Source organism: Cololabis saira, chromosome 19 (genome assembly GCF_033807715.1).
Source record: "Cololabis saira isolate AMF1-May2022 chromosome 19, fColSai1.1, whole genome shotgun sequence".
In the NCBI taxonomy this organism is placed as follows: Eukaryota; Metazoa; Chordata; class Actinopteri; order Beloniformes; family Belonidae; genus Cololabis; species Cololabis saira.
In genome coordinates, this window is record NC_084605.1 from 32407065 (window position 1) to 32676035 (window position 268971).

Here is a 268971-nt window from a genome sequence, read left to right on the forward strand (position 1 = left end):
TGTAGAATGTGTAATGAACATATATTACATCTTTGGCTGTATTTATCCACAGCCAAAGATGGGGGAAAACGTCAAATACGGTAGGTGGACCTGTTTTTCATTGCTGGACCTCGTACATTTTATTTATATTACATATAATTAGTGTGGTCTTTTGATTGGCAGCTGGCATAGTCCATACCTAGCTGATATCACATGTGTTACTTAACGCTTACCACTTTAGTCATTTATGAGGATAGCTTCTGAGCTCTAAATAAAGACAAATAAATAAAATAAGAATAATTAAGCTCTGGTAGGTCTTAATTCATACTGTAGCACATACGTCAATTCACAAATGGAGCCAAGCAGCCAAAATCATTAGTTTTTTGTTTGTTTTTAATCTGATGAGGTTCAGTCACTCTCCATACAATTTTCTTCAATATGAAATATAGATTTTAAAATCTAGCTATAGGACGAGAGGTCAATACAGCTTTTTGTACCAGGATTTAAACATGTTTAATTTTGCTGTGAAATTGGACATTATACGATGTCTCGTTTCCTCCAGTATTCATTTAACAAACTACACTTTCTGGCATTTCCATGCTGGTTTTTTTTCTTTTCAAAACAAACAGGTATATGGTAGAAAACTGATGAGAAAAACTAATTTAGAATATAGATATGTTGTTTTGGCCGACAATAAACATTTAACAATCTCTAAAATGCTCATATGCAATTTGGAGACTGTTGGCTTGACTTACCACGAACACACAATGCAAGGAGGGAATCCTCTACCCTGCTCAAACAACATTTACTTTGTTTAAAATGGTCAAAAACTGAAGTAAAAAAAGGACAAAATGTTGTTTTATGCAGTATTTTGCCCCAAGTTCTTTTAAACAAACGACTCCCTCGCAGTGTTTAAGCTAATAAACCTGCTGTGGTCAAAATACAATAAAAGTGTCATAAAGCACATCAATATTTCAGAAACCACACCAGCATTATCACCCCTGCTGTTAACATTATAACTGTCTTTGCTGTATATATGATGCCTGCCATACAACATGTTTTTAATGCTTGATGGATGACATCGTTGAGCACTGGACACTTAGTGGTTTGTAAATTGGTTTAGTCTCTTTAGGTGAACTGCTGTTGAATTAAAAGGTGTCTTAGATGTGGTCTGAACTGTCAATATTAGCTGCCCACCATGTTTTGAATCACTTGCAGCATGACATCTGTTTAAACTGCAGTTGCTGTGCTGTTGAGTTAGTCGCAACACAGGCAACCTGGCTTCTGTCACTGTCATCTGTGGAATAAATAGTCCCCACTGCTTCTGCCCAGTCTCTGGTATGTTCAGCTGTCTCGTTCCAGCAGAGTAACGCTGATATCCAGCTCAGATGGAAAACAGAGCGTGCTGCGGCAGTATGGTTAGGGTTTAGTGCCGCGCCTTTTCCAAATGCCTGCAAGAAGAAAGACTAGCAGGTCAGCAACACTCAATTTTTCCATCCTTGGACCATATTTGGGAAAGTTATCTAAGCGTTCGCTGCATATCGAGTTGAATATAAATTGTGATCATTAAACATCAACACTGAGGTGATATTTGCAGATATGAGCTCAGAGGAGGAGTCAGAGTATCAGACACCACCCACCTGCGATCTGCTCAGCCTTCTGCTGAAGAACCGACACCCCACCGGAGCTGTCAATGAGGTCTGGCCCAACCTCTTTGTCGGGGATGCGTAAGTGACATTCTCACTTTGGGGCCCTGCTGCAATGTGGCGATCTGAATGTGAAGCTGTTGCTGCAAACAAGTTGAGCACTCGGCCAACTGATGAGACAAATATAAAATCTGTACATTTGAGTCAACGCTGATGCATTTTGCTAACATATGCCTCCGGCAGGGCCGGTTCTAGAAAATGATGAGTAGGGCTGCATCTCAGATCAGAGCGGGTGCACAAGCCTGGCACGTTATTCAACACTAAATCATGCATTTTCCCATAATTTCAAGCGGAATGATACTAGCAAAACAAGAATATTTAAAGTGTATTTCAAATGCTTTATTGCAGCAATATTGCTGCAGAACAAAGAAAATGCTACATTTAGTCTGGGCTACCTCACCAATCAGACAATCTAGCAACAGATGTTTCTTACCCTGAAAATAAAACATAGAAATTCAAACTAATTTTATCTATACAGCTCAAAACCATCACTAAACAAACCACCGTTGTCTAACTTGCTGGCGTGGTTGTGTTTGAACCACTTCCGAATATCCATTGTTACTTTGTGTTAACGGTGCAGCAGAGAGCAGCGTCTTGCTGGTGCAGGAAACTGCGCGCTGGACGCAGATGAGTCACGTACACTAAAGGCTGATTTATGGTTCCGCGTTACACCAACGCAGAACCTACGTAGAACCTACAGCGTAGGCTCTGTGTCGATTTAACGCGGAACCATAAATCAGCCTTAACGCGCGCGCACTTTGTCAGTTTTTTTTTCGTCTTTTCAACTGAGCATGCAAACACATAAACTGAGGGTGCAATGCATGCTTATGCACCCTCGTAGAACCGGGCCTGGCCTCCGGTTATATGTTAGGTGGTAGTCTAGTGCAGGGGTCGGCAACCCGCGGCTCTAGAGCCGCATGCGGCTCTTTAGCGTCGCCCTTAGTGGCTTCTGGAGCTTTTTCAAAAATGTTGTCCTTTTTTTTCCTTTTTTTCTTTTTTCCTTTTTTTCTTCTTTTTTCTTTCTTTTTTCCCTTTTTTCCCTTTTATTCTCTTCTTTTTGTTCTTTTTTCCTTTTTTCTTTTATCTTTTTTCCTTTTTAATCTCAACATTTAGACTTTTTTCTCAACATTTAGACTTTTTCAGGAAATTTTGACTTCTTTTCTCGACATTTCGACTTTTTTCTCAACATTTTGACTTTTTTCTCGATATTTTACTTCAACATTAATCTCGACATTTCGACTTTTTTCTCTGAATTTCGACTATTTTCTCGACATTTTGACTTTTTTCTCGAGATTGTACTTCAACATTAATCTTGACATTTCGACTTTTTTCTCGAAGTTTTGACTTTTTTCTCAACATTTCAACTTTTTTCTCAAACTGCATAATAATTCCCTTAGTTATAGCTAATATAGATACATGCAGCATGTGTTGCCTTCATTCAAATTTTTTGCGGCTCCAGACATATTTGTTTTTTGTGTTTTTGGTCCATTATGGCTCTTTCAACATTTTGGGTTGCCGACCCCTGGTCTAGTGGCTATGGGCTTGGGCTGGAGGACCAGGGTCAACCAAGATGAACCACCTTGGGCCCCTGAGCAAGGCCTTAACCCTAATTGCTCCATGGTGTGTGTCTCAGATGTAAGTCGCTTTAGATAAATGCATCTGCTAAATTACAGTGGTAGTAGTAGTAGTGGTTACAGATAAGGAATGATCGCTAAAAATGGCATTTGTCGCGTCATCTCTGATGTCATTCACAGGGCTACGGCTCAGGATAAATCCCTGCTGGTGAATCTTGAAATAACCCATGTGGTGAATGCTGCAGATGGCCAGCAGCGCATTGACACCGGGCCACGTTTCTACAAAGACACCAACATATCGTATTATGGCATAGAGGCACCAGATTGTAAACATTTTGACTTGAGCCCATTCTTCGCTGAGACGGCTGATTTCATTCATGAAGCGCTGAGTAACAAAGGTACAAGTCCATCTGAGCAACAGAACACAGAACCGGACCAGGATAGTCCATTAAATCATGAAACACAAATGTTATGCGTTATGAAGCTGATAACTGGATCACATAAAGTTGTTTCGCTGAATAAATGCTTTGTATTAACAACGTCAAGTGTCCCACTTTAGCTTTGTACATTTTACTACCGGTACTAAGCAGGCATTTTTATTTCCCTTATTTTGTTTTTCATGGATAAAATCACCTTTTATTTATTTAATAGCTTAGCTAAGACCTTTTTTTTCACCGTTAGGGCTAAAACTCTGCAGGAAAATTAATTAGGATCTTGGCTCAAGAGAATCCTTTAACAAATTGTACAACACGACTGTAAATAGGAGGAACTTTTAGAAGGAATAGTAATTCCTGTCTCGATTGCTGAAAGTGCAGTTGCCCTCTAATTAGATGTTCCTGACAAAACTGTCCTTAGCTTAACTTTACTGTCCTTAAAGGACAACTGGTTGTGCAGCAAAACGTTAAAAACAGACAGACAAATGAGACAAAGGACAAGAAATCAGTGCAATGCAGTGTGTACACAACATAAGATCGGGTATCCATGAATGATATAGCCATGTACTAACACAAAAACAGATAAACAGATGAAAATGTAAATAACCTACAGTATATTAATAAATAATAAAGTCATAATTAAATTAATCATGGATTATCCAAAGATTACCATGACCTGGATACATGAAAATCTGCACGGATATTATTGTAGTTATAACAATTTCCCCAATTCAAAAAAATCCTTCTTTCTGCCCACTATAATTATTAAAGAATATGGTTGTCAGTTATGCTCCTGCTCTATGTTACAGATCACAATTAATCCCATAATAGCGGTTATTCAGCAGAGTAAGCAAACGAATTCACAGCTGAAATTGTAAGTGGTTTCTGTCTTTTGTCCGTGCAGGTAAAGTTCTCGTCCACTGCGCCCGGGGAATCAGCCGCTCGGCCACTCTCGTGCTGGCTTTCCTCATGATCAACGAGGGACTTAACCTTGTGCAGGCGGCTGAGGTTGTTCGCAGGAGCAGAAATATCCTTCCAAATGTTGGATTTCTGGAGCAGCTTCGTCACCTGGATTCGACATTGGCTTGGCAGAAGAAGAAGGACATAATATTTTGAAATTGGAGGCGAAGCAACCTTGCAGGCTGTCAATGTCTTCCAGCAAATTGTTGAAAATGTAATCACACATTTGTGGACTTCAAAAAGCTACAGTACATTATAGTACGAGCTGTTAATGTGCAGTTTCAAGACTCCAACACAAACCTGCAGGTTTGATGCAGAAAAAAAAGAAAAGCCTGACTACCTAAAGTTTTGTTATAACATGATCCTTTTAAGCAACACAATGTAACTTTCAGCTTTTGCTGTCCTGTCCTATCCTGTCCCCGTCACGTGCATTTGTTTTGAGAGAAGACGGGACGGACTTTCAAAACTACTTTTCTGTTTCACCAAGTGAACAGACGGAACGTAAAAAAAAGATGTTAAACTGCTGGAAAGGAACTGGAATTTACCGGGATACCTTAAACAAGGAAGCCAGGGAGCGGTATATGGAGAAAATAATAATTAAAAATAATTATTAACGGTTTGGATCCATATGAAATCCCTACTAAAGAATGGAGCTCCTCGTCGGAGCTCCACTCTTTAGAAAGATTTACTGCCGCAGTTCTGCACAACCGACGTCTTACTACCTTGTTTAGGAGTGTTTGGCAGCTGCTTTGGTAAATGTTTGACTCGCCATGTGTTTCAATAAATTTGTATAATAGTGCAACATACAGTACATGTTTTGTATTACTCTTACTTTTTTCTTTTTTGTGTCCTATATTATGCGGAAGAGGCTCCGAGGCATGAGCAATATTTTTGTTTTCCTCGTGAGATAATTTTTTTCCTCTGCAGCTACAAATAGAGTTAATATTTTTTCCTCAACAAACTAGTTTTATCTGAAGATTGGGGTTAATCGCACCGCAGAGAGCTGGCCAGCAACTTTTATCCTCCGATAAAACTTTTATTTTCTTCGGTTTTTTTCGCTGCTTCGGCCAAGATACCAGCTTCTGCGGAGCTCTGCGCTCCAAGCCCCGCCCATTTTCGTCTCGACTACGAATCGGGAAGGAGGGGGAAGTGACGTATGCCGTAAAGCAGTGAAAGCCGTAAAAATTTGTAGTTTTTTAGTGTGGCAGGGTTCCTACCATGCTCCTCAAAGTTACATAGTGCCAGTGAAGGTGATACAGACCCCTCAGACCATGACAGAGGTTCATTAAACCTGTTGGAAGTTGATGTACCATCACAATGACTCTGGAAATATGATATTAAGGTGGACAAGTTACATAGTGCTGCTTTAAAGTCTCCCGAATGTAAATCTCCCAACCTGGTAAAAATTAACCATGATAAGAATGTTTCATTTAAATGTCTAAAAAATGTCAAATAAAATGCTTTGATTACTACGTTGTTTCAGCTTTGACACGGCCACCGTCTCCAGGACTAGAGACAGCATGTTTGTTTTTGGTTTTTTGGGGCTTTTTTGTCTGTCATGCCTCACAGCATGACAGAACTTCAGCTATGTTTTACTGTCAGAAGGGTGCTCTTTTCCTTGTGGCCTTTATTTCCTCACCTATAATCAAGCTGCTGCTCTGTAGTCCCACAGAGCTCCACTTCGGAAACGTCATCCCACAGAGACGGTGGTTCATCTGTGGACGTATTTGCAGTTTTCTTTTTGAACAGAGAGGAATCACCAGTCAGCTTGGTACAGGTCAGCCCGAAGCTTCCCTGAAATCTAACCTTCACACACACCTCTCCTCTTAGTGCCACGTCCTGGAAGCAACTTAAGAGATAGTTCTCTTCTTGGGGTCATTCAGTCATTTCAGACACTTTGTATTTTCTAACTATACAAATCTGGTTCATTTGCCTTAAGCATATTCTTGGTTCTGTGTTTACAATTTAAAAAGCTCTCATCAGAACCGTCTTACACTAATATTTATGATTTGTTTATTTAATAAGGTTAATAAGGTTAATAAGGTCCCCATTAGTCTGTACCATGGGAAGACTAATCTTCCTGGGGTCCACACATAGACATACAAAAAATTAAAATAATCACAACTCAAAAAGGGTGAAAAACATTCACTAGAATTCCTAAAATAATAAATTGAAACAAAAATAAAAGATTAAGTAACCAACCAAAAACATCCACATCTTAAGTAACAATATTTGCTACTATCACCAGATCTGTATCCACTTTTGAACAAAATAGTTTGCAACGACTTTATAATTTAAAATAAACTTATACTACTATACTATATATACACTCATAGCCTACAGTAATTTAGAATATATTTACTATTAAATTTATAATATACATACAATTTGCAAAATAATCACAATATATACCTAGGACCGATCATAGGTCATATGATTAACACTGTTGTGGAGAAGATTTAACCTCCACGATGCATTAAGCAGATCTTGACGTGTGATTCTCAAGCCCTGGCTTTCTGAGATGTTTGACAAATGTTTGATGCAGGAATGCATTTGAAGACAGTGAGCAAAAGTGCATTGTACGCATAAAAGCCGTTAAAATGCACAGAAACACTGGTGCCTTCCTTAAGCTCGTGTCTAAAACACATCACAACCAGTTTCGACTGCCAGGACCCCCGCTGCACTAGAACAACACAAAGACAGCGTATGTCTATAAATAAGCAATGCTCCACTTACTTATTCACATTTCCTCAAAATACGACGTCTTAACTGCTGCAATCCGGTGACGTACAGTTAAAACTGATGTGTCTGAAAAAGGGCTTGATACAAAATGACAAAAATATGCCAGCATGGTTCTGAGCGTGTATACAGATTCAGGTCAGACTTTGAAAAGAGATGAAACGCTGAAGCCATCTTAATAAGAAATGCTCTCCAGAGCTCACTGGGAGAAAGATGCTGTCAAAATAAAAGGAATTGGATATCACAGGTTTAATGATTTCACTGTCAGAATGAATGATGGCGGAGTATGAAGATAAGAGGGAAAAATAAAGAAGTCCGATGGTGTGAAAACTCAGTCTGACATGTTAGCAGCTTCATTCAACCATTCATCATCGCGCACTCACTTTTTTGGGGTTCACATTTAGATCTGTGAATGGACTATGCATATCATATAATGGGTGAATCAAAGACATCCTGAGATGAGAAACCTCATCTGTCTTACTGTCTGGCACATTTCAGCTCTCCTCTGGACCCCCGAGAGGCTAAAGGAGATGCAGAACATCCTTAAAGGGCGCTGTGAAGCTTCGCTTACACGCTTTCTCCCAGTGTCTGAAGATATGCAGAAAGGCTAAGAGAGACTGACACAATTTCAAGAAGTCGCTCACACGGCTGAGCAAAAGCTTAGAGTGCCCTGTTCATTCCAGCGAATATGGGTATCCTTTTGGCAAGTAAGAAGTTTGGATAAGCATGGCTTCCTGCCGGCAGTGGAGATTAAAGTTGTGTGTTTAGACGCGGATGGCAGGGACTGGCTGGGTGGAAGTTTTCCCCACAGGCAGAGAACATGGCAGCTAAGGTCAGGGGCCCGCCACATCACAGCCCTAAAAATATCCCTCTGCATTTGATGCCCCGTCACAGAGGCGGTTATACAATCTGTGCCCCGACTCGAGCCTGCCAGAACTAAGAACCTCACCGTGTTCTGCCTTTAAGGGTTGCTTCACAACAAGCTGTCAAAATGATGAAAACCAAATTCTGGAGTGAGAAAAACACGAAGGACCTCAATGTGTTGGTGAGTTGTGTCAAAGATGCATGTTAAAAAAATAATAAAAAAAAGAAAAAAAATACAAGTAGAGCTTTTCATCTCTGTGGAAAGGGCATTTCTTTTTCTTCAAGTAAATAAATCATGTGTAAGAGGAGTCAACAGTGAAAAAATGGCCTCTCACAAGTCGGGCACAAGGAAAAGCGCTACAAAAGAAGTGCAGGACTCCAGTCCGGCGGATGATTATGTCACACCTGGGGGCTATGAGCTGGACAAGATCCTCAACCGTGGGAGTGTGGCTTACACTCACGTCAACGAGGTCTGGCCTAATGTTTACATTGGGGACGAGTGAGTAAAAAGGCATTAAAATGACTGAACTGTGTACAATACGAGGGCATTAACGGGATACTCGTGGTGGCTTCTTGCAGGGAGACTGCAAAGGACAAGTGTAACCTGAAGAGGTTGGGAATTACGCACATCTTGAATGCAGCAGAGGGGACGTGGAATAATGTGGACACTGGTCCTGGTTACTATAGCGACGACATGGACATCGTATACTACGGTGTGGTAGCAGAGGATGTACAAACGTTTGACCTCAGCCAGTATTTCTTCTCGGCCACAGACTTTATCCACAAGACGCTCAGCAATCCTCAAAGTGAGACAATTTCAGCAACTTCACAGAAAAGTTCTGTTGGAGTTTCAAAGGTGTTAAAAGTATTCACATTCATTACTCAGGTAGATGTATAGATACTAGAGTTTAAAAATACTCCTGTAGAAGTTGAAGTATCATCTCAAGTTTTTTACTTGAGTAAAAGTATTAAAGTACTAGTTTCAAAACTACTTAAAGTATAAAAGTACTGGTTTCAAAACTACTTAAAGTAATGTAAGGGGGGAAAAAGCCATTAAGGACAAAAGGCATTGAAAATGAATGCGTCTTAGTATAATGCAAATATATTAAAAAACCATATGTGTACTATTGAGCATTAACATGTGTTTCAGAGAGCAGCAGATATCATGACTAGTTGCCTATAAGTATTGTAATGGTGCAAAAAGTCAAACTTCAGAGGCATGTTATAATTTATTTAGTTTTTTTTATAAAGGCCGAAATGAAAGTAAGGAGTAAAAGTAAAAAGTCGTCTGAAAAATAATTACTCCAGTGAAGTATAGATAATCAAAATTTCTACTTAAGTAAGGTAACAAAGTATTTGTACTTGGTTACTTGACACCTCTGTGGAGTTTTCACTTGAAGAGAAAAGCTCAGAGGTTTATGACGATGTGGGTTACATGACCCTTTGTGTATTTCCAGGTAAACTGCTGGTTCACTGTGTGATGGGGAGGAGTCGGTCCGCCACTCTTTTCCTGGCCTACCTCATGATCCACGAGGAGATGACGGTGGTGGACGCCATCGAGCACGTGAAAAAGCGCCGGCGGATCATCCCCAACTGGGGCTTCCTGAAGCAGCTGAGAGAGCTGGACCTCCAGCTCCTGGAGAAAAGGAAAAGCTCTTCATAGGAGAGCTATCTTACACTTTCAGATATTGTGAACTGTTCTAAACAAAGTCATATAAGGTCTCTTTGCAAATCATTCTGGATGTTCTAATCGAGGTTCACACCTTAAGTAATTTTTCATCAATAAATCATTTAAATTAAGTCAAGTTGGGTCCCACGTTTTTTTGAGAAAGGTCCTTGAAGGCAACTAGGGTCTCATGTAAAGTGAAACTTGAAATAAAATCCTTAAAGGTGTTTTACAAACTTTCATGTCCCTAATTATTGATCATACATTCAATTAATGGCAATTTAGTCATTAAATATTCATGTGTTGTATGCAAGCCTCTGGTACAACATCTAATATTTCTTTGGATAAAACCTCAACATTTTAATGTTCAAAGGAAGTAGTCTAATCAAAACAAAGTCAAATACTTTTAATCTTTAAGTGCTTTTATGCAGATAAAACAGCTCTCTGCAGCCCTGCGACAGACCTTTCAATAGCATTTCTTATGAACAGAGAACAATCAAATAGATGGTCAATCATAATTTATTTTTATGCTAAAATGTACAGCATTTTTAAGTGACTGACAAAAGGAGAAAAAAGTCATAAATACAAGAATGTCATTCTGTCCGATTTGTGTGCACATAGCCAGGTATTTCCCCCCTGTTCTAACCAGCAACTCTGTACAGGTACAAAGGCTACAAAAAGAGCAATATTAACAAAAACACAAATACAAGTTGCGTTTTACATGCAATCCATTAGCTTAGTTTGGTCTATTCACAGGCTCTATTCTTCTACACTTCGGTAAAATATAAATCCAACATTTTTTATAAAGATAGAAAACAAATCTACAGATGGAATGAAAACGTAGCTTTAAAGGCATTATGTAAAATATCGACTTTGGACTAAATTTATATCTTTATTGTTATTCATTGTTATAATCATTTAGTTCTTTTAAATTCTGCCACACTTCTGGACATACTGAAATGTTTTAGAATTTTCAGGGTACAAACACTGAGATATGCTTTATTTTGACAGAAATCAGTCTGCTTTATTAAACAGAAAGCTGCCTCAAGATCTGTTACAAAAAGACTTCAGATTTATACATACATCGCAATAAAACCTCTCAAACCAAACAGAAAAACAGGACTAATTTTACATTTTTTTTCCTTTTTTTTTTTTACATAATTAGATTTAACAAAATATAGTTTCTTTCTTTCTCCCTGTGAAGGGAAACCTAATAAAAGGCCAGATATTTTTAAAATGGCTTGCCATTAAGCACAACACTTGTACAGTACTACTCAATGCACTGTCACTAACAGAGACTGAAGCATGCTTTTTGTCACTTTACAAAATAAGTACAATAATTTAAATATGCAAAGGCAAGAGTATAGTACAAACTAATTGTCAGCACTGTTAGACAGGTACACTGAACAGGTTCAAACAGCCACTATCTGCACTTGTAGCAGGCACATTAAATGGCTTCATTTGAGGCTGCTACACGAATGCAAGACCACTGATGAAATCTCTACGTCTGAGCTCTGAGCCTGCCCGGCTTAAAAGACACGTCAGAGACACTAACACTACTTAAATAGATTTTCATCATAATGATGTAAGGCTTCCCATCTGGAGGAACAAAAATACTTTTTAACGTTAGATTTAAAGTTAAGTCATTGATGAAAATGTTTGCATTCTTTGCAAGTGCTGCTGCTGGTTTTTAAGTAATAAACAGGAAAAAAAAAAAAAAAAAAAAAAAAAAAAAAAAAACCTCACACACGAAAAAGAAAAAACAAGGCCAGATCAGTGCATCTTTAAAACTGCCAAATGCACGTGAGAAGAACCAGCTCAGTCCTGCGGAGAGTTACCGCCTGATGAAAGACCCTTTCAGGGACTGCTTGGACATGCCCGTGTTCATGTAACCATGGTGACCAGCTGGTGAGTACACCATGTTGCCATGTGGTGGAGCCTGCATGGGCTGCTGGGGGTATGGCTGTGTTCCCATCATGCCCATCTGCATAGAGTACTGGGGTGACTGGTTCATATAAGCATGGTTGCCATGGTATCCACTGTTCATCATCGGCTGGCTCATGCTGTAGCCGTTCATGGCGTTGAGGGAGGGCATGTTCATGGAGTTGACATTGTAACCTGGCGCCGGCATAATGTTCATGCTCATATTCATGCGCGGCATGGCGGCCAAGGTCCTGGATGGCGCCTGCATGGCAACGGTCTGCGGTGGCCGCGCGTACATCTGCTGCTGGTGGTGGTGCGACAGCGCGGCCGACTTGGAGCGTGCAGAGATGTGATTCTTAGACGTCATTTGGGGCTGGATCCGCTGTGAGGGCGGGATGCCCACGTTGCGCTGCAGCATCATGGGAGGTGGTGAGCTGAGAGTTGGGGGTGGGGTCATGGTGGCCTGCACCTGCGGGTTAGGGACACGGTGTGGGGTCTGGGACAAGGATACGAGGCTGGAGTGCTGCGATGACAGCGTGGGGGTGTTTGCATAGGATGTGATGGGGTGAGAAGCCGAGTGATTGAAAGGCAGTGAGTGAGGGTGGTCGATGAACGTGTTGGTGAACTGCTGCAGTTTGGCCAAGCTGAGGCCGGAGGACTGAGGGTAGTGCCCGCTGCCGTACTCCCCCTGGTGGTTGATCCTCTCGTAGAGGGCAAAGTTCGGGTTGCCGGACTCGGGAATGTCGGCCAGCTGCATGGTGGTGGTGAAGTTGGTGGGGATGGCGCACTGCTGCTGGCCGTGCTGAGCGTGCTGATTGTGCTGGCTGTGCTGATTGTGCTGCAGGTGGTGATTGTGGTGGTGACTATGCTGGTTGTGGGGATTGTGTTGACTGTGCTGGGAGAGCTGATTGTGTGGACCGTGCTGATTGTGTTGGCTGTGTTGATTGTGAGGGCCGTGCCGGCTGTGGGAGTTGTGTTGACTGTGTTGGCTATGCTGGCTGCGCTGGCTGTGTTGGCTGTGCTGATTGTGCTGGCTGTTGCTCGGAGGCCTCTCCACCACCACGCAGCCCTGCGGCGACTTGACGTTGCAGTGCGGCGGCGAGCTCAGGCTGTTCTGCTGAATCATCCCGCAGCTGCCGGGGTTGACGGCGGCCATTTGTTGGCTCACGGCACAGCTGCTCTGGGGCAGACCGCTGGGGGGGATGTTGCCGTACGAGCAGCTGTTTTGGGAGGGGCCCGCGCCGCAGATGCTGCCCCCCATGGTGGAGTCGTAGCTGCTGGGGTTCTCGTAGTTCTCCGTCGTACTCTCGATACTGCCCAGATCGCTGAAGCCGCTGTCCACGACCTGCTGGGAGTGATCGGACACCGAAGGCACGTCCATCATGGGGCTCGTCTCCATGTTGTGGAGGGAAGGCACCGAGATGGCACTGTGGTCGGGGCTGATCTGAGTGTAGCCGCTCTCCAGGATGGAGACGGCGGGGCTGTTCACGGAGCGTACGGACTGGCTGGGGTGGGACTGCGCGGAGGAAAGCGGGCTGCTGTGGTCCGACTGGGGGCAGTCGTCCAGCGAGGTGAGTTGGGGGCTCTGAGCCACGTGGGCATAGGTCTGCAGAGTCCTGCAGGGCTCCTGGCTCTCCACGCAGTCCTGGAACATATTCTCTCCCTCGCTTTCCTGCGTCAGAGACTGAACAGCTTGGGCCGTCTCTGAGTCAGTCTCTGTGCAGACCGGGGGATTCTCTCTAAGCACGGGACAAAGTGTTGTAGGTGGAAGAGGCAAGTGATTTGGACCAGGACTAGGTGGGCTTTCCTCCTCCGACTCTGAGTCCACAGGATTATCAGAGTCTACAGCTGCTATTGATGCGATTGCGGCTGCTGCTTCTGGTGTCGGTGCGGCAGCTGTTGGTTCTGTAACCGAATCCGGGATGCTTTCTGCTGCGGAAACTGCTTCCTCTTCACACTGCATTTGAGAGGCCTGCTGACTCAGCTCAGAGCCATTGTCTTCTTTTGGATCTAAAAAAGGTTGAGTGCATTTTGGTACGGCTTTTGAAATCTGTTTCAACTCTTCTGCATTGCTCTCAGGTCCTGCCGCCTTGCTGGTACATTCATCTTCATCATCATCTCCCTCCTGATCCTCTGACTTAGCTCTCTGCTCCTCCTCCTCCTCCTCATTCTCCAGTGACACAGCACCGTCAGTGCTCTGCTCCAAATCTTTGGCTGGTGAGTCGTGTCCGCTCTCCTGCTGGTCATCCTCCGGTGGTTCCGAGTGGTCGCCTTTGTCCGCGGGCCTGTGGAAGACGGTGTCGGCGGCAGCGGCAGGTGAGCACACCGGAGACGTTGCGGGTGATCCTTCGGGGGAGCTTGACCTGTGGGAGCCGTAGTCCGCAGGACTCGGGGGCTCACAGCTGAGCCGCTCTTGCGTGACATCTGGACTGGCCAGGTCTCTGCATGTTTCACCGCCCTCGTCCGCACTGACAACGTCCTGATCCGGTTCCGGTTTTGCCTCCTCGGCCTGAATATGGTGCTGCTCGGCCTCCATTGGTGTTTCAGGGGGTGTGTAGAGGTTCAGCTTAAAGCCCATCTTTCGCTCGTTCTTCAACCTCCACTTAGGAGGGCCACGTTTCACTCCTTTGGGCCAGCCTTTCTTCCGTTTCACCGGGCGGGGTCTGCTGGGCCTCTCGGAAAGAGTGTCAGCTCCTACGAATCAAAAATGAAATTGTGACAGTGGTAGAAAAACGTGCTGTTCATCGTTTTTTTTTGTTTTTTTTTTAAAGTAATGCAAAATTGAATATAAACTAGGGGTGTAACGGTACATGTATTTGTATTGAACCGTTCGGTATAGCGTGTTCGGTTCGGAACGGAGGCGTACCGAACGAGTTTCCACACGGACATATTAAGTAGAGGACCGCACGTTGTGGAGCAGAGCGCTGCTGCAGTTGCGCTCACACCGAGAAAGTATTAAGATTAAAGAAAAAACCACTAACTAATGAAGAACTAAAGACCGAAGCACATAATTGTGACAAGTCCAGTGTTTCCCCTACCATCGAGACCCCCCGCCAGGCCTAAAAAAAAACAAACAATGATCATTTACGTTTAGGAGCGCCTCTGCAGCGCTGTTCTGCAACGTGAGTCAACCTGCTTCGTTGCCTAGTAAAGCCTGGATTATGGTTCAGCATTAAATCGACGTAGAGCCTACGCCGTAGGGTACGCAGCGACGTGCACCGTACGGCCGCTCGCCGCGTACCCTACGCCGTAGGCTCTGCGTTGGTGTAACGCGGAACCATAAATCAGCCTTAACGATGCGAGTACCGCTGCTGAGAGCGCGGGCATATTATTATACATGATGTATAGAGTTTGTAGCTAGCCAACTATGGCGCCGGCCAAAAAAAGAAAAAATATCGCGGGCGACAGACAACATGATATAAAGAAATGTTTCTGCCAGGTCCGTGTGTTTGTGTTTGCATGTGACGCTGCAGGGAAGCATGAAGCATGAAGCATGAAGGAAAACACCGCCCGATGACACACACATGCGTCCGCAGGGTCCTAGCGCCGGCACACGTAGAGCCAATGTTATTTTGTGTGTGTAATAAACAACTAGCACGTTTATATTTTGCATTTTGTTTTCTTACTGTACCGAAAATGAACCGAACCGTGACCTCCAAACCGAGGTACGTACCGAACCGAGATTTTTGTGTACCGTTACACCCCTAATATAAACAATGTTTTTTTTTTTTTGTTTTCCAACAGATGCAAATACCTTCGCTCCAGTGCTCAAATTTGCTTTTCTGTGTATTTTTCTCCAGCCTCGGGCGGCCTCTCCTGCGTTTAACTGGTGTACTTGGTGTCATGTCCTTTTGTGTCTCCTCCTCTTCCTCCTCGTCCTCGTCTTCCTCCATCTCGCCCATTCTGGACGTGCGCTCCAGCAGGGGCATGGGACGTTCGTCCTCCGAGTTGTCGAATGGCTCGTTCAACACCTCCGTCGTCTCAGAGATGGTTTCTGTCGTTACGCTGCTGTTTATTCGCTTCCTTTTACGCCCTCTCTTCTTGAGAACAATGGTTCTCTGAAAGGCAAATAAAGGAGGAACCAATGAAAACAGAATAAAACCTCCTTCACAGTAGAGTTCTTCTGCAAAGAATGAAAACTAGGGCACCAGGTGGATGACCTCCGTGAGGATATAGCCGATATTTGTTCAGGCTTCTGAAAAATGTTTAAACCACACTGCGAGACTAAATGTTTAAGCAATGCAGCCTGGTGTGGAAAACCACAAATGAGAAAGGCAGAGTTAGTAGAGACCACAGTCTATATTTCATATTCTCCAGTAGTTTCCCACTGAATGCCTACGAGTCAAATGCTCTCCCCTCAAAAATCCTTTGCAAGGAAAATGTGAAATCAATACTGTAACTAATATACTAAATAAACTCCAATAGCTACTGTCATTCTTTTCTGGTTTCCATACTGCTCTTTTGCAAAGGTCTCTGACATCATGAAGCCAGCTGTAATATTATCTCCAGCACAAGGGGGCAGTGCCATATAGACAGAACAGATGTGAGAAGCACTGAGGAGGGCGTTAAATTAACCATGACCATTGACAATAGTACAAGGTTTAGCCTGCACAGGCTCGACACCAGCGCTGAAAACACAATCTATTATCTACTTCTGCAGGCACACAGAGAGGTTCCAGATGAGAGGAGGATGCCACTGAACTCTAAACTGCATTCATGAATACTCATTAAACATTTCCATCTTACTAGATTAAACAACCTGGTCCTTAATACGAGGAAAAAAGATAAACGTCTATGTGATTGCACTTAATTCTTGGAAAAGAAACCCAACCAAACTGCAGACCATCAACGTGGTCGTCACACAAGGAACTTGCATGATTCAAAGTCACCTTTCTCTTAGCTCCTAGCATTGCATGGGCTTTTGTCAGGATGGGTGGTGAGCCGTCAGAGTCGTCGTCGTCATCGTCGTAGTCGTCTTCGGCTTCGTCATCGCTCGCTGCCTCCGACTGCTGGAAGCGCCTGGTCCAGGGAGGTGCGGGGCGGCGTTCGTATGTCCTGTAGGGAATCTTGCAGTGGACCTTTGTGAGAGGTTGCCTGCCACCGTGAGTCATCACGTAACTCTCTCTCTCCTCCTTCTCCCAGCAACTGGCCTGCTCCTTCAGTCGCTCGGCCTGGTAATTAAACAGACAAGACGCATTATCTATGGGAAAACGAGCACGCGGGGACAGAACATCTGAGCAATGAGGCTAATGGGAAAACAAGAGATTTGAATTAACATCCTGACAAATGAATCAATGCAAGTTTCTCCAGATAATATGAGCAGCGTCTTGATTGCATGTCTGCCCGTAATAATGGAAACATTTCTGTTAAACAACCGTGGAGAGATTGCATTTCATGGAATATTCAGTGCTATCAATTATGTAGTGAACTGATTTAGAGCAATTTTGCACAACATTAGATGCCTGCTGACACTGAGAATGCATTTCCCATTATTGCCCTCTATTTGAACTCCCCCAGCTAATCTAACAAACATCTGTTAACCACATTTCAGGCAAATGTAAACAAATAACTAATGACTCCTGTATAAAGAAACCTACGTCCATCTCGGCCTCCCTCTCCTCCTCGGACAGGACAGGGTTCAGAGTGGTGGACGGTGTCCAGCACAGGGCGTCTGGGTCCACCTCATTATGACGTGGTTTAGCTCTCAGCCTCTCCATGTGCTTCTCAATCAACCGTTCTCTTCTGATCAACACGACCCTGTGAAATTGAGAAGAGCAGTGCTTGAGTTAAGATCCACAGCAGAGAGAAAAGCACTAGCCGGTGTGGAGAGAAGGGCATGCTTGGTTAAATACAAGCATAACGACAGGCTCTTTGGGAGTGCAGGTGCTCCATGTCCTTGGGGGTACTTAACCTGACTTACTTCTGTCAATATTCAGCAGCATTAATGGATATGATGTTAAAAATACTCGCTTGGCCTGGATAAGTCAGACAGCGTACAGAGGCGGCGGAGCATGCTGAAGGAGACTGTGACTTGGAAACTGACCTGCCATCCTGTCTGTCAATCATGCCGAGCTGTTGGAGAGTAGCGGCGATGTCGTGTGGACACATCCCAGTGGCCCTGCTTATTCCTTTAACACTGATGTGTTTATTTGGGTGCTTATAAAGGTGCTCCAGTATGACACTTTTCCAATATGCCAGGTAGGATAAGCGACCCAGATCTGACAGCGGCTTCTCAGGGGAGCCGGCTTGTCCTTCTTGCCTGGTGAGAAGGTAACCTAAAAAGACAAGAATTCAAACAAAAACAAAAAAATGCTTTAGTCAGGCTTTAGGCCGTTTGCTAGGATATTTCATATTGAAATTCAATCCCTTATGGTTTTGATATTCATGTCAGAATGTGACACGAGAGCCATAGTTGGGATTCACCTTCAAATAATACAAAAGGGAAGAAAAGGCAATCAGCTTTCCACTCCTTTAACCTCTGTCAGAAGCTATGATACATGCTGGCAAGGGCAACAAAGGAGATGGAAAGAGCGGAGCAAAAGAGGAAACAAAGTGATGGAGCGAAACAGAGAACCAGCTGGATGTCATTGCTCACATGACACTGCACTTAGGACGGATAATGGTTAATAAAAATAAAAAATAATAATACTAATATTTATGTGGGTGTAATTAGTTTTATGGCAGTCCTGTCAAGTGCCATCCATTATGAACCACATTCAATTAATTAACGCCGTTAATGTGCACCCACTACTGAGGACCAAATAAGCAAATCTAAATTATCAAAACAGTGAATACATAATATTCTAATAATCATAGAAATATTCATTACTACTGCTAAGAAAATGATCTTCAGATGACAAACACTTAGCACTGAAAATAACAATAAATGAAAAGACAAAGCACTTGTATTCTGTGTCATAACTAACAACTAGGGCTGGGCGATTTTGGACGAAAATAAAATCTCGATTTTTTTCTCTGAAAACCCGATTTTCGATTTCGATTTTTTTGGTAAAACTACAAAAGACAATGGAATATATTGTTTCAAATATTTTATCTTTATTTTTAAAGAAAAATAGCAAACAAATTTCCCATTTGGGGATGAAGTGCAATTGAAAGATACTGTAAATCCTCCTTGAGTTTAGTAAAGTGATAACATTTACAATTTTCTTGACCAAACAAAGATGACTAGATGAGCTCCGTCTGTAATGCAGACAGATACAAAAAAGGAAAATCGATTTTCTGATTTTCCTTTTTTTAACATCGTCTTGAATAATAAATCCGATTTAGATTTAAAATCGATTCATTGCACAGCCCTACTTACAACTCTCAGATCTCTGAATTATTATTTAAAATAACTTTTTAAACAGAGACACATATACCAACAGAGTTCGCCCAGGCGCTACCTGAGACAGTGTTCCTCTCACACAGTCCAATATAACAGAAAATCTTAATCTAAACAACTTCCAGCTCCAAAGCTACATTTTCCAATAAAGCCTTCAAAGAGCTCAGAACTCAGCTGTGTTCAACCTCCCTTAATCCCCGTCTTTGTTATCAGCACACTCTCAATATCACAGATCCTCTCGCATCTGTGTCTCAATGGTTCCCAAAGTGAACAGGAAATCAAATGCTCCATTATCGCCCACCTTCCCTGCGCTCACGTTTTTCTTCTCTTCCAAACACACACACACGGTGAAATGAATCAAACACAATGAAACAAACTCCTGAAAATAATAAAAATGTCCACAATGACAACAACAAAAAAAAGCTGCCTGCCTAAACACAGAAATCCACTCAAGGCAGCAAGTGTTTTCCTAAGTGGACCTCAAAGCTATAAATATTGTATGTGCAGCATTTACAACACTAAAACATAGAAGCAACATCTAAGTCTCATAACAGGTCAAGGACAGAGAGCTGGGGGTATTTTCTATAGAGGCTTGTTAAACAATACTAAAGTGAAACATAGCCAGCCATCAGATAATACATCTATCCACTATGTGTTGTTTCTAGCTCCCAATCATTGGTGACTGGTTAAGAACGGTATCTGAAAGTTGTTGATTAGAGCCCTTCAAAGCCGTAACAAAATAACAGCACCTTGCCATGAGCCACAAATCCTCATTTTAATCAGAAATCGCTTGTGAAGACCAATGAAAAAGAATTATTTGGAGGTCTAAAAAGCATGAAGGAACTTACTGAAATCAATAAGGAACCTTCCAAATCCTTGCCTTTGGTACTGAGGCATGATCATTATGCAGGAGACATTGTACTTCTGCTGGCAAAGCTTTTCCTGAGGGAAGGAGAAACAGATCAAGTATGTCAGAGCTCTGCTGAAGCTGGCAATTTACTGCACCTGCCATTGTCCTTGTCTTAAGCTGTGCACATGCCCAGCACACGCACGCACACACACAGACACACACACACACACACGCACACACACACACATACACACCTCACTGATTCTCACTTTGAGTCTCACTGTGTAAGAATTAGGAATGCATTTAACGATAACTGTCATTATCAGCTTGATAAATCTGTAGTAGCTCATCAGAAAATGTTGATACTTGTTTGTCATTAATTACAAATTATTCATTTACAATCAAGCAAACCAAGAAAAGCTTCCAATCCCCACATGTGAAAGGCTGGAGCTGCTCTGCTTGACTTATCAGATTAATAACCTCGTCATCTAGTCACTGTTATGTGTATAAAGATGAAATCCTTTTCACAAAATTACACACATTTGAGTGAGGTCTTTCCATATTAGTATCGGCTTTCAAAAATGATGAGCAGTATTCCTTGGTTTCCTATAAAATCAGTGTGTAATTCATACCTTGGAGAAATAGCCCACAAGATGACAACCTTTCTCATCATTCTTTGTAAGTATGTAGAAAAGGAAAGGCTCCACATCATAATACAAGGTTTTGTGATCCAGGAAAAGCTTGGCTAACAGGCAGAGGTTTTGGCAGAATAGTTTGCTGACATTTCCATCAACCTAAACACGGAATAAAAAGAGCAAGGGGACAGTGTTCAAACAGTTCCCATTTTCCCCCCTCCTCCTCCTCACAGAGCCTATTCAGTGGTGAGAGCCCATGCAGTTATTGCTTTATTGCTGTAAAGGAAAGCTGACCTCAAATACGGAAAGGTTGTCGTTTCTGTAGATTTCATTGGCTGGTGGATGGAACCAGCCACACTTCTTTGTGTGTCTCTGGAGAATGTTTATGCTTCTCATGTACTTCAGGCAGAACTCACACAGATAAAGCTTTTGTAATCTGGTGAAAACAAAAGGGAGAGCTATGGTTTGGAACTTCAATATGAGAGGTTTTATGATAGACTTTACAAGTTAATGCAAATCTAGTGACAAAGAAAATGGTGTTATTTGGGGTCAACAAAGATTACCTGGAATATTCCGGTGGGTATGGTGATGAGTACCAGGTTTGAATCTCATAGTTTCCGAATTCAATGACAGCAGGACATCGAATGGAGTCTGTGTTCATCAGTGATCCCGTTTTCTGTGAAAAGATTTTACAAATGCAAAGTGATAAATTTAACAACTCAGTAAAAATTTGCTAAAATAAAAAAAAAAAATATAGATGTGTTTCATTTTTGGGAGTCAAATTATAGAATCAACTTAGTGATGAAGTGAAACTGTGTAAATCTCTGTTGAATTTTCAAAAAATATTGAAAAGTAAAATAATTAAGGATTACAATCCTAAATGATTGGAGTATAATTTGGTTAAGCAGAACAATTTAAAAGGGAAATTTCTCTTTCTGTTTCTTTTCATATTGCAGATAATCTGGGTTTTCTGTTGGAAAGTACAGGGTAGGCAAATATAAGCTTTGGCTTCAGCCTATTCCTTTTTCGGTTACAGAGTTTATTATTATTTTTTGTGTGAAACTGATGAGTGTAAACTTGTATGAAAGTGTTTTGTCATTTACACACACACACACACAGTTTGAATTGCAAATAATGTAATGTAACCGAAATAAACCATTCATTCATTCAAAAATAAAAAAAATAAATACCTAACAGGGTCTCTTATCACAAGTCACAAAAACACTATGGTTGACAACTGCCATGTAAGATACCACAAAGTTTTAGAGTTTTTGATTACTCTTCCTGATAATGTGTCTGAATCATGGATTTCTCTCTATCTACCATTGTGTTACTAAAAATGTATCATTATTCATGATTATTAAAAATAAGAAACCATCTCGGGTAAAATCAATAAATTGGTTAAAGCCAACAGAAAAGGATGAGTGATATTTTGTTACTTTGCTCTGGAAGTTTACTCAAAATCCCAAGCTACGATGAAGAAGAAAAGGGAATAAAGGCTGCGAGATAAATGATTATTACACTGATCTTTGATGATATCAGAGGACTGAAATAATAAATCAGGATTACAAATTAACATAGCAGAGTTGTGTTCCTATTGATTAAACATCTGCCGTAGGGATATATTACAAAAAACAAAAGCTATACAAATAATTTCTCAAGCAAAACAAATGCGCAAGTCAAAATTGTCTCATTTTCATGGTCTTGTCCTAGAATATCCTTGTGCATGGGAACAAAGTGGCAAACATCTACTTCAGGTTTGACCTTTAACACCCCACTTCCTTTACCTGAGCAGAGAGTTCCTGAACACGTGTGAACGTCTCAATGTCCTCCTCTGTGACATGGTCTCTGAACATTGCCACAAAGTCTGCCCGGGCCTCCTGCTTCACATGCAGCTCCTTGTTGTGGCCTGTTAACAGGCAAAATAGTACAACGTCAAACACGCGAGACAGCACATCCACAGCAGTCTGCATGAAGCAGCAGCAGCTAAATAATCTAATAAGTGCCTGCATTCTATGCAAATGCGCTTATAGAGTGGGTACTGCTGCTGAGACTGTTTGAGGCTGTGTCTTTGAGGAATTTCATAATGTATCATCTTTGCATGTTTATATGAAAATCCCTAATGTAATGAAATGAAACTAAATCACTCTAATTGCGTAACTGCTTTCATGTGCTTAGTCATCCACCAAGAGTTTCCCATAAATTCAGAAGCAGATGCAAGTGAAGGGAGCGAATGAAAAGCAACTGATGTTGGAAGGCAGGCAGGAATTTTATGAAAGACATCAACACCATGACTTAACCACCAAAACAAAACCCCGTTACATGTGGAAGTGATGTGTCATCAGCATATTTATGAATATGTGTCGCTCCAGTACTCAAGAGCTTGTGTAGGATATTGTTTAGAACTTCTTAAAACATGTATCCCCATCTGAACTGCAACTTCATTCCTGAAGACAGTGAAATGTAAGGGTTAGTGCACCTCTGGGTGTAATCAACTTGTCAGCTCTGAGTCAACTTGGGTGGGTGAATCACTGGGTTGTTTAATGATCATGGGAAGTGAGGTTTGAGAGGAAACAGAGATTTCAAGAGTGGAGGGTGGGATGAGGAAAAAAGCGCAATGTGACTAAAGTTTCTACTATACAGTGATCATAATGCCTGCACTACTACAGAGGGTCAAAGACAGAGCAAGGAGCAACATGAGGGAGTTAGTGGGCCATGCATTATGACAAAAAGCCAACGGGCGAGTGGATGGAAGCCACGGACACTTCGCAGCCAAGTCAAAACGCAACGAAACTGTTAATAAACTAAAAAGGAAAAAAAAAAAAAAACAGTATTAGTAGCCTGTTAGAATGTTTAGCGTTTCTTCTCAAAAGAAAAAAGATTAGTCGAGGGGAAAAAAAAAAATTAAATAAAAAAATAACGGCGAGTGTCAAGCTTAAAAACATAAGAAGAAGCTTATAGGTGTGGAGACGCAGGTCTTGGCTGGAATTTTGAGCCTTGCTTACCATCATTATTCTCAGGCTTAATTCTTCCGTCTGTCAAGTCTCCCTTTCCTGGTGAGGGGGCTCCCTTCTGAGGGCTCACTTTATACCTCAGCCTGCCTAGTGTCCTGTGCTTTTTAAGGAAAGGGTTACGTTTGAAATGACTGACCATCTTAAATGGGTGTCCTCTGGGTCGGCCTGGCCCAGCAGATGTGGAGTGTAACCTATTTTTATTATACTCATTCTTTCCAAGGCACTGGGGCCCCATTTTGGACAAATCCTGCTTTTGGGGCATGCGCTTAGGTGGTGCGTAGCTTGGTGGTCTCTTTTTCCGTGACTGTCCCTGAGTAGTGTAAATGTGAGAGAGTCCGTCAAAAAGTCCCTTAAGTTGGCTGCTACTGCAGAGACTACTCAGGGAAGGAACACTAGACTGGCTGGAAGAGCTCTGAGGTGAGTTAGCAGAGGTGGAGCTGCTGGACACCTGCGCAGGGGGGCTGAGTCCTGGCAACGTGGAAGTGGGAAGAAGTGCAGAGGATGAAGGGGTTATCTTTTGAGAGGCGTCAGCAGTAAAGGCAAATGGCTCTGGCGGCTTGGACAGTTTGGGCAGACCCTCGTCTCTAGAGTGTGACTGTCTGCAGTGCGACTCTAGGGTTAAAGCTCGCGAGCGACGGCCCACAGGAGAAGGAGTAAAGAATTTGGAAAGCCCATCAATAAGCCCTTTGGTTTTCTTGTTAACAGTGAGTGTGGCTGGGGTGGAGGTGGGCGTGAGGGAGGGAGTGGTGGTGGGAGGGGAAGTGGTGAATTGGGTGGCGTTGACCACACAAAAAGGTTCTGCAACAGCCAATCTGTCTCTGGCGTCCTTCACAGATGCAGCATGACCAGATGAAGGTGTGGAACAGACGGTAATCTTTTGACCCCTACCAGGTGACCCCCTTCCTCCAAGTGCTACCGTGGAGCCATCACCACTGGTTATTGACCTACCAGGACAGGAAAAAAAAAAGTTTCTTGTAGAAGGTAAACTCATATATATGTGCTTGTTTTGCACTCGAACCATGTTTGTTTTTTGTATTTTTATGCTTTTATATACTACATCCACTGGAGCTTTTAACTGCATTTATACCTATAAATAACAGAGCATATTAAATGTTTTTACTGTACATATACAAGCTATAAAGTAGTGATGCACCGAAATGAAAATTTGTGGCCGAAACCGAAACCGAAAATAATAATAAACACTTGGCCGAATACCGAACAATACCGAACATGGTTCTTCAGCAGTTTTTCATTTATTTTGCCAATTTTTTCACCATTGCATAAATCAAATACATTTGATTTAGGCATGCTTTTCAAAGAAAAAAATATTTTTTACAAAATTACAAGGTACAAAATATTTATTGAACATAAAAAAATGAAAATGTTTTAATTTCCCAGCATTATGTTGTTTTGGTTCCACCTCCTGGTGAATGTTAGGTAAAATTCTTATGGGGTTAGTTTTTGGTTGGCCAACAATTTATGTAGTGCGCAACGTTACGGGACCGAGCGGCCAGTCTATTTCCTTATTTTACAACGCCGTTATTAATTGTTTGGTTTTTTCCCCCACTTATTCCACCGAACACCGAAAGTGTTTTTTTTGCCATTTTCGGCCGAACAATTTCAGTTACCGAACAATCGGTGCATCACTACTATAAAGTTTTAATTCTAAATACTGAAAAGTGTATGATAATCTTAGATTCACCCTACATAACTTGCAGAGCAGATATAAAAACTTCTTATTACCACACACTTACATTCTTTGTTTGAGCTTATTTCTGGGCCTTCCGATTGGCTTTGCATATCGACGTTTGATCTGATCGGCCTTTTTGTGCAGCAGCTTCTTTCCATTCTCCTTTGGCCTGCAGACTTGGCAGATCCAGGTTCCTGGAGTGTGTCCAAACACAAAGAGCACCGTTTGGGTGGGTTCATCAATTCAGAGGACATACAGTACATTCATTTGAAACATTTCCTTTAATACAAAGCTCTGGCAAGAATCGCACCAGCTCACAATGACAGTCAATTACTCAGCACAAAGCGAAAATCTATAAGAAAAACACAGGGTCAATTCTCCATCCAGCGAAATAGACTTCATGTCAGCTTGTTGAGCTAACTATGTGACTAGTATGAACTGCTTGCCAAGGATCCTACTACAGTACGTGCGCTATCATTAAGAACCTCGCTGCGGGGTCAGAGCTGTAAAGATAGCAAATCTCCCCCGGGATGCTGGAATAATGTGATATGCATACAAAGCCCCTAATATGCCGCTGCTTCTCTGTGTGCTGAGTGACAGCGCCAAACGGCTGTTTGTGAAGAAAATGGCTTTGAATTGACAGCAGAAGGGGAAACAGAAAAGCCAGACAGTGGAAACACCTCACCTTTTGGCATTCTTGAAAGCGGAGGATCGCAGCATTCCATGTGAAAGCCCCGATCACATGAATCACAGAACAGCATCTCATCCTGAAAGGGAACAGCAGGCATGTGTAAGGGATGTCCCAGTTGCATACATGTAACACCCCCGTTATTTTAAGTGTTTTTCAATATATAAGCCTGATTGTGCACATGAGAGGCTATACAAATCTCAACAAATCCTTAGGGATGCACAAAATGGGATCTCTACCTACAAGCCAACAACATTGAAAGTGGTGCTTTAATATGTCTGTATTATACTCACAGCATTTTTCCCCTGTATTCGACAGGAACTGCAGGTTTTGCATTCAATACACTGCCACCGTAATCTCTTCACATTAGAGGTTAATTCAGGGGAAAACTTCAGACATGATGGATGCCCTTCAGAAGCAATAATAAAAAAAAAACAAAATACATAAGAGCATGACCCATTTCTGCCAGCAGTGACTCACTAAACGAGCTAGAGATAATGTTTTCCATCTTTTCACGCAGTAAAGTTAAATATTAACACATTACATCATTAAAAACAATGGTGGGGCTGTGTGTCCACACCACTTTCTCTCCTCACCACAACTTGTGTCTAAAAACAGTATGATCAAACATCTGAGCTGCTAATTACAGATAATTTGATCTTAATGAGGCAGAAACAGTAGCGGCACTCTTTCTAATGGAAGCCGATCCATGAAAGTCATGTAAAAGCTTGCCTTTTCCCTCACCCGACTCCCTCTCATGGTTGTAAAACAGCTGTTTTACAGTGAGAGCACAATTTGTGTACACTACAAGTGGTTAATGAAAACCACCTCGACGCTACTTAGTCAAATTTGAGCTATAAAAAATGTCACCGGGAGAACAATTCCTTACGGCATTTAAAATAATTGTTCAGACATAAATGACTCCTTGGTAGAGGTAATTTTATGGGCAGTTTTCTCTGGAACAAAAGAACACTGAAGGAAATGGCAATCTGCAGCAGGAAAGTGGCTGATGTTTGTGCTGCTATAACTGCTGTATGACAGAATCAGACCCGACTGAAAGGGACTTCATTGATTTCGGATTCAAATGGTCACTTGGTGCATTTGCCCCTATGTGGGTTAAAAAGCTGTTTAAATTCCTTAGCCACTTAATTTGAAGATTAGTCTTTTAACAAAAACTTTAAAAAAGTGGAAAATGTGGAGAAAGCATTCAACATCTGCTTAGCTGATGTTGAGAGCTGTGAATTGTGCACTTGAATGAGAAAGCTGTAGAAATATCTTTCATATGTATAGTATTTTACCTTCAACATTTCTTGCTATATTAGGGGGTTTTTGGAAATACTTTTTTTGAGGTATTCAATGATTTGAACAACTGAATTTCAGAAAAATGCAGTACATGATGTCAAAGCTTAGAGGCAAGAAAAAATGTAATAACATTACAATCAATCAAATGCATCTACAAATCCAAACAGCAATAGGAAGAACAATCTGATGTCTATGTGCTCATGCAACTGGAACAGAAATAGTTCCAGCTGCAGAAATAGTTCCAGTATTGCATCAGTTGTTTTAAATCTAGTACAACACAGTCAATGTTAGTCTTTAAAGCTGACAGACAACGTGTAATTTTATAGGTGTTGACAAATGTCTTAGCTAACACTGCACCTTTTATTCCACTTTCCTATACCGCCATAACCTACAGTATGGCTTCTCAGCTCAAAGTAAATGGGTCAAGCAACCCGCTACATCGTAGGACTCTAACTGAACATGAACACAACCAACCAGTCAGTTTACAGACAAAACAAAAAAAACAGCCTTACCTTGTGCAGTTTGACCACTGACATTGCAATGTTGGTCTTAATGGCACAATAGATTTCTTTATGACTAACTGCATTCGCCTTAATGTGGAGGTTTAACTGGATGTATATTATACTTGATAGTATATACAGATTGCATTCTTCTGAAAGGCTGTTAGTAAAATTCTGTATTTATTTTCAAGTTGTTTTCATCTGATTGACAATCCAGCATTTCAGCATTAAAGTGTCTTTATGTAATAGCATTAACTTGGCCAATATCTTTTTTTTTATGTTTACTTGAAAGCACACTGAACCAAGAATCTAAAACCAAGGCAGACAAATTATTTGAATGTTCGTGCATTTCCCTCCTGAGACAAGTTTTCCTCTGTTATTATTTGTAATAAATCTATGAACATATGTCAAACGTGTATGACATCATGGCCAATGTTGACATAAAAAAAAAATAAATAAATAAAAATGTGTTTGATACTGCCATAAAAAAGTGTCCACCTTCATTGCTCATATATATTTAAACTTTTGGTATTATCTAATAGTTCAGTTGCTTGAACGGTTTAGTGTTTTTTGCGGCATGTTATGGCTGGTGAGAATATCCAGTGGCTGAAGTGTTACAGAGGGCCACTTACCGCTGCTTCCACAGTCTGCACAGGATAGCAGCTCTTCCGGCCGCTTGTCCCGATTTGACTCTTTTGTTCCAAGACAGAAACTGCATATTGGGATGGGGTCAACCCGGAGCTACGTGGGAACACATACAAAAACAAACTGTTAAAGTGACGATAACAGACCAGTTCATATGAGCCTCAAGGCCCTTTAGGTTTTTTGATGGATTATTTAGCTGAATGTTTTTTAGATTATTGTAATGATATTACTGGTTGAGGCAAAACAGTAAAACCAGTGTGTGGATTTATTAAATTAACTGTAAGCAGAATCTCAAGAGACTGGAAAAAGAAGTGAGTTCTCACACTGACTTGAAGGGAATAATAAATTAAGCTCATCCTAAGAGATATACTGCATTTGAGATTCACCTCCTTTATCCATTACATCTGAATGTGTAAGCGAGCTTGGTAATCGTAGTTTAAGGGTTTAATCCAATTCTTAAAGCTTGCACTCCGGTCTGAAAGGATTAACTAGCATGTAATCAAATTACCTCACTGATATAACATGCTCTCATTGTTACTGCTATGATCCACTGTAAATGTTGCAAGTCTAAGAACAAACAGTCATTTAAGGGCTTATGGTTGAGTTCAGAAGAAGTGAAATATGAGCTCAAGTTTAAGAGGATTTCCCCGTTGATCACTCAGGATGACAGGAGGATGACTTCAACAGGAGGAGCAGGGGAGACTAAATGACATGACTTCATGCAACAGCCAGTTAAAGTTACAAATCTTAGGTTGAAATCAGGACCAGACTAAACCCAGACAGATGTGACGTGGCTTTCATGCAGTTCATTACAAAAATGACATCAAATACAAAAGCCTCAAGAGGAGCAACAAACAGAGTGCTCAGAGGAAGTTCTTAACGGAAAATAACACTCACAGGGTGTGACCATAAATAACCAACCTCATCATCAGTTTACACACTGAGGCCTCACCAATTGACTGGAGCTTCGGATGGCACTCTGGGGAGGGCCATAATTAGTTCCTGGTTTCTATGACGCTGATCAGCATCCTGAGCTAAACCAAATTTGCATCTTCCAAATCACCACTGGTGCTGACCTCCAGATGGCCTTCAGATGAATTAAAGGTTGTTCTCCCCCTTTACCAACAAACACAAGGCATGAGCATCCTTTCAATCTGCCACACCATCCAAATGAACCCCAGAGAGAAGTGTGGCAAGTAAACAGAAGGTGTCATTGTCCCTGTTTGTATCAATTAGTTGTTACGTGAGGGGGAAGTAGTTCACTGGCACATTGGTGATTGCTTTACTTTCCAACCTGCCAGGTCAATATTTAAACGAGTGCACTGGCATTAGAAGCTACTAACAAAGCTGTCAGTTCTGACATTAAACCACAATAACTTCAACGTGTAATGAGGCTACACTACTCAGAAGGTAATGAGTAAACTTCTCTTATTGTGGAAGAAAATGGAAAATGAATTTCACTCAGATGGTGGATGGTGAGATCTATAACTGCACACATTCTTGTTAAAAGACTTTCTAATAATTATTCCACGCAGTTCTTGACATTTTGTGATGATTTCTGTTTCATGCAACAATGGATATTTGGATTATATTGGATAATAAAAAAAACAAAGAAATCTGAATACAAGATCTTGGAATTTTAAATATTGTGATGTGCATTTTTCACCACTTTGCTAGTTTAAAGGCAAAAGTTGATTAATAGAAAAATAATATTATCCAAATGTTTGTTACCTGGATGGAATAAAGTTTATAGTTAAACACTTATCGAAAGGTAAATGACATTTATTCTATGAAGGGAACTAGAACTATATGTGATGATTTTTATCATAGGCTTCAAGAAAAGTGAGAAATATGATTTTTTTGCAAACTTAATATGAATAAAAGTGATTAAAAACAATAAATTCAGACAGTGCTCATGTGTAACCTCTAAATATTGCTGTTGATGTGAAGTTATTGCTTAAAACACCAAGTCTTAATAAGCCTTTCAACACACTCTCCAAAGACTGAGCTATAATGTCTGATCCTGGAACTGGATTAAATTCCATCAGGACTATTTTTAGGTCTGTTTTTTTTAATCAATAGCAACTTGCAATCTGTGCAGGGCAGAAATGTGAAAAATACAAAGACAAACACAGCTGAAGAGATGCTTATGATTTTCTCGGGGATTCTAAATTAAGTGCATTACAGGAAATTATGCTGCTTCAAAAGAGCAGGCTGTCCTGAGTGAGGGGGTGGGGTCCTATTAGAAAACTGCTGGTAGAGAGAGAGAGAGAGAGAGCAAGCTCAAGTGGTTGCATAACACAGCAGGAAAAAAAACAAAAAAAACCCCTCTCATTCCTTGCCTTTGTTCCTGCCAGAGTCTCTTCAGTATCTAATAAACTCTAAACCAAGACTGCTCTTTTTTTTCTTCTTTTTTAACCTCAAAGTATCTCTTATTCTCAGTGCACACACTTTCATTGTGCCTTCACAAGTAAGCAGGCAGAGATGTCTCATTCTTTGAAGTGAATGTTAACCTGAAATGAGGAGGTGATGTCATCAAGCTGGGAGCAATAGGTTGAAATGTTCCAAATGGAAAACAGCCCTTCCTCAGCTATGAGAACCATTGCAGGACACCGTGTCTCTAAACAGTTCTCAGTTTCACTTTTGGCATGACCACAGTCACAGTCACAGTAGTGGCTGCAGTATCAAGGTGTCGCTTCCTGGTTATTCACTGTGAAACTGGTGAGGGGCAAAGTGACATCTGTAATGGTTCATACTGCTCACTACTTCAGTGTCATAACTTGTGCATAAACTATGATGCCACAATTAATCTTGATAAGCTTCGACACAACCTGAGAGGGGAACAAAAAAGAAAACCCAAACATGCACAATAAACTACTTAGAAGACTCAAAACTGCACTGAAAGTGCAATGACAGCTATTTTCCATCAAACACTCTCCTGAACTTGACACTGTCTTTGAAAACTTCACTGCAAGTGCTGTCATTCCCGAGACATTTGCCTACAGTGTGTGTAATATATTAAAACACCGGTGGCAGAAACACAATCTCTGAAAACTATGTAACACCTCTGAAGTGACATAAGCAGCCGAATCAATGCAACCTGGAAGTTTGTTTACATGGTTTTATTTCCTCTCTGGGCCATCTTGGTTTCGCACAGAAGTCAAAAGACAGCTGCAGGCAGTCTGAGAAAGTTCTATCTTCCTCTCTCAACACATTCTCATGCCCTTGCAAATTACCAATAAAATACCCAAGTTCTGTTCAATAATGCTTTGCAACTCACAAGACAGCTGGCCACATCCTCTAAGGTCATTAGGCTAGAGTTACATAACCTGTGGGAAGCCCACAGCAGACTGCCTACCACACACTGTCAGCATGACTTTCTGATTATCCAAGCTCTTATTATGGAAACCACCAGCATCACTGCATTTAAGGGCTGGACTCTAGATGGCGATGTTTTTGACCTCCTGGGCTTAATTCCCAAAGATTAAAACCACAGTAGTTACATTCCCATTAAGCATATTCTACTTAGTGGAAGCCCAAACTTTCATCCTTCCGACTTGATGGAGATACACAAATGCTTCCTTGGAATTTCCAAAGCATCCTAACTTGTTTTCAAAATAGATCAAGCCCGTAACACTGAAATCAATCAGTCAATTTGACTCATTGACTCATAAATCATTTTGGGGGGTTATAGCACAAGACATTGGACATAAAGACCACTATGCATTGGAAAGCAGCATGTTGCGAAGCATTAGGAAGTAGAGGCCAAGGTGTGCATACCTGGTCTCGTTCATGGGGGAGGGACGTCACTGATGGCAGGAGCAAGGAAGAAGCACTTAGACACCTGGAGCTCCTTCCTTCCACAATGCCATGGATGAGCCTATAACGCGGGCCATTTTTTAACAACCTGCCGTTGTTGACCGACCGCTTAGCCGCCAGCCGCAACCTCTGCCGGAAAGCAGGGTTATCAACAATGTTTGAGAGGTCATCTTGATTCCTCAGGTACCTCTCGATGTTTTTCAGAGAAGAGCCATGGGTATCATCCAGGCCCTCGATGGCCCTCTTGAGTAATTTATTCCAATCAATAAGGCGCAAATCACTTGAATTCCATATAGATTCCTTTGACGGCACAGGTGCATGTACAGGTAAGCCTGATCCAAGTCTCCCAGGATGTCCCGGGTCCTTGTAGGAGGCGCTTCCCTTATTTGTAACCTTGAGGATAGAGCCATCAAGAACACTTAATTCCAACTGCTCGAGGACGGTCTTCTTGTCCAGTCCGTGCGATGTGGCCACTGCATGACAAATTCTCTCCTCCGATGGCCTTTGCTTTTGCCTTTTGATTTTCTGTATTGCTTCAAGAATCCACTCCGTGTAGAGAGGGTTTGCAAGTTTTACCATGGTTGAACAATTAGCCTCACAAAAACGTGATCCATAAAGATTCCCCCTTTCTGCAGATGAAAGCTGGATACATCCACATCCTTAACAAGGTTGAGAAGTTATGTTCCACAACAGCATCCACAAATGTCTTCTTAATCCTGGGTGAACTTGAGGAAAAGCTGACATTAGTAAACTCCACAATGGTACTGATCAGCTGACCTGGGACTGTATTGATTACAATCCCAGATTAAACCTGGAAAGAGAAGAAAGAATCAAAATTAATCTCAAATCAACAGTTTATTCACATAATATTCAGCATTTTAACGGTATTGTGGGTATAAAAAGGCTATGTTAAAGGACTGCAGGACTTTAAAGATGTGCTAAAACATGACAAACAGATGGATAAAAACAGATGACAGGCTGCTAAAGAAATCAGAGTGACTTAATCCACAGTCTGACACCATAATCCACACACCAACAACACAGATGTCCAATTCAAAAAAAGACACTATCCTCCAAGAACAGAACAGAACAGCAAGTTTTCCTCCTCACTACGAGTGGCGACTACAAACTTCCTACGTACTTCTACAAAGTGCAAACAAGTCTGCGTCGAGCGATACATATTTTCGGTTTCAGAAACCGAAGTGGGGGAGAAAACAAAAACAAAAAAAAATGTCTGTTAAGTTTGCATTTATTTCTGCTGCACGTCACATCCCAAAAAAAAAAAAAAATGAAAAAAAAAAAAAAAAATCACACGTTAACCACGTAACTCTCCCAAACTGAGTAAAACACAATTTAGAAAAAAAATAAAAAATAAAAAATAAAAATAAAAGAAGAAGGCAGACGTGAAGTTTAAGCGTTAGTGAAACCGCCACACTTTGTGACAGCTCGACGTCCAGCTCCACAGAATCAATGCTCACTTCTTGACAGCTGCCGTCGAGCCGCCCGGGGCAGGGACGCGGCTCCAGCCGACACACATCCGCTCACACCAGCCACACACACCGGTTATAAGTGCGTAACGAGCCCCCGGAGTTTGTTGCAGCCGAGCCCGATAAATGACAGCCTTTTACTGATGTCACCTAAACAGTCGCCATTTTGTTACAATGTTGTAGTTTACATGAATCCGACATGACGCTGATTACAATCCAATGGAGTCTCATTAAACCTCACCTAACACTAATGCGCCCTCCCCCAGCAACTTCAATATTGGCTGTAAAGACAAGATCTGATTTCTGGTTTGATAAAGCACATGTCAATCTTGGCGTGTGCGCGGCGCGGCACTGGCTGTGTGATCTGTCACTTCACTGGCCGGCCCGCCTCTTAAGGTGCCGCCGGTGAGGAACTGATACAATTCACCTCTAACACTAATAAAATCTGAACTTTCAGGGTACAACCGTGGAGACGGGTTGTTATTAAGTCACAAATCCGCTATAACAGGCGTGAACGGGCTAAATGGTAATTACAGGAGGTGAGTATCGGGGCTGGTGAGCGGTGTTTGACGCCGGCCCACCTTTACTCAGAGTCCTCCTTGAAACAGTTGGTTACACTTGAAAGTGATTTGGATCGTTTTAGACTTTAATTGGCTGTTTGTTAAATCTGTCATTTGTTTGCATAAAAACCTGCAAAGGCTGTAAAGCGGGATTTAAAGTGAAACACACTTTATTAAGAAAATATAAAAAAAATAATAAATTAATTTGAAAAAAAAAAACTGCATATTCCAACACTCCTGCAGGGAAAATGTGCCCAGGCTATCGTCTTTCCACCTCTTTTTATCTCCATTGCTTTTCATTATTTGCCCGAGAGGAACTGTAATTCTCTTGATATTTAACGTTTAAACTGCGTTGACGGTGAATTGTGGGGTTGTAAATGCACCTTCCGCTATGCTAAAAAAAAGAAAAGAAAGTGGCTTCACTGCTTCGCTCTGCATCTGTAAGCGGAATTATTAACGTCCCGTGCTGCGCCGCGCAATGATGGCATGACCTCTTTATCACCATTAACTATCAAATATCTCCAATGAGGACAAATAGTGAGCCCCGGAGGGGAAAGCGGAGATGTTCAGCGGGGAATACAAGTTAACACGGCAGCTGCTTCTCAATCATGTGTCGCTGCTGGTTCTCCATTTCTCAGCTTCTTCAGCTCCGCTCGCATTTTTTCTTTCTTTTTTTTTTTTTTTTTTACATTTTATATTAAGAAATGATACACAACCCTCACCGGATTAAAAACACACCGTTTAGTTACACGTTGCACAAAAACCGGACAGAGACAAAGTATGAAATAAAACGCTTTCGTGCAAGTTTCATGCAAAGACGAACATATCTAAGTAAAGAAAAGAAGAAGAAAAAAAAAAGAGCACAAGCTACCGTAAATATTTGCTGGTATAGTTTACCTCTTCAAGTTTGCCCCCCCTCGAATACTCCTCTTCATTATCGCGTCGAAGGAGACATGTGAAGCGACATATCCGAGCGAATTGGAGAGATTTTGACGTGTTTAAACGAAGGCTGGAAAGCTTGCGCCGAGACATGGAGAGGACCTGATAACAACTAATTGAAAGGTTAATCTACATAGCAGCCTGTGACAAAGTGGTACCCTCCCCCTTCTTCTTCTTCACTGTAGACATCCCTACTTCAGTGTAGTGGAGCGGACCGTCGCCCCTTTAGTGCGCTCCTACAAAGATATTGTCAATTTAACCCCCCCACCCCCTCATCTACACGTTCACAGATGAGATAAGAGCACTGTAGGCAACATAACACTCTGTTTTTATTATTTATTATGTTTTGTTGTTGTTGGTAACATCCCTATTAACATCAGCGCCCTATGGGCTTTTTTAAACTTCCATTGATTTGAAGTATTATGCTTAAATCTCATTGATCAAAATAATAGTAAATACTTTTTTTTTTTTTTTTATCACAGACACAACACTTTCCAGCACTGGTCAATTTTTTTTTACCCTGGGCCATAAGGGGATATTACACACTAACACCCCTTAATCAGTTAATTAACTTCACCAAGCCCATAGTTGTTATAGCAATAATGTACTGTAGATCATTAAATCTTCAGTTTTCAGACTTGTTCCACTCCTTAGTGGCATTAGAATTGCCAGAAAAAAAGCCTGATTTTTCATGCAGTAATACAGATTTAATTAGAGAGATAATTGGTGACTTCCCATCAGATTATAAACACATACAGTGCTGCAGAGGCAGCTTTTAAAAGATCTCAAATGAAAACGCATCACCCCTGTAGAGACATATTTGATGTCTAATTTGATTTGCATTCATTTAATACACGTTAATAGTCTTGTCATTTCGCTTTTTCTCTCATTGCCTTGATGTTTTCAATTGACCTGTGCTTTTCAATTCCAGTTTCCCACATTTATAATATCCAACATCTTCCTTGCATGTAGTTTTTGACAGTTATTTTTGATCAGCTTGCTGATAATTTGTGGTTGAAAATTCAGTTTTAGGGGGTTGTTTGGGAAAATAATTGCAAGAGTGGTTGAAACGTGACTAGTGTCCAGGTTTGATGCTTTTAGGGCTGGCGTCATGACGGAGGGGCTGACCAAAACCTGCTTGTGTCTGGCTATAATGAATGCCACCCTGGGCCCCAGCAGGTCCTCCACTGCTGCATGGGTCCAGGGATAATTTGAATTGGAGCATGTGCCATTGCAATCTGCCCATCCCCCCCCCCAACCTCAATCCCTGCCAACTGCCAGACTGGTGTTCACAAACACTGCTGCCCATCTGCGGGGCAAAACACTGGCCAGCACCCCAGTAACTCTTGCCGACATTAAATAAAGAAATTATACTCATAAACCAACTTCTGTAATCAAATGTCACAAAGTCAAGTTTTTCCAGCTCTCATTTCAAATCAGTTAAAAGCCTATTTAAGTTAAACATGTACAAGAGATTAAGTTGACTGCAACACGATCAAAATGTCATTGAAATATTTAAAATGCATATGGCTCAATCATTTATACACGTGACAACACATTATTGTAAACATGTATTTAAGATCATTTTTATTTTATGCTAGAGGTTTTTTTTCCTCCATCTTTTGAATTCACAGAGCAAAACAAATGTTTATCGGGAAAAGTGAGAAAAGTAGTTTCCTTATTGTGGCAGGCATTCTCATTACTCAATCATGGCTCTCTCTTTTTGTGTTTGTGTTTTGCCATCTGTCATCTTGAGAAGCAAATGAACCAGCTGCCATTGAGTGTGATCTTGCCCAATCAGAAATGTGGTCCTTTTCAGAGCGCATCTGTGTGAAGCCTTACAAAAATGCTGTTGTAAAAAAAAAAAAAAAGTGTCTCAAAGTTGTTAATAACATTTTGGCTGAAGAATGTTTTCACCTATAGACAGTCCCAATTAGCATATATGCATAAGCTGGAGAAAATAGAGATCTTGTACAGGGAGTACTTAAGATTTCCCGTAATTTGCTCAAAGAAGATAAAATATGATGTCGCAAATTCTCTGTGAGGAACTAAAATGTTATTCTCAGTCAATAGTTGGGAGTGTGGGAAAGATGAGTGTTGAATTATTTCTAACAAAACACTTGAGACACTGGCCAACACTTCTGCTGGTGAGAGGGAGGCGATGAGAGAGGAGGGGCTTCCCTCTGATCCCCGACTCCAACCCCCGGCGACAGCACAGCTGGGTACGAAGGATCAGCCTAATTTTCAGGTCCCTTTAATGGTCGCGACGAAGAGCAACCACTAATCCTTTAAACTGAGAAAAATGATCTCCTGCAGCCCCGCAGCACTGCTCCAGACACCAAGAGTCCAGTTAGGACCCCAACCAGCAGCAGTAGAGGGGGTTGATGGAGGGGGGGGTGTGACTTGTGAAGAGCCAGTTCACTAGGGCCATAATGGAGGGTGTTGAGCCGGCTCACGGTGATTAGCATGAGACTGCCTCTGTCTCATTAAACAGATGACAAATTCACATTCTCTGTGGGTTTTTATGTTGCTGTTCCTTCTTAAGGTTCAGTCACCTGTTGGTCAAACAAATCTACCATTTCAAAACTGGTTGTGTAATGTTTTTTTTTTATTTGCATAACCAAAAAAAAAAAAGTATGCCTTTAAAACAGTCTCTCTTGGAAATGAAAAGATGTCCATATCCGTTCTCCATCAATGATGACTGTAGATGCACAGCTGAATATGAGAGGAAAACCTTTGACAGACAATATAATATACAGCATTTCATTTTATAGAGAATCACAAAATTCTCCACCTGCTGGTAATATTGATAACATACATAATTTCTTGCATCGCAGCCATGCTGTACACGCTACAGTTTACTCCACATCCTTGTCACTTACTGCCTCATAGTTCAGAAGCTTCAATAGAAGACGCACAATTAGCAATTTACTGGCAAATCAAAAATGGCGTGAAAGACATTGAGCAGAAATTGAGAAGTAGATTAAGCAGCAGGGTTGTGATCGGCAATTAGAGCTTGTAACTCTTTCATGAAGGAGCACAGAGCCTCATGAGAAACTTTTCAAGCAACTCCTGTTGCACTTCTTAGCTAGTGGCCAGTTCCTTTATTATTTCTCCAATAAATTATAAACTGCATGACCTCAAACTTACACAGCGTAACAAAGAAGTGATGCTTGGAGGCAGAGTACAATACTACCAAGTTTTCTTTAGGTTAAACTCATTCATATTATATTTTCAGCCCTTTAGGCATTTAATATTTGATATATGTTTTGTTAATATTGGGGGGGAATACTATTTTATACATGAATATTTCTTGATCTTTGATACTAGTACTTGTATTACACTGTATTACATCTGAGTCTCTCATTAGCGCTTGACAGAAATATTATAGCTGTAGCAATTAGTCCCTTAAAGTCAATCATTGCAAATAGAAAAAAATGTACATATAATCCTTAAGCATACAAGTGTCAAGTATCCTGTGGCAAAGACGAAAATGTGCAGAGTTCGAATTGATCAGTGAAAGTCCGGCTTCTCTGGGAAGGTGCATCCCACCCTCCTGATGATGACGTTAGCTGCATAGTGTCCCGCACGAATGCACTCCTCCAAAGTTTGCTCTTGGACCAATGCGGAGAGGAATCCTGAGTGGACAGAGATAAAGAGGTAAACCATGCTCTTCCTCTGAAATTATTTCTGGAGCAAGTAGGATTATAATAATGGCATCTGGATAAAGAAAAAAAGCTGTCACAGCCACAACACGACCCATGTGATCCCCATCTTGTACGATTTTGCTCAGCTCAAACAATCTGGACACATTGTGATGTTGGACGATGTCAAGTTGTGCACAGTTGTGCTGTATGGATGACAATAATACCATACCTCCCACAAAGGCATCTCCTGCTCCATTAGTGTCCACAATATCATTCTGGTCGATGTCCACCACAGGAAACATGGTCACTTTGTCAACTGTGGTAAGAAAACAAGAAGACTAGTTAAAGTTTACCACCAATGTTTTTTCTTTCCTTCAAGGGGCCATATCATACCACAAGGATAATCTATAATTTAAGATAGTTTCTAAGTGGATTTGAGCACTTCAGTATGATGTTTTTTTAAACAGGACAGTAGATTGACCTTTGAAGACTTGAAGATAACAAAGATAAATATTCAACAAAACACTCTTGAGTTGGAGAATTTATGAATCCTAAATCAGATATTAATATTTGTTTGAGCCACTACGGCGATTCACAGATTTTCTTATAGCCTCATAAGCAGTAAAATGTTTACGCTGTTTTCCATCATGTCGTAGTATGGGATGTAACTTGGTATTGACATTCATGTCTCCCTCAAGATAAATTGTTTGAACAGTGGTGATTTAGGACCGCATCCCTGCAAAGTTAAAGGCATTCCTGTGTTGGAAGTGATTCAATTGCACTTAGGTCTGTTTTGAACTTCCAGGGAGACTACACAAGAGCTGCAGACAGATAGGGAGTCATGTACATTTTTTGTTCCGTTTTTATTAAAATAGCAGAAATGAACAATCAAAGGTCACAGGAAATGTGCTTTTTGCCAGCCTTTTACACCCAGTTGCCTCTCCGTAACTCTTCATGGCCTCTACTTCTCCAGAAATGGGTTGGTACTTAGTCATTTATAAAAAGGAATAGGCAACTGTTAGAAGCACAGGTCGTGAACTTTCCTCCTTTAGCATCTATTAACAGTGGTTTGCGTGACATAAGTAGTTGACTTTTACAGACTTTGCAACAAGGTGGTTGTGACCAAATGCAGATTCCTGTACAAACAGTCCTTTTTATACACTTTCTGTACACATACAAAGGTAAAGTTACCTCAATTTATCTGTAGGGACCTTATCCACCCTATCAACAAATAGGAATGACGTGATTGAGTCTTATCAGAGGCTTGAACTAATTTATTTTGACATGCTGCAGCTGTGTTAACTGTGCGCTAACATTAATTAGCTTTTTCCCGCGAAGACCATATTCCGTCCTAACTCAAAACTGCTTTCATGCTTGTCAGATACTGGGCTAGTGTCAGACTTGTAGCATCCACAAGTATGCAAGAGTCCATAAAACTTATTTCCAAGAGGCTGTGCACTAGACATTTCTAAATCCTGTTAAAAAGATACCAACTGTTCAAAGCACATTTAAATTTAAAGAGGTACATTACTATCGATATATGTGCAAATCATTTTAGAGGGTTTAATGTGAGAATAAAAAACTCTAGAAAGAAAAAGAAAGTGTCTCGCCTCACAAGCCACACATAGTCCATGTATGAGCACGTGCTGCACATGTATGGAGTTTATCCTCCAAGCAGACATAAACGTACTAAAATAAGAACAACTTGTCCGTGCTGTCTGCAGCTGTCGGCGGGTGCATTTATGAAGGGGCATAAATTATGTTTTATTAACCTATGTTTTTTTTTTTTTTTTTTTACATTTATCGACCATCAAAATGCCATAAATAGTGATCAAAGCTCTTTAGAGGCTCAACCATGTGACATAACAATAATTATTTGAATGTACAAAAGTTTCTTTTTTGGAAAAGCAGTTATTTAAAAAAAATAAAAAGGTATACTTATTGATGCGATGGGATTTAAAAGCTAAAACTGATGGAACAAATGAAATAATCAGCTGTTGTTTAAGTGTAAATGACAATATAAAGGAGATGAAAAATTATTAGACCATCAACTAGCTGTAGGTGGCTGCTGTGGTAGATAAACACTCTGCCAGAATAAGTGGTTTCAGTTCAAAGCTAAATACATTAAATGAGAGTCTCTTTGTCATCTTCAGAGGATTATACTGCTACAATTATTAGTAGCATATGTACTTCAAAGAGCCTTCCTGTTTAAAGCAGAGGGAGGGGGGGAAAAAAAGAAATGAAAATCTACCAGATGACAAAGTCTCGAGGTGTAGAGTGACATTAAATCAGCAACTTATGTCAGAAAAATCTAAACCACACACACAATCTTCAAACAATCTAAGGGCTCCGGTGCAGACGTGAACCTTAAAAAAAGGTGCAGAAGACAAAAGACTGACATGTGGATTAAAGTAACATGGGGATAGACCTCTTATTGAGAATAGAAGCTGGGAGTTTAAGAACTTGAGAAGAAAAAAAAATACAAAAGATTTGTTTAATGAGGCTCCCTGCTATCTGACAAGGGCTCAGAGAATATCTGAGCAGTAGACAAGTATCTCCACCTTATCAATTTTTGAATGTCTTACAGGGCAAAAGATGCATAACCTGCAGCTGAGCACGTGCTTAGTACTTGATGTTAAAGAAAGTGCTTTTATGCACTGAGAGGAAACCATCATGCTGTGGCTGGAATAGACATCTTAAAAGAGTGACTGTGTTACAGGTCATGTACGAAAGATGTATCAGATTAAGAGTTCTATTGTGTTTTTGTAACGACACTAATTCTTTTTAAAGGGAAGCAGCTGATGATAATAAATTAAAATACAAGAGCCTTTTCAGGATCAGTTAATTAGCAGAATAACAACTTTGCTTAATTAATGCCACAGTTGAAGCTTGAAAACCCTCCTCTCTCTTGAAGCGATTAACCGCCCATAAAAAGTGTGCTAATAATAAATTACAGTATGTCAGTTACCCTGCTGATGGGAAAATCAAGTCATGAGATGCGTGTCGCGCTAATGCGACGCACTCTGTGGCTATAAAACCGGATCCTTCAATAAGGTGAAGGCCGCTGCACTCGCTCTGCAGAGACTGGTGTTTATTAGATCCCTGAAAATCCAACTAAAATAAGTGTGAGTAAATACATCTGCGGTAGTTAAAGACAGACAGCGAGCGCAGTCCCTCAGGAGTCAGGTCTTATTAGAAAGACAGACAGGTAACCCGTCATGTGAAGTGATGCTAATTTGCATCCAGAGATGTCAAAAGGTGTCAGAAATCATTAATAAACACAGAATCGGCTCATGTTAAACAAGTTGAAATTAACAGCTTTGTTTCTATTATTGAATTATTATTCAACTCATAAAAATTCACTGGGAATTTGATGGCAGCTTGAACACACCACATATACACATATACACATATATATATATATATATATATATATATATATATATATATATATATATATATATATATATATATATATATATATATATATATATATATATATATTGTAATCCTTATTATTATTAACTCCTCTTGTCAATAAAAAATAAAAAGTAGTTTATTTTATAATCAAGACTAAATTGAAACGTATTTCACAGCATACTATACTAGAGCAAAAATAATGTAAATCAACCCAATTTAGAACAGCTCTAAAAGCCAAAATCCAGCTTTTATTTCTACAAACATCCTTGAAAAGGGAAAACAATTTTGCGTCTATTTTTATGTTTAAGTGCCAGCATGTTAGCATTGCTATTTGAAGCATGTTGACATGAAACACAGTTGAAGCAAATCAAGTCAAGTACATTTTTATTACATTATTTATTATTATTTATTACATTTGTGGTATTATGTAAAAAGAATAGCAGGATTTCTACAGTTTAAGTGTGCTCACATAAATACAGTATGATTTTCACGTCAGCAATCAAAAGTGCATGAGCATTTCATGCTCAACTCTGCAAGAAAGGTTGTGAACTGTACAATTTGCAGTTTGCAGCACTTGCAGGAGGTTCTCAAAAGAAAGAACATTGGCTGAACGGAGCAGGAGGAGTAGATTGTTGAGCTGAGCTGCCCAGCAAATGGCTAGTTCGACCGTACTGATCGTGCATTTCAATTCACCAAGTTGGGAACATGGCTATCCTGACAACTGGTAGTAGTAGTAGTACGTCTTGAAATAAGAAAAGATGGGCTATTTAGTGGAGTAGTTCTGCAAAGAAGTCAGCTCTAGTGATCAAAACATTTAAATTGTACCTGCGAGGTACAACTTGTAGCACATTTGTTGTAACATCCATACGATGAGTGGGATAATGGACTTCACAGCATTTGGGTATCAGATATTGATGTGCCTAACGCATCCTACCTTGGACCTGCATTTATTTCTAAAACCCGAACCTGGGCTATACTGTGCAACATCTATGTCACAGGTTACAAGAAGTGTACAGCTACATTCTACAGATTAGTTTATTTTCACTGCAACAGTGAGATGGGAGACAGACCTGCACTCTGCACATGAGAAAGGTGTGTCGGTGTGTGTCATTGCTTAGATGCAAAACAGTTAAAACTATATAGTTCATCATTTGATTCCGGGCTGTCTGGAGTCCACGTGTTTAACACTAACACGGTCCTACTTTGCCTTGGTCACTGGCACGGTGTCCACAGCTGTTTAAGAGTGCCGTCAGTGGTGAAAAATGATATATTATCAATAGTTAAGATAAATACTGTTGTTGTTAATGACAGGTAACATAGTTTAATCACATTGATAATCTCTACTTTCAAATTGCTTCATAAAAAGGAGGTCACAGTATGTTTATTGGACAAATTTTGTTCATAGTTTATTTGTATTACACTATTAGCTTTTGATTTAGCTTTAGACCCTTTGTAAGGGTTGGGTTATCAGGGCAGCGTCCGCAGTTATGCAGTCGATATACCGGACCGTCGTGGTAAGGAAGGAGCTGAGTCGAAAGGCGAAGCTCTCGATTTACCGGTCAATCTACGCACCTACCCTCACCTATGGTCATGAACTTTGGGTAGTGACCGAAAGGACAAGATCGCGGATACAAGCGGCCGAGATGAGTTTCCTCCGCAGGGTGGCTGGACGCTCCCTTAGAGATAGGGTGAGGAGTTCGGTCACCCGGGAGGAGCTCGGAGTCGAGCCGCTGCTCCTTCACATTGAGAGGAGTCAGCTGAGGTGGCTTGGGCATCTGTACCGGATGCCTCCTGGACACCTCCCTAGGGAGGTGTTCCAGGCATGTCCCTCCTCCCTAGGGAGGTGTTCCCGGCATGTCCCTCCTCCCTAGGGAGGTGTTCCAGGCATGTCCCTCCTCCCTAGGGAGGTGTTCCAGGCATGTCCCTCCTCCCTAGGGAGGTGTTCCAGGCATGTCCCTCCTCCCTAGGGAGGTGTTCCAGGCATGTCCCACCGGGAGGAGACCCCGGGGAGACCCAGGACACGCTGGAGAGACTATGTCTCTCGGCTGGCCTGGGAACGCCTCGGACTCCCCCCGGAAGAGCTGGAGGAAGAGCTGGAGGAAGTGTCTGGGGTGAAGGAAGTGTGGGCATCCCTGCTGAGGCTGCTGCCCCCGCGACCCGGGAACGGATAAGCGGAAGAAGATGAGTGAGTGATTGAGGGTTATCAGGGCATTGAGACTGCAACCACAAGGGCTAGGGCAATGAGGTTAATGTGGGGTTTGGTGTCCTGTACGGGACCTTTTGGCTATAGACGTGGCTGGGGATCAGTCTGTTAATTTTTTGGTTGGAAGACAACCAGCTACTACAGGGCAACGCCCTATTCATCGTTTCCTTAAAAGGTCTGTAGGCCCCAAGACCATTGAGATATGCCGCCAGAGTTTGGGGCTGGCCATCACTGGAAGGCATTTGAATTCTCTCATTTTCCCTTTGCGTTTGAAGCTGATTTTTTGTCGCTCAAATCAGACTGACTATTTACAATTTTGGGGTTTAAGGCCTCAAGCTGATGTCCGCTGCCACCAAGGTTTAGCTTCAAAAGGTGGCCCGTGTTGGATTTCCTGCAATGTAATCTGTCAAGATGGACATGGGCTTTGGTGTGACTGCACTCAAAATGACACTGGACTCATTAGCCTTCCCACTATAACTGTCAAAATTCAGATGGATTCAAACGGTCAAGCATCAATTTTGAGGGAAGAATTACACAAGAAGGCACAAAGTCCCTCCAGGGGTAGTCATGAAAAACCTGTCGCGACCAGGAACTGGCCATAAGAATACAACACACAATCTCTTTCCTGCATGGCTGATTTTGTGCTTTTGGGCTGCTAATTCTGCTACTGCAAAGTGATCTAATTGCCCGTCAGGATATTATACTTGTTTTATTTATATTGACATACATGTGATATGACAAACGGTAAAGTAAACTATGAAACGAGTTCTACCATGCTTCATGAGAGAGTAACATCAGTTTTGGACCAGAGCGTGTTTGATAAATAATCCTACAGGTACAGCATGTATTTTTTTATTATTATTATTATTATTATTTCTTCGTGATCAGCTCACTTTTTGGCAGCACAATGTTGTTGATGGCTTTTGCAGAGCTTTCCGAGAATGATTTCATGACACATCATGGCACGCGAGACATCCAATATTTCTCCGTATTCATGACCAGTGTTTGTTTTCTGATGTTAGGGGAAAGCTCGCACAACCTCATTGATGCAAATGATTCAATTTGACTGACACGTTAACTCAAGTTACAGTCCAACAATTCCCCTGCTGTCTTTAACAGAGATCTCATTGGCAAAAATCTGTCATGGACATGGCAATAAATAACCAAAAAGCCTTCTGCCAAAATACTCAGACTGTGTTGTTACTGGCTCACAGAACATCTGAAAATATCACTTTGCTGAAACCATTTCACTGTAATGAGACAGACATTATTTTCAATCTAAAAAAACTGCATTACTCACTTTTAAACACTAACATATTCTCATTCTTTGACTTTGGTCAGATAAAAATCGCTCGATGTAGCAGACTGGTGGTGAATATGTGGGAGTGTCGAGGGGTTGTACTTTGACAGGTAATGTGCACCAGTAGGGGGGGGAAACAAATGTTAAGAAAAACTCAAAAGAATTTAAACTATCTTTTCCAGTACGGCCCTTTATAATTGTGAGCTTTTGTTCATTCACTCTTCATAATTCCCTCATTACATCTTTTGAATGGTGGTGATTAAAATAAATTCTTTCAACAGGCATCTCTTTGAAATGAGTATCAAGTCCTTTATTATTGTCTATTCATTTTGACAATGATGGCTAACAGCTCAACAGTGACTGAGAAAACGTTCTCTTGTAAAATAAGTTACTTTTCAAATAGAATGACATCAGCCTCAGTGAAAAATTATAATGGAAATGTGTTTTGATACTAATTATTACAGGCTATAGATGGCAGCTCTCAATATTTTTGCTTTGACAGGTAGATCACATAACTGACAAGCCATTCAAATTAACTCTGGTGCTGCTGCCTTTTTATCCTTCGCACAAGTACAACAATTAATGCATTAGTTTAAATTCTGCACTGCCAAATCAATGGGAGCTACACATGAATATTTAGCTAAAATTCATGAGCCGAAGTGCTCAAGTGAGTTTCAGTGAAACAAATCTTTATGTGAGAAACTTCCCAGAGAACACTTCTTCTGGACTCATTCCTGTTGTGTTTCAGCCAAAATCCGAGCCTCAGAGAGGAAAACAGAGTTTACCGCTTTCTTGGCAAGCGCGACAGGTTAGAAGCGAGTTTGACATTCAATCTGTTTCCCTATCATAACCAGCATCTTTGCTCACAACTGAGTTATATAAAAATGGGCATATGCCTATAATTACTGAAACCACAGGCAAAAGATCATTGCCAACCGCTATCCATTCAGGGAGTTATGAAAGCGAAAACTTCAACGTGACGTGCCAAGGAAACAGAGAGGAGCTCTTTAACATACTGCAGTGCATGTAGTTAATTGATAATTTTTTCTATTATAAAATATGGAACATAAACATCACACTTTTTAAACTGGTTAAATTAAGCAAAAAATGAACGTGCATGAATATATTTGAAGCTAAAATAAAACCAACAAACATTCTTTTATATCCATTATTAACTCCTTTCTCCATCTCATGTGATTAACACATATAGATCAGTATCAAAGTGGAAATCTGCCTGCTTTGCCCCCTGGAGAGCCCTAAAACTCCCAGAAGAGCTGAGTCAGGCTTTATCAAGTCCTTATCAGCGATTAGAGCGCCGTGCCGCCCTCCCTCAGCCGAATGTTCGTTTATTAGATCTCCTCACCGTTAAGGTTCAGGGCACAGTGATCTTAATTACTGCAGTAATGGGTTTATAAGCAAAAGCCCAGAGTAGTTCAGCGGCGTCAGAGGCTGTGAAATAAAGGGCTATTTCTCCCGCTCCTGGCTCTGAAAAGGCCTGTTTGAGGTGGTGGTGTGTGATGAAAGGCTCCAAATGAAGGGCAGAAAAAAAGAACAATATGAAATTGACATCTCTTTTTGGTGAATTATACCACGGGGGAAGGCATTTTCCCATCCTTAATCACTATAAAATGGTTTAACATGACACACAGAGGCTGGCAAATGATCAAATCCTGACAGGAGGACAAATTGCAAACAAAATGAGAGATCAAGTTTATTAGAGTGCTGCCTCTGGGAAATGAAAATCTTTAATTCTCTTTTTACATTGACATTTATTTGGCTGCCATGAATGGGGATGTTCACACACAGACAAATACATACACACGGACAAACACACACACACAGACACACACACACGTTTCTGGTACACCTACTACTGTAACAGCGTTGCTGAAATGATAGCACAGTTAATGACATTTATCTTGTTTGCCTTTGTTGATGACATCTGAAACACATCGTCTTTCATCCAACCAGCATTCATCATGTATTTTATATAAAGTTCATAGCGGCGCATGGCTGTGTCTTCATGCGGGAGCAATGAGGGGAGCAGGCAGGAATTATCCATCACCTCCAGCACAATAGATGGATTTTTTCCCCCCTTTCTTTTTAAATGTCAGTTATTTTTTTCTAACATAGTTTTATAAAATTCTCATTAAACTAAATTCACTTCCAGGAATTCTACTTGGATCATGAATATTTAAATTGGCTTGTTCTGTTATAATCTACGGTATTTATGAAGACTGTGCAATGACTCAGTATGATCCTTTAATGACTTGAAGGGGAATTATAGAAGGATAACAGTGTAAATTCATGAAGAGCTGTGATTAAATTCAACAAATGATGTCAGGCAAGTCTTTGGGTGTTGGCAAATCAAAATATTGCACTTTACATGTCTTGACTTTGTCATGCCAGTGTTTTTGAATTTTGGGCATTATAAGAAACAGAGAAACACGCTTCAGAGGGATGGGATTCTGGACAAGAAAGCGTCGGAAATCCCTGGTGCTACTGACATTCGGCCATTAACAACTCCAAAATGCTGGTTAGTTTTCATCCCTTATTCATAGCCTCATACATAACAACAGCATATCTGCATAACGACAACACCCATGTCTACTGTTTTCATTCCAAGTCCATGAGCCAGCTGCTTCCAGACAGTTGACGGGTGTTGCAGCATGGAGACTGCTGACATTTTCCTGCTTCTCACAGTTGTCATATCATGACCATCTATTTGTGTATCCGGAGAATGCAAAGGGAGTTGAATGACATCTTAGTAAACAAAGCAGCTGATGCATGTTTCCCCCTCAGAGGAGTGAAACAAAGGTTAATGAACTAATATACACCTCAGATTTGAGGTAATTCTGCATAAATGTGAGACGATGCGATATCGTCTCACGGCTGATGGGAGCTGAATAGATAGCAAACTGAAATCATCAGGCATTAACGCTAAAATCAGCTGCCTCCAGTGGCTGAAACGAACTCTGATAATGAACCAAAGGGCGTAAAATTGATAAAACTTGAGAGGCATTCAAAAAATAACCCTGCTGAGTTGATGAAATTGGCAAAGTTGAGCAATAATTATTTGAGTTGACCACTAAAAGTGGAACCTCTTCCGTTAGTTTAAATATACTTTATTTACTTAATCCTTTATTTGAAGGTATATATGAATTGGTTTGTGGGGGCATGGTATTGTTTGTGTTGTATGTATTATGCACAGATAAGTTCAGAAGGAATAATTTTTTGTTGGTTTGTTGCCTTGTCTTCGCCCCCCTCCTTTCTTGTGTCAGAGTGTCTGCAGTGATTTAATGCGTGATTATTGACACCTGCAGATGAAGGGAAGAGTGTGAGAGTTGGAAGCGGGACAGTTTTTTGACTGCAAAGGGCAGATCGCAGAAATTAAATTAAGATGCTTTTTTTTTGCCTTTTTGATGGATACTTTTTGCAAAAGTTATAATCTGCTGAACTATCATTAAATTGCATCAATTTGGAGGTGACGCTGGATCCGCGTCTGTCTTTTGTTTTTGACTGTGTTGACCCGCTTAGTAGCAGCTCACAAAAGTTTGGATAGGGAAGCCGCAACACATTAGAAATGGACAAGTTATACATCATTAAAAGGAAAACATTGATCCTAGCTACTGTAGTAATCTTTTTTCTTTTTTAATATATGCAGGAGTAGTTTGGAATTCTATATATGCTTACCAAATATGCCTACCAAATAACAGTTTACAGAGAATTTAAAAGAGTGCTAAAAGTCCTCCTGTTGCAGAGCTGCTCTACAGCGTACAGCGTGAGTGATATGCTGAAGGTTTACCTGAGGCCATCTCTCCCCATGCTCCGCAAGAGTCTGAGTTGAACTGCGAAGCCAATGAGGAGAGACAACCTGTAGCCCCGAATAAAAGCGAGGGCTCCCAGCAGTAATCGGAAACTATCATCTTCCCCCCGCACAGCTTAAACCTGCAACCCCTGCGCAGTTATGACACCGCCATTTAATGTGCCACCAACAAATATGGCCTGATCAAAGGAAGCTGAATTGATTTGAGGGCTACCTCTGTCATCTTCTTCCCAAGGTCACTCTGCAAGCATTTTGGAAAGAAAAAAACATATATAAGAGGGCAAGACGTTTTGAATTGAAGCATTAAAAATTGCTGAGGACTGGTCTGGAGTTTGTCCAAGTCAAAGTTAGAGGTACTTCACAAATCAATGCCTGCTTTTTCTGCATCCCCCACACTTCTTTTATGCTCCGAAACGACAGAATGTAGTACAAGCACAATTTTTACACATCTGGTATCAATATTGGAGCTTAACTTCAAAGAAATCGCTGATAGGATTCTGCTCTCTTCACTCAGCGATCTAGTATCTATTTAAAGCTTCATTGTGTAGTTTCAAGATATGAGATTTGAGTGAAGGGTAATGACGTTCAAAAGGGGCCAAAAGCGGGGACGTGGATTTCGCTCTCAATGGATGTGTATAGATAAGCCAACAAAAGCTAAAAAAAAAAATGAGAAAGTCCTACCAACAGTGGCGACTGTGTCGTCCTTGCCCTGGGTGAAGACCACCACTCTCTGCCTCTTTCCGTTCTCCTTGGGGAGGTTTTGCGTCTTCTGTGCGATTTCTGCAATGTCCTCTGTCTGCGAAGACACACACAGGCCGGACGTGAGTGCATCACGACGATTCATTTCAATCAGAGATCAAAGAATTTCACTGAGAGGGGTGAGATTTTTTCCAATCCAGGCAGACCGATCAGGTGATAATAAAACCCGATAGGCTGGTCAGATACAGATCAATCGCAGAGTATGCAAACATTCTCCTATGTAGTCACACGGGAGAGCTAGAAAATATTAAATGCCATATTCCCTAAATGAGATGGTAATAGGGGTGTAAAGATATGCCGTCGTGTGATAACGCTTCTTCTGTGAGCTGAAGCGATAGGTGGTGCGTGTACAGTTTGCTTCTCCTCCTGAAACGGGCCATCTCTCCTCGGCATCTGCACAGAATGGATATTCTCGCCTGGAGACGACAGAGCTCTCTGGAGTGCTTGCCTTTGATCATGAGAGGGATAAAAAAAACCCACACCTGTCAGTGCTACTTTATTATTAACACATCATGATACACTATGAGCAGGTAGAATGTCTTTATCGTCCTCTTGCAGTGAGGTGGACGGGTTTTTCAGTAATGCAGCACACTAAAGGAGCGAGCATTAGGGATCAGGGATGCCTCTAGCGTCTAACACTTGAGTACCTTCAGGGTGAGCAAATACTGTGATTATGGGAGTAATCAGAGAGATAGGCTCCGGCCCAATGCTACCAGCCACTGTGGCTCGCTCAAACCAATGAGCTTTTTACACATCTAAAACGCTTCCCAAACATCCTTTAATCAGCCCTGAGAGGTCCGGGGAGACCCAGGGCTGAGGAAAAATGGGTGTAACACTCTAAGTAAGTGCTAATGGCGAGGTTAATACAGAGGCTGTTAGCAGGCGATGGTGAAAAAAGAGCAATTTGTCACTGTGACTGGATGTAACCACAAGCACTCCTCCAGACACTGAATGTAAAACCACACAAGGCTTCGGCACATTGTCACCCTCAGGTTTTATGTTCGCTGACATAAAAAAGGCACACTACTTAGGTTTAGGAGCAGAAAAGTTCTAAGGGCCGGAGGGGGCAGTGCGGCTGCTGAACAGGGCACACACACAAACATTACCACACAAATAGGTGTCTTCACTTTTGCGTGCCTAAAATCACTTACCTGGTAACTTCCTATAAGGCAAAACGACATGGAAAATAGCCTTGAGAGTGAGTGCAAGACAAAAGGATTGACAAATGATATGGTCAATTTAGTTTACTACTGCCAAATGGCAATATTTATGGTCGTGAGGTAACTGATCAGATATAAATCAACAAAGCGTGAAATATGAAAGCTTTACAAGGGTGTTAAATTGCGTTTCTGTGTTGAAGCCAGTGAGAAACTGATAATCTCCACTGCAGGCTGCTTGAGAAACACTGCAAGGGAGAGATTCAATTAGAGCTGTGATGCAGAGAGCTCTTTGAGCATTTAAAGGAAACAGATCACAATCAGGCGACTGTGCTCAGATCTGCTGATTGCTGTGTTGGAGAGGACATGCTCTTTATCTTGTACCTATACTGAGGGAGTGCTGCTGTCATTTTTGTTAGTCATCCATGATGTGATGATAACGGTGCTTTAAAATCCATTAAAAGTAAATCATGCTGTGTTTCTGGCGTTCTGAAAAAGGGCCACAATGGCATATAAACCTGTCTTTTAATGAACTTCAATTAAGCTCACTGGCTTCTACACACCTCTGTACAGTGAGACATGTGATGAAATATTATTATGATGAAAGTGTTCTTGATAATATGATGACATTTTCTAATCGGTTTCTCTCCCAGTCACACTTCATCTTTAAAAAAATGATTAATTTGTCAATGTTACAATTCTATATAAAGTAAACAAATAATATATGAAGCATGAATGTCATTTTAGACTCTTCAGACAACAAAGTTTATCAGTGGAAATAACTGGTGCATGTAAATATATGACATGGATGGATCCAAAATTGTGAAAATACAGTCAATTCTGCAGACGAACGCAATGTACGAACAAGAGGCTGAAAGTTCCTGCAACCTTCCAGGACTGGAAATGGATCTGGTGCAAAACAGCTTTTGGTAAATTGACCACTGCATGTAAAAGTCAACATTTGGTCCCCTCTTCAAATTATTCATTCATATTTTTGTTTGTTGCTTTGTTTTTTCTTTCTGGTGGTAGTAGAAACTCTGGTTTCCTTAGCTGGGAAAATATAATTATTATTATTATTGAATTAACAGGACTAAATTGGAATGAGCTTAAATGCTTTTTGAATGTGCCTTAAGATGACATTTGTCCTGATTTATATAAATAAAGCTGGCCTGAAGTGAATAAAAGGCAGAGAAATACTAAAAACACTACAGCCATCGGGAATTTAATTGAAATTACCAGCATGGCTTTTAATTTTGTGCATTAACTGCACCCAAATTTAAACTCTGCTCTGGAGGCAGCAACCCGGAGCATCTGGAATTGACTGTTCTAGTGGTTCAAAGAGCTTGATAGTGCTTGATAATTTTGCTTATTGGAACAGACATTCTTCACATTTTTCACAAGGCTGTGGTGAGTTTAGCACATACAATTAAGAACGGGTTAAAACCCAATGGTCAGATTAAAAGCTATTGAAAATATTCAGAGAATATTTGTCGTTTTATTTTAATACAAACTCTTGGATGCATCTGTGCAATGTTAAAGACACGTGTGGTTTCATCTGTCAACAAACAACCTGTATAGATATTAAAGAAGTATGGGAGCCAGCTTGGAGAAGAACAGTAAACTCTTCCCAGAATTATCAAAAGATTTCTTATCAGAAGCTGAATAAAAACATTATAAAAAACACACAACTGTGAAGGAAACATCTTTGAATTAAAACCACCTAGACATTCAGTAAGTACAGTACACAGCGCTGGTGTTATCTGAGAAATCACAATCATCCAACACAATTTTGCAGAGTGTTCTGCCAAATCAGGTTGACACAGAAAATGTCAAAGAATTGTAACTACCAGCAGAGTCTTCACGTTGCCCTTTGTGTTTTTTCTTTTTTTAACTTGAGGCCCCTCCATTACACCCCCCTCTCCCCCTCCTCCTCCTCCTCCTGCCCCTGCCTTCATCCCTTCTCCTCTCTTAAACCTGTCACTGCCATCAGGATTGCATTTCTATTCCAGTCACGTTGATCACACCGTTAGTGATTCTGGATGACAATTATCCACACAGAGCACAGCCATATTTAAGGCAGTCCTACCTCTGAAAGAGCGCAGGCACTTAAAATACCTGAACCCATGTAAAAAAAAAAATTAAAAAAAAAGCTGGGGGGGCTGGGGGCAGAAAAACACAAACATACACACACACACGAGCTCTGGCTAATTCTGTTTTTGATTTTGCATTTCAATAAAGATGCAGAAAATATGCAAAATATGTGCAAGACAGATCAGGAAAAAAAACCCTCATTTGAAAAAAACGCAGTCTCACTTTAAAACAGATATTCTAAAGGCTAACAAGCCCTGCAATCTTCATTTCCATAATATAAAACCACAGGTGCCTTTAAATTGCCTATTAAAACACTACAGAGTGTTTCAGTGTAGTGTCGTGCTACACAAGTGAAAGGAAGACATACAGTAATATCCCTGAATGCAATGAAGATGATGAGGAGGCTTTTTAACCAGGCAACCTGATGAGCCCCAAGCCTGCAGAGAAAGGCTTGAAACCGTGCCCAACTTCTCAGCTTCCCAAGAGGCTTTTCAAAATTCAATAAATAACATCTGTAGGCGATGTTGGGTGCAGACCTAGCAGAGTGCGTCATAACAGAGAGCTGGCTGAACAAAGAAACCATGACGACTGCCAGGTTTCCATAGCAACTGCTGCAAGGCCTGGAGAGTATAATAGCACATCAATCACTGTCCAAAAAGAACTTCATTATCAGCAAAAATAATCCTTTAGGATCTTTTTTACTGTGCATTTGCTGGTCAACTCACCTCAAAGCCCAGCTGTTTGGCAAATGTGGCTGCCTCCTACAAAAGATAAACACACACACATACACAGAAATCATCAGTTAATTACTGTCACACACGGTATAATGACACACTTCAGACATGAAGTAAAGACATCACACTTCTCCCCTGCTCATCACATCACTTCAAAAATGAGTAACTTAAGTTAGCATTTGCTCTACCGGTTCCTGATTTAATAGGCCTGCAGCCCAGCCATTTAAACTATTGCCCGACATCATCTCATCTTAAGCCAGCAGTATGAGATGACACCACATCAGCCTCCAGGCTTGAACACAAGCACCTAAACAATGAATATGTGCTGGTATGTGGGAATCCCCGATGCTGCAGGGTTTCAGTACTGACCGTAATTCAGGTGCTGGAATCTCCTGACAGGTGAACTGTACACTGTTTAGTCACTCTCCATAATTCAGTTCATTATTACTGTACATTATTGGTTCAAAAGCATAGGTTTGTGTTAATTATTCATTTCTCCACAGACAAACTTTGTGGGAGCTAAGGAGAGGCGGAGCATTAGTTAAAAAATAAATCATTAAATAAAACTGGTGGAGCTCAAAATTGCTTCAATTACTCGCAGCTCATAGCAGGTATTTTGAGTGAACCGTATGACGAGTCATTGATGTGACTGTTTGAAGCTTTCTTGTGACAATGATAATAAGATGGTTAATTTAATAACCTGTTAAGCGCTTTTTTAAAAAGGACCCCCTCCCCCCTTCCCAATTTCTACACGAGACTCGCCAGATGGTTCCATGCAGCAGACCCTCTGGCAGGTCAGGTTACCCCCGGTTACCATATGTAACAGTCAAAACCCATGTTTTACAGTTTTAACATTTCAACATATTTTGTAATTGTTTCTGGCGTATATTGATATGCACGGAAATTTAAATTCAATATATATATATATATATATATATATATATATATATATATATATATATATATATATATATATATATATACATACATATACACATACACATTATATATACAGTGGGGAGAACAAGTATTTGATACACTGCCGATTTTGCAGGTTTTCCCACTTGCAAAGCATGTAGAAGTCTGTAATTTTTATCATAGGTACTCTTCAACTGTGAGTGATGGATTCTAAAAAAAAAATCCAGAAAATCACATTGTATGATTTTTAAGTAATTAATTTGCATTTTATTGCATGACATAAGTATTTGATCACCTGTCAACTTCTACATGCTTTTCAAGTGGGAAAACCTGCAAAATCGGCAGTGTATCAAATACTTGTTCTCCCCACTGTGTATATATATATATATATATATATATATATATATATATATATATATATATATATATATATATATATATATATATGCATATATATATATACACATATATACATACATATATATATATATACATACATATATTTTACACACACACACACACACACACATATATATATACACCGACCACTTTATTAGGTACACCTGTCCAACTGCTCGTTAACGCAAATTTGTAATCAGCCAATCACATGGCAACTCAATGCATGTAGGCGTGTAGACATGGTCAAGAAGATCTGCTGCAGTTCAAACCAGCATCAGAATGGGGAAGAAAGGTGATGTAAGTGACTTTGAACGTGGCATGGTTGTTGGTGCCAGACGGGTTGGTCTGAGTATTTCAGAAACTGCTGATCTACTGGGATTTTCACCCACAACCATCTCTAGGGTTTACAGAGAACGGTCTGAAACAGAGAAAATATCCAGTGAGCGGCAGTTCTGAGGGTGTTTAATGCCTTGTTGATGCCAGAGGTCAGAGGAGAACGGCTAGACTGGTTCGAGTTGATAGAAAGGCAACAGTAAATCAAATAACCAGTAACTCACATAGCCCATCGTTACAACCGAAGTATGCAGAAGAGAATCTCTGAACGCACAACAGGTCGAACCTTGAGGCAAAGGGGCTACAGCAGCAGAAGACCACACCTGGTCACTCCTCTCAGCTGAGAACAGGAAACTGAGGCTACAATTCACACAGGATCACCAAAACTGGACAACAGAAGATGGAAAAACGTTCCCTGGTCTGATGAGTCTCCATTTCTGCTGCGACATTCGGATGGTAGGGTCAGAATTTGGCATCAACAACATGAGAGCATGGATCCATCCTGCCTTGTATCAACGGTTTAGGTTGGTGGAGGTGGTGTCATGGTGTGGGGGATATTTTCCTGGCACACTTTGGGCCCATTAGTACCAACTGAGTATTGTTGACCATAGTGTAACCTTCTTCTGATGGCTACTTCCAGCAGGATAACGTGCCATGTCATAAAGCATGAGAATTATCTCAGACTGGTTTCTTGAATATGACAATGAGTCGATTATGCTCAAATGGCCTCCACAGTCACCACATCTCAAATCAGTAGAGAACCTTTGGGAAGTGGTGACTCGGGAGATTTGCATCATGGATGTGCAGCCGACAAATCTGCAGCAACTGTGTGTTGCTATCATGTCAATATGTACCAAACTCTCTGAAGAATGTTTCCAGTACCTTGTTGAATCCAAGCCACGAAGGATTAAGGCAGTTCTGAAGGCAAAAGGGGGTGCAACCCGGTACTAGCGAGGTGTACCTAATAAAGTGGCGGGTGAGTGTAGATATATATATATATATATATATATATATATATATATATATATATATATATATATATATATATATATATATATATATATATATATATATATATATATATATATATATATATATATATATATATAATCTAGAGGCAGACTCCTAAAAATATTACTGGGATGTGTAACCAGTCTTCAAAAACAGAGAGTCATTAACTGACTCAACAGATAAGACTGAATGAGATTTCAAAATGAAGAGAACCAATTAGTGAATGAAATTGTAAATAATAAATTATTTAGGGGCTTTGGTAACCTGTCAAGTATTGCAAATTGTGATATTGTGAATATATGTATGAAAGCCAGTGGATGAAAAGGCAAGTGGAATATAAAGATATACTTGTACATAAACAAAAGTAGACGTCATATATTTAAACTTGCTGAGAAAATATATAAATCAACCGCAGCACTGTTTCTGGGTCAAATTTCACAAAATATAATGACATCTAACATGTGCTTGAATTTGATAATACTTCAGAAATGTAACCAAACAGCGAAGGCTTTATCTACACAGTGGGTTGCTGTGATGTGCAGTATTAGATTTCCACTAAATAGGCCATGCTGTGATCCTTTAACCGATGACAGAAGCTGTTGCTTGTTGGTTCAAAATGATGCTGCAAATCATGACAGACAACCTTGTGCACTAAATTCACTTCTGACCCCAGATGGGGCAATAAGTTGAAGCTATGATTCTAAATAATCCAATTATCTCCAGAAGGAGCGCTGGTGTTTGCGCGACCTTGGGGAGAGGTTGACAACCTGGTCCTCAAACAGAATGGGAGGAGATGACATGGAACAATAAGGTTACCGGTCCCTGGAGGGCTGCCTCATGACTCTCTGCCTTGGATCAACTTCGCAACACCAGCAATATGTCAATTCATCACTCTACCCCGCCCTGCCCACCCACACACACACACACACGCACACAAAGTGCAGTCAATTAGTTGTTGTAGTCAAGAAGCAGCTTTATTATCATTAAAGATAGAGTAGTCTTCTCCTTTTACCTCCCTTTGCCATTTCAATCTATTGAGGGCCGAGGTCTCACATCTGTTTTCCTTTATTTATGACCACATATTGACTTTTCTGCTCAGGAACGTTCAATCACTGACAAGCGCGAAGCTTCTCGCAAAGAGCAGCTTGGAAGCTGCCCTGTCAAAACAGTGATATTTCATATCAAACCATTTAAAGGAGACATGTAAATGAAAAACTAGGGGTAACGGCGGTGCTGTTGAGTGGCACACAGCTCCACTTCCTCCTCTGTCTCCCTCTAGTTAGCAACTATAACAGTTACGAGAAAAAAGCCTGTCGGAAGATCGTGGGTGTAAGAAGAAAAGATAACTGAAGCAACGCCTGTGAGCCACATGTGTGCACTGTAATCCGTTTTAGGAATGTATTAATTTCTGAGTAGCTGTGAAAGCCAACAATGTAAATATTTGGAATATAAGCGTAGCTAAACCTGATATATGGGTATGATGAGTACTGAATGATTGTAAATGTGCAATTACTTAGATAGCACATGCAAGCTAATAAAACACATCAGAAAGGCAATAAAAGTCACTGTTCCTTAAAGAGCTTATGGTGTGAATATTTTGAAATCTTTTGTTTCAGGCTGAGAATGTTTCTCATTTGGCATGTGCTGTTTTGGTATGTTGTGGTAGACGGTTTTCAAATGAAGTCCCATGTGCTTCTACAGCTGTTGCAACAATGACAAGTGCTTCGACTGACATCTGGGCAAAATCCTCCCGCGCTCATAAAAGCATCTCATTTGTTATGAGATTGCATGATCCCCTTTGATGATCTGCTGCCGAGTCTGATTCCAAAAGAGAGATCTGTTGCTGATTTCGGGGCCTGTGACATCTCCGCCTTACTCCTTTTTGGGCAAACAAGGTGAAAGATAACAAGGCAGGCCGAGTGTATGAGCCCTCTACAGCCACAGTTAATACAAAGCTATCTGAATATGTGAGATGTTGCTGCTGTCAGAGGCTTAAACAGTCAAAGGGATATTTTTAGAGAGCTTAAACTAATAATCCAGAGCCCAGTCAGGGGGGTGGAAGTCTACAACTTTTTGTCAAGCAGTATGAAAAAGGAAAAGCAGTTTGCAAAGCTTCGCACTTTGGTTTCTTTGACACTTACTGTATGAAAGTTGGTTTAGAAGCATGCATGTATACATATTCCCATATCCAAACCTATAAATTATTACTATCACTATTTGCCCATAAAACACAATTCTGCAGGACGGGTGCTGAAGGTCTCATAGTTAGGATTGTTTAGTGTTACTCAGCCTTTCACTTTTTCAGTTTGAGGTCACAGTCGTCACAGAACACATATGGACTCAGTAAATCTCAAGAGGCTTCACTGTTGCAGCACATAGTTTAACAAACTCTTTGCATTGCTCTTTTTGACACTCTTCTCTACAATTTCTTTTTTTTTTGCTGCTCATCTGACCTTTTGAATGCTAACCATTCAACCACCCAAATTCAAAAGGAGGCTGTACAATGACATTTTTACCATTCATCATCATATAAATATCATATAAATGACCTAATTTATTTATTTTTCACCCGACTGATAAAACGTCTAGCCTAGCCCAATGTAGCGTATTGTAACATGGCTTAACATTGCCTGACTTAGGCCCCGTTTACACGGAGCAAAAACTGAGGCGTTTTCATGCGTTTTAGCCATTCGTTTACACGAAAACGGAGCTCAAAGTCCCAAAAACGATAATTTCTGAAAACTCCGGCCAAAGTGGAGATTTTAAAAAACTCAGTTTTCACGTTTGCATCTAAACGGAGGAAAACGGAGGAAAACGGAGATTTCAGGCTTCAGAACGTCACATTATGCAACAGAAACGTCACCAGCATCATTTGTGCGACCTGTGTTTACAATTAGTTTGGCCACCGTCAATATTTTCTTTTATTTTACCTGTTTTAAATTCTAAAGTCACACTTAAAAGTAACTCCACTTCTCTGTCACTCCAAACGAAAGACTCTCGTTCCGTCTTGGAAGTAAAGCCTGAATTATGGTCCCGCGTTAAATCGATGCAGAGCCTACGGCGTAGGGTACGCAGCGATGCGCGCCGTACGGTGTGCGTCGCCGCGTACCCTACGCCGTAGGCTCTGCGTTGGTGTAACGCGGAACCATAAATCAGCCTTTACTGGAAGTTACACGTGTCATTTGTTGATGTTTTTTCCAGGATTCTGATTGGCTGGCATGACGTTAACAGCGTATTCATGCGGGTCCGTGTAAACGAAGAGATTTTGAAAACGATCTTGTGTAAACAATGGAATTTTTCAAAACGTAGAGGGGGAAATATCCGTTTTTGTAAATACCCAGCTATGTGTAAACGGGGCCTTAAACTAAAGTAACAATAGTCGAGCTTAGTCTAACACAATACACCAAATGACTTTCTGTCATTTCATGTCATGTAACAATGCTATTTCAAGTTGACTGAAAACTGAGTGGCATGAGGACATGTCTGCGGGCTAGACCGCAATGAGTGTTCCCTTTCAAAGTGAATATGCCAACAAAAAATACTAAAAACAGAGGAACTGGAGAAAGTACTAGTTCTCAAGGTAAAATATCCAGAGTAACAAGCATTTAGGGCTTATTTCCATGCAAGACGCATTTGTCACAGCAGGAGAGAGTCAGAACAAAAAAAAAAAATCCTATTTCAGTGTTTCCCAAATAATCTAAATCTAAGACCAAACCTCAGTGCTAAGGTTAATAAACACTGATAAGCTGAAAAGCACAACTCCCCCGGGCCATTCAGAAAATAAGCATTTGTTTGACCATGTTAGTCCGAGTTGAGGCAGAAACTGAATTGTATTTGAAATCTTGTGTGAGTCTGTGACAACACTGAAGCGGGTATAACCCTCACAAGCTATTTGCCACAACAAACCTATTTTCCTCCTTCCTTTCTGTGCATTTCAATAAAAGTGCATTAAAAAGACATCAAAGTCTTGCCGAACTACTTTAGGGGAGAACTAATTCTTCTACGGCTGAAAATGTACCTTTGAAACTATGAAAACTGAAAAGGAGAAACATGATCAGTTGGAAATGACAAATGACTCACTGTGGAAACCCTTTAAAACAAACGAAGCATGACAGCGTCATGGCCTGTCAAATAAGCCAGCCAATTATCACAACTTGCTGTTATATGTAACAATGGCAAATGACATATTTTCCTCATTCCCTGCATGTAAACACAAAACATCAACGAGTAAGTCAGACAGCTTCCAAACGCCCAGCAAAACGACATCTGGCATTCAACTCGAGTGTTTCCAACCAGAATACTACAGAATACATTAGAGTCGGGGGGTGGGGACCACGATATTAAATAACTAATCAAGATGATGTCGTCAGAGAAGGCTGTCAGTGTGGTTTACGTTGCCTCAGGTCACAAAGCGAATCTCCTGCTGGACAACAGGACACTGACCCCCAGCAGAAGCCCAGGTGCTGCTTAACAGGAAGCTGCCACCCCAACGATATGTGGGCTGATAGAAACAGCAGGTGATTATTAATATGATCATGCAAGCTGATAGAAGCGCACTGGGTGGAAAGAAGGTGGCCGCCTGCTACTGTGCAGAAGAGATTAGGAAGAATAAATCACCTGTGCCTAGCCCTTCTGAAGCTCCCGGGAGAATGCAGCAATCCTGCTCAAGCATGCCGCGGGACAAACATGCAGGTAAACACGCAATGAACAACACACTCCAAAGGCAGGAGTTGCTTTTAGTGCCTTTGGGAATTTCCTCAACAACAGCTGATTGTATTTCACTTGGTCTTTCTTTTTTTTCTCTCTCATAGGTATTAAAAAACAAGTGATTGTACATTCAGATATAGGTATGGTATGTGCAAGATTTTTTTCCCCCTCTGGATCTATATCTGCTTTTCACAGCCATTCAAGATTCTGTACTAGAGTTATGTCAAAATGCTGAATATATTACACAAAACTGTGTGTTTAACAGTGTTTTTCTAATGTCTCAAAGGGAAGTATTTACAACAAGGTCCGCTCTTCACCAGATGTCAAACTGTTGAAAAAGAACATTACCTTCTGTAGCGTATAAAAAGTTTCAATGATCAGATTTTATCAAATTAGTGTCTTTGCCAAAGGCTGTGATAATATTTTGCTGCACTGCAATGTAAGCTGCAATGTCACGTTTAATATGAATTAGTGGGATGTTGATCCCATACTTTGATATCTAATGCTAAATTTTAGTATTTATGTACATGTAAATTAGTTTTTATCCCCCCTAAACATGCTATCACTAGACAATCAACATTAAAAAGAACCTGTATTAAATACAAAAGAAAAAGAAAAATGAAATTTGATGCTTCATACTTTGATATAGTATCGTCTTAGAATTTTGACAGCTCTGCGTTTAAAGCAAGTTAAGCCATTCTTGGTGCTGTGCAGCTGCAGAAATCACGAAGACAGCTCCTCACATTTTAATGACATTTTTCTTGCTTCTTTTCTGTAGGAATGGGAAGAGAGATTTAAGGCTAATTTCTTCTATTATGCCTGCTGACTTGCAACAGAAAACAATCAGAATTTCATACCCAGCTGTGCGGTACTCTTTCATTTAGTCAGTTTAGAAACCCTTTGATAACTTCTAAAAATGATGTGGCCTCAGGCTGTGAAAGGACAGAAAAATCTAATATTCCTCACATGTCTGCACAATGCCACAGCTGATCAAACTGCAGAGGATCAGATCCTTTGGGCTGATATTATTTGTTTGCTATTTGTGATGGTTGGAGCAGTTATGATGAGTTATATCGGGTTCACAGGTGGTCAATGTGAATATGTTGACCCTGATATGCAGTCATACCCAATAGTATTCTATAAAAGCTGCTTTTCACTGCAATTTCTCAGTAATCCTATAATGTAAGTAGTTAACATCACCCAAAACTGGCCAGATCTATCTTGAAATAATGTCAAGATTATTGTTTGGCCTGCTAGAAAGGCCATACCTAAATCCCAGTGGACAATCATAGGATTTGCAAGGCAGCTGTGCACAGTAGCATTGAAAGCAGCAGAAAAAAAACAGCCCTACCTCCAGGCAGTGCTGAGCAAGAAATTTACAGCTATTCCTCAAAATCAATCAGAAAGTGCTGTAGCTCCAATTTACCTCACTCCTGACATCATTGACCCTTGACTTTTGATCTCCATGTGCCTTTTACTTTGTTGATTCCAGGGTAAAATGTTTAAAAAGCAACAAATATTCTAAATAACAGAAGCTGTGATTACCCTGAGTTTATGCAATTTAGGTTCTGTAAATCTCAGCCCCAGTTGTTATTGGATCAGATCTTGGATTATTGATGCCTCCTTCCTCGTGCATTTGGGGAATTGAGATGCCAACTGATTGCAAATATCTGGCAATATAAAAGATGTTTTAGTACATAATTTGGGAGTGCATATATCTCAGCATTTGTGGCTCTAAATTCACTTTATTAGCTGCGATGTCCAAAATGATGAAGGTGGTCTCTGAATTGAGACATTTTTTCAAAGCGAAAGAAATGACAACAGCTATATCGGTGGGGATTTGGCCAAACTTAGAAGTAACTAAGCTTTCATGTCACTTATTTTCAACAATGCCCTTTCTTTCCAGTCCATAATACACCTACATAACAAACCTCTGATTTGATCTATCTCAGACTGTTTACAAGGGCAGGACAGAGATCTCCGTGTCAGGTCCCCAGGGACAGCAGCAGCACCCCCAAAAGAGGTCCAAAGGTTAAACAATCGGAAACACGTGCAGTACATAAATATCTTTGCTGATAGCAATCTCAGCATCGGAAACCAGGGTTTGCATAAGCGCCTTTGGTGCAGAAGATGTAACCCCAGATGCAGCAGGAAAGACCTGGTGTCCATTCAAAGGCTCCTTTGGGGCTAAAGGAAGCCGTGGCAGCGGCAGCAGCAGCAGCAGCTCTGTACTGGGGGAAATTAGTTATCAGCCTAAAGCCTTATCAGCACTGAAAGCCTGTATCACACATCTCACCTCTGGACTCTAACAAGGGGTCAGGGCACTACGTTAGACTAGCAGAAACTGGCTATCTCTCAAGGAAGTGGATGCAGGATTAATGCTATATGAACTGGTTTACTCAGTGAGCAGAATACATACTGCAGCTTTTAACTACTTCTAGCATCTCACTCTTGTTTCCTCTCTTTTTACTCAGATTTCTTTGTTCTGAACATCAGCCTCCCTGAAATTTCACTCTGACTGTTGGTGCTTTATTCCAGATGTTTTCCGTCTAATTCTCAGCTTTCTATAATTTCAAACATCTTTTTTGTATTCCTCTTTGTGGCATGTTCATCCTTTGTTTGGTTTATTTCTTTTCTGCTGTATTATATGACTGTTGTGCTTGGCTCCCATGTGTTAAAATTCCAGCCTACAATATTTTTAAACACCAGTATATGGCATTTTAAACCACAATACACAAATGTGTAACAGTTTAGCGCATTGGTGTTCTTATGAGAGCATCTAGCCTCTTTTTTTTTTTTTGCCTGTTTCATATTTCAAGATCTCATAATCTTTGTTTTCTTTTTCCGGGACGGTTGCTTGTGTGTGTTTGTGCATGCACGTTCTCTCGCGAATACTTATTTGCACTGTTTGTACAATCTCGACTGCTGGGGTGTTTTTACAGCATTTTGCAACAAGCCAACATCTGTGGTGGTGGTTGCCTTGATAGATGCTATATGCACCTTAGCAATCCACGAAGGGCAAGATAACTTTTGCTGATGCCTTAAACATGATGTGCGCACTCTTGAATTACTGCAGTTATTTTGTCATGAAAGTGCAGAATAGCAAGGTTCTTCTAGCATGGTAGAGAAATAATATTCATCTTAACCACCGAGAACTGACCTATCTCAGCAACTAGTTTTATAATTTTCAGTCTGAAACGGAAATAGGACACAAAAGTATCATTTTTAGAGATGCCTTTACAGCTTTGTTCACGCCAGTTTTAGGGGGTGGATTGAGGCATTTCACATTCGAAAATGGAGCAAACTAAAAGGAAGAAAGACATCTTTTCAGAAATTGCAAGGATTATGTTATGTTGTCATTTTTGATTTGGTGCAGAAAATACGCTCAAGCAAAGCATTTTATTTCATTTCCATCATATGCCCTCGTGAATATTGTATACTTTACTAGGTACAACTGTTCAGTACCTAACAAATTGGTGGGTGTACATTAGATTTTGACAGTTCTGTTCCAGGATGCCCATCAAGAAAATTGTGCACATGGCGTTTACTGTACTTCTTCAAAACCCTGTACTTTTTCAATATAAACTGTTTGATACCATCTTGCAACTATCTTGGTTACTCACTTTACTGAGGAAAATAAAAGCATCCAACACATCTACAACTTCGGTGTGATAAAACTTTCCCACTTTGGCACCATTAAGGTTTATTCATTCAGTAAGTTTTATCAAGGTCCAATTAATGAGATTTAAAAAAAATTCAACAGACAGGGAATTGCTGGTTTTTATTCAAACAAATGAAAGCAGCTGAAACTCACTCCTGACTCCAGCTCTTTGAGGCACATTTTCAGGGATGATGCATTAATTCAACTAACAATTAAAGCAAAATAAATAATAAGTTTGAATGTGACAATAAGTTAGGCATTCTTTAGCATTCAGAGCTGTAGTTGCCTGGAAGCCCTAGTTATAATCTTGTGGCTGAAGACCTTGAAAACTTTTTGGTTAATAAGTGAAAAGATCCTGCATAAACATGATATTATAAAAGGCATAAAAAATTGATTTCAAGAGAGATTTGTATGCATTTGTGTTTTCCCTTTGTGCCTTGCTTTGCTTGTAGGTGGAAATGAAAAGGTGTTTCGTGCTTTTTCATGAAGTATTCATAGCGAAAGCATGTAAGAATCTGACAAATGTTTGGTTATGGAGAAACTGAACCAAATTGGAAAACATGCCTACATGTTTGTTTGTTTTTAAAGGATGTGGTTTGGTTTGGTTTTAGTAGTTTTTTTTTAAGCCTTTTAGCTATTTTCAACTTGGAATTGTGGTTTATGTGATCAACAAAGCTCTTGTTTTAGATGCCTACAAGATTTAAATTCTACTTATTGATTGGTGTTATGGTTTCCTCTGGTTTTTGCATGATTACATACAGTAATGCAATTTTTTTAAATATAGTTTTGTTTTACTGCAAATACTGACTTGTAAATTGTGATGATAATGAATCATAATCTTCCCCATTGTTGAAAGAAATTGGTTTTGTTGAATAGTTTGTCACAAAATCCCACTTACAGTTTGACTGAAGCTGCTGCAGAGAAAGGTCAAGAAAGCAACCCCCCCCCTTGAAAATGGTGACCATGCCCTCCTTTGTATAATAAACATGCGAGCACTAAGCCTGCTCTATTTACCTCCTAATGAGAAACAAAGATCTGCTCTGGAGGGACTTGCATGCCTTCGTCGATGAAAAACCCAGAATGGAAAAAAAAAAAAATGAAGCCCTCAAAATAATTCAAACCATTTGTGCGCACAAGGGACATACGAGCCTTGGGTTGACAAATTGACCATATAAAAAATGAGTTGATATTCAGAGTGCTATCTGTTTAGACGGCCATTTGGCAGAAAATAAATTTTGCTTGGAGGGCAGGGAGCGTTTCAACAAGGAGGCTACGCAATAACATGATTTTTAAAAAGGAAATACTTAGCCTATTATAACCTCAATAGATTAAGGAAAAACATCACTTCAATTAGTTGAAATAAGAACCATGGGAAGATTGATATATACTGTCATCAATCTGTGGCACAAACATTTATTTGGTATTATGGGTGAGCAGATTTTAATTGCTGATTATGTCTTTGTGCTCCTCTTACCCGGAATTTTCTAACCATGAGGAGAATAGGGGAGCCCTCTAAACAACACTGGAAAACATGACTGTATAGTCTGGACTGTGGGAATACAATTATGAGTAGACAAAGGCCAGTCCTCCCGCCAACTCTGTGTGGATAAGAGGATTGGGGATGGGAGAAGAGCATCCAGCCAAACAGCAAGCAGCAGAATTTGGGAGCAGGACAGGCCTCGGGATTGTAAGGGTATCTGGGAAACACGCCAGCGTTTAAACTTCTGCAAGTCTCTCTAGCAACAAGCTGATATCCTGTATTCTCTCCCACTGTGACAGAAATATACTGATCTGAATGCCAGTGGATCGTAGGCACTATTGATCTGCTCCCAGTGCAATATCTCTTCTTACATCCGTAATTATTCTCCTTCAGCGGGCTTCACCATGTGCTCTGGCTGCCCGACTGGCCCGCTTGTTAAAGATGCTCTATGGTCTCACATTTCATGTTGCACTGCCAACGACCCCCCTCTTTTAACCCCGGCATTTTCAAATATTTCATGGTTCAGTCCCGGGCTGGGGAAGGCGGCTTAAGCACGGCACAATTACAGTGGTTAGTCGGACTCCTCTGGTGGAGCCATGCTGGCTCCCAAAGTACCATGACCCGCAAACGGACAGCCAGGAAAAACAGAGGAGTGTCAGAGAGACCATTCTTCTGCACTGAATCAACTCTCTCTTTATATACGCTGAAAAAGGCTGACGGTTTACTGAATAAAGTCATTTCCAAAATTTTTGACTGTGACACCTTTTAAAAAAAAAAAAAAAAGAATCTGATATTATTTGTTTGCTATTTGTGATTATAATTCCTGTTATAAATGAAAAGTTACATTATCAACTAATGAAATACACCTCACTTTAAGAGGACATTTTTCAAGTAAATGGAAGAAATAAACTTTGCATCAGGTTAGTTGTCTGAAGTAAGTTGTGGACCGTCAGTCTATGATGAGAATATTCACGGGTTCAACTTTGACAAAATAATGTGTGCGTGTGAGTATCAGAGCTGTCAATCAATTCAACTTTTTCATCAAGATAATTTGAAAGATATTAAGTTAAGTTGCAATTAATTGCACAATATTTTTTTAAATGCTCTGATTATATGAAAATGATATTTTTCAAATTGCTATAATACAGGAGCAGGACAGTTCACCTTGCTTTAAACAAATTGTTGTTGTTGTATCATTATATGTCAAAAACGCATCCTAAAAGTCTACGGAGGGCAAACTTTGGTCCAATAAGCACCATCTGAAGTTGATCTCAGTAATTCTGACGGAGAACAATGTCCAATTAAACATCCCCTGTTTTTAAGCACTTTTTTGACCCACATAAGATGGATTTATCTAAAAAGAAATATATTTATTTATCTATAATCTAAGGTGTAGCCTTTTGATTGACAGTTGGTTCAGCCAATAGCTATCCATCATGACTTCGTAACGGGCATTTATACTGACCCAGCATCGGCTAATTCCAGCGGTCATTTCTAAGCTCCTCCTACGTGGGTCGCTTGACGGAGAAGTTTCTGTCAGCTTCCAGAGCAATATGGCAGTGTGCTATAACAGGAAAAAGTATATATTCTCCTTTTTATTTTGTATTTTAAAAAGGAGGCTTCAAAACTACTCATCTGAAAACCAATGTCACATGTAACCGATGCTTCATGTATTGCATTTTAAAGTCTGTTAGTTTCTTTTTGTTTCTACAAACTACAGGTTGGACCGAGGTCCATATTTCCTGAAACATGCGTACGTTAATTTATCGTTTAAAAAAAAGAATTTGCATTAAAGTGTTAACTTTGACAGCCCTGATATTTAATTTACACCGTGTCATAACTGCATGCGATGGGAGCGAGCGTCAGCGACAAAATCAATTCCATTGCTTTATTTTCTATTGGACTGTCCTAACTGGCCGCGAGCGACGCAGCGCCGCGCAGCTTGAGCTGAACATTTGTCGGACACCCTGCTTCTATTTTCTTCCTGTCGCTTGCATTGAAAGCCGGTTTAAAGTGCTGTAGGAAACAGTCATGGATGAGGAACGATGAAGTTATCTCTATGATACCTCCTCATTTCACTACGAAAACCTCAATAAAGTGGCAGCTGCTGGAGGGAGATCGTCAGGGAGATGGAAGTTTCACAACTTATTATCTAAACTTATTATCTAAAGCTTGTGTCTTTTTCATTTACGTTAATGTGATAACCAGTCTCTGCTTAGCGCAGTGTTTCTCAATCCTGGTCCTCGTGGGCCCCTGTCCTGCATGTTTTAGATGCTATCCTGCTTCAACACGCCGTGATACAAGTACTTGTGTCATCAACAGAGTTGTGCAGACCTTGGTGATAAGCTAATGAGGACCATTAATTAGAATCAGGTGTGTTGGTGCAGGGAAACATCTAAAACATGCAGGACAGGGGCCCACAAGGACCAGGATTGAGAAACACTGGCTTAGCGAGAGACTGACCAATGGGAATCGCGCTCGCTTCGTCCGTCGACTTCGCTGACCTGCGCGGATTCCAGCCAATCAGCGCGTTGCGAGGTGCTGCCACTTTAGGAGCGGGTCGTGCGGTGAGTAAAAGGCGAGTTTCAGCTGTCAATCAAAATAACGTGGGGGCCCATAACGCTTTCAGTGTGGAGAGAGAGCGTCCGATGTCACGCAGTGCGACGCGATAGTCGGACGCTCACATGCAGTTATGACACGGTGTAATACTAATATAGAAGCTTTTAGTGTGGAGAGTAGTTGCATTAAAGCCCTGATTTCTCTTATTTACTTTCTGCTATTAAAGCTGCAGCTAAAACTGATAAGCCACTCTCTTTAAGACTGTATTCTTCTTACAAGGTCTATGGTTTTAATCTACTTATAAGCAAAAGGTAATGTTTATTTGTAGATTGTGACCTGATCAAGGTTTACTCTGAAGCTAAACTGATGGAGAACCAGTGATTAAAGCAAAGGACACCATCAATAGAGAAGGACCGATTGCTCAGCTGGTGACTGGGATTGTCTGATTTTCGGCTTGACCGGCTATGACTGTAAGATCAGGCTCTCAGAAATCAGATTCTTTTCCAGTTAAGTGAACGCATAGTGCCCATAGCGGCTCAGCCACATGCGCACGCACACGCACACGCACTCATACAGAGCAACAGACACACTGGTGTGTGTGTCAGAGCATACCTTTAAAGTGTGGATGTTTCTACTGATAAAAATCTGTCCTATCCTTAAAGATTTAAAATCTTAACATTAAAAACTAAATATGACAGCATGTTGAGGCAAGACTAAGTAAATACATCAATAAAACAGATTCAACAGTTTTCTTCCTATTGCGTTGGAACTCCGGGAGTATGACCCTGCCAGGACATTACACACTAAAAGATTCAATTCATTAAAAAACAACCAGAGAAAATACTGTAAACATGGAAAATTGGGCGAAAAGTCTCACTAAAACACAACTTCAGCAAAGACAAAGATGGTGGACAATGGGCGAAAGGAAATAACTACAATAAATGTCCTTTTTTTAATATTTTTAACAACCAGATTGCTGCTGGCACATGCTTTGTTTCTCTGATTGGTTGTATGCCTGCATGCCAGTGGCGTTAAGATACAATTTCTTCTGCGGCCATTGGATCTGACCCGTCGCAATCAAAAGTGGATCCAGAAGAACCGGGCTTATTCTTTGTATTGAAGAGGAAAATAATTCCCATGATCCCATTCTCATGACATAATTAGGGTCAAAAACCAAACAGTGTTGCTTGTTGGTTACAGTCATGTAAGTTGTGTAAGTTCCCAGATTGTTGTGAAATATTTATTCTACAACTTGAAACTCAGGCTCATAATCCAGAGATGATGTTATACACTAGTTTTGTAAATAGCTTTTTAGAAAATAGTTTTGCAAGGTCTAGTTTCATGGTCTGCATTGAAGCAAGTGTTGGAGGCGAGCAAAATTAATTAAAATTCTGGTGCTTTTTCAGAAAAGGAGATATTATTCTCCTTGACACTGCTTGATTAAATACATTTTTCACTGGTAATTCTTCTCTTGGCTCACTTTCTGATTGGGTATCATAACATTTCACATTTAACAGTCCACAGAGCATGCAAGTGTTTATTTTCAAGGCTTTGCAAAAAATAAAGATGTCTGATCTTATGATTTGAGATCAGTGAGGTTCAACTGTTTTTCCAAGCAGATTCTATCACTCTTAACATCCTTCACACCACAGGATGATCTGATAAGATAATCTTCAAAATGATCAAGACAATCAGGACTGTAGCTGGGACTACTGGAAGAGGAGACTTGGGATCAAAGTGGCCCTGATTATGTTGTAGTTTGTAGCTGGCTTTAGGAAGCCCAAAAGCTAGGAATTTAGATAAACAAAAATAATGTCCAAGCCAGCCTAAGAGGCTACGATAAGAAAATCAAGCTTTCTGCTGTCATTGACAAGCAGCACATGACTTAATTTACTACTCACTTACCATAAATGTCAGCTGCCAATTAAAAGAGCAACTTATTTAAATCCAGCTGTCCACTTTGAGTCCTGTAATGATTTTATTGTTTAACTGTTACAATTGTTCAAGTTGCAGCTCACAACAGTTCCAATCACTTTCCAAAATGTAAAAAGCACGTGAGCAGCGTATCCCTTTGTTGGTCCCATCCTCACACTCTTGGGTTTATTTAAATCAGTGCGATTGTGTTTCGCTCTGCTATTGTTTCCTGCAGGCAGAGGCATCTTTAGTGCTTAAAAAAGATATTGGTATAACAAAACAGATAAAGAACTGCACCGACTGCACAGATGGTAGGCGTTCATTAGAAAGGCGATGTCAGAAACCATCCCTGACAGCGATGTGACAACGACACTGTCAAAATTAAAGTCCACAGAGAGCGTGGCTTTTAGGTCCTTTAAACATATATGTGGATGTATGGAATAAATTAGATATAGATTTGAAATTATGTAGAACTTTAACTTTATTTAAAAAAACATTGAAAAGAAGGATGATTTCCTTATATTAAATTAATGAGTGGCTTGATGTTGATTTGGGTATTTATTTATTTAATTGGTGATTTGCTTTGATTTTTTAAGGATGAAGGTAACATGTAGACTGCACCTTTATTTTAAAAATCTTTTATTTTTTGAGGAATGTTTGTTATCCCTACAGAGGCAATTTGTTTTACGGGCAGTCTTTCTCTTACTTTTTGCTTTTATTTTATTAATTTAATTAATCTTTTTGAGGGTAGGCAAATAATAAGCTTTGCTTCAGCCTACCCCTTTTTCGGTCTAGATGTTATTTGTTTATTTGTATACTGGAAACTTTTTTGTTATGTTATCTTTGAACAATTGAACGTTTTCTTGTTGTCAGTTTTACTCTTGGTTTTTTATTTATTTTTTTTATGTCATGACCGAAAATAAACTAAACTAAACTAAAACATATAACACCCACAGTATTAACTAACAGATTCATTCATTGTCTTTGTCCAAACCTTTTTCCTTGCTAGCTGGATACGTCTTCTTACTACTTTCCTCCTTATGGAAAACCGGGCACATGTTAGAAAAACACCTCTGATTTAACAACACATCTAACAGTAGATCACAGCGAGAAGGCCTTAAACAAAGTGTCAGGATTATATTATGTCAGCGTTTGTGAGTTTATATTCACCTTTCACCAAAATATATACTCTCAAACACAGAAAATGTAATTTTATTCAATAAATGTACCTTTAAAGAGCTGCTGTTTACAAGACCAGCGTATTACCATGTTAACAAAAGCACTTTCTGAAATTACAGTTGCCTATGCTGCATTCATTCATTCAGCCAATCAGTGCATGCTTATATTGTCAAGGCCATTCACCTTACAGTTATACCACTGAGTGATCCTCTTGTGCTTGGAGAGTGCTTACTGTGAGGTAGAAGCTAAAAAATGTAAAAAAGCCCTTCAATTTGAGTTTTAAGATCTATGATCATCCCCAATGGCTGCAGAGCTGAAAAAAAAAAAACTACAGAAAATAAAAGAGTATTTCATCCAGACTATGATCCTAAAGAGCTTAATGTAGCATCCCAGTTGCTCTCAGCCCAACATGAGTGGAAGAAAAAGCAGCACTGCGAAGATTTTTGCATTTTTCTTTTCTAGTCTTTGATTCACATGTCTTGCAAATCACTTTAAAGGGACATGCAGTCAATGAATGAAACAGTAAACACATTCACAGATGAAGAGCTTTGAAAAACAGGCCACTGGTTAGGAAACCAGCTGGGACACGATCAAGCTTGATAGGGTTTTATTTAACCATTAGATCTAACCACCACTTTCTTATAAGTACTTGAGCTTCCACGCACACTGCTTACATCAAACATCGAGGAACGGAGGGTGCTACATGCTGCAACAGTGCTCATTATTGTCGTCTACATTGATTTAAGTGTGCTTTAAGTAAGAATTTTAACTCGCAACTGAGTAAATCACAATCGAAGTGGATTAATGTTAAAAAACTATTTACTGGAAACAACAAAGAGCCTCTATATGACCCCGGTTCCTCTTTTCATCACAGCACTGGAACCAAATGAAAAAACTTAGAAAAATAAAAGGGCACAAACCAAAACAATGTCGCCTCCGCATTAAGTAATCGTCGTAGCTAATGTGCGCTGTGACTCATCGTGTAGCTGGCTGGCTGTACGTCAGAAGGTCAGTGAGTGAAAAGAATGTGACTCATTGCAGAAACAGCATATTCAATTAAAATTCAGATGTGAAAGAAACAGAAGAGAGCGGCGGCTCATACTTCGTGTCTTTTTTTTTCTTTCCCAATGACACATTCTGATTGTTCCGCTTCACCAGCTTTAGAGATGTTTCTATGTTCATCCTCCCAGTTGGCCTGTGGGGCCTTGTGAACAAACACATGGAGGTTAATGTCTCATGTTCTTCCCGGTTCTCTGCAGACAGCTCTGACAGGAGGAGGAGAGAGAAGAGCTGAAAAGGGAAGCTGTTTTGGTAATACGCTAATCTGGTCCTCGCATCTTTGCGGTTCAGACAGTGAGATGGGATATTTTCCCCAAGCTACCATCGAGAAGTACATCTAGAATCCGCTGTGGGTGAGCTGTCAAGGGGGAAATTCTTTCTCCAATTGTTTTTCTTTTTCGAGAACATCCCTCATACCCTGAGGGGTCTTTAGTGAACTCGCCGTCACCCACACATACTGACAGCAGAGAGCACGTACTTCCACAGTCCTGTACACGTCACAGAGGCGATAAACAGCCACAGGACTTGCCACAGAGATAAGGCTTCCAAGGAGTTTATCAAACAAACAAAGCCACACCACGAACCTGGAGACTTGTTAAGAAATGACATCATGTTGCCGATATATTTTTTCCACCTGCATTTTTTTCTTTCTACCATAAAAAGTGCGCACATATATATGTATATATACACTATACACACATTTAAATTTAATCCTGTCCTGGAAAAATCATTACAGCAACCCCTTAACACACATGCAGGAAAAATGGGGCCAAGACCCAGAAGGCCTGGGGGAGTTTTTTTGTGACAATAACCTTCTGGAGCTGCTTGTATCTCTCCACCTCGATCAGGGAGAGGTGCTGAAGGACGGGTGGGAAAATAAGCGAAATAGCCATAAAAAAATATTAGGAGGGGAAAAATTCATACAAAGTACAGAGTAGAAAGAAGAAATCTGTGTCATTTTGCTCTCATGGCCTGGAGAGACAGCGGGCTAAATGCTGTTTTAAAACAGCTTGAACACTGAAATGATGATAGCTCCTTTTGCCTCAGCGAAAGCGCATACATAGCTGAATGCCATTTCCACTTTTGTTAAATGGCTCACCTATTGAGTCTTCAATTAAAATGACTGTCTCTCGTTTTGGAGGATGGGGCTGGGACCCGTATAAGTACCCTCCCTCTGAGTGTGGAGCCACAGAAAGCTTTGGACGGCAATGGGAAGGCATGTGGAGCGCCGTGTATGGGGGCGGTGTATACTGTTAATGGCAGCGGAGTGAGGAGGTTGTTGGGTATTGGCGGGGAGACAAAAAAACTAAGTTGCTCCTGTGTGGTTGCACTGTTTTATTGAGGTACCACATTTTAAACCATTAGCACGGATGGAAAAAAAAAAAAAAAGGAGAAGGCTGTGAATCCTAGCTAAGATAAATAAATAAATTAATAACATTTAAAAAAAATCATTCTGGGTGATTAACTCAGTCTTGATTAATCATTCCATTTGGCTATGATATATCTGAAAATCCACAATACAAATGTGCCAGTAATGATCCAACCGTTTCCCCTACTCCATTGTGTGGTTTTTATCTCATATGCTGAAGTAGCAAAAGCAAATTGTGGCTAATTTTATCTGAAATCCACTGGCATGTGGTTTTTCCAGCGGTAATGATTCCCTCATTCGGGCCTAATTAACTGCGGCCTTTAAACCAAGGGGAAATGTAATGCCCTGGGTTCCATGTCAGGTAGTAAGAGGAGGATGGCACAGGAGGACTCAATTAGGCCCGTGCTGTTCCCAGGTTATCACACGACATGTTTGCCAATTAAACGGAATAGCCTCTGATGTCTGTGCCTCATGTCGGCACCGTCTCAGAGGCACTTGCACACTCCGAAAAATGTCGTCACTGTCCAGAGCCCTCCCATCCCCGGCAGTGAAGGAACAGACACTACACTATGCCCCAAAAAGGCAGTAATTACAGGATGGATGGGAGACTGTTATGTAAGCAGAGGGCTGCCGATAGGCCAGGCAGACCGGGCTGATGCCAGGTTTCAAACAAGTACCAGCAGGATGGAATTATGGCAGAATAAGCCAAGGTAGACTCACTCGGAAACACTGGAGACACTTTCACCTCAGAAAGGAGCAAAAACATTACGTGACTATATCCCTGCAGGCAGTTTGTTTTGTTTTGTTTTTGTTTTGTTTGGTCCTGATCTGTTTTTTTTTTTTTTTTTTTTTCATTATGTTTTGTCTCTGCTGTTTTGTATGTGTTTTATACTTGAAAAATCTTATAAATAAAATTTTCAAAAAGTCAAAAAGTCAAAAAAAAAAAAAAAAAAAAAAAGAAAGGAGCAAAAACGAAAAAGAAATTGAGAATATTGAACTGTTTTTTTTTTAAGTCTGTGATGTTTCATAACTCTAAAGTTATCTATCTGAAATACGATCCTTGTTTTGACAAATGATGCAGCACTTGATTCTCAGAAAACTGTCCTGCTTAAATTTAAAATGAGTCATCTTTGAGACATAGTGTCCTATAGCTGCTTTAAACCTATTTCCCCCCAGTGAGGGTTGCACTGTTTTGTGACTCACTCAGTGTGGGTGAGGAAGGCAGAGACAGGCAGACACATTAGCCTTCCCTTATGGCGCATTCTGCAAGGCAATAGGAGTCAGACTGCATGATGCTGACTGTCACTGACTTGTTATGAAAGCATCACGGGCTGAGGCTTATCCATCACATTGGGGGGTGGAAGCTGGGGTTAGAGGATGGCCTGGCGGGCTGGGGGGTGGGGGGTGGGGGGGGGGTTAGGGTAGGCAAGTCAGCCCTCTTGCCTGTCACTCATCATGCTGCATGACCGGCAACCTTGTCTGGCTTGTGCACAATGGGAGGTCTGGGGCCTTACTGTATGAGCAGTCATGCCCCGCTCCTTCCTCCCAGCAGCCAACACGTGGGGGTCTGAGGGGGGGGGGGGGGGAGAGGGGGCACAAGGGGGCCAAAAGGAGCCAAAACATCACTGAACAGCCATTAGTCTTACAATGAGGCTTGAAGACCTCACTGCTTAAAGCAGCCGGGCAGTGAATATAAGCCCTGTCCCCTCACTGGAGCTCTTATTTTGGTTTTCTCTTAACAAGTTCATTTAATAAGAGCGAGCCCTGACAGAGTCTGCAGAAGATAATCTCCCCTCAACAAACATACACTGCAATTATCCAGAGTCTAATGACTGGAGGTGTGAGTAAACTTCTTAAGCAAACAGTTACAGTACCACCCACCTGAAGATACATAACACAAAATGTATACTAAAGGTTTAAAAAAAGAAACTTCCTCATAGCAATTAGGGAGAGAGAGAGAGAGAGAGAGAGGCACATGTGTAAAAGGGAGGTCTTATGTTGGCTACAGAGAAAAAAAAAAAGGAGGGGGAGGAAAGAGCTGAAGTCAGCACCAGCAATAAATCCTGAAATACTGAGTGGTTTCTTCCAACCCTGTCCTGGTCTGGGGACCCCATTTCTATCCTGAAGACAGGGCTCTGTTTAGTAGCTTTAGCAGCGGGGAGGAGAGTTCAGTCCAGTGAACATCCACTCCCCTCGCGTACCCCCAAAGGTGCCGTTTGTACAGGTGTTGCCTCAGAGCCAAAGCTCGTCTGGCGTGTTAGAGAACACTTCCCAGCAGCGCCGCAGTCTGCAGCCACAGCTTGACCTCCAACTAGCTACTCACTTCCACAAAGCTGGGAAAAATCAATAGATCAACCAGCATGAAATGGGCAACAATATTGAGATGAATGATCACTGCGCTAATTCTATTAATCTTTTCATGGGACAGTAATAAGATGGATACTAGGAAGAACAATTAGTCGAATCCAACAGTAGATACAGAATTTTAATTTAACTTTAAGCGAAGTGGGAAGATATGGTGCTGACCCAGTGTATAAAGAACTCAAACGAGATGAAAACCTCTCTGAAGTCTGCAAAATGCTTTGGTGTAGCAGCACGAATATAATGTTTCTTTCCCCTCTTTAATCACTAATTGAAATTTTTCAGATTTTATTTAATCTACACTAAAGGGGTGAAGGGATGGAGTTACTTTGCACGGAGTATTGGATCATAAAAAATATCAAATTCTGCTGGCAGTCTTTATCTGAATCCTGAGCACACACTGGAAGGTGTATATATATGAGGATGAACTCTACAAAACTTTAAAAGGCACTCGTAACCACTGAAATGTAGCCATTGAAATTCTGTACATTTCAGTAGCCTGCCTTTGGTGGCTCAGATGTTAATTCAGCTCAAATCCAGTATGATATGTTAAGCAGAATTTGTACTAAATTATCGGTGAGTAGAAAAGGACGTAAAAAAAGCACAAGAAAAAGAAAATCTTTCCGGCTCATTCAAATACACGTACTACATCTTGTATAGATCTGTTGGAGTCTGACTGAGGACCAATATGAATGAAAAAAAGAGTAAATTCTGAAATAAGCATTAATATAGCGATATAATACGGGACATTTTCATACTCTAACACTGTATTTCCATTGCATTGTCCAATTTGACTCCGTCCTACTTGCAGTCTGGAGAAATTTATCTTTTCATGAACCAACTCACAATGAAACAAAGACGGGACACAGAACTTCAGCTTCTTCAGTGTGTGTGTGTGTGTGTGTGTGTGTGTGTGTGTGTGTGTGTGTGTGTGTGTGTGTGTGTGTGTGTGTGTGTGTGCATAGAATGGTCATTACATTGTAGAAGCTTGTGACTTATGACTGCAGGGATAAATGTTGAGCATCTATTCAGCATAAACCTAAACACCATCTGCTGCACACACACAAAAAGGTATAAATCTGTTCTCTATGTTTATGAAAACAATATGCAGATCATGCACACAGATTTCAAATGACATCTGCCCTCTGAGAACAACAAATGGCGCTGGCATGTGCAATTGTTCTGGCCAGCTGCAAAAGTGTCGGTGACGCTGGCACATGCTGACGATTCTCCCCCCCGACCGATCACTGGTCCGCAGTGTTTTCATGTCACTTTTCATTGTCGGCTCTGGCTGCTTGGAACCTCGACAGAGGCAGTCAGATAAAAGTGCAGCGGACAATGATGGGAACAATTATTCAGCAAATGTGCTGGAGGAATCTCAGAGGGTTCACACACACTTGCTGCACTCCATCCTGTGGAGGACGTGAGTGTTCGAACCCCATTTTCCAGCAATCCATCCAGTAAGTGTTGAGATGTTTCAATCAATCAAAAGCAGAAAAGTCAAGCTCATGGCGGCACCAAATAAAGACGTGAGGAGATCAATCATCCAAGTCAAGATCAGGGAATGTGATGTATGATATTTCTCAATGTGGACCAAACATTCAACTCACCAACACACTGACATTACTGACACTGATATGATTTTTTAAAAATATTTACACATGTCATACACCAAATTATCTGTTTCTTTAACTGTTGCTTCTTGCTAGTGATAGCCACAGCTATCATACTAGACATGCCACGAGAGGTCATTTCACCCTGCCCAAACCTAAAACCGATGCACTAAAAAGAACAGTAATGTACAGGGCAGTTACTTACTGGAATAGACTTCCAGAAAATCTTATTTCAACTAGTGGCAGAGTTGGCTTCAAGAGGAGACTAAGAAAGGAAGTTCAAAAGAAACTTGTTGTTTTAGATTGTGTCTAATGGTTTTAGCTTATAGATTTAATTGAGTTAGGTGTCATATAAATAAACATATTTTCTTGTTCTGCATTTAATTTCAATTTTTAGTATTTTATTTTGCTGAAGTTTTGTGACGTTTCCGGTTATTTTCACTATTTACTTATTTTTAAATTTTCTTCTATTGAAATACATTTTTTTTGTTTTTGTATTTGCCTTATTTAATATGCACTTATTTATCTTTAGTTGTACTTGGATTTATCTTTAATCTATATGTTTTTGGTTGTTATTTGTTTTTTTTGTTTTTTTCATTTTCGTTTTTTCATTTAGGAAAATTAATTTTCTTTTTTTCATTGTTTTCTGCTTATTATTATCTTTAGTTTTTATTTGTTTTTGTTTTTTTGTCTTGTTTTTCTTTTTAGTTGTTGTTCTTTGTACTTGTTATCTACTTTGTTATATTCTGTTTAACTAACATTTTATATTGTACTGTAAAAGTTTTATAGAAATGTATATTTGTACTGTTGGACCCCAGGAAGAATAGTTGCTGAGGCAGCAACTAATGGGGATCTGAAATAAATAAATAAATAAACAAACAAACATCTGCAACTTTCATTGTGTAATTAAATGCAAAAGGGTGACTTTTTGAAATATTGTACATATGTATATATATTTAAAAGTCAAAAACTTTTGAACTTAGGAAAATATGTGAAGACATGTCGACTTTCACTCACCGTTTCATTTCCAAACAGAATGTCGACGTAAGGCATCACCTTCATCAGGGGCTCGAGGAAAAACTGACTGATGAACGGTGCCGAGAGGTTCATGCAGAAGATCTTGTTGTTGTCCGAAGCGTGCTTTGCCACCTTGAGGATCGACTCCGGGGACACGGTCAGGAAGAAACCCTGAAAACAAAAATCACAAGACGGCAATAATCACCTCACTGAGTTTTTAGCAGTTTGACTGAAAGTGAACAAAACAGATTAATCACTACTGTACCACTGCATATTATCTGTGTTTTGACAGCGTTAAAAAGGGCAAAAATGGACTGAACCTTCGTGGGCTCTCATGAAGTGAAACCATGTAAACTGCTAATGTATGAGTTTTGGATTCAGAGAAGGTAGATTTTGGATGACCGCTTGTTATTACTGACATCACGCCGGAGCCGAAAGAAGGAAAATGAACTGTACTGTTCATACATTTATCTGAGATGGTTTCTTAAAAACATACACTGAGCAACAAAGAAGAGGAAAAAGGGCAGGAAAGAATTCATCCAGGACAAAGCCCGTGGCTGGACTCCAAGACTCGTACTGGAGGAAGCAACGAGCACATATCCGATGAAAGGGCGAACAAAAGTCCTGTCTGGACTCTCCTTACTTGGAAACAAGAGAGGCAGGCCTGCTCATTGTGTGAATGAATACAAATCAGGTAAGAAAACACCTTTGTGTTTCAGGTGGAAATCTGAAGCGAGACTCTCCTGCAAGCCACACAAAAACACTCCTCCTTTGATATTGATCTTCTTAACCTTGTTTTTCAGCAACAGGCTGCTCTGTAAAACCAAGATGTCACAATAGAGGCGAAGGGGAGGAGGAGGGTTGCAAAGGAAAGTTTCAGCACAATGATACATTTAATCTGGCTGAAAAGTTCCTATTGTCGAGTACAGTGGAGTTCTCATAGAAACACTGACAGGGGAGCGACAGGGGAGCGACCTCTAAGAAAAAGAAAAGGGGATGATACTGAAGAATAAAGAGGGTGACTGCCAAGTCAAAAAGTACAAGGAAGGAATTACAATACAGACATGCAAAGCAGGTGAATTCTTTGTGTGTATTCAAGGTGTCATTCACTCTTTGGAAGGACATTCTCTCTTTCTCCTGAGCTTGTACGTTGTCTTTTTTGGAAATGTCTAGGTCAATGTTAAGGCCCAGGGCAGGGAGTGTCTCTGTGTCACGGCACCATCTGCCGAGGACTAAGAAGGTGTTTTCAACAGGTCTGAGAGCACAAAAGGAACTCACTCTGGGGCTAATGGCCCATCTCTGACCCTGACATTTTTTCTTTTGCCGTGTGCCAACGTGTCAGAGGAAGTGGAGATTGTTCTCTGACACAAAATGGTCTTTTTTTGGTAGCAGTAAAATAAACTGTCATGGTTGCTGTAACGTTAACACTGATCAAAGGCCCGGGGCTTGATCAAGTATCCTGAGGGGTGTTGAACTTTAAAAGCCAAACAGCAGCTTCTCGAATCTCACACCGGCTCGGTGTAATTTACCTCTAACCTCAGCGCTACTGTAGGGCTGGGCGATATGGACCAAAAGTCATATCTCGATATTTTCTAGCTAAATGGCGATACTCGATATATATCTCGATATTTTTTCTGTGCCTTAATTGGGGTTTCCCCCAAAGCATTCTAGCATAGCATCTCTGTTAGCTTCATTTTTTTCTGAGGCAAACCCTTAAAAAAACAGTCAGTTTTAATACAAAGCCTCGTGCCAAATGTCACACAGGTAAATTTATTAACAGAGGTCTGCACAATATCAAAATGTATAAAACAAATGAAATAAAAATAAACTGCCTGCATATATAGAATAAAAATGCTTCTTGAATAAAATAAAACAAATATCCCTTTCCTGCATAACAATTAAATTAAAATACACTGTGCAATTAATACAATGTAGACAGTAACAGGCAGACTTTTCCACTGAGGTTGACAGTTGTGCAAATAACAAAACATTTGTGCAAATCTCAAATAAAACATTCAAGTCAATTTGTCACAAAATAAGCTATATCAAAATCATTAAAAAAAAAAATGTAAAAAAAAAAAAAAAAAATTGTGTGTTTGAAAATATATCGATATATATTAAAATCTCGATATATCGCCCAGCCCTACGCTACTGCAATGCCACGATACCAAATAGCTCATAACATAGCAAAAAAATCAATTTCTGAATGGAAAATATCGAGGAAAAAAGGTTCTCATAGTCTTAATCTTATCTATTTTTAATTGTGTGGACACTTTGCATCACATTTTCTCTGGAGAATAGCTTTAATTTGCTAATATAAATACAGTCCGACAAAAATGCAGCACCACAAAAAGACTCCAAAATATAATGCTGATAATTCACAATTCATATAAACAAATATGGGAACAGGAAACCCTTAGTTCAAATGATGACAAATTTATTCCAGTGGTCACTAAATTATTAGTCTTAAACTAAAGTCACAGTCACTGAGGGTAGGAAAAGAAAAAATAAAAATATCTTCCTCTCATGCTCTTTGGAGTTAACGTTTCATTTTCTAATATAATATTAACCTTTGAATTAGGGAAAACTAAACCAACAGAGAATCGAGATGGGGAATCAAAACCTTCTGCCATGTCTTTTGTGCTTGGAGACAAATATACTGCATGAATCGTGTTCATAAAAATCCCACAGGACATTTTTTTCCACAAGACTCCAAAACCTGTGACTCAGTTGGGTTGTGGGAAGAAAAAAAAAACAAAAAAAAAAAACCTCAGTTAAAGCCATGTGAAATTCCATTTACCACCAGCACTCTCTGCTGTCTACGAAACAGGAGAAGTTAAGTCTTCAGTACTTGCGGTGCAGATCATGTATCAAGAACACCAGATCCAGTTTCCCAGGTGTCAGAGAGCCCCGTGAAGAGGGGCGACTATCACATTTTCAGGTCAAAATGATCAAAGTGCTGGGTACACTTTGTGCGATTTCCACTCAGCCAAAACATTCAACAAGCATTCAGAAATGCATTTCCCTGGCAGACAATAACGCAGAGCGATGTCTGGCCATGTCAAGTGGTAATTTTGAGGGAAGACTTGGAACGCAGAGCAGCCATTTCCAATGTTTACACTAAAAAGAGGAGCAACTTCCACTTTACTCAGACAAAGAAAAATGTCCAAATGCTACTCTCGGATGAAATTAGTGGTGACCTAACCATAGAGAGCCTAACAACTCGGTAACAGCATGCTATCACAGTTCCCCTGCATTGTATCAGTGCTTTCCCTGAGGCTCCTAACATCTGAAAAGCTGGGTGTGATGGATAGCATGGTGTCACCAGGCTTAAAATAAAGGTGGACATCTGAAGGGTAAAAATGATCTATTTTGGGAAGGGTATTTCATTTGCAGCAGCAGCGGCAGCAGAGGTGGTCTTGGAAAAGGAAAAGCTTTTTTTCTTTTCTTTTTTTTCCCCTCCCACAGGTCTATTTTAATTCAGCAGGGATAAGGGGAGTGTTCAAAGTAGTGTGTCATGAAGGTTTTGACACTTTCTATTACTCAGGGATGATGAAGGGAATTTAAAACATAACCATCTCCGTGAAAAGAGTAATTATCTCCAATGTAACTGCTCTAAATGAAATCAAATCACCAGATCTCAGACAAGTTTATTTATACAGCCACAAATCACATGTACTCAGAGGATTTGTCAATATTTATATGTTAATAGGAAATAAAATGACATTTTATTATGTGGAAAGGCTCACCTTTAGAGATGAACACTCTATTTAGTATTGTGTCTCTTTTATCTCATTGATTTAGTTTTAAATGTATGACAAAACCATCAATGCTCAGTAATGGCCTTAAAATTGTTTGTCTACCATATAAAAAAAATCTATGCACAAATATTGATCAAGTAAGATTGCCTCATATATGTATAGTTTGCTGTGAACTGTTAATAAAAACATTTACAGAAACCTTATGCCCTTTTTTATTACTTGCTAGAAGTAGAATATCTGACACAAGAGGAATTCACAAAAAAGACTTTCTGGGAAAGTCAACTGAAAGGACTAAAGTCTAAGATTACTTTCAAGGATTAAATGCTGTGTTTCTGCACTGTGTATGAAAGATAACCAGGGCATTTGATGTTTCTGAATTTAATTGTATAACACCAATATATATATTAAAAAAATAACAATGACTGTAATTGATTTTGAAAATAATCCATCACTGTAGATATTCGTGGTGGATTAAGTGTTTTGTGCAGCCATTTGTAGCGATCTCAGTGCATTCTGCATCCGAACTCAGCACTGCCCATTAGTGAATCAACTGACTTAACAACGAGGCAGCGTAAAATATGCATGGAAGTATGAGGGCGGCATGTATAATGGTAAGAACATATGCAGTTCCTCGACTGACCACTGGGGACTGGCTGCAAAAGACAGTCAATCTCCACTGGCGCATATATTAAACTGTCCAACTTTGTAGCATAAATAAACATATTTGAAGCCTCGTTTTAAAGTACAATTTTGGTCTCCATTGCTAGATTTCACATCCAGAACAACTGCGGTGAGTAAATTGTTTTGTACCACATTGTTATTAGGGATGTGGTCTCAAGCACTTTGTGCTGCATGCTATTGTACAAAGAGTGCTATATAAATAAAGTTTGTTTTGATTTGATTTTAATAGTTGGCTTAGCCTATGTCTAACAATCATTATGTTTGCTGCTTAACATGTAGCACTTTTTTGACTTCTGAGCACAGTTCCTGAATCCTGAATAAAGACCTAACAGAGCATGGTCAATCATATTTAAAGATACTATATTTTATTGTGCTGTTAATCCTACTAACAGCCCCACTGGCTGTGGGTTGGCTTGGAAGGATTCAAGAATGAAGCTTAATTAGGCAGCAGGCAGCCTCTGCTAACCGTGCATCCGCTAAACGCAGGGAGTCGTTTCTGATGTCGTCACTGAAATGACATATGAAACAGGTGGTTGGTTCCAATTGCGCTAGTCCTTGTTTCAGCTCTGGTAGCGCTCATTCCAGATGTTGTTTCATTAGCACCCCAAGTTAAGTCTGTGAAACTACAATAGCTAAATGTGACTGACAAAGGGTGAGTGTGTTACAGCTGGCCATTTGCATCATGGCGCCATTCTGTAGGAGGGACTCTAGAAAATCTGTGGGTGATGTCAAAGGGTCTTTGGTTTTTTTTTATACAGGCTTCACATTCACAACCAGCTGTAGGCAGGCAGTAGCCTACACGTGATACCGGAGGTCTCAGCTTGGGCAAGAACTGAAAATACAACCACATACAACATGGCGACAATGTTGGAAAAAGAAATCTGCAGCCCGATCCATCTCACAATCATGGGAGAGAAAACAAGAAGCTGGTAGAGTATGTTAGGCCATTTAATCATCGCTTTCAGGACAGGAGTTTGTTTCTCTTGCTTTGCCAGAGTGCGAAGTTGATAACAAAAAGCACAGACAACATTTTTGTATATCCTCTGCACAGTTTGATGACTTGGTGCAATGAGGGGATTAAGAGGAAGTTAAAGTGAAAAAATTCAGGCTAATTCATTTCATTAGTTACTTTTTAATCCCATTAGCATCCATCATAATTTACTTTGATACTGTGCTCAAACTGCCATTGTCCTGGGAATGCTAAGACTCCATGCTAACTTGCACTGCTCGCTTAGCATCCAGCAACACCAACAAGTTAACGCAAAATAAAGAACACCTGCCTAAAAGGTTGCATTTGTTGCATTTTCAAAGCCTTAACATTGTTTAAAATGACATCATCTATGTTTTACTGTTTTGACAACAATTTTCTTTCTCAGTACCCTTCCATGCACCTGCCACTCATCCTCTCTCACGTCTGACTCACAGTGTAAGGTCTGACTAAATGACAGTGACTGAGGATCCTGAGTTACTCGGTGAAGAGTTTAGTAGAAAGGTATGATTGTACAGACGGATGGATGTGTTTTCCAGCGCAACGGTTGCAGACAATCAGGAAATAAGGTGTGATTTACTGTTGTGATATGCGGCCCGCATTCTCTACAGTTGGGAGTTGCAATCACCCTGTAACTGGTGGTGAATGAGCTAAAAGGAGGGCCTTAGTTTGAGTGATGTGTTCACCAGGACTCAGAGAAAATGGTGGCTTTGCATGCCTGCCTCCTTGGGAAAATGTTTTTCCTGCCAATATGCAAAAGCTGAGAAACATGTGAGTGATGATGACAAAAAATATGAGCCAAGGGTCAGACCCAGACCCATTTAACCCCAGGTGGTTGTTTCGTGGAGTCTTGTAGATGTCTATGCCATGCTATCCACTGCAACTCTCTGAGCTAGTGCCTTTGTTACTGATGCGAGACACAGTGGCGTAAAGCCAAGGACCAAGAAGGGAGTCCAAAGTTACACTGGGTAGTTTTGAAGATTCAGAGAAAAAGAAGATCTTTCCTATAAGTTTATGTTATGAGTAATTCGTTAGAATGAAACTGAACCTAATATGCTGTCATAAAATGAAATGGCAATTTAAAATGCACAATAGTAAAACTGTTTTAATCAAGTTTATGGAAATAGCACCAAATGTATAAAAAAGGTTAATTTCTGTTTATTTGGCTTGGTTGATCACAGCAGCCAGAATAACTTTCACTGTTTGGGTTCAAAGAAAGTAAAGGGTAAGTTTGCATATCATGAGCCCCATGCTTGGTTGAGTAAAGAACAAAGGAAAAAAAAAGCTTGAGAAAGGTCCTGTGGACCGAAACGTTGTTTGTTTGCTTTATTAAAGTCTTTTGCAAGTGACTTGACAGTGTGCGGGAGACCCCTTTTTTTCCTTTGTTCACTCCCACCTACTCCAACACACCTGTTTTTCAAGTTTTTTTAGGTGTGCATCAGCCTCCAGATCTTTACTGCCGTTATCCGGTTGAGTAAAGAAGAAATAACACCATTATTTTCTTTCACCTAATCACTAGAACTGAAGTGCTCCTGTACCAACACCTTTTTGGAGCATGTCGAAGAGCTGAAATGCAAAAAAAAAAAAAAAAAGATGAATATCTTGGATTCATATCTGAAAAGAATGTCAAAGTAAATGTAAAAAATATCTCAGTGTTTTCATTATTATTATCAGTGTTATTACTGTTGTTAAGTTCTTTTCCAAACTTGTTCTGATTTGAGGAGTTCAAAGACACTGTCCCATAGGGCTGGGCGATGGGACCTCAAATCAATATAACGATAAATTGGGCAGTTTTACCTCGTTAACGATACAGTAAATGTACAATAACTCTGAACACCCTCTGCAACTCTAGTCTGCTCTAGTTGTGCGCATTCACCCTGTTTGGAATGTCACAATAGCAGACTGCACACTGCATCGCTGCTTTGCTCACAGTTAATGACCTGCTGCTCAATATTTATCTACTACCAAAGCTGGAGCAGCGATCCCATTCTTTGCCAGTTCAAATCTATTGTATTTACATAGTGCCAAATTAGAACAGAAGTAAGGGCACTCGGGGCACATTAGGCAGTAAGAACGAGAAATTTAAACATTGTTGAGAGAAATGCAACAATACCGACAAATATTCTAGCCAAACAGAGGAAGCTAATGTGACTTGAGATCCTCACTTGAGTTGCAGACAGACAACAAACATTGTGCATCCTTCAAGAAATGCAACAGACTATGAAATCCTGTTCTAGACAGCCAAACATATAATTGTTGCCAAATGCAGAGCATAGATAGGAATAGCACACATTCCAATAGCAATAGCACATATCTTTTACAATTTTGACACTTGTTCTAGTTGTAAATTTGTTTCGTTCAGGGTAGCCCCCTGAGCTACCCAGCCGGGTTTCAAAGCTTTTCAAAAGCCGCCCGGGCCTTGCTATCCCCTATCATTACCATAAACAGCCCCCCCATCATGTTCTCTGTTGCATCAGGTTCATTACACAGAATTAGATGTCACACATATCAGAGCGTGCGTGATGCCACACGCTGCTCCCCTCCTCAGTTATCTCTGTGAAGCACTGTTGTGAGGTGGATCGATAGCTGAGGTTTGGAGCTTCATTAGCTCAGTATGACTCCATCTCCATCAAGACATCCCTGGCACGCTACGCTAGTGTTGCAAGATACATTTTTACTCCCCGAGTCCTGCTGTTTTACACAGAAACACGTAGACCTTCACACATGATGGTCGGGGTGGGTTTCTGAGTTACACTCTGGCTCAATAAACAGGAAAAAAGAAACAAAATGAACAAATAAACAGAGGTAAGTGATTAACAGTGTCACAAAGAACCTTGAGTGGAGGGAGAAATTACAAGGATGAAAATAGCACTTGAGGCTTTTCGTTTCAAAGGGTTGGGGAAAAAGAAAGCTACAAAGCAAGTGAGAATTTCACAATGCTAATGATGTTTTGTTTGCATTGAAACGGCCACTTGGTTTCATTTGGAAACAAGTTCAATTAAACCAGCAGAGAAGGTAAATATGCAACAACCTAGTAACGTGATTCGGCATTCGCTGCACTTTTAGGATGTTTGATCTGGCTGCGAGGCAATTCAAGCACGCTGATAGCATCTGCCTTTTCTTCTTCTCCCCTCCATTAGGAATCATGTTCTGGTGAAGCTTATCAGACATCTAGGAATTCATCCTCTTCTTGTGAGGGGGCTGAGGGGAGGCCAGCTGTACTGGAAACAGAATGGAGAGCTGTGCGCTCCAAGGATCTCCAGCGTAACATAAATGTGCCATGAACGCTAGTTTGAACTGCTCGGCAGAATCATCACTTATTAACTGCTGCAGTAATTTTTTCCTCAACTTTTTTGGGGGGTTTAAGTAGTACTTAGTTTTCAGCAAGGGGGATGTTTTTTTTTTTTCTCCTGATGTCAAAACAAACTTGTGCAGGATGGGAAAAGTAGAGATACAGCTCGAAGGTCGTGTTGAAAACCAAATACACCTGGCCAAAGTCATCTTAATCAGCCTGCATAAAACAGGGCATTACAGCCAACCGCAGCAGTACTTGGGGGGGAGGGTGTGTCACGTTACCAACCAAGAAGCCGGACAGCCATCAGAGATTGTAATAACATTAACCTCTGAGGCCATAGTAATGGAGGAAACTTTTATTTTTTTTACAGAGCAATTTTAACCTCTAGTTGACGTTTAAACCTCGTTGGCATCACAACACTGGAGAAACTGCTTTGATCGAGTGATACCTCACTAAAAATAAGTCCGGATCAGCATCAGGGTCTCTGCAAATGGCTGCCTTTTGCGCTCCTGTTAAGCTCTACGGATTCAAAAATGTGTTGGCCGGGGTAAGAGGCCGGCCTGAGCAGGCGAGCGGGATGCCAAGGAATGTACTTAAGATCTAAAACAGACTAGATTTAAAGCCAAGAGCATTTAAATGCCAATACTAATCCACAAAATAATTCACTGCACAGAACAAACTTTATCCCTTACAGATGCCATATGTTACCTCCGAAGAGATGGAATGAAAGAAACTAAACCAGAAGGGAAGCTTTCCACTCTTCAAACTATGCAATCTTAGACATGAATAGCAAAAGCAGGCTCCACTCCCTTACACTTCATGTTTCGCAGAAACTCCACATTTGTACTTTCTTTGGTTCCTACTAGTGTCCACGCCTTTATCTTTGGGAGAGCAGCCCAGAACAAATTGTTTTGTTTTTAGGAAGTTAAAATGTATTAATGCCCACACTCTTGAGTGTCCTTGTCTACCACCCTGCACTTCATTAGCATTTTAGTGAGAGAAGTTCCCTCTCCTTCAGCACCTCTGAAGGAGAAGCATCACTCTTACTTGCACACACACACGCACGCACGCACGCACGCACGCACGCACGCACGCACGCACGCACACGCACACACTTCTTGACATCCAGCAGTTTCTTTTCTTTTCTTTCTTTCTTTTTTTTTTAAAACACAATTTGAGGACAGGATGAGGAATGGAAAAGAGAGTTTGGCGGGTGGGAGGTGGGTGGAAAAATGGGATCGAAGTCTGCCATGTGAAAACAGATGTCAGAGTTCCAGAGCTGTCTCTTATGAACTAGCTTGAAAGGACGAATTAATTTATGGGTCAGATGTATAAAGCAGAGGTCCAGTGTTGGAGTGTAGACACTGCAGAAGGGTGTCTAGTTTCAGTAACTCGAAGGTTGTGCACAGACCAAAAACAATCCCCACAGACATTCCTGCAGCTGGGAAGCAAACATTTCCAAATGTGGCACTCTGTGGTTGTAAATGAATTAGTGCACTTAAGTTGAACACCAAAATGAGGAACTGAGGAGACAATCTTTCACTGTTCGGAGTTGCTCTAGTGAAGGCTCATGCACCAGGTTGGAAAATTGCAGGTAATTGCTGAGGCCATTGAATCCAGTTTGGTTTTGGTTGAAAGACTAAAATAACAAAGCTCTGATTGCTGAGAAGACAAGGGCAGGGAGCTGGAGGCCCTGTTGCTAACAGTTAATTTGATACATATTTCTCCCCCCTTGAAATGTCTGAGGTACTGGCAAGAGACGACAAGAAGAAAAAATAAGGGGGGAGCGGGTGGGGAGGTGGCGAGACCCCTGTTCTCCCTGCAAATACTATCCATCTGCCATATTACATTTAACCAGCATGAGAAGCTAAGGGAGCAGCCTTGCACAATATTGTGCGAAGGCTGTCAAAGTCAATGCAGGAGCTCAGTGCCTACTGCTCAGAGCCGAGGACAAGGGGCCGCTTAAATTCAGTCCAATAATAACCAAACAGGAGAGCATGTAGGAGAAACTGAATTTTAATCCTTCATGCCTCTTTAAGGAAAAAAAAAGGCTTTAAGTGAAACTGTTATGTGACGGCCTCCAGATGAAAACACAGACAACTATCAACAGCTTTTAAAACAGCTTTTGCCTAATCACAAAATTAGAATTTAAAATTAGCATAGGGAATTAAAAGTTGTATTATATGCAAACTAAAATGCTACTTTCGCCCAAAACATGTACACACTTGTTGTAGCACTTCATCTCTACAATAACTCTGAGAGTAACGTCGAATATTTATTAAAAGAAACAACAAAGCAGATTTGAAACAAATTAATCTCCATCACTTATATCTTTAGACCCGGTAGAAGTGTGCATTAGTCCATGTGTGCTTTTGTTTCCTCTTTTTCCTTCTCTTGCTGTGTGATGCGGCGTAACCAGCCAATGACAGTATGCAGATGCGAGGGCGATAAAAGCAGACATCAGTTCACATCGCCTCAACCTACAACGTCTTTTACTGAGAAGAGGTTCACATAAAAGCCAACGATGCAGCAGCCTCTCAGAAATGCGTGTGTAGAAGTCTGAATGTGTTTTAGTCTGATGTGAAACAATCAGTGAATCACATTTTAGTTGTTCGATTTTCTGTTTTGTAGTGTAACTCCAGTCTGTCTGACCTCCTGGCAACCCTGCCATCATTATGCCAAATTTAATGAAAACTGGAAACAGTGTAGGCTTTTTCTTTCTTTTTAATATCGCTGAATTAAAAATAAAAAATCCAGCAAGAAGTTGGATATTATTGACATTATGGAGATTAGATATGGATGGTAATTTGAACAAGAATTCACAGAAAAGGAAGCTTTCAAAGTAGGTTAAAAAAGAGAGAGAGAGAGAGATATGGAAGAAAAAAAACTTGTTATATTAATCTCAAATTCAAAAATGGTTAGTTTTATGACTTCTAAGTTTGAATTTGAACTTGAGTTTTAATGAATTTACAAAGTTAGCAGCAGCAGTATGAATTTAAGGTTGTTCATAATAAGTGGACCACTGCATGATGTTCTTGGAAACGTAATTCATAACTTTACAATTTGTCTAAAAAAGATAACCCACAGACTTCAAAGTGAAGTGAAAAAGAAAAAGAAAAAACAAAGAATAGACTGCAGTGGAATCTCAATTCAGTTAAAAGTCCTAGATCCTATATTATTCCAACTATTACGCTTCAATGTCTGACACAAATATAACATTTTGATGACATATTTTATAGCTTTTTTGAGAAAGGTTACTTGTGCTACCCGTCATTGGATGAAAGACAAGAGACACCCTGGAAAGGTCGCCAGTCCATCACAGGGCCAAGGAGCGACAAATAAGCCAAACAACCATGCACATTCACCTATTAATTTCATAATCAATTAATAAGACTGCGGGAAAATGATTTTCTGTCCAGCTATGACGTTAATGTCTGCCATTACATCTTGATAAATGGCTTGAAATTTGTTGGTCATTCATTTTGTCAACTAATTGATTTATTTATTTCACTAAGTGAAACAAATGTCCCTCTGAATTCTGTAGCTGCCGAGTTTAAAATGAAGAAAAAACCCAAGACTTTGACCTTGTACCGAGATTTGAGCACATTTAGACCTCTGTGACACGACATGCTGTTAACACTCGGTGCCGGCGTTGCAGCAGCACTAAAATCAAACTCAGGAGAAATCAATTGGCCTCAAGGCAAGAAGTGTGAACTTTCATACCTTAAGCACAATTTCCTTGAAAGTGGAGCTTCTAAAAATCAAATCAAGCCAAGCCAGTGCACCATGGAATTATGCAAAAAATTGACACAACTATATAAAATGACAGCCAGTGAAAAATGCTGCCAAGGCTAAGAAACCTCAGAGCCTGTTTATTCACTGCACATGATTGTACCTTTCCGGAGCTGTGATGATGCGTCGAGTCAACTCTGATCATCTTTGTTTTTATATCCAGGCCACAAGGGAGACATATTAAGTGTGCACAGGCGAGAGTAGAAACTTAAGCACTCAAAAGAGAGCGTACCAGTCTGGCCAATGCAGGAGTAACTTTCATGTTGGCGTGGTGTTTTGATTAAGTGAAGGTGTCTGTTTCTGCTAAAAGTTTAAGCTGTCTTTACAGTTCACTGCAGACAGAAAGACTAATCAGAGCTGATAAAAAATGCCGAAGCGCCATGTCAAAATCTTAGTTATCAAAAAGAAAATGTGGCATGGACTAAAAGAAGCTGAAGGAGCTCTCAACTTTTAAAACTAAATGCATGATAACACCATTAAAAGTTGGCCACCGTTTCTGCGCTTATCCTTTGTCTGTGAGTTATTTTGAAGTTCCTGATCCTCGCTGACCTTCATAGACATTTTTCTACCGCCAAGCATTGAAATATTAGTTCTGTAGAGCACTAAGTGCCTCTCACACTCAGAACCGTATCCCAGGCAAAGATGGATATAATGACAGCCAGAAAATGAGTTTTTCTTAAGCCTAAAACAAATCCTAAAATGTGAAACTCAGATGCTGCCGGTGGGCGTTCGGGTGGTCTGCAAATGGAACAGAATGAATAAAGGTGTTAGATGTTAAATTAAAATACTCCATAGGCATTCACATGGTGTTTCCTTTCTGATAATTCTGACTGCACCGCGTCCAATATTACTCTTCTGGAGGATGATAAGAAGAATATATATCAGAACCTTTCTTAATAAAGATATATTATACAAGGTTAAACAAGTACCTTTTCAAATTTGCAGGCAGCCAAGATAAAGCTCAAAGTCAAAACAAAGAAATAAATAAATAAATAATAATAAATAACTAAATAATAATCATGATCTTAACTGAATTTTTATTTTGCGTCTTGAACATATACAGTCACTTTCATCAATAATATTAACATTTGTCAACATTATTATGCACTTAGTGCTTTTCTTTTATTATTATTTAAAACATTTTAAGAGATTGAGAACAGGATAATTCTTCTTTTGAAGGACGAAGAAGCATTTGAAGAAAATTGGCATTGTGTGAGTGCGGTTGAAGTTTTTTTTATTACCAAGATGCACCCAAACTTCTTCAAAATACTGAGCTTTTTTCTTTCAGGAATGACTAAGATGAGAAATGGATCTGTTCTGTCCTCTTTGCGCAAAATCCTGAAGCCCACCTTGAGACATTTATCAAAACAAAGCATCTTTCTGTTTATTTATATATATACATTAAGTTTTTTTCCCCCTCATGCTTTAAAATGGCTTAGAGAGAACTTTTACACATTTGTCTTATTTAATACGTGGCTACTTGAGCAAACACTACTATTTCTGGTGCTAATGCTGAATAAATCTGCTTCTAGCGCTGACAAGTACCTCCCAAGATGCTGATGGATCACTTAATTATGTTATGCCTGGAAGAAAACAAACATTTGGATATCAAAAAAGTATAAAACTAAAGTAACTTCTCGGAATAAAATTCCATCACCATAAAGTGTTGGTGGCATTCATCTCCCAGACATGAAAAAAAATAGGAAAGCACAATGAAATGGTGAAACAAGTCCCAGTCAAACCTCAAATGAACAAGAACATTAAAAAAAAAATGTAATATGTGGTTGATGCTGGCATAACTGGAGGAGCAGCAGTGGATGGAAAAGCAGATACATTTCCTTAAGCTGACTTGAGCTACATTTGGATGGAAACCGACTACAGGTCTGATGTTTTCTCCTGCTACGATTTATCCCCTCTCCGGTGGAGCGGAAGTGGAGTGGATGTTTAAGTCTCCACGTATGTCATGATTTATTCCCCGAGTCTGTTTTTACGTTGCACATTTTATTCTCAGCTTTCTTTAATGCACCAAGTTTTCCACCTCAGCAAAGTGGAAAACTTTTTTTTTTCCTCCCCATATTTTGGCTTTTTTTTAATTACTGCAGTTTCTACTCGAAATCAAGATGAGAACAAAAATAAGGATGTAAATGCACCTTTTCAAAAACACTATTTCACTAATAGACTTTTCTCTAGAAAAACACTTTACAGTTTACTCTGCAGGGAGAAATATACAGAGGTGGGAGTTAGAGAGACTGCAGACACTAAGTCCATCAATAAGACACACTATACTATACGCTTAGTATAAATTGGCAAACTTTTTCTTTTAGTCAAGTAGCAGTGTAAAAACCATATGTTTTATGGGGATTTTTTTTCCACTGAGTAAAATCTTTAAGATGCATCATATAAAAGACAAGGCCCATTTTTGTCTATGAAAGCAGTTCCAAGTTTAATTTCACTTTAAGTGACTGCCGCTGGGCACCGAACCAATATAAAAAAATAAAATAAAAAAATCTATGTTTGTGATCATAATATTTGCAATAAAGTAAAAACCCTTTGAAATATAAACCTCTGGCTAAAATCCAGAAAATAATCCCCCTCCTGTGTGATTTTAAGAGCCTATCAGGTGGACAGTCAGCCTCTGCTACTACAGCCGCTATTTTCCAACATTTCAAAGTACTTGACATCTCCAAGTGGCGCAGCCCCAAAGAAGAACAGGATGTGGAATGCTATATAGAAAAATATCACAGTCATCTTTCAACATTTGGGGTACAGTGAAGTAGTTTCTGGTGACGGGAGAGCTCTTCCTCTCAGAAACAAAGAAGCATTAACACAAATTTGGTATCTCACATGTCTGTCTGGTTGGAGAACATCCATTACCAAAGATACACACACTTCTAGGAGCTTAGCAGCAGCATGAAAAATTACCACTTAAGGAAAAAATAAACCTATAAAGCTAGTCTGAGGAGCAGGAGGTGGAAGGTTGCCTTCTAATTGCTGGAGGGAAGAGAAACCATGTTAGAGTAAACAAAGTCTGATCGATGGTGGGGATTATATCAGAAAGAGCCTTTGGCCTTTGGCCAAGATGAGCAAACACACTGGTCTCTGTCTCTACAGATGGAAAAAATAGCCAAGGCAAAAAAAAATCTGGTGATTTAAAAGCATTATATTTCATAGAGGTTGAGGTGGGGTGGCAGCGAGAATGTAGTACTATGCCAGAGATGACATGTAGCCAACTATATCATGTCTTGGCTATTTGGATCAGACAGAAATGCCAGTAGATAAAAGACTATGGTTGTGAGTTTGATAGAAGGCTGTTCCTGCTGCAGGCTTAGCTTTAGGTGATGCTATACTCCCACAGTGCTGCGGTGCTGTGTGTGAAACCTCTCCATCTCCACACGCACAAGTTCAACACACAGTTAGCTGGTCATGCCACGTAGAAATGTATTTCGTATGCACTTGCCTTCAATGTGGCAATTGCAATTCGCATAAGCCACTTAAGGAAATCTGCAGAGGGAGAGGAAAAAAAAGAAATAGTATAAAAACTAAGAAGGGCTTACGAGTTCCTGGAGCTTTTTAAACACTGTGGCTTGTCATCAGACAGGGCTTCCTTTTTCTTGTCAAGCCATGTAAATGAGTTTCCTCCACTGCTTTTAACCACTTGTTGAGGTATTAAGTCTCAAAGTAAAATAATTCATTACCTTTGAAACATGAAACCTGAAGATATAAAATAAGGAAAGATGTTTTGGTAGTAGTTCCAAGGGTTGTTCAAAAGGAATGAAGTGCCAAATGTAAGTTATTCTGCCTGGGATGTCATTCAGTGCAAAACGAAAACTAATGACATTTGAATTCATTCAGCAATGCACCTCAATTTGTGATTTATATTAATGGCCTGTGTATTGCTGTTCCCACATCCAACAGGACTATGTTCTGCTAAATTTCACCATAATATTCATGTCGATAAACAGGTGACGCTTTGGAGAAAGGACTGATTATATTTGCTAATCCCCGAAGAAATTAGGCAAGATTGATGAATGCGTGCATACACTCCACACAAAGCCTTGGGAGTCTCTAAAAGCTGTTACCATGGTGGTATCCCATTAGAATAACAAACATTTCCCCTGGATGTTTAACATCGCTTCCCAGTGAGCACAGCCCTCCCCAAAACCTCCCCTCTCTCTCCCGCTCTCCCTTGTCGAGCACCTGCCTTCACATTTTCCACTTCTAAAATTCCACCAGCAGCCTGGAAAAAAAAAAAGAAAAGAAAAGAAAGAACAGTGAAATATGAAATGCAGTTATAAGAAAACTTGAGAGCCAAAAAAAAAAAAAGAGGACTTTTTCTTCAAACCTGTAATAACTTTCCATGGGAATAGGGAGGAACTTAAAAAGAATAACACTTCCCCTTGATTTTTCTTCTCCTACCACTTTTTTAAGCAGGCACTGAATTTCCTGGAGTGATAAGGGCTTAGCCAACGTAATCCTCAGAGGACCCTTCTCTGGCATGCTAGGAATCAAGAAACTTTTCCCTCTTACCAACAAAAAAAGAGAAGAAAATAGAGAACAGGGGGGCAACAGTAGGTTTGGGAACAAGGAGAGGCAGCCAGCATGCCATCTCCCGCACATGCAGACGAAATGCAAATGAGCATGTGTGGAAAGAGCAGCCGGACTGGCCTCAGCTGGAGATCAGCCGAGGAATATTGATATGACAATGCAAAGGGGCTTCCCCGACTCAGACAGCAGGGGCCACTGAGGAAGCTTTAATTGGACTCATGCGAGGGAAAAAGTGCGGAGGGCGCATAAATGTTTCACAAAGATTGATTCATTATCGGTTTGCTCGACAAGCTGGGTGGGCCTTGTAAAAGTGTACCATCTTGAACTGGTGGCGTGTCAGCCGCTGGCGCTCTGGCAGGTCGGGATGTGTCACCCCAAACTTTAACTTCAGACGGTGAAACGAGAGCCTGAAACATGACTTGCCACGGCGCGGGGAGCAGTAGGATAACACACTGATAGGTGACAGTGCAAGGGAAAACATTAATAATTTACAAATGTCTTCTCTGTCAGGATATGGTATGGTAAGATGTGCTGTCAGTTTTTTTTTTCCTCTCGCAGCAGATGTCAAAGCTGGCTGACATGTGTGAGGTATAAATATTCTTCTGATTGAGGATGTGCACAATATATGGAAATCTACATTCACCGTGATGAAAATAGACCTAAAATGTTCAACAATTGACTAACTCTTGTACTTCTTGTTTACAGTACAGACTAATCGATGCTTTCTGTATCATTGTTACTACCGTATTTTCTGGACTATAAGCCGCACCTGTATATAAGCCGCGTCCGCTCTATTTAAATAAAAAAGATATTTCAGCCACAGATATTTCTGTTGTTAGATTAGATATTTACTACATGTACAGAAGGATTTTGAGCTGTAAATGATGTACATGTTTGTACCTAAATAGATCCTTTCCTAACAGTGTCTTTTAACACGGCAGCAACTTTGCTGATTAAAACGGGACAGAACCATGAGAAAATAACCGCTATTTATTTATGTATTTATCTGTTTGAAATCTGCTTCTACCTACTTCTATCTGCTAAAGAAGAAATAGCGTATTCTTCTTTGCATTTATTTTGTCTTAGTTTTTATTCTAATTCCGGTTAGCACTCCCTCTAGCGGTGGAAGAAAAATCCACAGAAAAGCCGCACCTTTGTATAAGCCGCATGGTTCAAAACCTATGAATAAAGTAGCGGCTTATAGTCCAGAAAATACGTTCTAAAACACACCTCACTGCAAGAGCTCAAAAAAATAACTTACAGCCTAATCCTCTTTGGTCTCTTCATGTGGTTAAACGAGACATTTCTTTTCACGGTGATAAATGTGCACAAATTATTCAATATGCCACAAAAAACTAATCTGTCCATTAAAAGAGAAACTGCAGGGTTCAGAGACACGCAGAGCTGCTGAGGATCTCTGGCAGCCATTTAGGGGCCATGAGAAAGGCAGCTGAGCAGCTCATCTCGTCGCTGAGTGGTTTGTTACATGTGGTTGACACATTTGCATTTTCAAAGATGTGCACAGACAAACTGAATATGTGTGAGAGCGGCTGGGCGACATGTGGAAAACCCCATCCCTTCTTCTGAAGAGGTTTCCCCCCCCCCCCCCCCCCGCTTTTTAAAGACTATACAACATTCTGAGGTCCTTTATCTGTCGAGCGGTTGTTTCGGCAGTGACTTGTAAACACGTTGCTCGGACTGAACCAACAGTCGCTGTGTACGGTGCAGCGCCGTCTGCTCTGCACCAGACCAAAAAAGCCACTGCAGGAAACTGCTTATCAGGAGCCATTACACTGCAACAAAGATGACAGGAACAGTGCTGCACATTATTTGAGCTACAAGAATCATTCACTCAATGTCTCTTCCAATGAACAATGTAAGCCAAGGGTGCATCGTGTTGCAGAGAAAGAGACCAGACTGTTATTCTGAACTGGGGGTGAATTACTGAAGAGCCTTGTGCAAATTAGACATGATGGCTTCATAATATGTCTAGAAACCTCCCCCCCAGACAGACGGCGCTTTGAACTTCCACTTGTTCCTGTCAAACCACAGCTCCTGTATCACCTTGCAATACAACATCCAATGTAACAAAACACACATGACCAATGTAGATCCAGTTGTTGGCAAGGACAAGCTTACCAATCCAAAGTATGTCTAAAATCCACCTGAGCTGTGACAACAAAATACATCTTTGGGGTTTTTTTTTCCTTCTATAGAAGAGAAAAGTGTTTGTTGTTATCCTAATCCTGCGTAAGCATTTGTTACAGACAGGAAAAGAGGCCGGCTGTATTTATATCCAGCTGTATTTCAAGAGGAACCTTCCAGAGCTCTGCTTCCTCCTGACATTCACTTGAACGGGGGGAAATATATTCAAGTGTTATCACAGTTCCATAAGATTACTGGGCAGGGAAGACTCATAAAAACACAAAAATAAAACCCCAGCAGGATCTTGGGTGTATGTGCAACTGCTGCGCAATTTCATATTACAATTTGACCTCTTACTCATGTATAATTCCGCTCGCAAAGAAGTAAAATTACCTTTGCAATTTGGGACACCTCCAAAGGTGCTGCTGGGTGCCATTTGTGTGCAGTATGTGGAGAGAGTATGAGCTGGAAAACTAAAAGAAAGGCTAAAAAACCCATGTGGGTTGACCGGGTCGAACACCTCAGCTGAACCGGAAAAAAGTGACCACAACCGTTGAATTGAGGGAGACACTAAAGATAAAATGAAGCCCATGGGGAGAGCAGATAGAAAAACAAACAGCTTCCTGTGAACACGGGCTAAGAGTTATTTACTTACACGGATAAACATTTAAGTATCTTCACTTCCTTGATGAAGTCTTGTTTAAATATCGCAGCGATGAGTGAGTAACACAGAGGATGTCTAGTTCTGATGCATCAATATTGTCTCCTTAACTGTGCCAGCTACATAATTAATAAACACACTGACATGACATGGATATGATATGACAAGAGTATCAGAGCCAAAGAGTTAGAAAAAGAGCTGAGGGAATGCATTTTTCATGAGCTGCAGAGCTCCCAAGCCTAACTTCTACATGTTTCAGTTTCAGAGGCGAAAAAAGGGCATCAAGGCCAAGAGAGGCCTAGATATGTGCTCATGATGAAAACACACCTGGGATTTTATATCCATGCCGATATGTCCACATATTTTGATCACATGTGCACAATTTGACTGCCAGTGCCTCTACTTTCCAGCAGTTTTAGTTAAAAAAAAAAACTGTAATGTGATTAAATCTTCTTTCCCTTGATGGGCAACGATGGGAATAAAGCTTCTGATGTTAATAAAATCTGCAGGTTGGATTCTTTTTAGGGTCGCTTATTTACATTATCTTTTCTTTTTTTCAAGACTTCTGCTCAGACTAGTGAAGCTATAAATGCCCACAGTTTCTAGTGCTTTGGAGGGGCTGTGAGGGAGGGGGAGGGGGGGATTGGGTCAACACCGGTGTAGAAAAGAATTTAGTTCACAGTAGGGCTGGGCGATATGGACCAAAAGTCATATCTCGATATTTTCTAGCTAAATGGCGATACTCGATATATATCTCGATATTTTTTTCTGTGGCTTAATTGGGGTTTCCCCCAAAGCATTATAGCATAGCATCTCTGTTAGCTTAATTTTTTTCTGAGGCAAACCCTTAAAAAAACAGTCAGTTTTAATACAAAGCCTCGTGCCAAATGTCACACAGGTTCCTTTAATAACAGAGGTCTGCACAATATCAAAATGTATAAAACAAATGAAATAAAAATAAACTGCCTGCATATATAGAATAAAAATGCTTCTTGAATAAAATAAAACAAATATCCCTTTCCTGCATAACAATTAAATTAAAATACATTGTAGACAGTAACAGGCAGACTTTTCCACTGAGGTTGACATTTGTGCAAATAACAAAACATTTGTGCAAATCTCAAATAAAACATTCAAGTCAATTTGTCACAAAATAAGCTATATCAAAATCATAAAAAAAAAAAAATTATTATTATTTTTTTTTTTAAATCGATATAAACGATATTGTCTCGTACCATATCGCGTTTGAAAATATATCGATATATATTAAAATCTCAATATATCGCCCAGCCTTAGGCTGCTGTGTTCAGGTGCTGGTGTAGGTGCGAGTCTTCCAGGGGCCATTCCTCCTCATTCAGAGGCATTACCACCCCGCTGTCACTGTCAGTCTGTCCCTTCACCCATCACCAGAGCCCAGAGTTGGCTCAACCTCACAACTAAATCACATTCTACGCACAAACGGCTGGAGCCATGCAGCCTTTACTGTATCTAATCTAATCTGTCCATCTCTTTTGTATCTACACACGCACTTACACACAAGATCGCAGACGAACCATGCGAGTTTCTGGAAAGGCAGACCGACATCTCAGCGCCTCAGTGATGTTCATTTCCGCCGTGTGGGGTGAAACAAGAGGCAGTAATGCAAATCAGAAACCGGGATTTGCCTCGATAATTAGGGCTTTATCAGTTCATTAAGAAACATGGAGGCACGGCTGAAATGAGTGTGCAATGTTCCCATTATAACCATAGGCACATTCAAAGCCCTTGGAAAGGAAGTAAAAGCAGCTTTGATGGATTAGTTTACAGATGTCGTCAGCTATAATATATATGACAGCACGATGCAGATGAAAGAACACAGTAGGGCTGGGCGATTTTGGACAAAAATAAGATCCCGATTTTTTTCTCTGAAAACCCGATTTTCGATTTCGATTTTTTTGGTAAAACTACAAAAAACAATGGAATAAATTGTTTCAAATATTTTTTAAGAATATTTTTAAAGAAAAATAGCAAACAAATGTCCCTATTAGGAATGAAGTGCAATTGAAAGATACTGTAAATCCTCCTTGACTTTAGTAAAGTGACAACATTTACCATTTTCTTGACCAAACAAAGATGACTAGACGAGTTCTGTCTGTAATGCAGACAGCTCTCTTCTTCTTTTCCAGCTATATGAAAAAGAGAGAGGAAAATCGATTTTCCGATTTTCCTTTTTTTAACATCGTCTTGATTAATAAATCCGATTTAGATTTAAAATCGATTAATCGCACAGCCCTAGAACACAGGCAGCGTTTTTTAGGCGGTCTTGACTGCCGCTGGTCTGGCCCTGAGCGTTATAATGTCCAGGAATAAATGGCGCGATGTATTAAAAAATTGACAGATTTATTAGTAGTTGCTTAACCCTTTTATAATCAAATCACATTAGAGGTTCAAGGAGACGATCTAGCGCTGAATCACAATCATTTTCAATTCTTGCTACGTGACTGGATCAGGTAACCTCCATGCAGACGCATTTGTGTTTACATCTAGCATCAATTTGAGTCAAAAGCACAGCGGGTATTATAAATAATATGAATCATGATATTTTTTTGCACTTCAAGTCCTGTGTAAACAAAACACAATTGAAAGCTGCTTTTGACAGCCATTATATTGTGCCCCTCCCCTAGTCTACTGGAACAGCCTTTGAGGTGCAAAATGTGTTTCTTAACTCTAACACGGCTGAATGGCAGGATGTGAATTTATCTCTATTAAAGTGAGTGGGCACAGCCGCATCAACCCCACGGTCCCCGTGTGAAAGGCAGGAAGGGTGACACGCTGGCATATTGTGTTTCATGTACAATAATTGCTACGGCTCAAAGTGCTCGGAGGTGAAATCGTGGTGTACAGTATGATGATGAACGAAGCATGTCATTGGGCCCGCAGGGAGAAGACTGTCATTATCTACAGGACACTGATGATTGAGTAACACCCTCTTACTGCTGCAGAGGAAAAACAACCGAAAGCCTTCAGTGCAATCAATACAGTTTGAGCTGCTGGAATGCAAATTAGTGACTGTTCTGGCTGCATGACATGGGATGATGCACCATTACTTATTCTGGCTCCATTCAATGTCATCATTAGCCTCTACGGTGTCAGATCCGCTCAATAAAGGGCATTATTTCCAAAAGGATAAGAGCTGCATTAATCCTTTTATGCTGCTTTCAGCAGGATAGAGTCTCCCATAGCTAATATTAATGTGCTAGGTGTCAAGAGTGAGATGGCTAATCCTGATACCTCAGGATGTTCATTCAACTTTGCAGATGGCTATCTGCCCTGCACTAGCTCTTCTAATAGCCACAGGAACAGGATGTGCCGTTTCACGGCGCACTTCCTAAATGTCGTCTTCAAAGAAAACGATAATTTTCAACAGAGCTTTCTGAACTGAGAAGATAAGCCAGAGAACGGGGGAGGACAAAATAAAAATGATGCTCGCCTCAGAGAGGAAAAATAGCTTCCTGATATAGTCCTAGCTTGCTCTTTAAAGCTGACACCTAGAACATACAGTTTATCAATTATACATGAAGCCAGAATCCATCTTTCTGTTGGCAGCTTGTTTGGATCTGGCTCGAGCCCTCTGAGTGGTAAAATGTCTCTCAAAGCCCCCCCCCCCCCCTACCCATCCCTCCTGTTGCCTTTTTTCCACTTGCAGCCTGTCCTTAAATCAATCCCTTTTTAGGCCTGAATTTATTTCTCCTGTAACAAATCTCTCTTGGCAAATGATGTCACATAAGCGGGGAGAATGACAGCCTGATGTCTATGTGAGGAACGTCAACCTCGCCACAGCAGCCTCCTCCCAAGGTGAGTAATCATGCTGAGGAGCGGTGCAGTGTGTGGATGCCAGCCAGAGCCCAAACAAACCCAGGGTCTGTTGCTCAAGATAAACAAACCAATTAGGGGGAAGGCATGTTATTCCTCAGTTGGTGGGATATTTGCTAGATGGAAAATAATCAATGCATTCTTATTTCCACAGAGCGAAGCTGAAAAGTCCTGAGCAGAATAAAATCTAGGCAGAAGAGAGTGAAATTATTCATAAGAAAAAATAAATAATGGGACTAAACTAGCTTCTAGTCATGTAATTAATCCATGCCGGCTCAGTGGAGAGAAGCAAGCACAGAGGGGAGGATTCATCATAGCTTTTTGCCCCTCGCTCCCAGGGATACATGCCCTTCTTGTGTGGATGAGTCAGCTTACATCTTCTGACAACAGCGAGCCAAGGGCTTTGTCAAAAGGAACCACAGTTATTGTTTTGATTGGTCCCCCCCTTGTTAGGTTGGGAGTGCAAAATGCTTTCAAATGTGATTGCGCCATAGCATCTGAACATAAATCACGCACATGCAGAAGATCAAAAAAGGGAATATGTCTGCTTTTTATTTACTGAGGACAATCGTTTGGCACTTGTGGTGCTCTCTCTCTCTCTCTGGCCTTGCCTCCAAACTGGAACGAGCAGCCCTATCAGTGATTGCAGGGAGTGGCCCCATTGGCCGGCCAAGGCATTAGACAACTGGGCTCGCAGTGCGTGACATTCAAGCTGGCCAGTAACGGCGCACATGCTAATCAAAGCGTCTCTGGCCTCCCCATGACGGTGCGTCTGGAGGACTTTGCGCAGTTGGGGTAATGTGCAGCTGCTCGAGCTGCATTTTCGCTCTGCCCCCCTCCGGGGCTGGGCACCGGACTAACCGCTGGCACAAGTATTTAGAAGCTGGAGAAAAAAAAAAAAAAAAAAGAGGAAAGACATAAATGGTGGAGGCTACCAATGCCACACATGAAAAATAAATAACAGCCAGCTTGTTAGCATGGCAGAGAGAGAGAGAGAGACGCACAGAGGAAGAGAAAGAGAGACAGGGAGAGGAAAGGGAGGGAGGGAGGGAGGGAGGGAAAAGAACTGGGTTAAGAGATTTAATGTGCAGCTGAAAATCTGACACTTGCCAGAGGTCCAAATGTTCCACCAGAGCAACGGCAGCCCTGTTGGCTAAGTCTCTATAAAGCCTCCAAAGCTGCTTACAACATACACTTGAGAAACAATAGATAAGGTCAAAGTAGTGGCCTGTGTCTGAGTGGGACCATGTATGTAAAGTAAAGACTTTCCCTCCACATGCGCTCACCCCAGGCATGCTAAATGAAACCCAGACCCAGAGCAATTTGTACTATTGCTGAAAATTGCTTTGTTAGGGCAAGACATTTCTTTTGCATGCTTGACCCTTTTAGATTTAAGGATTTAGCCTTTTGGAGAGTTAGTTATTTTGAGAGTTAGTTGTTTTTAACTAAGAATAGTAACATAAAAGCCAAATCAAAATGCTCTCTGGTTGAAATAAATTGCCATTTTTGGGGAATTTGTTTAGGATTTGCATTATGCACCAGTTTTATGGCAGTTGGGCATAAAGATGCAACACATGAGCCTGGTTAACTAACTCCCACCATCTCTTAAGCTTCCTTTATGTCATGTTTGTTGATTCTTATGAAAACAGAAATGCAAAACCTGCAACAACAACTATGTTGAGGTTATGTGAAACACGATTTCTTGGCTGGTGAAGGTACCAGATGTACTAAGCCTGCTAAATCTACTAGATTACATCATATATTTCAGTCCCCTCTGTGTCAGGGAGTGTACAAATCCGGTGTGTTTGCGCTGCAGACTGTTATTCACATGTGTACTGCATGAAGGCATGTGTCAATAAAGAGTTATATGTTTAAAATGCGTGTTAGCAATAGTGATGGAAGCAAATGCTCTATATAACAACAGAATGGGATGCTGCTTTCTTTGGTATTTATGAGAAAAAAAGGGGAAGTGAGGAAAAATACTGACAGATCGTGACAAGTTTGTACTCTTTAAACTCTTTCTGCAATGCAATTGTTACATTGGGTTTAGTTACCAAGCCACACTAACCTTACTCCATTCAGGGTAAATTCAGTTAGCTGTGATGGCTAAACATTGCATTCTGAACGTAACTACTGTATTATTTTTTGTTGTGCGCAGCTTACGAATGGCCCCATCCCTCAAGTGGTGGCCAACGGCCAAAACCAATAGTAGCCAGAATCGGATCTGGTGTATGAAAGTCATCAATTGGTGGCAACAACAAAGATCAGACAGCAATGTCTCTGTCTGGGATAGTTGTAAAAGCTAAAGCAATCCAGGTAAAGCAGGAAAATGTTGTTATTTCTTTTACAGCATTATGGAAACTAAACAAATGAGTCAGTGCATTTATCATAACACTAAGTAAGGTAAACTGTTAAAATAGTAAATATGCCTTGTTCACTTGAACTGAGAAAAATATCACTTATTTATAGCTAATCACTGTAGCAATACTATATTTATACTAGTATATTGTTATAAAATGTGCATGCGCCAGCTTTTTTGTTGCAGAATTCTCTGAAGACAAACAATTCATGTGCATCGAGTGTTGCATTACAGTGACCTCAAAGGAACTGCAATTTTTGGCTCTGAAGGCATAAAGAAGGTCGTTTCACAACATATTCCCCAAAGTTGTTCTTGTTCGGTATCTTGCCCAGTCACTCACTCATTTACTCCTGTAATTATTTTCTTGAGTTTGATTTTAATTGCCTCTTCAATGATGTCCACCATAGCTCTGAGCTAGTTTCAATCAAATATTCCTCCAAGTGAAACTGAGACTAAAATTTTAACATTAAAAAGCTCTTCTGTGTCTTTTTAATTAATTAATTTCTCTTTAGATTCCTAAAGTATTTTGAACTTAATTTAATTTAATCTGCAAATGACCTTCTACAATCCTGTTACCCCAGAACACAAAGTAAGATGTTAATATGTTATATAACTCTAGCACTATAAATTCCCTTTGGGATTGCTAATTCAAATCAAACTTTATTGATATTGCACTTTTCATACAACAGTAGCACTAAGTGCTTTACATAATAAAATTAAAACACAAACATATACAAATTCACACACTCATGGTTGAAAACAGACATCAGGTCATTTTCACACACATCACACACATTGATACCCACATAGTACACATATACCCCCCCAACATACACATCGAAACATAATCATAAACGTCATAAACATCTGGCTTGACGCTGAAGTGAGGAACGATATCTTGGGGATCTATCCACACCAAAAGAAACCCCACCAATGACCAATGCCAGTTACTGATCTAAAATGATTCAGAACTCTGATAAGAGTTAGTTCAGAACATTTGAACTTTGTGTTTGAATACAGAATTCGGCAGATGTGAGTTTGGAGCAATGGTTTGATTACTTTCCCCTGTGACCAATAAGATGTCATTTTAACACTTTTTTACCCTAAAAATGGATTTCGTGTTCACAGTGAAGACTTCAAAGTCGTAGAAATAAGATCTGTATTCACAAGACTTTTTGACAGCTATCTTACTCCATAGAAATGAATATATACATTTTATTCTCAGAAGAAATAATCCTCAGATACAAAAGGAAAAAAAAATACTAAAAGTTTACAATAAAATGAATGCCAAACGGGCATGAGGATCACATACACTAGTTTATAACAAACTACAGCTGATTAATAGGGAAAATAAATCTTATAAAAGAACAAAATAAAATAAAATAAAAAAAAATATCCATTACTGATGAAAAAAGATGCACTTGTGGGAAAATTCTTCACAGGCTGTTTTAACAATCTGGCAAGCTGACCAGAGTGATCGGGTGGTTTGTGGTGAGAATATTCCAGAAATATTTATCGAGTCAGGGCTTTATGTTCCAGTGCGATAATGTAACACTGCCTGACACTTAACTCTACTCACCATCTTTGCCCAGGAGACACGCAATCCTAAAGCGTGTGCAGCTCCATCATGAGAATCTTAATCAGATACTTAGCCAGTAGAGCAGGTTTTTACTGTCCCTGGTGAGAGTATCAACACATGGCTATCAGGCACAATTCACAGCCGCAAAGTGGCTATTTATTTTCTGCTCAGCATTACTTGACAAATAATTACTCAGGCTATTCAATTAAGCTGTGGAACTCAGACTAATAGCCACAATATCCCAGTGTAGCGCCGAAACATTATTCAGTGTTTTACAACTTGGTCTAATGAATAAAAAGGCACACATATGCCAGGGGCTTTGAAGCAGAGGGAGCGAGGGGACAAGGTGATGGCAGGCAGAAATATCATTAAGTCTGAACTATTTCATCCAGCAGGGGAAAAAAAATAAATAAAAGAATTGTTGCTGGTGGAGCAGATGCCCACAGTAATGTGGGGTGAAAGGACATGATGTTTTCCCCGCTGCATAAGAAAAACTGTTTTTACAAGGTGATGTGGGTGTAAAAGGAGAAAGTCACAGCATGCTGGTAAAGCAATATGGGCCACAGCCTGGACGCCTGCCAGCATCTAAAAGTCTTCCAACTATTAATTGTAAATAAAGCCTCCCAAAATAAACCCAGCTTAGCCATGCCAACTTTGAATATCTCAACACACAATTCTGATTAAAAATAAAGATAATAAATTGCTGAATATATTAACCCAATTAAATCCCAGTCATTATGATGAGAACTTGTTAAAGATAATTATATGAGCTAAACTGTGACATCATGTAAAGTTTCTTTTTGTGAGCGATTCCAGGCCCGTATTTGCTCCTCTCAAGTGTATAATGTTCATGTATAAAGTTCATGTTGGGCTGAGGTTGAAATAAAAAAGAAACAGTAGACTGAGTGGGTTGACTGCCACTATAATATTATGCAACTTAGGAAAAAAAAAAAAAAAAGCAAGATGCATATGGAGTGCTCTGACATTTCATGCATAACTATGTTTTCATAGTTCATTTTAGAAGTTGCTTTTCTAACAGTAACTACTGAGAGAAGTTGCTTTCCTATGTCTACGTATTAGGTTCATCTGTGATTGTTGTCTTTTGTTTTGATTTGTTTTTCTGTTGCTCTTTTTGACTTGAGACATAGTTGTGAATGTACATGATTAATAGTTTCAGCATCAATCTTTTTATAGACTGGTGACATGTCTGGGGTGGCTTTTGCGACTGACTGGCACCCTGGCAGACGGGATACGCTTTGGTTTCCCACAAAAAAAAAATGTTTTTAAATAAAATAAAATCCCAAAATGACTCACATGTCAGAAAATTACATAGACAATAGTAGCAACACGAAGACACTGCAAAAACACAGTGTAAACAAAAAACTTTGAATACTGGCATATGGCAGATGGCACGTCTAAAATTATTCTTATACATTCTCAGTAATGAGTGGCAAAGTTTTATCAGCCATTACAGCAGTTACATTTGAAAACACTTATTTTTCTCGCTTCATGTCTGTACTTTTTTTATGCAACAATTTTTTGCTCTTTAAGGTCCTTAAGGTCCTTATTGACCTCCTCCAAAGATGCCTTCAAACCTCATAAACCTGCTGATCAATGCAGAAAAGGAGTGATTCAAAACAACAAAACAAAGATTTATTACTGAGAGATTTTGGAAACAGCTTCTTTTTTTTTCACTTATCTTTGTGATTACGACTTGAAATAAAATAAAACATCTGTACTTTTAATAGAGTAGTCTGTGAAGTATTTCCATTTTTACAAAGGCAAAGCATTTAAAACTGTAAACAACATCAATAATTTCCACAGTTGAGTGAAAGCCGCAGCGTGTCTCTGCAGTCATTGCTGGCCTTTCCACCCTAATTTACCACACTCCGCCCACTCGGGCCTGCAGGGCGTGGAGGTGGCTGATTCTCCAGCAGGGCCGGGCCAGCCCATACATCCCACCAGCATAGGACGCCCCGCCAAGAGCCAATCACCAAGCCCGCAATCCTGACAGCTCATTACCACTCAATTAGGCAGGTGCACCTCCATGCACAGCCTCCCGACAAAAACAGCCCTCCCAGATGCATGTTTAACATTCGAGAGAATTACATAGTGACAGCAAACACTAAACGCCTCGCCCTTATCACTTGATTGCCTCAAGATTGAAATCCTATAATTGGCCCAAGCCAGTGGGAAGAAAAAAATATGAATAAGCCCAATGAATATGATGCAGTTGACTCGTAATGGAACAATAATGAATTCATATTCAAAAGATGTTTGCTGGCAATTACAAAATGCCATCTGATTAGGCACAATTTGAAATGACATTGTTCTATTTGTTCTATGGTAAAGACGCTGTGGTGTCAGCCTAATAAAGAAAAGGCACATCAGAGCCGTTGCCCGGCCACTGACATGACCTCCAGAGATGAGAGACATGCTGACACAGTGGCTTGGCTGGTGACAGACGGGACTTGGCAGAAATCACTCTTTGTCCCCTAAAATCCACTGCTTACACTCACTTGCACCGAGCAAAGACTTGACTTTCCAGTGGGCACAGACTGTACACATAAACAAAAACACAAGCAAGGCACAAAAAAATAAGAGAGAGGAAAAAAAAAAAGGTGATCCCTTGGGAACAGATTCTAATCAAGATGAAATGATTTACAAATCTATTTAATAAGGCTTGCCAGAAGTCAAACTTGGCATGTAAATGCGGTGGGGATTAAATTTCATCGGCAACCAAGACTGTAACTGATCGCCTGCAGACAAAGGGGGAGCTTGCCAGTTTTTTTTTCTCTCCTTCTCTCCCTCTCTCCCTTACCCCACCTCCTCCCCCACCCCCCCACCCCCCCACCCCCCCACCCCTTCCACTTCTCCTTCCTCCCTCCCTTATTCTCTCCCATGCCTGCATTTCCCCTTGTGATCCCTCCCTGGCTATGAAGAAGGACAGGGGCAGTGAAAAAAGTGCTGCAGTACAGAGGAGAGGAAAGAAGGGGGGGGGGGGGGAGACAGAAAAAGAGGAGAGGAAGGAGAGATGGAGACAGTGGAGAGAAAGAATATTGGTGACGAGGAACAGTGGAAAGACGGGAAGCGGGGAGACAGTGGAGGGAGGCAGCAGAGTGGAGTCTCAAGGTCAGGATGAGGACAGCATCCTCCGAGTTGGACGGAGATGCAGCCGCAGTTCACCTCTGTGCTAATCAACCCGTCGGCTGGCTGATGAGGTGTCAGATGTGTGTGACTGTGTATGCGCAAAACCTTCCCCTTTGCTTTTTTGGCTGCAAAACCGAAGGGGGCTGGTGGGGTGGAGTAACAATGTCTGTGTGTGTGTGTGTGTGTGTCACTCTGGGGTGTAAGCAGGCTGACATTCTGCTTGTGGTGCCAGTACTGCACTTTTTTTTTTTCTTTTTCCCTGCGTTTTCCTTCCTTTTTCTTCTTGCATATTATGCTACAGTGGCTGAACTCAGCTTTCCCCTGCAGTGAGGGCAAGAATAAAACTGCCAATTAATCCTATATACAGTTTGCCAGTGTAAACAGTGTGAGGCAGTACAGTTCAACTTGCTGTGGTGTTTGACCAAAGGAAAAAAAAAAAAAAAAAAAAAAAGAGGTGGGCTAACAAGTTTTGCTGGGAAGTGGCTACCCTCTTGAAGGCTAACAGTGTTTTTGTGCGCTTAGCCAACAAACGGCTGTGATCAGATTTTGTGACCCAGCGGCTCTGCAGCTTGTGTCTCATTGGGTGAGTTTTGTGTACCAGGCGAGTTGGCAGAGGCGAGTGTCTCCTCCGTCTATCCTTGGGTTATTTCTGACCATCTGTGCCCAGTCATTAACAGGACTTTTCACAGTCAATTGTCTTGTTTCTCTACCCTCTCCTCAATTTCTGTTAGTTACACTGCGTTTGGCCATGAAATGGACCAAGTGCCTCTTTTTTTTTTTTTTTTTTTATGAATATAAATGGCACAAGTTAGTAAGGGCCGTTTTAGTGGCGGGGGCTCAAGTTTAGATGCAGGTTAATTCAAAGTGGCATCATGGAGGATGCATCAAGCAGTGGAGATCAAATTACAGGTCAAAGCTCTCAGTGGTTAGAAAAACAAGTCAGTGGTATGCTGCAGAATGTGTGTGTGTGTGTGTGTGCTGTGTGTTTAACAGCAAATGTATGTGTGTCTGAGAGACTAGAGGAAGGAGAAAGTATGGAGGCAAAGAAGACAGCAAAGGGAGAGGAGAGGGAGAAGGAAAAGGAGGTGAAGGGAGGGGGGTGTCCATAGAAGGCCAAGGAAAGAAAGTGGCAGCAAAAAAAGAGAAGGGATGGGGGGTTGGCGGTGGGCGGGGGAAGAGAAGAGGCTAACTGGGCCAGCATGCACACATCACCTCGACCAATTAGAGTCACTCATCTTCCCTTCTCACAATATATCACCATCCATTTCTGATGCTTACACTTGTCAGGGTAAGAAATAACTGTACACATGACTGTAGCAGCAATGGCATTCAACACTGGGGGGGAAAAAAAAAAGAGAGCGAGAGAGAGATGTGCCTGAAATGGGTTTAGCCATTTCTTCTTCCCCCTCTTGCCTTTGTTATGGGTCTTTGTGCAATGATTTGCCTAAGGACCCAGATTTCCTAGCAACAGCCTGCCACCAAACATTTGGCAGGAGTTCAAAATTCTCTCTCTCTCTCTCTCACTCTCTCTCTCTTTGTGAAAAATGGCAGTCCTGCCTCCCCGCTCTGCGTCTGCCACCAGCCCTGCTGCTGCCGCTGCTGCTGGATGAGCCAGGCTGGCTGCAAGAGCCCCCTAATAATTCTGTTTTCATCCAATCACACCACGTCGTAGCAGGCACCTTGAGAGCCTCTGCCAGGAATCATCAATCACCTCCTTAACTCACATGCTCTGACAAACACAGACACATGTGTGAGCAAATGACATGTTAACATACGCATGTGCACTTTCTGGTAATTAAATTTACAGATCAGAGTGTACATGACCACATCAGCCAGTTTAATGAAAATCAACAAAGCACATTATTATGCAAGAAAGCTCAGTGTGGTGTGAGAGGGAAAATGAACAATACGGCTGTAAATTAGTTAAATACATCTAAGTGCTCTCGACAAGGTTAATGGAGAGAGGAGGCCTTCGTGTATGCCAGTCTAGACACGCCGCACAATATTAAGTGGGAATAGCTGTGGCGGTGTATCTGAAAAAGTACTTTACAAGTGTGAATGGGACTCTAATAAAGCGAATGATCCCCCTGTTTTGACAATGAGGCCCAGGAGGGACGCTGAACACCACGTTTAGATTCCAAGCACTGACAAACACCCATTTGTGGCCCATCTATCCCCCCTCAAATCCCACGGAAGCTTTTCCCTGTGCACAAGACGGTCGGATGTGGGCAAAACCCAACTGCCAATTTGCAGAGGATGTGCCATGTTTGCTAATGTGAAGCAGAGGCTAAAAATGAGACCACACAAACTCAAGAGGACGGACTGACTGATCTGCTTTCTGGCACAAGAGCTTTTCTTTCTTTCTTTTTTCACTGTTTGTTTCTGTGACCGGGGCAGCTAATTATGAAACCTCGATCGTTACTGCTCTACAGTACACTCGTGTTCGACTCATGTTTAGAGGGCCTGTGAGCAACGGGGGGAGCGTTGGGAATTTCACTTGGGACAAAATGCCAGGGAGTGTGTTGATGGCGGGGCTGTCAGGCTGATTTATGCCAATAATGAACTGCTTAAAGACATGGAATGTAGTGTGATTTCAGGGCTATCATCCTGACTTGAGATGAGAGGAAATGTAGGTCCGTCACAGTTAAACAAAATCCCAAACAGTGAAACATGAGCACGGCCGGCCATCCTACTCCCCGAAGCTGCCAGTGAAGACATTACCTCAGTGGCGCAGCTCGAGTGTCTGCGAATGTCGAAGGGCACATTTGTCCTGCTAAATCTGTGTGTGTGTTTTGTCTGTAAGGGGGGGAAATTGTGTAGGAGTGGGTAAAGCCGAATGAACTTGCATAATCAATTTTCACACTCTGGCAGCACCTGTTGGCTTGTCTCCATGTTAAAAGAAATGAATGAATGCATTACATGTAGAGCAATTTCACACTGTGCTGCAGCTTCATGCACAAAGACGGAAGGAAAATGGAGAAAATGGAGCTGTATTGTCTCAATAGGTAACATAGCTCATTTCACTCGACAAGGGATGAATGGATATATTGACAATGCAGAAGGCGTGCTGAGGCATTTCCTGAATAAAGCCTCTTAACATTTTGTCCTCCTCTGGCAATAGAGTCAGGGAACAGTCATTTTGAATGTAGAGAGTCTCACTTACCGCAATATAATAGACCTTGGCTTTCTCCACCAGCTCCCAGTTGCTGTCCAAGTCCAGGTGTTTTTCCTTTTTGTAGCAGTTTGCCGCTGCCAGGTTAGCAACAAGGGACCTGCCGAGACAGACCCCATAAATCTTCTGCCTCGCTTGTCATCCATCTTAATTTTGTCTCCAAAAACATGCTTAAAAAACACAGAGACCCTAGACTTTCCTTTGTTCTTTCGTGATATAAAAGGATGATAAAAGTTTCTTTCAGTGTGTGAACTAAGGTGGAAATAAAGTCATCTAATGTCTTTATGTTCCCTTTCTCTTCAAAAGTAGGTTATCTCAAAACACCAGCAAAAGGAGATTTAAATAGGCTGAGAGATAGTCGAGATCAACAAAAGCCATCGCTAAATTATTCACATTATTATACCTGCTGGAGAAATGTCTCAATGGTGACAAGGGTTGGGGAAAAAAACAACAAAGACAGCGCGTTACTAAATAAGCACTTTAGTTGAATAGCGAGTGGCGGGAGATGGAAAGTGAAGCAGGTGGGGTTATCTTAACATAGCTCATTACCCCATCCTCATCTTCTCTCTTTATGAGGCGCCATCAAAATGAGCACAACCATCATAGCTACTTAGAGGAACACTGTTAGGCGACCATATGACAGGAGATAGTAGGTTTAGGAGAGCGTAGAGCTGTGATGACGAAGGTATTCTGTGTGACAGCAGGATCAGGCGGCGTATGACGTGAGAGGGTTCAATGAGGTGCGACAGATCACAATCAAAAGGACAATCAGATCTGATAATATGACACCAAACTCAAGTGCTACTGTTAGCAATTTAAATGAATAGTACTCATCAAGAGTCTCCCATCTTACATCTGCAGGCCTTTTCAATTTCTTCCAGAAAATCACTCACTACAAAAGATTCATTAAATTTCAGTTTTTCAAACCCTTTCATCATGTGAGTTATAGATTAGATTGGATTCTTTACTTGTCCAAACATCAAATATTAAAAATAAAATGCTCTTAAACCCCACTTTACCACTTTTTCTGTTTGATTATTTTAACTCGTGCTGTAAACTCTTGATGCAAATGCACCTACTGATGTAGTTGGTTGAGGTGGAGCACATCCTGAACTGTTTCTATGAAAACATTCATAATTATTTTCATTTAGAATCAACTCGTTGAATGGTGCCTTCATAAATTAAATTGCTAGGTTTATTAAAATACTGTGAATTGCCTTTCAAATAAAAATAAAAAATGCAACCTTCCTTTATTTTGCCCAACCAGCTGTCTAAACACAACAATGATTGAAAACACATTACAAGGATTTAGTTAATTCGTCATAAATAAAATACCCCTGTTTAAAGTTGTTTACTGGAACCATTAACTGCTCCAAACCCATGGACTTGTGTCAATGAGCTCAAAGATTCATTCTCCATCTTACATTAGCTCATAGATCAGGGTTGATGACAAAGGCTCACAACAAATCAACTAAATTTACATGGATTTGATTTCCTTTGTATGCTGAAATCTAAGTTTATACGGTAATTAGTAGACAAACTGTCAGATAAATATGTTAATTATAAAGTATAATATATTTCAAAGATATAGTATAATCAGATATATACATTTCCCTCTCAAATTATGGGTGAGAATAAAACCCAACTTGGAGACTTCAGGCAGCTCTTCGTCTCAAAAAAGCCGGAGAACTCCAAATGTTTACGCGATGGGTTTAGTCGAGCCGCTGTCATACCCAGTAAACAATGGTGAACTGGATAAACTAACAGCTTACAGCTCTGTATAACTCATGCATCCTGTACACTTTGGTACTGTTTTTCCTTCTTTGTATCCAGTTTTTCTGTTACTTCAGGACGGGAACTGTGGGGCAAGTGCAGAGCATGTACACCAGTTTCAGCCTGACCAAATCACATTACCTGTGTGCATTACGCTTACTGCAATATTTATTTATAGTTTTATCTTCTTTTTTAGCTTTGTGCACATTTAGTGTAGCCTGACTTGTATTACTCCACTTTTTGTTGGGTAGCTTTAATACTTTGAGGGCTAGAAGAAAGAGACATCCATTACCTGGACTGAAATACATGCACGCAGCCGGACGGGCTGTCACAACTGTTAATGGGGACTTTAACAAACACAAAGGAAGACAGACGTCTCTTTGTGGTAAGGAACGTGGTGGTGGTAGTAGTATTAGTAGTAGTAGTAGTAATGGTAAAAGTAATACTAGTAGTAACGTTTCCATTCAGGGAAAAGAAAACTTTGAAATAGCATATTTTATTACAAAAAGCCACAAATTATTGAACATTTTGAATTAAAAAGCAGATGGAATTGGGCTGCAATCACCCCAAATCTGTAATCCTTGAACAACTGAGTGATTGAATCATTGATTGCACTTGTTAGAACTGAATATAAGCTTATTTTTTAAATGGCATGGCTTGAGACTGGAACTCAAATTGTCAAATCTGAGGAGAGACATGCAGGGTTTTGGTTTTTCTTTTCTCCTCTTTGAGGTCTTGCAGAAACCAAAGCCTGGGCCATGTGACATGCTGGCTCCTGATCCTTCAAAGCCATCGCTGACACTGCTGGCAACCTTTCCTTTGGCCTCCTGAGCTGTCTGTTAAACACCTGTAAGAAATATTACAGAGCCTGTCTCCTCCTTGCAAGGCACCTGACCTTTTTCAGGTGTCAGAGCCCACATCAAACAAGCCCACTAAGACCATTCTCTAGGACTGGCTCCTGGGGCGGTCAGGGTCCAGCTGTTGACTGACTGGCAACTGCAGGAGCGGGGGATAAAGAGCTGCGGAGGAGAGGAGTGTTTAGAGAAGATTATTGATCCGACACCTGGCCTATCTTGAACTGCAGCCCTTACTGTTAGTGCTATTTGAGAGCGTTTGGATTTCAGCGAGTGCTCTGACCTCTGCTGTATTGGACGTGACGATAATGATGCTCGCGTGAGAGTCGCCGGAGACGCAAAAGCCCCTTTTTAGAGCCGAGGGAAGGCTGACAGGTGAGAACCGGGATAGCCCAGACATTCCTAACACATTGCTACTGTCAGCCTATAGATGGATGACCACCCACCGGGGCAGCGCAGAGTGAGTGGGGGCATAAAAGACAAGTGCTCAAGCAGTTTTTCTTTCCTTTTGCTGTGTGAGATTCCCTGTTATGACTTTAGGTCAGAGAAGTAGACAACCTGAGGAAGTTAAAATGAACCAAAATGACTCCAAATCCCAGGTAAATGTTTGTTTCTTGGTCAAGGGTTGACTGAAAGGTAGGGGTGTAACGGTACATGTATTTGTATTGAACCGTTCGGTATAGCGCAGGGGTCGGCAACCCGCGGCTCTAGAGCCGCATGCGGCTCTTTAGCGCCGCCCTAGTGGCTCCTGGAGCTTTTTCATAAATGTTTGACCTCTTTTTTTTCTTCTTTTTTTCCTTTTTTTCTCTTTTGTTTCTTTTTTTCTTCTTTTTTTTCTTTTTTTTTCTTCTTTTTTTTGCCTTTTTTCTTCTTTTTTTCCTTTTTTCTTCCTTTTTCCTTTCCTTTTTAATCTCGACATTTTGACTTTTTTCTCGAAATTTTGACTTTTTTCTCGACATTTTGACTTTTTTCTCGAGATTGTACTTCAACAATAATTTCGACATTTCGACTTTTTTCTCGATATTTTGACTTTTTTCTCAACATTTTGACTTTTTTCACGAAATTTTTACTATTTCCTCCACATTTCGACTTTTTTCTCGACATTTCGACTTTTTTCTCAACATTGACTTTTTTCTCGTCATTTTGACTTTTTTCTCGATATTTCGACTTTTTTCTCACGATTGTACTTCAAATTTAATCTTGACATTTCGACTTTTTTCTCAACATTTCGACTTTTTTCTCGAAGTGCATAATGAAAACGTTATAACTAATATAGAAACATGCAGCATGTGCTGCCTTCATTCTATGGCTTTTACAAGACTTTTCATTTTTTGCGGCTCCAGACAGATTTGTTTTTTGTGTTTTTGGTCCAATATGGCTCTTTCAACATTTTGGGTTGCCGACCCCTGGTATAGCGTGTTCGGTTCGGAACGCAGGCGTACCGAACGAGTTTCCACACGGACATATTAAGTAGAGGACCGCACGTTGTGGAGCAGAGCGCTGCTGCAGCTGCACATAGGCAGTTGCGCTCACACCGAGAAACAACAAGCAACAGTTGTAGCCGACGTCATGGCTAACGCCGCTAGTATTGGCAATAACCCGTACTTATTAATCACAAAACACAGGTTAAACATCATGACCAAATCCGCTCCGACCCGGTGTGTCAGTATCAGCGCAGACAGACTGCAGCTTCGCCTGAATTATGGTTCCGCGTTAAATCGACGGCGTAGGGTCGCGGTGCGTTGTGCGTCGCCGCGTACCCTACGCCGTCGGCTCTGCGTTGGTGTGACGCGGAACCATAAATCAGCCACCGGGAGCAAAGGCAGAACGCAGGGTTATAAATGTTATTTAATCTGAGCAACAACTTTAAACTGTTCAGTGTTGCATTTTTATTCAATTTTGCACATTTGATGTAGAAAAGATTTGTTTTTAAGATTTTGTTGTTTATAAGTCTGAGCCTTATAAATGTTATTTCATCTGAGTAACAACTTTAAACTGTTCAGTGTTGCAACTGTTCAATTTTGCACATCAGGGAGATATTTTTTTTTAAGTCTGGGCCAATGTTATTTTGCGTGTGTGTAATAAAAAACTAGCACGTTTATATTTTGCATTTTGTTTTCTTACTGTACCGAAAATGAACCGAACCGTGACCTCCAAACCGAGGTACGTACCGAACCGAGATTTTTGTGTACCGTTACACCCCTACTGAAAGGTTCCCCACCTATTGTCTCCGGTGATACAGGCTGCGCAGGTACCAGTCGGCTCCTCGTTTTGCTCATAATAATAGGCGTCGACGTTGGCCTCTTCAGCCTTCTTCTTCAGGATCTCACCGAAGCGGTCTTCCCCGATGCAGCCGAAGAAAGTAGCCACCTTATGCGGTTTCTGGATCATCCACTGGGAAAAGAGAAAATAAAAAAACAGTTACAGGGAGCTCGGTTTACAAATATAAGTCTGTTTGAAGGGTCAAGTTCAGCTAAGGCAGATGGCATACAAACTGCATCTTCACAGCAAACATACTGCTTGTGATATATGAGGGCTGCGAGCTGTCGTAAACAACCCAAGACCAATTCCACTACACACAGAGGGACTATTCTCATCCAAGCTCTCCTCCTACCTGCCTGTGTGCTAAAAACAGTCTCATCTCCTTATTTACACAAACCCCATAATTCAAGGCTTCATCCTTCTTATGCAAACACAGACTCGGTGTGAGTTTGTATCCGCTGCCACAGGACACTCCCTGAATTGCTCGTTGGCCATTTTACAGTCTCGACAGATTTGATGTACTCAGTGACTTTTACCTGACGGGGTGGGGCGGTGGGGGGACTCAAATTCTACAGTGGTCAGGTTTAACCTCCAAGGATTTATTGACGTACAGTACGTGCTGCTGTTTGCTCATTTTATTGCAGCCTCCTGTTTTGTTGCTGACGGGGGCCCCTTGTGAATGAGATGCTGCTGCTTTTTAGGATGACCTGTATATGTGTGAAATTAATCATTTCACACGAACGGATAGCATCTCTGGAAAGAAGAGTGCGTTTTCAACACCCATCCTCAGACGCTGTCCCCTTTTACTTCACACTCCCGCAATCTAGGTAACTAGTTCAAAAGGTAAAACGTTAAAAATTAAAGCTCCCAAGGAGCAGATGCATTGCCTAGAGCAAGGATCAAGGTTGCTAGTTAACACCATGCGGGATTTTAGGACTTTTATAGGCTTCAAAGATTATTTTTTATAATTTTCAGCAGTTTTTTTTCTTGGAAAAGTGTATTCTCATTTTGAGCTTGATGCAGACAAGATGTTTGAAACCAATTAGGCCAGGTGCATGCATAGCACTGTGTCACATCCTTCTTTTAAATGCTACCAGTGTCACTATCGGTGATTTAGGAGCAAAGAAGAAAACAAAGGCAAGGCAAGTTTATTTGTATAGCACAATTCAACACAAGGTAATTCAAAGTGCTTTACATTGTAGTGGCCGGTCACCAGCAGGACACTGTTTAGTTTCAGTAGGTTAGAATTCACAAGAATCTAGCCGTAATTAATGATGACGATGGCTGCGTCCGAAATTGCATACTTCAACCCTAATGAGTATGCAAAATGAGTATGCAAGATTTTTTAGTGCGTCCGAAACATTAGTACGTACTCAATAGTATGCTCTATCCATACTCATTCTGGAGAAATGTATTATTGTGGATTGATGGACACTAGCTAAGTAGAAACTTCCCACAATCCAATGCAGCGGTGTTTGGTTGCTAAGTGATACGTATATGTCATAAGTATAATATTAGTAGGGGTGTAACAATATATCGTGCCACGAAATTTCGCGATACAAAAATGTCACAATACGTGTCATGGAGGTGACAAACTGTATCGCGATATTGGGTTATTAATATTAATCTATTGTGTTGACTAGTAACGCACATCCGATCAGGCCTCGACCCGCGGACCAAAATCTTCCTCCGCTCAGAAGAAACTAGCACCGTTTCGCGGTCCCGTTTTGAGCTCTGAACCTTTACTTATGTAAGGCTGGTGTAGAGTTAAGCCTTACCGTATTAAATTAAACCTTTTTGGGGTCGTGAGTAGGATAAACACGGGACAACTTCTGCTGAGTTCCAGTGTACTTTAATGTCCCTCAACAGTGTAGGATTTTAGAACATCAACAGCACCTAGTGCCGTACTGTGGCGTATCACTCCGCCCAATCTAAAACAGACTAATCACTACAGATGAACCTCAGGGGTCTGGGAGCTTCATAGGAACTAACAGATCAACCATGTATTTTGGTCCAAGACCATTCAGGTCTTTGTAGACCAGCAGTAAGATTTTAAACTCTATCCTATGACTCACTGGAAGCCAGTGTAGTGATTTCATGACCGGTGTAATGTGGTCCAGTTTCCTGGTGTTTGTAAGGACTTCTGGATCAGCTGCAGCTGCCTGATTGATTTCTTGTTGAGGCCTGTAAAGATGCCATTGCAATAATCCAACCTACTGAAAATGAATGCATGAATGTTTAGACAGAAACCCCTTAATTCTAGCAATGTTTTTCAGGTGGTAATAGGCAGATTTAGTGATAAACTTTAGATGGATGTTGAAGTTCAGGTCTGAGTCAATAATTACACCAAGAATTCTGGCTTGATTTGTAGCTGTCAATGACATGGAGCCAAGGTGAAAGAAACAAACATTTAAATTTTCCCCCATTCTTCACAATAAAAAGTCTCTTGAAATGTGCATCATATTTCCTAATCTAGTCACATTGTCTTATTTTATGCAAAGGGGTGAGAAATATTGTGTTGTATATACCTCTTAAAAGTTGAAAAATAGTCTAGGCACTAGACAAAAACAAGACAAATTTTCTTGAAAGGCTTTTTTCCTTTTACTTTCTTAGAAATGAGTTCTTGCAGTGCTGCTAGATAAACTATTCCAGCTTTGGAAAATGTGCTATTTTTCTTTTCATAATGCACCAAATATTTTCAAAGGGTGACGGATCTTGACTGCAGGCAGCTCAGTTTAATACGCAGACTGTGTTACTTCAGATTCATGTTGCTGTAACATGAACAAAATGTTGTTTGGCATTTTTCTTTTGTTCCCTTTCTTTCTTTCTTTTTTTTTTTTTTAAAGGCCTTCAATGGAACAAGCTGTTGTCTTGATGGCTGCACATGTGGCTCCAGTGCCCCGTATATATCATTCAGTCATAATGGCGCCTTCACAGATGTGCAAGATACCCATGTCATTTTCACTAATGCACCCTCATACTATCACAGATGCTCGCTTTTATATTGTGGGCAGATAACAAGCTGCATGGTCCCTCTTCTCTTTATCCTGGAGGACACAGCCTCCACGATTTCCAAAAACAATTTAAATTTTTGATTTGTTAGATTCGCCTCAATCCATTTTAAATGAGCCTGGGCCTATGAGGGCAGTGGGATTTCTAGATCTCGCCTGTGAAGAACCTTTTTACATTTTTCTATTGGAGTTTTTGCAATGGTAGAGTATTTGTGGATGAATGAACCCTGTAAGCTGACAAAAGGTTTTTTTATAGGTACCCCTGAGCACGAGTATTGATTTTTACTTAAGAATCATGTGTTGATGCAGCGCCACCCTATTCAGTCAATTATAACCTCGTCCCTACATATTCTTCAAGGCACATTTTCTCATAAAAATATAGTGGCTGCCTTTATTTCTAATCCTCGCTGTCTTTTCTACGTTATCTTAAATCACTGCCTCAAAACGGAATTTGAAATGGTTGACATTTGCTTTGTGTTTTCAGGTGAGTCAACCAGAAGTTGACTCACAACTGAAGTTGACTTCAGTAAGAGGCAAAATGCATGGCAGGATGTTAGTGAGCACAAACTGGCTTGACAAAATGCTACTACAGACTTAACATCTCCTGCACCATATTGATTTAAAATCCGCTTTGCCTTTCAGTGGATAGAAACCTTTCTGCTCTCCACAGACCTTTTACTGTGAAAAGAAGGAAATGCTATACAACATTCAACAGCAGAACAGAGCGACACAAAGTGTTTCAGAGTGAATGAATCAAACAGCACCACTGCGTGATAATGATGTCAAAAAAGGTTCAAAACAGCATCATTATTTCATTCAATTTATTTCATAAAAGATGAAAAATATGAAATTTTAATCTTTGGCATCATGCATATTTTAAAAACAGGCATACATTTTTGATACCTTCATTTGTTTGTGTGAAAGGTTTTAAGCTTTTTAAGATTTTAATTGAAGCTCTTGGTCATTTTGCTCTTTCGTTCTTGACTTTGTCTTTAAATGAGGTGACACCATCCAAATCGTCAACTCTGAAGCCCGTACTGGGGTGCTCTTCTGAAACCCAATCATGCAACTGACCTGTTGCCAGGTTACCTAATTAGTTAGTTTTTATAGTAGTATAGTATAGTAGTAGTTAGTTTTAATAATTCATATTTTCAAATTTTAATGGAGTATTTAAATGGCCCAACTTATTTGAAAATGGATTTGTATCAATCATTGTCAATTCTTCTTTGTAAGCAAATTACAAATCACAGCATTTGTGATTTGCAATCACAGTGTTTGTGATTGTAATCAAATTACAATAGCAGCAGAAATAAACAGAGGTAACATCACATATGCCTGCTGCATCGTGGTCCGTGAGCAGCCCTACCACGTGCCATCTTGAGGCAAGATTCAGTCGTTCAACCGTGACCCCAAGTCCCCACCTGGTTGAGAATACACAAATGCACAAATCCTTACACACTCACATATATATATGCACAAATCTGAGCCCGTCTTTCCCTAACCTCATGCTGCAGGCACCTCACACTTATCAAGGTCACTGGCTTGGGTACACGTCAAGTCCAATCTGATTTTCCCTTCGCAGTGATGAGCTCCGAATCCAAGGTTAGGAGCTGCGGGCTGTAAATAATGACAGTGCAGCCCCACTCCATTTGCAGGCCTCTCAGGTGGGAATAGAGAGGGCCACTCAGGGGCTCCGGTCGCTCTCTGATGACAGCATGGTGAATCACGCCGAGCACCAACCGCAAAGCTGCCCACCAAACCCCACCCCCCCCCCCCCCCCCCCCCCACCCTAGCAACATCTCCATCTGATCCTCCTTGTTTCCAGCACCTTCTCTCTCTCTCTGACAAGTACCTGTACTCTCACTGCCAGCTCAGCTTGTCATTTTTCAGAGTCATTAACAAACACACACATGCACATTAACACAATGCACCCACGCAGGAAAATGGTTGACACATCCACACATATCCACAAGTACAGAGAAATCCTCTCTAGAATCAAAACTCACTGCTTTCATAGAAAAACAGGGAAAAAAAAAACCTGCTTTTGCCGGAAGCTGCTCTTCTAGTCCAATATACAAAGCAGCAATTGATGTAAAGAAAATGCCTTTATTAGACACATAAAAAAAAAAAATATCACACATTTTTCTCTCTCCTCTGTGGCACACAGGAGCAGGGCGTTACATCATTTCCTTTCCATCCATGGCACCCTGCAGACAACCCCTCTCCATTCCTAGATTATGTGAGATAATACCTCCATTATGACAAAAGCGCTATTCGCGGGGTTGCCGAGAGGTCAACCAACCCTGTGCTGGGTATTCATGCTTAGTCACATCCCAATTATATCGCAGTGGCAGAGGCAGAAATTGGCAAATGTACATCAAGGGGCTTCATTACTTAGGACCTGCTCCAGTGAAATTAAGCAGCAGATGAGACAGAGTGAGATATGCCCCCAGGCGACATGTTAGATAGAAAGAAAACGAGGATGGGAAGAAAGAAGGAAGCCGGAGTAACACATTTTTGTGAAGGTACCCTGAGCTCATCTCCCTGAGCTAGCTCTGCAGCTCATGTATATTTAGTTAACTTAGGGAGGAGGCTGGTCCCAGAAGATTAATAACTTCCTAAAGGCACACCATTGCAACATGTCTCTAGGTGCTTTTAGTTACAGATGGAAAAACCTAATATAAACAAGAGAAAAATTATTCCTGAAAAGCAGAGGCTATGATGCTGGGCAGACTAAATCACTAAGCACAAAGTGATGAGAAGTGTACATTATGTTAAGTGGGGAATAAGTCTGGCATCGCTTTTGTTTAGCTTCAGTTTACCCAAATACTCCTAATCCCCAATGCACCCACCCAAAACTGGCCCCTGGGCCCTCAGATAGCTATTAATTATGACATCTCATGGTTGCAATGAGCCCCACTTGGGGACCTGACCCAGGCCTACTAACTCGGCATCCAACAGCTGCCACTCTTCACTTCGGAGGCAGCCGCTTCGCGTGGCAGCTTCCAGGAGGGCAATTACACAGCCAGATGAAATGAGGCAGCTGAATGTTTGGGACTTGAGTGCTCAGACTACCATTAGTACTATAAGCTATTACATTCCCTCCTCTCCTTTTTTGCTCCTCTCCCTTCCTCCCACCTTCTCCCTTTACTTGCTGCAGTATATTGATAAAGTGGTAATGGGACCTCTAGTTAGATATTCCTCTTGTAAAAACATTGTCTTGTTTTCCAGTCTCCCCCAGGGTCAGTGTATTTCTCTCAGAGTTACTTGGAATCATTTCTGCTCTATTAAATGATGCAATTCCAATGCAATTCAGATTTACTGAAGACGGAGCACAGTGGGCCTTTCCAAGGAGTTGATGGATGACACTGTGTGTTATCCTGCAGCTAAAAAACAAAGTGGCGCCTTTCTGAACATCACAGGGAAGCGGGTTGGCTGTCACTTGCTTCCATCCTCTCACACGACTCAGATCATCCTTTAAGGCTCAATTCTACCAGCTTCACCTCAGCAGCTGCCTCCTCTTAAGAACATTGCTGTTCCTAATGATGGTCACATTAATTATAGTCTTATCAAGCTCAGCTAAAACTCAATAGGGCTATTTTTAGAAGACTTAAATAGAGGAGGTTGGGGGGGGGCTGTATGCAGGGGTGGCATAAAGCAGCCTCTTTTGGTTCACAGCCTCTCCTTTAGAGTCAAACGGAGAGGCAGAAATCAGTGTTTCCTTTCACTGAGCAGCTAAAACAACCAGCAAACATCTGTCCATCATGGCTTGTCAGAGCAAGCGCTTTTATATAAAAACACTGGTGGAGCAGAGGGCCCTCACCACGAGCGCTGACATTGATGAGGTCTGGCAGCTTCCATTAAATCACTCTTTCCTGTAAAGTGCCTGGCATCAAAGCAACCGGCCGAGGATTTTTCACTCAATCAGGTAACACACAAGGCGCCCCCTCACTCCTCTCTGTCCTCTCGGGGGCTCGAGCCTTCTGGTCAATAACTCCAATCAGTTCCATTTCATGCCCAGTTAGTCATGTTGGGGTTTTGGGCAACACTCGCGTCAGAGTTGCATATTTTGTTGTCACTGTTGTTGTTGTTTGTATTTAATTTTTCTTTTTTTTTTCCCTTCCCTAAGACGGATGATAAGTGAGCTGGGGGACCTAGCGCTGTGTAAAAGCGGAGAATAGCCGGTGCAAGCGTGATTGTTTCAATTCTGCCTCAACACGGACGGCGCTTTGCCAAGCCATTAAAAGTCTCTGTGCTCTGCTTCAGTGACGCAGCTAAAAGAATAGAGAGCGGGCGAGAGGGAGAACTGTAAATGATCAACACGATAATGAGCTGATTATCAGTCAAAGGCATGGATAATCTCTCTCTCCAGTAATTTCCTTTTAGATCAGTCATCCAGTTTCTTATGCTTGCAATAAACAGTCAAAGGGGAGGCATAGCGTGCAGCCTGATGGGAAACTGGCCCAATTTCAGCTTCAAATATTCAGATCCTCATTGTCTTCTGTTCAGCGCCTGCTCCGCCCCCTTTGCTGACGACCCAGCATGGTGGGGAGGCTTGTGTCTCACTACTCAAGTCTGCTTTTGTAATTGACGTTTCACAGTTGTCATGCGGCGTCAGGCTCTGGCTGCAAGACAACGTAAAGTTGACTGACGGTCTACTGATGCAATCCGTGCAAGTATTTGGCCACCGATTCACTTCATATCGTCTTAATAGTAGACTGAAATAGAAATGAAAAAGCTCTGACTGAGCTTGAACAATTCCAAAAATTGAGAACTTTAACCGTTCAAGAGAAAAAGGTTTTCCATAATGGATCATATGGGAAGAAAATTTGTGAGCAACAAGCTTCCACTGAAGGATGTCTGTTCTGGCCCGCCCTGATCAAGTTCTCCAGAGGAAGCTAAAAAGGAGAGACACGACGCTTCTACATCAAAACGCGTCTTGGGGTTTTGTCACCATTATCTTCAGGTAGGGCTGGGCGATATGGACCAAAAGTCATTTCTCGATATTTTCTAGCTGAATGGCGATACTCGATATATATCTCGATATTTTTTCTGTGCCTTAATTGGGGTTTCCCCCAAAGCATTATAGCATAGCATCTCTGTTAGCATCTCTGTTAGCTTCATTTTTTTCTGAGGCAAACCCTTAAAAAAAACAGTCAGTTTTAATACAAAGCCTCGTGCCAAATGTCACACAGTTCCTTTATTAACAGAGGTCTGCACAATATCAAAATGTATAAAACAAATGAAATACAAATAAACTGCCTGCATATATAGAATAAAAATGCTTCTTGAATAAAATAAAACAAATATCCCTTTCCTGCATAACAATTAAATTTAAATACACTGTGCAATTAATACAATACAGTTTTACACTGAGGTTGACAGTTGTGCAAATAACAAAACATTTGTGCAAATCTCAAATAAAACATTCAAGTCAATTTGTCACAAAATAAGCTACCGGTATATCAAAATCATTTAGAAAAAAAAATGTAAATTTTTTTTTTTTCTTTTTTTTTTAAATCAATATAAACGATATTGTCTCGTACCATATCGTGTTTGAAAATATATCGATATATATTAAAATCTCGATATATCGCCCAGCCCTATCTTCAGGGTGACTTAAAGGCATATTTCAGAAATATCTTAACAAGAGCCCCCGGGGCAGATTCCAGACAAGCAAGATTACAGCTTGCTCCACACAGAAATTCTTCTACAACACTCCAAAGACGAGTTCCACGCTATGCTGCCGTTGCAAACCTCTGCTTTCACTCTGACCCAACACAGATCACAAACTGCCATCCCCAAATGCCTTCAATAACACGCCGCTGCTGCAGAATCAATGGTGTGACATGTTTTCCGTTTGTAGCCATCCCTTACACGTCCACACGATTCGGCTCCATAACTGTCTCGAAAAGAACAGCAAGGTGCGATGAAAGTGCAGCAGTCACACTTTGAAGAGGCTGCGTAAAAGGTGTTAATGTCTCACAGTCGATATCACCTCCAGAGGAGTTAAAGAAGGCCTCTGAGCGGAAGGTTTGGTATCTCTGATTAAAATACTGCTCGCGAGTATCAGGATAAGAGCTGAAAAATGTGTAAGTTGTTGAATAAGTGGTTGAATAAACTCATGTTTCTCCTTTCCTACTTATCATATCAGTTTATATTTTGTTCTCTTCACTAAAAAAAAAGAAAGAAGAAATTCACATTGAAACACAACCTGTTTCAATTGGAAATAACATACACTAGCTGGATGCACTAACTGATTGGTTGGTTGGTTGGCAGATTTTTTTATATTTTTTTTTCCTCCTCAGTCAAAAAATGTACACACAAGACTGAAAAATGTTTTTTGGCCATTAAATGTACCATAGCACAGTTTGGTAAAAACGTCTATGCTGTGGACATTTCTCACTGTTGGGAGACAATACACAAAGTAATTGATTTGTATATTTGGGACAACAAATACAATCAAAAAATTTTCATGCTCAAAATAAATGAGCTAAAAAATATGAAGAGAATATGTAGACGAGCACACAGATAGCAGCCTCAATTTTAAACCTCCCTACCCCGCCCCCCCGATCCCCCACCCCCTTTTTAACAGCTGTATTACACCATTTTTTTATTTGTTCCAACAATCAGTGTTACAAGAGAAATCTGGACATCTGATGTTAGCTTTATGTGCAAGACTGCTCTGTTTGCACTGCCAGACGCATGTTTTTATTTGGAAAAGTTTAAGGGTTTTAAAAAAAAAGAAAAGGAAAAGAGAAGGAGAGATGGGCCTGCAACCCCAGTTTTGGATAGTCAGAGGTTTCTTGATAATATTCAAATTGTGAGCAACTGATTATGCATCGGAAAGCAAGATCAGAATCAGTGTCTCACTCATAAGGAGGCGTTTTACTGTAAGTGGTATACTCCCCACTGCTTTTCTTTAAAAAAAATATGCTCCACCATGAGCTGCTTCCTTATTATACAGTTTGCATTCAAATATTGTGAAAATGCAAATCAATTGACCCTTTGTCAGGCCCCGTCCCTGTTGCTAGGTCGGACAAAACTGTCATCTCTCGATCCCGTCCACTTCCTTTGTAAAAACAGGGTTTTACATCACCTTATTTCTAATTATTGTACCCAAGAAAATCAACAGCAACTAGATATAAATAAAAAGGAACACTTCAGGTACCGTGTAGTGAGTTTAGAAAACTGAGGTTTTCAGTGAGAACAAGATCTTTTGATTAGTTTAGCTAATGGCACAGTGGAAGGGTTGAACTGCGAATGCGGCCGTCCACATAGCTCTATCCAAAGCAGACATTTTTCGTGATTTACCAAGCGTTTTGGGATGAAATGTATTCCTGTGATCCCATCTGGGTAGCCGGTGTCACTTTTACAAGTGCCCCAAGCACACCGCTTGACCATTTTAAGATAAATAAATGAACGCTTTCGCGGTTGTAGCTAGGGGTTGTAGCCTGCTGCCGAAATGACTTTGTTTTCGAAGTACAGATCAGATTTTTTGGCAGTTTGGGATAAACTTACCCTCACTACACTGTGTGCAGTGTGCTCCAAAGTTTTCATTTTACTAATACAAAGATTTAAAAAAAATAATCCAGCGATTTAAAATTTGATACAAGGCAAGTAAAAACTAGGCTTTTTCCATTGATGTAAACGAGAGAGACGGCTGTTTTGTCCAACCGGATATTCCGACCCGAATGGAGCAACGGAGAATGATTTTTCTGATTGGTCAGTCAGGGACCAATCACAAGGCTGACAAAGGGTCAATTAGCATCAGCTACTGCAAAGCAAATACACTTGAGGCCACAATAAGATTACATAATTAATCAAGGGTGGAGTAATATCACTTGTTGAGTCGCACCTACGACGGCATCTGTGTCATTTTAACGCTTGCAACAAAAGGTCCGAGGATGAATGACGTTCTGTCACACCATATTTCTGTTTCTGGGAATTTCTGTTGGAGATGTTAAATGGGAAGTGGCAGTAAGAGGCAGGTGTTTTGTCAATGATATAAGCAGTCATGGCAGATGCAACAGATTCATTGCACATAAAAAAAAACAATTAGCATTTTTTGCACAATTTTATTCAACTGATCTATTCAGGAACGTTATTTTCTAGTATTACCCGAGGGGTTCGAGTGTGATTGTCTGAATGTGTTTTGTGTGCACATACAGAATCGGAATAGGTGGATAGAAAGGGTCCCTGTGCTACAAGCATGGGGGAAATAAATACTCTGCCTATTCTGCACACTACACCTCAGGGGAGTGATGTTAAACAACACAAAACACCAAAACAAACCCAGGGAGCTAGTGTGTCCACACACGCGTGTGTGTCACAGAAGGGGTGGCTGGAGAGGTGGGGAGGGGAGACAGCAGCTCCCAGGAACAACCTCCCAATGATAAACATCTAACTCAATGACGCGCCGACACACTCCACGGGTCGTGATGTTACACACGACAAGAATGCCCCCAACAGTATATCTGCACCGTCTTCTAAGTGCTATCAAAGGGCAAGTTCAGTGAGCACACAAAAAAAAGTAAGCCTCAGAACACCCCTCCCCACTGCACACACACACACACACCTGACACATCGCACTGCAGCATCTTTTGCGCTGCATAGGAATCAGGGATGTGTCGCTGTCTCCAGGTGCCGAGTTTATCTAAAAAGGAAACACCTGATTTATTTTCCTGTGGCTCCTCTTATTCCTCGACTACATTGTTAAAACACACAACCTTGATTTAGTTTCTTTTGCTTAGAAGGGGTGAATTATTTACAGGATAAACAAGGTGATGTTGCTTCAAGCAGTCAGATCTGAACTCCCCTATCGCTGCAACGGAGAAGGCAGACAGGTTTACCTGGCAGGCATGAAGGGTAGAGCTCGGATACAGAAACCAGGGAGCAGCTTCACAACAGGCTGCACAGTGATACTAATCTGAAGGGGGGGGGGGGGGGGGGGGGGGCTCAACAGATTCATGGGCTGGGAGTCCCAGACTGCTGGGTTGTCCTTTTTATCTGCAGAGACAATTGTGACTATAAAAGCACAGGAGCTGATTTACTGACTGTGAGTGCGCATAAAGTGAGGACGGAGGTGTTATTAAGTGATCATAAAATGGCATTTGTGTTTGCAGGAGGTTGTTGCCTTACAAGGTTCAGGTGGGGGCGATGATGAGGGACCTTTGCAAGTAAAGCCTTTAATCCTGTCGGTGGTCAGTAGACTCCAGCTGGTAGGAATGCAGCTGTGCTCGGCCCCTGCACAGGTGAATCAGTTCTGGCCCCCCGCCTCCACAACTCCCCTGTAAGCATCGCAGTGGATTTCCACGGAGCTTTGATCTCTCAGAGGTGTCAGCCAGTGTAGGTGATCCATGTTACCAAAGAGATTTTTTTTTTTTTTAAGACATACGCTAAATGACAGCCCCCGTCGAGGGCTTAGCACAGGTCAGGCCTGCCTAAATTCAATGTGGCAGCGCACAAAATTCACTTCAAAACTGTGCTGCTGGGAGAAAGACGACTCTAATGAGCATTTCAACAACATTTTGTAGAACAATTTATCATCTGAAAAGGATCACTCAACAAGATATTACCAATGCATCTATTATTGGATGTAATTGAGCATAATCGGATGTTAACAGGATTAACATATATCTAAAAAGACATTGAGCATAAGTGTCTTAAAACGTGACTGGCACAACTTCAACTCATGGAGGTCGTTTCACATCATTTCAGCCAGATACTTGTGTTTTCAAGGAAATCAAACTTAAAACAGCCAACGCTTCACATTCATTACAAATGACCAGACAAACCCTCTTTGCTCCCAGCTTGACCTCGAATCCATTCGGTACATTTAAAGCAAACTGATTCCCATTTAACACACTCGTTTACTTTGACAGGGACACAATAGGAGGATGTGATGCAGCCCCTGGCACAGATCGAAAAAACAACATTCCTGATGTTTTCACGTACTGTAGCGAGGTCCCAGTTATCATATTACTCATGCCTTTGTGTCTTTTTCTGCAGGCGTAGAGCTTTCTCTTCATGTTACCAGCTGGAAATATCAGTGATGGGCTTCTTTGCTTACTTAGCTCACTGGTGCAAAGGCAGTTTGTGTGCAGATTCTGTGGCTGGCTGGCTGCACAGGTAAGCAGAAAATAGCTCTTAGCTCCAGCATGACCTTGACAAGGATGCCATTCAATCAGTGAGCTCACCGCAGTAAAGGGCCTATCATTGCACTAATAGACTGGATCTTCCTCTCTGCCCGGATCATAGACAATGCATGGATCACTACCTCCTGCTTGACGAGCTAAAGGGGCAATTTATTCAATAAATTAAACAAGGAAAATAAGCCATGATGGAAGAAATACAGGTGCTGCTGTTGGACGGATATAGATTGAACTTGTGTAACAGTCTGTACACCTAATTTAATTTCCAGTTTATAGACATACCGAATTGCACGATGGCAATCGACAAAACAGTTAAAATGCAAGGCTGAACAGCCTGGCCTCATTACTAAGACTGAACATCGGAGACGGAGAGTGTGAGGAGAGTTTCCTACGGCATCCAGCTGGAGGCAGACACAGTATCAAGGATGAGATTTTAAAAACAGCTGCCTGCTTTGAACTTTAAGGTTGCGTGATCAGATTCCACCCTGTCAATTCAGAGCTCGCTCAAATAATTTGTGTTATTTACTTGAAGGTTTACTAAGAAAGGGAGAGTGAGAGAACTAGCAAGAACCACCATAACCACTGGCTGCTGCAGTGCATCGTGACAAACAACTACGAAAAACTTGGGATTTATTGCTCTGATAACCTTCCAGATTCCTTCGGCTGGTGCTGCATGCCAGACAACTCCAACAGAGTTATGCATCATTAATCCCCACGAACACTGCCAGTGATGAATAATGTTCTGCGTCCCTATGAAAAATAAGGCAGTTATTACTGAACCATAAAGAAGGTATTTGTATCATCACTTCCAGCACATAATAATGTGATGATACAATTTTTCAATAGTTCTACAGTGCACTAACAGTGACAGAAAGCAGTATATTTGTGCCCCTGTCAATGTGCTGCAAGAGAGAAAAGCTCAATAAACACTTGAGATGAGCTATTCAAAGATCTTTATGTCTGCATCATACTGCTCGGTATACTGAGCAGACACTCAAACTATCAAATACCATTAAGTAAATAATGCACCAAAGTCAATAATGATTCAGCACTTTATAGTGAATTGCGTAGTGGCAAATCGCAGGTAATGATGAGGAGCACAATAAAAAAAATAGAGGGTGTTTACAACCATGTTCCAAAAAAAAGAAGATAGTACTTTAGTAAAGACAATCAAAATTTTTTTTTTTTTTTTTTTTTTTTTTAAGTACAAAGTAAACGCATCAAATGTTGGCACAAAAATGCACAAATATTTAAACACATTATGTTTATTTCAATGTGATGCCAGAAACTCATTCCAAAAAGCTTTTGATGAGGGCACGTCTACCACTTTAACGGCTCTGTAAGCCTTGAGTATCCTATCAGATGAATTCCTGGAGTTTAGAGGGGTAAATGTTTTACTTATTCTTGCTTCAGAGGATTACAGCTGCTCAACAGTCCAGAGCATCATTCGTCTTTTGTTTTTATTTCATAATGTGTCATACATTTTCAGTTTTTATTGTTCTGGGCTGCAGCTTGGACAGCACAGGACCCAAAGTCCTACTAAAAGACTTCCAGTAGTACGATGATGAACTTTTGCATTGTGTTATGAAAACAAGTCGGATAGTCCTTCTACTCTTTAGCTTGGAGAATGTTTCCATAGTTTCTATAAAGACTTTCAATTGTGATTTCTCAAACAGAACAGTTTTCAACTATTTTATTTAACATTAAAGGAGCTGTATGTAAGAGCAATAATAAAACGAATCATAAAATTACCCCGATATGTCAACAGACATTTAAAAATCCTGATCATTTCAAATACTTATGTCACTGACAACAGCACTCAAGCCAGGATATTCCAGTTTAAAAAGAGGAGTTGCAGCCCTGAACCCTCCACTTATCTCCCAATCACAAAGTCAGTAATGTTTCGGCATCCGGGTTGCCAGCTCGGCTCTAATTATCGCAGCCATGGCAGCCTACGTTCCTGCTGCATTCTGCAGCCTACCTGGCAACCTCTGGTCGGGGGGAGGAGGGGAGGCTCAACAATATTTTGAAATTGACTGCAGTACCAGTTTTGGCCATTTCTTACAGACGGCTCCTTTAAAGCAGTACAATGTGACTTTCAGCTTTTGTTGAGTTTGGCGGCTCCTTTGGACAAAAGCGGTAGTGCTTTACCAGTAGTGTGGAAGGGTTCCTACCGTTCACCTCAAAGTTACATACTGTAGTGCCAGTGAAGGCGATACAGACCCCTCAGACCATGACAGAGGTTCATTAAACCTGTTGTAAGTTGATGTCCCATCACAATGACTCTGGAAATATTATATTAAGGTGGAAAAGTTACATTGTGCTGCTTTAAGGTTGAATATTGAGTTAAAAAGGATCTGATCAGACACTCAAGAGTTAGATTTCAGTGGCGACACGTCACATTTTGACAATTGACAAAATTGGAAAATGGCGTATCAGTCTTGGTTTGAGGTTTCCATGGTAACAGTAAACGTACCAGTAAATGGAGCTTTCATTACAGCCCTAAAGGCTTTGCATTGCCAGGAAGGCTTTGAGCTTGATAAAAGATTTAAAAAAAAGTTTCTTAATGCGCGATGCAGCCAGACGTGTCAGTCTCTATGTGAAGCTTAATGTTGATTGATTTCCGTATGTTTATCATCTAAAAATATCAGTTCATTTCACAATATGGGTTAGATAGAGGCTACATTTGTAATATAATATCACAATATGTGCAGCAATTGTCAAAATTACACTGAGAGTCAGAACAGGTGACGAGAGGAATCTTTTTAAAAAAGATTCTGACCTGCAACATCACCGACATGTGCATTCGGTTGGGATTAAAGTTTTCTCACGACCTCGGTGTTTAGAAAAATTGGGTAGGTAATTTGCTGTGGAATGTATACTTTACAAATCACAGACATGGCGCATTCGGATGGGATTAAAATCACAGACGTCCTCCATGATTATTACACATCACTGCAGGTCCCCAGATCATTTTAATCCTTTGTGAACTAAGAAAGGGAGCGTTAGTCTATAGTTTGAACTTTTGATAATGAGTCCTGGATAATTATTCTTATTGTTAGATGTTTTCCCCAAGCAGTTTGTCACAGAGTTGTGAGCCTTGTCTTTAGTTCTGACACTCATTATGGAATAGTCAGGGTCTAGGGTTAGACTTCTTGCATATAAAGTAGAGAGGCTAGACTGAGTTGATCTGGACACATAAAAAAGAGAGACTGCACATGCATTGGTTATGGATGCTGGACATGAAGCTACCGGCCAGGAGAAAAAAAAAAAGAGAGGATCATAGAGAAGATATCTGCATGTGGTGAAAAGGATGCAGTTGGTTGGTGTGACAGAGGGGGACACAGAAGACAACATAAGATCAAAATGGATGAGCAGTGGAAACCCCAAAAAGGAAAAAGCCAAAAGAAGAGGTAGCAGTTCCATAAAGTGATATTTGTTTCACTTTTAAGCTGTACTTTTGTAAGTGGTCCCTGTCCAAACCTCTTGTTACATGATGTTTGTATCATATTTAAAAATCAACACATATTTCCTTTTTCAAATGTTTAATAAGCTGTTTGTGCACTATTTTTAATCAGTCATCAGACCAGCTATAAGCTGGTTTTTAATTACATTTTACAGTGTCATTTTTTTCCCCTTTTTTCTGGGAATGGGGTTGTAGACAGACTACATTTCCATGACGTTTCCCACAAAGGGCAGCTTATTTCACCCGTCTGATCATTTCTCAAGGCTCAGACTTGAAACCGGTCCAATAAACATAGTAATACTATATCCCCTACAGGTGTAAATTCTTGGTGGTTTAGCAGCGCAAAGAGAAACTAGAAGGACTCTGTTTGATACAGAGATGTTTCCAGCACCAGATGCTGTGGGGCCCTCTCTTGTGAGAAGCTGGGCGAAGATCACTTACTTTCCTACTGAGATTTGGAACATAAATTTCAAACCCTGCTATAAATCAAATATAAATTTTCAGCTCCCCTCACTTTCCTGGGAACGGCTGCAATAACAATGTCATTTGACTCCGCCTGGTTACCATTAATGCTCTGGATTCCATCCATGCTAATGATTTGGTCCTGTATTCCGAGTTTTCTGAGTGTTTTACAAACCCCATAGAAAAGAAGAAAAAAAAAAGAGGGGAAATAATACTGACCTTTTTAATGTATTGCAGGTTTAGGGAAGAAACATAGGTCTGTGGCACATGGTTTTTACATGAACAGTATTTCTAAACTCTCAAAATGGATCATCTTTGCCAGATGTAACACCGCGCACCAATAATTTCAATAATATTAATGTAACGACATTTAGAGAGCAAATCATCTGAGCCAAAAAGGAGAATAATACATTCAAGCCAAATCTAACTTGAGTGAAAGATGTTATTTCTTTGTAGATATTGATCCACGTGCCAACCAGCCTGTCCTTCTGCCAACAAAGAGAATTCGATCTCATTCAGTCCATTTTCTCCTTGAAATCACAATCGCATAATAATCTAAACTGAGCATGGTCCAAGACTGACTCACCTCACTCCCATCCCACACACATATTTACTGGAATGTCCACATATCACAGTCTAGGCAGTTTTCACAACCCAAATATATACAGTCTAGTATCAGAATCCAGTTCATATATTCATTTTCCAAAGTGTAAGCAGACTTTTTTTTTCCTTTTTTTACTTCTAGTGAAACTAAAACCCTGAAGTGGAGCCCAGCTAGCAGATCCTGGTTACAGGGTCTGTTTGGAGAAGGAGGCATTCTGGGTGAAGCGTACTTTACCTTTTAAGCAAAAAGCAAACCGGTTCCAGTGTAGCACCTGCACTATTTTGCCCTGTTGGCTTTGGCATGGAGGATACAATGAGTTTTCAGTGAAAACTACAGAGCTGCAAGCCTGGAAGAATCTGCCCTGACAGAAAGCTTTTACAGAGGAACCAAGGTCAAGTCTACAATAACACTGCACAGAAGAGGGGTTGCTATGTCTCTCATACCCTTGAAATAAAAACACCAACGGTGCAGAATGATACCAAGTTCAATAAACTTAACTTCATAAACATCTGCAGAAAGACTGAATTAGTGAAACAATAACGGCAGTGTTAGCTATTAGATCATAATGCACCTCATTTAAGAATAGAATAAAAAAAATGTGACACCCTATTATTAAAGGCTTGTTGCAACAGCTCCAGCAGCATTAACTTGAAGTCATCATTTTCTGTATGATGTCACCAGTCTCTCACACCCTACTGGAGGAAATCTGCCACTTTCAAACAATCCTGTTTCAGTTTGCTTCAGTTTGAAGACATTTGTTTCTGACCAGGTTTCTTAAGATCCCATCTCCCCATTTTAATCATGTTGCAGGCTGGACATTGAATGTGCCACTGTGGGATCATTGTCCCCTTTGGTGTATAAAAGAGTTGATGACCAACTTGATCAACTTAACAGCTGCAAAGTACATGGCTGCAAAACAAACCAATCATGACCTCCCCATCACCGTGCTTCACAGCTGGTATGAGATCCTTGACCTGATGTGTTCTATTTGTGTTTCTCCAAATATGGAGATGTGCATAATGGTCAAAGAGCTTAGTTTTGTCTCGTCTGACCAGAGGATATTGTTTCATAAAGCTCAGGCTTTGTTCAGGTGCCATTTGCATCTTAATCTGCCCTACCACTTTGATGATCAATGTATCAAATAAATTCAATTCACAGCTCCAGACTGCTACACTCATAATTTCTGTGAAAGCAGTATGACTATACTTAGATCTACATGACCCCTTCTGTATTTCAGCTTAGTTTTTGTTCAAACAATGAAATAGTGTAAAATGTTGATCTGAGGTTGTATTAGTCTAATTTTAAGACCTGATAATGGCCAGGTGACTTTTTTTTTCCTAATGTACCAATGCATACATCTTAAAATTTAAAAACAGGGCATCCTTTATTTTTCACAACTATATAAAATAAAGTATTCAAAAATACTTAGACTCACTGGCAGGCTAAAAATGCAGCAATGAATGTTGATGTAAATATAAAGACGGGGAAAGAGCCTTGCGGATGTAAAATGATCGCTGCCAAAACAGGTGTCGGTGGTGATACTCAGCTCCCTGCATCAGTTTTAAAGCACAAAACCTATGCACCAAGCTGATACCCAGTACCTCCAGCTCTCTTAATTCATACCCACTAACATAGTGTCACATTTTAACACCATTCTACATCTGAATATTTTGAGGCAGTTCAAGTCAGGAGAGTTGTTATGCCAACTCCTGCATTCAGGGTAAGCATTTGCCTTAAAGAGCCAACAGTTGGCTTGTTAGATATCAGCTGCATTGGTGGCACAGTCAGTTACTTTGACTAATGGCTCTGTGGTGTCCCTGTGGGCTGGTGGGGTGGGGTGGCGTGGGTGGTGGTGGCAGCGGTGGTATTTAAATATGAGTTACACCAAGTCACCAAGTCAAGATTTCTGACACACCCGGGAAACTTTGCATGGTATCAAATTAAAGGGCCTCCACAACTCTGAGTGTAGTTACCACTTTCAAAAAGAAAACTCTCTATATTCTTCACCTTGATGTCAGCATTCAAGAAAAACATTTCTCATGATCTACCACTCTAAAATTAAGTCTATCAATCACATGACATATAAGAAATGAATTTCTTGTTTGATGCCAATGTGAAAGCAGACACAGCAGAGACATTTAAACCCGCCTGCTAAATTCATAATTAACAATGGTGATATTTTAAGGATTAAAGGATTATGCGGCTATAGAACAGATCTGACAGCTTTCTCATTTTTAAGTGTTTTCAAAGGAATTTTAATGCAACTCTGAGGTGAAGTTCTGCTGTAAAAGATGGTGCAACCAATTCTCCAAAATAAAAGCACAAAAGACCTATATTAGTCTCAATCAATGGTAAAGGAGTTTCTACTCTTCTTGAAAAGTCATTTTTAATAACTTTTAATGATGGGAAAATCCCAGTGGGCTTCTTTTAAAGGTTGTCAGAGCAATAGCTAACAGCTGCTAACCACAGGAATTCAGAAATGCCAAACCAGCACTTTGTGACTGGCATAAGGAAGTGACACCCACTTTGTAATAATATGTTTCTTTTTGGTGAGGTGCCAAATGGGTTGCTGCAAAGGCAGTCATGACAGACTGATCAGATCATCCTGCACAAAAAAAAACATCAAGCCCAGGAAAACAGTAACTATTTGTTTGAGATTGAAGTTCAGCTGCTTTAAGGCTCATAAATACAAATGAAAAGTAACTTACAGAGCAAATCTAACAATGGCTCTACTCAAAAAGTCACTTTGATGAATTAATCGTAGCAATTAGCCTTAACCCCCCCGCGCCCCCCCCCCCCCGAACATCACATTTCCATATCTAGTAGACAAGGTAATAATGACGTACATAATGGAGTTAACATTTAGCCATAACCCAGTTAATCGGAAAAATACTGTATTATTTAAAATGACTAATGACTGAAGGTGTAATAGTCAGGCAGCATGAGTCTAGACTGCTATGTGATGGAAAAGTCAAGTATACGTAGGAGCCACTGCTTCAAGAGAAATTTGCAGTCATACATATTCTTCATCTTCACACCTGCTCAGCTCCACTTGTAAATATCTGCCCTATCTGCTCTGCAGGTGTACATTACGTATTTACTCAAGACCCACTTACCACAAATACATGCTACTGTCTGGTTGATAGTGATACAAAAAAAGAAAAAAATGAAATAAAGCTGCTGAAGGAACACTGCCAATACATGTTTCTTCCAGCCCCAATTCCAGCTTTGGAGATACATTTAGGTTCAATGGATCAATTTCTAAAACTCAGCGATTTCCCCATGGCTCGGGGAGTCAAAGGAAATCTATAGTCAGACGCTGTAGATGCTCAATACGAGGTCCTGTCACTTCCTGCCTTAAAACAACACAACAACCATCACAAGTAAGAAAAACATGGATCAATAACAGCCACCTGAAAGGTCACAAGTGTGGAGATTAGTCAGATGGAAACATAAAACAAACAAACAGGAAAGAAAAAAAAGAAGAATTAAGAGCAGCCTGACTGCATAATGTTAGCATGTCTGAATAAATAAAAAAAAAAGTCCTGGATCCAAGCCTGAAATGGAAAAATAGCTATATGGTAGTAAATTAAAGCTTCTAACGCGTTTTTTTTCTGATTTGAGGTTGTACTGTGACAGCCCTTCAGAGGCTGAGATTTATTTTCTTTACATGTTTACCTTTTCTTCATCCCTACCTATTCTTTGCCTGCAGCATTTCCCTTTTTTCTTTCTTCCCGGGAGACAAAGCAGGCAGACAGCTCTAATAAACAGTGGCATGACGCCTTACAGTGAAGGCGTATGCCGCGATGTGATCAATTATCGAGTGGCCGATTCTCTTTAATTAGAGGGTTTAAGTATTGAGCTGAGCCTGGGTGGGAAGCTGAGAAGCAGCATGTAAACCAACCTCATTACACTGCAGTGATTCACCTCCCAGGAGTTGCGATCCACGCAGTGTTTACACCATACATTTGTTTCTGTGGTAACATATCGAGTGGAGGAATGGCTTGGTGACAGACCGAGTCCCCCTCCTCCTCTGCTCCACTCTCTCTCTCCATTTTCTTTATTTCACCCAGGCTCCCACTCACTGCTGAAGAGGCTGTCACACTGGTTTGCCTTTTGTTGTGGAGAGTCTGGAGAGGTAGCACAATGTGTCCTAGTTAAAGCAGTGCCCCATCTGCCCGGCATAATTAGACAATTATGCTGGAAGGATCCGTCATTAATTCTTTTGTGGTGGCCAATTTCGCACCACAAAGAGGTCTCAGGTTTAGTTTTTCTTTGCATATCTCTGTTCATTTACCCTGGCCCTGGTTATCATGCTCAAGTATTGATACTGTGGCAGCTTGGGGCAGGAAAATATTCTCCTGCCAATATTGACTGGTTTGTGCTGTTGTAGTGAAAAGGCCAAGGGGAATATTGGCTGCTGTCTCGTGCTGAATAAAACAAGCACCTGGGAAACAGCAGCATGAATACCCAGGCAGACACACAAACAATCGTAGTTAATGTACTGTGGTTAGGAATACTGATGAAATATGCATCCTGTGGAATAATCTTAGTGCTGCAGGGGAGTAGGTAAGCCATCAATTTCAAAATGCCAGTTTTACCTGCTAAAGCACCACCAATTAAGTCTTAAATGGATTCATTATATCATGTCACGGGGGTGATTAAATAGAAAATAAACACTTAACCACCACATTTCAAAAATGTTGAACTGCTTTGTAGGATTAAAGCTTTCCTGTCAATGTTATCTGATTTAGTCATTTTAGTAATCCGGCTAAATGCTACATCTATCAGCCACAACATTAATATTTTAAATACCTTATAACCCCTGCTAATTTTCGCCACAACAGTTTTGACAACATTGTGGCCCGAACTCTGCGAAAAAAAAGCCCGCCAAGATGTCCTGCGGTCTCAGGCACATTAGCCGCATACAATCTGCAGCTTATGTCTTGTAAATTGCAAGACGTGACCTGCATAGATCATTTTTCCAGCACATTCCACAGATCAAGGCTTAGATGTTGGCGTAAAATGTGGATCGTCTTGTCATTTTCATCAAACCGTCTTAGATCAATGGCTATGGGGCATTTCACCCAGCTCAAAGAGGCTTACAGCACCTGGATACAGCGTTGCTATGAAGCGATGTACGTGGTTCCACAGATTGTTTTGGTTGGTACCGCTTCCGAAGTAACATCCGCATTACTCAAGAGTATCAGGCTAGATTTGCTGGTTTTCTTTCATCGCCTACAGGAACCTGGTGACATCTCTACTGACACTGAGCAAAACACATCATCTGGCTGTCCATGCAATAAGCTGTAACAGAAGATACGACCAGGTCATCTTCTCCTGTTGTTCTGTAGTCCGGTTCTGAGGCTCAGGTTTCCATTATAATAGGCCTGTGTTGAAAAAAATCGATTTCCCAATTCTAAATCGATTCTCATATTGATTTCTAAAAATCGATTCATATGTCTAAAGATTGATTTTTTTAATTTATTTATTTTATTTTTATTTTATTTATTCATGTATTTTTTTTTTCATCATTACATTACAACTTCTGTTTATTTTTTTGTTTATCCCCAAAAAAGGAATGTTTTGTTGGACACGAGAATAACTGGTGCCATGTTTTAAATGCTTTAAATGTGTTTAAAGGTATGAAAACATTAAAGTGTTATAAATTATTATTAAAGGTTATAATTGCATAAATTGTCTATATTTCATTACTTTATATACTGTCTTGGGGTTACATTTGCAAAAAATGCTAAAAACCGAATGCTCAAAAATTAAAAACCAAAATAGACCAAAAATGGAACAAATAAAAATGGAATGTGGGAAAAAATAAAACCGATTTCATCCGTCTCTGTTTCCTCCCTGGATCTGTTTGGTAATTCTGACCCACATGATGTTTCTGTTTGCAGTTCTATCAGCATTCTGGGAGCTGATTGGTCCTTACAGCATCATTAGCTGCCAATACTTGCTGTTGAATCTCAATATAATACTAGTAGTAATATTTTGCATAACTACAGTCATATAATTCATGCAACAGCTCAAAAAACAGTTTTACTAACACTAACCCTAATCAATATCGGAATCAAATCGGATCGAATCAAATCTTGATAACCGATTCTGAATCTAATCTTAAGAATCGGAATCGAATCGATTCTTGACATTTGAATCGATCCCCGGCCCTACATTATAAGCACTTTTAGCCAGGGACTGGTGTCAGGACGGGTACTTTCACTGCTCTGCTGCACGGAACTATATGCAATAAAGTGTGTTGATTTGAGGGTTTTATCGACTCGCATGGTCAGCATTGAGGATTGTACAGATTTTCTGTGGGATTGCATGAGCCGGCTGTTGCTCCCACTGAACATCAATACGATCCAGATGCCTGTAAGCCTTTTCATTGGATAATCTGTTGTCCCCTCTTCACTCTTTGACCTTTGTAAAAGTTCCTATGAGCTTTACCGTTGCCAGTTTCAAGTGACTCATGGATTTAGCCGATTAAACGGAATCAGTACCGTTTGGTTAGATGGTGGCCGATGGTTGTGCTAATTTTCAGCTCATCAAGTCACCCTTTAGATGTGGAGGTTAAGTCAAGAACTGTCCGCGATTTTCTTTTGTTTAGTCTCTGGTTAAGTCACTCTCCTTATGTCTCTTATGTCATCACTTTTGAGTCTCTTTGTTGCTTCCGCCACGATGTTCACTGTAGTTCTTTGAGGTAATTTCTTGGCTAATTGTTGACGTGTGACACAGAGCCGTAAAGTGATACCCCGTTGTCGCCTGGAGCAACTGGTCCAAAGTTACTCCGGCTGGTTTTTTGCCCATCAGCTTAGATGTAGGCGATGTTTCCCAAAATTCAGCAAATGTTCCTTCAAATGACTTAGAAAATGATATTCTAACATGAAAAATTAGATCTTGCTAAATAAATAACTAAAACACCTACTACTACTAGTGTTGTCCCGATCGATCGGGTGGCCGATCGATCGGGCCCGATCACGTCATTTTCAAAAGATCGGGATCGGCCAAAAAAGTATTGGGACATACTGTTATGGCTCGGCCGGCTGGTTTCCGACTCCGCGACCCGGTAGCGCTGGGAGCGCGGAGTCGGCGCAGCGGCCAGAAGAGCCGGGCGGCTCTGCTCTGAGCCCCAGCTGCAGCTCAGAGCGGCTCCAGCAGCTCCAGGCCAGTTCGTCTTATTTGTTTGCTTATTGCTCTGTGCCTATGTTTTAACATATATTAATTATTTAATCATTTTATAATTGCATTTAACAATACAGACAGTTGATGTGTGTTTATTGTAAGATTTTGGGCAGCGCCGGCGGCTGAAGAATCGTTTGTGCTGGTGGGGAAGGAAGCGTGGCTAACAGAGAGCTAACAGCAGCTAGGCTACGCTCAGATAAACGGTCTGAAAGTTTTAAAAACAAAGAAAAGCGGTCGGAGAAAAGTGACTGTAGTGTTATGTAAATGATTATCCGTCACTCGTAAATCATCTTTTGGTCCACTTTATTGACTCGGTAACAACACAGGGATGACGGACTGCTATTTTGCAGGCTGGTGTTACGGTCTAAAGGGTCCGTGTATGAACAACCACAATTGGTTCCTACGCTCTGCGTGACATCAGCACAACACAGTGACAGAAAACTATAACAGCCACAATGAATATCTGCTGCTATTCATTTCATGCTGTTGAGAATTCTGCACTACGGTTAAGCCAAAATGTATTTTCATTTTCTTATTGATTGTGAGTTTGACTGGATGTCATTCAACTTTTAAACCTCGTAAGTAAACTACCTCCTTTTGAAGTGAAATTGATTTATTTTTGTTATTTTACTATTCTGAACTTTTTGTTTTAGTTTACAATTTCATGTTTCTACATTTTGTGGCACCAGAGCTGATAAGCTTTGTTTTGATCCAATGATGCAGTCAGTGAAAAAACAAAAATATGTCCATGTTGGAGAGAATGGACAATACAGTTTTTTACTTAATTTACTTTACTTTTTTTTACTTTACTTTTTTACTTAATTCTTTGCCAAAATGTATCTGATTGGGAAAAAGTATCGGAAATGTATCGGGAGCCAAAAAAAGTGATCGGATCGGGAAAAATCGGGATCGGCAGATACTCAAACTCAAGTGATCGGGATCGGATCGGGAGCTAAAAAATCCTGATCGGGACAACCCTAACTACTACACACACCCACAAAAATAATGTAAAAATTGAGGGAAAAAAAGCAAGCAAGCTAAATGGAGCCAAATCTTTATTTAGCTACACTGGCTACCAGCTGTTGTCCATCTCCTTACCGTTGTTATCTCATATCATCCTTAATAAAAATAAAAATCTCTATCAGTTGATGTGAAATTAAGTTGATAAGATCTCCATGCATTTGAGTACAAATTATATCAGTCCATTCAAACTCAGATACCTCAATGTATGGAAAACATTTCTAGATGCCTCGAATAAGAAAATAAAAATTGAAATAAAGAATAAAGGACAACAAATCTGTCAGGTTGTCTGGTGTCCCAAATCTCAGCTCCCATAAACTGAGTGTTTGTTCTGTTAAGAACAGTGTAGGAGTAGAGGACAGAGTGATTCAGTGCAAGACAGCAACTCAGCATTGTGTTAAACCAACCAGTCTTTACACTTAATTACTCGTGGTTGAGTTCCACCTCGTCTTGTTTTTATGGAGCAACCTGCTTCTACTATCAAACATTGGTGTTACAATGCTAAGTGCTTCACAGTTATACTGAGAAACTCAGCTTAACAGGGACATGTGGGAAGATATTTTACAATGTAATTCAAATGTGGTCTAATCAGCCATGAATTCATCTGTAAAGGCAAACAGGCAATGGGAAAATCACTGCAGAGAATTCTGTGTAATTATCAAAAATCTCACAGCGGTACATTAAAACTCTAATTACGACATATTATCTTAATTGCTAAGGAGATGCAAATCAAAACAAGGTTAACGCTGCTCCCTTAACATGCAAGAGAGCGTGTGGTGGGAACCTCTTCTATATTCACAGAATCAGCTTGACTTGTTCGACATGAGAGGCTGTCATTTTGTAATGCTTCCCCCTCTTAGGGGTGATAATCCTCACTGAGAGCACCAGCGGCAGTGGTGCAGTCGAGAAACAATGACACAGAACAAACATCTAATTGCTGTAAATTCATTTCCTTTCACTGTATCAAACAAAGCTGATGACAGCTCAACGCCAGCCAGCTAAAGCTGCTGTCCAGGCAAAGCAAAATACTTGCAAAATGGAGCTACTTTCAGAAATAAGAGCCTCAATTTAAACCTTGGGGGGGGGGGGTGCAATTATTATATATAGTTGCTTAAATTGCTTAAGGTAACCTAGGTTTAATAAAGATGAAAAAAAAAAAAAACATCATGCGGTCACTCAACATATCTGAAAGAAAACAAATTATATTTCCGCAGCAGACGCATCAAATACAGGACAAAGAGGGAAAAAAAAGTTCTCAAGAAGCTGCAACTCCCAGGGTACACAGCAAATTGCATGCCATAAATTGTATTTGACAGGTGCACACTGTAACTCTGTAGACATAAGACAGCTGGATGACAGCAGGCACAAGGGGTAATGGTGACACGAGAAGAACATGCCATTCTACATGGATTTATGAGAAGGCCCAGACTGAGACGATCCATCAGTGCAATAACATGGCGTCAAATGTATTTAGGACGTGTTTAAATTAGATTTTATAGGCTTACATAGTTGCCAACACTCAAAAAAAAACATGTGCAAAATGTGTGGAAATGAGCAATTTGACTCGACCAACAAATGGGATTTTCAATCCACTGCATTTTAAGTGGAGTGGTTTTGCTTTGATAAAGAGCGCCCATATTTCCAGAGGTTCTCACTTTAAGATAATTACAGTATGTGGCAGCTTTAAACTAACTACAGTCATTTCTGAAACATCAGATTGCTGACAGAAAATAATAAACTAGAGCTAACCATGTTTTCTCTAAAAGATATTGGAGTTTCTCTACCAATTGGCTTTGGGACGGTGGTTACCCACATAACTGTAAATAGAGTTTCTCCTTCTCACTTTCTCCTCTCATACAGAACAAACACTTTCAGACACCATCCTTCCCTTGCTGGAAAGAAATAAATGGAGACCCCCAGGAGCCCCCCCTTTGGCCCTGGCACTGGTAGTCTATAAAAGATCCGACACCTCTGATCACTCCTGAGAAAGCAAAAGCTGCTTGGGGATCACTTTACGATTCTCAGGGGCTCAAATAACCTGATCTTGAACTGATCCCATGCGCTGATCCTTTGGTATTGAGTTAGGGACGTGTGAAGGAGCCTGTTGAATGAGCTCTCTGGATATCAACATCCTCACTTTATGTTGCTCCAGCCCAGAAGATCATTTGGCTTGATTAGTCTCTGCCCAAGTGTTAGACTGGCCAACGGCGAGCCCTCCAGACACCAGTATCAGTGTGTCGGAGGGAAAAGTGCTCTCCTAAGTCTCAAGGTGGAGCCCATTACCCTGAGTGACAGCACTGTAAGTTAATAGGATTTGCTCATGATCAAGAAACTGAGCTATTTCCTGGAGCTGTTGCAGGCCGAAGCACAAAAATAAATGTTCCTTTATTCAACACTAATAAGCGTCTGACCATTCATAAAAACAAAAACAAAACAAAAAACTACCCACCACCAACTACTCTGACCCCAACCTTACTTTTTGCATGTGTTGAGATATCTGTTATGACTGCAAGAGGCTGTGCCCTCCTGATTTTTTTTTTTTCTTCTTCCAAGCAGCTAGTAAAAGTAAAAGCTTGGCGCTTTTTGTTTAAAGGAGCCATTTGTTCAGGTGAAAATGAAACTTGCATGGTAAGCAGAAGCAGGTCTGCAGTCGGACAGGGGCAGAGGAGATCCCAGATTAATCATAGGACTATACGCCACGCAGATATTCATTGAGGAGTAATTGCCAAGGGGCTTTATGTAATATATTCTCCCCATGAGGTAAAACCTTGTCGCAGCAAGAAAAGGATAATAGAGTAAGAGGATAATATAAAAATGTTTGCTGCTCCAACCTTTCACTCTGAGCTTAACCCTGACCTTAGATAGTAATTACAGAGTTAATTGCCAACTGATCTAAGGAGGAAACTCCATCTCGCCCTACTTCAGATGTCAACAGAGCTTAAAAGGAACCCTAACTACCTTGACTTGTACAGCTTATAAGATTAACATTGGACTTGGCTATGTGGATGTAACAAAGACTTCTCTCCTGTATGACGTTTTTTTTTTTAAGATTATTTATTTATTTAATTTTTAGAGAAAGATCCTTAAACTCATAGTTTGCCCCTTTTGTTGATTTTGCTGTAGATTATGGGAAACGCTGATGTGACCCGACCTCTGGACCTTGGGATAAACTTGACTTTTCATCAGTCAAAGTTTGATCCCAGGCACAGTGAAAGTGGGTGAATGCCACACTAAAGACATGCACACCAAATGTGGAAATGTACACCAGGATAAAGGGAAGTGGGAAGACAATAGTGAAGTAAAGTTGGTGCAACAGCTGCCTTTTGATGATGGTGTGAAGGTATAGAGTTCCACCTTCTGCAATCAGCTGTTCAGTATGTCGTAGCCAACCAAGGGGGCAGGGTCTGGGGTCTGCCTGTATTATAGATCACAGGACTGTTAAATTCAAGTCCTACTTGTACTATTTATGAGCCAACTGTGGTTCTGATTTGTTGTGTATACATTTTGGTTACATAGATAAGAACATTAAGTTTACAAATACTGACCCAACCATGACTGAATCATAGAATAGGGGCATGTCCAAGAAAAATCACACATCATAGTCCGGCTCCTGTGAATATGACAAGAAGTGGAATTGCAGCAGTGTGAATCCCCCGGAATTATGTTTCCAAGAGTTGCCCTTTCTGGTTATTAAGTGTTAATGAATGCTTTATAAACTATTGGTACTTGGAACTCACGTGAGGAATAATCTGATGGTTCGATTGTACATCTTTGAGAAAAAAAAAGTATTTCCTTCTTCTACCGTCTGCCTGTTATGTGATCAACTCTTTAATATGTAAATATGTTCTTAAAAAAATATTTTAGCAGGAGAAGGTCATCAGGTCAGAAATGTATGGTGCCTTTTAAGGGGCTACCTTGAATGAGCAATGCTTCACAAACTATCTTGTGTAATTTTTTATTCATTATTTCAATTAACAGTATTGTCTCAAGAAATGTTTCATGTATCAATAACGCTAGCTATCCATACGGGTGTGAAATTAGCGTGTTAATTGCGATTAATTAATTACTATTTTTTAATCTCTAACTTTACTTTTTCTGTTTGCAAGTTGCCTTTATTATGAAATCTGTGTTTGCGCTTGAGTTTTTAGGGGTGGAAAAACAACGGTCAGTCACACCTTGAAGTGGACATTGATTGCCTGTCACTGTGTTTGGGCCTAATTGATTAATCGCTCAATTTTTTTAATCGCTTGAGAGCGCTAGTTATTCATATTGCTAACTTAAGAAAACAAAAATAGCTTATAATTATGACAAAAAAAACTTGCTTGTCCGAATTTGATGACTTTGCTTGATATGATGCTTGTATTGCCTTTTTATAAATTAATCAAGCACCCCAGTGTTTGAGCACTCATACCGAGACATACAAATTCTTGTTGAATAGTTATACCATGTGAGTGGAACGGAGGAGGTACTGTAGTATTGTGGTTTGGGCCTCGTTTGCCTCAGCCTGGATAGCTGAATTGCCTCACTTTTTTTGATGGAAAAATGAATTTGGATTAATGCCAGTAAATGTTAAAGGGTTGTCAAGACATATGACCACAGACTGAATCTCAAGAGCAACCGAGTCAGGAACAACCCTGAACACCCAGGTCAGACATGGGCATGATACCGCCCCAGGGCCACGTCAGAAAGTCTAAATGCTCTTATGAAAAAGAAGCATTCAGGAGTGTATCCTTCTCCCATCCTCATTCTGTAACAAGAAGGATCAAGGATGCTGATGAAAATATAGAGCTGCAAAGCTAAAGCCAAGCAGAAAACTTTGAGTTTTTCCCTGTTCTCTTTGGCTTTGGATGAGAGCTGTGATGTTGGCGACACAGCTCACTTACTCCCTTACTTTAAACATGGGATAATAAAAGACTGCAATTACAAAAGAGCTTGCAACAATGCGGTCAATGAAAGAGACGACCACAGGCAGTGATTAGTTCCCAGAGGTAACAGCATGCTTGGACAAGGTGGAATGGGAGAAAGCTGGCAGATGTTATGACCAACAATGGTCCAAATCAGATGAGGAAAATGTTCGACTTTGAAGCGGATGCAGGCTAGGGTGACTGAAATGAAGTCTGAAGTGAGCTGAAATTGGTATTTTGGAAGTGTGTGATATACCGGGAGGCAAAATGCAAATTTGTGCAGAAGATTAATAAAGTTTATTGATGATGTAACATAGAAAGAGTTGTCTTAATAAGGACAAGAGCGCTCAATCACATAGTTTTTTGCACTTATGCACCAGCACAAACCTCAACACGGTAATACTGGTTATGACTACAAACCAGTTGAAGTTTGATTGCTCATCCTTCGGCAAAGTAGTATCGCGTAAAGTAGTATGTGGCTTCAGAACAGAGATTTGAGAGTTTTGTGAGAAGCAAGGCAAGAGTGAGTGAATTTGCTTTTGTTGTTGCTGCACAAGAGAATAAATATTAAACTACAAGGGAAAGAGGCCTAATTGGCCCTGAAAAGTACAGTCTTGTGAAAGCTTTAAAAGAGAATTTGTAACCCCCTGTAAGACAACTGCAGCATAACATTGTCACCAACATTGCCAACACTGATGATCTCCTCTTTTCTTCCTCCCTGAGATGTTCAGCTTGAACTCATCAGCTTTCACTCTGATACTGTACACAGGCAGTATGTGTCACCGCTGCATTTCTATTCTTCTGTCAAAGGGATGCAGGAGGCATGAGGGCGTTTGCCTGCTTCCTATTTCCATTTTCTAATTTTAAACATTTACTCTTACTAGTAGCAGCTTATCCAAACCAATTAACAAATTTACTGCTCTTTAAAACGTAATAAAATTCATATTTAGCAGAGCAGAGTTCAAGTTATTAGTTTGAGCCTCTGCAACAGTCCCAGTTTTTCATGTGCCCCCCCCCCCCAGGGAAATTAATTGCCTTCCCTTTACCTAAGTTGTTCTAACAAAGAATGAAATTAATGTTTTGAAATGGCAGAGTTGAAGTCGTGACCCTAATCCAACAGAAATGTTGTGCAAGAACCTGAACGAGCAGGTCACATAAGGAAACCGTCAGACATCTCCAGCGTCGAAGCCGTCCTGTACAAACCAAGTTAGACTGATAAAAACTTACAAGAAAAGTTGAACTGCAGTCGCTGCTACACAAAACGCTCCCATCAGATACTGACAGCAAGGTTCACACATTTTGGTAGAATAAATAACACTGGATCCTTTTTCTGAATAAATAAACAAGTGGGATGTTTTTTCCCTTTCGTTTGTAGAAATTGAATATTTTTATATTCTGGTCAATGTTGTTTTAGGTTACACGACAGAATTGTACAACATTGGTCGTCAGTGGTAATCAAACATGAGTTGAATGCTCTTAGTGCTTAACACATGTGTTAGAGACATTTGAAAGAGTCTCTAACTTTGACCATTTATCCCACCACTGATAGAAACCAGTTTCCTTTGGTGAGCACGATAAGTCACAAGTCGACAGTTAACAACTAAGGACAGAAAATGAGCACATTAGACAACATATTAAGGTTCACTGAGTGGAAAAAAACAGACATTTCCTCTGGAATTGTTTAAAACCTTAAGAGAGAGAAGAGAACTGGCAAGTTTCACTGCAGATCTAAACACAGCTCTCTCAGGAAACCGGAATGTCTTCAGTGAGTCAAATAGTTAAGTTGAGCCAATGCTGCCATAAACCCGGTGGGAGAGCCTGGAATAATCTAGGCAATGTTAATGATGCAATTTATATGTGAGGGGACCGGTGTTTGGCAGGCTCTTTCCATCTGAGCGGGCTGCACAACCCAGCGAGCTCCCAACACCCCCTGCTAGATAGAGAGGGTGGAGTAGGAGGTGGATGTCAGAGCCCATGTGAAAAGAGGGAGCGAGCGAAGCACTGATAAGAGCCATTACTATTAGTGTCTGTCTGTCACCTGCTGTGCGTCATCCAGGCTTCTCTCTCTCCACATGCGCCCCCATCCTCGTCGCTACATCCCTATCCCTTTTCCTGAGGCACATCACTTCAAATTTGCACTCACCTACTCATTTTCCATCTTGTCAAAGATATACTCAGTTGGCTTGAAAACTGAGCCGAGCTGCACTCTGAAAAACTCCTGCAAGCTTTGTTTCAAAACACTTGTGAATTAGTGAAGGTGCAGACAGCTGCCAGCGTTTATTCGATAAACAAAACAGAAATAGATGAATAACTGAATTGGCACGAGGGGACACGATATTTCAGATGCACAGTTTTTCTTTTCTTATTTCCAGGCCAACACAAAAGCCTAATTTAGCATTTTATTTATTACTTGGCACAACTGTACAACTCCTTAAACTTATGAACTTGGGAGAAATGAACAGTAATTGCAGGCTGTTCTTTATTTTCTTAAAACCATTTTAACCAAAATATTTAAAGCTGTTTTTATCAGTTGCTATGCAACACTTCAACCGCAAGAGTGGGAGCATGCTGAGAATGTGCCAAATAAATACTACTGCCACAGGCATTCTGTGGGGAAATGTGAGAGAGGGGCATCGTTCAATAGTCGAAACGAAAACGCAGAGCAGTTCAGTAAAATACAAAATCATCCCTTCATTCGTTACTCGACCTGTGTCAACAAATGGGTCCAATTATGGATGGATTAATGAGCTATTGTTTACAGACTGAAATGTTTCCAGAGTCAGTTAAGCACCTTTTTTTTCTCCCCCATATCCTGTGCATCATAGGTGCTGCAACATATCAGCCGTACAAAGTGTCCTGCACAAAACACCTTCCTGTATTTTGACATGTTAATGCTGCCAGATATACCGACTACTGTCTACTTCACAAGTCCTTTCAGATTTCACTCAGAGCTCGCCTGGAGCCTGCACAGCTGTACAGCAGCCAAGCACAGAAAATAAATAAATAAAAAACACACAAGCAAACCAATGGTGCAGCCTTTCTTCCTGAGCCTGGAATCAAGGACTTAAACCAAGGACACGTTATGCAAGATATCACATTCAATCCCAGTGCCAGCCTCTGAGGCTAGATGATACACATTGCGCGTCTGTCTCTCGAGCCCTTAGTGTTAATCAACACTATTTCCAATGCATACTTATGAGTGAAAAATCTACTCCCCTTGTCTTCCCTTTGGCAGCTTGAATTAAGTTGCAAATTTGATGGCAAATTAACTTCAACAGGGATGTTGATATGTCACCTATATGACAAACTGTGCCAGTCCTTGCTCCGGCAACAAATTCCTCTGCATCCGACAGGAACATTGAAATAAAAGAAATAATTAAAAAAAAGAAGAATATTGTGAGAGTCACATTTAATGAAACAGGAAGATGGGAACTGCGGGGCAGGGCCATCAACTTTTAATGCCTTCTGATCATAAAACCTTGCATAATCACTCGAGTCTGCGGCTATCACTGTGATCACAGAGCTTGATATTTAATGAATGATAGTATTAGCTCTGACATGCAGTTGAGGTGTGAGGAACACATGCTCAGAGAGTGTGTGTACAACTGCGTAAAGGGGAGGTGAATGTGGAACCAACAGAGATCTCCTCGCTTCATCATTGAGTAAATGGCACCACAGACACGAGCCGCAACTTCACAGCTGCCTCATGGCGGGTGACATTGAAGCCCACGCATGAACACATCGCTCATCAAAGCGAATGAGGCGTTCTTTGCTTCCTCCGCTTGTGCCGAGGAAAACAATAGCAGCCCCCGTAAAGTGTATGCTTGCACACCTGGAATGTCTAGTGAGTGGGGATGAGAATAACGCAAAAAAAAAAAAAAAAAAACTGAAAAAAAAAAGTCCATTTGGATTCATGCACCTCTCACAAGCAGCTTAACAGACTGTGACCTTTCACTGCTTCGTAAGAGGAAGGAAACGACAAGACCCCAGTGCCATAAAACGGCTCAGAGCGGGTGCCAGCAGCGGTTCTGCAATTAACCCGTCTTAAAACAAACAAGAGGGTTTTGTTTTACCAACAGGCACGTACTTAAGAGGGTTGATTTCTGTGGCATGAACCTCAAAAGCCCACCAGGGTTCGGGTTTAAATCGGTCATTAGCATGCTCGTTTCTGCACAGCTGTGCTGTGATCTATGCAAGTACAAGCTCACTTAATCTGATCAAAAACACTCGGAATCCAAGTATGAGGCGGCATCAAATGTTTCAACCCCCCCCCCACCCAGGTCTCTTAACAGACAAAGAATATTTGTTTCAACGCTGTTCATCAAATGTGAGAAAAAAACATTAAGTGACAGAAAAAATTACAGAAACCCCAGTTTACAGAAAAAAAGCACATCCTCTTGAAAGTTCAGTCGCACAGTATAAAACACAAAAGCTCCACTCTTTCTCCTTAACTGTCCTCTTTCCTCTAAGTGGTACCAGACGTAGGCATTTCTTCATTTAGCCCTTTCAAATGGAGGCAAGTTTCCATTCTTTATTTATTTAACAAAACGAGCAGTAAAAGCCAAACATTAGGTCATGGAATATTTTCACCCCAAGAAATAAGTCACTGCCTTCAATGAGACATCAAAACCAGTTTAAGTATTCTCATTGCAAAATATGAGCTGGTGAGGAACTTTCTCCAAGTCAAGGGGTGCTGTGGGATTTTTCTGTTATTTAAATACAACTTTCAACAGTGTTGTGCACATGAGTTTCCAATTAAGAGCTCGGAGCCAACAACCGAGGTTGGGCCCCATTCACCCGTTCCACGACTGACCAAGTCTGAGGAAATGTTAAACAGGCATCACAGCCACGACAGAGACAGAAGATCTTTCAAAGACATTCCCTCTCTAAACAATAATTAAGACATCATATTGAATTGATGATGCAGATGTTAAAAAGTGCACAAAAATCTAAATAAGAAAAAGAAAATATCATTCGTCAAAACGTTTTCCGACACATTTACAGCCAAAGCACTTAGACAAAGCAATTTGTCCATTTGGTGACTGGTTACAAAGCCTGCTCAGAATGCAAAGAAATACAATATGTCAATGTTGTTGATTTGTGGGGAACCTAATGAGAGTGCATGGTTTACACGAGGCAGCCAGAGTAGGATCTACTTCCCTCGTAGCAGCAGTAACTCCCTATGAGTCTGTCTCTGCTCAGACTTCAATCTCTGAGCCCTTAGGAGCTGTTGGAGGACTTTGATGTTCTGTCTAAATGAATTGACTGTGCTTGTTGATACAGCCCTCCAGTCAACTGACTCCCGCCACCATTTCTGTCACCTGTGATAAACACCATGCATGCTTGGACGAACAAAATTCTGGATCACATGCTCAGAAAAGTCACTTCTTCTTCTTGATTTTTTTTTTTTTTTTTCAACTTTGGAAATAACTGAAGAAAAAAAAAATGAGACTGTTGTTTCCCGCCGTGTCCTATCTGAGCAAAAAGCCCTTTGATGTGCGAGGCTGCATGTGAGCAGGCAACCCTGGGCTGGTTTTCGTTACCTTGCAGCCCTGCAACATCCAGCAAGTAAGCCTTTATGATGGATGCCCCTTAAGGGGATGGTGTTTGTTAGAGCCTGGGCAGAGGCAACAACCTCCAACCTTCTTCTAATGTTACACTTTTTTCAAAAGAATCAGAGCCACAGAGGTCTGCCTACATGCTTGCAAGTTCGCTGACTTTACCCAAACAAGATCTAAGGCTTATTCAGTACCACTTGTGAACAGCTAGGGAAGCACAAATATTTTTTTGATATCGATTCAGAGACCTTAAGTTTGTCATAGTGTTCCGACTCAAGTGTTTACTAGTATAACTTGTGACTACTACTGGAATTGCTAATTATTGATCTAAGAAATAATTATTTAATCTCTAGATAACCCATCTCGGTTTCGTTCTCACTTTATTTTCTTATTTAAGTTTACATTCATTGCACTACTACTACTTTTATGTCACTATATTAGTATCTTTTTATTTTTATTAATTTACTATTTTATTTAAATTTTATTATTATTATTTGTTTTATTTTTTGTTTATTTTTATTTATTTTTTGCTATTCCCAAAGGAAACTTAATGATGATAACCATGGGGGGAGGGATGGGGAGAGGGAGGAAAAAAAAAAGGTATGTTCATCTGTTTTGCTCTGTATTGTGGAAACAATCTGCCAATAAAAACATATATCAAAAAAAAAAAAGGTTTGTCATAGTGTGTGATTTGAATATAGAGAAGTGAAAATTTAATTTACCACTGACCGTAACCAAGCAAATATTGCTTCTGTATAAAAGGCAGAAACAGTGATTAAAGGGGAGCAACAGTCATCCGTCTAAGCTCCTTCATGGTCAATTCGTATTTGATCAAATCCAATTACCATCGATTCTGTATCTTCCTAAAGTCGAGGTTTAGTTTTTCTTGATTTCGATGAATCTGTAGTATTTAACCTATTACAGCTTGGGTTTTGGAGGGAAGTACAAGTTCTTCTGGCAGCCATTGATCCTCCCACACCCTGGGTTTTTCCCGGGCGTGCGTAGCAATTCCTGTGCAAAGCTTCTGAACATTTCTCTCCCTCCTCCAGCGGTGATGGTGCTCCTGAGTAAACCTACCCCGGATCGAGCATCTCATTTAGTCACTGGGACCCTTTGATGTGGATTCAGTGCTGCAGTGCATATCATCCGTGTTTGAAGGTTCAGCTTCCACAATACAGCAGAGTTTGAAATTTCACATATTGCAGGTGCTACAATGTGATAATCTGGGAGCCAGTTATGCATTATACATTTTTCATAAAAGAACACCATCAACTGAGAGTGAAATGTGGAAGAGTCAGTGCTTGAAGGTATATATTGACAGAAACTGTTTCTGAGGCTTGGAGGTATGGGACGAAAACACACTTGTTATCTTGAGCATTTCAAAATCAGCTGTACATTTTCCCTCAGAAGGGGGTAAATATCCAAATAAACAGAGTAGAATAACACTTGACAAGGCCCTGCTATGCCATTATGAGACCAATTTAGTTGACTGAACGCTTCTCGCAGGGCACAGAGGCCATGACGACTCCAGCAAAAGGCCAGCAATAAAAATCTCTTTCATCATCTAATTTCACAAAGGAGTTGATTTGCAGCTTAGGGCAATTCTTACAGTGTCCTCTTAAATAAAACATGAAAAGTCTTCGCCAATGTCTACATCTTAACCAAACGGAGTATATGCCTTTATTCTAGCTACGGTTATGACAAGAGAGAGGAGGAAACAGTCTCCTGTTGAAAATTGAGCGATTACATTTTCAACCTTGTAATTGGCTCACGGAAAAAAGTGAGTTCAGAATTGTTTAAGATATAACCGCATCAACCACTGAGAGTTAAAATGAAAAAAATAAGGATGATTTGTTGCCCGGAGAATAAAATGAAGCTGACAGTTAATGTCTGTGAGTGACTGAGTTTTATGCAAAAGCTTCTGATCTTGATAATTAAAGAGTGTTTGTATGGAGGTGCACAGCTCCACGTCTCCTTTTAAAGGATGTTTACTGTCTCTAAAGCATGGAGATGGTGGCAGCCTCAGGGTCTGCCTGTTCTCTTTTCCCTCGCTCTCTATCCATCTTTTGCTAAATACACACAAACACGCACCAGCACATGGGTATAATATATATATACACACACACATACATACACACACACACACACACAAACTTGACACACTGCATTGCTACATGAAAAATAAAAAGCCATACACACACTAGAAACACTTGCCGCTTTCGCAAACACTGGTCTCTCAATTAACTTCTGCACTCATTTCTCCTCCTTGGTGGAGAATTATTTTTCACTTGGATGCCTTTTCTTTGTTTACTGTGAGCAGACCAAATCCTTATCAGCAGCTAATCACTGTATGTCTAATTCAGAGACTCACTGCAGTCATTTTAAATTTGAAAAAAAAAAAAAAAAAAAATAATAATTCATAGAATAATCTTCTAAAGTTCTGATTGTCATTTTAGATTTGGACCATCACCAGTTTCTTTTAGATGCTAAAATCTGTCTAACAGCCAGGGAGAAGATCAGCATTTGTTTGATATAATTTGTTGTGACATGTTAATTGCATCTACTTGTAATTCTCTGTAATTGATGCTTGATATGTCTCAGGAAATTAGGCCAACTAGATAACACTGTAAATATTATTAATCCTCCCCGCCTTTCTCTTTCCGTGGCAGGTCTGATGAATTAACGAGAGTTAAAACTCTAATGTATCAATGCGCTTTGCAGCTATGCTCCGTATTCCCAGGGCTGCCAGTCAGACAAGCCCAAGGTTACAAGCATGCTTCTGTATATTTTAAAAACAAATCCAGATACATTGCAGGGATCCTAAGAAGACTAACCTGAGCAATTTTCACAGAGTTCTGGGTAGAACCACCAGCATGGTATTCCACTTTGCTCCTCTTGACGATTTCTTCAAACCTGAAATGAGGAGAAATACAAGAGGTGTTCGTCAGGTTGCAATTTACATTCAAACTCTTATATTTATATACTGCATGAGTATGAATGAAAAAAAAAAAGTTATGGTTAAAAATGAGTTGTTAGAAAACAATTTTCTGCAAAGTGAAGATGATCCTGACCTTTGACCAAATTTTAATATTAATAACCCTTGAGCCCTTAAATTCAAGTTAATGTTTGTGCCAAATGTATGAAGTTCATGATCCTGTCCACACAACACTCCTCTGTGTGTGCGTGTGTGTATGTTTGATGCACTTTACACTCAAGCAAGACAAGAGGCAAGATGCATCCTGAGCAGGTTGCAAGATCATTACAGGACTTATACCAAGAAACAAACACACAATTTGCATTTCCTGCCAGTACAGAGTCAACACAACCTGCATGTCTCCTGACTGTGTGCGGTGAAAGTCCAGAAACATCATTCAGACACTGAGAGAATATATAAACTTCACGAGGAACCATTGAATTTTGTTCAAATGGATACCTGGCCACAAATGTTGCCAAAGTTAATAAGAGACAGTTGGGGTCTAGATGTCAGTTTAATAAAAGCAAAAGAGGAACATTGTTCACACATGGTTATCGTTGGCCGTGTAGTATTAAAGCAAACTGAGCAGGAACCTGAACTGCCTCCTCAAAAGGTTAGGCACCGAATCCAAGAAACTATTCATCTTTAACCTATTCATCTTTAGCAGATATAAACAACTACTTCGTATTTCACAGGCACTGTTGCAGGACTATTAGAAAAGCGGTTCTTAACATTTTCTTGTATACAAAAATCTGATGACAGACAACTTATTCTTGGGAGAGAGAGCACCTTTGATTGAATGTTTGATGTTTGAGCCATACGGCAAAGTTTAGAAACGCATGTAACAGAGTGAAGAAGAAGCCATTACACTGGGGAATGGTGAAGTAAACAATTGCTGAGTTTTCAAGCATAAACCACAGGAATACACGCGGGTCTACAGAGACGTATTAAAAGCAGTTGTATCCTTTTTATATTTTCTCCCATCATACTGCCATTTCAAACATCAATAGCTCCGATGCTTAGGCGTAACGTGATGCAAAGCTGGGCTTCACAGCAAGATAGAGGCTTTATCTGGGAAGCTGAGAACATGAATAATGTGCATTCTCCGCATCCTTCACATAAACAGCCTCCCAGGGGCAAACTATATAAACATGTCCACCCTGCTATGGCAATTGACCCAACTGCAGTCGTGATGATATGCTATATTAGGAGGTGCTTGCCTTTTTTTTTTCCCCTCCTCAAAAGTATATCTATTTGTAAGAATATTTATAATCGGTAGGGGGAAATAAAATGGCATGTATAACAACCAAAGGTGGGCCGGCCCATTCCTACTGTAATTTCATCTTAAATACACAGAGTGAATAAAGTTGTTGTGAAATTGTCAGGATGCAATCCCAAGGGTGTCAGGTTTGCATTATGTGTGAATGCATTTTTAGGGTTTAAAAGGAAAAAAAAGCTTTTTCAGTTCTGTCATCAGAGGTGTCAAAAGTATTCACCTTCATTACTCAGGTAGAAGTATAGATACTAGAGTTTAAAAATACTCCTGTAGAAGTTGAAGTATCAACTCAAGTTTTTTACTCAAGTAAAAGTATAAAAGTACTGGTTTCAAAACTACTTAAAGTATAAAAGTAAAAGTAATGTAAGGAGGAAAAAAGCCATTAAGGACAAAAGCCATTGAAAATGAATGCATCTTAGTATAATGCAAATATATTAAAGAACCATATATGTGTACTATTGAGCATTAACATGTGTTTCAGAGAGCAGGAGATATGATGACTAGTTGCATATAAGTATTGTAATGGTGCAAAAAGTCAAACTTCAGAGGCATGTTATCATTTATCCTAACCTTTATTGGAATGTACATCCAAGTTTAGTTGCAGGAATCTGAGGGAACGGATGTAAGAACAAAACTGGACAAGAACATCTGAAACAACCACAACCAAATTCACTCTATCCGGATGGAGCAATTTAACTGGATAGTTTTTTTTTTTAAAGATAAGATAAGATAAGATAAGAAATCCTTTAATAGTCCCCCAGAGGGGAAATTTCCAGGTTACAGCAGCAAAGGGGATAGTGCAAAACAAGAGGCATCAATATCACACAATATCACACAACAATAATAATAATAATAAACACTATAACACTATAAACAGTATATACAATAATAATAATAAGAAGAATAAGAAGGAGAATAAAAATAGTAATAAATAAAAAATAAAAAAAATTCGAAATGAAGGCCGAAAATGAAATAGAGTAACGAGGCTGTTTATAAAATGTAAGGAGTAAAAAGTATAGATAATTGCTTGAAAATGTAAGGAGTAAAAGTAAAAAGTCGTCTGAAAAATAATTACTCCAGTGAAGTATAGATAACCAAAATTTCTACTTAAGTAAGGTAACAAAGTATTTGTACTTTGTTACTTGACACCTCTGTCTGTCATGTAGATGCAAGTACATTTACTAAGAAAAATGTGGTATCTATTGTATACACTCACTACAGACAGCAGCAACCCATATGCAAAGTGCATCATGGCTTACCAACATGGGTGAGCAAGAGGAGCTCAATACCTGAGCACAACCTGATTTAACATGGCGTGGATGAATTTTCAGCAGCTGTGAAAGTAACCCTAACTTCTTCAAAGAAAGACTGCATATCATGTCTTAAGGCAAAGGGGTCTACCCAGAGCAGAATGTTCCTAATAAAGAAAAAAAAACTTTCCATGCAAGTGGAAAATATGCTAACCGGGGTATAAAAAAAATCCTTCCTGAGACACCTGTTATGACTCCCTGACAAAAGAAGAATCTGAGTGCTGGGGGTGTTTATAACACGGAGGCAGCCGAGGGACTCCAGACCCATTTCAAGTAGACACACAGCTTCTGAGGATTTAAGCGTTGGGTTTTTTTTTTCCTCCTTTTTTTTTTCCACACTACAAGTATTTGCTCCACCTTTCGGTGCAGACGGCATGAGGCCCTGCTTGTGGAAGCCTCAAAAAATCCCATCCGAAAAGGAGCAGCTGCCTCGAGACCTTTACACCCTCAAAAAAAAAGTTTAAAAAAAAAAAAATCATGTGATCCCATAGCAGTGACTCCGTAAACGGCCCCCATGGCCATTTAGGGATAGAAAATCCCTTTCCATCTACTGCAGTCTATGCTCACTCTGTGATGAGAGGGAGCAGAGGAAAAGAAATTGTTTTGAACAAAATGTCCTAAGCCACTAACCTCAGCTTTTCAAACCTGCTGGTGTTGTTCAATGGAAGAGCAATTCCAACTATGCTATGCATCCCATTAACGCACGGTCAGTCTGTGTTATATAATACATGCTCTACATGAGGCTGTCAGTGGCACTCTTGGTTAAATACCTCTTTACTAAAAGGCTTTGTGCAATTTTTCGGTTTATACCTTTCGAATTGAGCCTAAACATGGCAGTTACTTAGTCATCTTAAATCATATCATACTCAAATTAGATTCATTACGCTACTGAATTAAATAGACTGTATGTCGTCGATGGATATGAGAGTCCTCCTTAGCTACTGATACTTCTACATCTCTTCAGCTTAACACGTTCAAATTGTCAGGGTAGATCACACAAGTCGGGAGCATTGTGTTGTTTACATTCCTGGGAATGGAACCCCCACCGTTGTTTCCCATCAAGGGAAATATGAGAGCTTTCAAAGTACTTTGAGTGTTCTCTACCCAAAGTGACTCATGAGTTTCTATTTCAACTCCCCATGAAAAGAAGAAGAAGAAAAAAAAAAAAAAAAAAAAAGCCAAGTAGACTATTTACATGAGCCAATAACTCAAGATTTGCTCCTCTTAGTCTCTTACACGGAGGGCAAGGCGAGCCCATTTACTCAATCCCTCTTCATTCGCCTTTGATGTTAGCCTATCTCGATAAGACCGGATGAGTGCCCTAAAATCCCCGTCGAGTGATTTCACAGGAAGAACAAGTCTCTGTTAATCAATGGCTAGATTGGATCTGGATCCTCCTGAGTGGCCTGCCTGAAAGTCCTCCCGAGTGTTTGAGTGCACACCAGGGTAATTCATTGTTAATGATCACTGCGACACCCATTCTCCCAGGTGCGGTCCGTCCTTATTTAATTGCCTTGTTCACGTTTAAACAGCTTACAAATCATGAAGACAGGCAGGGAAACATGATCAAGCGTCCCCTATCACTAATCAGGGGAGGGCAAATGAAGAAGTGAGAGAAGTAGGAGCTCCTTTGCTGCTCTCCTCGGGGGATTAGGAAGGAGGTGGGTCATACAGGAGCCAGTAAATTATCAGTGCTTCAACTATAGCAGACAGGTACATTTAAACAGGCAGATCCATCTTCCCTCTATCTGACACGGGCAGAGACAGCGTAATGCAGCTAAAAGGCTTTTGGTAATTCTAGTTTCAACACGGGGCATCTGGAGTGGAGACAAGTTCCAGCATTGATTAGATTCCCTAATCAGCACGTGCATCCTCCACCGGGCTTCTTTGGTAGTCTGGGGGGGCAGCACAAAGCCTGATGCACAGTAATTGTTTCCATAGGTCAGGGAGAGGAAAAACCGCTCAGGGACGTGATGAAAAGGAGATGGAATAGGTGAGGTAATATTGTTGTTTTTTCCCCCCAATTAAATTGTTTGTCAAACCCTTCACAAAGGGTTACGCAGTTTATCTATTTAAAATCGATAGGCTTGTCTCAGTGTGAAAGCTTGTCCTGACACAAGACAGGCCCATTAGTTATTCTGTTCCGTGTGCTACCACTGGGCCGCTCAAGGTTGAGCCTTATCTTTTCTTATTTCAAATCAATAATTATCTTCTACCATGCTCGCATTCCCCTCTCAGAAATAGATGTGCTTTTCATTCAATGCCTGTAGAGTCTCTCCCTCTCTCTCCCTGTCTCTCTCTCTCTCTGTGTAGCAACCGGTGAGGAACGCAGAGTGAATAGGACATCCTTATCGCTAGAACATTAGGGCAGGATGGAAATAGATGGCAAAGAATGAGGCGCATAAAAGTGCATACCGAACACAAATGAGTCATGATTCAAACAGCGACTGAGGCCTTGTTCCCCATCCTTTGCAATCCTCTAATAGACTACAGTGAGAGGGGAATGTTGATTTGCACAAAAGCATTACAATATCGCCTTCGTTCAGGTATGTCAATCCGTTTGAGCAAATCTGCCTAGAGTCCTACTGAGTGAAAGACAATTACAGATTGGATGCACAATTAATAACTGGGGGGGGGGCAGTTCGGGGGCTGGCCATGCAGGATGAGTTCATATTATTTCCTCCAAAATGTCACAGGCTTTGGGCTTCACCCTGCAGACGGTGGCGTTGTTTGTCACGCTGTACTGTGTGCATGTGGTAGAGTGTGTGTGTGTGAGGATATGAAAGAGAGAAAGAGAGAAAGAGAGACACATTGGGGGGAGAGGAGAGGGAAGAGGGGAGTGTGTAAGCAAGGATGGGGCTTCTGGTGCTCTCTTGAGGATTGAGATATGGAGCCGGAGCACAAAGCCTTTGAGACATTCCCCTTATCTTGGAGGTGGATACCAGGATCTCGGTGGTTCAGAGCACTCCGTGTGAATAATTCCACCAACACCCCCTACTGCGTGGACCATATGGCCCAGTGTGAACTTTAAACACACGGGGAGTGTTGCCTGCTCACCAGCCCGGCCCTCCCATCTCTACACCCACGCGGGGCTAAGGTGTAACAAAATGATCGGCACAGATGATAAATCAACCAGCCTACATGTATAAGGGCTGCCATCAGTGGCGTTTCCTGTGTGGCTGCTGAGGGATCAAAGATGACTAAAAATAGCCCCGAGCATGCTTTTCTGTACTGAACATGCTGTATGTACTGGCTGAGACGCCCACATTTTAATTATCAAAGCGCTTTTTAAAAAGAAAGCAGGGGGGGGTGGGAGGAGAGGAAGGGAAGAGGAGGAGAGGAAAGCGCCACATGCACAGAGATGTAGATTATGTTTGTTACACTACAACCCCCCCCCCCCCTTACACCCATCACCAACACTTGTGATGTTTCCTTGTGGCACCACCTGCTGGCAGCTGCCATCAACAAAAGAGAGGCATCTGCAGCTCCGGCAAGGACGAGCCTTAATTATGATTGCATCAGCCATCTCTCATGATGCAGCGTGCATGCTTTCAAAGCAGAGAAATCACCCAGCAACACAACATGTTTACCTGTTTCATCAATAAAACACCACCAGAACAAGATGATTTTGTGGTTTTTTGTTTTTTCTTTTTTTTTTTTAAGTTTCCTTGTTTTATAATTCACAAGATCTAGAACAACAGTTCTTACAGCTGAGCACAGCTACAGTCGGCAAAGCAGATTTATTCACACACCCCCCCCCCCAAATCGTTAGATTCATGCTTATCAATAAAACATTAAGAGCAGCAAAGCTGGCAGCTGAAAATGTTTCTGATGTCTCAATTACCGGGTTGAGTGTCATTAATCTCCGCCCGCTGATGAATGCGGGACTATGACCTCTGTCCTAACCAGCAAGCTGGGGGGGGGGTCTAATGTGCTGACCCCTCCAGTGGCCAGAATAGGTAAGTTTAAGTACTGTAGTAGCAGTTACCCTTAACAACAGATAAGGGATCTGAGAAATAAAAGGTTGTTTGTGTGGAGGGAGGGTTGGAGGAGTAAATGTGCTACACACTCAGTCGAGCGTGAGTTCATCCAGTGAAGTGGCACCACGGCAAGCACATGCAGTCCCTGCACGCATGCTTGCATGTCAGTACACACAAACACACCCCAGCGCGCTAGGAGGAGTGTTTCTCCTCATGACATGCCAGGATAGCTCCACTGGGGGCTTCTAGCACTCTCAATTTGCTTCGTTATTTATTAAAAACATAAAGAAAAAAAAATAAAGAAAGAGGGGTAGAGTCAAGTGTGTTTACAGAGCAGAATCTATCACACACACAAACCCAGGAGCCGGAGTGTTAAGCATGTACTCAGTGAGAGAGGCCTTTGTTGTTTTCTTCCCAGTAAGCAGATTGAGCTGCACAGCAGCAGCAGGGGTGTGTAAGATGTACACAGACAGCAGGGTGTGCGAGTGGAGAGGCACCTCCACTGATCTCCTGTGCCGTGTGATGATGTGTGTGTGATGTGCGTCTCAATCCAGTGCTGATCCCCCTGAGTCAGCCCTGTCAGTGATATGAGCCTCCCGCCCTCTCCCTCCCTGTCTCTCTTTCCCTCGCCATCCGGAATGCTAATAACAGCCAGCCACTAACGCTGCATCCCTGAATTATTCATGCAGCAGAGGGTCACACGGCATAATGAGGAGTTTACTCTCATTCTGGATGTGATTGTGACGCTGCTAATCTGCATTTAGCACAGAGAAACAGAGAAAAAAAAGAGGAGGGGTGGGGGGGGGGGGGGGGGGTGAGTACAGAGTGGGAGGAGGAAAGAGGATGAGCACTGATGAACTTAATTGCTGTGAGCAAACAACCTCTGAAAAGAGTCACGCCATCATCCACAGCTGAGAAAGTAAACAATTAATTATCAATGGACGGAGGGAGTCATAAAACAAATGTTTGAACAGCGCCAATATTCCGCAGCCGGATGACCCCCCCCCCCCCTCCCGATGATGTGAAAATATACTTACTGTAACAATGACTTACTAATTTGACACACTAATAATTATTAGCTCTAATACGACATGGTTAACGGCCCCAGAAGGGCTCGGGGTGCATGGTGTGTTACGAAAAAGCTGCGCGTCCAAAACAACTCGTGACGCCTAGTTTTCCTGAAATAAAATGTCTCTTTGCCCACATCATAATCTCAAGCTCAAAAGGAGGTATGTTGTCGCTATCTTTACACGCTTCCTATGGAGGCTCCTTGGGGTAGAAAGAGCAGGCTGTTGTTGCCACCTGCTGGACATACAAGGTCCAAACCCTCCTTCCTGCAATCCAACACATACACACACACACACACATAAAAGGACTTTACAAGAAATGCGATGAAAGGTTCAAAATTTAAAATACTAACAGCAAGTGACTGTTTTCAGTCAATCATCACGAGAGGCAAAAACACCTGACATTATAAAAAATAAGCAATTAAAAACCCTTACATTGTAAAAGCCAGCGCTATATTGCATGGCATGTGATGGCAGCAGTAAACTACATGAGCTAACACACTATGTCTGACTAAAAAAAAAAAGAAATCACTTGCTGGGTTCAGAGGAAGTTACAGACAAAGCTTTGGTTTGATGGTTTCCTCTCATACCTCAGTTTTAAAAACACCTGAGGCCTCCTCTGAAAAAAAAAAACAGCAATAAAAAAAAGGAAAAATCCTTCAAATGCAGCTCAGTAACCACAGCGGTAATATCATCTAAGTAAAAGCTGCGACGCTGCACGACTCAGGCAGTTGCTGCAACATGACACACGAACTGTAACTCAGGAACGAAATGCAAGTATTGAGAACAAGCAGCTGCGGCGAGGTTATTGAACACCGTTTACGAACGGACTTTAACTATGACGATTTGCAACTATGACTTTTTGTTGAGAGATTAATCGTTAGACACAAACGCCTCACACTTGTGCAGCTGCCGGTACTAACACGGCTATAGAAGATTTCTGCTGTACAGCAGGCAATTTCTCAGCAACAACAGGATTATATGGGCTCTGCTGTGACCAGATAATTGAATCCAGGAACGGCCACAGTGCACTGCATCCAATGATCTATCTCCCACCAGGGTGATGTGACAAAGAAGAAGAAAAAAAAAAAGATTCATGTTACGCTGGATTCAGTAGTGCAACAACAGTGTTAGTAGACTGGTAAGTCTATTGAGGTTTTTATTTGTAATTAAAGTATTTATTAGTCACTTAAACAGTTCAACTGAGTTCTTTTCCCCACAGACCATTCCCTCCGTGGGTGAACTATTCACACGTTACACTGTAATTTTGGTTTCTCAACCACCAAAACAGGTATGATGTGCCTCATATCGCAGCATCTAAAGCTCTTTACAAGCTGCACATGAAAACCACTGCATATTGTTTTTGTTCTGTGAAATGATGGACATGGTGGCCAGCGTGCTTCCACGTGGAGCGTTACACAGGACGTGTATTGAAATGCAATGTGTTGAGAATTAACCACCAAAGCTGCATGTTAATCCTGGCCTGACCTTGTGCAGAATGTGGAGAGAACAGTGTCTGTGGGGCTAAAGATAACACCACAGCCTTTGTGCTGAAGGAGAACAACACTGCTGATGATGCCGCTTTGTGCTGCCGCCGCCGCCGCCACCCAAGGTCACATGTGCCCTTTTGTAGCGTAACAAGACCAGACAACGTAGCCTTTTGTAAGGTAGATGATCTGATGTAGTAATCTGATTGTATAATGTAAATATAAAAATCTGATTCTCAGTAATTACCTAATATACTTTACTTACTTCACTTTAAAAAACAAGACCTTATACCATTAAGAAAAGAATCTTCTAAAAGCCAACAAAGATCTTTACTTCTTCTGTGCAAGGATCAAGGAAAAACAAAAAGCACAAGTTTTCTTGTTTGATCTAAAGAATTCAACAGTATGAAGACATTTCGCTGTCAATCAAAATATGTAACTATTCAAAGCAAATGGATCTACATAGTTCTGCATATCCAAAGTACTGTACTCATTTGTAGTTAAACAAGAAGGTGACAGTAATTACACATCATGCAAAAAGGCTCTTGTGGCAAATGCACCAAAGGCAAAGTTGGAAAAAAAGGCGCAATTTGGGTTAAAGAAGAGAAAGACAAGGACTTGCCTCTCTTTATTGCTAAAGTGACCTTAAGCAGTGTATTCAAAGGTAACAACATAAAATGTGTTAAGGGAAATTAACTCCACACATTTGCTACAAACGGTGGGTTTTGGTGACAAGTACTGAATGTTGACATAAACTTTATTTAACTCTCACTTGCTCAACTGGCGCTGTTCAGTGGCTGACAGATAAGATTATGGTTATCACGTCCAAAAGATATAACGGAACTGCTGTGAGGCGTTAACACACCCATCCACATGTGAAGTCGTAAATACTTCTAGAGGACCATTTTTGTGCAGTGAATTGACATTTGTCCAATAACAGACTAAAACAAAGGCTGCAGGGGCAGACTGGTTCATATATTTCTAAAGGGGCCATCATGCTTTGAAAGGAAAGCTTCCAAGAGCACGGATTCAAAGAGGAGGAAACCAATTTCAGTGGCTTTTTTGGTCTCTAACACAGCAATAAAATCTATTTAGATTAAATATATGCAGAGAGATTATCAAAAACATCAGGGAATATTAAGGAAAGACTTTAAAGTATAAATCAAACAATCACATATTAATGTGTAAAAAGCCTGGCCTTTAAATGTTTGCACATCCTAAATGTGGAATATGTAACTTGCTTTACGTACAATATAAAATGATTCAATCCTTCAAACTTCAAAGACACCTTCTTCTCACAGTTATCTCACTTACAGATGGTGCACTTTTATATCAGCACCAACAATCAAGGCCAGCAAATTCCCTGCAAAGGAACCATCTGTACTATTTTCAAGCAAAGGAAGGAGGGTGGTGTAAGTTCAGCCAAAATGTACATCATAGTATATTTATTCATCTCGCTGGTGTTTACTATCCTTTCTAAGAGGTGTGAAAGGATCCACTGAGGCAGATGGAGGCACGTTTTTTGAGGAGGGCTATACTATTACTTTAGACTCTTTCTGGAATTTTAATGAGGCGGGTCTGCAAAAGGAACCCACATACTTTGCAAAACCTTTTCCTGGATTCATGAATAAAAATTATATATGTGGTTAAATGTGGAGGTGGACTCCAATGCAGTCATAAATGTAGAGGTTGTTGGGTGTATTTTGCTGCAGATACAGTATCTGTAAAGTTAGTGTGTTTCAACTTCTAAAGCTTAAAGTTACCCAGTCTTAATTTATGGCTTGGCTATTTTGAGTGCAGCTATCACTGCCAAGATGGTAGTAGTGGGCTATGAATGACCAGCGTATCCCTTATTTGGTTGGTTGTAATTTTAACACTATGCATTACACTACTGACTGAAGTGTAACTTCCCAGAATGCATGACTCACAAGGATTTATGTTTGTCTTCAGCCAGGATCTGGTCATTTGGCTTCAGCCCAAACCTTTTAGGAAAAGGAAAAAGAGGACACAAATCATCTCATTGTTGTTTGGCCAGTGGAGACACAGAAAAAAAGTGATATAAGTGAAAACAAATGGGCTGTTTTGACTTACTTATCAAGGAAATCTTTGTCCACAACAGCTGAGATGTCAAGCAAGGGATTTCCCATCCCAAAGAGCGTGTTCTCACTGTGAGGAGACAAAAACATATTGTATCATGTTCACTCCCACTAAGATCATCTGCACAGGCAGAGGATACACATAATCTGCTGTGATAGAGGAACAACCTGTTTTTCATTGTTTACATAAAAATCCCTGGAACATGGAATTGTTAACTGATGTTCTCTCTAGTAGACATATCAAGGAAACACATACATGAGTAAATGGCTGAACATCACAGTGAAAAGATAATAATTTAAATGCTATTGTGCCTTTGTTCTCAAATATGCTCTCAGCTACATTGCCAATTATGAGCAAATTATAATCTGCTCACCATAACATTTATCAAGAAGATTTAAGAAAATAATACACCAAACTGGCCAACGTCTTTTCCTGTTGGCAGACTCTTCATAAGAGATTATTGAACTTAAAAAAAACCGAACAGGTAAAGCAATTTCTGTTTTTATGTAAAAAAACAAAAACAAAAAAAACTGTCTTTTCAGTCAATCCATTAACAAAGACTCAAAAATGTTAAGTATTTTTGAAAACACCAATCATAACATAAGAGCTGCTCCCTTTGGAGTCTGTAATCCTTTGGATCTCACCTTGATGTTGGCATGATGTCAAAGAATTCAGCAGCTGATTATATGATCAACAACTTTTCACTCCTCGCTGTCAAAGCAACGTGCTTCCTGACACCAGGAACTGTAGCAGCACGTCGGCCAACCATGACATGTAGTGGGCGGGGCCTTACAACCTCCGAGGAAAGGGATTGGCTACACATGTCACAATTACTGAACTTATTTCTGTGATACATTTAGGGCGATTGGAGGAAAAAGAGAGGGAAAGAATCTACACCCATGTTACACTATCAGCATACCAGATCTATCTACATATTTCAAGGGGAGCGTCAAAGTCAAGTAAAGAAAATAACATTGTTTTTTTAAAGACAAAAAATGAATTACTAACATTGGTTTGACATAACAGTTTATATTGTATCATGCAATACTATGCATTCTCCAACAGAAAGGGTAGTCCTGCATGTCCTCAAGTCATATACGAGCTTTCTTACTATTATGTAGTTTCCTCTCAAATTGACTTTCTTCCATGCGGTCAAGCATGGTCAACGTGACTTTGAAGTGTAAGTTTATAATGTTATACACACTATGCATTTTGGCTTTAATTCCAATGAAAAACTTGCCATTTGAATCATAGGTTTTCCGGGCTTTACTGAACGTCACACGGTTTTTTTCTTTATGTAAACATTAGGCGGCTGCCAATAATAGTGTAGTTAATAATACATATGGTTTTCTTTTCTCACTATGGAGAAAATATTAAGACTAAGGAACTATTAAAATGGCAAAATATTTTCATTGCAAGACATTTTTGTAGATTTGGCTTTACACTTTTTTATAATTCGTATTTGTCAGCGCTCACTGCACTAAATGAGTTGCATTAACCCCCAGCTGTTATTTGTTTTATTTATACATTTTACCAATATTAGAATAATTGAAGGCGACACGGTTGCACGAAATAGACTTTTAAGTTATCCATTACTATGAAGTTGATATCATTTCTTTTAGACTCTGACAACATAGGGAGGGGAAATGACAGGTTGACATATTAAGACACCAGTTCTATGATTGATTTCAATCATTAAGAACTAAAATGATAATACACAGATTTGGTTTGTTGAACTGATAAATCATGTGTCTAGTCATGTGATGAATCCACTACCCTGCTGGTTGTGGTTAGTGTTGGTTTATGGTCGGCATGGCTGAATATAACGACAAACATCGTTGGTTTAATGTGAATGGTTAGAGAGGATGTAACGTTCAAATGTCCCGAGCCTCCAGCTGACCGTGAACACGTAAACACAACACCTTAAGGCTGATTTATGGTCCCGCGTTACACCAACGCAGAGCCCTACGGCGTAGGTTGCGCGTCGCCGCGTACCATACGCCGTAGCTCTGCGTCGATTTAACGCAGGCTTTAGCTTCACTTAGCTCCCGCGGCTAGCTGCCCGAGCTCAGGTTAACATTTATTCCGTTTAATTACCTTAAAACCACCGTCCTCTCCGCGGACGTGGTCGTTTCTTCGTTAGACATCTTCGTTGAGATCTGCAGGCTGGTTAGTGATGAGCAGCCATTAGAGCAGCTGTTCCTGAGAGAGAGTCGCAGCGGCAGCGCTTCCTCCCTTTCTCCTGATAATGAACAAATTGGTTTGCTCAGCCGCTTTACTCCCCGAACCGAGAAGCACTGCTTGTTTTAGGGCAAAGATTTCTCTCATTTCACACGAATGAGAGAAAAGAAAGTCGGTTTTTGCGGTTTTCTTTCTGTTTCTCTCATGCTTCCCTTGAAGTTACCATGCTCACAGTGAACAAGACGCGGGACCATTTCAGGTGCATTTATCATTTACAGACTGGTAACCAATCAAGGGTATCTTTGAGTAATAAAAAGCACCACAGTACACTGTAAAGTCATTGTGTTGATTGTAAAACTCAAGCCCAAGATCACACACCTCATGATGACATACATCGACAGGTTAAGTATGAGGGAATTGACCCTTCAGATCAGGTTAAATTACCTGCAAAGATTATACACCCTTGTTTCTGCCGTCTACACTCGTCTTTGTTCACTGTGAAAGAAGAAAAATGTCTATCTTTTAATTTTAGTCAAGAACAAAATTAAAAGATTAAAAATAATCTAGACTAAGAAAGGAAAAAATAAGGACCTGTAGGAGTGCGGTGGATGTAGGCAGAGAAACGACGGAGATTAATTCCTCTTTGGAGAGCACTCCATTTAATTCAATTAACCAGTGAATAATCAAAAACCACCAAAAAGCAAACTCTCGCGCAGGTAAAGACGTGAACACCTCCGAGGTGTGTCTCTACTCTTAAAGTAGCACGTATAATTAAAGGGAAGAATATCCCTTGTAAAAGGAACAACAAGGCATTGTAACATGGGCGAGGTCGCCGTGAATTATAACTCTGTGAATTAACAATTGTCCTGTGTGTGTATATCCACCACACACGTCCCCCCAGAATTCACAAGAACAGGCCCAGTGAAACGACCAGGGACCCGTATGACCCTCCCAAAACTATTCCGAAGCTCCTGAGCAGGCGGAGGGGGTCGAGGCGGGGGGGTGGCAGCAGGCTGCTGACGGCGAGCAGGTGCCGGTTGGCAGTGTGGGGAGGCCAAAGGGGGCGGGACCAGCTCCCTGGGAGGCCTACCCGGGGGGCGGCCGCGCCGTGGTGCCTGAGCCACTTCCACTGGGCGGCCCAAATCCAGGTGGGCCGGTTTCAGACGGTCCACTGAGACGCGATCCATCCTGCCCCCGACGTCGATGACAAAAGTCTTATCACCAGTCTCCACAACCCGATAAGGTCCATCGTAAGGCAGTTGCAGGGGCCCCCGATGGGCATCGTGGCGGACGAAAACATACTCCGCAGCACGCAGGTCGGGGGGAATGTGCACCCGAGGCAGGCAGTGGTGTGAGGTCGGAACGGGCCGGAACACCTGAGCAGAGTCCAGCAAGGTACGGCGTTGGTCAGATGCAGACCAGGGGACCGTGGTGTGGGGAACAAAATCACCTGGGACCCTGAGGGTTTGGCCATAAACCAACTCCGCCGAGGAAGAGAGGAGGTCCTCTTTAGGCGCAGTTCTAATCCCCAGCATCACCCATGGCAGTCTATCCACCCAGCCGTCGTCCGTGAGAGAAGCCTTGAGGGCGGCCTTCATGTCCCTGTGAAAGCGTTCACACATGCCGTTGGCCTGCGGGTGGTATGCCGTAGTGCGGTGGAGAGCGACACCCAACTGACGAGCAACAGAAGTCCAGAGGTCGGAGGTGAACTGAGGGCCACGATCTGAAGAGAGGTCAGAGGGGACCCCGAACCGGGCGACCCAGGAACCAATAAAGGCCCTGGCCACATCAGCTGAAGTCGTCGCAGACAGCGGGACAACTTCAGGCCAACGGGTGGTCCTGTCCACCATAGTCAGCAGGTGAGTAAATCCCCTGGAGGGTGGAAGGGGTCCCACCAAGTCAACATTGACATGATCAAACCGTCTTTCAGGAACCGCAAAATGCTCCACTGGGGCCTTAACATGGCGATGGACCTTAGCGCGCTGGCATGCCACACAGGTCCTGACCCAGTCGCGAATGTCCTTTTTCAGGCCGTGCCAGACAAACTTCGCAGCTACAAGCCGTTGAGACGGCTTACTGCCTGGGTGCGAGAGGCCATGTATGGCGTCGAAAACTCGCCGTCTCCAAATATGTGGCACCACAGGACGAGGGAGGGCCAGAGAGACGTCACAGAGCAGCGTTGCATCCTCACCGAACGGGACGTCCGCCAGCCGGAGGCCAGTGACTGCTGTCCTATACGACTGAACGTCGGGGTCGGAAGCCTGGTCCACAGCCATGCGGGTATAGTCTATTCCCAGGTGGACAGCGCCAATGAGCACCCGGGAGAGGCAGTCGGCCACAACATTGTCCTTGCCTGACACGTGTTGGATGTCTGTGGTGAATTCAGAGATGAAAGCCAGGTGGCGCTGCTGCCTGGCAGACCATGGTTCCGACACCTTGGCCATGGCAAAAATAAAAGGCTTGTGGTCCACAAAGGCAGTGAACGGGCGAGCCTCTAGCAGGAAACGGAAATGCCTGATGGCCAGATAAAGCGCGAGGAGCTCTCTATCAAAAGTACTGTAATTCTGCTCGCTGGAACGCAGTTGGCGGCTGAAAAAAGCAAGTGGTTGCCAAACACCATGAACAAACTGCTGGAGAACCGCACCGACAGCATAATCCGAGGCGTCCGTGGTCAGGGAAACGGGAGCGCCAGGCACGGGGTGAGCCAGCATGGTTGCACCAGCGAGGGCATCCTTTGTGGCAGAGAAAGCCTCCAACATTTCCGTCGACCAAGAAATGTCATGCTTTGGCGATTTTTTCCCTTTGAGAGCGCTGTACAGGGGGCGCATGAGGTTGGCAGCCCGAGGCACGAAACGGTGGTAAAAATTGACCATGCCACAGAACTCTTGCAGAGCCTGGACAGTGGGAGGCCGCGGAAGCTTCAGGACTGCTTCTACCTTCGACGGCAGCGGAATCGCCCCAGCGACGGTGATGTGGTGACCCAGGAAATCCAGTGATGGCAGTCCAAACTGGCATTTCGCTGGGTTGATGATCAAGCCGTGCTGCTGAAGGCGGTTGAAGAGCAGACGCAGGTGTGACAAATGTTCGGCCTTGGACCTGCTGGCTACGAGGATGTCGTCCAGGTAGACAAAAACGAACGACAAGTCACGCAACACAGTGTCCATCAAACGCTGAAAGGTCTGAGCAGCATTTTTCAGGCCAAACGGCATCCTCAGAAACTCAAAAAGCCCGAATGGGGTGATCACGGCCGTCTTAGGAATGTCCTGAGGCTGGACGGGGACCTGGTGATAACCTCGGACAAGGTCCACCTTGGAAAAAATGGACGCACCTGCCAGGTGGGCTGAGAAATCGTGGATGTGAGGAATAGGGTAGCGGTCCGGCGTGGTGACTGCGTTAAGGCGCCGGTAGTCGCCACACGGGCGCCAACCACCATTGGACTTAGCCACCAAGTGCAGAGGAGAGGCCCAGGGGCTGTCGGACCGGCGGATGATGCCAAGCTGCTCCATGGAGTCAAACTCCGCCTTAGCTATAGCGAGCTTGTGTGCGTCCAGACGGCGGGACTTGGCGTGCACAGGCGGGCCATCAGTGGAGATGTAATGCAGCACGCCGTGTTTCGTGGAGGCGGACGAGAACGTAGGTGCGGTGATCTCCGGGAACTCCTCGAGGAGGTGCGAGAAGACATCAGCCGGTGAGAGGGCACTAGACAGCCTTGTAGGGGCGGCGTCACTGTGTTCGCAGGGCAGGGAGCTGAAAGTCTCAGCGTGGACGAGGCGGCGGTTGCTCACATCTACCAAAAGTTTATTGGCCAAAAAGAAATCAGCACCCAAGAGGGGGGTGGACACCTTTGCTGACACAAAATCCCAGGTGAAACGCTGACCTGCCAAACACACCGTCACAGTGCGTGTGCCAAAGGTATGAATCGTGCTGCCGTTGGCGGCCACCAGGGGGGTACCGTGTGGCCCTGTGCTGATGTCCGTGGCAGATGCTGGCAGTGCACTAATGTGGGCGCCCGTGTCACAGAGAAAACGATGACCAGAGAGAGTGTCAGTGATAAACAGCAAGCCGCAGGTCTGGCCGACACCCATGGCTGCTAACAGGTGGCGGCCGGGGCGTTTCCCGATGCAGTGAAAGCACAGGGGGCTATGCACTTTCTGGCTTTGTTGCCAAACTTGGCATGGTAAAAACATAATCCACCTGACTGCTTTGCACGTCGGGGCACAGCTGTAGTTGCAGAGATGGAGAAAGGCTGCTGCATAATTGCATCACCGGCGGCACCTGAGGTAGAAGGGGGCGTGGCCGCAAAACATTTTTTCCCAGCGGAGAAAAACTTATCAGCCTCCCTGGCCAACTGGCGAAAATCAGTAATAGAAGAGTTAGCCAGAGCCAAACGAACCTGATCAGGCAGCTGCTGCAGGAATATCTCCTGGAAAATGAAACAGGGCTGGTGGTCTCCCAGCAGAGCCAGCATGTGATCCATCCGCTCAGAAGGCTTGCTGTCGCCGAGAGCGGGGAGAGAGAGGAGCTGGCGCGCACGCTCGGATTCGGAGAGACCAAAAGTGTCCAGTAAATGTGCCTTCAGAGTGGTGTATTTGTGCCGCGTCGGAGGACGTTCTAGCAGACTCACCACTCTCCCTGCAGTCGCGCTGGTGAGTGATGCCACGACATGATAAAACTTTATGTCATCCGCTGTAATTTCCTTAATGGCGAATTGAGCCTCAGCCTGTGCGAACCATGCGCTCGCGTTTTGTTCCCAAAAGTCGGGCAACTTCAGTGAAGCAGACATGTTCAGTAGTAATCTCTGGAAACGTCCGAGAGAAAAACGGGGTCACCAATGTAGGAGTGCGGTGGATGTAGGCAGAGAAACGACGGAGATTAATTCCTCTTTGGAGAGCACTCCATTTAATTCAATTAACCAGTGAATAATCAAAAACCACCAAAAAGCAAACTCTCGCGCAGGTAAAGACGTGAACACCTCCGAGGTGTGTCTCTACTCTTAAAGTAGCACGTATAATTAAAGGGAAGAATATCCCTTGTAAAAGGAACAACAAGGCATTGTAACATGGGCGAGGTCGCCGTGAATTATAACTCTGTGAATTAACAATTGTCCTGTGTGTGTATATCCACCACAGACCCTTCTTTTTACTTTTTTGCACTGGTGTCCCACAATGTGTTTTAAATTCACCTACATCACCCCTCAGTATGTAGATTCAACATTCCCATTTCATAAAAGAAAATGCATGTTACTAAAATAACACTCAACTGTTTCATGTTATTTACACAGCAAGACCAGTAAATAGGACAGAGTAGAAAAATGGCAGGGCAGTGATAACTGGTTATTGTAGCTATAGTTATTAAATTAATGAGACGTCTCTATAAATAAAGCCCTCCTCAGCACAGCCGTCTCCACCTGTATAGAACATACAGAGCCAAATACCAGCAGGGCAGGCTTCATGTCTTAACCCGTAAAATAACTTCCAACAGCCATTCAAAATAACCAAGTAACTTGCTCATAATTACTTTGATCAACTTGTTTTTACTGCACAACTGGATTTCCAGTTTATTGCATAACATTTTGGATGTCTGTTGTTGATGCCAGTCCAGGGAACCCCAGTTTTTCTGACTGGTTGTGTGTCTATCCAACAGCATCCAGAGAGTTTCTTCCGTTTCAGTCGGTACCGTCCACTGGAAATCAATTTGAGTCCAGGGGAATCAGACTAATTCTGTTTATCCAAGGGGGAAAATAAATACAATGAAGCCGCCACGTGTAATGCCTCATATGAACTAAACTTCTTGAGCAAGTTTACCAAACGGTGTCCAGATTAAATAACATTTTTGGAAAATGACAAACAAGTTCAAATACTGTAAGTACAGTTTTGGTATATGAAAAAAAATATACAACAAGCCCACTTCAAAGTGCTATAAAATGCTTTATTACAAAATTGTGACAATGCTTAAGTAGATGGATGTTCAGAACCGTTGAACCTAAATTGCATTTGTAGGGGGGGGTGGGAAAATGGGTTTTGCATAGAGCACATCAGCAAGAGTCATCCATGTTTAGCTTCATTGAAATTCCTGTACAATAAGTGTTTTTGAACAAATGAACACAACATCTTGTATAAATGATACAAAAGATTTCAAAATGAAAATTGTTATCAGTGGCAAAGTAAGTTCATCTCAGAAGGCACATCAGTTGGTATTAGTTATTTAAAAACGGTAACTTTCGCAACAAAAGCCATCAGATATTTTAATGTATTTACTACAGTCACAAAAGGTGGCCATTTCTGTTTAGTGTATCGAGACAAATAAAGAATAAAGAGAGTTATTGTCACCAGCTGCAGACACAGTGCTCCATCCCAAAGTTCTGCTTTTTCCCTCGACTACCAAGAAGTGTGCAATTCGTGATTCAAAAAAATGGTTGTGCACAGAAGAAAGGTGTACATATATCAAATGTGTGTGATTTTTACAAAAAATGCATGTAAAAACCATTAAACAATAACTCGGCTTTTTTGCCGTAGAATAGTGTAAGTCTGTCATTTCTATACAACACGTGAAATGCATCTAGTCCTGTGCAATCCTGAATGCTTTGCCTGCTGCTAACAGAGTTTTGTTGTTTAAAAAAAAAATGTATACCAGTTCTCTTTTATTTAGTTTGTTCAAAAAGCTAACTTAATTATGTAATGTTGGTTTAAGAAAAGTACACTTTCAAAGATGATAGTAGAATATCTTTGGCAGATGTCTCAAGTAAAAAAAAAGAAAAAGAACTGCTCCAACAGCATAACAGGTTGAAAAGTAAAGAACAGTGTTTCTCTTTCACTTGATTCTTATTAAAGAATATTGTAAACAAACGCAATACAACTGTATACATAATCTGTGTGCTGAGTATAGACCTTTGCTGTACTTGTAACAACTCCTCAAATTGTTTTGCTTATCCTAGCAGAAGTGAACGAATAATAGAGATAATAAAATAATTAGTACAAATGTATAAAAATGTCTTCAGAAAATGTTTTCATTTAAATTTAACTTATAATTGTCTGGATTTAGAGAACACCAGAAATAATCACCCTCACATTAATGAAATCTAACCTCTGATCAAAATATATATATATATAGATATTTCCCTGGGATTTGTCAAAATAAGCTTTAAAATATATTTTTACACACGTCCCAGTAAGATTCTAACCTGTTATTCGCTCTGACAGTCCCATTGTTTACATTCCGCCACAACAGCAACCAATACAGACAGGACACAAGACTAATGGAGAAACTTTGCCCTTAAGATATTAGAGCTCTGATAAAGCATGTCTGTCCCTTCAACGTCCTCTTGGACAGCCGACAGAACCAACACGAAGCAGACGGCCAAAAGCCCTGCTCTTACTGGTACCAGGGGGTCTTCCTGACCCAGTGGAGGGTGAAGCCTGCATCTGTCCGGATCTTAATGGAAGCTGCTTCTGCCTCTCTGACAGTCTCCTTCACAGACTGCATTAGGTTCTGAGCATTGTGCACCAACATCTCAGTCGCCTGCCATAGACAGAAGTACAAAAAGGTACAGTGATGAGGGAGGCTTGAACAATCCTTGACTCAAAGTAGGGCTGGGAGATATGGACCAAAAGTCATATCTCGATATTTTCTAGCTGAATGGCGATACTCGATATATATCGATATTTTTTCTGTGCCATAATTGGGGTTTCCCCCAAAGCATTATAGCATAGCATCTCTGTTAGCTTCATTTTTTCTGAGGCAAACCCTTAAAAAAACAGTCAGTTTTAATACAATGCCTCGAGTCGTGCCAAATGTCACACAGGTACCTTTATTAACAGAGGTCTGCACAATATCAAAATGTATAAAACAAATGGAATAAAAATAAACTGCCTGCATATATAGAATAAAAATGCTTCTTGAATAAAATAAAACAAATATCCCTTTCCTGCATAACAATTAAATTAAAATACACTGTGCAATTAATACAATGTAGACAGTAACAGGCAGACTTTTCCACTGAGGTTGACAGTTGTGCAAATAACAAAACATTTGTGCAAATCTCAAATAAAACATTCAAGTCAATTTGTCACAAAATAAGCTATATCAAAATCAAATCTCGATATATCGCCCAGCCCTAACTCAAAGACTATCAAAAAAAAACAATGGGAATCCCGGGATCTGGCACACTGATATAAAGACTGCGCTCACCTGCTCCGACTCCTCTTCGCTGATGTTGGTGCGACCCAACATGGTGGCCTTCACCGTGGACAGGATTTTGAGTTGAGTGCTGATGGTGGGGATGCGCTCACACACCTGAAACAAGATTGGAGTCACAGTTGAGAACAAAAAAAACCTACCAAAATAACAACACGCAAGGTTAAAACACCATCGTTCAAGCATTTGATGAAAATTGACTGCACTGACTTGGAGAAGGTTGGTCCGGATACGTTTGTCAGTACACTGCTTGGCCACCTCCTTCGCCAGCCGTGTGACCTCGTCAGAAGCCTTGGCGATATCCTTGGCACACTGGATGAGGGCACGCTTGTTTCCACTGCCTCCACGCACCAGACGGGACATCTCTGCCATGAGCAGGGCCATCCTTTTGGCAGCACCAATAATATCATTTCCCTGCACGGTGCAAGAGGGACATAATTAATCTGATAAAGTAAAAGAAAAGCCAGTGTGCAAAGAATGTCACAGTACATGTGCAATGAATGGAGACCAAAGACAGTCTGTACACAGAACATGTCATTTATAAGTTTCAGTTATCTTTAAATGCATTACTGCGGTCGAAGTGATATGATTTCTACAGCAAATTTCCTGATCTCATTATTGATTTAGAAATTATAATCTGGAATGCCTCATTCACATTTATTGCAATATTGTGACAGGAATTTTGATAGGATTTCTGTGGTAATAGATGGGATAAGAGAGAATTAAAGGAATACAAAATCATCATGACTTTGCAAACCACTTTACGACCACGCTATTTAAAACTAAATCTAAACTTTAGAGCAGGGGTGTCAAATGTGCGGCCCGTGGGCCGCAGGCGGCCCGAGAGAGATTTTCATGCGGCCCGCGAGAAGTTTCCAACGCAAAAAAACGAAATGTTAATTTACTAAAAAGGAAGGCATAAATAATTGCCATGAATCGCAGCATATCCGATAATATATTTCTTCTACAAATCGATCGTTATTCCACAAAGTTTGACATTTTTTTTGTTTTCTAGAATGCATTTGCCGATTTTATTTCTTTGTAGACGGTCGTTTATTTTTATTAAATGACCACTGTTATGCACTCTAACCACTGTTAGAGTGTAAACAAAATGCATATTTCCTTTAAACGTAACTAAACTGATATTGGATTAGATAACAATAGTAAAAAAAAAGAATTTTTGTTATTTTGAGCGTGCGGCCCGTGAGAAAAAAAATTGGTCAAATCCGGCCTGCCAAGCAAAATGAGTTTGTCACCCCTGCTCTAGAGCTTTGGTGCCATTTAGTTCAATGTCAATTAACGAAAACCAGGGGGGAGTAGATTCACTTTAAAACGGCACATCCTGCACATTTAGGCTTTTCTTTGCCCAGAGAAACGTTTTAGGGCACCAGAAATAAAAGAAAAAGAAAGATGTTTTCTGAGTGCGTTTACACGGCATCAGCCAAGATGCATGCTTGTAACAGGCTGACTTACTTTGCTGGACCATTTGCGCGCTTCATCGTGAAGCTGCTTGGCAGCCACCATCATGGGCTCATTAACCATGTCCCCAGTCTGCTCAGGGAACTCCTCATCTTTTTCCTCTGGAGGTGGAGGCCTGGGGGGAGGAACCTCACCCTCTGGAAGAGGAGGCTTGGGAGGTGCTGCTTCATCATTAATCTATACAGATTTAGAGGTAGAAGTTATTATAGCTTGACAGGTAGAATGCACAAGTGGTGAAAACGATCGTGCAGAGTCTTCATTCCAAGTGCTTATCTAAGGTCTCACAGTAAGCTGATCCAGTTCAGGAGGAGGCGGTGGGAAGTCTGGCTCTTGAGGTTGGAAGGCCTCCCTGACCTTTGCCACAGCACCGAGAATCTTGTAACCCGAGTCCAGGAACCCTTTCTGAAGACCTGGCAGAAAAAGAAGTTAGTGCAACTCAATAGGATCTTCCACACCCACAGAGACATAAAACTAAATCCTACAACCTGTTGGCAAAGTCGACTTACTTGGATCCTGGATATTCCCAGCCACCGCTTTAGCATTCATCACCATTGGAGAAATTGTCTGACTTAGTTCGTCAGATGCAGCCCTGACCATCTCCCTGAATTTGGGGTCCTCAGAATTCTCCACTTCTCGTTTTGCCACCAGGAGGATGCGGTTGGCTCTGCGGGCAATGCTGGTGGCACCGGCAACGAGCATCTGAGGCTGGTGATTGGCCATGGCTAGGCGGCACTTATCCAGGTCGTTCTTTATAGCTTCTTCCGATGCATCCAGCAGAGATTTGGTATCAATGGCCTCGTCGACTAAACCTAAAAAAATCCATGGTGAGTGATTAGGACTTACAGTGAGTGGTCTGAGATGTTAATTATTCATATGGGATCAGTTTCTTTATCGTATTTTACCTGTCATTTTCTCCACGTTGTCAATCCATTGATTTTTCATGGTCTCAAAATGTTCATATGCAGCTTGGTTGCCAGGGTTTCTCAGCAGAATTCGAGCAGCAGATACCACCTAAAACAAATAAATACTGCCCTTTAATTATAAAGTACGTACACTAAAGGCTGAACACTCGACTCAAGTGGTGACAAACAATTGAGCTCTGTGCTTTGTGATGCAGGGTCGAGGTCAGACACAATCACAAATGGAGAAAAAAAAACCCTCAACCGGAACATACTTGTGGTGTTAAGTCTCTTGTTGACTTGACAGCAGCCTGGATCCCCTCTACTGTGCTTTTGTTCGCAGTGCCAACGGCAGCAGCCTTCTCGGCTGTGGCGCCAAGCCTGTTGGCGTGGTTCTCAAAGTTGGAGGCTCTATCATCAAAGACCTACACACAATTATAAGAAAGTATTGTTAGACATAATACAGCAGCTTACTAACAAATATTACGGTTAGATAACAGCGTGGCGCATCAATGACCTCGTCTCTGTTGGGAGCATCAAGAGGGGCCGTGGCAGCCACTGCCAGTAACTTGATGGGGGTGGTTGTGTCACTGAAGATGTCAGACACCTCCTGAGTCATCGCCTCTTGCATCTTTCCTTTCAAGTCCTGAGAGGGAAAAAAAAAAAAAAAAAAAGTTTGTAAATTTGGGTTTCATAGGTTATTACTTTGTTTGTTATTGTCTGCAGTATATCTGGGTCATGGTGAATATTTTACCCCTCATTATTTGTGTGGACTAGGAATGGGCGATATTTTACCGTTCACGATATACCGTCCAAAAAATTCCCCATGGTAAGAATTTTTCATCTCGTGGTAAAAACTATAAATTCCCATTGATGACGTTTATGTGTGAAGCCGGATTTATGGTGTTAAATCCACGCACAACGTACGTGTGCATGAAGGAAGGAAGGAAGGAAGGAAGGAAGGAAGGAAGGAAGGAAGGAAGGAAGGAAGGAAGGAAGGAAGGAAGGAAGGAAGGAAGGAAGGAAGGAAGGAAGGAAATGAGCCAGAAAGAAAGAAAGAAAGAAAGAAAGAAAGAAAGAAAGAAAGAAAGAAAGAAAGAAAGAAAGAAAGAAAGAAAGAAAGAAAGAAAGAAAGAAAGAAAGAAAGAAAGAAAGAAAGAAAGAAAGAAAGAAAGAAAGAAAGAAAGAAAATTGATGACGTTTAGTAGCATTTAGTATTCTTTTAGAGCAGTGTTTTGGGGGCTCCAAAGACTGAATGTGGTGATAGTTATCGTTATTAGGATAAATGCCAGAAATTATCGTGATACATTTTTTGGTCCATACCGCCCATCCCTAGTGTGGACTATTTCTAGAAGATCGATGGCGTCACTGCTACATACCCTCATCTCAGCACAATGCAAATGTGATCTGATTCTTTCAAAGTCTTTACTTATTTGCAGACTGTTTCCCAAATTCAAGAAAATTCAAGAAAAATTGTCAAGAAAAAGACTTTGAGGCATTTTTTTAAGATCATTTGACTATGCCCTGTATCTGACTTGTTTTTCTTTTTCCTAATACTATAATTTCCACCGCAGTTAACCAGCAGAGGGAGTCGTTTATCTCCATGTGTAAATACAGGCTGATCACTGTGAGGCTACAGGTCTGAAAATGATTGTGAAGCATGTGTAGTCTTACTTTCAAAGCCTCCTGGAGTTGTTGAGCAATAGCGCGTGCCTGAGGGGAGTCCCCTTCACCGCGGGCGGCCAGGTCAGCCAGCTGGGCCATGAGCTGCTCTACCTGATCACACTTCCCCTGCAGCTCCTGTTTGTAGGGGCCAGCCAGAGCGTTGGCCAGCCGGCGGCCCTCGGCCACCAGGCCACGGATGGCTGCTTGGCCTAGAAGCACACAGAGAAACTTCACATTAAGATCTATTTAAAATAAAAGTTAAGCTGATTACTACTTTTAGATTCATTTTTTATACCAAAACAGTGATATAAAGACAGTGTTATGTCTTTTTTTTTTTTTTTGAATCAGTTGAATTTAGATTCATTACTTATTTTCCAGCAGGCTCATACAGGACTCTCTCAGAAAATTTGAATATTGTGATAAAGTTCTTTATTTTCTGCAGTGCAATTAAAAAAACTAAAATGTCACACATTCTGGATTCATTACAAATCAACTGAAATATTGCAAGCCTTTGATTATTTTAATATTGCTGATTATGGTTTACAGTTTAAGATTAAGTTTCCCAAAATATTCAAATTTTTTGAGATAGGATATTTGAGTTTTCTTGAGCTGTAAGCCATGATCAGCAATATTAAAATAATAAAAGGCTTGCAATATTTCAGTTGATTTGTAATGAATCCAGAATGTATGACATTTTTGCATTGCAGAAAATAAAAAGGACTTTATCACAATATTCTAATTTTCTGAGACAGTCCTGTATATATACTTTAGGTAAATCATGAATAAATTCATGAGTAATAATGGGCCATTTATGGAATTGACTTCCCGTGAAGTTCTTGATAGTTCTGACATATTTGGCTACTTCGACATTTATATTCATCTGAAAATAGCCACGTCTCTTGTATAATCCCATGTTATTTCTTTTTTCCCCCTAATACTCTTGGCACAAGTTATTTGTATTGCAGCCAGCTTCCAATTGCATTGTAAATATGTACGATGTTGTCCAGGTTTTTGGGGAGCCATGCCAAAACTGGAGAATCGCACAAACAGAGCTGGAAGAGCACGTTCACAAAGTGTCTGTAATAAAGCCACAGAAGCAGTGGAAGGAATGTGAGGAGAGGACAGGGACAGGAAGGAGTTGCAAAGGATGGAAGCCAGACTCACCCACACCGCTGTCATCCACGGTGGGATTGTCAATCCATCGCTGCGCCTGCTCGATCTTTCCTTCCAAATGAACAGCTGCCTTCGCAGGCCTGCTGTTGGCCACAGCCTTGTTGGTCTTGGACTGCAGATTCTGCAGGGCTGTTGCGATCTGCTTGGCCAAAGCTCTCGCCTCAGGAGTGTCACCTTTACCCCTAAAAGGGAATTAAAATTATTAACCTCCTTCATCATTAAGAAATGGCTGAAATGTGGTCTCTATGTCTGGCAGTGGCAACGCCACACTGCTGATGTATTCAAAGCCTGGTGCAGTCATACCTTCAAATATGGTCAAATGAGCACAAGTTTCAGTTTTTTTTTAGTGTCTAAGTTAAGTCAAATGACATATGGATCGTTCCTCTTGAATTGTTTTGGCCAGAAGAAGAAAAATCCCTTATTCATAAGAATGACTACACATTTTTCAGTTTTAGTTTTTCTTGCATATCTAAAACCTGTTTTTTTGGTAGCAGACAGAGCTTGATGACAACAGTACAGATATTATTCAAATACTGCACAAAGTATCTGATTGCAATTTTTCTAAAGTAAAACATATAGGGAAGATCAAAGGGGCTTTAGACAATGACAATTAGTCTAAGGTTTAACCTTAGGAATAAAAACCTAGAATAAACTGGACTCATATCTTTGGCAGTCATTAACTTACTGTCTTCTGAGATCAGACAGCTTGGCAGACATAGCGGCAATCTCTCCAATAGAGCGCAACAGGTCTTCTCTTTCTTTGGGGTCCTCACACATGTCTGCAATCTTTCGTGCCTCACTGAGCAGGCCCTTGATATTTTCCTCTCCCTCTGGGCCACCATTAGGGTCTGCCAGCCAGCTCTTCAGAAAAGAGAAAACAAAAACAAAAAAAAGAGAGAGAGAAACAATCAAAATGCATGTTATAACCAATTCTTTGTGAGCACTAAACTTTAATGACTCACTTGTGCAGCATCAATCCTTCTAGCAATGGCCTGCTTGGAGTTAGTCATGGCCTCCAGTTTGCGCGCAGCATTTTCCACTTTGCCTGTGAGCACATCCAGCCCCTGGGAGACCTGCTGTGCTCTCTGCATGGCAGCTGGGGATGTTCCTTGGCCTCTGGCGTAGACAAAAAACACATGGATGGCATTAGGCACCAGACTGCAGGAAACCTTTCACACGTCTACACATTAATGGAGGAAGGGCCTCTTGTTTTTGAGGTTAGTTCTACTCATATAAAACTTTTTTTTTCTTTTTAAGAGGTTCTGTAGCCCCTACTTTGGATGAGGATTTTTTTATCTAATATGAAGGGAACCACCTGTGACAGAGATGACAAGTATATGGCGTTGGGTTTTAATGCAACACCGAAACCTACCATTACAGGTAAAAATAAATAAATAAAAAATTCCAGCAGCCATATGATTAAAAATCATACAATTCCCCAAAAGGTACACTGTACAAGCTCCCCAGTCTCCATAACCCTTAGAGAGCCCCTACATCTGTGTGGTCTAAATGCGGAGAGCAGCATCACGTTAAAGCCCAAACGTGCTGATTCTTGGCGTTTGTTTGCCTCATGGTCTCATCTATTTTTTTTTTTATGTATCCATTTAAAGAACAGTATTCCTTAACTTATATGCTTCCATTTCTAGGACAGCCTCAGAAGTCTCTATTTTTTCAGACGAGTATCTTTAACAAGGGCTAAAAGTAGATTATGGATTAATACCGGACAGCTGCTCTTAATCTAGCATGACTCGAAGCCTCTGGTGACAATCAGATTTCATTTCATATTGGAAGGATTACACTTCCACTCTTACCCAGTATAATCTTCTAAACTATGCTTACTGTATTACACCATATACCCTACAGGGATGAAAAATTATACCACTGAAAGGGAAGAGCTTTAGTAAAGAAAATACTCCATGAAAGTGGAAACTTCTATTAGTCATACATTCAGCTGCTTCATCAGACATGGACTGGGACTGACACACACATACAGGACTGTCTCAGAAAATTAGAATATTGTGATAAAGTCCTTTTATTTTCTGTAATGCAAAAATGTCATACATTCTGGATTCTGGACTGTAAGCCATAATCAGCAATATTAAAATAATAAAAGGCTTGCAAAATTTCAGTTGATTTGTAATGAATCCAGAATGTATGACATTTTTTTTTTTTTTTTTTTAAATTGCATTACAGAAAATAAAGAACTTTATCACAATATTCTAATTTTCTGAGACAGTCCTGTATATATTCTCCACCTCTTCTTTTTTTTTTTTTTTTTTTTTTGAATAACCTTTCCCCAGTAGCAGCCCAGAGTAGCAAAGTGATATTCTTTGTGGTAAACACTGTACCTGGACCTCAAGTCGGACACCTGGTCGGTCATCTGACCCAGGGTCTTGGCTGTGCCCACGATATCTCTGCGCTCTTTTCCTGCACAAAGTTCTCCAACTTTACCGGCTTCATCCAGGATCTGCCGGATTGCCTGCTCGCCTGCATCTCCTGCAAGAAAAAAAAAAAAAAAAAAATCAGGTCATAACAGGGATAATAATTTTAAGTTTAAGGGCTCTTTATTATTATTAAATACCTGGTTGAGCATTTGGATCCCTCAGCCAATTCTTAGCCTGGGCCATCTTTGAGTCAATGAGCCCCAAAGCTCTCTTCATGGCTTCTGTGTCCTTTGAGTTTGAAAGCAAAGAACAAATCAATATCTGACAGAGAATCATTGCAACCACTACATGAGAAAAGAAAGAAAAAGACATGGGTTTAGCATTTAATCCAACCGAAAACATTATACAGAACATTTTATCTGGGTTAAGATGCCATAACATTTGAAGATTTGTTCATGGTGCACCCACTCAACCAACTGAGCTATCCGGGGACCAAAGTCAGGACAAATTTAAAGTGAGCTCCAAGTGTCCTGTCTTCATCTGTTGGTCAGGAAAGTCACCAAGCTTGAGCTAATGTCATGATCAACCTCTAATGCTTAGTTTAGTTTAGGTGAATGTATACTATAGCGATGCTGTATGGCATCTGTATGGCACAGCAATGTACAGCATGTCCATCATTCTTTGCCATGCTCAGTCCAGAGCTTTTCAATATAAATTGATTCTCCATTGTATTTCATTCAGAGTGAAAGAACTACAACATTCTGTCTGACAGCCGGTGACTTAACATAACACTTCTCATTGTTGAAAACTACTAAACAAAGCAGAGTCCTGTGGGCGCTCGAGAAGGAAAGACGCCAGATCAGAGGGGGAAGTGGTTAGATAATACAAAAACAGCAATTCAGAAAACACAATTTCTTCATAATGCAAGTCAACTCTTTTAAACATAGAGTGTTTCAGAACAAATCAAGGCAAATAAAGATTTTTTTTTTAAATGCCATCTATAAAAAGAAAAAAAAAAAAATATGAGCTGAACCATCATGCTGCATGTCAATATGAAATAAAATAAGAATGTCTGATTAACTGAGGGTGTGATGCTACGATGCTAAACAAACGGGAACTAAAAGGTGCTAGGAGCCGTCACTGTTGTGTGGGTGCGTTAGTTCACTGATCAAACATGCTCAGCATGCAGCTGCTGTTCAGTCATAACCACTTACGAATGTATGCACATGGCAAGTTATGTAAAGTGAGTTTTGATTGATATTTAAATCCATTACACAATCATTACAGGTTATAAATATACAACTGCAAGCAAAAACAAAACAAAAAATATGTGGTGTGATCCATGGTATTTTATAATGGGAATAGTGTATGGTTATTTTTCAGTAAAATCATTTGTGAGGAAACCAATATGATTTGCTTTGAAACAAAAAGTTAAGCAAAATCCATGTCAGAATGTCTCTGTGCTCTCCTCCTTCAGGACTCAGCAGAAACCTGATGTTCACAGCAAGTTGGGAGAAACCCTCAGAGAGTTCTCCTGAATGACAACAAAATCAATACTGTACGAGTCAGGTCAATCCATAACCCAACCATCCAAGGAAGTGGCAAGGTTAAAGTATCGTAGGAGGAGGACACACAGATGTTAATACAATGTAATGTTACAAAATGAAAGAAATCCAAGAAGTCAGGAGGGGGGGGGGGGCACACTCCATAGTTTGGCATGTCAGCAATTCAGCCTGCTTAAAACTTAATACGCTTTATTCCAAGACTACGAAAACATTTAAATTGATAACTGAACCTACTAACAGTCTATTCAACCTCCTTAATGTCTCACAACTGAGAAGCACACATGGGCACGACAAAGCACAATAGAGCACACTCATCCTTCAGACATGCTGCTGCACAACCAAGGAGCGACAGCGGTAGAGGCTTACCTTCTACAGGGGTGGAGGGGAGAACGAAATAGTAAAAAGAAAGGAAGAACCACATAAATACAAACATTCAACAAGACATACCAACTAAGAACTTAAAAAAAATTATAAATTAAAAAAAAAAAAAAAGAGTGGCTCCTTCAGAGACTTCAAAGTTCCAACACAGGGCAGATGAGAGCATGCAGAGCTGATAAATATGAAGAAAAACAAAAAAGAAGACCATATACAGGAAAAACAGTGAAAGTTGAAGAATGACTGCTGTACAAAGCAAAATCATTACTAACACCTATCAAAATTGCAAAAGGCCATCCTAAATCAAAAGAGAATAACCTTAGTTCTCTACCATTCTAGTCTGTGGACTTGAGATATACAGTATATGGTGATGGTATGTGAGGGCATAATGGGTGAAAACAAAACACACATGTCAAAAAAAAAGAAGGTTGAACCGAGGTGCAGCATCCCAACACCTGATCCAAAGTTTTAATTCATGCAGAACTGAGCAGAAACTAATTAAACCAGAACTGTCAGAACATACCGCTTATTGTTTCTAAGCAACAGACGAAAGGTATCACTTCTGATCCTCCATCCGCAATGACACACCTGACCACTCCTATTGATTCCATATATCAATAGTATAGATCAAAATGACTTAAATGCAAATCTCCATTTTTAATGAAAGTGACTCTGGAATCTACTGCTCTGCATCAAAACCACGTCTGGCTCTTCACAGGCTGCGACCAATATTCATGTTCAAAGTACCTTACAGTGCAAAATCACTAAACCTTTTCAAAAATCTCTCCCAACATTTCAATGTTGTAATTGTTTTGGGTTTTTTTTTAAGTCAAACTTTTTTTCCCCATTGATTTACTCTAAAATATCTACCAAATAATAATTCTCTCTCTTTAAGATCACCAGATGACCACCAATGGATCAATTATTATCAATTTACCCAGAACCAGTTAAATAAAATAAAAGTTGAAAAATTCTGTTTTTAATTTTAGTAAGTTTTACAGCAAAAAAAAAAAAGAAATTAAAAAAAAGAGAGAGAGAGCCGTGTTGCCCAGCTTCATCCATGTGCTGCGATGGCAATATCATTAACTATATAGACCGTGCTATGCTCATATCCGCTGGATACTGGTTACTACAGAGGATAGATGTTTATCACAATTTAAAATCCTTAAATGCTGACTTATTTGATCAAACACCCCCCTCCCCCTCCCACAGACTCATTCACTTGTATGTTCTTATTTAACCATTTTTGGACCTTCTTACTTCATATCTGCAGACACACCCATATTTAGCAAACAACAGCATGTACCATAACATTTTAGACACTTTTTTTTTTTTCCAAATCAGGCAAAAATACCTGATTTATGGCACATACCTTGTTGGCCCAGGCATCTTCATCCCAGGATGTAAGCTGCAGCACCCTAATGATCTCATTTATTTCGGCACTCATCTTCTCAAAAGTGAAGTTTCGGTTTTTCAAGGCCTCTTCCACACCCTGACCACCAGATGTCTTGGTTGTCACAAAAATTTTGATACCTGAAACACATTACACGCACACGAAGAAATTAAAAAAATTAAAAAAAAAAAGGTATGCATCCGCTTAATAAAAACAAAGACATGGAAGATAAAGAAGTAATCTCTAGAAACCGCAGTGTTCACCTGAGATGAGGATGGGCAGCAGCTCTTTGACTGTGTTCATGGAGTTGACCAGCATCACACGATGCTCCTGATGTGTGAGCTCCTGCTGTCGCTCGTCTATCATCTTCGCCATCTTGGTCATACCTGGATGCAAACAAAAAAACAAAACAAACTAGTAACGGAATTAATTACATCCAGTCAAATAGCTGGTTTTAATAATAACTAAGAAGTCATACATGACTTCAAGTCAATAAAGTGGGAAACGTAACACTTCTTCTTGTTCATTATTCGATGCAGTTTTAACATCAATAATTGCTTTATATGAGAATTACAGTATATAACTTTTAAAACTTTCTTTCATTTCACAAAAAAAAAGGTGTTTGTGTATTACTAGTAATGATACTTTTATTTGGGCATAAAATGTGCTTGTTTTTCTGAAACACTGAATCGGCCTCAGGACCTGCCACTGCAAACCCGGTTCTGCAGACTGACCTGGTCCCAGGTTCTTTGTGTATGTGATCAAGTCCTCCATTGACTCCACCACTTCTGCTACAGTCAGATACTCCAGGATGCCTTTGCAGACACGGATTATTTTGCGCACCTACGACAACGATCAGAAAAAAAAAAGATGAGAAACATTCATCCAAAAACAGGGCTGCATTTTCAAATACAAGTGATTACACAAACCCATTTGGTCCCCTCCCTGCATATTCGCGTTAACCATGTGCTGATAATGCTGCCTACTGACATTCCAGCCTCTTTGTCCTGCTTCCCTTTAGCTTTATGTGGATTGCAGGAGTCACCAGTTCGCTGCAGTGATCTCTAGGCTGCAATGCGAAACGCGATGTCACTGCTGACTGATGGTCCCTGCTGACGCCTGCAGACGTGGAGGGATGTGCTCTTTAGAGCAGTGCTCTGCAACTCATCTCTTTCACCGACTATTCCCAAGTGATATAAGATGGGCTTGACAGATGGCGACCTCTGTCTGTTTTAAGATTTAGGAAGTGTTTCTTTTAGATATATGGAGATTACCCCATCTATTGCAAGATAATCCAGTACTCAAAGGAAAGAGGACAGGAATGGTGTCCATCAAAGATACAACAAACTAAATTTACTATGAAAAGTAAAATGACACAGTCCTTAAAGTTAATCCTTATATTGATCGATTCCAATGTTCTAAAGAGTATTATCAATTCTTTTTTTTTTTTTTTACATTTTTTGTTTGACAATTGAATTGAAAAAGATCCATAAATAGCTTTTTTTTACATTTTCTACAAAAGTGCAGCATATTACATGGCCTTCTCTCTTTGTCCATGAAAATCTAAGAATAAAAGCACTCCAGGTTATTGAATTGACGTATTTGTTCAAATTTCAAATGAGAACGAAATACAATATACCAGCTATAATCCACCACACTAACTCAGCTTCACTGTTGGTTGTATCAAAGAAATTTGGGATTATTCCGGTTTCTCAGGACTCTACATGCATTTGCATCCTATTTTCACCAAGCAAGGTACACAATTATCATCTAAAGCTGCAAACCACACCAAAATATCAGTGTTGTTGCAACCCGCTTCTTCCCTGTGCCTTTTGACAGTGTGAAATGCTAATTTGAATGAGTCTTATTTAAAAGTTGCTTCATAATGAAGTGTGCTGAAATGGATGACAGCTCCAGTGGTGAAATCTAGTTATGTGATGAATATCTCACCGTAGCAAAACTCCACCCTTTGACTTCCTGTTTAAGCAAGCAAAGCCTCTGCCGTTTAACATACTGTTTACTCCTGAAAAAGAATAAAGTATACCTCTGCCTCATCAAAGGTCAGGAGCAGGTCAGAGGTTCCAGACAGGATGCCTCGAGAGCCATCGATGAGGTAATCCCGAGCAGGAACAGAATATGGGTCACCTTTTAGCATGGAAGCAGCCTGGACAAGCTTTGTGCATGCATTCTCCACTCTGTGAACATAAAAAGGGATTCATTGAGAAACCAGATCAACTTTTAAAAACAAAACAAAAACCACCTCAGTCATGCTGATGATGCACAGGCCCTGGGATGTCAGATGGACATTAAAGGAGGTTAAAAGCTCTGCCTACAGCACAGATGTGTGAAATAGCCCTGAGAAACCGCAGCTGCAGTGATATCATAACTGTCTCATTTCCTCTTCTTATACTTTTTTTCCCCCCCACATTTCATGCAACTACTAGTGTGGGAGCCAACAGAGCAGCAAACCTATATAAAATATTTACTTCACCTAAATGGTGTCATCTTCTGTACATTTATCACATAACAACACCTAAAACTCCAAATATGATTACAATTATACGAGTGACTAACTTGATTTTCTGATGCCTGTTCTCAAAAAACAAAACCATGACAAATAAGTAAATAAACATTAACTGATTAATGTAGTGACAGAAATTCACACCCATATAATGAAGCTTGATTATGCACGATTAACTTTATCATCCCAATACCCGCAGCAGCAGCTTCCTTTTCCCCAATACGTGTGATTAACAGTGAAAATGAAGACCCATTTACTTTTTATATACAAACAGTTCCTTCAAAATAAGATCAAAACTGAAAGTCACACAGTCCTTTATACATTTATACTCCCTGAACATGTCTAGGCATTTTTTATGTAAAATTTAAGGAATGTAAACATTTGTTTTGGAAATAATTGAAATACAAACAATGATGTTTTCATACAATGCATTCACTGCGATGTGGTTATATCTGGTCTAATGTTCTTTTACCTCAAAGTCTATGCAGGTGCTTTCAGAGCTTTTATCTCACAAAATGCAAGAAGAAAGATTCTGGAAGATACTCTGGTAATTCACCTTTTTTCAAATTGTGTCTACTTAAAAACGTATGCAAAAGTATGCAAGTCTGGGTCTGGCTAAAAATAAATACATAAATAAACAAGCAGTATCTGTTGTATTGAAAGATCAGTGGAGCAAATTTGTGAAGATGGGCGACAGAGTCGACAAGATGTGCAAAGCTCCACTCTGACCCAGAAATGAAAATGATTGATGTGGTTGCCTCCTGGGTATGATTTACCTTGTGAACTCTAGAGCAGGAAAATCTGCAGGCTCAGCTATGTGCTTCAGCGCCATACATGCCACCTGCATAATATCAGCAGCCATTCTCCACATGGTAACAGGCAGCAAGCCAAAGAGCTACGCATGTCCCAGTTCCCACAGTGTGCAGACTTCCTACTCCTCTCTTAAGGGCTTATTGCTGGAACGAGGGGACATTATTGCCATTTTCCACATTTAAAAGTATTTTGAACGAGCTAAACAGTTTCTATATCTCTAAAGATCCAAGTCTTGTAGACTAAAAAAAAAAAAAAAAAAAAGCTTTCATATCCCCATAAAAATCTAAACTAAGATGTGTGTGTGTGTGTGTGCGCAGTGTGAGCCAGCAGTGTCCTTCAGCGTGCACCAGACAGAAACAGCCATGCAATAACCGGACCCTGACAGACACTATATTTAGTGAAGGAGATGCATTCCAACACATGTGCTGATGGATGACGACAGGGTGACGATGTGACTTTGAGGCGCCAAATGTGTTGAGCCTGACAACCTGTGCATGCCAATGTGTTCCATCCCTGACCTTGGAGCCTCCCAGGAGCTGCCTCGCCCCGCTCGACTGCAGCCGCTCACATAACAATAATAATAATAAATAAAAGCCTGACATAGACGGATGCTGAGGTCAAATTAATCATCAACGTCAATCATCTCTTTTAAGCGCCTATATTTGATGCTTTTTTTCCATGTAATCCAGAACAAAAAGCAGCAGCAAGTGACTATGGATCCACTCCTACAATGCATCATAACTCATTCAAGAGTTTAAACAAAAGTTATTGTTTTTTTCTTTACAGTTACACCAGAGCAAGACTCTTAGGCACTGAGGCACTTAACATGCCATGTCTGACCTTTGTCTGGACACAACCAGCCATTACTGCAACAGATAGAGAGAAACATAGCCAGAGAGAATAGTGGGTTCAAAATTATAGAGAGAGTGTTATTTATTCTTAAACACATTTGAGGTTAGCATGACAGTATTATTTGAATTTGTTCAAGAGATTCTCTGGCGCTTACTTGATAAAAGCTGGTGGCATATCCCTTTTCATGATCTGATCCTCTGTGGTTTGTACCGTCTCCTTTCCAACCTGGAAAATACAGATGTTTTTTGATAAGAACAGATCAAATATTGATGATCAAATAAGCAAATTAAAATAAAAAAAAAGGCTGATGAATGAGATGCACATAGGAAAACCAAGGAAAAAAAGTACAGGTCATAATTACATTATATCCACATTAATGCAACAGTTACAGTCTCAATTTAGACATAAAAAAAAATAAATAAAAAAATATCAAACTCATATGTAGTTACATAGGTATAATTAAAGGAGAACCACTGGATGTCTGGAAGTTTGGATAAAGATTATTCTACATTTGCATTTTTCTGTCTGGATTTCCAAAAGATCTTAGCAAGTACTGCAACATCAGCGATGATGTTTTACAAATCAATGTTCTGATAGAAAAACCTGCATCCTGGTAATAACATTGATGTTTTCCCTGACAGTTGCTACCCATCTACAATCCACAAGCATGGATTGCCTCTCGTTTTCTCATGAGATTGTGATAATATTACCACTGTAATTTGGTTGGGCTTCTTTGGCAATTTTTCATCTTTTACCTCATCATATGTTGAGTTGGTGTGAATAAAAACTGATATTCAATTTAACAAAATATGTTGCTAACAACATAATCCTAATAACTATCTACATATTCATATTTATTAAAAGTTATCATGCAAAAATATGTCATCGTAAGGGATGGGAATTGATAAGATTTGTATGATTCCAATTCCATTTTCGATTGGGGTTAACGATTTGGTTCTTTAATGATTCTTATTTGGAAAAAGGGTTAGGGTTGCATGCTGTGTGCGCAACTGTTTGGTAAGATTTGCAAACCTATTCCAAGGAATTTAAGCACTGGGAACCGGTTATGAACAAGAACCGGTTCTCGATTCCCATCCCTAGTCATCATGCAATCTTTTCCGTAAAAAATAAATAAATAAATATCTAGCAGTAGCATGGCAGCACCTGCGTCCAACTGGACTAACAGCAGTCTGACCAGCACTGATCCAGCTGGACCCTCCTGTTCTCCCAGATGTAAGTTGCTTAGGATAAAAGTGTCTGCTAAATGACAGTAGTAGTAGTAGTAAAAGGTTTGACAAATGGCATTAGGCGGATACTTGGAGAGAAGTATCGGGAGTGGTCAAACAGAGAAGTTTAGATTGATTTGGTGTGTTTTTAAGCAATTTAATTGCGTTAAACACGCCAGAGGCATGGGAGAGGAAGTAAAAATGCCTTCTTACTCCCCCTAAGGGACTCTTGCCTTTAATCATGCAGTTTTCTACAATGATTTCCTGGACTACTGAGCCATTATTTCAACAAGGCAGCTGTCAGCGAATGTGTGTGCGTGGGGGGTCAGCACAGTTACAATATTTAAAGCAGCTGAACGCCTCCTTTCCCTGACTTGCCAAAATGACTCACCTCCCCCAACATGACCTCAGCTTTGTGAGAAAAGACAAAACGTAACGACACCGAGTTCCCATGGGTGAGAGATCACATACATTTATAACCTGACTCCAGACACACTGACTGACGCCATTTATTTGTGTCAATCTCCCACAAAAAGGGAAGCAGTTAACTTTTTTTCCTCTACAATATGCACACATAGTTCATGAATACAGATAAAACATCACACTGTGTTGAATTTTAAGAAAAAAATGCAGGTAACAAATGCGATGATGCACTGATTAGTTGAGTGAGTAAAAGACAAAAATAAATAGGAGCATCATACAACTTAAAACCTTTATATAATTAAAAACATATTACTGGTCAAATGGGATGTCAGAACACTATTTTTAGGATGTGTAACTGGGCTCTGGGATGTTGTGTACTGGCACCAGTTCTCAAACCATTAAGTGACTGACCAAAAATAACCAGGCAGCCCCACTAGAATCTCATTCTTTTTGATTATTCAAGGGGCCGTCTTGATACTGTGGTGAGAATTCCCAAAGAGCTTATTAAAGTGTCAGGACACAGGCAGCAACAGATCCATTCCAGCTGGTTGACGTGGAGGCAGCAACAGAGCTGGCAGACACTCATTTCTCACTCCTTTCACTGTGCCTGAGGGACCTTGTGTGACAGTGGGGGGGTTATAAATTAGGGCCAAAGGTTGTGCCAAGCTAGAACTAAAGTAGGGACTTAGCAGGGAAAGCTATCCAAGTCTGAGCTGCTAGGCTGTGTACATATCCAACCCATGCATTCCATCAGTGTGTAGCTCTGCACAACAACAACTAAAACTGTCCTGTCCTACTGAACTTTGGTTTTGCAAAACAGCCTCCCTTTGTGGGAATATTTTAAGAACTATTGTATGGTTTTTTTGTGAAGCTGCTTGTAAGCTGAACTTTGTAGATTCCTCTCAGGGTGAAATTACAGGCATAACTTTTAACCTGGAATCAAAACAACAGATTTGCGTGCAGTTAAATCAACTGGGTTTTTCTCTCGAACTAAACTAGCAGGAAAAAAGATAACTTTGTTGTAAATTCAATACCAATTACATGCCACTTATAATTACTTGGTATAGTCAAATATTGTTTGTGGCAAAAAAAAAAAAAGAGTAAATGTACTGGATCCAGCAACTTATCACACCATCATTAAAATAAAAATAAAAAAATGTATATATATTATCCTCAAATGGAAAAGATAATCAAACTATCAGAAGAATTGGCACAGCATAACACTATCACCTTTAGACCTGGGAGGGAGCAGTTAACATCTCCTGAAGCTAAACGGCCACCCTGACGCAATTGAGCTTGCTGCATTTTCATCAGTAATTGTTACAACGACCATGATAGTCATACAAGATCAAGACAAGTTCAGACATTACCCCAAGTGAAGAAAGAAACCACAGAAAAACCCGTATGGTGGCCAGAGGCTCAGTGTAAGCTTCATTTAACAAGCGCTGAGTCATATTCTCCCAAAAGCAGCTTGCAGGAATATGTGAAACCAAGTAAATTGCAGGCTCAGAGTGTATTCAACAGGTCATCACCATCTTCCTTTTTCCTTACTTGATGTCTTCCTTTTCTCTGAAGTTATGTGGCAAGACTCAAAGTAAAATATAGCAGTGGTCCAAATTTAAACCAGTTGTAATTAACCAATGACTTTGACATCTGGCCTTATTGAAAAGAACAAAAAAAAAAAAAAAAAAAAAAAAAAATATATATATATATATATATATAAAAATATAAAACAATTTTTAATGATTTTGGACGACATGATTTTGGCAGTATCATACTAGAATTGGCAGTTGAAATGACTATGTTTTGGGGCCATTTGGCATCATTTGAAAATGGATATTGAAGAATGGAAAATGGATAAGTGGAGAGGCAATTGAGTCGACAGGGAACCACGGCAAAAAAAATGTTCTGTGCTCTGAATAAAATCTAACACACTGCCGCTTTTCCACTAGCACCTACTCAGCCCGACTCGCATCGTCACGCCTCATCCCGGCTCCACCCGTTTTGTCCTCGTTTGTTTTTCCACAGCCAGGTGAGAAATGTGCGGGTTGGGGTGAAGCTGCTGTGACGTACTCGATTGCGCAACCCCTTTGTTCGTGTCGGCGCTGATCAGAAAATCAGCTGGAGCCGCGAGCGACAGAGTAAAACAGAGCTCCTGGTAGATCTGGTCGTTCCTTATCGCCCGTCTACATCCCTTTTTTAATTCTCTCCTCAGCCACCAGGTTTATGAACATCTGCACCTCAGAGTTGGATCACTAAACAGACGTTTGCGCTGTATAATAAAATCACTGCGAGCCGCGAGCCGCTCTCGCGCTGATTCCCGCTTCCTGATTCAAACGTCTGACGGCGCCGCCCCCCGACCAATCAGTGGCGTGGAGGATGGTGATGTCAGAAATAGGGCCGGCTCAGCCCGGTTAGAAGCTCGGCAGAAAAGATACAGAAAAGGTATCTGCTTGGCACGGCTCCACCCGTCTTGGCCCGTAGTAGAAAAGCGCAAGACGGGGGCGTGGCAGGTAGAAGCGAGCTGAGTAGATACTAGTGGAAAAGGGCCATAATTTAAGGAAAAGTAGGCGGTTACTTCCATATCCCTTTTAAAATCCTTCACATATTCAGCGTCACCCTTTTCCAAGCTGGCATGCAACTCAAATGGCTGTCAGTTTCATTTACCATTTGTTTCTTGAGTGGAAACACCGACAGTCCTCTTTACCATCCAAGAGTGCCATGTAAAGACCCTGTGTTGTGAAGTTGCTTGATAAAGTGGCTGCTCATTTAGAACAGGCCTAGCTTTGTTGACAGAAATGCATCCCTCTACGAGTAGAAGAAAGGCCACTCTGAAAGCATTACGGCTGGAGAGACAGAGCTCGTCTTTCACGAGTTGAGCAGTTATAGCAAAATGGTGTGGGTTTTAGTGCCCATAAAGATCTACGACAGCAGATCTCTGGCACACACCAAAATCTCTCCCAACATATTAACCAGGAAATACACAGTATCGGTAATTGGTTGACCACAGATTTTTTTTTTCTACTTTCCACTTGCAACAGCAAGAAGCCGATTCTCACTGCCAGTAATTTTACACTGCAGTCGGATGAGAATTTGATACATTCCATTGATCATTCACTTCTGCTGATCATCACTGCCAGAACCAGTAAGTTCTGCATTCAAACATATCAAATATCAAAATCAACTGAATGACTCGGGTGCAGTAGAGAGGTCTCACTGAAGGTCATCATGCTTCTGTCAAAGGATGTCTAGCATTTATTAGTTTGGTTCAGGAAGCAGCCACACATGGTGTGTTCATGGTGACGAAAGACACAAATCAAATGGCCTCCTTGATGATGGCAGGCCAGGTCCTTCAGTCAGGCAGAATACCTTACAACTACCGGTATGTATCTCATGTTGCAGAAGCCTAACAGCTCAAGTGGTGGTGGTGGTGAGGAGAAGCAGTAATGAGCATGAATCCTATTAAGAGCAGTAAATCAATACAGTTTGACTTAAAGGAGCATGAGGCTCCTTTTAAGAAATGAGACTCTCTAGCGCCACCCTTCGCCAGGACGGCCGTCGGGGGTACTGCAGCCAACAGTGAAGCCGGCACAGGAGAACGTGCATGCAGCGTCATTTGACACATCCACAGGACAGAGCGGGAAATTCGGGCCCCGAATTGCAGCACATTTTGCAGCACACAGCCTGTTCAAGGCAACGGAGAGATACACTAGAGGGCTCATTCTTTTTGGTTTGGAACGCTTCATCTGACGACATTACTAGAAAACTTAAAACGTATATGAATTTTTTTCATAAATCCTGCCTCAATCCTGCCTCATGCTCCTTTAAAGTCTCAAAAACAAGAAAAGTAAAGAAAAAACAGCATGTAACACAAGACTTTTACAACAGTGGTCTTCAACCCGGGTCCTTGAGAGCCACTGTTCCGCATGTTTTAGATGTCTCCCTGCATCAACACACCTGATTCTAATTACTTTGCTTGTTCTTTTTTTCAGACAAATAATTTAGGTTTTTAATTACCATCTTGTGACACTCTGTTGAAGGCAAAAGGAATCGGCGAAAGATGTCAGGTAATTAAAAACCTAAATTATTTGTCGGAAAAAAAGAACCAGCAGAGTACGGTAATTGTAAACCAGAGACAAAATGAACTTTATTAAATCAACACCTGACTCTAATTAATGAAAATCATCAGCATGCATGTCATCAAGGTCTGCACAAGTCTGTTATGATAGTAATTTTTATCAGGATGTTTTGAAGCAGAGAAACATCTAAAACCTGCAGGACAGTGGGCCCTGAGGACCAGGGTTGAAGACCACTGTTTTACAGATAACAGTTAATTACTTCGGTACTAGGCAAGAAACATATTTGGTGGCTGCTCACTACAGAGTTTAAAGCTCTCAAATCACTGTAAATAAACTAAAACTGAAATATTTCCTCTCCAAAAGAAAGAACTGAGTATGTGCAGCTGTTGTAAATAGTTGAATGAATAGGAAAAAAAGGGGGGGAAAATTAAGCAATGAAACTTAAGTTGTATTTGTCTAGTCCCAAAACTCCCTGTCAATATTAAAGATAGACACAGTTTGAGCTTAAGTTGGTTAAAGCAATTAGGGCTGCCACTAACGATTATTTTCTTGTCAATTGATTAATTAATTAATCAAACTACTTTTTTAGATTAATCTTGTGATTTTATTTTTTTACATTTTTTGATACACCTTGTCACTACCTTATTTGAGTCCCTACCCTATTTGAGTCACACATGCGCAGTCGCGTCCAACGTCGTCGGCCATCTTGGAAAGCAAAATACGGCAACACCACTTGGACAAACTATATACATAAAAATAAATGGAAAAAAAGGCAAACCCTCCATAATATGTTTTAAAAACGAAATAAAAAATTATATAACATCTATAAAGGTACTATTAAAAGAAAAAGTCTAAGTTACAATCTTGCTACGCTTAAACACTTTTGTTGAAATGTAAACCCCTGTGATTATTTTATTTTGTGATTGTTTTTCTTTATTTTTTATTTTTTATTTCATCTTAGAAGATTATCTTGGAAAAAATGTATAGGTATACTTATTCGCTTGTGTGTTGTGAACTTGGTATGTTTCAGTTGCAAACAAATGTTTCCTCAAAGGAATTTTGTACTTTTGATATGTTAATTCAGATCAGAATTCAGATCAGAAAAGACTTTAAATAAAGTTTATTATAAAAAAAAAATACTCACAATAAGTTAGGGATATTATTATTTACAGTACATGATTGCTTTTCCTATTTGGTCTGAATTTTAATGAAATGAGTAAAAGTTCCCTTTGATATTACTAATGATGAATGAGACGAAACACCATTTTCATTAGTTTAATATTACCCCAAAAATTTAGACAATAAAAATAGTCTCTCACAATATCCCTAACTTATTGTGAGTAGTGTGTGTATATATATATATATATATATCTCCATACATACATATATATACATACATATACATATATATACATACATATATATATATATATATATATATATATATATACATACATACACACACACACTACTCACAATAAGTTAGGGATATTGTGAGAGACTATTTTTATTGTCTAAATTTTTGGGGTAATATTAAACTAATGAAAATGGTGTTTCGTCTCATTCATCATTAGTAATATCAAAGGCAACTTTTACTTATTTCATTAAAATTCAGACCAAATAGGAAAAGCAATCATGTACTGTAAATAATAATATCCCTAACTTATTGTGAGTAGTTTTTTTTTATAATAAACTTTATTTAACATATCAAAAGTACAAAATTCCTTTGAGGAAACATTTGTTTGCAACTGAAACATAACAAGTTCACAACACACAAGCAAATAAGTATACCTATACATTTTTTCCAAGATAATCTTCTAAGATGAAATAAAATAAAATAATCACAAAATAAAATAATCATAGGGGTTTACATTTCAACAAAAGTGTTTAAGCGTAGCAAGATTGTAACTTAGACTGATTTTCTTTTGATAGTACCTTTATAGATGTTATATCATTTTTTATTTCGTTTTTATAACATATTATGGAGGGTTTGCCTTTTTTTCCATTTATTTTTATGTATATAGTTTGTCCAAGTGGTGTTGCCGTATTTTGCTTTCCAAGATGGCCGACGACGTTGGACGCGACTGCGCATGTGTGACTCAAATCGGGTAGGGACTCAAATCAGGTAGTGACACACCTCTCTGTTAAATGCCAAAAACTAATATCTTCACCATTCTCACAATGTGTAACCTTTAAATGTGAAAATATAAAATAAACGTCATACATAAACCAAAGCAAAAGTGTCTCAGGGCATCATTTGGTTTATTCAGAACAATCTCCATAAATCTAAAATAACTTTCACTTTGAATATATGTGTTATGTGAATATGATGTTACTTTTTTATTCATGATCTTTTACCAGGTGATGGCACAAAAAGGGATGTATATTTACCAACTGTTGTATTGCCAAGCACAAACCTGACATTAATAGAAATCAACCATGTAGTTTTAAGTGCTCAAAAAAGACCTTAATAGGCTGGAATGCTTTGAAGCAGGTAACCCATTAGCATCATCAGTTTATTTTTTTACACCAGAAAATTATCAGAAATTGCACGTGGAAACTATAAAAGAACAAACTACATTTAATGCAGCTAATGCATTTACTTAATAATTAGGTAAATTCCTATATTACTGTAGTGTAGTCAATTTAAGGTTTGAGAACCACAAGATGTTTTCTTTGAGATGCTCCCGCATGGCGGTTATTCTGCTGTTATACACTATTTGGATTTTACTGAGCGTACAGAGCACCATTTTGTTAGGTTTCTCCTTGAAAAATTCCCAAACCTAATGCTCGAATCCGGGTTTAAGAAGTATATGTTTCATTTGATTAATGTATGCAAGTCGACATATTTACATAATCGATTAAGTTGATGCTTCGTTGCAGCTCTAAAACCAATAATTAAATACATGAGTTTCTATCAATGCATCCATTTACTGTTTATAAATAGATGCATTCAAAGACACAAATTGGTATCTTTAGCTAAAATAAATTGAAGTGGTCTCTATTTTCAGCTTGGATGTTAATCTACTTACTCAAAAAATATGAATATCAATGCACATTGATGCCATACACATTGGCCAACTGGTACTTCCTGTATCAACAGATTCTGCCTAGTGTCATCATCCATTCATGTTGACATATCACCTAGGTAACTAACAAAACAACACCTTGTAATGCAATGATGGCATTGGAAAAGAATGTGCAACCTAGAATCTTTGCATAAATCTAACCAGGTAGTTTTGGTTTCCCTCCTTATGTAGTTTTGTGTCAAGGAGAAGACGCCAGATTCTTCACTTGCACGCTGTGCACACTTCTGGCTGAGGCTAAAGGCATTTTAATTCAGAAATCCAACCAAGTATAAAGCAATAATGATCATTCAAAGTATTCTGAAATTAAGATTTCTTCTCAATCATTCAAAAAATTTTGAAAATGTCATAGCATTGGTCCTTTGGAGCTTTTGTCGTGATCCAATGCCAGTGCATGGCTGAGAACAAATGCCAGCAAAATACTGTGTCTTCTGGATTAAAGCCAATGTGGAATAAGTTGCAGTTCATCTACTGACCACTGGGAGCTGGCTTCAAAAATGTGTCATTTGTGGTGGACACTAGGTGGAGTTCTCACCTCAGAATGGACACTGGGCGTGGTGATGGGAGGAGTTACAAGGGTATATAAGGAAGTGCTGTTACAGGTGTGTGGATTGATTGTTTGGAAGTAAAGTTCACAGAGACTCCCATATTCTGCCTGCTCGTCTCATTTTACTCACTTCCACACATTCAATCTTTATTGACCCCCATGTTAAAATGTCCAACTTTGCAGCAGAAATTAGCCTATTTACAGGCTAGCAGAGCTAGATTTCACACCCATGACAACTGTAAAGGGGGTGATTTTTCTTTTTGTAACACATCAGGTAGCATTATATAAAGCAATAAATTAATGTATATTTAAGGACGTAGACTTTTTATTGGCAGCGAGCTTAGCCAACTGTTGGCCATCATCACTTTCTCATCAGTCATTGACTTGCTACAAAGCTTAGCTAAGCAGCCTGTGCAAACCCAGCATCCATCTTTTCTGATTTTGCAGCAGAAATGACATTTGAAGCAGGATATTCAGCTGCAAACTTTTGCTGGCAACTACTCCACAGCTAAATTCTTCATGGATGCGTGTTCATTCCGCCAATTTCCAGCACGGCGCTGCAATACGCTTCTAAATCCCTCTTCAGAAAACCTGTGGGTGGCGTCACGGAGGTGTTTGTCCAGTCATCACACGGTCTTTGGCTGAGACAGGGGTTTCCTGCAGCTGCCTCATAATGCTACTGCTCCAAACAGCTGCTGGATCTTCCTTACTTGGATTCCTGTATTTCCTCCTCCTGTCCCTCCTCCACATCCTCCTATCCTGACAATTTAATGACACTGAACACCAAAATGACTACTGGTGCAGGGAGAATCCTCAACACAGCAATGGAGAATAAATGACCACTTTTCATTGGAACTGTGCACACATTTGAAACTCAACAGACCGTGGACTCTCTTTCCAAGATTAAGTAATCAAATGGTTAAAATCATGGCGTGGGTTCCTTTGCCAAACAGGAGGAAGCTTGAGGACAATGTAATAGAAACTGTTTTCTTTTGTATGCCCTTAAAGTACTTATGTTATTGGATATATTTGTTTCCTACCTTTAAGAGGCTTACAGAATAGGCCTCATGGAAAATGCTTCAAACGATAAAAATGACTTCCTCATTTGAAATGTTCTGTCAACATTAAAAGACTTTGGAGAAGTTGTTGAAGACATCTGAGAGCACTGCCAACGTGCTGTAACCACTGTCTGAAAAGTTTACCTCCTCTTTTCTCTGCACAATGACAGCCGAGCCAAACCTCTCAACACCACGCATTTTTGATTTTGCATGAATCAAAGCACTTTGAAATCTCAGTTTAAGCCTCAAAACAATAAAAGTTCCCTTTTGTTTTTTATTATAGGCCTGTAAAAACAGATCTTTAAAAGTAATTAAGTGCAACAGGCATTGTATAAAGCCAGTCACCAGACCAAACTGACTGCTGCCACAGATAAGCCAGCAATTCCTCCATGTATCCCTTTAGGAAACTAAATCTTCTAAACTTCATAGAAACATTTTTTTTTATATGTCAGGTATAAGGGGATTTTAATTGTTATAAAAGCTTATAAGCACATCAATATCAACTTCCACAGCTAGAATGATCTCCTGAAATTTAATGCAAAATGAAATATGCTTTGCATGTCTTTAGGCCTGATAGTTTTTTATTTTACTGTTGCAACAGCCATTTGTGCCATGAGAAAAATGTGCCATCGAGTATGAGATGGTGCAAGGTAGTTTCACGATGACTAAATGAACCAGACGAGTAAGCCACAAGAGTAAACCACAGGCGGTGAGTAATCTGCACCCGGGTCAAACACAGAAGCCAGAGACAGTTGAGGCTGGTCTTCCTCCCATCCACTCATCGCATGCATTTCGCTGTGTAGCAAGATCATAATTCAATGTTTGAGTTGAAGTTTCCCATTCAAAGGGTAAGCCCAGCCCTTTCAACGCCCTTCCCCTCTTAGCTGGAAAACATTGCAGCTTGTTGGAAATTCCTCACATTCCTCAAATTCATCTTTAATTGAGGTCTAGCTCATTGTCTCAATCAAAAACAAGTCAGAGATGCTGAGCACTACTGAAAGGTCAGTTAATCACACGTGGTTTGTAGTCCCGCCAAATTTTTAATACTTCCATGACTACACTGCTATCTCCATGCATCTGGGATAATGAGATTAGGCTCTTTCAATTGAATAATTGAAAAGATCTACACAGTTTCACCTGATCTTCTCAAACGGGTTTAAGCGTCAGAGCATTGTCAAAATTCATATTCTTTCTTTGCCCACAAAATGCAAAGAAACCTCTCACAACACCAAAAGCCAAAAGCATTTTGATGGTTAAAACTATTTTTTAAGCACACTTTTTTGCAAGATGTTCAATTTCTCTTTACGAGCTATACTTACAATTAAAGACTTACACATTTTAGACAGACTTTATGAAAGAGGAAACTTGTGCAATGTGTGCTTTCCTGGGAAACGATTATGTAAACTGGCTCATCTTTAACACAACCGTTCACAGTCTATGGAAATATACTGTAAGCAGACAGCTCCATCCTCTTCCCTTCCCTGGAATATCATCTTCATGACTAATTTACTCTCAAGATAGATGTTAACGTTGAACCACAGGTTCACCATGGATGGAAAAAAATAAACAATTCCTTTATCAAGTTTATGACCACAATGAAACTAGCATGGGCAGGTGAATATCTCTCTTTGTTTCTAAAAGGAAGAAGATAAAAGCTAAAGAGTGGTTGTTTTCTCATACAAGATTAACAACATATGACAAACAGGACAGAAACCACAAAAGAAATTACCTCAGATTCTCAACTTCTATGATCTCATGATACAGTTGATATTGTGATGTTTCTATGGCAACTGGAAATAATTATAGACTGGTGTATTCATTCATGCCACAGCTGGAAACATCTGATTATAATTCTGACTGTCCAGAAAGTCTGCATCATCTCATCCCTGGTTGAGGATATGCAAGACATACTGACAAGGACTGCATTCATGTTACAATAAGCAGCAAAAATGTGGCATTTCTGAATTTAAACTTGAAATGCCTGACCTGGTGGAAGCATGAAAAACTAACACAAGCCACAAGCATTTTTTTTTTTAACAAATGTTCTGCAACATTACATTTATTTTTTAATCAATATTCACCACCCTTTGCCTGCTAGATGTCAGGTTGTATTTGCTGGCTGGTTGTAAATCCTGACTGACTAATGGACTGTGGAGTTATCTTATTCATTACCGGTATGCAACTGTCAGCCTAGTCACTGGCATCTAAAGTGTGCAGAAAAAGTATGGAAATGATTAGCAAGAAGTTAAAACATCTGATAAAGCTACAGAGTAGATAAACAAATATCTGTGTAATCATGATCCCAAGCAAAAGATTCAGTCTATGTAAAAACACACTACATGTGAAACTTCGAATACTATTAGGAGGATCCTTACGATGATGATCTCCAGTGTTTGATTATGCATGCTTGCATATCTGTCCAAAAGAAGAAGCAATGTGCCAAATTTGCTTCACATACTCATCATTATGAATGGTCAAAAGGGAAGTTTAGTCACAATGTGTATCTGATTTCAAATCAAGACATAATTGGGTAAAAATGTTCAACAGTTGTCTGAGTTTTAAAGTTTTACCATATGGAGTCAGATATATTGTTGCTGACATTGCTAACAAATAGGGAGGGTCTTCTATGACAAGCATGAATGTAGCTCATTGCATTTAAACATCTCTCTCCAAAGTCCATCAGAGGAAGGAAGTCTGGTGGGTGTAGAGATAAAGAATAAAAGACAACATGGAGTAAAGACCTGTAGTTTCAGAAGTGGGCACTAAAGAAAGATAAAGACACTGAGTGAAGCAAACAAGCCTAAAATACGTAGAAACTATTAAACCTAATAAATAAATTGCAGACAAATGGCAGGCAATCCCTCTAAATAAAAACAATCCTTTCCTGTCGCCAGAGTAATTGTCCAAATGTATCACCGAACAGCTGTCAAGGGGATCTGGCTTGTACCAGACTGAGAGTGAACAACGTACTGTTAACATGTCTCCCTTAATTTAAGCTGTGTGCCCGCGTTTCTTTACAAGCAACAGTATCTGCTACAGTCCTCCATATTGCATTGTTTCCTAGAAGAAAAGCTTGTCATGTATGAGTCTGCGTTTCAGGATAAAATTTAAGGAAACAGCATGATCATTTCCTCACATATCACCATGATAAATACAGTTTCTGGGTAAATTCCTCTCAACTCTAAATATACTGAAAACCACAGTAGCTCTGGTCAAAGGGGTGTAATCAACTTAATGTTTTTGAAAGGCAGTTTGGAAATCCATAATTCATAAGCCACAAGACTTTTTAATTGTAGCGTGGGCAGAATGACTTGATGAGTGCTGTATCAAGCCCTGATGATGCATTCAGTGATTCAAGACGTCAAATTCACAAGTACTTCATATTTGATGATTAAGTTATATCTTTAGATCTGTTTATAAGTTCTCAAACACGAACTACACTGCAAATTATACAGTATTGACGATATAAAAGGTGTAGTAAAAAAAAAACTAATCAATAGACTAGGTAAAGAAAAGGTCAGAGACGCATCAACTGATAAACTGATGATCAGAATTGGTCATTTTAAGAAACAATAACCCCACCCCACTGGAAAGCATGTCTTCAGGTTTGATAGCAATTTTTACAACCTATGAGGTAACAAATAAATGTGAATAACCAACAACCCAAAACATTTGGGACAACAAACTTAACCCAAACGTTAATAGAGAATCAACATGCTGAGCATGTCGAATGCTATGAAGCTTACAAAGTCTAAGAGGCTTAAAATAATGCCAGTAGAGCAGAAAGCCTGCAGGATCTGCCATCTTTCACTAGCTGATTAGGTTTCTGTGGTCAGTTCCATTTTTCTACATGAAAACTATCTTCAATCAGAAATTGGCAGGCCGAAACTTTAATAAAACTGTAAATCACAACAGGAAAAAAAACGGAAATATCTTTAATGGATAGAAAAAGTTTATTTTGAACCGCTTCTGACCCATTTTCCCTAAGGTATCTGGACACAGTTTTCTGGGATAAAAAAAAAAGTATTTCCTTAATAAATAGGATTTTTTGTTTTTGAAGGGGGCATTTGCCAGTGTGAAAACATGGTGACATTATAATGTTAGGCATTACAGCTTAGTAATATAAGAAAAAAGAAAGATAAATCATGCAGTGTAACAGCTCATCAATATTCAAATTTACATTTTTTTGTAAGTATGACAGTCCAATCTTGTCTGGCAACGATGGATTCACGTCTGGCTGAATGACTTTCACACAGCATTGGAAGTTTCCAGGTATAAAATGGTTGTGATCTCTAACTCAAACCATGGTCTCAACATACAGGACTGTCTCAGAAAATTAGATGTGATTTTCTGTAATGCAATTACAAAAACAAAAATGACATACATTCTGGATTCATTACAAATCAACTGAAATATTGCAAGCCTTTTATTATTTTAATATTGCTCATCATGGCTTACAGTTTAAGAAAACTCAAATATCCTATCTCGAAAAAATTAGAATATTCTGGGAATCTTAATCTTAAACTGTAAACCATAATCAGCAATATTAAAATAATAAAATGCCTGCAATATTTCAGTTGATTTGTAATGAATCCAGAATGTATGACATTTTTGTTTTTTTAATTGCATTACAGAAAATAAAAAACTTTATCACAATAGTCTAATTTTCTGAGACAGTCCTGTATTTAGTCTGATTGAGACTCTCAAAGTGACAAGTGTGTGCAGTTTCCCCCGGTTCCTCTTCTCACAGCTCAGAGCTCAGACCGCAGCAGTGCCTACGTCGAGGGAGGCAGGGCACACTTTCAAGGGGAAAAGGGCGTCACTGCCCTTTAACCCGACCTACTTCAGGAAAGTTTGATAGCAGGAATTATAAAGTAACATCCTCCCCGCCATTAAATGAATGGGGCTGTGGTGGCTGGAGAAGTGTTGTGGTCACGGGGAAAGTGTTGTGTTTAACCACTCGAGGAAGTCAATGCGGGACAAAGCGACAGGTATGCCTCAAGGCTGGTTTATGGTTCTGCGTTACACCAACATAGAGCCTACTGCGTATGGTACGCGGCGACGCGAACCATACGCCGTACCCTCTGCGTCGATTTAACGCGGAGCCATAAATCAGGCTTTAGGTAGCAGGTAACTTACCCGGACCAGGTTGCTGACAGCCGCCTGCACGGCGGCCACCGGCGCAGACAGATCCGGGATGGCTTTCCCGTCCACTTCCCCCTCTTCGTGCATAATCACCAGATGGGAGATCTGCTGGGCCACCGGCTCCAGGATACTTTCTATCGTCTTCGTGTGAAAAACCGGCATGGTGGCAAGCTTTTAGAGCACTATCCAAGTACAATTGAAACCCCCTAAGGTAGGTTCTCCTAAAGAAAAAGAAAGCTTAAAACAATCCCGGTAACTTTTTTCCTCTCAGGACAGTGTGCGACTCCTTCTGCCCCCCTGGAAACATCAACGCGAAAAAAAAAGTCCCAGAGTGAGCGAGAGAAACGACAAGAAACGTTGTCGGCCGATTGACCAATCAGAGAGCGAGGAGACAAAGTGTGTGAGATCTGATTGGTCGCTCGCGGTGCCACTCATCGCCAGCACCTCCCTCCTCCTCCACAAAGGAGAGTTCGCTTACCACTGCTCCCTACATTACGTAATTGATCCACATGTCCAAAAAAGGGAATATTAGGTGTACTGTTAACGAAGCAAGGGATTCCACTCAGTATAAATTACTCAGTAAAGTTCTGATTCTGGCTGAAGAAATGGAAGATCAGGGACCTCAATCAACTCATCTGAGAATAAAATATAATCCTCACCGATCACTCTGTGATCATCTCTTACAGTTTATGTGAGCGTTTATCTTTAGGATATAGGAGAATACTACACACTGAGTATGTACATGACGTCACAGAACACTCCACTGACAATGATCTAAAGTTGGTGACTGCATACTTTTAAAAATACTGAGCTCTGTCTGTGGCCAGACCTGTGCACATTTTTTCAATTCCTTCTATGTCTCAAGAAATTTAAACAAAAACAGTTGAGGATTGAATTGAAGACTAACTGCCAAGCAAACCAGCTAAGGAATTCCCACAGCATCCCAAGAGAGCTTGCAAGGCAGCAGCTCATTGCCTAAAAAGGAAGAGCACTAAAAGAAAGAATCAAGGAAGTGAGTCTATCTCAACCCTTCTGTAAACAAACTTGGGTTCAATATGATTGCCTTTTATGTAAGGGGGTTATTGCACCAAATGTCAAAAAGGAACTTAGAATTTCAAGATTATATAGACTTTTCATTCAACATACTGCCACATAAGCTACATCCAATTGCTACATCAAAATATCATACTCTTTATAGTTAAGTCATATCTTGATAAAAAAAGAATGCTGACTCCAAAAATATTACACCCTGCATGTCCTGAAAGTCAGCTAAAAGTACTCTCTAGCAGCCTTTATCCTGAATATAGACATCAAAGATGACCTGCTGTTTCCTTGGCTCTCCAGTTACAGACAAGGTTGTCCCTTGTGTCCAGTCTGGAATGTGAAGGGTGCATCAAGATGTGTGGTCTGCATCCTCCCCTACTGTTCACCCCCACAGATAAAACAATAGCAAAGGTCCCTGCGGCTGCAGGTAGTGCTCTCAGCACATCAAACACTGTACACATCAAATATACAAAAAAAAAAAAAAAAAAATTCTAGAAGATTTATTAAGACTATTAACCAGGCGTTATTAACCATGGCCGTTTATAATATTAGTTTTTGTTTTCTTTTTCTTTTCTTTTTATCCTCAATGTAACCCTAAAAAATAGGAAAACATAGGGAGTGGTGATTCTTTTTAGCTACTCATACTCACAGATATAAACGTTAATAATGAGATAATCACAGCTGAAAGTAGATACATATAATAAATAAGCAACAAGTACGAAAGTACGAAGATCTCTACAAGCAGTTGCTGCCATCTTGTGGTTTTAAGCAGCACTCGAATTGTAAAAAAAAAAAATCAGGGGGGATGGTGGATTTTATCATATGGGGACAGATCATTTGTGCTGATTACAAATAATATAATATATTACAAATAATAGCAGTGACCAAAACACCTGCAGAAATGCTGCAGGAATGACATTGAAGCAGTTAAATGCAGCCTTCTGTAAGCTTTAAATATCCACTGGGCTTACATCAAATACATCAAAACACAACAATAAAAAACTGTTTTCTGAACTTATCAATATGATTCTGTCCTTCACAGGATAAGTAAAATGGATGCCTGCAAAAACCCAAAATAAAAATATTTGTCCTATTTCTCCTGCCTCTCGCCTGAAAATAGCTGGGATAGGCACCAGCAGACCCCCGTGACCCTGAAAAGGATAAAGCGGGTATAGATAATGGATGGATGGATGGATGGATGGATGTCCTATTTCTAGTTTTAAAAAAATCTTATCACACTTAAAACAAGACTCATCACTGGAAAAAACAACAATTTTCACCTGTTTCAAGTAGATTTTCACTTGAAATAAGTAGAAAAATCTGCCAGTGGAACAAGATTTTTTTTTGCTTGTAATGAGAAGATAAATCTTAGAGAATCTTAGACATTTTTCTACTTATTTCAAGTGAAAATTTACTTGAAACAGGTGAAAATTGTCAAATAAGTTATTTTTCTTGTGTTATTTTTCTAGTGATGGCTCTAAATGTTGAAGTAGCAGTAAAACCACATGCATTGATGAAATGACATAAGGGATGGAAAGGGGGGATGGCAGTTTTACAGGGGGGATGATTTTGACCGTTTTATTTCAGGTGGGATGCCATCCCCCCTCATCCCCCCTCAACTCGAGTACTGGTTTTAAGACGTAAATGCAATCAGTGCAACGAACGCATGTCTGACACAAAATTAAGTATTTTTGAATGATGGATTTTGATGGATGGATGGATGGATGGATGGATGGATGGATGGATGGATGGATGGATGGATGGATGGATGGATGGATGGATGGATGGATGGATGGTCGACCTTATGCTAGATCCGGTGCATTTCTCTAAAGGTGAATAAAGAAGAGCTTTCAAGGCAATTATTGTGTTGTAATTTAAAACACATCAAGTAAAAACCCTAGAACTGCAATTCAAGAAATTGAGTTAAATATCATATTTATTTGATGTATGTTCAAAACAGCAACTCTGTAGCAAGTATATGTTTATTTAATAGTTTACTGTTACCTCATCTCTTCTGTCCTTGTCTGTTCCTTCCACATCTCTGGAGGAAGCGATGAAAACACGGGGAGAAGAGTTAAGTAGAATATTTGAGCGTGTGAATCAGGTAAGGAAATGTTTTTCCCAGTCGATGTGGAAGAAAAACAAAATCAGAGGAAGGCGCACAAAGGCACATATGTAAACAGCCTCCGAATGTGAAAGGAATAGCAAATTAGAACCCAAAAGTTGCATGTGTTTAGGGACTGAAGGGAAAATATGAAAGTTATTTTTAAGCTTGTTTGGAAAAAAGATCATTGTAAACTTGTGTTTCACATTTTTTAAAGAAGTCTCGGTCAGAAAGGTTTTATAATTATAGCTATTCAGAACTTCTTCTTGTAACCCCTTCAGAGGAGTTATATATTTACATCATGTATCTAATATTTGAATAGATATATGGGAAAAAAAACGAAAAAAAAACAAACTATGGCAAGCCTTGTGCCTCCCAAATTACAGATGTTTCCATCTTTTAGTCTCATATTAATGGTTTGATTATTTCCAAACAAAGCAACAACAAACTGGCAGACCACTTCAGAATGAATCATGATAGCTCTGTCACCCCAGATATCAAAATAGGGTAAAAACTCTTAGAGGTAAGAATTTTTAGTGGGTGCTGTTTTCTGTGTTGAACGTTATTAGAAAATGTATGTATACAAACACCCTCAAGAATAAAAGCAAACCGAGTCTACATCCTAGGATTTTCATTGGAAACAGATGCTGCACTAAAAGCCAGAGCTGTGCATCTATGCACAGTATGAAGGCAAAAGGACTGAGAAAATATAATGAACACTGTCCGTGGAGGTAACTAGTTTGAAATGATTAAAGGCCACATGAGGGCACTAAAGTCTGCACAATAGTAGCCTAGCAGGGAAGGCACCATTATTATAGTTTCTCTTTGAATTTTTTTTTTATAATTTAAGTCATTGAAAATATAATTAATTTTGATCTGCTTTGATTGACTCTCATTTAGGGTCTCAGTTGCCTAAAAAAAGGAACTCATTATGCTTCCCCTGCTACTGTATCTTTTGTTAGTTGTGCTTTTTTTGTACGATATCCTTTCTTTGCCACTAGCTTGTAACATTGATTCATATTCTCATTAATGTAAAATACAATTATGTGCACACTATAGTTGGAATACCGTGATATTAAGAGATTTAAAAAGATTAAAGACCTCCTCCGTCTGCTCATCTGTGCGGTGATGTTGTGCTCGTCTCTCTGATTTAGTATATTGTTTCATCAGCTTGAGAGACTCAGCAAGAAAGCGCTGCCTGGGGTCTCCTACTCAGTTCCAACAGAGGCATCAAAGAAACAGCTTTCTCTAAAACTTATCACTTTATGATTAAAACATTTTCACCAGTGTAGCTTGTGAATTGGTTTGTATGATACATTGAGAATATTGGTGTTGTGGATTCCTTTGTTTGGTACATTAGTAAAGATATTGTTTCTTAAACCAAAAGCTTAAAGTACTCTTATTTTTCTTGTTTACTTTCTGGGTTAGGGCTGAATTTTCTGGAAATACAACACAGTGTAGTTCCATATACTGTGGACTCATATGTCTGAGCAAAATCTCTGCAGCAGATATAACTGCCAAAATAATCAGCGTCACGATAAAGCCAGCCCGGGCTTTCTAGTTTATTCTCCTGTTCTTTATGTTACCTTTGTCAGACTGCCTAATTGCTGCCAAGTTGGCAAACGTGATATTTCTTTGGAAACTTTTCCCAGCTGTCGTTTTGGCATGAAAAATACGAGTAATGATATTCATAGCATGAGATGTTCCAGTTCCAACACTTTCCTCCATGAATCCAGCCTCACTATCGTGGCATACCTGGATACTGAGAGCTGCACTAAAAATATTTTTTTTCATGACAATGCGTCAAGTGGCAAGCAGACAAAGCAGTTTGCTGATGAACGTACTGGATGATTCAGCAGCTGAAGGGAACGCTACAGTACGTCCCACAAGAGTTGAGAGATTGAAGTGAGTTCAAAGAAGGGTAAATACTGGATCTACATGTGTTGTGTTAGTGGTATCACGAGTCCAAATTAATTTTAATGAAGGTCTATGTCCATGTCTGATAGATGGAGACAGGATAATGCGTCATATATAATAATTATATACCCACATTTACACAAAAAGTTGGGATGCTGTGGATAGTGTTGAATTAAAACGGCATGATTTTCAAGAAACTGGGAAAAAAAAGTACAGTGAATGTTGAAATTAAGAAATTCTGTGTCACAATATTTGGGTGAAGACAACAAAAGGCTGGAAAGGTTATGTTATACTAAAAAGAAGAAATCTGGGGAGACGTGCCATGCCCACTTGGGAGAATCAGCATCATCTCAGTAACATGACTGGACGGATAAAAGAACATCCCCAAAAAGGCAGATTCTCATAGAGCAACAGATGGGGAGGGACAAAGATTTCACAAGCAGTTGCTCGACTGTTTAAAAGAAGCATTTCAGAACCTAAAAATGCATCGAATTTGTGGGGTTTACAATTTATTTTTGCGGGGTGGGGTTTCAATCTATCCTATCTGTGAAGGGCAAGAAGCCGAATACTCTGGAAAGGTCGTTAGATCATCACAGGGCTCTATAAAGACATTTAAAACAAACAACCCCCAAAAAATTTTATTTTAAATCATTTTTACCTCCCGTCCCAGTCCTCAAAAATTAGTAAAAGCTTCAAAGTGATTTGTAGAATTCGTAGAGCGATATTGCAGTGGAGTATAGTTTCACTTCCAAAATTGAACTTCCTCTTCCTAAAAGTTTGTGTGAGGGACAGCACTCATCTAACAACTTGTTCCTGAAATTATAAAAAAAAAACAACCAAAAAACGAGAACTTCCACTGCTCATGCACACCCACACATATAGACAAGTAGATATAATAGAAGGCAATAATGAAAGCATTCTGACCTTGATGAAATCAAGCCATGCATTGTACTAATCAGTATCTGTACGAGAATACTTGTACAGATGCTGATGTACTTTGGAGGCATGTCTTATTTTAGTGCATCAAGTCAGTGCCAGCTGTTTAATATTCATGCAATATGCAAATTACAATACATTTCCTTACATCCAAGCAAACATAGTCTGAATATTTTTCACCTTTTAACCTCTGCATCATACAGTGTAGAGGTAATAAGTGATTATGCTCTCATTTTTTTTTGTTTTATGTATCCCTCTCTTCTTCATGTTGTCCCTGGCTTACACATCTGCCAGTAGGAAAGTGCCCTCCTCGTCCCACCCTGACACAAACAGTTACTGAGTGTTTGTTGCTCTTCTCTCCTCCCCTTGCTTCTTTTCCTTTTTTTTCCCCCCTCCCATGTTGTCTTACTGTCTCTCATCCTCTCCTCTTACTCGCTCCTCATTTTCTCAATTCCCCTCTCTCCTTTTGATCACTTTGGTCCTTCCTCCTCTCCCTCTCCCAAACTCCTACACAGCTCTGTCAGTCACTCACAGACTCGCACCAGCATTCCCCGGGCATCACCTCCTCCACCATCGGAGATCCTCACCGAATCTGCGTTTTGCCGGGTGGACGCACTCCCCCCACAGTCACCATTCCCACCCCGGAGAGTTCCACGCTGGCAGCGCAGCCCCTTCCCAGGCTGAGCATCGGGCGGAAGACCCTGGTGGCAGCCGCTGTGGGGGTCATGCTGGTCCTGATCCTGGTGGTCCTCATCCCCGTGCTGGTCAGCTCTGTCGGCTCCAGCAGCACGGACGACGGTGCGAGCCACTACGAGATGCTGGGGACGTGCCGCATGGTGTGTGACCCCTTCCCCAGCACGGGCCCCGCGGACTCAGGGGTCAACACGGGTACCGACGCCACAGACCTCCTGATGGGAAACAAGGAAGATCTGAGCGATCACAGCATTGGCCCATCGCTGCCTACTTACAGTGCCCAAGGCACACAAGGTAAATGGGGACGTCCGGGCAAGCCGGGACCTCCGGGGCCCCCCGGAGAACCAGGTCCACCGGGACCAAGGGGACCGCCGGGAGACAGTGTGGACATTGTTCGGACAGGGATCCTTGGGGCAGTCAGCACAACGACTTACAACACCACCCCTAGGGTGGCATTTTACGCGGGACTACGGAATCCCCAAGAAGGTTACGATATCCTGCGCTTTGATGACGTGGTGACAAATATCGGGGGTAACTTTGAGGGTGCAACAGGCAAGTTTACCTGTAAGATCCCTGGCACCTACTTTTTCATCTACAATGTGCTCATGAGAGGAGGAGATGGCACCAGCATGTGGGCTGACCTCATCAAAAATGGTCTGGTGGGTGACACTTTTGATAGACTTTTGTCTCCTGGTTTTGATTACTTACCGTAATGTTGAATTTAATCTTAGCAAATGTAATAGTTTAGTTTGTGGAAACAAGCAGAAAAGAGGTATCTACTAACAAAACTAGAGATTCTGAATCACACAGTGGATTTGTGACCAGTATACAGGGCACTTTAATAGAGTATCCATGTGTATGGTGATTTTTGCCTTCAAATTTGTCTGATGTTATACTCAGGTGTAATGATAATTCAAAGTGGCATGCTGCCGGATTGTATACCAGCACATATCAGACATCTGATGATCTACATGTTTACATGAGTGGAAGAGGCACGGCACTATCTCTGCTCTGCACACATCAAAATACAGCCTGGGGTTGTGGCTAGTTCAAAGCTGATGCTCTTTGAAATATTACAAACTTCACAGATTCCAGCTGTGCCAACGCACGTTATCAGGCTGCCTGTCAGGCACAAATACTTAAATACATATTCAAGATATTTGTGATATTCATGGGGGATTTTGTAATGTCCTAAAGGCCTGAGGTGAGGACACTGGTGAAACTCCATCTACATATCAGCCCCAAAACATCACAGTAAAACATCAACTAGGCTGTAACAGACTTGATACTAGATCTCTATCAACTGCACGTCGCAACTACACAACCAAACTGAGCCCTATTTAAAATGCTTCCACTGATCTACCTGAACACGTATGACTAGATAATATTGTGTGCTCTTGAATAAAATGAGAGACTTAGAGTACTCTAAAATCATTTACTGTCATATTTGATTGCAACCTAATGCATACGGTATTTTTATATGTTGTTTTTGTGCTTCAGGAGCAAAATACTTTTGACAACAAACAAAAACAAACAAAACTCATTCTAAAAATGATTTTTTTGTGGGGCTGAATTATTTATTTTATTTTTTGCTGTTATTTACTATTATTGTTAGAGTGATTTCTTACAAGTTTATAAATCATGGTCACCTGCGAGCATTTACTAAGAGGGGAGGGAATTGAATTGAATTGAACTAAACTGAATTGAACTAAATTGAATTAAATAATTTAAATTAAATTAAATAATGAATTAATTACTCATTAATTGTCACTTATTATTTCTTTATTTAATCAGGAAACCTGATTGATTTATTAGTAAAGGAAAGTACATATTTGCAAAAAAAAAAAAAAAGATTGAGAATAAAATACCTGTCCAGGTATCCATTATCTAAATCCATTGGATGGATGGATGGATGGATGGATGGATGGATGGATGGATGGATGGATGGATGGATGGATGGATGGATGGATGGATGGATGGATGGATGGATGGATGGATGGATGGATGGATGGATGGATGGATGGATGGATGGATGGAAAATAAAAATGAAATAGAATTGTGAAAAATTGGTCATCCTGCAGAATGAGGTGAGTTTGCCCTTTTTTTTTTTTAAATATCAGCAGGCAGCATCAGCAGGTAACACATATGAACATGGATGGAAACATAACATTTCAATATCTGAAATACAGATGCATTTTGTTTCTCTTTTGATTGTTTTTGCTAAATAAATGAGAAATTCAGCCTCTAAACCATGTCTTTATCATCCCATTCTGTAACCTCATTATCTATGCGGGATTCTGAGTGGGCGGGGCTATGATAATGAGGCTCTGTGCTGATTGGCTGCCTGAATGACGTGATACACCGCTACGAAAAAATGGTGGAAGCTCCGGCTGGTGGAGTTAGTTGTGGGTGTGGTTTCACACATCGCTCCTGTCGTGTCGTAACGACAGGAGCAGAATCTGAACGGCTCGTAGATCCACATCACACTGGATGGATCATCCGGGCGGCTGTACAGACACTGCAGAATCTGGTTGCTTTCCTCCTTCTCTGAGTTGGCAGGCTGAGGGGAGACCACTTTATAAATGTTAAAGCAAGAAAAAATTTGTTTTTCATAATAGGTCCCCTTTAATAGAAAAATAAATGTATTTAATTTACCGTAGTCAAAGAAATGAAAGAACCATTTTCACAATTCAACAGTTCAACAGTTTCAACACACCACATAACCAAACACAAATGGGGTCATTACTGTGTGTTAAGAACTTTGTTTACTGAGGATTCATTATTCAATAGTTTCAACTAATTGTAGTTACATAAAAAACTCAGGGCTGTCACTAAAATAGGAAAAGAGAAACAAGCCTGGTAACTGATTTCTGTTCATTAACACTCAAAGAAAAAAAACTGTCAAACATTTAAAAGGGTTAGTAATATTGAGAGTTTATTTGTATTGAGTTCAATAGTCTTTTATATAATACCGGTAATCTCGAAACAATTTGAAATGAAAGGCCACTTTAGCCAAAGGGGGCACCATAATCTCAGGCCTCTTTTAGCTACTTTTCTCCACATAAAGGACACCTTATGACTGTAAAATTAATATCTGTGGTAGCCAACACGCTGCTACAGTCAAGCAGAGGGTGGAAACAGGGAGATCTCAGGCCATATTTCTCTAATGTCACGGAAGTCCATCATCACGCTGTCATCCGTCCCGTAACCTTTTCTCTCAGACCCCGCAGCCTCTTCACTTACACTTAAAAGTCCACTGGGACTAATTAGAGTATCATGTTTTTATTTTGGTTAAAATAACTTGTTGCTGCCACCTGATTGAAGGACAAATTACGGTTTTATGGTTGGTGTGGGGAAGTTGAAGTGTGAAAGCCAACCTGGCAACCCAGATCATTAGACATTAGCTTGAGCTCAGATGGGGATTTATCTTCTAGCAGATAACCGTATATGAAAAGGAACTTAACACGGACAGGCGATGAGATTTAGGTGTGATGTTTCATCATGAACCCCTTCAGTAATTAGCCCCGTCTTGACAAAATGACATTTATATCCAGGAAAACATGACATTTTGAGTGCTTCACCCGGAGAAAGGTGGATGATATGGGTAATACATAAGGGTGAGGGAGAACATGCGCTGCCATCGTTGCTCAGAGGCAGACTGACTCAAGCCCAACTCCTTCTGTTGAGTCACGGCATAAAAACAATATATTCACCAAGGGGGACACATTTGTACAAAGTCAAACTCTCTAAGTCAGCCCTCCCTTCTTGTTGTTATGATAAATGATTTCAGTGCACACACTTATTGTAAACAAGTGTGCACACGAATCACGACGGTCGTAAATTATAAAATTATGAGTATGATTTTAGTATTTGTGCCCACTTGAATGTTTTGTTTGTATATATATATATATATATATATATATATATATATATATATATATATATATACAGTGCAGACCAAAAGTTTATTTATTTATTTATTTAAAGGTTTAGTTATCAGAGACAATGCACATTAATAATGCATTTAAACAAATGTAAAATATGCCAGAATTAGCCAAAAAGGCTATTTTGCATCTGCTGTCCCTGGACTGGTGTAAAATAGTCAACCTAAAAGAAAAATAAGACATAATCAATAAAACATTTCCAAATAAGAAGGCTACATCAGAATAAAGATTAAAAGGTAAGAGACTAAGCTAAAATACATACACACACAGGTTAACATAAGCTCAATTGCTACAAATGAAAACAGAAACAACATGAAGCAGCAACAGTAACATTAGTTAAAACACTTTGTTTAATTTGCTTTTAAATGCATTTATTTATATATATATATCAGTGCATATTTGTTACTAAGACTGACCATTTAAGAAAAGAACAGCAGCAATTTTTCTCGGCTTTGTGTGTCACATTCTAGGTCAGAGCCAGCGCGATCGCCCAAGACCAGGACCAGAGTTATGACTACGCCAGCAACAGTGTCATACTTCATTTGGATGCAGGTGATGAGGTTTTCATAAAACTGGATGGGGGCAAAGCTCACGGGGGCAACAGCAACAAATACAGCACCTTCTCAGGATTCATCCTCTACGCCGACTGAAGACCGGACAGGACAAGGGCCCAGAGGTGAAAGATCACATCTGGTTGGCATTTACTCTCCGATATTCACTTGGCATCCTACTGATCAACAGTCAGATTGCTTCCATAAGTGTTTAAAATCAGCATTAATACAGTGATACAATCGGTTGACCTGTAATTTTGTAGTCTCTTGCGCCTCCTCGTCTGTTTAATTCATTTTACATTGGATGCCTATGGTGCTATTGTGATGGACATGAGCAACGTTACGGCGCCAGTCACTGCCACGTGTCACACCGGGGTGCGGTAACTATTCTGACAGTGCAGAAGCCTCACCGTCATTCACGAGCTGTCATGTCACATTCAAATCTGGAAATCCCACGATCATGGTGACCAAAATGTTCATACATGTGCTCTTTGGATTTATGTTGCGATTAGGATTTCTCATGCCGTTTGTACAAGATGTTGCGCATCAGTGACAGAGGTTGATTTTTTTTTTTGGTCTCAAGAAAGTTGTCTAATACTGGACATCTGAATGAGATTATGCTGTTTGAATGGCAGAGTGTAATGAAAATGCTTCTGATGTGATTATTTGGAAAAGCATGTCATTTCACGTACATATTTGGAACATTTTATGTTTATAAATTGTAAATCTTATACTGAATCTTTGTGTCTAGACAGTCAAAGTAGCGTGAGCTTGTGTGTCCATTAAGATAATGTAGCTTATGATAATGTGGCTGTATGATTTTATCACATGATGTGCCCATTTGTACAAAATTATCCATATGGTTGATGCATGATATACCTGTTCAAATGTTTTGTGTTTACACACATGATAAATGGTGATTTAAAAGACAGTTTGAAAAACTAGCATTGGGCTCATAGACCATATTGTTGCTGCTTTTATTCATTTTTTTAAATAAAAAAAAAATAGACGTGTGTTTTCTTTTTTCATTTTCTCCTCACATTATGTGTGATCAGTGTCCCCACAGCTGTCTGATCTCTCATATTACTTTGAAACCAGCCTTTAGTTCTCCAAATGTTACACACAAGAGAACCCCAGCAGTGCAGCGGGAGGCAATTGATCCCGAGTGTATCACAGCGCCGTTAAATGCCAAATGAGGCAGGAGATGATCATGATGCACAATCAAAGAGGAGAGATGTGTGTGTGATTTTTGCTGTAATGGGTGTGGAGACGGGGGGAGATATAGCAGGGGACGGGTGTTACAGCATATTATGGCAAAGCTTAGATCCACGCGGCAAAAGTAATCCGGGGCAAATCAGACTGTGCTGTGACTGCAACACGAGTGTCAGAGACAACGAAACAGCTTCCAGGCACAAACTGTTAAAAGTGTCCGCTCTCTCTCTCTAGAGCTTCTTGGAAATTATGATATTCTTTGGACACGAATTCCCCCTTTGATAGGGGCCACCAAAGTGTCTCTTATATAGTTTCAAGCACAAAGTCAAAAGTTCAAAAAAGTTATGAAGGATGTTGAGACATGTAAATCTGTAAACATGCAAGAGCAGGTGAATACCATCTCACTATTATGTGTATTCACCGTCCTGTATGTCATATTGATGTATCACTTAAAGCTTAAAATATGCACTGCGTTGTGGTGTGAGCTGTAAATTAGGATGCGACTGATGAAGCTGACAGAATGACAGTGAGTCACATTAAGGAGTCCTGTTGTCTATTTATCTGTTTTATGCAGGAAAGGACAAAATCCCTCTGGTCTAAACTTAAACTTCTTTTAAGACAGTAAAATTCCTCCAGACACAATTAAGAGTTAGGTTCTGCACATAAGCAGAGGTCAGCCGAGCCATTGTGCCGTTGAGTACTAGCATAGGCTGTTTCCTCCTTGCAGGGTCCATGAGCACATCATCACATTAGAGACTTCACGTCACAATGTCAAAGACAAACGCCCCCGGTCTGCAAGAAACAGCTTTCACTGCTGAGACCATCAGAAAATGAATGTGGCCTGGGAGTCTGCAATATCTGTACTTGGCTTGATGTCTTTGGGGGAGAAAGAAACACAGTCGTGCCAAAATATTAAACCAGAAGTTATATTTTGGGTTCCAAAAAAAAAAAACTTCTGCCCTGTTACTTCCCAGAGCAAAAACTACTTTAATGATGCACTCGTGTTTGCAGATAGCTCTAATTAGTGCCTGATATTACACAGTTGATAACAAATGCCTCATTTACCCTTCCATCCATCTTTTTACGAGCCATTTCTTGAGGTGGAAGTCATACTGGCAATAGTTGTAAACCTCATCTTAAGATGTAAAACCAGTTATCTAAAGAAACCTCAGCCTGAATCGCGGGGAAGTTCTCATGCCAGGCATCATCTTGTCCTCCTCCTTGAGAAGCAGGTGATCCACACTCTAGGCTATTACGCTTGTGTAAGCATCACAAACGCCTCCTCTGGGGGTGTTTGGTTTAGATGATGACTTCAGCTGAGCAGCCCACCTGACAGGACACTGTGGGCAAGTGGTTTCTCTTGGAGATAAAAACAGGATGTGTACTGTACACACAGTACAGCTTTGAGATTTTAAGTAAAGCTTTCCCCTGAGAGGTGCTGAAAGCTAGCTCCTTGTTTACTCAAGCATCCTCCCTTAAAATTGAGCGACTTTCCCTCTTGTAAAAACAGAACAAACTGAAAAATGAAGTCTGAGCAGAAGATTTTATTTAGGTATGCAAACGTAAATGAAGGAAATTTTGATTCATTTACTCCCACCCACTCCCTGTCAGGAAATTGAGATGGCTTCAGCCTGACATTTGCAGGGGCAAGTTGTTGAGGCGTTAAGCTTATCAGGCCACTGCAGAGCGTGCGTGTGCATGTATGTGGCGACGTGTGCGCGAGCGCCCGGGTCAGTGTGCTTGTGTGTTCCCTCGTGTCTCTGTGAGGCAGGAGACTGCCTTCTCCTACATGTCTGAAGTGACGTTAATGAGCCCTTTCTGTTGTTATCTTGAGCATCCCCACTTAACTCACCAGGGGAGATCCAAATCAGAGATAGCTGCCTTAACTGTCAAGCTAAATTGCCCTTCATGCTCATGCACTCTTCCTCTAATAAAATGTGCAACCACTTGCCCACAATTACATGCACAAATGACTTTAATGATGTATTCACTCACAAAACTCTAACGGTATGTTTTTACTACTTTGAGGGAAAAGTTCTGCTTCGCTGCACAGATGTTGTATTAATTATTCATTTTGACAAAGCACAAACATCAAACCGACAATGGAGTTCTCAAAATAAACCAACACTACGAGTAAACAGTCACGCAAGATAGAGCAAGAGTCTGTGGATGTATTAATAAATCTGGATAAACACAGTCGCTCACAAAACAAGACTATCAACGATCCCGACAATGCAGCTCCTCGGTTATTTCACAAGTAAAAAGTTTGATCTGCTTGTGTCACTGTGAAAGGCATTTAAAAAATCATTGTGATTTAACTTACAGGATTAATAAAAACCTGTTCAAATAATTTCACAGCAACCTGTTCAACTGTTGTAAAAAAAATGTATTCAACTTATAACCAAAGACGTCAACCTCCTGGTGAACCGCTGAAAGAAATGTCAGCGGACTCTCTGTGTCAGTAGTATTTATCCTTTGAAAAGCATGAAAGCCTGGATAGAATTGCATGGTGATATATAAAATAGATGTCAAAATGTCTTAGACTGATTCAAAGCCTTTCAACAACAACTTTGTCACGCAGGGGGAGAGGCTGCCTGCTCGGCTAAAACTTCTGCCTTCTCAACACTGTCTGGCTGTCGATAACAACTGACATTGAACAGAGTCTTGGCAGCTGTCCTGCCGTCTACTGACATATCACCACAAGCATGTCTGCATCACTTCAAATACCACGTATAAACTGTACACCCATCAACCACAAGAACAGCTGGCAAAATATATAAAATATGGATTTTTTCTTGGAGGATGCTCTTTCAGTACTTAAAAATACAGTTGTGAACAAAACCATTTCACTTTTCAGCATTCTTGCCTTGTAAAACATAGTTTTTGTCTTTTTTTTTAAGCTTAAGAAGAGGAAGAAATCCCCTGACTGCTTGGTGGGATAGATAAAAGATTTAAAGCTACTTGATGTGGCTTTAAATCGACCACATGGTGAAAATTTAGATCTGCTAGGTCGGGGGTCATCAACCCGCGGCTCTAGAGCCGCATGTGGCTCTTTAGCGTCGCCCTAGTGGCTCCCTGGAGCTTTTTCAAAAATGTTTGACTTTTTTTTCTTTTTTTTTCTCTTTTTTTTCCTTTTTTTTCTTCTTTTTTCTTCATTTTTTCCTTTTTTTCTCTTTTTTTTCTTCCCTTTTCGTTTCCTTTTTAATCTCAACATTTTGACTTTTTTCTCAAAATTTTGACTTTTTTTCTCGACATTTCGACTTTTTTCTCAAGATTGTATTTCAACATTAATCTTGACATTTCGACTTTTTTCTCAAACATTTGACTTTTTTCTCGACATTTTGACTTTTTTCTTGACATTTCGACTTTTTTCTCGACATTTTGACTTTTTTCTCAAAATGCATAATGAAAAAAAATCTTCCCCCAGTTATAACTAATATAGCTACATGCAGCATGTGTTGCCTTCATTCTAAGGCTTATACAAGACTTTTCATTTTTTGCGGCTCCAGACATATTTGTTTTTTGTGTTTTTGGTCCAATATGGCTCTTTCAACATTTTGGGTTGCCGACCCCTGTGCTAGGTTGACTGACAATACGGTGCCAATGACACTTTACCTCACTAGAGGTGCACTTCATTGTATCTTATGCCAGGGACTGACGTATTTATTTTTTCTCGTTACGTGCTGATATGAGTGATGTTGACTTGGTGCTGATGTTGGAGGAAGGACATTATGTTGTTCAGCTGTCCTTCGAGTTCAAGTCATCTCTTCTCATCCATCATTACAATCACAGTGTGTGAAAACAGTGAACAGAAACACAGCAACTATTTCTGCTCCTTCCGTGTTGATCGTGTTTATTTTGGTTTGTTTTTCTTCCCCTGTTTGTCCGGATGGAGGGTTTTCGGATGCACCCTAGGTGAAATCGGGCCAGCAAAATTTCCCAGAATGCTTTTCGTAGTCATTTGCGGACTGAATCAAAAAAAAAAAACATGGCGGACATTTCTTATTTTTTAGTGAATAAAATCGATATTTTGAGTTAGTTTCTGCATAAAAATGCGTTTTCATTACATTTCTAGCGAGAAATATATATTTTACTTTCATAATATTCACTCAGTGAATGTACATAATCACTCGTTTTCCCGTTGTTGCGAAGTCTTTTTCAAACCTCGCCAGAATAAAGGCTGATTTATGGTTCCGCGTTACACCAACGCAGAACCTTACGGTGTAGGTTACGCGGCGACGCGCGCCGTACGCCGTACCCTACGCCGTACCTTACGCCGTACCCTACGCCGTACCCTACGCCGTACCCTACGCCGTACCCTACGCCGTACCCTACGCCGTAGGTTCTGCATCGATTTAACGCGGACCCATAAATCAGCTCCGGAGCCGGCAGGCAGAAATCCCGAAATTTTCGGAGCAAATTTCTTAACAGGCGTAGCTACAACTGTTAGATTTCATCTATTAAACCAACATTTATCTTCCTAAATGATTTATTTCAGCCAGCGGTAATTCTCTACAGAGGTGCAGCCTTTCACCTCAACCTTTGCTTTTGTACACATCACTACAATAACCTATTGATACCACATTTGAAATAATGTCCATTTTTGTTTTCCTTTCATCTTCTTATGTACAGTGGGGAGAACAAGTATTTGATACACTGCCGATTTTGCAGGTTTTCCCACTTGCAAAGCATGTAGAAGTCTGTAATTTTTATCATAGGTACTCTTCAACTGTGAGTGACAGAATCTAAAAAAAAATCCAGAAAATCACATTGTATGGTTTTTAAGTAATTAATTTGCATTTTATTGCATGACATAATCGGCAGTGTATCAAATACTTGTTCTCCCCACTGTAGCAACAAACTGACCCCAAAACAAAATAAACAAAAAAGAAAAAAGAAATGTTCAAATATAGAATGAAAAAATATACGTATAATAACAAAAGAGAGGAATTTGATGAGAAAAATCCTCCACACTGTCAGGAAATTATATGTAAATGTCATTCCCTTTCATTGATTCTTCACAATGTGGTCACAAGAATTCAGATAATTTGTATAATTTTGAATTTCAAGACACATTGCTTGGAGTTTTCTCTCCCGACTTTCTGATCTCCTTGTTTGTATTTCTTATACAACCTTCCCATTTTGTTTATACTTGCTCTAAATTTTAGACACAGCTGACTGGGAATCCTGTGTGCCTTTTGTCACATTCTGTGCAGAATTACCTTCTTGAAGGAGTTTTAAAGTCATTTCCATTCTTTCATTTGACAGCTGTCTTGTTGAAACATATTTCCTGTCACTCAGCCAGGTACCACAACATCCCTGGCTGAATTTTGCAAACAGGTACAGTGGCGGCGACAGATTTTTTTTATACATTTTTTTTTTTTAAATAGAGGTATTAAAAGAGGTTGAAGGGGGAGTTTTTGTATCATATATATATATATATATATATATATATATATATATATATATATATATATATATATATATATATATACACACACAGAAGGCTATTTTGCATCTGCTGTCCCTGGACTGGTGTAAGATAGTCAACCTAAAAGAAATTTTTTTAAGACATAATCAATAAAACATTTCCAAATAAGAAGGTTACATCAGAATAAAGATTAAAAGGTAAGAGACTAAGCTAAAATACATACACACACAGGTTAACATAAGCTCAACAACAGACAATTGCTACAAACGAAAACAGAAACAACATGAAGCAGCAAAAGTAACATCAACATTAATAACACAAGACACAGTAACACACTAACAGGCCAAAAACAAACAAGACAAAAGCACTAAACACAGAATAGCCATGCACAAAAAGCAACAGTGTAACTAGACAAACTAATAGGCAACATGACAGGCAGGGCAGCAAGCCAGGAAAATTAAGCACTCAAATTTAATGCTGACAGCCTTGGCCACTAATTAACCACTTTTTTAGATAAAATTTAAAAGAAGCATCATTTGATTGGTTTCTAATATCAGTTGGTATGAAGTTCCACTCACGAGCAGCCCTGATTGAAAATGCAGACTGGTTAAAAGCACTTTTCCTAAACTGGACCACACAATCTCCTCTAGCTGCACTAGACCTTTACCTTTATAAACTGGTTCAGTACAGGAGTGTTTGGACACAACTTCTCATTCAAACAAATGGGGGAAGTGAGTTCAAACTTTTGGTCTGTACTGTATATACAGTATACATATATGGGCAATAGTGTGCAGATGCTGTGTAAAATGTATAAAATGAAGAATGACATTTAAAAAAAATGAAATAAAATGCATTGATTTGTAAATCTCACAAAGCCATGTCCCATTCTTGTCAGATGCAGGATTCCAGCTGCTCAACTGTCCTGGGGCCTCATTTATAAAGCTTGCTTGCGCACAAAACAGGGCTTGAAAGATGCGCAAGCCACCTTCCACGCAAAGGTTGGGATTTAAAAAGAAAAAACTATGGTAACCGAAAAATCTGCGTATCTCTACGCCAACCCTGACCCTCCCGTAGGAACATACTTAAGATCTGGGGAACTGGCGACGCAGGCGGTGAGGCGGTGAAATGAAGCCAGATTCATGTCATACTCTTAATAATGTCATCACATATCAGACTTATAATATAATAGCGCTGATCGTGTCCCTCTGTGTTTGAAGCACAGCGTCAGTCAGGACTCTGGTGCTGCTGCTGCAGCCGCGGTGCAGGACACGCCGGCAACCTCCTCACACCCACCGCGACAACTGTAGAGTGACTGAGGACAGAACCAATGAGGGGCTCCATAGAGCGTTTAGGGGTTCTACGGAGCCCCTAAAGGGACACAGATTTTTTTTATATACTGTATATAATGAGTTTTACGCGCGCGTGAAACCTTTACGCGTAAGCCTAAATTATGGTTCCGCGTTAAAACGACGCAGAGCCTACACCAAATAATGTAGTTTTCCTGTCCTCCACCTCATCCACAACATCTCGATCTCAGTCTCCGTGAAATTCAGTGGCACGGTTGCTCGATACGTCTCATTCATCCTGACGCCCAAACAGGCATGTTTGCAAATACTACTTTGCATTGCCCATTTATGGTATGAAGTGGGCGTGTAGAGGGCGAGATATGAGGCGAATTCAGCTGCGCAACCTTCCAGCTGGACTGTGATTTATAAAGTGTGCGTGCACAGGGTTTTATAAATCCGGATTTCTTTTTGCGCCCGCCATTTTTGGCTTTTGGGTTTACGTGCACTTTTAGTATGAATCCTACGCACTCTTTTATAAATGAGGCCCCTGGTCCTTTGCTACCAGATCTTTAGGTTCATGATGTGCCAAATTGTTTCTATTGGTGGAGGTCTGGACTGCAGAGAGACCAGTTCAGCACCCGGACTCCTCTCCTACGAAGCCATGTTTTTGTTATGGGTGCAGTTTGTGGTTTTCTTGCTGAAATATGCAGGGCCTTTCCTGACAGAGACTTGTCTGGATGGGAGCATATGATGCTCTCAAAGCTCTTTACACTTTCCAGGAATGATGGTGCCTTTCCAGATGTGTAAGCTGCCCACATCATGGGCACTCATGCAGCCCCATACCATCAGAGATGAATGCTTTGGAACTAAGCGCTGATAACAAACTGGATTCTTTCTCTCCTCTGTAGACTGCAGGACACAGTGTCCATTGTTTCAAAAATTAAATTTTCTGACCACAGAACAGTTTTCCATTTAGCCTCAGACCATTGTTTATGAGCTATATGGTCCAAAGAAGACAGCGGCATTTCTGAATCATGCTTACATATTTTTTTTTTCTTTGCATGATAGAGCTGTAAGCTGCATTTGTAGATTGTGATGTTCACAGACAGTGATCTCTGGAAGTCCGTCAAGCGTTCTCCAGTAAAGAATCATACTTGTTTTTAATGCAGCTCCAACTAAGGGGCTGAGGATCGAAAGCATCCAGTTTTGTCAGCCTTGTCCCATGCGCACAGAGATTCCTCCCAATTTTTGGTTCTTCATCCTTCCTTTCCTATCTCCCTTTTTCTTTTTCCTTTTTCTCAGCTCAAAGCTTCCCTCTTAAAGGGGAGTTTTTCCTTGCTGCTATTTCTGCTATCCTCACACTAGAGGAGTTTACATTGTTTATTTAATAATTGTTCAGGGGTTGGGCCCCATGATAGATGGGTGGGTTGAGCAGGTGCACCGTGTACAGAGGCTATTTCAGGCCCTTGTGCAGGCGGCACAGGTTCAAATCTTTCTCTCTTTACTGTGTGTCTTGCCCCTTCACTCTACCCGAAGTTTCCATCTATAGCCACTTTCAAAATAAAGGCCACAAGAGCCACGACTAATCTTAAAATAATAATGGCTCAGGAGTCATGTTCTGGGTCTCTGGAAAGTGCATATAGACAGTTTGTATTGTAATAGACGCTATATAAATGGAATTTTATCTTTTGATGAAATGATACACTTTTGGTGATGGGATAATCAAAGACATTTTCCTGAAATCATTCCACAATTTTTCAAAGCAGTTTGTAGCAGCAGTTTGTGAGAGGCTCTGTTTTCCCATTTTTGTTAATATTTCCTCTGAATTTCAGACGCAGCCAGCTGGAAACACTGTGTATCTTTTGTCACATGCTGAAATACCTTCTTTTAGACCCAGTCATGTTAGTGACCTGTTTGTTGCCAGTTAACCAAATTAGTTGTGAAATTCTCCTCCAGTCGTTGTTGATTTGTGCCATTTACTTTTCCAGCCTTTTGTTGACCCTTTTGACCCAACTTTTTGGAGACATGTTGCAGCCATCAAAGTCAAAATGAGTTAATATTCCCCATGAAATGGTCTCAGTCTCAACATTTGAGATGTAGTTTATTTTCTGTCAGGAAGAAGATATTAATCTATTATATTTGCAGTTAATAGCATTCCATTTTTATTTAAATTTACACGCAATTGGGGTTGTATATGCACACTCACCACGTTTTTCAGGTCGGTCCTTCAACTAAATCAAGGAATTCAGAAAATACTAATTAAATAAACATACAAGATGACTTTTAGTCCCCATATACATATAAATATACTTGGCACAAAGCTCGCCTGACTTTGGGCAAACCGAGGAGCTAGAATAAGAGCCAGAAAACACAAAATTTAATGCTCCAAATACTGACGTTTGACCTGATGTACTTTTACAACAATGGCAGAAAGGAGGAGCACACAGGAAAGACACAAATACACAAAATCATCATCTTGCATTAGGTTAAATGTACTGCTGCATGCATGCACACACTGTTGTGTCTTTTCACTCCTTGAAAGAACGTGACAATGTACAATGTTCGGCCCCCGTTCTGGCCCCCCCGTCATCATGCTTGATCTGGGGACTGTCCAGTGTGTCAGTGACTCAATACCAACGGCCTTATTCCCTCATGGCCCTGACTGAGCCGGGCTAACGCACAGGGACAGGTTGAGTCATGTGGCTGGAGACGCTCCGCTGGCGCATTGCCTGTCTCTTCACCTCACCGCAGCCTCATGGATGCAGCCTGACATTGGGCTTTGGAAGCGCTCCTACCCTCCGTATGACATGGATGCCAGAGTTCACGATCACTACAGTTGTTATGGTTTCTCAGGCCAGTTCAACCCGTTAGTGTCGAGCTGCATTTCTGGCTTGTTGCTCTAAGGGAGATTAGGCAGACCACTGTCTTTATGGGTTTTCCTTCATTGCTTTCATTGCTATTTGCTTCTTTGTCAACATCTTCAACCAATAGCTCCTCAACATTTATTCTACATTCTGAACTGATTCCAAATAAAATCCATGCAAATATACATTTCTTTAAACTTTTGAACCTCAAATAAGACACAGCATTTTTTTCTGCATTTTAACAGAGCTTATATGATATTATTTCGAGACAGCATGTGGTGTAAAGAAAGGCAAATGTTGGTACAGAACATTATTGAATTTTAGCTGTCATAAATAATAAGACAGAAAAACGATTGTACTGTATGTATTTCACTGCAAAAACTAATTTCTAAGAAAGTTAAAAATAAAATAGCCTTGTTTCAAGAAAGTTACAACACTATTTTAGACAATTTTGCTAGATTTAAGAATTCTCGTTAAGAAAATGTTTCCTTCCCCTCCGGCAAATATATTTTTCCTTGAAATAAGACCATGTTGACCAGATTTATGGGATATTAGGGTTATTTCTAGAGGGTTTTATGTGCAGTGCACGTTTTACATTAAGTTTGGTATAGATAGGAAATCCAATCCCCTTGGTATCCCCCATGCCCTCTCCTTTGCAAACTGTTTTTATTTTCTTTTAAACATGCTGCATTACCACTGAAGTTTTATTCAAAGCCAGATAATGAGGCTTTCCAAGTTCAAGAATATAGTTTTAGTATCAAAATGTAAAGAAACCTACCAGAATCTATTCCACTACCACCCTCCTGCCACCTGATACCAACTTCATTGCTTATTAAAAATGCAGTTGCAGAGGAACATTTTGTCACTAGTGGTCTTTCGTGACAGCGACATAACTTATCTGACTAATTACCCTTCATCTGGTCCCAGCTATGACTGATAAAACTGGGCTGTGCAGAGATAAACAGCAGACTTATTTGTAGTAACATATTGCTTGCTTTGGCAGTCCAAGCCTGCTGTCAGTTTTATAAACAAGCATAGTATGAATATTTAGTTCAATGTATTGCAGCTTCCACATGACCCTGTAAGAAATGCTTAGAAAATGGATTTGTGGAATAAAAAATGTCAGGATATAGCCGAAAGCATCCTGTTTTCCTGTTTTAATTATAATATTTCTGTCAAAAGTAGTAAAGGAAGTGTACTGGGAAGCACGGTGGCACCGGTTCCAAACAGCTAGGAGGTTCCTGGTTTGGTACCTGGCTGAGGCCTTTCTTCATGGAGAAATATGCTTCCTGTACTTGTGTGGGTTTTCTCCAGGAACTTCAGCGTCCTCCCACAGTCCCCAAACATGCATGTTAGGGTAATTGGTGATTCTAAATCGCCTACAGGAGTGAGAGAGAGCCTAAGCGTGGTTGCTTGTCTATATAAGAGAGCTGGGATTGGCTCCAGAAGACCCCTGAGACATGGAATAGGAAGAAATGGGAAGAGATAATGTGTGTATGTATGGAAATGGACTGTACTGGGCGATCGTGACTAGGGGAGATAAAGAAAGGATGCGCTTATCTTTATTTTACAATGTTTTTGCATAAAAGCATGTTTTCTCCCTCACAGGTGTTTTCCCTTATCCTCGTGATAAGTCCTGTGCTCAGTATTAACCCTTGTACTGTCTTCGGGTCAAAATGATGACAATAATTCTCCTTCCTTCCTTCCTTCCTTCCTTCCTTCCTTCCTTCCTTCCTTCCTTCCTTCCTTCCTTCCTTCCTTCCTTCCTTCCTTCCTTCCTTCCTTCCTTCCTTCCTTCCTTCCTTCCTTCCTTCCTTCCTTCCTCCCTCCCTCCCTCCCTCCCTCCCTCCCTCCCTTCCTTCCTTCCTTCCTTCCTTCCTTCCTTCCTTCCTTCCTTCCTTCCTTCCTTCCTTCCTTCCTTCCTTCCTTCCTTCCTTCCTTCCTTCCTTCCTTCCATCCTTCCATCCTTCTTTCCTCCCTTCCTTCTTTTCTCCCTTTCTCCCTTCCTTCTTTCCCCCCTTCCTTCCTTCCTTCCTTCCTTCCTTCCTTCCTTCCTTCCTTCCTTCCTTCCTTCCTTCCTTCCTTCCTTCCTTCCTTCCTTCCTTCCTTCCTTCCTTCCTTCCTTCCTTCCTCCCTCCCTTCCTTCTTTCCCCCCTTCCTTCCTTCCTTCCTTACTTCCTTCCTTCCTTCTCCCTTCCTTCTTTTCTTCCTTCCTTCCTTCTTTCCTCCCTTCCTTCTTTTCTTCTTTCCTTCTCCCTTCCTTCTCCCTTCCTTCCTTCCTTCCTTCCTTCCTTCCTTCCTTCCTTCCTTCCTTCCTTCCTTCCTTCCTTCCTTCCTTCCTTCCTTCCTTCCTTCCTTCCTTCCTTCCTTCCTTCCTTCCTTCCTTCCTTCCTTCCTTCTTTTCTTCCTTCCTTCCTTCTTTCTTTCTTTCCTTCTTTTAATTCTTCCTTCCTTCCTTCTTTCTTTCTTTCCTTCCTTCCTTCTTCCCTCCCTTCTTCTCTTCCTCCTTCCTTGACCCCGAAGACAGCACAGGGGTTAAGGAATCTCATCGTAACAGATACAATACTGACAAAACAGTAAGAAAAATGTCAAACAGAGCCAACATGAAGATCCAAAAAGACCCAAAGCAGATCTGAATCATCACCTCATGTCTATAAAGAAAAGATGGAGCATGAAATTAATTGATAATTTACTGACATGACATCATCGGTTGTAAAAGCCCCTGATTCACATTTTGTGGTGATTTAAAAGGTTTCAGAATCAAAGCACGCATTTATCTGATTTCTTATCTAGAGCTGTCGTTGGGGTGTGGGCAAAGCCATAGTCAGATGTCTGTTTGCGTCTAAGCTGTGTTACCTTTTTGATGGCAGTTCTGCTAGTGGGTACGATGATGAAAAACCACTCAGACAAGACTTCCCAAAATGTCGACGCACCATGGTGCCACGGGCCAACTCTCTGAACGTGATGGGGAGATTATACAAGTCTCCACCACCCCTGCTGCTACAAAATTATTTGCTGTTACTGGAAAGGAAGCAATGGACATAATAAAGCAGCAGGTGGACCTTTTAAAAATAAAAAGTGAATCAAGGCAACTTTTGAACCAAAGCCACTTTATATTCAGAGTGAGACTTCACCGCCCTTCCTCGCCTGGAGCGTTCACACTTGCTGGTACAGATATAGGCTTCTTTTCACGCTCTGTCTCTGGCCTTTGTCTGAGGAAGAGACAGAGGAAAGGTACAATTGCCTGCTGATCAGCCGGCTGCCCAGTAAAGCATGTTGACCACCGGTCTGGTCTAAGAACAGACCACCTTTAAGCTCACTGACGACCCTGGACTGTAAGCAACATGGTGGAGAAATGTAGGTACAGTTTACATATATATATGTATATGTGTCCGAGGGTGATCCAAGCCTTTGGTCCCTTGCCCCCGCATGTCTCAGCCAAAGTCACTTTGCATTAATGCTGCAATGGCTTGATAAAAACGAAAAGCCGACCAATGGACGGCGGTTGATGGAGCCAAGAGAAGCTAGTGGGACCTCCGTGCCAGGATGATGTAACCACACCTGCCTGTGGGCCTGAAATTTCGTGCCGAGGCTCTGATGCGAATATGAGCAAAGACATCATTTACAAGTGTCTGTTAAATTCATTATTTCCTTTCCTGAAGACTCATCACTCACATGTTGTCCTGCAAGAGCTAATTATCGTAGGATGTCTTATCCTGGGAGAAAAGAACGTGATTGAAAGCTGATGCTCCTCAACACAAAGCTGCTTGAGTCATTTCACCGGGAAACTGAAATTCATATGAAGCCTTTTGATAACCGTCTCAAACATGCTTTGACTTCAGCTGTCTGTCAATTTCTGACTATGTAGTTAATTGTTTTATGTCAGAAAATAATTCATTTAAGGATGATTGCTTGCACTGTAAGCCGTTAACTTGTATTCTTCTGCATATTTTGATATTTTCCACATGACGATCAGCTTCCTCTTCACAAGCTCCATCCAAAATGTGGAAGTTTTAAAAAAAGGGGGATTAATAGAAGTATTTCTGAATGTCCATCCATCATTTGTGCCCAGTCTGCTGGAGGCCATCCCAGCTGTCTTCAGGCAAGAGGACTCTCTGGAGGGGTCACCCTGGAGGTCAGCAGCATTTTAAACCTACAAGTTTATTTCTTTTTTCTGTGAAATGGTTTAGAAGATGTAGGTTACTTCACCAAAAAGCTAAAAAGAAAAACCGTTGTCTACAATGAATCCCAAAATTGATGTAGCCTGAGACATCAAATAACGGAGAAGGAAGTCTGAAGTTTGGCCTCTTTAAGCTTTTCACATCTGAGATCTGAACTTCAGTCCTTTCATCCATCAGAATCAGAAATCAAACCCTATAGTATTGTAGTACACTAGAACAGTAGTCTTCAACCCTGGTCCTCAGGACCCACATCCTGCATGTTTTAGATGTTTCCTTGCTTCAGCACACCGATACAAATTACCGTCATTAACCGACTTGTGCAGACCTTGATGACACACTGATGACAACCATTAATTAGAATCGTGTGTGGCTGCAAGGCGACATCTAAAACATGCAGGAGGGAGGTCCTGAGTTGAAGACCCCTGCCCTGGAATTGTAGTATTTGAGTGTTTTCAGGATAACTCAGCCATTATGCCTTAAATTCATGTTTACACTGCACTTATATTCTAAAATACAAACCTCATCTCTGAATAAGTAACTTTGAAGAGAACATTTGTGTAAAAATTCAGTCTTGTCCTCCTTCAGTGAAAATGTCATGAAAGGCAAACTGTATATCAATTGGCATCTATGCTATAATAGTTTAAAAATGCAATTGCAAAAAAAGATTTTAAATGTTGATCCACATTTGCCATCATTTCCATGCTTTAACTTATTCACAGGGGCAAAAGCCCTCCTCAACTTGATTGATCTGCAGCAGAAAAGGACTATTTCATTCTGACGTTGAATAATTAGGTAAAGAGATAAACTCTTCACCCATGATCAAACAATGTGACCACAAATGCAAATCTTTGTGGTCGTAGCTGACCAAAACCACAGTAGGAAAGAGCCACCGCTGCTCATCTGGCCTTGGCAGAAGAAATCTAATCAGGTCTATTGATCATCTGCAACAACAGTCTAATTCTGCTGGAATAATTCTACATTATTAAACCTTTTTCAGGTCAGTCACATTTACATAACTTATGACTTAAGTCTATTTTCTTGTTTTAAAACAGTAATGGTAAGTGGTACTCTTCCCCCAAAACACTTTATTGATAATCATGCTAAGTAATGCAGTGTGTTTTTCTTTTTTTAAATAAACTGTGTATTAATTATGGGTGCATATTTAAAATTTTAAAAATCACTAAGGAAATCTTTTTGTTTTTGCATCCAGCTCAAAGAAACCCTCCAGCCGTCACCAGATGAACGTAAGAAACGGCGTCATGATGTCCCAAACTTCCATTCGCAGAGCAGAAAAACTCAAACACCCTGTGACACACTGACGCACCGACACAATCTTCCACTTGTTGCTTTAAAACAGTGGTACTGCCATTTATATTTAAGGTTACAAACGGTTTAGTGTGCAAAGAGAAAACAAAAACTCATACATTTTAAAGAGGACAGCTCAAGTGTAAGAAAATACAGTGATAAATATTCTAATCTGTTAATTCCTACTGTTCCCAGTACAAACGGATTGTCTAGTACATTCTGACGTATATATTCATTAAACAGTCATCACAAAGTCTGCATCACATCATTCTTGTTCAGCTCTCGAGTTTCATTTATAGCAATGGCTTTAAAGCCAATTTAAAAACACACTCATGTCTGGGGAGGGGGGTGAGGGGTGGAGGGGGTGTAAAACAATTGGAAAAGGTGCTTTCTGAATATCTGCATTGGTGTGAATTACTCCAATGACTTGGTCATTTTCTCTCTAAAAGCAGATGATTCAACATGCATAATCGTCACATATAGTCTTCTAATTTTGATGATTAAACCTGGTGTAAAAAGGCCAAATAACATTTTTACAATTTCAGTGACGCCTTGCTTGACTGCTACACCAAAATAAAGACTGAGCCAGCATTTACAGTCTTTCAATTACAAGCTTTGCTCTTGAAACTGAGCTTCTATCCTTATCTCATTAATGATTTATCGTGTGTCTGATAAAATCCAACTGAAATTGCACATAAAAACCTTCAAACTAAACCGTGTCTTTCAGTGAGTTTTGTAAGTAATGCAGATCTGTGTTAATTACCAACAAAGCCTGTCACACTGTTGTGCTGGCAGATACATAGCTACAGTTAGACTATTTTTGCCTGATTTTTCTCACAGCTTTGCGTCCGAGCAATGTATCTTAGACTAAAACATTGACTTCTCCTTGTCCCATTCGCTCTGTTAGGACAAGAGCAGCTTGGCTGCGTAAAGCAGTATCCCGCCCAAACCAGCACTGGCAGTGATGGCGAGGACCCTCACTAAGAGGAAATCCATGGAGTCTTCCAGCTTGGTGTGGAGCTGCAGGACCTGCCGGTGGGTGTCCTCCCGGTTGCCAGAGTTCTCGATAACGTGATTAGCCAGGCCGCGCTTTTCATTGAGCGGCATCTGCGCGGCCACGCGCTGCTCGGCCTGCTCCTGGGTGAGGCCGTCCCTCTGCATCAGCCGCTGCAGCTGGGTAGCGGGATCGCTGAAAAAGAGCAAAAACAACTTAATGTTGTTTTACCGGGGAAGCCTGTACACTCTAGTGTCTAATCAAGTCTATTGATATATGAAAATTGACTAAACGTGAAATGGAAATTGAGAAAACTCACCAGTAAACTACAACAGTGTGGGTCAGAAACTTAGTGAGGCGTCTGGTTTCAAAGAGCAGCGGCACATCCAGCACCACATAGCGGTACCCTGGGGAGCAATCACGAGGCCCAAACAATTAGTGTCAGCACATTTACACGCCACAAAAACACCAGTAACACAATACATGTAAGAAGCAGGGCATGGCTGTTTACTTTTAAGACACTTCCATCTTGAGATGATAAAGAATAAATGCATGTAATGATAAAACTTAGGGCTGGGCGATATATCGATATTTTAATATATATCGATATATTTTCAAACGCGATATGGTACGAGACAATATCGTTTATATCGATTTAAAAAAAAAAAAAAAAAAACTTTTTTTACATTTTTTTTTATGATTTTGATATAGCTTATTTTGTGACAAATTGACTGTAATGTTTTATTTGAGATTTGCACAAATGTTTTGTTATTTGCACAACTGTCAACCTCAGTGGAAAAGTCTGCCTGTTACTGTCTACATTGTATTAATTGCACAGTGTATTTTAATTTAATTGTTATGCAGGAAAGGGATATTTGTTTTATTTTATTCAAGAAGCATTTTTATTCTATATATGCAGTCAGTTTATTTTTATTTCATTTGTTTTATACATTTTGATATTGTGCAGACCTCTGTTAATAAATGTACCTGTGTGACATTTGGCACGAGGCTTTGTATTAAAACTGACTGTTTTTTAAGGGTTTGCCTCAGAAAAAAAGCTAACAGAGATGCTAACAGAGATGCTATGCTATAATGCTTTAGGGGAAACCCCAATTATGGCACACAAAAAATATCAATATATATATCGAGTATCGCCATTTAGCTAGAAAATATCGAGATATGACTTTTGGTCCATATCGCCCAGCCCTAATAAAACTACAAGTAAAAATTGTATCTTCATATCTCTCTTATGTCTATCTTACAGAAAATCCTTTCTCCACCTTCATTCCTAAACATCGGCTCACTTTTCAGTGAATTATCTGCAGTTTTTTCCTCGTTTAAATCCTAAATTAGCCTAACTTCCTTCTTCTCTGACCTCTGATGAAGTAGAACAGGATCTCCTGGAGCATTGCTTTGTGAATCTCTGGGTGGGTGATGGAGTTCAGCAGCCGCCTCTTCTCCTCGTGGGCAAAGATGATTTGGCCCAGCTTCTGCCTGTCGATCTCCCCGTTCTCGAGTAAAATCTCTGGCCCGAAATGGTAGACGATGCGGGAGTAGGCAGGGGTGTGTTGCTCCACGACTGCCAATGATAAAGGTTCATTAATCAAACAAAGAATAGAACAAGAAAACTGAATAGTTCAGTAACTTATGAGACAAAGGGAGGGAACAGAGTCCACACCTGAGCACAATCAAGTCATTTCTGTAATACCCAACATTATTTCCAGCATGCAGCTGTGCATTTTAGTGACCTTTACCTCCCCCACAGAAGTAAAACATCATTCCTGCCATCAGCAGTGAAATCCCCCATGATTCATACACTCTCTGCAAGCGTTTATCTTAATGAACCCAATTTATCTGAGAGACAGTTGCCTGGAGAAGACTTGAAGGGGATGACACTTTTGGCCTGAATTTGCATTAGCTGTGAACACAGGAGTTTTTGTGGCGGAGCGTCAACTCTACCTTTCCTGGCCACCACATCTGCATCAATAACGGGACAGCCGAGCTCCCGCAGCATTGAAGACACCGCGCTTTTCCCTGAAGAGATGCCGCCGGTGAGCCCCACCAGGTACATCTGGAGGCACAAGTGGAGAATGATGCATTCAGGAAACATCAGTAAAGTCCAAATTTACAACAAGAAATCTTCATTCTGTGTATCGCAGAGGGGATCGAGGACTTTAATACAGACATTTAAAACAGACAGTGTATGTTTGGGGGCAGGGGGTTATATTTGAGGACTTCTTCTCCTTTCGGCTTTTCCCTTCAGTGGTCTCCACAGCAGAACAGTTTCCTCCATCTGAGCCTGTCTTCTGTATCCTCTTCTCTTCCCCCAACTACCTTCATGTCCTCTTTCACTACATCTATAAACCTTCTCTTTGGTTCCTCTGGGCCTCCTGCCTGGCAGTTCAAAACTCTGCATCCTCCTACCAATATATTCACCATCTCTCCTCTGGACATGAACCATCTCAGTCTGACTTTATCTCCAAAGCCTCACAAGGGTGTTGGACTCCAGTCCTCGAGGGCCGCATTCCTGCATGTTTCAGATGTTTCCCTGCTTCAGCACACCGAGATAAAAGGAGCTGTGTCACCAACAGAGTTGTCCAGACCTTGATGACAAGCTGGTGACGACCATTAATTAGAATCAGGTGTGTTGATGCAAGGAGACATCTAAAACATGCAGGACAGCGGCCCTCGAGGACTGGAGTCCGACACCCATGCTCTAACACGTTCTGTCCCTCTGATGTCCTCATTCCTGATCCTATCTGGTCACTCCCATAGAGCAGGGGTTTTCAATTCCGGTCCTCGGGACCCACTGCCCTGCATGTTTTAGATGTTTCCCTTCATCATCACACCTGATTCTAATTAATGGTCCTAATTAGCTTGTCATCAAGGCCTGCACAATTCTGTTGATGACACAGCCACTTGTATCACGGTGTGATGAAGCAGGGAAACATCTAAAACATGCAGGGGCAGGGAGGCCCGAGGACCGGAATTGAAAACCCCTGCCATAGAGAACCTCAGCATTTTCATCTCTGCTGCCTCCAGCTCTGCCTCCTGTTTTTTCCTCAGTGACACTGTCTCTAGACCAGTGTTTCCCCAACCCTGGTCCTCGTGGGCCCCTGTCCTGCATGTTTTAGATGTTTCCCTGCTTCAGCACACCGTGATAAAAGTACCTGTGTCATCAACAGAGTTTTGCAGACCTTGATGACAAGCTAATGAGGACCTTTAATTAGAATCAGGTGTGTTGGTGCAGGGAAACATCTAAAACATGCAGGGCAGTGTAGCCTTGAGGACCAGGGTTGGGAAACACTGCTCTAGAGTCTAGACCAAACAACATTTGAGGACTAAAATCTTAAATCCATCAGGCATTTTTTTAACGAACAAACACCTTCATGAAATGAAAGAGAAAACGTGTACTATCAAAGTTTTCAGCTTTATTTTTAAACATGCAAGCCTAAACACGCCCCCTACAGTTAATGTGTTGGATGCACTTCATGAATCAGCTGTAACTAGTTTAGCAAACTGGTTTAACTGGTTGAAATAATCAAAGTCTTCATTTATTCTTGAACACATTTGCATATAAAAGTAATGTAGATGCAGCAGCTCCGTAACGTTTGAACTAAGCGCTTTGTGAGTGGCTGTTAGCAGATTAAATGTCATTAAAGTGAGACCCCGAGTGCGTGTGTTTGTTGTTTTACCTTTAAAGAGTTCAGTAATTAAAGCTCCTGCAGAGATCCGGGCCGCACTAATGTCTCCCTCAAGTCCAGTCGACCGCCAACAACCAGCCGAACGACTGTACCGTCATGTTCACACAGTGAAGTCACATTTGTGGACCGATTCACAGATAGTAGACAGCACCGGGGCTGAATAACTGTTTGTAAATCTGATTTGCAGCGCTGACTGCTAACAGCTACAGCTTTGACGAGAGCAACCGCAAAATCATCTCGACCTTGCACCTCTTCCTTCTAGCATTGACGGTTCCGCCTAAACGGTTCCGCTGTCGTGCCAAAAAGTGATTGCCTGCCAGAATCTGATTTCTCCCCTGAAAATGGGTCTTTTTCCTGCCAAAAATTGATTGAAGGCCAATACAGTTAATGAAAGGTTGTTTCTACCTAAATATGATTTGATCTCATTCTTGAGCTTCATAATCTGAACACTAGAGCTCACAGGATTGCTTTTAACTCTTTTAAAGGACCATTACAACACAAAATAGGCATTTTCACCTGTCAAAAATTGATTGAAGGCCAAATACAATTAATGAAAAGTTGTTTCTACCTAAATATGACTTGATCTCATTCTTGAGCTTCATAATCTGAAAATCTGACGTTTTAGCGCTATCGTTCAACGGGCTGCTGTGCGCGCTCCCGCGGCCAGAAATCAGAAGAAATCAGATTCTGGCAGGCAGTCACTGTTTGGCACGACACCGCCTCTTGCTGGTTGTGTCAACTCATAAAACAACCATGTCTCCCACAGCACGTTTATTTTGAAGCAAAACAATCGACTGCAAGATTCAAAAGCAGACATAATGGGAAAACATTGTGATAAGATGTAGATTATAACAAAAAAATAAAAAAATAAAATCCATTCATTGGTGAAACATATCAATCGTTCACTTTGTGATCAGTACATTGTTTTGGTGTCCCTGGTGCTTCAGGCAGACTAGAGGAAATGTGGCAATGTTTGGATTTTTTTCCTCTGTGGATCACTTCTCCTCCATTCTCTCCTTCCTCCCGCTCAAGTCTACCCCTTTTGACAAAGTGGTTTATCCTCGACTCCAGGCTCTCGCAGCACGGGCGCTCTAGCAGAGGTCGGTAGTTCCTCTGCTTGGTGCCTTCAACCAGACAGCAATGACTGGAGGACACGCCGCCTGCGGATGGAGAGAAGTAACACATTTTATCAAATCACTGAGGACATTTTTATTTCATTGGGTCTACTCTCATTATGATGGCCGACTCGTATTCAAAATAGATTTAACATGTACCCATTAGCTGAGGAAAATATACTTAAGCACAAAAAGACCTTTTTTCAATAAGTTAAAATTATTCTTATAAAGTATTTTTACAACAAAAGAAAACGTATTCCAACTCAAATGACCAAGAATGTCACCCTTAATGAGACGATTCAGAGAAAAGCCAAAGTTCAGGTAAACTTAACCTCCTCTGACTGTCGGGCTGGATTTCGAGATGATGTTGGTATTTCATTTCAAAATCCTGTGACACACAGTATAACTTAGGACCCAGACTTTGAGGAGGAGTAGAAGAAGCAGAAGAAACACCAAGAAGAACAACCATAAATAAATAAATAAAATTAATTCAAGAATTCCCTAAATCTAGGCATCATGCCCCTAAAACATAAATATCTCCACATTCTGTGCCTCTGCATCAAAAAATCCACTCAGAAACAGGCCGTACGCAGTTTTGACTGCACCTTCCACGCATCTTCTTACATAAACCCCAACAAATTAAAAAATATTATCACGTTAATTTTCACGATGCACTATAAATACAGAAACGTTTAAAAATTTTTATTCTGATTGATTATTTATGTTTAGTTTTAGTCAGTTTAACAAGCACATCAGTAGTTTCAGTTTTGAAAAATTGGTTAGTTTTAGAGGTGTTGACTTGCAGATATTAACAAAAATAAACATCTAGGATCAAAGAATCCCATCAACAATGCCATATATTACAAAACCCCTTTATTCTTTGCTTTGAGCAATTAGAAATAGAAAAAAAAATAATTTAGTATATAGAAAAATGACATGCCAAACATAAAAACAACAAGGCATGAAACGAAAACGGAGACAGAGTTAATATTACATTCCTTTTATTTAGTTTGCATTGTTCATTTTTTGTTTCATAAAAATCTTTGTCACTTAATGTGATTATTTATCTATAATAACTCTGATACAACCACACATGGTTCCTTTTATACAAGTAGAAATCATCTTTGTTTTAGAAAGAATTAGGAAAAAAAAAGAGGGTTGGTGGTAGGCTGTGCTCATGTTCTAACTTTATTGCCTTAAAGCTAATATGGTTCAATAGAAGGTAAAAAAATTGTAAAAATAATAATAAATAAAAAATGTTGGCCACCCCTTGATTTTGACACATTTAAAACAACAACAATAACAAAAAAAAAAACCCCAACATGAATCTCCATCAGCTTCTCACCCTTTTTTTCCAAATCTTGGACCATCCCCTGCAGAACTTGCGCCCTGATTGCACTCTGGGTCCAGTGTTGCTGCAGTGACGACAGAACGTGCTTCACCTCTTCTGCGTCCCGTTGCCAGCTCAGATCTCCAAAGTGGCAGTCATGCAACACCAGAGGGTAGTCCACCGCCATGCTGAAGACATAACAGAATATTAACACACATTACTACAGATGTAACTGCTGAATTTAGCAACTAATACAATTGCCTTAGTTACTAATTATTATCCATTAATGTTATTTCACAAGCCATAGAATTGATGCAACAGCAGTCTCCTCACCTGTATTGGGGCTTTCTGGGATTATTCGCTACATCCACGAGATGATTAATTATCTCTGGTGCTTCCAGCTTCTGCCCAATCAAAAGCAGTACTGCCATCATGCAACGTACCTGCGCAAGACAAACGGAAACTCACTGAAGAAATAATTACATTTCACAGATACGCCTCCGTCAAAATGATATGTGCCACAAAAAGTTGCCAGAGATGCAAATATCTCAACCAGTTTTTATTACTTAATACTTTTTAAAAACACAAATACTTCAATTGAACAATTTACTGTTGAAAAAAATTGTACCCTAGGTAATAATCTCTTAGTACCTGGTGGTAAAGGAAAGCCAATCCTTTAATCTCAAACATGTAGAGATCATACTGATCCGTGCTGGACGTTGGCTGAGGATGCACAGGCTTGACTGCAGCTGACAAAATGGTCCTCTCAAACTGCAGGACGCCGTTGCCCACGTCCATTTTACACAAGTTGCGAAAGTCATGAGTCCCTTCATATCTGTTGGTGCCAAACCGGTCTCAGTTCAGAATTTCAGTGTGAAACCAAGATTCATGACGGCGTCTCTTTTTCACCAACCTTTTTGCAGCATCTGCCATCAGCTCTACGTCTAAAGATCCTCGGGGGAAGTAGTAGCGGTACGTGCGGGATTGGCAGTCGAAGCGTGCACTGAAGCCCTCTGCCACCGGAGCCCAGTCCAAGATGCAAATATCCTGCGGCAGCACTCTGTTCAGCATCTTCACATACGGGACCTCAGAGGCAGAGCTTTTAGATTTGATGTCAACGTCAACATTTGCAGGTACGATGACGCCCAGTCCTCCACCAAACTGCGTGGAGCGCAAGTCGATAGTTATGACCTGCAGAGGGGGGAAACAAATTTCCAGTTACTGCAAGACAAAACTGCTCATTAATGCACCGTCTCATAAAAGTATGAACTCTAGGGGTGGGCAAAAATATTGATACGGCAATGTATTGCGATACATAGTCTCCCGATACGATATCGATATTCAATGTATGTATCGCGATATATTGCCGTATCAATATTTTTGCCCACCCTTAGCTGCACTTTATTTTGTGATTTCAGTGTGGGTGAGACACTGCATTTTATTTTGAGTATTTCGTATCTAAGAATAATGCAAACACTGCAGTTTTCATTGTGTTTCAGTGTGTTTTTTCATGCAAATATGTTGTATAATTAAAATGGAAAGAGTGAATTACATTGTTTTGACTCAGTCTGTCCAATACATTATCACTATCATCTGATGTACATATATACAACTTGGATTTTAAGATGTGTAATGCATTTTTTACATTTTTCGGTGAACTATGTAGAATATCGCGATATATCACATAATCGGGATATCGCAATTTGTATCGTATCGTGGCTCAAGTATCGTGATGCGTATCGTATCGTGAGGTCCTTCCCAATACCCACCCCTAATGAACTCACCTGTGAAAATGCACTGACTCCTTTATCGGTGCGCCCGCAGCGGTGATAATTGGAGCTCTGCCGGTCCTGAATCAGCCGGGTCTTCAGCAAGGCTTCAAAGAGTCTGGCCTCCACCGTGTTGTCTGTGTTGTCCTGAACAGCAAAGCCCTGGTAGGCCCAGCCCAGGTAAGCCAGTCGCAGAGCCACATGGCGCCGGGGGTGTGCAGCAAAGTCAAAGGGACGCTGTTTGCCTGATTTCTTCCTCTCTTTCCTGCTGGTGCTCGTGTCCCCATCAGCAGGTTTGCAGTCTGAGTTTTCCTGAGGAGACGAACTGGACATCACCTCAGTGTCATCTGCTCTGCCTTCCTTCAGCAGGGACCTGAGCCTTTCCAGCTCTGCCTCCAACTCCTTTATACGCTGGGTTAAAGCATCTGACATGGTGCTTGAATAAAAAAGGACACAAGAAACATAATTTGTAAGCAAAAAAAAAAAAGGGATCTTAAAGAGGTAACACCTTATTTAAGGGACCTTAAATAAGGTCCCTTAAACGAGGTGTTATGTATCAAATTAGCTTGCTTACTATCATAAACTGCGTATGTGAGCTGTCTATACAATCAGTTCTTCAGCTGTTTACTTTATAACGTCAAAGTAAATTAGTAAACAGCTATTTCAGGTCACAAGCTGGAGTTTGTTACGAGTAAACTTCATTGCAGCATTTTAGCTTACTTGGAAAGGTAACCAATATTCATAATGGAGCAAGTTTTCGCCTTTATCAAAATACATATCCTTTTACCTTTACTTTGAATCTCAGTGTTTTGATGATCCTCCGAATCTCACTGTTGTACGACTTGCTTGCTCACATGTGTTTTGATGTGGGTTAGCCGCGGAGAGGAGAGTCGAGCACATTTAACGACAGGACGCGTTTCCTTTTGGGGGTTTCTGGGAAATGTAGTTAAGCCACCCTCTCATACAAGGCACGGTGTGTACCATGGTGTGTACAAACAAGATGAAATCGTAAAACGCTAAGCGCCGTGACTTTTTTATACTCTTTAATGTGTACGTTAAAAAGCCTCTCAAAAAAAACTTTTAAATAGCCAGAGTATCACAACTCAAAACATTAAAAAAAAAAAAACTCATGGTTTTGTTGCATGTATGAATTTTAGTTTGTAATGACATTGTACTCAAACACAATAAAATAAAAGGAAAATGGGCTGCATAAAGTGAACTGCCTTTGACATTTATTATTTAAGAGTTACTGAATTGCTCATCATAAAAAATGTTAATCTGACTGCCTAGATTTGCATAATAGGAACCAAACTGAAGCAAAGTTCAAGGGTGCAGAGGCCCACCCAAGTTCTTCATCAAAGTGGCCAGCTTTCATGGCAGGTCAGAAAAGTTCTCGTAAGCTCAACTATTAAACTTTGAAATAAACTTGGCCACACAACATCACCCCAAAAAATTAATATTTATTGACCAAAATTCATAGTGAAAAGGAAAAACATTCAGACTATTACTGGAGATGTTTCCAAATATTTAGATCTCAACGAATCAAACTTCTTTTCTTTATGAGAAACCTCTTTGAAAATTATGCAGCCAGAGAGCAAGTAAGGATCTGTAGGGCGTTAAAGCATCATGTAATCATATATATGGAAGCGATCTGGGAACAATAAAGCGTTCGGGTAAAGCAAATAATAAAGATCAAGGCTGTTTTTTTATTGGTGAAGATGACTGTGACACTGGATTAACTGAAGCTTTCATAGTTCGTTCCCTTTATCTTCACACACAAGCACAAACCCAGGAACACTCCAAAGACCTGTATCAAACAAAAGATTAAGTTAGCTGCAGCAAAATGAAATCAAAGATATGTCCCCAAAGGTTACTTTTTCTATCAAAACAAAATGCAATCAAATCTAAATTTAAGAAGCTCTGGCAGATATCTGTATACCATTACATATGTGGAATGAATAATTATAGTTTTGAGGCATTCCTTTTTCTTTTTAGTTGTTGACTCAGTTGTTAAAGCCTTTATGATACATTTTGGCTTTGCTTTCCAATATAAAAGACAGGTATCTGACATAAAATTGAACAAAAGACCTATAAAAGCAGTTTACCTCAGTAACTCCAAGGGCGATGCAGACACCACCGATCCACAACAAATTCTTCGTCAAAAAGCTCTTGATAGCACCGATGCATCCCTTTGGGAGAGAACACAGTCCTGACCTATTGATCTCAAAAATGGTTTAAAAACGTTAAGATGCAATTTCCCACCTGACCTTCGTATGTATATTAGTGTCCACAACAAGCCCACAGCCTGCAGTCTTGGTGATGCAGCAGGAATCTGGCACGGCGTCATGGTTTTCCCAGCCCTCACTTTTGGACCAGTCAGTGGAGCTTTCTGCACCGCAGCAGTGGAACTGCAGCCACAGGAATGATACAGTTGGGACTTTAAAAGATGGACATGCACTCTAAAAGATCTTGTATGAGAGATGCTGCAGTTGATTTGTTTATCATCTTTCAAATAAAAGCACCCATCCCACCCATCTCCAAATTTTCACCTGCATTCACATTTAGATAGGATTTTTCTCATATGTATTATTACAGAAGAATGAAATTGACTCGTGATGGTGTTCAGAGGCCTGCAAACGTCCTCTCTTTTCCTTAAAAAATAAGAATGGATTATTTAGGGTATGTTTGGAGATAAGTTTGCTTTCCTTCATATGTATTTTCTGCAGCTCACTTCATTATTCGCCTTGAACTGAAACCTGACTTCCAGCTACTGTTTTTGTTTTCTATTGCTCCAGGAATGATGTACCATCTACTGTTACACGGCATTTACCTTTGTGCAACCTGACTTGTTGTATGTGGGGGGGTGGTGGGAGGGCTAAAATGGGGGCTTGGATGCCTGAGCATTTCACAGTTCTGCCATGTTTTGTATGTGCATCTACAGTATTTTTGTGGGAAAAATCAATAAAAATAAAAAATAAGAAAAAGAAAAAAGAAAAAGAAAAAGAAAAAGAAAAAAAATAAGAAAGTGCAATTTTAGCCTAATCAGACTACAAGTCCCTCTTAAATTCAGATCTTTGTTCCCATATGCATCTGCAAACTGTAATCGCTACAGAGGGCACTAATTGGGGATGAAGATGCTCTCTTCCTGGTTTCATCCAGCCTTTTTACAGTGTTAAGTTGGACGTGTGCTCCAGTAGTTTGCACATTATCTTTTGAATAGATGAAAGTGGGACCCTTAAGATCTGGAAAATCGCACCTCAGGAGAAACCAGACTGTGACGATTTATAATTTCCTTTCCCGATGTGTTGTTTGGTTTCTTTTTTTGATTTTGCCCTGATGTTATGGGGGACACTTGGGTCTGACAGTGTCCTCAGATTTGCCTCCACTTAACTCAAATTATGTCGGTTAACCCATTGAAAACTATTAGTCCACAGTTAATTTAGTGTATGTAAACGTTTGACCTCAAAGAAAAAAAGAAAAAAAAAATCCAGTATAATAACTGGTCTAAAACATAAAAAGTTTCCTCAATTTTATTATAAGACATAGAAAGAAATGTTTGTGATTTTTAATAAACTTCAGGGCAAACTTCTTAGCACAAATGTACAATGTCAGCATTTTATTTTACATTTTATTTTGAAATTATACTTAAATACTCCATACACAAAAATAACCTGTTAGGTGTCATGCTGACATCTTCAGAGGGATTTGTGCAGACTGTTGTGCATGGAGTTAAACAGATGAAATCAACATCATAGGAATTCATGCATATCTTTGTGGGCAACTGGTTACAGGCGGCATGACATTGTCTTTAGTTGGATATCTGATGGTTTATCATATCCTAAGTGCTCCAGCACTTAGATGAAGCCTTTTAACCTTCATGGCTCTACAATTAACTTTAAAATATGTTTCTCAGCTGCCATCGAATGTTCTTGCCTTCCATTAAGAGCAACCTTGGTATTTTGTGTTTTTCACATGCATACTTGGACACTGAGGATCAAATTCCCAACCCTGCAACTGCAGCAAGGGGCTGAACCCATCACTCAGTCTTTCTTTTCCTTTTTTGGTTCAAATGATCTGCTAAGTCCACCCATACCGAGCACACTCAGACACAAAACATTCGGGTCTGCATCTCACCTTTTCCTGAATCTTGTTGATTGCGTGTCTTTTGTCCGGGCTGTATTGATTGAACACTTCATGTGCTTTGGAGTTGATAGTGAGAGCTGTCTGCAGGAGATTCTGCGTGAGAAATAATATTAAAATATTGCTATGAGGTTCCTAGAACTTTCTTTCCTAGAGTCATAAATAAAGGAATGTAACCTCTATTATCTCTTCAGATATCAGATATTTTCTTTTTCAGTCTTGATTAAATCGATTAATTTAATCTTGTTTGAATAATCCCCTTAAATGAAGATAAAAGTATCTCACCTTGCTGCGAAATACATAAAAGGCGGCTCCTATGGCTATCTCAAACATGATCATCACTATCAGGAGCAGGACAAACTAGTTCATGAAGAAACAGAGTGAAAGAAATCAGTTTAGTTTCCCTTAAAAAAAAAAGCTATAAATGCAATAAATAAAGTCACCTATAAAGGACATGACCTCAGACTTAAACAGGAGCAGATGCTACTTACACAAGACAGCATGGATGGATTATTCATCCATGCTCCAAAATGACCCAGCAGGGATACCACGGTTATGATGACACCCACAGTGATGAGGAGTATCACGACTTCAGACAAACCCTGCCCTATAATGGTTCCGATTTGTGAATAAGACGAGTACTGCAGTGCTCCGATTATGATTAGGATGATGCCGGATGCCTGGAAAAACAAGTTGAACAACTCAGCATTAATGCTGTATTTTATATAACAGCATGACATGCACAGATCCAAATTCTGATGCTGATCCAATGCCAGTCCCCTGCAAAGATAAATCATTGTAAAGTTGAACCAAATGGAAAGAAAATGAATGAGGCAATCCTCAAACTGTATGTGACGCTGTAGCAGGAAGATAAATATTTGGTCATTTGTCCAGTACCACTCAAAAAAGAAGACACAATTGCATCATATGGGGTGTTTGAAATGATACACTGATTGTCTTGATACTACAGAAAACCTCACATTTTATCCGCATAAGAACATCTGACAAGTACCTTTGACTCTCAAATGCAATTAAAGACAACAATTGATGTACTTACCAGGAACAATGTATTGAAGAAAATGAAACAACATTTGATGCTACAACAGCTGCTCATTTTGAAGCAAGGAGAGGTTTCACGTTGTGTTGGAATTTAATCAAAAAAGACTAAGAAGTCACCGACTCGACTTGATCAGAGGTGTGAAAAGAGACAGTGTGAGCACCAAAAGTGTGTAATCCAGGAGTTGGGTTATCATATAACTACATGGAAATGAGCTAGCAGCCTGATAACATTTAAATTGTTGTATCAGATCAGAACATGAAGCCCCAGTAAGAATATTTTGCATAGCAGCATCACAGCATCATAGCAGAAACAGATACTGTACAAAATACTTATCTAAAGATTGGACAGTCATGTTCTGCACAAAGATACGTTACGAGAACCTTGGAATACCGGCCACACACATTCAACTCTCATGATGCACTGAGGAGCAACTGAAGGAGACACAAACCAACCACAGACTGTTTCTTGTCTCCAGCTGTTAATCAAGTCTTTTTGGAGCTGTTTTGATGCGCCTTGGCAAAACATCATCTCTGATATATCTTTACTTTGTCTCATTTTGACATTTCTTTTTTTTTTTCTTCAAATTTTCATGTCAGTTTTGTGACATTTTGCTGTTGAAATGCAGGGGTCTCCGTACTCGCCCAGCTACTTAGATCACTGGGTCTACGTAGAGCTTTTATAGTTCAGGAACACAAGATAGAAGCCATATTTTATAAATTTTTTTCTTTGCAATGTCACATTTGAAAAAAACTGTAAAGACATTGAACAAAGACAACAATTTAGTCAATCATTGGTGTTGGTGTAGTTTTTATGATTAAATATGTGTTGTGCTGTGCATTTGTGTAAGTAATAGCAAAGAAAAGACAAAAACAGGAGAAACAGTGCTCAAAAACCACTAAGAAAATACACAAGCACGTCATCAGATGGTTTGTAAAAAATCCATAGAAAACATGCTTTGATTTGAAAGCTGTTTTGTGCTAATGCAACAGATTAGTTTTAAAAAAATAAAGTGAAAATCTTTGAAAATACTGAAAAGAAGGAATCAGTGGAAATCTTTCTGAAATACCAAATAAAAACATGATCTAGCCTCTAATAGATACATTTGAAAAGACTGACTCTTCCAAAAGGGACGGAGACCCCTAACTTCAGCCGATCTTACTGGGTAGCTAATGTGTAGAAAATGTTGTACTTGATTGACAAGACATGTGATCTCTCCCCAGCTTGGACACAATTGGAAAGTCTCACCTCGCACCTCTCCTTATGCTCTGTCCTACGCTCCCAGTTTCCCTCCCGGTGACTCTCCGAGAGCAAACCTAAATGTGTTGGCCTCATGCAAAATATGGAGCCAACTTAGGAAGAACTTGGGTCTGCGTGGTCCCACCATCCTCTCCTCACTTTTTAAAAATCCTGACTTCACTGACCCAACTTTTAAAATTTGGAAAACTAAAGGCATCATCAGTATTAAGGATCATGTACATGGATTGCATCTTATCATTTTTTACAGAGCTCGCATCCGAATTTCAGTTATCAGGTTCCATCTCTTTCCTTTTTCCCCACTGCCCTAACTGCTGCCCTGAAACCCTGATAGACACTTTACTGACAGTGAACCCCAAACAAAAGAAATGCATCTCAGTGCTGTATAACTTACTTTGATAACTTATTAGTGATGCCTGCAATAGATGTAATCAATCACCTGCAACTCCCTGCCACATGTTTTGGTCATGTCCTAAACTGACAACCTCTGGCAAAGTGTTTTTTGATACCATGGGTGCAGCATATGGACAGATTACAGTCAGAGGTGTCTTCAGTATTCACATTCATTACTCAGGTAGAAGTATAGATACTAGAGTTTAAAAATACTCCTGTATCAAGTATCAACTCAAGTTTTTTACTCAAGTAAAAGTATAAAAGTACTGGTTTCAAAACTACTTAAAGTATAAAAGTAAAAGTAATGTAAGGGGGAAAAAAGTCATTAAGGACAAAAGCCATTGAAAATGAATGTGTCTTAGTATAATGCAAATATATTAAAGAACCATATATGTGTACTATTGAGCATTAACATGTGTTTCAGAGAGCAGGAGATATGATGACTAGTTGCCTATAAGTATTGTAATGGTGCAAAAAGTCAAACTTCAGAGGCATGTTATCATTTATCCTAACCTTTATTGGAATGTACATCCAAGTTTAGTTGCAGGAATCTGAGGGAACGGATGTAAGAACAAAACTGGACAAGAACATCTGAAACAACCACAACCAAATTCACTCTATCCGGATGGAGCAATTTAACTGGATAGTTTTTTTTTAAAGGCCGAAATGAAATAGAGTAACGAGGCTGTTTTTAAAATGTAAGGAGTAAAAAGTACAGATAATTGCGTGAAAATGTAAGGAGTAAAAGTATAGATAACCAAAATTTCTACTTAAGTAAGGTAACAAAGTATTTGTACTTCGTTACTTGACCCCTCTGATTACAGTATATGTTGTTGAAGAAGTTTGTAAAGTTCATTTTCATCCTCATCTCAGTGTCTAACCCTCTTTGCCAGCATGTGGATCTGAGGGAGCTGCAGGAAAACCTGGTCCGACTCCACAGGCTGGCTGGATGAAGGCCGAGGCCTTCAGCTGCAGCTCAGACTCCTCCACGCCAGTCAGCTGTAAAGATGCCAGGACATCCTCTGTTCCTCAAATCCTCTTCTGCCTTCATATCCTATGTCTCCTGCAGTGTTTCCTCTTCGCCTTTTTGTGGCTTTGCTTAGACGTCAAACTTCAAGGCGGCATGCTGCTTTTCTCGCTTTTAAATATAGCATCAGATTTAAGTTGTTTTCCAATTTTTCTTCACTAATTAATGAATCACAGCAGGCTCTTGGAGTGTATATGAAGGAGACACGTTCGTCCTTGTCTGAGTCAAAATGATTTAACCTCCAAAAGACTGTTGTGGGAACCAGAATACAGATGTTGTATTATTCTATATAAGTTAATCTGTATGTAAATTAATACAGATCCATAGTTTCATTTAGTAAGTTCAGATAATTATTTTAGAGAAAGCACAGTAATGCAGTAATCATGCCTTCAGTTCATGTTGGTGATTGTACTGTGTAAAATAACATTGTGAATTCTTAACTGAAATTTGGTCGCTGTCACTTTAAGAGAGAAGTAGCTCAGTTAATTGGCAGGAGGAGAGGAGTGACATTGTTCTGCTCAGACAGCAGGAGGTCAAGAGTTTCTTACTGTGGTTTGTTTACTGAGTTTTGACTGAGAGGAACTTGTTTTATAATACAAGTATTTTACATAAATAATCGTTCATCCTTCCCATTAGGGTCCTGGTCGAAGTTGCTTCGTGTCAAGGGGACATTCACGAATACCAAGATCATTGCAAGCCTGCTGTGAGAATCACTGTAATCATAAACACATAGTTGTTTGTTTGCGTAAAAAAAAAGTAATTTTATGTAGTTTTGTTTATCTATTTTAACAACACTGACACTGCCCGTAAAGGTTGATCTGCTTGCTCATATTTACACGTAAAGAAAATAAAGGCAATTACTACATTTATGTCCAAATAAATTACCATAGCTTTACAGTGAGTCTGTTCCAGAGTACAAATAATGGACTAATAAGAAGATTGGTGCTTTGAGTTACCAGAGCAAACTGTAATAGGTAGAGGACACCTTGAATCCATCAATAAGCCTTAGCCTTGCTTCACTAATCTGAGGCGCGCCTTTTGTCCCAGTGCCTTGGCGTGTTTGATTATTGGTGTCTACATGTCTTGGAGGGAGTTTGTGGGAACAGAATGCACAGTTAATTATTCAGAAGTGACATATCTTTGAAGGACTTCATGAGAACAGGAAGTAAAATCATTACCATAGTTGGTATACCCAGTCACAGAGAGGCCACATTGTCCTTCCCCCTCGGCTTTTCCTGTTTTGAATTCCACAAGATGTGGCCAAAACTTTGACTGACTACCCTCTGATAAGAATAATTGTCGAGGCTAGAAGTGGGGCTGTGTGAGTGTGTTGCCGTTAACATTAGGATAAATGCATTATGTAACATCCTGGTGCAGGATGGCCAATTTAGGATTTAGTTTGGATCCGTTTGCGAAGCCAGAGCCAGAGACTGGGATGCGTACAACTCTGCAAAAAGCCAATCATCTCCTCTCAGTGATGCAATTGTCTGGAGGATGAATGCTGATTGGTTGAAATTTGAGTTTAACTGGAAAAAAGAAATAATGCAGCAGATTTCCCAACAAAGTGTATGAAAACCAAAAGAGGGTAAACGAAGAAGGAATTGAGGCATACAGACAGTTTAGATAGATATCAAGACATCTTAGATATATCAAAGTGTGACTTCCGAAATCAGGAATGAACAAACTGTTATATCTGATCAGCAGAATAATAGGCCAAACAAAAGAGAAAGGAATTTAAGTACAACTCATTTTGGAATCCCTAAGCTTGTAGATCCCTCTATTGGAGGAAAACAAGAACAATATAAACTCTTGTCCTATTCCATTCTTCGTGGGAGTTTTTTCTTTTCAACACAGAATCTGGTGTATTGGAAAATCTAGAGCTGAGCCAACAGATCAGCTGTCACAACACAGAACAGCATCTGTGAGTGTAAAACATAGAGAGAGAAAAATTACTTTCTGGTCCCACTTTAAGCTGAACAAAGAGCTTTTGCTCACCTTAAAACATTAGCTTCAATTTGATTTGAAGGAGCATTTGCTTACTTTTATCAACCATTCGTGTGATGCACATGGACAACATGAAACTAGCTCTCAGAGCCACAGCTGGTGACGGAGATGCTCAAGAAAGTAATGACAGAAGAGACGATGAGAAAATGACTAAGGAGGAGAATAAACAAAAGTATATCTATAAAGATCTAAAGCGCTAAAAATTGCTGGAGTACCTCTGTTGGTGGTTTGAGGCGTAAAATATTTTAGTTTTAAACTTTTAACATTCACACCTCTCAAGCTTCTATGTCAAACAGACCAACATCAACACAAATTAAAAAATCCAGCGCAGATTATGCTACAGCAGTCGGCAGCTCCTTTAACCGTAGGTAGCAATGCCGGATCATTTGGTTTTGAAAATTCACAAAGGAACAATAGAAATAAAAAAAAACTGCCAATAATCCTTGAAAATAACATAAGGCAAAAAAGGAAGAACTAAATGTGTATGTGTAATAAAAATTCACCCTTTTCTATTCAGTTTATTCTTCAGTTTTGTTTTTTTGTTTTGATTTGGGGTTTGTTTTTGTATCACAGCTCCGTAAGAAATCATGTCATCCATTTCAATCAAACTTGACATCACTGTGTGATTCTACAGAATATATAAACCAAATATAAACCAAAATGTAGATGCAGTGTGTGGTCAAACCTCATGATTCAAAATGTACCATCACTAACTTAGTAGTCATTTCCTGTGCCTAAATGCCACAATGTTGCACTTGTTGTGTGGCTCCCACATTGACAAGGCCGCTGCAAGGCCTTGTTTGTTTTCCCTTTCTGTCGTTCTTTTGCAGATCTGCTGGTGTGTTTAGAGTCATTGTCCTGTTTCCTGATCTAAATCTGGCCAAGCTTTAATTGTTAGAAACTGGCATCATATTTGACTTTCAAAATACTCTTGGTATACAGATGTTCATGGTCAACTCAATGACTGTAAACTGCAATAAAAAAGCTGTGTACTTTCATATTTTTCTTAACATTAAGGCCAACATCTCCACTTCAGTCTTGTCTAAAACATTGTTCTGTGCTGCACGTTTTCTTTTGAGAGAAGATGCTTATTTTGTCCCTTCAAAAGAAAATCACCCATGTTCAGTGTTTTTCTTATTGTACACTCACGGCCATCATGGTTGGAGGGCAGCACGGTGGTGGTGCGTGGTTAGCGATTGAAGGAGATCAGAAGATTAAATATCAGGCTAATTGGTGATTCTAAACTGCCCATCAGAGTGAGTTTGAGCATGTGTGGGTTACATAATGGATGGATGTCTGTAGAGCAGGGGTCGGCAACCCGCGGCTCTAGAGCCGCATGCGGCTCTTTAGCGCCGCCCTAGTGGCTCCGGAAGCTTTTTCAAAAATGTTTGACCTTTTTTCCCCTTTTTTTCCTTTTTTTTCTTCTTTTTTTCCCTTTTCTTCTTTTTTTTCCTTTTTTTCTTTCTTTTTAATCTCGACATTTTGACTTTTTTCTCTACATTTCGACTTTTTTCACGAAATTTCGATTATTTCCTCGACATTTCAACTTTTTTCTCAACATTTTGACTTTTTTCTCGAAATTTTGACTTTTTTCTCAACATTTCAACTTTTTTCTCGTCATTTCGACTTTTTTCTCGACATTTCGACTTTTTTATCGACATTTCAACTTTTTTCTCGAAGTGCATAATGAAAAAAAAAATCTTCCCCCAGTTATAACTAGATACATGCGGCATGTGTTGCCTTCATTCTAAGGCTTATAAAAGACTTTTCATTTTTTGCGGCTCCAGACATATTTGTTTTTTGCGTTTTTGGTCCAATATGGCTCTTTCAACATTTTGGGTTGCCGACCCCTGCTGTAGAGACTGTTAAGCCTGATATGGAGAGCTATGTTGCTTTCATACACTTCTATACACATTGCTCAGATTGATTTTCAGGTGGACTTGCTGGAACATTCACTACTGGAAAGATTGGTGACTGTTTTGAATGCCTTCCACTTGTGAATAACTCAAGTCCCGTGGGACGTAAAATCCTTGCCAGACTTTTAAACTGCAACAGTTGCTTCTCTGAGAACATCGGTGACGTCTCTCCTCTTAAGCATTGTGTTAACGCACATCTGAATACTCCAGAGTGTTTATGGGAGTGTTCAGGTGTATTTGAATAGCGGTAAGTGGCTGCTGCTTATGGAGGATTTTTTGTGCCAAAATTAAATAAATAAATACATCATTAATTAATTAAATTGGGAATGAAATATATCATTAATTAATTAAATGTGTCATTAATTAATTCAAATTAGAATGAAATATGTCATTAATTAATTAAAATACAATTCATTTTAAGTAAAAATATATATTTATTATTTCAGCATTTAATTAATTAATGACACATTTAATTAATGATTTCGTGTTGCGTGTGAATCATGAAATGTAAAACTGCATTTAACCCTCCGGGACACCTTTAATAATTGTTACACTCTGACCCCTTCGCGCAGAAAACGCGCTTTTCATAAGGTAGCTATAAAACATATTATACATTAATATTATATTCCACTTTAATTGAGCTAATTTCTTTCACCAATATCTGACCAAAGTATTGATATCAAATATTCATGATTTTTTAAAGATTTAACCCTTTAAATGCCAGGTTTTTGTCACGATGCCACCATGTTTTTAGATGAAAAAAACTGAAAAATTGAATTATTTTCAATATACTACATGCAAAGTAGATTTTTTTGTTTTGGGTTATTACAGCCTGGGATATGTCAATGATGAGTAGCAACATTGATTTTCATGCATTATTATTTTTTGTGCAGTGTCAAATAGTTACACTCTGACCCCTTCGCACAGAAAACGCGCTTTTCATAAGGTAGCTATAAAACATATTATACATTAATATTATATTCCACTTTAATTGAGCTAATTTCTTTCACCAATATCTGACCTAAGTGTTGATATCAAATATTAATGATATTTTAAAGATTTAACCCTTGAAATGCCAGGTTTTTGTCACGATGCCACCATGTTTTTAGATGAAAAAAACAGAAAAATTGAATTATTTTCAATATACTACATGCAAAGTAGATTTTTTTGTTTTGGGTTATTACAGCCTGGGATATGTCAATGATGAGTAGCAACATTGATTTTCATGCATTATTATTTTTTGTGCAGTGTCAAATAGTTACACTCTGACCCCTTCGCGCAGAAAACGCGCTTTTCATAAGGTAGCTATAAAACATATTATACATTAATATTATATTCTACTTTAATTGAGCTAATTTCTTTCACCAATATCTGACCTAAGTATTGATATCAAATATTCATGATTTTTTAAAGATTTAACCCTTTAAATGCCAGGTTTTTGTCACGATGCCACCATGTTTTTAGATGAAAAAAACTGAAAAATTGAATTATTTTCAATATACTACATGCAAAGTAGATTTTTTTGTTTTGGGTTATTACAGCCTGGGATATGTCAATGATGAGTAGCAACATTGATTTTCATGCATTATTATTTTTTGTGCAGTGTCAAATAGTTACACTCTGACCCCTTCGCGCAGAAAACGCGCTTTTCATAAGGTAGCTATAAAACATATTATACATTAATATTATATTCTACTTTAATTGAGCTAATTTCTTTCACCAATATCTGACCTAAGTATTGATATCAAATATTCATGATTTTTTAAAGATTTAACCCTTTAAATGCCAGGTTTTTGTCACGATGCCACCGTGTTTTTAGATGAAAAAAACAGAAAAATTGAATTATTTTCAATATACTACATGCAAAGTAGATTTTTTTGTTTTGGGTTATTACAGCCTGGGATATGTCAATGATGAGTAGCAACATTGATTTTCATGCATTATTATTTTTTGTGCAGTGTCAAATAGTTACACTCTGACCCCTTCGCGCAGAAAACGCGCTTTTCATAAGGTAGCTATAAAACATATTATACATTAATATTATATTCTACTTTAATTGAGCTAATTTCTTTCACCAATATCTGACCTAAGTATTGATATCAAATATTCATGATTTTTTAAAGATTTAACCCTTTAAATGCCAGGTTTTTGTCACGATGCCACCATGTTTTTAGATGAAAAAAACTGAAAAATTGAATTATTTTCAATATACTACATGCAAAGTAGATTTTTTTGTTTTGGGTTATTACAGCCTGGGATATGTCAATGATGAGTAGCAATATTGATTTTCATGCATTATTATTTTTTGTGCAGTGTCAAATACTCACACTTTGACCCCTTAGCGCAAAAAATGCGCTTTTCATAAGGTAGCTATAAAACATATTATACATTAATATTATATTCCACTTTTATTGAGCTAATTTGTTTCACCAATATCTGACCTAAGTATTAATATCAAATATTCATTATTTTTTAAAGATTTAACCCTTTAAATGCCAGGTTTTTGTCATGATGCCATGTTTTTAGATGAACAACACAGGGAACACAGAGCAGCAACATTGATCTTCATGCATTATTATTTTTTATGCATTTCAAAAGGTAGCTATAACACATACTTTTTTACCCAGAAGTGAAACAATGAACAATGAACCAGGAACAGTGAGCCAGGAACATCAAAACTGACTAAATAACATTCAATAACAGCAACAAAATTGTGACAGAGAGAAAGAGACTGTGTGTGTGTGTGTGTGTGTGTGTGTGTGTGTGTGTGTGTGTGTGTGTGTGTGTGTGTGTGTGTGTGTGTGTGTGTGTGTGTGTGAGTTCAGGTGAGGCAGGAGCTGCAAACAATTTGGTAGTGCTCCTTGCAGATGGGACTGTCGCACTTTCTGCAGGTGGAGTAGACGTAGGAGTTTGTTGCTGGTGCTCAAAACACACTGCCTCCTCCTCTGGGTGGTGTGTGGGGATGGGCTTGCACTTGAGCTTGGACCTGGGTCTCCTTTGAGTTCATCACCAACACCAAGGCCGCAGCAGCTGGTGTGCGGGGAGGTGGCGTCTCCTTGCCATTTGTGGAGCTACAAGAGTCTTCCCCAGCTCCTCAATGAACAGCCTCCTCTGCTAACCTTTTCCCCGTTGCCATGAGGGATCCACGGTGGTCCAAAGGATGAAAGCAAATTTCACTGCCACTGAATTTCCCCACTTCTGGAAGTCTCATCTTCCTCACTGTCAGAGGACACATCCAAGCTCTCAGAAGACGATTCAGACACCGGTTCCTCGTCTGTAGTATCTGTGTTCTCTGTGTCAGATTCCTATTGCCCGCGATCAGAATCAGACTCCATCGCTATGTCCAAAGCGTTGTGCACTCAATAGGCTCTCTCCATCTTGCCAAATAAGAAATGACTAGTTCCACAGGTTGCATTTTTATAAACTTTGGCTGCAGTCGCAGCTGTGTAAACGACTCAACAAAAAGCATGATTCTCTCTATGGCTGCACCTTTCATGTGATTCAAAATGCCCCATGTTTGGATTTATTTGTGTTTATGGACCTCTTGTGTAGGTGTGTGTGGTGTGCATTTATACAAAATAATCTTAGAGGGGCTTTGAACTTCTGCACAAAAACGATGTGAATGAATGAAAACAGTGGCACTTGAAAGCCTTTGCTCATAATGTCATAAGGTCACACACACACACACACACCACACACACACACACACAAACACACACACACACAAACACACACACACACACACACACACCCATATACTAACTGTACATGCACACATACACACACACACACACACATTAAGGGAGGGGGAGGGGTGAATTGTGACGGTGCCATCCAGTGGAAATAGCATGTTTTTTCTCCATATGCCAAATATGGTAAAAATGAGGTAATCTGGTTCAGAGTAGTAAATATGATCAATTCCAAGGCAAAAGACCAGATTGACACCTAGATATAATAAAATGCATTTATTATGCTTTAATGGAAGCGAGATCAAAAATTGAAGTTTGAATGGGTTTCAATGGCGCGTTTTTTGCGCTAAGGGGTCAGAGTGTAACAATTGTATTTTACAGAGTGTATTTTAGACTTATTGTAGGAACTGAGCTGGAAATATAAAGATCATATAAAAATACACAATCTCACCAAAATTCATGCCATATGGATGAACTCAGCCAAAATTATCCAAAAATGAAAAGTGAAAAGCGCGTAAAATGCGCCTAGGTGTCCCGGAGGGTTAATTAATTAATGACACATTTAATAAATGATTTCGTGTTGCTGAATCATGAAATGTAAATGTAAAACTGTCAGTTTCACTCGTCAAACTCAGTGGGCAGAGCTAACGCAAATCTAGTGGAATCCACTGCTTTGGTCTGTACGGAGCCCTGGAGCTGACATGGAAATTATTATTGTTATCTCGTGCGCACGACTTTTTATCTCGCGCGTGCGACTTACTGTATCTCGTGCGCACGACATATTATCTCAGGCCATTCACTTCAACATATACAGCTATTGATGCCAAGCATTTATCTAGTCGTCGAAGTCCGATCTCGGGAAACTGGCTTCACAAACGACGTTTTAAAAGTGGAACTATTTCCAGAGGCGGAGTTGACACAAAGTGCTTCGACATTGTCACGTGAGCGTGCTGGACCAATCAGAGTGGCCGCTGGTCCAAGATCGCTGCCTACAGTGCTGATTTTATTTGTAGAAATAAGCTTTAAATTGCACTAAAATGACTACAAACAATGTTATATGTAAACGAAAAATAATCTGAATTATAAACCTAAGAGACCTGCTGAAACAGTGATAATTCTGTCATTAGATAGAACATTAGACAGTGATGATTCTGTCATAGGGGTTCTCCCTAATGACATTCATATGCTCAAAACCTATGTTAAACCTGCAATAATAACATGTTTTCTATTTTAATAGAGTTGTATTATAGTTATTATATATATATATATATATATATATATATATATATATATATATATATATATATATATATATATATATATATATATATATATATATATATATATATATATATATTATATAGTTATTATATATTATTATAGTTGTAATATTTCTGGTTCGTTTTGTTAACTCTGAGCTTTGTTGGTTGGTTTGTTAGTTTGCTGGTGTTTTTGTTCTGAACACTTTTCTCTGTTTCTCATTTTGCTGGGACGTCGGGTCCCTCCGCCGAGACAACTTTTGCGGTATGCGTTCATTGTTGTGTCTAAAAATGATGCGCAGTGCCGACCCAATCAGAAACGGTACAGATATTTTGGGATTTTTTTTATATATATAAAAGAAATACATGACTTCACACAATACACGCGCTGGGTGACGCCTCCGCTCCGACGTCGTTGCTACGGCAACCCGTCAGATCAGTCAATGATGTGGCCCAGTCTGAACAGAGCCAGATGCGATTTGGACACTTGCTAAAAACAGTGTGGACAGTCAGCCCTGAAAATCGGATATGAGAAGGAATCAGATATGAATCAGATTTGCCTGCAGTCTGAACGCGGCCCTAGTTTATTCGAATGTGTCCCGAAGCCCTGCAACAATCCATTATGTGGATTCGATTTGCCTTGACTTGATGTGCAGGGGAACCAATGAGGTGTTTGGAATCCGCCCACTGAGTTTGACGAGTGAAACTGACAGTTTTACATTTACATTTCATGATTCAGCAACACGAAATCATTAATTAAATGTGTCATTAATTAATTAAATGCAGTTTTACATTTCATGATTCACACGCAACACGAAATCATTAATTAAATGTGTCATTAATTAATTAAATGCTGAAATAATAAATATATATTTTTACTTAAAATGAATTGTATTTTAATTAATTAATGACATATTTCATTCTAATTTTAATTAATTAATGACACATTTAATTAATTAATGATATATTTCATTCCCAATTTAATTAATTAATGATGTATTTATTTATTTAATTTTGGCACAAAAAATCCTCCATAGCTGCTTCCTCCATAACGCATGTGAAAGCAATAAGTCCGGGCTTATGGACACGTTGCTTTTGCTTATGTTTTATATTCTGTGTTACCTAATTTTACGATCCAGGGTTCATTTCGCAAAGTGGATTATATTGAAACCCTGAGTATGTTGAGCCTGAACTCAGGGAAATTCTGAGTTTTCAGTTTCACAAAGCGACGTTACTTAAAGGAGAATGAGGCTCCTTTTAAGAAATGAGACTCATTAGCGCCACCTTCGCCATGACGGCCGTCGGGGGTACTGCAGCCAACAGCGAAGCCGGCACGGGAGAACGGGGAGAATGCGCATGCAGCGTCATGTGACGTCACATCCGCAGGACAGCGCGGGAAATTCCGGTCACAATTGCAGCACATTTTGCAGCACAAAGCCTGTTCAAGGCAAAGGAGAGATACACTAGAGGAATCATTCTTTTTGGTTTGGAACGCTTCATCTGACATTATTACTAGAAAACTTAAAACGTATACAAATTTTTTTCATAAATCCTGCCTCAATCCTGCCTCATGCTCCTTTAACCCAGAGCAAGAGGGTTCAGTTGAGCTGGTTTCAGAAAATGAAAAAAAAAAAAATGATACTCAGAGTCTGTTACCACAATAACTGACTCTGTGAACCTGCTGGTCAAGAGCAGGTTTACTTCAATATACCCCAGGTTACTTTATCTCCTCCCCTTCACAAAACTGGAACAAGTTCAAGTCAACCAGACAACTGATCATTTAACACGCATTTAAGAGACTTCTGAAAGATGACATGTTGTATTTGTGTCAGAAAATCAGACTTATACTCGTGGCACCCTGTTGGTTTTTAAAGAGCGTTGGGTCTTTTTTTTGTCACAGTTAACCTATCCTGTGCATCACAAATATCATGTACGTTCATACTTCACACAAAATACCTTATTAATTGTATAAGCTTACAATGTCAGTTGTATTAATTACAACCGCGATATTGAACGTACTCTATCTATTGCATCAGAAAGTGAATGATACAGAACGGTGAGAAAAGTAACCGAGTCATAAGCCCTCTCTCCCCTTTTTCTTCTTTCACTTCACACAAATAGAACCATTTGAGTTTTATTCTTTTTCCAGTAGCCACAAAGTTAGCAATTTCAATTCAATTTAATTTCAATTATATACCTTTTGTTATAATACTAATTGTCTCCAGGGGCTTTCCAGAGACCCAGAACATAAACCCCCGAGCATTTATTACATAAACAATGGCAGGTAAAAAACCCGCTATTGGGAGAAAAACCTTAAGCCAAACAGTGGCAAGAAAAAGCCTTGATCAGGACCTGGATCATAAGATAAACCCTACTACCAAAGTCCAGCCAGGCAGAGCAGGAAAACGGAGATCAGAAAGAGAGAATGAAGAACAGAGAGAGGAGGGCACAGATACAAGGTACAAATGACAAGATATATTAGTATTAATTATCAGTGAGCAGGAGAACTTAGAGTTCTATGTACAAATGACTTATACATAATTAGTTGGTGCACTAGCGAGATGACTATATAAACAGGGAAGACACTACAGACACTGAGGTGGTCAGAAGGTGGGACTGCAGGTTAGCAGGTAACTCTGTAAGCTCCGACCTGCAAACATGTACAGAAAAGAAAATGAGGGGGCAGACCAGCACAACAAACAAGCACAATGGAGAACAATTATGGTGCCCAAGGGCAGCATGTATAAACTGAACAAGACTGGCCCTAGCACTGAACCTTGCAGGACACCAGACCCTGGTCTGTGCAGAAGAAACCTCATTAACACGTATGAACTTGAATCTGTCAGATAGATATTATTTAAACTGTCAAAACTTTTAATGTTAATGTGAATACCTGTCTGAAATATGTTTTAGCCTACTTCATGTTTAGCTGTTTCAAGATTTTTATTTTTGCCACCAGGACTGAGTCTACATGACTGTGAAAATGAGAACAATATACTTCATTCATTTGTCATTAATATGAAACAGTAGTTAAATAATTTAATTTGTCTACATATTTGCTCGCTTTGTAATTTTTGCTGCAGCAGCTGTGTTGAACTTTTGCCTGATTTTTGCCAGACAAATATGTTCCGTTCTAGCAGACTAAAATAGCGGACTAAATCACTCCAGCTCCACTGATGATGTAATAGTCACGGTAACTCACAGTCAACATACTCAGAGATGACTGAACCAACTCTGGACACCTTTTCTGACACCGAAAAACTCAGTTTCTTAACTCAGAGTTTGTTGTCTACGAGTTAGTTTTTTCCCTCAGAGTTTGTTGAACCTCCTTTTTGAAACAGGCCCCTGGTAGAAACCAGATGACTCTTATTTTTTTCCACCATCATCCTGGTGTGTAAAACGTTTAAAATAAAGGGGGGATAAAATCTATTTTTCACATGATTGTAAATATTGTGTTTCTTTACTTAAACTGATTTTTACAGATAACATTTCATTCTTTTAGTTTTTTCATTAGATATGCAACAGCAGCTGAAAGTCCGTAAACAGTTTGCCGGGCCTGCTCTTTTAATCTGTACGCTTTAGTATTGAGGGTATGTTTGTGGTCTTAGGTAAATTATCTGCCTTCCCCACATGGTACTTCTTACACACAGCATGCTGTATAATCCCTTGTTTACATTCTTGCTGTGACTACATCTGAGAGAAATATATCCATTTAACCCCCCGACCATGTTTTTTTGACGGGAGTTGCAACGAAAGTCATTATGCAAGTTTTATCTCACAGTTTGCAGATAAGGAGGGCCCAGGGGCAAGCGTACTAAAAACTCACAAATGTAGGAAATTCAAAAACACAACACCCCAACAAACACAAAACTGGACAAAGTCCAAGAAAAGAAAGAAAGAAAGAGAATGAAAATAAATTGCTAGCCACAGCATCAATGATCAAGCAGAGAAAACCAATACAGGGAGGGTAATCAGCTGATTAACAAGAAAACAGAGAAGAGGTATCTGTATACTGTACATGATGAGGATAACTGAGGGAAAAACAAACAAAACTCTGAGAAGAGAAGCTTAAAATCCTAGAACAAGGGATTAGAAAAAGATGAAGTCAGTCAACACAAGACATAGAAATAAAGAACATCTTGAAATGAAAAACCTCAAACTCTGAAATAAAGTCTAGATAAACAGAGAGATGAGGAGAAGCTACAGGGTGTCATACTCTGTTAGTTTTATGTGACATCAGTTGTGTGCATCTTTATTTTTTTTTTTAAATGATAAAACTGTCATTCACAACAAAACTTTACAGTGGAAAAAAAAAACAACAACTTCAAAATAAATGATCAAATACAGCCCAGTCATATCCAAGTGTAATCCTGGTACAATGGTAAAAAACAGTATGTGAATACTTTAACTGGTTTTCTGCAGTATTTCACTGTAAAAGTAGATCTTCATTTAGTTCACAAAAACAGAAACACACAATGTGGGTATTCTCATAGTAAATAAAAATTATAATGGTTTTGTTCTTTTATTAAATATGCCCATTAAACTTCACAGTGCTGGAGGAAAGTGTAAGCAAACCCACAAACATAATATAACTTCCCGTCTGGAATGAAATTAACAAAATGTGCTTTGAGTTGAGGTGCTCAAACTTTGCTGCTCATGAGAAGCATCTATTGATGTGAACCGTTCCTCCCAAAAACAAGATCTCTGGGGAAATGCCATCAAGAGTATTTGATCTACACAAGACAGGAAAGGGAGACAAGTAATCCAAAAGTGTTTGGAATCAGTGTAGCACAGTTGTTACTCTTCCTAAAAGTTCAAGCTCGGCAAGGTGACTCTAGGACACTCCTCACTGAGGTAAAGAGGAAGAACCCATGAGTACCAGCTGAAGGCTTGAAGACAATGCTGAACCTGGCAAACATCACGGCTCACTAGTATACCATATTGTAAGTTAATGAAGAGATATAAAAAAAAAAACCCACACTGCTTCATGTTGAAAGCACCATGGCAATCCATAGAGGAAAACGTTTATGACACACAGCTCGCCAAAACATCATCCCAGTGCTGAAGTACGGTGGAGGGAATGTCATGATTTGGATTCCTCCTGAAAGTTGGGCAGGTCTGATCCAGAACTACTGAAAGTGCTTGCTTGAAGTCGTCACTATTGGTTTATGAAAGAGTGAAGCTTTCTAATCTTAAAGGAAGAGAAGATGCCAGATAAGATGTCTGCTTAATAAACCCAGACTGGGAACTTGTACGGTGAGATGTATATGTTACGGTTAATGTAGAAAAACGGCTATTTTGCAAAATAGCCGGCTAATGTGCAAAA

The 268971-nt window shown here is 40.3% G+C and overlaps 9 protein-coding genes across 17 annotated transcripts; 3 read left to right on the forward strand and 6 right to left on the reverse strand.

Moving 5' to 3' along the window:
* Positions 1 to 1375: 1375 nt before the first annotated feature.
* LOC133419359 (dual specificity phosphatase 29-like) lies at positions 1376 to 6106 on the forward strand. The gene is made up of 4 exons (XM_061708492.1): positions 1376 to 1452; positions 1577 to 1706; positions 3440 to 3657; positions 4598 to 6106. The coding sequence occupies exons 2-4, from the start codon at positions 1579 to 1581 to the stop codon at positions 4807 to 4809; spliced, it is 558 nt and encodes a 185-aa protein (XP_061564476.1). The 5' UTR covers positions 1376 to 1452; positions 1577 to 1578; the 3' UTR covers positions 4810 to 6106.
* Positions 6107 to 8043: 1937 nt separating this feature from the next.
* Positions 8044 to 10119, forward strand: dusp29 (dual specificity phosphatase 29). 5 transcript variants are annotated; one of them, XM_061708488.1, is made up of 4 exons: positions 8057 to 8437; positions 8542 to 8755; positions 8836 to 9062; positions 9714 to 10119. In XM_061708488.1, the coding sequence occupies exons 2-4, from the start codon at positions 8580 to 8582 to the stop codon at positions 9917 to 9919; spliced, it is 609 nt and encodes a 202-aa protein (XP_061564472.1). In that variant the 5' UTR covers positions 8057 to 8437; positions 8542 to 8579; the 3' UTR covers positions 9920 to 10119. The 5 variants fall into 5 exon arrangements, with proteins under 5 accessions (XP_061564473.1, XP_061564472.1, XP_061564471.1 ...); XM_061708487.1 differs by having other exon boundaries at positions 8252 to 8437; positions 8522 to 8755; XM_061708489.1 differs by having other exon boundaries at positions 8044 to 8755; positions 8836 to 9112; positions 9714 to 9850.
* Positions 10120 to 10920: 801 nt separating this feature from the next.
* Positions 10921 to 35488, reverse strand: kat6b (K(lysine) acetyltransferase 6B). Of its 4 annotated transcripts, none has more exons than XM_061708483.1 (17): positions 35275 to 35488; positions 32292 to 33141; positions 28499 to 28607; positions 26358 to 26473; positions 26062 to 26143; positions 25441 to 25570; positions 23678 to 24630; positions 22460 to 22581; positions 21236 to 21348; positions 20967 to 21108; positions 20670 to 20831; positions 20036 to 20129; positions 17889 to 18120; positions 17443 to 17602; positions 16735 to 17016; positions 15600 to 15903; positions 10921 to 14539 (listed from the first exon to the last, which is right to left on the reverse strand). In XM_061708483.1, exons 2-17 carry the CDS (start codon positions 32907 to 32909, stop codon positions 11757 to 11759), a joined length of 6402 nt encoding a protein of 2133 aa, XP_061564467.1. In that variant the 5' UTR covers positions 32910 to 33141; positions 35275 to 35488; the 3' UTR covers positions 10921 to 11756. The 4 variants fall into 4 exon arrangements, with proteins under 4 accessions (XP_061564467.1, XP_061564468.1, XP_061564469.1 ...); XM_061708484.1 differs by lacking the exon at positions 35275 to 35488 and adding an exon at positions 35249 to 35265; XM_061708485.1 differs by lacking the exon at positions 35275 to 35488 and adding an exon at positions 33809 to 34004 and having other exon boundaries at positions 24575 to 24630.
* A 2418-nt stretch (positions 35489 to 37906) lies between these two features.
* Positions 37907 to 171904, reverse strand: LOC133419190 (adenosine kinase-like). Of its 2 annotated transcripts, none has more exons than XM_061708223.1 (11): positions 171564 to 171904; positions 169461 to 169535; positions 169298 to 169351; positions 158110 to 158188; positions 118862 to 119034; positions 114005 to 114113; positions 80034 to 80204; positions 54445 to 54480; positions 50394 to 50508; positions 39193 to 39279; positions 37907 to 38954 (listed from the first exon to the last, which is right to left on the reverse strand). In XM_061708223.1, exons 1-11 carry the CDS (start codon positions 171611 to 171613, stop codon positions 38830 to 38832), a joined length of 1074 nt encoding a protein of 357 aa, XP_061564207.1. In that variant the 5' UTR covers positions 171614 to 171904; the 3' UTR covers positions 37907 to 38829. The 2 variants fall into 2 exon arrangements, with proteins under 2 accessions (XP_061564207.1, XP_061564208.1); XM_061708224.1 differs by lacking the exon at positions 171564 to 171904 and adding an exon at positions 170111 to 170232.
* Positions 171905 to 177554: 5650 nt separating this feature from the next.
* LOC133418823 (vinculin) lies at positions 177555 to 210839 on the reverse strand. Its single transcript, XM_061707682.1, has 21 exons — positions 210518 to 210839; positions 195114 to 195184; positions 192818 to 192968; positions 191508 to 191616; positions 191037 to 191159; positions 190753 to 190913; positions 187638 to 187728; positions 187405 to 187552; positions 186019 to 186172; positions 185742 to 185917; positions 185048 to 185238; positions 183893 to 184092; positions 182736 to 182864; positions 182494 to 182643; positions 182222 to 182330; positions 181826 to 182128; positions 181605 to 181729; positions 181314 to 181496; positions 180051 to 180254; positions 179835 to 179939; positions 177555 to 179165 (listed from the first exon to the last, which is right to left on the reverse strand). Exons 1-21 carry the CDS (start codon positions 210683 to 210685, stop codon positions 179019 to 179021), a joined length of 3198 nt encoding a protein of 1065 aa, XP_061563666.1. The 5' UTR covers positions 210686 to 210839; the 3' UTR covers positions 177555 to 179018.
* A 6164-nt stretch (positions 210840 to 217003) lies between these two features.
* LOC133418989 (C1q-related factor-like) lies at positions 217004 to 222681 on the forward strand. Its single transcript, XM_061707964.1, has 2 exons — positions 217004 to 217876; positions 221632 to 222681. The coding sequence occupies exons 1-2, from the start codon at positions 217250 to 217252 to the stop codon at positions 221809 to 221811; spliced, it is 807 nt and encodes a 268-aa protein (XP_061563948.1). The 5' UTR covers positions 217004 to 217249; the 3' UTR covers positions 221812 to 222681.
* Positions 222682 to 238020: 15339 nt separating this feature from the next.
* dcakd (dephospho-CoA kinase domain containing) lies at positions 238021 to 242927 on the reverse strand. The gene is made up of 5 exons (XM_061707918.1): positions 242681 to 242927; positions 240945 to 241056; positions 240361 to 240564; positions 239305 to 239392; positions 238021 to 239180 (listed from the first exon to the last, which is right to left on the reverse strand). The coding sequence occupies exons 2-5, from the start codon at positions 241054 to 241056 to the stop codon at positions 238895 to 238897; spliced, it is 690 nt and encodes a 229-aa protein (XP_061563902.1). The 5' UTR covers positions 242681 to 242927; the 3' UTR covers positions 238021 to 238894.
* A 518-nt stretch (positions 242928 to 243445) lies between these two features.
* pus3 (pseudouridylate synthase 3) lies at positions 243446 to 247782 on the reverse strand. Its single transcript, XM_061708260.1, has 7 exons — positions 247691 to 247782; positions 246919 to 247339; positions 246048 to 246325; positions 245786 to 245969; positions 245468 to 245577; positions 245150 to 245322; positions 243446 to 243849 (listed from the first exon to the last, which is right to left on the reverse strand). Exons 2-7 carry the CDS (start codon positions 247333 to 247335, stop codon positions 243584 to 243586), a joined length of 1428 nt encoding a protein of 475 aa, XP_061564244.1. The 5' UTR covers positions 247336 to 247339; positions 247691 to 247782; the 3' UTR covers positions 243446 to 243583.
* Positions 247783 to 248638: 856 nt separating this feature from the next.
* On the reverse strand, positions 248639 to 252157 carry LOC133419118 (CD63 antigen-like). The gene is made up of 7 exons (XM_061708132.1): positions 252101 to 252157; positions 251535 to 251723; positions 251329 to 251403; positions 251038 to 251139; positions 249171 to 249311; positions 249009 to 249092; positions 248639 to 248710 (listed from the first exon to the last, which is right to left on the reverse strand). The coding sequence occupies exons 1-7, from the start codon at positions 252155 to 252157 to the stop codon at positions 248639 to 248641; spliced, it is 720 nt and encodes a 239-aa protein (XP_061564116.1).
* Positions 252158 to 268971: the final 16814 nt, after the last annotated feature.

Bases quoted from the DNA above. Each gene is read 5' to 3' on its own strand.
- LOC133419359 (XM_061708492.1), top strand. From the start codon at position 1,579: ATGAGCTCAGAGGAGGAGTCAGAGTATCAGACACCACCCACCTGCGAT. The intron at 1,707-3,439 runs GTAAGTGACATT...TGTCATTCACAG, and splicing joins AACCTCTTTGTCGGGGATGC to GGCTACGGCTCAGGATAAAT. The intron at 3,658-4,597 runs GTACAAGTCCAT...TTGTCCGTGCAG, and splicing joins TGAAGCGCTGAGTAACAAAG to GTAAAGTTCTCGTCCACTGC.
- dusp29 (XM_061708486.1), top strand. From the start codon at position 8,454: ATGCATGTTAAAAAAATAATAAAAAAAAGAAAAAAAATACAAGTAGAG. The intron at 8,756-8,835 runs GTGAGTAAAAAG...GGCTTCTTGCAG, and splicing joins AATGTTTACATTGGGGACGA to GGAGACTGCAAAGGACAAGT. The intron at 9,063-9,713 runs GTGAGACAATTT...GTGTATTTCCAG, and splicing joins GACGCTCAGCAATCCTCAAA to GTAAACTGCTGGTTCACTGT.
- kat6b (XM_061708483.1), bottom strand. From the start codon at position 32,909: ATGGTAAAACTTGCAAACCCTCTCTACACGGAGTGGATTCTTGAAGCA. The intron at 21,349-22,459 runs GTAAAGGAAGTG...ATCTTTTCACAG, and splicing joins TTCAGGAACTCTCTGCTCAG to AAAACGGGATCACTGATGAA. The intron at 20,832-20,966 runs GTCAGCTTTCCT...TTCCGTGTTTAG, and splicing joins ACAACCTTTCCGTATTTGAG to GTTGATGGAAATGTCAGCAA.
- LOC133419190 (XM_061708223.1), bottom strand. From the start codon at position 171,613: ATGTCTAACGAAGAAACGACCACGTCCGCGGAGAGGACGGTGGTTTTA. The intron at 169,536-171,563 runs GTAATTAAACGG...GTCTCCTCACAG, and splicing joins GAGAGGACGGTGGTTTTAAG to TGAGAACACGCTCTTTGGGA. The intron at 39,280-50,393 runs GTAGGACTTTCT...TTCTTACCACAG, and splicing joins CGACACAGTCGCCACTGTTG to TTGACAAAGTGACCATGTTT.
- LOC133418823 (XM_061707682.1), bottom strand. From the start codon at position 210,685: ATGCCGGTTTTTCACACGAAGACGATAGAAAGTATCCTGGAGCCGGTG. The intron at 182,865-183,892 runs GTAAGACTACAC...TTTCCCTCTCAG, and splicing joins AACTCCAGGAGGCTTTGAAA to GACTTGAAAGGAAAGATGCA. The intron at 181,730-181,825 runs GTAAGTCGACTT...TTTTTCTGCCAG, and splicing joins TGGGAATATCCAGGATCCAA to GTCTTCAGAAAGGGTTCCTG.
- LOC133418989 (XM_061707964.1), top strand. From the start codon at position 217,250: ATGCTGGTCCTGATCCTGGTGGTCCTCATCCCCGTGCTGGTCAGCTCT. The intron at 217,877-221,631 runs GTGGGTGACACT...GTCACATTCTAG, and splicing joins ACCTCATCAAAAATGGTCTG to GTCAGAGCCAGCGCGATCGC.
- dcakd (XM_061707918.1), bottom strand. From the start codon at position 241,056: ATGTACCTGGTGGGGCTCACCGGCGGCATCTCTTCAGGGAAAAGCGCG. The intron at 240,565-240,944 runs GTAGAGTTGACG...TATCATTGGCAG, and splicing joins AGATGTGGTGGCCAGGAAAG to TCGTGGAGCAACACACCCCT. The intron at 239,181-239,304 runs GTGAGTTTTCTC...GCTCTTTTTCAG, and splicing joins CACACTGTTGTAGTTTACTG to CGATCCCGCTACCCAGCTGC.
- pus3 (XM_061708260.1), bottom strand. From the start codon at position 247,335: ATGTCAGATGCTTTAACCCAGCGTATAAAGGAGTTGGAGGCAGAGCTG. The intron at 246,326-246,918 runs GTGAGTTCATTA...CCCCCTCTGCAG, and splicing joins GAGTCAGTGCATTTTCACAG to GTCATAACTATCGACTTGCG. The intron at 245,578-245,785 runs GTACTAAGAGAT...TGTCTTGCGCAG, and splicing joins TGGCTTTCCTTTACCACCAG to GTACGTTGCATGATGGCAGT.
- LOC133419118 (XM_061708132.1), bottom strand. From the start codon at position 252,157: ATGAGCAGCTGTTGTAGCATCAAATGTTGTTTCATTTTCTTCAATACA. The intron at 251,140-251,328 runs GTGAGATACTTT...TTTCTCACGCAG, and splicing joins TTTATGTATTTCGCAGCAAG to AATCTCCTGCAGACAGCTCT. The intron at 249,312-251,037 runs GTGAGATGCAGA...CTGTGGCTGCAG, and splicing joins TCAACAAGATTCAGGAAAAG to TTCCACTGCTGCGGTGCAGA.